General features: G+C 45.0%; 1 protein-coding gene and 1 pseudogene across 2 annotated transcripts; both read right to left on the bottom strand.

Moving 5' to 3' along the window:
* Nucleotides 1–69,192: 69,192 nt before the first annotated feature.
* On the bottom strand, nt 69,193–238,307 carry MLF1 (myeloid leukemia factor 1). 2 transcript variants are annotated; one of them, XM_078667082.1, is made up of 7 exons: nt 238,088–238,307; nt 231,672–231,813; nt 196,952–197,038; nt 167,431–167,559; nt 146,402–146,561; nt 125,907–126,036; nt 69,193–69,344 (listed from the first exon to the last, which is right to left on the bottom strand). In XM_078667082.1, the coding sequence occupies exons 1-6, from the start codon at nt 238,132–238,134 to the stop codon at nt 125,912–125,914; spliced, it is 690 nt and encodes a 229-aa protein (XP_078523208.1). In that variant the 5' UTR covers nt 238,135–238,307; the 3' UTR covers nt 69,193–69,344; nt 125,907–125,911. The 2 variants fall into 2 exon arrangements, with proteins under 2 accessions (XP_078523208.1, XP_078523207.1); XM_078667081.1 differs by lacking the exon at nt 196,952–197,038 and having other exon boundaries at nt 238,088–238,274.
* Nucleotides 238,308–244,923: 6,616 nt separating this feature from the next.
* LOC144791251 (grpE protein homolog 2, mitochondrial pseudogene) lies at nt 244,924–246,113 on the bottom strand (annotated as a pseudogene).
* Between the last annotated feature and the right edge of the window lie 42,245 nt (nt 246,114–288,358).

Here is a 288,358-nt window from a genome sequence, read left to right on the forward strand (position 1 = left end):
GTACTGTAAATACGGTGCTCCTGTAAATCGCTGACGTAGTTTTGGGTCGACTTAGCGCTATATAAATATGCTACCCAAAAAAAAACTCGAGCAATAGCACACACTTATAAATTTACTATACACTTTGCTTGCAGTATTGTAATGATCCAGTTTCTACGTTCGGATTTGTAGAATGAGTGAGAGAACGTTATATAACCGAAGTTTTTGTTAGTGCCAGAGGTAAGATGGTTGCATACGCTGTTTACAGTACAATATAATGTGGTAGGGCCCAGGGGCAGCATTTTACAAACATAATGAATACACAGACACAGATAGATAGTTGAAGTGGGTACAGGCACATGCGCTTGATTCCATTTTATTACGTTGCTGTTGGTAACAAGTACAATAGTAAACATCATATCATACACAGATATTCCATCATAAACGGTTTATGACTTCTGCTGTACAAAGGTAGGAGCACTACATGTGAAATAATACACAGAAGATTCTATGGTAAAGGGTTCATGAGTTGTGGTGCACCGAGGTAGGGGCAGTGTGTGTGGAGCCTGCGATGATGCGTGGTCCAGGCTGACCGCACTGGTAAGAATGTCTTTTGACTACTGAATTTTGCCTTAATACGGCTACGTGGCGATTATTTATGGTGTACTAAGTTAGTGGTACGTCTGGTGCTTAGCGTGTGCTCACCCTGCGATGATGCGTGGTCTGAACGGACTGCACTGGAAGCATTGTCTGTTGCCTACTGCACTGCATCATCTGTAATCATGATTCAAATAAAAGATGAAACATATATGGAATACGCTGTCGAAATATGTAGGTTTCAGAGACATTATAGTTCAAATTGTGACCTGTGCTGTCTGCAGTGTAGATTGCCATTCAGTGTTCCTTTGCACTTGCAGGGTGAATTTTATTATTCAAATAAACCTATAACTGATAAAAAAGAAGTTCTTGAAGGAAGGACACTAAAGGGATATTGTGTAGGTTTGAGGGACGTTATACTTAGTTTGGTACTGCACTCTGCAAAAGAGTCTATTTAATTGTGAGCTCTGATGACCACAGTGTAGGCAGGAGGCAGCGGTTAGCAAGAGCCCACAGCCAGGTGGCGTTGAGTAGAGCTGCACAGTATTGGTAAGTTAGCGTGTCTGCAACCAGCGATGATAAGTGGTGCACTGAGTTAGTGGCACCTGAAGCATCAATGTTCTGTGGAGCCTGCGATGATACGTGCTCCGGCCAAGCCGCACTGGTAGCAATGTCTTTTGCCTACTGAATTCTGCCTTAATAAGGCTACGTGGCGATGATTTATGGTGCACTGAGTTAGTAGTACCTTTGGCGCTTAGCGTGTACGTACCCTACGGTGATGCGTGGTCAGGGGGGGCACAGTAATTGGACTAATGTCTTTTGTCTATTGACTTCTGCATCAATTCGATTTAAAAGTGATAGTATGCCTTATTGCTTACATAAAACTGTTCACTCTTCTTTGCGATGATTTATGGTGCACTGAGTTAGTAGTATCTTTGGCGCTGAGCTTGTACGTACCCTGCGAATATGCGTGGTCCAGGGGGGCTGCATTCGGACCAATGTCTTTGTCTGTGGAATTCTGCCTCAATACGGCCACGTGGCGATGACTTATGGTGCACTGAGTTAGTAGTACCATTGGCACTGAGCGTGTATGTAACCTGCGATGATGCGTGGTCCGGGGGGGGGCGTATTGGTAGCAATGTTTTTTGCCTAGTGAATTCTGCCTTAATAAGTCCACGTGAAGATGATTTGTGGTGCAGTGAGTTAGTGGTACCTGAAGAACTCAGCGTGTGCATACCCTGCGATGATTTGTGGTTTGGGCGGGTTGCACTGGTACAACGTCTCTTGCTTACTGGAATGCGTCATATGCAATCGCCATTCCACTTGAATCATGAGCCCTCACAATGTAGCTCGATGGCAGTAGTCAGTACAGACATTGAGGAATGTTTTTCGTCGCATCCTTTAACAAAATCTGAAGACATATAGTACAATTGTCTCTGCATTAAATAAAGCAAGGCTGAATTTCATGCTGTCCGTAGTGTAGATCCAAAGCTGAATTCAAGTTGTGAACCCTACTGTCCGCAGTGTACATCGAAGGCAGTAGTCAGCACAGATATCGACAAATGATTTTTGTCACTTATTTTAACACAATCTGAAGACATACAGTACAATTGTCTCTGCATTAAATATATCATGGCTGAATTCCCTACTGTCCGTAGTATAGATGCAAAGCTGAATTCAAGTTGTGAACCCTGCTGTCCCAAGATACCCAAGATAACTTTTTTGTTTGATTCAATACCTCTTTTATTTGATAAGGACTGGTTTGTTAGGCTACAGAGTGAGATAGGATCTTTTATCTGGGCGTCAAAAGTATCCCGCTTATCATGGAAAAAGATCAGGAGAAAACTGTTAAAGGGTGGGTTGGCGGCCCCTGATTTCCAGATCTACTCATGGGCCTTCTTGCTGAAGAACTGCAGGATGCTGTTCGCTACACCAGGGAGCTCGGACATTGGGAAAATGCTGAGAGCTTTGTTAAGGATTGAGAATTTGAAGCAACAGGGGTATATCTATAAATTTGCCGATCCAAAATTTTTCAAAAAAATTAGATTAAAAATGTTGAAGGATCTCGCGACAGTTTGGTTTAAAATTAGGAGGGCAACAAAAATACCATACTTTAGTTTTAGGGCATCAATTTGGGACATGCCAGGTGCTCCCCCTTGGACTAAAGATGCGTTGGTATTGGCACTAAAAACCGATGGACCTCAGAGGTGGGGAGAGCTGTTTGTAGAGGGGGACCTGGTACCCTGGGATTATTGCGAAAGAGAGTGGGGACACAAATTTTCAAGGTTTAAATACTTACAGATTCAAAGCTGGGCGGCCCGTAAGGCAAATTTAATTGGCCAGTATAACATCTTTGAAGAGAAGCTGGGGATGGAGAGGCCAATAAAAAAAGAAGTTGCGCTGTGGTACTGGTCAATAGTAGAACTTGAGGATGGACCATTCACCTTGCCGGAGACCCTGTGGGGAGAGTGCTTGCCGAAGATTGCATCAGAAGATCAATGGCAAGTAACTATGTTTACTTTATATAAAGTGGTAAAACCTGCAAACCTAAAAAGAAACCACTTGTTCACCCTCCACAGGGCATATTGGTCTCCCAGAAAACTTTCGAAGTTTAAGGCTGGCGGAATGGTGGCGTGTCCCAAATGTAATAGCTTCAATGAAGATGATCTACATATGTTCGTCACCTGCCCGGCGATAAAGACTTTCTGGGACGCCGTATGTACATGTTTGTCAGCGGTACTCGCCCAGCAGATTGAGGTAAGCCCTGAACTAGTTATGACGGGAATAATGGATCTACAAGGTAAGGGCGTGGAAGATAAAGCAAAATTTGTCTTTAATGCTATATTGCTGGCCCGGAGAGAGATATGCAGAAATTGGGTGTCGACAGATCCTCCGACAGAATTAAGTTGGTTAAGAGCACTGAGTGCCATTGCTAAGTTGGACATTGTGGATCGCCAAAAGAAGAGATATAGATTTTGGACTCCTTTCCTGTTATATTTTGGGTGAAGGGTTGGGTAGTTAGGGTAAAGGTGTTTGAAGTCCTATGATTAAGTCTACTCAGATCTTGGCGGGTTTAAGTCTCAAGGAAGACCGGTTAAGGTGGTATACTTCCTCTTAAGAGATAAGAAACCCCTTATATGAGATAAATTTGACCTAGGGCGCCACGGCAAAAGCGGGGGGGAGTAGTTGGCAAATGAGGACAAAAAATAAAATAAATAAAAAAAATAAAACAAACATCGAGGAATGCTTTTTGTCACATATTTAACACAATCTGAGGACATAGAATACAATTGTCTCTGCCTTAAATAAATCAAGTCTAAATTCAATCCTGTCCGTAGTGTAGATCCAAAGCTGAATTCAAGTTGTGAACCCTGCTGGCCGCAGTGTAGATCGAAGGCAGTAGTCAGGACAGACATCGAGGAATGTTATTGTCACATCCTTTAACAAAATCTGAAAACATATAGTACAATTGTCTTTGCATTAAATACATCAAGGATAGATTCAGTGTTGTCTGTAGTGTAGATCCAAATCTGAATTCAAGTTGTGAACCCTGCTGTTCGCGGTGCAGATCGAAGGCAGTAGTCGATACAGATATAAGTCTGCGGTGCTGTGGCGCTGGGTTCGCAATGGGCCTGTATCGAGGAGGCACGTGGTCATGGCGGCAGCCACCTGGCAGGGTGAGGACCTTTGCTGTCGCAGTCTTTTTTCTTTGCACAAGTGAACCACGCCCAAGCCGTAGCCTAATTATTTATACTCTTACGCTGGAGTTGCGTACGTTGGACCAGCCCACTCCGTTTATGCTTCAAGGGGGGGGACAACACAGCTACATGACCGAGATATTCCCCAGTGTCTGAGATAATATGGTTGCGTCCACTGTGCAGTACACTACACGTATCAATACTATATCTACACACGGAAAAGTTTTTGGTTTGTATAGTGAGTTGTGTATAGCATATCACCGGTAGTCTTGGCATTGTGTAAATAATTTATGGTGTGCGAGTCCCCTCCCTTATACTTAGTTGGTTGCCACATCTCTGAACATTCAGCTACTGTGCTGTTGAGGGGATATATTATTTTGGGAAGGTTCGTTGTCCTGTTTTGCACTGCCTCTGAGGTAGTAGATGGGGTGGGTCAGGAGGGGTGGTTGTAGTGGTGGTGGCTCTGGGTGTTCTGATTTTGTTGGGTGTCGGAAGTGCATAATTAGTACCTCTTTCACATATTCGTCTTTAAAGATGGGTGCAAGTTGGGTGTAATTCACGCAGTACATTGTCGACGTCCTTACTTAATTTGTTAGTGGTAAGTGGAACTATCACCTGTTTTTTTGGGTATCATTGCAGATTTGGCTTGTTGTTGAAAATATGCGGAAGTGGCGTGTTTTTTTTTTCTACAGGAACGCCTAGTTTGTATATTATTAACATTGGTTGTGGTTCTGGTTTGTGGCGATTTTTTTGGAGGAAGGAATCAATTGAAGAGTGGTCATATTTGCAGTTTTTACTAGGTTCAGAATGGGATAATTAAAAAGGATAGAAAAAACAGATATGCTTAATGAACATTATACTTGGGAATTATCATTTAAAAAACCTTTGAAATTCACGGAAAAAACATAGGTTTCAGGTATGTTATAGTTAGGAATTATCATTTAAGAAACCTTAGAAATTCACTGAAAAACCATAGGTTTCAGGGGTGTTATAGTTAGCTGGACATTTCACATATACAAAACCATTGAAACTCCTCCGTTATAGTTAGTTGTACTAACTGTAACTCGCGCACACGCAATCCACTGCTGATGATGTCACATATTACATCATTCATGACATGGTCAGTGACATCACTGATGACATCTCAAATGACATCACTGATGATTTAACAGGCATGGCATTTGGGGGCCCACTGGAGGGTGAAAAACTCTGCTTTTTAATTACAAGACACATGAACTTACCAAAGGGAACACTATATTTATTCAATCGGGACTCGATGTCCCAACATGCACAGTACTAAACGAATGCACCGCGCGTGACCCATTGGGGTCTGTGCATGAACTTAAAGACGCCGATGATTGGAGCCATCTGTGTGCTAACTTGAGCTGCCCATGAAGAAGGGACTACGGTCTTGAAATGCATCGGCAAAGAACTCTTACCTCAAGTGAAGATGCTGGTTCTCTGTATTATTAAAGCCGTCTGGTTTTCAACTGCTGTGTGTGTGTTTTCAAGCTTCAGGCCATTGTTTAAAAAAAAAAAATATATATATATATATATATATATATATATATATATTTATATATTAAGGCTTCCGTTCCACCGAAATGCGCGGTCAGCATTCCGGAACGGGTGCGGTTATTAGCGTGGAGGTGGGTCCACGAAAAGATAATAGCTCAAACTTCCAGTTTGGAGTAGAAAACTTACTCCAAAATGGCGATCACTGTCATCTGAAAAGATTGACTTTGCATTTTGATTATGTTATACTTGATGTGGCCAATATCCAATGTGAAAAGATATGAATTTCCTTACTTATCCACATTATTTTGAAAGATTACTCTAATAAATTGTGCCCTGATTATTTATGAAGAGTTAAAGGAGCAGAAAACCCACTCCAAAATCGATCGATATCATCTGAAAAGATTGACCTTGTAAGCCGCTTTTCATTTCCATGTTTAATGCATTTGCGGATGTGTGATAGTATGATAACATGGGGCGTAATGCCGGTAAACAATTTATGCTCAAGGAAGGCGTAAGCCGAAACACGTCCCGCCCTTTTGTGACCAATAAATGGATGTAAATCTACACCCGTGGGTGCGGTACCTTCTTTCGGTTGCCTAAGCCCTAAGACTAGTCGAAACGTCGACGCTCTCTCTCCCCCTTTTATTACCTTGATTGTGAATACACTTTTTCTGGTGCAATAAGTTTTTGGAAGCAATGTCTCCATTTAATGAAGAATGTGTATAAAAGTTGTCACAGGCCAGGCTATTGTAAGACGGTGAACGGTGTGACCGATCTATTGTGAATATAAATATTGTAAATATCTCTATGTCTTTATCTACCTTCTTCTACTAAGCACCTGACATTTCTTTATTTCTTGCACGTCCCCTTTGGGCAACCTTAAAGCCTCCTATACAGAGATAGTTGTAAACGCAATGAATTAAAATTGCCCCTGATTTTGTAATTGCTGCTGTTGCATTTTGGTTTTTCTTCGTTCAAGATTGAATACATTTATTTATTTATTTATTTATTTATTTATATGCTTATAAAGCGCCTGAGTCAATTCCCGAAGGGATATCTCTGCGCTTTTGCTTGCACTGGAATACTGACGTATCTAAAAGTACTTGCGACATAATACGTCATATATTTAATATGACGCATGAATAGAAGACTGAAGGCCTCATTTATGAGGCCATGCGTCACTTTTACGCCACCGGTACGTCACTTTTTGTGACGCACCAGTGCTGTTAAAAATGCACCTTATTGAGTCATATTTACAAAGTGACGCATCTAGGTAGATGCGTCACTGTGTAAACCCCTGCGCCACATTATACATACGTCAGGTGTAATGTATGCAAAATGGGTATATTGACGCAAGAAAGGGTCGTAGAGGTGACGCAGTGAATGAATGGGGTTTTCCCCATGCTACGCTCCCCGGTACGCTCCCCGGTGTGCGTACCGGGCGCTCCCCCCGCGAAAACCGATTTTTTTTTTTTTTTTTTTACCCGAGGGACCCTTTTATGGCCCCCACATCAAACCTAGGGGGTCAGGGGGGCTACCCTGCCCTCTTTTGGTTATTTCCCCTTTTGTTTTTACCACTTCTTGTGTCTCGATCCTACCGAGACACAAGATGGCGGCCGCTCCGGACTGTTTCGAATGTTTACAGACACCCGAGAGCCAATCAGCTTTTCGTGCGCAAGTCGCGGGGTGCGCCCGGAGCGCTCCCCGGTGCGCGGCTATAGATATATACATTTTTTTGAACCTAAATTACTCAAAATCCTCTGGAGCACATATCTTGAGACATAGCAAAGGCACATCGGGCTACCAGTCCCTACAATTTTGCCAAGTTTGGTGAAAATCCATTCAGCGGTTCGAGCTAAAAGTGCGACCGACCGCCCTATGGAAATTAACATGGGGAAAACACGTTTTGGGACCTCCCTGTTATCTCGGCCCCCGCTTGACGAATCCCCCCCAAACTTTCAGGGAAGGACCGGAGCGCCGCGAGGCAAAGTTGAGAAAAATTTTAGGCAGATTCCTCAACCGGCGCCAAAGTTATTCCCAATAGAATGTTGCGATTTCCCTATGGAAATCAATCCTAACTATAACTACCTACTGGCGACCGCCAGTAGGTAATATATATATATATATACATATATATATACATATATATATATATATATATATATATATATATATATATATATATATGTGAATTAATTAACATAAACACAATTACTTAAATACACACATGCACTTTATATTTTATTATAAATGTATACATATTCACTATAGTACATGGTAAATATATACTCCCATTGTGGTGATAAATGAATATGCACACTTATTAAATGTAAAATATATATTTTTTTATAACTACACAAAAAATAATTTACTAAATAGATACAATACATTCACGTATATATGTGTGTGTGTGTATATATACATATATATATATATATATATATTCACTGAAAAAACCATAGGTTTGACACCAGTTATAGTTAGCTGGAAATTTTACTGACATAAAACCATTGAAATTCCCACGTTATAGTTAGTTGGACTCACTATAACTTGCGCGCCTGCAATGCACTGCTGAGGACGTCACATATTACATCACTCATGACATGGTCAGTGACATCACTCATGACATCACTGATGACACCATCCAGTGAATGTGTGTCTTTCTGAAAAATAAATATGTTTTATATATGTATATGTAAAGGTCGATGGAAGAATAAATGTTTAAATAAGTGTCTTAATGGATGTTTTTTTAAAAAAAAAATGATTGGTTAACTGGCTTATTAAGTGTATCTTAGTGAATACATATATTAGCGAGTATTGTTTAAATATTTAAATGTTTGTATCAGTGTTTCACTTTGTGTATAAGTGGCTGCATGGGTTGGTGAGTAGCTACATGTGTGTGTATATGGGTTATTAGATGTTTTTTTAGTATCAGTATGAGTGTCTGTATGGTTTGGTGGGGGTGTTACTTAGCACATAGATGCATCAATGACTGACTCACTGTTTGTATGTGTTTTGAAGACAGCATATGTGCAGGACTGTATGGGTGGATGAGTGTGTATATGTGTGTGTTAGTGAGTGAATGACTGTCTCACTAGTGTCTTTATCAGTAACTACATATGTTTTAATCTAGTATATGTGAGTATTGATGTATATAAGTGAGTATATGTGAGAGTGAGAGATTGAAAGAGTTCTTGTTTAAATAAGTATGTGTTTCTATAAGTGATTGTTTAAGAGAGTAAGTATGTGTAAGTTTCCTTAGAAGTAAGGTGGTAGTGTGTGTATAGCTGTATATGCAAATAAATGGATGTTCAATAGTTTATTTGCATGTGTGATTATGTGTGTGAATAACTTTTGGATGACTCGGTGTGTAACAGGATGTATAGGTGTTTCACTACATATGATGAGTGAATAAATGTATGAGTGACTATATAGAACTGTTGGTGAATGAGTGGATGTGTATATAGATGGTGGTATTACTGAATTGGTTGTTGTAACTAGTATGGGTATCTCTATTTTTTTGAAAATTTTAGTTTCTATCTTTGAATATGTGTTTCAAGGGTTACATTACACTGAAAGGAGGTCGGTCACTCTGTCACAAGGATGGTGTCATCAGTGATGTCATGAGTGATGTCACTGACCATGTCATGAGTGATGTAATATGTGACGTCATCAGCAGTGCATTGCAGGCGCGTAAGTTATAGTCAGTCCAACTAACTATAACGTGGGAATTTCAATGGTTTTATGTCAGTAAAATTTCCAGCTAACTATAACTGGTGTCAAACCTATGTTTTTTTCAGTGAATTTAATAGGTTTTTTAAATGCTAATTCCTAACTATAACTGGTGTGAAGCCTATGGTTTTTTCAGTGAATTTCATAGGTTTTTTAAATGCTAATTCCTAACTATATAAGGCCTGAAACCTATGTTTTTTTCAGTGAATTTCAAAGTTTTTTTAATGCTAATTCCTTACTATATAAGACCTGAAAGCCCACCAGGAATCTCCAGTATGCGCCAGGGGACTGCATTGCAGAGAGGTGTAATGAAGCCACGCCCCTTTTTACACCTCTCTGCAACGCAGCCCCCGTGCATGTTTGAAGAAGGGGAACTAATTCCCCTTGCATACTGGGGTCCCCTGGGGGCCAACTAGCCCACCTGGAACCTCCAGTATGTGCCAGGGGGCTGCATTGCAGAGGTGTAATGAGGCTATGCCCCTTGTTACACCTCTCTGCAACGCAGCCCCCTGCCGCGTTTGCAGAGGGGGAACTAATTCCCCTTGCATACTGGGGGTCCCTGGGGGCCAACTAGCCCACCAGGAGCCTCCAGTATGCGCCAGGGGGCTACATTGCAGAGAGGTGTAATGAGGCCACACCCTTTTTTACACCTCTCTGCAACGCAGCCCCCGTGCATGTTTGAAGAGGGGGAACTAATTCCCCTTGCATACTAGGGGTCCCTGGGGCCAACTAGCCCACCTGGAACCTCCAGTATGCGCCAAGGGGCTGCATTGCACAGAGGTGTAATGTGTTGGTTTCCACGTCCAATGCCCGTACACTGCAGGAGCGAAGTATGGCCCGATCCACTACCCCTACTCATATGCCACTCACTGGCGGATAAACAATGAGTGAACAAATGAGCCAAGGGAAGGGGGCGGGAAAAAAGAGAAACAAAGGGAAAGCACAAAGATGATTGCGTCCACCCATGTAGTATAGGCCAGGGGCTTCTTTGTCTCCACAGTTCTGCACCTATGGAACAATACAATGCTTTTACTAATCTGCTCTTTCTCCTATAACAACCCTCATAACCCTTTGTCCATGACCATGCCCCCATAAACACATAACAACCTCCTTACCAGTGTGGAGTGCAGCGTGCTCGTTATGGAGACATCCAGTACGTGTGTTCAATGTCCAAAGAAAGAGGGAAAGGGAGGGGAGCCAGTACTAAGATGGGAACTCCTAATCAATCCCTTTGTAAAAGCAAAAAAAAAACGCAATAAGGGGGAAAAAGTCGTCTAAGCGACACAAAAAAAACCCTTTCTTATCGTTTAAGAAACAGAGACTTGGAGAGGCAGAATACAGGAATTAAACGAGCAGAGAATAGCCTCAGCGCGTTCTCCGTTCACCGCGCTATGCAAACCAGGAAGTAACAGGAAAACGTCTGAATCGGCAAAACGAAGCCGATAGGATACACTACAACAAGGAAGTCCCAAGCGTCTCTGTCCGGGTTGCCGCACCAAGACGGAGATCTGCTGACGCTGACGCCAATCACTGGATCACTTGACAAGGCGAAAGGGAACAGGAGCCCCAGAACCCTAGTAAAGTTGTCCTCCAGAGAAATGCCAGAATCACTGCTAGAGTCGAGGTAGAGGGAAGGGAAGGGACTACTCTAGGGAACCGGGAAAAGCACAAGAACAGCAAAGAGTCCAAATGACCAGCTCATGAGCCCGTGAGCAGAACAGGGGTGATACTAAAAACCAACCCCAGGCACAGAACCTAAAACCAACAAGGATAGATACCAAGCACTGAAGGAAGGGCAGGCCCGGCTTAAGTCCACCCAGGTAAGTCATGTGACACAAAGAACATGGTCATGGATAGAGGACTAGCCCCATTCCCTAACATAATGAGGCTATGCCCCTTTTTACACCTCTCTGCAATGCAGGCAACTGGCGCGTTTGCAGAGGGGGGACTAATTCCCCTTGCATCCTGGGGGTCCCTGGGTCATATCTGCCCAAACACCGATATTCAGAATGATTGGAAATGACTTTTCTTGAGAAACATTTGGATTTGGATTATCATGTCCTATACTTTGGAATTTTTGAAAGACTGACTTTGAGGATGCTATAAATTACTCAAGTCTGCCCGAATTGTGTGGATAAAATTTATACCTAGTCACTTTGAATAAGAATGTACTTACGTCTCGTCTAACATTTGGAAGAAATATCTAGTTATATGACAACAGGATACCGACATAACTTGAAGGAAATAAGAACGCCCTGAAGAAGTTCTGTTGTACAGAACGAAACGTTTCGGCTGGCTGTGGTACATAAACTTAAGGAAAATAAAAGCATTTGAATATACACCAAGATTCAGCGCTTCAATAAGGACTCTAAGTGATATGATTTGATTGGATTTATTGTGCAGGTGTGCTGTGCCAAACTTTGGAATATTCTCCACTACTCTCTACTACTTACTCTCTCCTACTCCACTACTCTCAAATACTCACTCTCTACTACTCATTCTCTACTACTCTACTTGTCACGACTTCGTATCCTCAGGATCAGGGCGATGCTATATAGGGGTCCACCTCCAGACTGCCCTACACTCTGAATATCAAATACCACAGAGCATAAGGAAATCAGGTGAGGGAAAGGTCAGGAAGGGACTGGAACGGGAAGGGAGGCTGAAACGAGAAAAACAAAAGACAAACAATTGGTAATTTGTACACAATACTGACTACTCTTGGTAATTCTCGCTAGGACACCACCTACCACGGTAGCTAACTAACGTCTCTTCTTCTCCCTTTTGGTAGGTAGTGAAAGGAACCACTTCCACCTAAACAAATAAATCTGTAATACGGTGAAAACAAAATCAGCATTCAATAAGGCGATTCCACACCCCAAACACTCATCTGCAATTACACTCTCCCCATGCATACCTTCCAGCCTTCCTGGGTTTTGCACCAAACAAAATATCCCTTGGGAATTTCCTCTTGAACCACGAGAGGAATAAAAGCCAAAAAGGAAACTATAAATGTTTTTTAAGACTCCAGTGATATCCACAATAAGAACACAGTCTCGCAACCAAATTATCCGGCTTTCAAATGAATCAAAAAATAGTGTTCTCACAAAGTCTATAGCACTCCACCAATATACTAGAACGCGCCTCCTCGAAGACGCTGGTACTCACAAGGTCCCAAATGAACAAACACCCGCCGGTGCTTATACCGCGTTCAGCAGCCGCTGAACGCCTGAACGGGAAGCCGCCGCTCCCTGCTAGTCTTTCCTCTCAGCCGAGAGAACAGAAAAGCTTTCCAAAGCGGCCGCCTAGGATATCAGCCGCTTCACCCCTCTGACAGCCAAGATGTAAATCGCTGCTTCCAGCCCCAGCCGGGACGGAGGGAGGGGGACGATCCAAAAAGCCACACAGTCACACGGCAGCCGCCGCACGCTGTATTTCCCCGGAAGAGGACTCCGCTTGGTCGGCTCACTGCCCAACGCGGGAAACCACAGGTTCGAAGCACTGGAATTCAAAATCCAAAATCACGTACACAGCGCCCCAGCAGGCAGGGAACTAAATAGATGATGACACCTCCTACCTGCTAAGCCTTCTGGTAGTTGTAGTATATGTCTCCTTCAGGACAAAACTATATCAATAGGCGCTCAGAAACCAAATCATGACACTACTACTCTCTACTACTCTCTCTCTACTACTCAATCCCTACTACTCACTATCTACTACTCTCTACTACTCACTCTCTACTACTCTCTCTCTACTACTCACTCTTTACTACTCACTCTCTACTACTCTCTACTACTCACTCTCTACTTCTCACTCTCTACTACTCTCTACTACTCACTCTCTACTACTCTCTCTCTACTACTCACTCTCTACTACTCACTCTACTACTCACTCTCTACTACTCACTCTCTACTACTCTCTCTCTACTAGTCTCTACTACTCACTCTACTACTCACTCTCTACTACTCTCTACTATTCTCTCTCTCACTCTCTACTACTCTCTACTACTCACTCTCTACTACTCACTCTCTACTACTCTCTACTACTCACTCTTTACTACTCTCTACTATTCACTCTCTACTGCTCTCTACTACTCACTCTACTACTTACTCTCTACTACTCTCTACTACTCACTCTCTACTACTCACTCTACTATTCACTACTCTCTACTACTCACTCTCTGCTACTCTCTCTACTGCTCTCTACTACTCACTCTCTACTCTCTATTACTCACTCTCTACTCTCTACCTCTCTCTACTTCTCTCTCTACTAGTCTCTACCTCTCTACCGCTACCTCTCTACCTCTACCTCTCTACCTCTCTACCACTCTCTACACGCACACATATACACATATATATATATGCATATGCATTTATATATATGTATGTGTATGTATATACATACATATATAAACATATATAATCTGTATATCTATATAAATACAAATATAAATGCATGCATACATATACATATATGCATACAGATGCATGTTATTTACATGAAAGTTTAAAAAACACTAATAAAAGCAAAGCTAAAAAGCCACCTCATTACAAACAGATTGGCTTTAACTTAAACGAGGGCGAGATCTTTTGCATTTTTAATGCTTGTTTACTTTGGTTCCATCAAGAAGGCATTCAGATGTGTCACACATTTGCCATAAATTCTGAATGTTAGCACTCTAGTTGCTCATTAGATCACTGTAGTAAAGCTACTGCTCACCAGGGAAGTCTGCTGCTGGTATTCAAAGTGCATGTTTCAGTCTGCATGTCAGAATTTCTTTAATGAAATTGAAGAGGATTTGAGAAGTCACTCAAAATGTGCCCTAATTTCTCTTTCTGCAGCACTAATCATACTTTCCAATGGCAAAATATACCCCCTCATTTTTTTCCTTTTTAACCCCTTCAGTGCTAATGACAAGGGTAACTCGTCATGTAGGGCCCATTGATTTCAATGGAAAGTCAATGGACCTACATGCACACCCCTTAGCAGCCAAGTGGTTAAATTAAATGTTTTAAGAGTTACCATTTTATTCCAATCAAGATGGCTTTAGGTGTGCCATACCTTTGTAATAAGTAGGACTGTTAGCGCTCTAGTTGTTCTTTAGAATACTCTGGGACATTCTGTCATTGGGCTATACTTGGGCTACATCTGGGTGATATTTGGGCTACATTTGGGCTCTTTTGTCTCTGGTGGCCATCTTGGGAGACTGCATGTCAGAATTTTTTAATGAAATAGAAGAGGATTTGAGAAGTCACTCAAAATATGCCCTAATTTTTCTTTTTGCAGCACTAATAATACTTTCTATGGCATAATATACCCCCTCATTTTTCGTTCCTTTTACAATTAAATTTTTTAAGAGTTACCACTTTATTCCCATCACGATGGCTTCAGGTGTGCTATACCTTTGTAATAAGTAGGACTGTTAGCGCTATAGTTGTTCTTCAGAACACTCTAGGAGGCTTCAGTAGAACACAAAGGAATCAACTGACAGTCTCTGTCCTTGTTGGATGTACATGTTTTACTGAGAATGTCAGACTTCATTCTCACATGACTGAGAAAGATAATGTGAATTTACAGAAAATATGCTTTCAGTTTAGCTTATAGATATCCTTCCAAACCACTGTGGGAAAATCACGAGATATTCGTTTTCTTTCAAACATGATTCATGTTATCACAGCAGAAGGTTTTTTCGCATGGTAAAATCACCTTAGAACACACCACAATTCCTAAAATGAGTATGGTACCATCAACAAATGATTTATAATGTAACTAAAGTCCTAAAACCCTCTATTAACTACAATGCTTTTTAATGAGGTGCTATCATGTATATTGGTCCCAAGATGGCTGCCAACACTTCTTGGATGAAGTGCTGACAGCCAATCAGATCAGATGTGTGGTTAGGCTCCGCCCAGATATATATATATTTTTGAACCTAAATTACTCAAAATCCACTGGAGCACATATCTTGAGACATAGCAAAGGCACATCGGGCTACCAGTCCCTACAATTTTGCCAAGTTTTGTGGAAATCCATTCAGCCGTTCGGGCTAAAAGTGAGTCCAACCGCCCTATGGAAATTAACATGGGGAAAACACGTTTTGGGACCCCCCTTTTAACTCGGTCCCCGCTTGACGAATCCCCCCCAAACTTTCAAGGAAGGAGCAGAGCGGAGCGGGCCATCTTCTTTGAGAAATTTGCGAAGATTCGTCCACCGGCGCCAAAGTTATTCCCAATAGAATGTTGCGGATTTCCTATGGAAATCAATCCTAACTATAACTACCTACTGGCGACTGCCAGTAGGTAATATATATATATATATATATATATATATATATATATATATATATATATATATATATATATATATATATATATATATATATATATATATATATGTATATATATATATATATATATATGTATATATATATATATATATATATATATACACACATATATATATATATATATATATATATATATATATATATATATATATATATATATATATATATATATATATATATATATATATATATATATTACCTACTGGCGGTCGCCAGTAGGTATATATAGTTAGGATTTTTTCTCTATGGGTTTTTTGAAAATTCTATGTCTAATAACTTTGGCGTTTGTGGACGGAATTGGCTGAAATTTTCAGGAAAATGGCACATTTTGTTTCTGAGCATCCCTTGAAAATTTGGGGGGGGTTCGTCAAGGGGGGGCCGAGAAAAAAGGGGGGTCCCAAAACGTGTTTTTAACATTGAGTTTTCCATAGGGCGGTTGGCCTCACTTTTAGCCCGAACGGCTGAATGGATTTGCACGAAACTTGGCAAAATTGTAGGGACTGGTAGCCCGATGTGCCTTTTGTAGGTCTCAATATATGTGCTCCAGTGGATTTTGAGAAATTAACGTTTAAAAAAAGATATATATCTGTAACAGCGGACCTGGCAGCGTCCCAGGACGCGTACTTTTCGCGCAACGGAGCTTTGTGAAGCGAAGCTGATTGGTTCTCCGGCGTCTGTCAACATTCCAAACAGTCCGTAGCGGCCGCCATCTTGTCTCTCGGTAGGATCGAGAGACAAGAGGAGGCCAAAGCGAAGGGGCAAATGACCATAAGGGGGAATAGTAGATCCTCGCTGACCCCCTAGGTTTGATGTGGAGGTTTTAAAAGGGCCCCGCGGGGCAAAAAAAAAATATAATAATAATAATCGAACGGCTGAATGGATTTGCACGAAACTTGGCAAAATTGTAGGGACTGGTAGCCCGATGTGCCTTTGCTAGGTCTCAATATATGTGCTTCAGTGGATTTTGAGAAATTAACGTTCAAAAAAAGATATATATCTGTAACAGCGCACCGCTTCGCGTACTTTTCGCGTTACGGAGCTTTGCGAAGCGAAGCTGATTGGCTCTCCGGTGTCTGTAAACATTCCAAACAGTACGTAGCGGCCGCCATCTTGTCTCTCGGTAGGATCGAGAGACAAGAGGAGGCCAAAGCGAAGGGGCAAATGACCATAAGGGGGCATAGTAGATCCTTCCTGACCTCTTAGGTTTGATGTACCATTTTGCCAAGTTTGGTGTAATTCCGTTCAGCCATTCAGGCTGTAGACGTATGTAAATGTCCAATGGAAAATTGCATGGGGAAAACACATTTGAAAGTGTTGAAATTTAGAACCAATTAAAATGTTACTTTGGTTTTGTATTTGTGTGTGATGAAAGTTAATTGGTTATGTATATATGTCAAATGAGAGGAAACCACAGCCATTTTGTGATACTACTGTCTGAGGTACATTTGTGAGGAATTTTTGGTGGTGAATTTCTGGTGTTTGATTTACACAGTACTAACACTTCTGCTACTTTTAAAAAGGTGAGTTGTTAATTTGTAAGGGGAACTATGTTGTACACTTGAAGATAATTTGAAAAATGTTTTCTGTTATTTATTTGCAGTCCTTCTGTTATACTAAATACTTGATAAAGTTAGTTTTATATTATGTATTACTAAAAACGATAAATGAAAGTGATTATTTTTTTCTGCAATTTACAGCAAGCAATTTCAAAATAAAATGGCTCACAATGAAGAGACCGTGGCAATTTCTTTTGAATTGTCCACTACATTGATTGAAATTGAGAGCACCAATAATGAAATATTGTCACAAGGAGGACATGACTTGTATGATTCCATTAGATTGATTGAAATGGACAGCACCAAGAATGAAATATTGTCACAAGGAGATGACTTGAATGATTCCACTACATTGATTGAAATTGAGAGCACCAATAATGAAATATTGTCACAAGGAGGAGATGACTTGTATGATTCCATTAGATTGATTGAAATGGACAGCACCAATAATGAAATATTGTCACAAGGAGGAGATGACTTGAATGATTCCACTACATTGATTGAAATTGAGAGCACCAATAATGAAATATTGTCACGAGGAGATGACTTGAATGATTCCACTACATTGATTGAAATTGACAGCACCAATAATGAAATATTGTCACAAGGAGGAGATGACTTGAATGATTTTTTTGATCAATCTCTTGATGGCGAATTTATCGAGTGTTTGGAGACCATAGAGTTACAAGAATCATCATTGGAGACTTTTAATGAGGACATTGCTGATGAGGACATGTTACTAGTTCTTTCAAATTTAGAAAATTCTGAAGAATACATTTATATTTAGAAATCAAAAATTGTTTGAGACATTATTCATTTTTATTTTTAATTTATGAGGTTGTAGCGAAGTGATTGTAGTATAAAATGAGACTTATAGTATAGAGTGCAACATTTTTATGTTACATGGTAAGTTTACTCATATTTACTTCCCTTCTGCCACTATATTATCTCCAATGTGTATTTGACATCTCTTCTTCATCTCCGGCCTCCTTTCTCTCACTGTGTGTCTCCGATGCATCTTATCGCTGCTAGTTTGTGTAATTACAGAAGAGAGTAAAATAAAATAGTTCGGAACGTGAAAAGGGGGCAAAGTAGAGTACTCCTCACCCCCTAGGCCTTTTTAGGCGGTCCCAAAAGGATCAGTTTCTGCTTTCCTGAGAGATTATGGTATGAGTTCCATATACCACAATAACTTGCATTACAACATGCAAGATATCTATCTCCTATTACCAACTTTTGGAGATATTCGCGCTAAGCGCGAATATCTCCAAAAAATAACACCTGCCCTGAGCAGTTCTTAGCCATGTTATCCAATGGGAGGTGGATAACATGGCTAAGAGCATTAGCTCGGTAATGTATGAATATCGCTGAGTTTTTAGCGATATTCATGCATTGCGGCCGTTTATTATCGCATTTGTGATAAACCTTGATAATAGCAAGGTTTATCTTCGATAATTTCTGACGATGCTTAGCGGTAAAAAATTCGTTGGTAAGCATCGTTAGCGATAAATATCGCTTAACTTTGGTAATATGCCCCAACGTCTGTTAACGTTCGATTAGAAGGAAATGAGGAAGTGTTGAAAAACATTGTCTGCGCCATCTTGCCTTTTTTGAAATGCCACACTTTTGTCGTGCACGGCAGCCATTTTAGATGTCTTGACCAGACCCACTCTCTGCACGCTGTCGATTCGTAGCATGGCTCCTCACCCTCGCAAGCATCTTCCCCAGGCACTGGTCACCCCCGCTCTCTGTCTTATGCATGGGCAATAAACCTCCCCCCATCTGCGCTGCTCTTCCCTGAGAATCACACTCTGTGCCCGCCCGACACCTCCCTTTCGCCCTATTCACTACCGCACCCTCTGACACTCCTCTTCCTCTGTGTCCGATTGTCCAGGCTATCAGCTAGCCCTGCAGATGTAGTTTATGGCCCCAGCTGTAAAGAATCACCCCTCTTCAAAGGAGTTATAGTAGATCAAGGCCCACACCCGATGAGATCCGTCACACCACACGTGTTCCTACTATCTGAAAACTATCCTGTATTGTGATTGGGGAGGGGACCGAGCCTGAAGCGGAAGATTCCAGGAATGACTCTTTGTACATCAAAGTTTTTACAATTATGTGTCACATTAAAAATATATAGCACTCCAACAAAGTAGTAGGAATATAAAACTTTAATAACATATAAATATATACAACAAAACAAAAACAGTAAAAACATTTAAACAACGAAGAGACCGTGGCAATTTCTTTTGAATTATCCAAAAGATTTATTGAAATTGACAGCACCAATAATGAAATATTCTTGTCAGTAGCGGTCTGTTGTGCGAATAGTTCCAAGGCAGCAGAACGCGCTGAAATCTAGATGGCACGAAAGTGATGTCTAGCAAGTTGCCGCCCAGCAAATAACGGCGTGGGGCGCCGCGGGGGTGAGTGAGTCCAGTAGGCACCACAGCTATTCTTACCGGCATTGCAGAATTACTGCTGGGGACAATGCCTGTGCTGTAGCAGGGTCACAGCAGAAACAAAAAGGATTCTGTTGAAGATGTTGTTGGTTTTCAATTTGAAAACAGTTCTGGTGTCAACTGCTATGCTAATGTAGTGGTTAATGTTTTGTTTTCTCTAGAAAATGTAAAAGAGGGGGAGGCAGTCCAAAGTTCCGTTAAAAGGGCAAAGGAAAGGATCGGTGGTTTGAACTATCAGTCAAAAAGGGGAGGGGGTGCAACAATTTTTCCTACCGGGTCACACTGTGCTTTCACCGGAAGTGAGGTCTGCAGGATTCTAGTAATTCAAAGTGAGGCTGGCGCCGACGTCCCGCGGATACAGTTTCGTCACTCCACGGGTGATCATGGCAGTCATTCCCCATCGGGGGTCGGAGACTCCCGCGGCTCCTCTAGAATCTTCAAGGTCGTGGAGGACTACGGTGGTGGGGTCAACCAGTGACCGGGCCATTTCTTTATGCTGGGCCCGCTCTTGCCAGGTCGACCGCCATTTTGAGAGTTCGGTAGCTACTGGCGATCGCGGGGTCAAATGAGCGGACGGGCTCCACCCTGCCGGGCGAGACGTTGCAGCATGGCCACAGTGGAAGAACTCTTTTCCGGGCGCCTGGAGCGCTGAGGGTGCAGCTGGGAAGCCTCCACTGGGGAGGCGGGAGAGGCCTGTTCGCACCGTCTCTCCCTCCCAGTGCACCCCACGGCGTCTCGCTTCAGATTTGTTATGGCCGGACCAGGCGATGAGGACGAGGGGGGGGGGGGTCGGAGGCATGTGCAAGACATCCCCCCCCAGGGTTGTTGCAGCAATTATACAAGAAAGAAGAAGTGTCCCGTCCGTCTTGGGCCGGGCTTCCGGTAGATGTCGGCCGGACGCCCCTGGCTCTGGCCCCATGAACGGGTTTCTTGGTTTATCGGCTGCAGCCGGATCCCGTCGGCCTCGGCCCCCCGACCGTTGGTGGCCGGACCGGAAGAGCATGTGGCGGGACTACCTGCAACTCTCAAGGGCCACCGCGGCCGGACTGGGAGAGAGAGGGGAGGGTCGAGGAGACATTCCCCCCCCCCTGCAACTGTTCAGCGTTGTAAAGGCAATCCCCTGGCCGGGTCCCGCTGGCCTCGGCCTCTCCTCCGGCTACACCCTACGTTAGGATCTCCTGGCCGAGGCGTGGCAGCAGGACCTGCCTTATATGGGCTGCTCCCGGCTGGGCGTAGCCGGAACCCTGCCCCACCTTGGAAGTTTCCAGAGTGGGGGCGGATGTTCTACTGACTTGCATTTTCCCTAGTCTATCGATTTTTTGGGCGTGGCAGGCGGTGGGACAGCGAGGGGTGATTTGGTTTCTCTTACTGTTTTTCTGGTCTCTCACCACTGGCATATTTTAACGTTTTCTTGTTTCTAGGACATTAATAGGTTTTATCATTACGTTATGTTATCGTTTCTTTGTTCGTTGTTTAATAAAAGTTCATGTTCATCAGTGGCCTACTGATTTTCGTTTTCCTATTCTTTTCTTTCCAGGTTGTTTCATGCTAAAGTTTCTGTTAACAGGATACAGTGATCACTTCGTTATTATTGCATATGTTCTTTTCACTAGGGGTGCTCTCTGGTCGGGCCAGATGACGTATCTCTAGTAAATGGTCCGGGTGAAACAGGTGCATCAATCAGTGGGGAGTAGATAGGCATGACAGATTACAACGGGGGAGAAAGGTCCGCATTACGTACCCTTTCACTACTTGCAAAGATTTTCCTACGTTTATTTGCAAACAGGGAATACCTCCAAAAAGAACTAATTCCCAAACAGTCAATGTTCGGACAATCAATCAATCAATGAGGAATGAAATAGGTACGACGTGTTAAAGGCTTGCGTTACCTACCCTTCACTATCTGCAAAGGGAGAGAGAATATTCCTATTCTTCCTCGTTTGCAGGCAGAGAAGATCCTTAAGAGAACCAACTTCGAACAATTCAATGCTCGATTCAAACAATCAACAAGGGGTAATGTGAACACAAATGAACGCCGCTTATGTACATACGCATTGCTATTTTCAACAGGTTGTTCCTAATGTTTCTATTTTAGCGAGGTCAAAAAGAGATCCCATTAGTGGCCTACTGATTTTGCTCGATTCCTTTTGTTTTTTTACACGATTTTTCGCTATCTGCAAAGACTAAACAGAGTATTGCGACTCTGTGCTTGTTTGTAAATAGAGAATGAACCAAAGAGAACAATCAATCAAATGGAGAGAGAAGCAGGCATGACGGATTACAAAGGGGGCAAAGGGCTGCGTTAACTACCCTTCACTATCTGCAAAGAGAGAGTACTCCTAATAGAAATGAGGGGTGGGGGGCAGCATTCAAAGCAGATCAGTGTGCATAAACACGAAAATGTTTTTACTTACCACGTACTTGACATTCGACAGCTTATGAAATTTGCTATTAAAAAACCATTGAAATTCACTGAAAAAACCATAGGTTATAGACCATATATAGTTAGGAATTAGCATTTACAAAACCTTGAAAATTCACTGAAAAAACCATAGGTTATAGACCATATATAGTTAGGAATTAGCATTTACAAAACCTTGAAAATTCACTGCAAAAACCATAGGTTAGAGACCATATATAGTTAGCTGGACATTTTATTGACATAAAACCAATGAAATTCCATATATAGTTAGTTGCACTAACTATATATCGCGCACCCGCAATCCACTGCTGATGATGTCACATATTACATCATTCATGACATGGTCAGTGACATCACTGATGACATCACTGATGACATCTCAAATGACATCACTGATGACATCACTGATGACATCTCATTTGACATCAATGACCACATCACTGATGATATCATTCATGTGACAATACAATGCATCTCCTCACATTTTAATATAACCTCTGTTTCACCCAGTGTTAAAAAGAGAGTATAATTTTTGAAACCATTGACACACCAATACTAGTTACTACATACGCACTCACTGATTGCTACGTCTACACACACCTTCACTCATTCACCCATACAATCATTCATACATACAATCACTCATCTTTACAACACTATCATATGCACTCATACACCTATACAGACACTCACAGTCTGCCACTCATCCATGGAGTTACTCACACACCTAGTCAGTCCTGTAAAGAATCAATGACACTTCCATTTTCTTGTCTATACAGTTAAACATAGAGCACCTTACATTTTCAAACATATACTAACACATACTTACCTTCTTATACAATCATTGATACAAGTACAGATTGATCTGCACAGAGTCACACACCTCCCAGCTAGCCACACACACACTCAGTCTCCCATACAAATACTTGGGCAATCAATCAATAACCCATATAGTTACTCATATAGCTACTGATCAACACATGCAGCAGTTTACAGAACAACAGACATAATGATGCACAAATTAAGACAGTTTAGTCACTAACCCATGCACTCAGTGAGACACATTTAATCACTCACTCATACAGTCAGTCACGCACCTACTAAATCCTTCATCCAGACACTTCTACATCTACTCATTCTTCAATATGTAAAACATATTTAAACTTTTCAGAAACACACAGTCACTGGATGATGTCATCAGTGATGTCATTTGAGATGTCATCAGTGATGTCACTGACCATGTCATGAATGATGTAATATGTGACATCATCAGCAGTGGATTGCGGGTGCGCGATATATAGTTAGTGCAACTAACTATATATGGAATTTCATTGGTTTTATGTCAATAAAATGTCCAGCTAACTATATATGGTCTCTAACCTATGGTTTTTGCAGTGAATTTTCAAGGTTTTGTAAATGCTAATTCCTAACTATATATGGTCTATAACCTATGGTTTTTTCAGTGAATTTTCAAGGTTTTGTAAATGCTAATTCCTAACTATATATGGTCTATAACCTATGGTTTTTTCAGTGAATATATATATATATATATATATATATATATGGATGAAGATCTCTACACATGCCTGTCCTAAATGAATATGAAAAACATGAGCTTCTATCATGGAAATCTGCACTAAGAAATAGGAATTGATTGTGTTTTTAAACCTTGTTTTATATTTTACAGTGGTAATGATGTCTGGGAATTGCGATGATAAGATGGGTATTATAAAGATTATGATGATTAGATCCCACAATATAGGAATAATCTTGCACTTGCACTTTATTTATTGGAATGAAATGATTGAAACAGAATGATTTCGAGGAAAGAGACGTATAACATATACTTGCATTTGCACTTTATTGTATATCGCAGTATTGTATTCAAGTTGGTTTTTTAATAGAGTGAAATGTTTACATTGAGAAAGCATCATTATTTACATAGGAAGTGGTATTCTTACTACTAATGCACTTGCACTCTAAATTATTTTTAAAGAGTACTGTATTTAAGTCAGGTTTATATAAAGATGAGTGGATTGTTTACATTAAGGATGAATTATTGTTTGTATATATTGGTGTTAGTTTTAAAATCCACTTACAGCCCGACTGACATATATAAGAGTGAATTGTTTACATTAAGAAAAATTACTGTTTATAAATGCACTGGCACTTTAATTTGAGCAAAATGCAATATGAGCAGGAGAAAGGTACTCGATGAGTTTATGTACCTATTTGTGTCTACAGCACCTTATCACATATGTTTTCTTTCCTTGAACCATTTACGAACCAATTAAGATTCCAAGCGTAAGAATGTTTGCACTAGCACTTTAGGAAAGTTGTGGGACTATCAATATGGAGGGGCTTTTACTGTCAAGGATAATTTTATATAAACTAAGTAACTGCCAATGAGATGTTTTCATATGCACTTGCACTTTTATGAAAATGTAAAGAATTACGAATGTACTCTTTGAAATGGCTTTTGAAAAAAGATTACTTTAGCTTATGAAGATAATTGAATGTTGTTACAAATAACACGTTTCAAAATGGCCCCCTCACCGGACAAAATGGAATGCAATACTATGTCCCTCATCGCTTTTCATTACCACTGTTTTGTGTATTTTAACCTGGTTAAAATGGTTGCTAAGCATCGTGAACAAGGGAGCTTGAACTCCCGAAACACGTAGATGTTATACCTTGTCCTATAAAATAAAGTGAAGACTTTTTTCCTACCTCGGAGTGCCGGAGGATTTCCTACTTCCATGTATTTAGAAGTTGCCTGTGCTGCTTGAAAAAAGCAATAACTAATATTACAATTTCTAGAAAACAAAAATATTACTTATGAGCCTCTCAGTGTTGAAGCCTAGCAGGTCAAAAAATTCCTGTTCCCAGTTCAGGATGTCCAACCACCGGCCTGTCATTTGCTGCTGGGTGCACAGGATGCTGGTAGTGTGCCACACTCGCCCCTAGAACACCCAATTCTAATGCAGAGCGTAACTGTTCTGGGGTCTGCTGCCTACTGTCAACATGTGGGGAAGGTGGTGCAGCACCTTAAAGATTAGCACGGCCACCTCTGCCTCAACAAAAATCGGGCGGGCTGCAACTTGCCCATCAGCGTCCCTCACAGAGGTTGCAGGTGGGGCTGGTTGCTTCTGCCCTTTGGGACTGGGATTGAGTTGGACTGGTATGGGAAGAGAAACAGCAGGACAGAAAGGACAGGTCAGGAAAGGAAAATAAAAACAGTACAATTCACAAAAAACACATACTGACGTAAATACAGACAGGGAAAATCAGAAAGTAATAAAGAAAAGGTGGGAATGATTAAGAAAAGTGATCAGATGAGGTGGATTGGATGGGATGCAGCATTACAGATTAAGAAAAAAATAGCAGAGCATGCTAGATAAAACACCATGTGGTGCCTTAGCACTGATTTCTCAGTGCTGGAACGTGCTACTGGAGCTAAATCACATCGTAAGAAGCCAAACGTGCATTTTCTCCATTTGCTGAATTCTACAGAATCTTGTGGAGTTTTAACGCAACTCCTCAAGGTGATATTCCACCCAGGTCTATTAAGCAGAGGCAAACAGAACATTATGGGAAGCTTCTTTGAGGGTGGTGATAGCTCTGGCACAATTATCTCTTGTAAGTTGGAATATAGCGGGCCTCAGATCGAAACTAAAAATTAAAGAGTGGACAGATTGGGTCTATGAAAATTGTGACATATTAATGCTACAGGAGACCTGGTGTACAACTATGTCCATATTAGAGGGTTACAGTTGCCATAATTTAATGGCATCTGCTTCATCTATGGGTCGTCCTAGTGGGGGCCTCTCTATTTGGGCTAAAATAAGAACTGGGGTACAAACTAAATTGATCCAGACACATGAAAAATGTTTTATGGCTATAAAATACACTAACAGGTTGAAATTGTGTTTAATTAACTTTTATAATAACGATTTTGTGACCCACCCTAATAACAATTTTTTAATTTTGTTTAATTTTATTGATGAAATTTAATGGGACAGAAATATGGTTCTTTCGACGGAATTTGCATCGGGGGAGACTTCAACGCCCATATGTACCGTAATAATCCCCCCTGTAGAAGCGGAGAGGAACTGAGGGACCACCTAGCATTTCGTGACTTAGTGAATGCTATGGAAGTCGCTGGCACTGGAGAGAACAATATGTTAACCCCCACCTATATTGGCCAGGGATGTGCTTCCACAATAGATTACATGTTTATTTCCCCTTCACTGGGTGATATTATTCTAAAGGCTGAGGTTACTTGCTCCGCCTATAGCGACCACTACCCAATTAGAGTACATTTAAATAATCCAGGGATTATAAAGGAAGTGATGAGAGTAGATATTGGGGTACAAAATCTGGAAGTATCCACTGACAGGCTAAGAGTGGTATGGAAAGGGGTCGACAATAAAGATATTTTAGCCAGAGTTGTTAACAAACATCCAATACTAATCGAGAACTGCTTGTCTCTTGATAGATCAGGCCCAGAAGTGGTTAGTTCCTTCAGTAATCTCTGTATGGCTATTAAAGGAGAATCTTCGAAACCAGCCCGGGCTATTAAAGACCGTGGCCCTCGCTGGTTTGACTCTTCCTGCTCTAGGGCCAATAAGGAACTGAGGGAGGCCCTAAAAATTAAACCAAGGAATCTGTCACTCGTTAGAGACCTAAGAGCTAGGTATAAAACCACGCTACGTATACCATCTGAGGCCCTAGTGACAGACCACTGGGAATCTCTTACCCGTACTGCGACACTGAAGGACACCACTGGATTTTGGAGAGAGGTCAAGTCCTTAAGATCCCTTGGTTCCAATATCAAAGCTATTAATTGTAATATAACAGGAGATGTCTGGGTCGAGCATTTTTCTAAAATGTATGCTGTACCAGGGTCTCCCACAAGCACTGTTCTTCCTGCTATAACTGCTGGTCCCTTGAACATTGAACTATCCGAAGTTGAAGACGCTATAATCGAAAGTGCGAGTAACAAAGCACCTGGGCCAGACGGTCTTTCAATAGATCAAATTAAATCAGAAATTAACTTCTGGGCCCCTTTACTTTGTAATCTGTTCAACAACTTATCCGACAACTCAATTCCAGAATCATGGTCAAACAGTGTTATTGTACCAATATTTAAAAAGGGTGACAGACTGGATCCTGCCTGTTACCGCCCGATATCACTGATTGACAACACACTGAAGGTCCTGGGGAGGGTAATTTTTAACAGGATGAGGAGCTGGGCAGAGGAGAATAATGTTTTACATCAATGCCAACTCGGTTTTAGAAGTCATGTGGGCACACTTGAACAATGTTTGAATCTGAATTTGATAATGGCGAAGTACACTATTGTAAAAAAATCCCCTTTGTACCTTGGTTTTATGGATTTAAGTTCAGCGTTTGATTTCGTTAATTGTTCTAGTTTGTGGTCACTTTTGCTTAGTTATGGTCTGGAAGATTCTTTGGTGTATTTTCTTTCTTATTTGCACAGGGACTTAAAGGCCAGAGTACGCATCAACGCTAAGGGAGAAGTTTCGAATGATATTTTAATTGGCAGGGGTGTCAGACAGGGCTGCGTACTCGCCCCACTGCTTTTTATCTTATATATTAACGGGTTGAGTAGCAGCTTGTGTGCGATAACTAAGGATGTTCCAATTATAAACGGTAACCCAACCCCTGCCCTGCTATAGGCGGATGACGCGGTGCTAATGGGCCGTACACCAAATGCCCTGCGAATTTTAATTTCTGGTTTTGTTGTTTTCATGTCAGATCTGGGCCTTAATACTAATTTAAAAAAATATTTTATTATGAACTGTGGGCCGAAAAAGTATAATATAACCTCAATTAAATTGGGCGATAACATCTTAAAATGCACAAGCACTTTTCCTTATTTGGGACTACTATTCGCTAATACGGGCTCGTGGCAGCCACATGTCGTTTATGGGAGAAATAAAATTGGCAAAGCCATTAATTAAATTCTCTCCCTACGGCGACCCAAACAAGCTGATGTTATCACCCCTCTGCTAAATATTTATCGTACCCAATGTCAACCTACGGGAACTTACGGGGCAGAAGTGTGGGGATACTCTAATTGTGTGCCAATTCAGACAGAGGAAAATAGGCTCTGCAGAAAGATCTTGGGTGGAGTTTTCTGTGCCCCAACATTCATCTGCCACAATGAGCTAAAGCTATTGTATATAGAGGACTTTATTCGATCAAGGCCCGCCCTCTTCTGGCTAAAAATTTGGCTAAATCCGGCTGCCCATTTAACTCGCAGCATAATATCTGACTGCCAACAAAGTGAAAGGTCTAATCTTGTACCATGGTTGAAAGCTGTCGAGAATAGCCTATCTAGTGTGGGCCAGGGCCTCTTGTTTAGCTCCCCAAATACTATTGTCCACGCACATAAGAAAATGGTCAAACATGCACTGTATGCTTTGTACAGGGAGGAACGGACGAGATCTGAACACTCCAAACACTCAGTTGCAAAATATATTTCCTATGCTGAGCCCGATAATGGTATTTTAGTTACACCAGAGGTATTTGTTGATCACATTAGGAAGATGGAACAGGAGTCTTCTGTTCCGAGTACGGGATGGAAGTATTGTACATTTATTAAGCTTTCCCTTTGGCTACAATAAACATCTGGAGCAGATGGACTGTCCTTGTTCCAAGGGTGGCAAACAAAGCTTGATACATTATTTTTTCTTCTGCGGCTTTTATAAACTGTATACTTCCCAATATCTAATGCCACACTGTCGTAAATATGATTTAAGGGATTTTAATCAGGCAATGAGAATGTTTCAAATGATGCTTTCTGATGAGGTTATATTTGCAGTGAGCTGTTTTCTTAAAGCCAGTGTGCGGTCACGGGCAACTATGGAACTTGACTAATGAACACGTGATTATTTGTACTTTGTCACTTTGCATACTTGCATTATGTATATTCAATTATTGTATATTTGCACACAGACATTTAGTCGTTTGGGCTAAATGGATCTGATTTCTGTGGAAACTATAAAGCAAAATATCCACACACTGTGAATTTTTGTAATATTGCCATTTGCACAAACGATGCTTTGAGATATAATCACTCACTTGTAATTGAAAAAGGCTTTTTTTTTTATATAATAACAAAATTAATTTGTTTTTATCAAAATTTTTATGCATTTTAACCTGTGTGTACTTTTATGGATGAATTAATTCCGAATAAAGATCATTTGAATTGAATTGAATTATCTCCACCTCAGCGATAGTAGAGCTGATGTAATTCTGTCATAGCATGCTCAGACCCTCAGTGTTTGCATTCCTTTAACAAGTTTCACTAAGGAGGAAAGGTGTAATTTGAGTGAACAAAAAAGAGTCAGAAAAGAGCCTTTTAGAAATAATATAACTAAATAAATAAATGCAAAGGGCAAAAATAATCCCACTTTAAGAAATGTTTTTACTCTATGCACAATAGGCACATGTGTTTCTGATACAAAATTATTATAATCCACAGATTCCGAAAGTGATGATACTTCTGATCACACGAGCCACAACAAGTTATCCAATCTTGATGATGTTTCTCAGAACCATTGTGACCCTGAGACACAGAGTGAGGAATGCACAGAGAAGTGGCCTAGCAACTTGAATGAGACACACCATGAGGGGCCTGAAACTGATGCATTGGGGTTGACCAACAGCGACAGTAATGATGCCAGCACTTTGGAGCGTACGCGGGACCTAGAGTTGGTTTTAGAGAGAGGCCTATCAAACATTGGCAGTAATTTGTTGATGCAAAGCAGATCCACTTTTCAGCTGGCTAAAGGAGTGGAGAGATGTGCCAGCACCATGTGTCAACTTGCAACTAGAATGCTGGGCTGCCAGGAAGAAATGCGGCATACTAATGTCCAAATTAGCCATTCCCTGCAATGCTTGTTAGATCTTATCCAGTCTACCACTTCCGAAGCACCTGACCCTTCTGAAGCTTGCAGTGCAGTGATTGTACCACCTCACGAACTCGTAAGAACAATAAAGAGGCGTCCTGAAGACTTCTTGGAAGATCAGAGCTTACTGCCTGACAAAAAGAGCAGACCTGATGGTCAATGAGACATCATGGTGTATCATTTTGAGATGGTGACTTGTGTTTATTACAACATCTGTTACATGTGACAGTAGACTTGTTATCATTCTCCCTGAAGGGAATGGCACCTTGATGTTTCAAAAACGTAGCATGTTTGTTTGAAACATAACAATGTAGAATTATTATTGGGAAGTAAGTGTGTTTGTGTAGTTAAGTTGCAACACCCACCCTATTAGCCATATAATCAGTTGCCTCTTACCAGTAGAAAAGCAGGCTCATAGTCTTGTCTAGTGTGCAACATATCTGTGGCATTTATTAACATGAACATCATCCCGCATATATGTAGATATTCAAAAGCTAGCTTACACATTCACTCTTACTCAGCTGGCTGGGTGCAATACTCACAGTTATGTCAGTGTACAATAATTCCACTGTGTGCCTACCACAGGCATTGGAATAGTTGGATTAACCCATAAGTAAATCATTCATACAGGGAACACAGCTTCACTCATGCTGACCCTTGAGGCTCGCTCTTATACAAGAGTTATCCTTCTCAATATTGTCCTCCAAAACCAGCAATAGGGGTATATTCACTCTCTATGTGAGTAGTCCAACACTATTCTTCTACACCTACTTGGGAACGTTAGACAGGAGGGACGCAGCACAACATAGTGTACAATGGTGTGTGGTCAACCAATCCTATTCCCACAAAAAGTTCAGGGAAAGTTGGGTGGGCTTAAAGCTCAAGTCTTAGAAATGTGAGGATATCTAACTTAACTGAAGACCACGTCAGAAGAAGGGACACCACTGGACAGCAGAGTAAGGCCTCACACAAAACCTTAACTCAGCTAAAAGGTCTGGTAGCCCGTCAGTGGTAAGCCACACACAGCTGTGGACTTACTCCCCAACCAAAGGTCTTCAAGCCCAGATTCCACTTGTTTCTTTCCAAATACTAGAGATTGGGTCTGGATTCCTCTGACGTCTACCTTGTTCCTCTAGAAGACCAGCTTCTAGGACCAAAATGGCCAAACAGAATCTTGGAACTACCTTGGGTTGGAATGTCCTATCATTAGTTCTCTGAAGGTATGATCCTCCGTGAAGGAGAAACCCTTGCCAACTTCAGGGACCTCTATTCAAAGCAAAAATATCCTGGTTCATTTAAAAAGCCTGTGCAAGTAGTAATATAAGATATTAAAACACTGTACTTCATAAACTCTAAAAAACACACAAAAAATATTTCTAAATAAAAGTTCTGCTTTGCTTGAACAATGAGGGACAGCATAAATTACTTATACATACTGTGAGCACTATCTCAAAGACAGGAAATGAAAATAACATCTGTTCAATACACATATATATATATAAATTGTACCCATGTAGATGTGAAATTACACTAGTATGACCATTTATATAATAGAAATTGCAAAGTAAAATTAGTCATTAAGGGCTCATATTTCGAGGAGTTCTCCCGACATCTACTATAAGGAAGAGATTAACTGGAAGTTAGTGAAAAGGGTACTCTTCTATCTAATGAAAATATCAGCTCACCCAGTGATTAGGTGTATTGTGTTCTCATTTCTATTCTGATTGGTATATGCGTTGTTTGGCCATGCGGAGAAACAATGTACCTGCATGATTTCAGAGCCTGGGTTTTTATACTATTGTATGAATTCCCTTTATTAACTGCCTGTAAAAAAATATTGATTTTTATTTAATGGTAAGTTTTTTCACACGTGATGTGTCGCCTACAAAGTGCTTGAAAAGGAAAAAAAACTGCTTGATGATAGGAGAGGGAAGTTTGAGTCTCATCTGGATGGTAAGCACCAGTGACCAATATTCTTGGATCATGATGCTTAGTCTATCTTGAGTTACGTAAGCACCAGCTTTAAACAGCAGTTTCATAACGTTTCCTGAACAAATTGTGGTTGGGTTCAGATTTCAAGTTAAGGTTCAGATCATTCCAGCGTTGAGGTATTTCCACACAGTGATCCGCCTCTCTGTGTCCATTTCAAAATCCGTTATTTGGTTACATAACCACCAAAGGTACAGAACTTCCATGTAGTACATGCAACAAATCATAATACATAAATATACTCTCATAAAACTTTAAAACGCAATTATAAAACACTCCAGCAGCCCAAGTGCAGTACCATTCCAATACGGCTGTTTTTGTTGGAATATCAAGAGAGACCCTAAAATTAATAGTCCTATCTCTACATATCTAATTTAATAATTAAAACTAATCCTAGTTTCCAAAAATATATAAAATTCACGAGAATTGTTAAAATACAATATTGTAAAAAGTGCTTTAAAATTGGACTGGCCAACCAATAATAACTGTATAAAACACAATTTATCCAGACAAATATAATTAAAACGGTTCCCACAGGACTACCCGTGTATACAACTACTGGATTTACAATAATTTTAAAAGCTTCTCCTGCTTTATCCAGATATTGAACAAAAACTGGCTCACGGAAAAGACAACCAGACCAGATGGGTCAGTCATGATGGATTTTTAAACAATAAAGAGCTGGATATGTACAACCATTGCCACTGTGTGGACATGAGAGACAATAGCGAGTTTGATGTAAAAAAATCCTCAGATTTCTTACTCTTGGTGAGTTGGAATGAGCGGCTTTGAGGCTGAATGGCAGGCAATGGCTAGTGAATTGGACTTAGTGTCTCAGATAGTAGAATATTGGTTTAGACACAGTCATGAACATGATACTCTCCTTCATCTACTGGTACACATCTTCCAAGCATCGAGTAACATCAGTTGGATTGACCTTTGCAGGAGAAATGAATGTTCAACAGTGAAGTAGGTGACAGAATGATGAAGGAGAATAAGAACAGGTTTGTTGTCGTCCAAGGAGAGAAGGAGCTCGTACTTAATGTTGGAAGAGGAATTTCAGTACCCCATGCAGAATTGAGCCCTGTTGATTATTGTGTAAAAGTTTATTTAGAACCCTACTCCCCTCATTTTCCAAGATTTTTTAGAGAATAGAACTGTTGAAAATAGGGATGTTTTTCCCCATATGTTTAGGTCAGCTGATGTTTTTTGGAAGGGAGTTGATGATGGCAGTTTTCTAAGAACTAGGAAGTATACCAGAGAGAAGTTTCTGGTGTAAATGGGGGAAGTTAAGTTTCTGATGGGGGTGATGGATTTGTAAGGTTAAGTGCAGAAGGTTAATGGAAAGGAAGGTTCCTCCGACCTTAAGTTGAGTTTCAATTTTAGGCTGCAGTTCAGTGTTATATTATGAACATCAGGTCAAAAGAGAGCATCACTTTCAGTTGAGGCACTCAATGGGGGGATTGGTGCCTGACTTGCAAAACTGCAAGGGAAATTCTCCTAGATTCACAATTTTATTGTCTTTGGTCTGCTGAAATGAGCTTAAGAAGTTCCTTCAAGAAGCAGATTGTCCAAGGGGGAGGGATAGATGACTAATGAATTTATGGATCTTTGGGAGGTTAACTGTGCAGGAGACCTGTAAGCACTCAAGGGACGCAAATATAGTGTTGGGAAGTACAGCCCAGTTAGTTTTGACATAAGCTAGAGCTCAGCCTCCCCTCGTGTGTGTCCTAGCTATTCTTTCACAATGATTTTGTGTCTTTGAGGAAGAGAATGTGATGGGTGATTTAGGAAGCGTACTGTTGGGTGACTGTATAGAGGAGTTGCATATAGTAGTAGTAGGTCATTTTGTGCTTTGAGGACATGGTAAATCTCTTTAAAGGCCAGCAAATTCCTGTCATCAGCTTGGATCGTGATAATACCAATGATTTACACATTAATGTATAGATCTCAGGTTGTGCTGCAGAGAAAACCTTCATTGACTCTGTGGCCACCTTATTTTTTGTTAATTAACTTTAGGTTGGAAGCTACCACAAGACGAGTCCAGATTGTTTGAGAAAGAAAAAGTTGAATCCTCTTGATTTTTGTCTTCAGTCTAATGTAATGCACGCATGAGGAGAGAAGGTTTCTAGGTATGATTTCCTGGTGGTGTTTATATTAGTTTTCTAGCATTGCTGTATGTGGAAGTTGTTGACTACAGTAAGGAGAACTGTGTAGGGCCTATACATTGTAGTTGGAATGTGTCCTGAATTCTTGTAGTTTCCATGGGGGAAAGAATGCAAAGATTTCCACCAAGAGGGATTGACAGAAAATTGCAATGTGTTAGATTTAGGTTTGGAGAGCAGAACTCACAATTAAAGTAGAAAGTTAGTGAGTGGAAAAAAGCAAGTGCTGCAGCAAAGCGAGAGGATAAATAAGAGGCAATTTAGTAAAGTTGTGGTAGAATCAGTCTGCCGGAAACAGATCATGTAGATGGGATACATCTCTGAGCAGGGGCTCCACTGACATAGATTGGGCTTTGAAATAGAACGTAATAGTTGCATAGATTTGGCACAGTTTAGTCAGACTTGCACAGAAGTGTTGCTCAAGACTGCTTATATACCATTTGCCAAGTAAGAAGTGCCAACTCTACATTTTTCAAAACCAAGAAGTCACTTATACAGAAGCAGCCTATGATGCCTAGGATTCCTGGCAGCTTGTCAGTCTACCATGGGTATTCAGTTAGTAAGATCTCTGCAGATATCACTTTTTAACACTGCAGCTCACTTCACGACTCCTCCAATGGTTGTGGGTGAGACAGAAGCAGATGGTCCCACCTTCTCAGCTAGTCTGAGGGTAAGTTAACCGAATGCCTCCGTGTATAGGAAGAGCTAAGCAGAGGGTACGTTTCTACATGTATTATGAATGCATGCAAAGCTACAGTCTAATACTAAGCTCCTAAACCTAGAATGTGCCTCCATCCATAGCCTAAACAAAAATACGTGCATACGCAAGGAGCACAAAAATACTCACATATGCAATAACTAGCACACATCTATCTAGTTATATAGTTTAAATTAAATAACAAACTTAAATAAAAAGTGCAAGAAAGCATTGATAGTTAAAACATTTAATAGACATGTATTTATTTAATTTCACCAGTCTACCTTAGAGAATATAAATAGATGTCCCAAGTATTTGTTCTAAATACTCTATCCATTAACATGTAGCTCTAAAATGCATGCATATATAGGTCAGTTCCTGTTTAGAAGTATAAAGGTCAGTTTAAGTCTAGGGTGTCCATGATGAAGATAATTATCCTAAATTATAACTTGATGTCTTAAAGTGGTTTCAATGTTACTTCACTATCAGTTAAACTGTAGATGTAAATAACTTTTTTCCTTTATTTAAACAATACTTGTACACCCTATATTTCTGTATTTGCTTTCAGCTTGTGTGCACAAATAAGAAAATAATACCTTTTAAACACTTCCTGAATGTAGCCAATTAGAAAAAAAGTTGGCTTTGTCTTGACTTCACAGACTTAAAAGGGTATTTAACATGGCAGTTTGCAACAAGAGAATTATTTCCTTCATGAGTATTAATACTTTACTTTCACTTTGAAGTTTGGGATGTTTTTGTATTCACAAGCTATGGCTTCCTCACCTTGTGATGTTGATTTAATTAATCATGACTGCTTGCACAGTGAAACAGACTATGAAACATGTCTGTTTGAAACATAAAAATGAAACACCTGCAGCGTCTTTAAGTTAAAAAGCTCCTGTGAAGTAAGGTCTGCTGCAATCTAGTGTTATCTCACATGTCGGATTCCAACTAGCTTGTTAGGTTTCCCCACCCATTGTGCTAGGGGTGAACAAAAAAACATCCATCACTCGTAACTCTTAGAATTTAATCTGCACTCATTTAAATGGATGGATTGAATCTTGGTGTCTTTTGAAATTATTGCCGATCTAACATTTCAAATACAGATTACCATTATTTGTTTTGATGGCTGTCCACCAAACTTTTTGTTTTTCAAAAAGAAACTTCCTCAGTGGCAGTACTCAGCATTCCACAGAAACTTTTTTCATAGCTCTCCCACGTTGATAAGGATGTCACAATGGTACGGATCTGCTCGCGACTCCGTGTGACGTCAAGTGGAGCCATAAGAATACCTACCTCGTCGGTGTGCTGATCTCAGTTCCACCCATTTTTACTGTGCCTTCGAGGCAAACCGGTGAAGCGATAACATTTCGCAAGCATAGCCATTATACAATATATGCACAAATATACACAATATACAATTCAAAGAATAAAGGAAACTGGAAATTCTAAAATATAGACCTTTTCTAGCAACAAGCATCATATCATTTCAAATGACAATGAAATACAAGAATGTCATACATAAAATTATTTTCGGTATAAGTAGACAGACAACGGGGAGGTGGGTGGGTCAGTGAGGATTCCACAGGCAGATACTGTATCCACCAGAAAAAGAGTTACAGAAGATAAGCAACTTGTTCTTCTGATGGATACATCTGCCTGTGGACTCCTCAGCATTTGAATTGAATACCCAAGCAGTCCTGCTCCCGGAGGAGGGTGTCCGCCTAACTATACCAAAATATCCTGCAGTACAGAACGTGCAAAGTGGCTGTCCCTCCTCACCTAAGTAATGCTTCATAAAAGTGTGGCGGGAGGCCCAAGTTGCTGCTTTGCAGAGGTCTACAACAGGGACACCTCTAGCCAAAGCTGAAGAAGAAGACAACTCTGGTGGAATGAGCTCAAATACCTTCAGGAGGCTCCTTCGCGGCCAAGGTGTGGCAGATCTTGATGCCAAGGATGATCCATCTGGACAGTACTCCTTGTGGACAGTCTTGCCTTTCATTTTTCCCATGTAACCAATGAAGTTGGTCGTCCAGCCAGAAGTCTTTAGACCTGTTAAGGTAGAAGCTGACCGCCCTCTTAAGGTCCAGGCAGTGAAGTCTCTCCCCCTCCTTCGGAGGGAGAGGATAGAAAGCGGGTTGAGTGATAGGTTGCTTTAGTTGGAACGGAGTGACCACCTTAGACAGGAAAGCAGTTCTGGTCCTAAGAACCATCTTATTTGCATGAATAGAGGTGAAAGTTGGCTTAGAAGTAAGAGCCTGTAGCTCACTAACCCTACTGAACGAGGTAACCGCAATCAGAAAAATTGTCTTGAATGGCAAGAGCTCAACGGACAACTATGTAGAAGCTCAAAGTGGGACCCCATCAGGAAAGTAAGAACTAAATTTAAATCCCAGTGAGAAATGATACATGGAGTTGGAGGAAATCTGTTAGTGCGACCTTTAATGAATCTCATGACTATCGGAGACTTAAACAAAGAGGGTTGATCTGGTAAGTAAAGAAAGGCCGACAAGACAGACATGTAGCCTTTAACAGTTTCTACAGCACAACCCTGTTGAGGCAAGGAAAGAGCGAAACTCAATATCAGACAAATGGGCCTGCAAAGGATCAATTGATCTCTCTCTGCACCATTTAATAAACGTGGCCCACCTATCAGAATAGACAGATTTGGGGGAGTGTCTTCTGGCGGATAATATAACATCCACCACATCCGGAGGGAGAGAGGAAGAGCTCTGGTTGCCCAGTTAAATCTCCAGGCATGAAGGTGCAGTCTCTGCATGTGGGGATGTAGAACCTGAGCCTGCGAGAGGTGGTCTGCCCTGAGAGGGAGACGGAGCGGAGGGTGCGATTAGAGGTGAAGGAGGTCTGTGTACCACACCCTTCGCGGCCAATCCGGGGCGATCAAAATGACTTGGGCCCTGCCTTGGCAAATCTTCCTCAGAACCCGAACAATCAAGTGTAAGGTAGGGAACGCGTAAAGAAGCTGTGAGCCCCAATCTAACTGAAACGCGTCCCCCAATACTCCCGGCATCGGAGACTGGGGATTGCAGAACGACGGGCAGTGCACATTCTTGTGAGTGGCAAACAGGTCCAACTGAGGAAACCCCCACATCCTGCAAATGTGATGGGCCACCTCCGGATGAAGATGCTACTCGTGATCTGCCGAGTATTGCAGACAGACTGTCCGCACGCACATTCATGTAAATGTAACTGTGTTTGTATTTATATAGCGCACTTCTACCCAGAGGTCTCGTAGCGCTGTATTCATACCGCTTTGGAACCCATCCTGGCTTCCCTGTGAAATGTCCACTCCTGGGCACCCCCAAGGTGAAGCCAGGCATCCAAGCGCTGCTGAGGCTGTTGTGGAGATTAAGCACGCTATTGCTCAGAGTCACAGAGTGGAACCCATGATTAGACTAGGCACCGAGGCGAGAATTATCAGGTCCGGGGAAATTGAGTCCAAGAACCGCAGAGGTGGGAATTGAACCCTGGTCCCGGGCCAGACCTCTTCATTAGGGTCTGCCGCTCTAACCATTGAGCCACGCTTCACCACCCCTGCCATATGATTTGAAAATTACAAAAATCTGATGGCCCTGAGCCCAGGACCAGAGTTGCAGAGCCTCTCTGCAGAGGTGATACAACCCTACTCCTCCCTGTTTGTTGTTGTACCACATCATGGTAGTGTGCTGTCAGTCAGGACCTGAACCGACTGACCGCAAAGGGAGGGAAGAAAGCCTTGAGAGCTAAACGTATCCCCACACAATTCTAGAAGATTGATGTGAAACCATCTTTTCACTGGAGACCAAAGGCCTTTGACCGCAGGTCCCCCTGATGAGCACCCCACCCCAGGGTGGAGGCATCCATTATCACTGTAGCCACCGGAGAAGGCTGATGAAATGGCTTCCCTTGAGACAGGTTGCCTGGAACACTCCACCATAAAAGCTCTGCTGCAGTGTCTCTGGAGACTCTGACCACCTCCCCGAGATCCACGTTGTGTTGAAACCACTGCCTGCAGAGGTACCACTGGAGTGCCTCATGTGCCAGAGGGCATGGTTGACCAACAGCATGCAGGAAGGGAACAGACCGAGCAGGTGCAGAACCATCAGTACTGGAATAACCACTCCCATCTTGAAACATTGGAATCATAGCTTGGATGTCTAGAATCTTTTGAGGAGGTGGGAAAGCATGACCCACAGTCGTGTCCAGAATTGCCCAGATGAACAGAACAGGTTGCGCTGAGAGGGGACCAGGTGAGATTTGGGTACATTGATCGAAAAACCCAAGTCGAACTACAGCCATGTTGTGACTTGCAGATGATGAAGCACTATCTCTGGGGACTTTGCCTTGAGCAGCCAGTTGTCCAGATAGGGGAAAACCGGAATTTCCCGACCTGAGATGTGCTGCTACCACCACCATCACCTTTGTGATGACCGGTGGTGCAGATGTAAGACCGAATGGGAGGACCGCAAACTGGTAGTGTTGAGACCACACCGTAAAATGGAGATACTTCCGTTGCGACTCCAGGATGGGAATGTGGAAGTACGCATCCTGTAAATCGATCTACACCATCCAGTCTTCCTGCTGCAGCGCCATTAGAAACTGAGCTAGGGTTAACAGCCGGAATTTCTCCTGTTTGAGGTAAAAGTTCATGATCCTGAGGTCAAGGGTTGGTCTCAATCGTCCTTCCTTTTTGGGGGATCAGGAAATACCGGGAGTAGCATCCCTGACCCCTTTCCTGCTTCGAACAACCTCTATCGCACCTTTCTGTGGCAAGGACAGGACCTCTTGTTGCAGGACCAACCGATTGACCTCTGAACACTATCCTTGGTGAGGGGGGAAAGGAGGGTGAATCTCCCAGAAAGGAGGGCGTACCGATTTTCTGCAAGATTCAAAACCCAAGGATCTGATTAACAGATTACAATTTTGTAGAAAATTGGACACCCCACCTCCTGTGGGTCCAACTTGCTCTAAGATGGGGAGTCTAGAGCTGCTTGCCTGTGGAGCCAGTTGGGGGAACAGGAGAGGAGGAAGAGGAGACTTATTGGTGAGCCAATCTCCACAGACGACCTCTACCCTTCCCTTTGTATGTTCTATGCAGTGGGTTCGCCTATTGTTATTGCTGCTGCTGTCGGGTCCGAAAAGGAGCAGCCTTTCCAAAGCCCCAAAATCTTTGGTATCCAAAACCCCCAGGCTGAGATTGCAAGCCTAGAGATATAGCGGTAGCTTCACTGTTTTTAAAACACTGTAGTGCTGAGTCCGCCTTGGTCTTGAAAAGTCTAGAGCCATCAAAAGGAAGATCCAAAAGTGTGGCCTGAACATCTGGAGAAAAACCGGATCCTCTCAGCCAGGCGTGCCTCCTAGTTGCCACCAAGGAACCCATCACCCTTGCAATGGAATCCGCCGTGTCAAGCCCAGACTGAATCACCTGACAGGCAGCAGCTTGAGTGTCTGACAGCACCTCTACAAAGTGGTCCTGAACATCCTCTGGAAGTTTAGGAATCACTTCCTTAGCCAAGTCCATCAACATTCAACACATGGATGTAGCGTCCCAGCAGACAAAGAGCACTAGTCAACTTTAAAGCCAAATTGGCTGATGAAAATACTTTTTTTGCTGACTGCTCCAGTTTTTTTGAGTCCCTATCCCCCGGAGTGGATGGAAAGAATCCTGAGGATTGCTTCGATAAACATGGAGCCTTAACCACCGAGCTCTCGGGTGAAGGGTGCGTTGACAAAGAGGCTGGATCCCCAGGTGCAACTTTGTATTGCCTAGCTACCGCTCTGTATACAGCTGGGGCAGACACAGGCTTTTGCCATACTTCCAGAATGGGATCTGTCAAAGCCTCATTGAACAGAAGCAAAGGTTCTGTCACCGATGAGGGAGAGTGTAGAACCTCCGTCAGAATGTTCGACTTGACCTCTGCAGTGGGCAACTGCAAATCCAGGATGTCATCAGCCTTCTGATGGCAGAGTGATAGAAAAAAAACATCCTGAGAAGGAAGAGCCTTAGGAGGAGAGAGTTCCCACTCTGGTGAAGTATCCAGCCCACTAGTTTCCTCAAGTCCTTCAAAATCATGCTTGGGATCCACTATCTCCCCTTCCTCCGCTTCTTCCTGTTGCTCCTGGAATTCTTCCTCTGCCAGAAGCCTCTGTGCCTCCCTTCTTGATCTTATCTTCAGTGTCGGCGTCGGCGGTGCCATACACAGCGCCATACGAGGCAATAGGGACTTTGGAGCCGGCGTCGATGGAGACCCTTCAGTGACGGCTGGAGGTGCCATACGAAGTCGAGATGACGCCGGACTGGAGCTCGACAGCGTTAAGAGAATAATCCATCCTTCCCTCTTGGGTCGGAATCTGCATCAGGAGAGGCCAAGTCAGGTTCATTGGCAAAAGGCATAAAAGGTGCTCAGGGTAAGCCCATGTTGAAGGAAAGTGGTCCCAGGTGCACCGGAAAGGGTAGCTGCCCTGGAAAACATGCATACATTGTATTTAAAAAATGCGAAGGATACGTATCTGGTGCCGGAAAAGGTGGGTACGGATCCGGAAGTGCCTGCTCCGGAGCAGCCGGAGTGCGTAAGGCTGGCTCTGGCTGTGGAGCTGGGGGCAGAGTGGTTGGAGGCGAAGGAGTCACTTCCCTGGGCGCCGGAAAGTCCCTCAGGGCAGGAGAATGAGCTGGAGTCACCTGCAGGGAAGGGGAACGCGAGATCTCATCCTTCGTGTGACGCCATAGGGCTGGGGACCCTGACTTCTGCGACTTGTCTTTAGAAGAGCGATGCCTGGAGCCATGACACCGCTTATGTTTCCTCAACGACTTCGAGGTGTGTGGCGTCAGCGGCTTGGACCTAGACTTTATCCGCTTCCTCTGAGCAGTCATCGCACTGCTACAATACCAGATGACTAACAATGTTAACCACAAAGAAATGGAGAGTCCCAGAAAAACCATTACACGTCGATGGAGTGGAAAAAAGGTAACTGATGTCAGCACGCTGATGAAGTCTTCTTATGGCTCAGATGACGTCATATGGAGTCGCGAGCGGAGCTGTACCATTGAGACGTCCTCGTCAACGTGGGCGAGCTGTGAAAAAAGTTTCAGTGGAATTCTGTGCAAAGTATAATTCAAAAGGTGAGGAGTCCACAGGCAGATGCATCCATCAGAAATATAGCACGTGGGCTAGATCTTGTTCTCCTCCACTACAGAGCTTACATAATCCTGATTTGTCACTTGTTTTATCCCAATACTTAGTATAGCCTTCTAAAGACATGATCCCTAAATAAAGCATAATGATACACCATCGAACATACTTTTGATTGGTTTTGTACTCAAGGTAAGCTGTATAAGACCTATAGTGGGATAGTTAAGAACAGTGAGCACAGTCTAGGTCAAAGCTAAGGTGCGGTGTCATATTTAAAAAAAATAGCTTTAGATGTGCCCTCGACCAAGACTGTAAAAGTGATGTAGTGCATTTGAAGTGTAGTAAAGCTACTGTCTGATTTTCATTAAATGTGTAATTACACAACCCAACTTCAAAGGTTTCATGCTTTAGGCGAGCTCTCAAAGTATCTTTTTCTGCGTGTAAAATATTATAAGTCTATCTAATTGTGCTGGCCAAGGCATTTATACAGGCACTAGTTAGCGATAATTCTAATCAAAGTGCCTGAACCAGAGTAGCCCGACTTGTAGTTATTTTCCGTAGTAATTTCCCTTCGCATTTATTCAGAATATGCCATTTATTTATCGGCAGATATTCTAGTGTGTACGTCAAAGTGGGGGGGGGGGGGCATTTCAGCACAATATATTTCCAAGAGTGGATAAAAATGCCTATTTCCTGAGGAAGAATAAAAGCTCTTTAATGCGTTTAAATGGGCAGTAGCCTTAAATTCCAAGTGCCGACGAGGAGTATTATTTTGAAGCATCTGTAAGAATACTAATACCTAAGTAAGCGTTTGCTTTTACTTCTACTGTTTTACCTCCCAATTTCCAATTAAAATGGATATGATGTTTCTTTCCCCTGAATGGAACCATTTTTGTTTTAGAGATATTTACTTTCAGAAAATCTTCGGTGTATCTGAAGAGATCTAGGTTACATTGTAAGCCAATCGGTGTTAAGTCAAATACAACTACATCGTCGCCATGCATTAAAGTATGTCAATGGAGGGTATTTTAGGGAGGAAAATCTTTATTCCTACTACGCACTCCGGTAATTCACTTATAAATAAGGAGAACAATATAGGAGCAAGCAGGCTGCCCTGCTTTAGGCCAATCGAAGTAGCTATCTTGTGGGTTAAGCCCTTTTTCCCTCCTATCGGTACTCTGCACCACATTTCTGTATGTAAAGCCACAATTCATCTTAATAAGGCATCAGGGATCCCCATTTTCTGAAATTTCCTCCATAGAGTAGGTCTATACACCTAAAGCTGTTGAAAAGTCAACAAGCAGGCTGTAGACTACCTGCGACTTTGCTATAACATACTTGTCAGTTATTGTTTATAAAAGTCTGATGTTATCAATGACAAAGTGCTAAGGACAAACCCATGACTGGTACATCAGAATTACTCCCGTGGAAAAAGCCCAGTCTTTCGGATGCTCTAAAATACTTTCTGTGAAGATTTTCCCAGGTGCATTCAGGAGTGCGATTTGTCTGTAGTAACTGGGAAAAAGGCGTGAGCCTTTCTTCAAGAGTGGAATGACGATGCTACCAGTCCATGATTTTGGGATTTGGCTAGTATTGTAACTGTAACAAAAAATTGGAGCCAGAAACTTGCACCATCCACCAGGGTTGCTTTTGAGGACTATTTCAGGGACCTTGTCAGGGCCCATTCCTTCAGAAGCTCTAGTCATACTGATATAAATGTAAATGTATTTCTCAGTAGGTGCAGTTATCCAATGTTCAGTTTCATTTTAATGCTTCAAATTAGATGGTTGTCTATAGCAAAATTCATCCGGATTTGCTTTGCAGAGCTCTTGAAGATACTTTTCCCATTCGTTTTGGGACACCAGAGATGTGTTTAGTGATTTTCTGCTTCCAGTTGCTTTAGCGAATAAGCACCACAATAGCTGGTTATTTTTTTGCGAAACTGTCACCTGCAGATCTAATCAATTTTGTATCCATAATTTCTCCTTTTCTACTCTGATTAGTTTCTTCCGTTTTGTAGTGGAGATTTTTTACTTTCTGAAGGCTGAGAAGCTTAAGAATTGCTATTTAATTATTCTATTTAACTGTCCTGAGATGTCTTTATTAGGATTGTTCAGTTTCTTGACTGTTTTGGTTTGATTTCAGGGACGACCAGCTTCTAGATTGCTTGGAACAATGCTGAGAGAGGATCATGATGTTCACTTTATTAAAACTGTGGGTGTTCCATATGATTCTGCCTTGTTTGTGGGCTATGAGGGTTTTCATTCATACATGATAAAGACCAAGAGGAAGGAGATAGGAAATGTAATTCTATTTTTAGATTTAGTATTGCGTGGTAGCTGCTTTGTGTAAACTGGGTACTTAAGTACTGAGATTTCTGAAAAACTGTAGCTGCAGATTACATAATCTAAAATAGACGTGCCAAATACTCCCATTCTTGTAAACTGTGCTAGGACATCACCTTCTGTTCTACCATTCAGGATTACTCAATTAATTCAGGTAACTAATTATAACCACATTTTCCCTTGTTTGTTGCCTTTTACGGACTCCAAGAAGATTGAATTTGGAAGGGACAATATTTCCTCTGGATCTTTTCTCCTGAATGCTGTTATCATGCTGTTAGAGTTTCGCGTTAAAGTCCGACAAGAGAAGGATTTGCGGATTACCACCTGTTTCTATAGTTGGAAAACTGACGATCCACCTGATTCTAAATAGGGCGGGCAGAACAAGAGTTTGATGGACAAGATACTAATTCAAGTTTTTGACGGAATACTATGTCCACCAAATTCTAATTCGGATCCTTTGTTCTCAGTCTAAATTATAGAAAAATAAGTTCAAATGGTAGCTAGGGTATGTTACCATTATTTAAAAAGTATGTGTAGGAAATATATAGAGAGATACAGGGCTTTAGGTCAGCTTTCATGGCTTTTTCCTGGGTTGGATGGGTGGGCCTGCAAGGCCAATTTGTGGATTTTTCATTGGCCCGTTTATCTTCCCATAGTATCTCAAGAGGCCCTTTTATTAAGACTACAGAAACAATATGAGGTGTAGCTCGTAACTCAGAGTCAGTGTGTTCTTTTAGTAGTTACTTTCTAGACATGACATGTTAATTCTTCGTTGATATCTTTTTTGTTCAGGAAGTGCACCTCATTTGTCTATGGCATAAGATGTTTTGATGAAATAATAAGGTGCTTGTAATCTGTACCAAATGTGGTGTAGATTTTGGAAATGAGCAGATGAATGTCTTTTAAGAAAATGTATTAATCTTGATAGTAATAAATAAAAATATAATATATTTTTTACATATGAAGGTATACTTTTTAAAAAATATATAATTCATGGATAAGGACTATTTTCTAGATGCAAATCCTTGCAACTATTATTAAACCCTTCCCTTAAAAAAAAAGTCAGGTGTATTAGCTTAACCATCATTTTATAGGAAAACAGGGACCAAATGGCTTCGCCGATGCTTGTTAAGTCTAATCTAATGGCACTAGCACCATGCTTGACTGCATGCAACATACACAAAGCGGCTGAGGGCATAGTACGTAGAACTGCTTTGCAACTGGTGGGCTGAGAGAGTCATGTATGCTTTAAGGCACAGGAATGAAGTTTGCTTTTCTCACACGCTGAAACATTTTTTGGAGTTATTTTTAGGGGCTGGGAAAAAAAAAACGTGTTTGCAAAGACAGTGCTTGGAGACAGGCATGCGTAGTTATAGCGGTGATCCTAATGATAGTACCTCGTCGTAGTTTTTTAATCAGTGATCTGATTGTTATAGTCATCCTGGCATTGTGATTATTTTTAAAATGAATTAATGATTATTATTTAAACCCCCCCAGACACCAAAGCACAGTAAAAGAACTAGAAAACAGCCATTGCTCTTGTTGCAAATAACAAAAAACATTTGTGAGAGCGTTTTTTTTTTGTTAGGAGCAGGAAAGGAACTAAAATGAATTGGTCCATTGGCCCATTTGGATTCCCATAGTTGATCAAGAGACCCTTTTGTTTCGACTACCGAACCAACACAAGGTGTAGCTCGCAATTCAGAGCCGGCTTGTTCTTTGATGTATTTACTTTCCAGACATGACATGCTAATTGTTCGTTCCTTCAAGTACGAAGATGTACAAACACCAGACAACCCAATCTTTAATTAAGGAGCAAAAATGATGATTGCTGAGTGACTGTGCAATCTCGGAGCATTTACACATTACATAAAACAATGTATAAACTATTGGGCTCCACCTTAAGGTTATTTTTGTACATATTCCTGGGCTCATGGCACAGCCATGGAATCCAAAAATGTAAATATGACTCATACATCTGCAAAAGGCTGGAGAGAGTCATCGTTTACTGCCATTATACTATGGTGTAGCATTCTCATATCAGTTATGGTTTGGCAAATACAAAAGTAAAGAACACTGGGATGTAGCAGGATAGATAATTTCTTCACAAACATGATGTTTAAAGAAGCCACATCCCCTTTGAATGGGAAGCTAAGCAAGCTGTGGCACAGTTTGTCCAGACGTGGACCTTGTCGCTGCTTACCATGCCATAGAACTCAAGCTATACCTCACAGATGAGGCCCGACACGTCCAAAACTTGGCTGAGCTTCTAGGCAATACTCTCATTCAGGACATGCCCTACAGCTTCTATTGGGCTGCTGCTGTTGGACCAGGGGCAAGGATGATTTGCATATGACTGGGCCCAATCTGTAATGGTATAGCAAGCACAAATAATTATGGGCTGGAATATGTTGCAAATGAATCAGAAATGACTGAGACTTAACCCACCATTTAAAAGATTTTCTCACTGAGATACCTTATGTGTTGTGGTTATGATCAGATGTGAGCACCATTGCTTTCTGTGTCATCAGACTAAAGCTTAACTGCATTGGAAGGGCCAATAAATGACAACAATGTGCTGGGGCCGTTTGTGATCATGTTTAGACTGACATGAGCAAGAAGTTTGAAATTGACTGATCTTAATAGAACAGGCCCAATTCGGATTTGCTTATTGGGTCCATGTTTAAAGTGGGACAGTGAGGAAAAACTCAAACAACCTGAAGGAGTCTCATAGTTAATACAAGTTGTGTGATTATTGAAAGCATTTTCCGCATCACTTTTTTTAATTTCTTTCGAAATCAGATGCATTTGTTTGAGACACTCATATCCACAAGCCACATAACTCCTTAGTAATCTACTGTGCAAATTGTAATCAATATTTGCAAACCATTATTACCCATACTTTTCCAGCTCATTGGACCGAAGTCCAACTATTATAACATACGTAGCGGCACAGATTACATCAAGCATTGCACCTTCCACTTTCATTTTTAAATCTTAAAATGCATTATTTTGTGCCACACAATTCTGCAAGACTGATGCCCATTAATTAGTTGTTAAGGCAAACTTCAATCAATAATTTAAACGATATCTACTGCCACCTTTCTAGTTCATTCAATAAGAGTTAAATTAACTATAATTTAAAAGAGGGACCCATACAGGTCCACTGGTGATCTCGTCATGAGAGACTAATACATATAATAATAATAATAAGGGAGTTTTGTAAAGCGCCTGGTTACGCTCAGAAGCGTGTCCCCGCGCTAAGACAGAAGAACTCATGCAAGCAAGCCGCAGAGTCAGCTCGGTTTACCGTGTGTAGAGGTGTGTTTTTAGCTTTTTCCTGAAACCGGATTCAGCTGGCTCTAGGCGAAGGTTCAGAGGTAGGGCATTCCAGCTTTTCGCCACCAAGTAGCGAAACAATCTACCTCCCATACGGGCCTTTCTTGTCCTAGGGACCTTTAATAGGCCACCATGTGAGGAGCGCAGAGCGCGCAAAGGCTCATACCTGGTAACCAGACTCTGGAGTAGTACTGGTGCCTTCCCATTAAGGATTCGATGGCAGGTGCAAAGGGCCTTAAACTCGACCCTACTCTTCACTGGAAGCCAGTGAAGGGTTTGAAGGGCTGCTTTAGAGGCCGATCTTTTGGGAAACTTCAGAATGAGGCGGGCTGCCGCATTCTGCAACACCTGGAGGCGATTTATTACCTTACTGGTTGCTCCTAGGTACAGCAAGTTGCCGTAGTCCAGGCGCGATGTGACGAGGGCATGCACCAGCGTCCTACGGACAGACGTAGGAAGGAGATCTAAAACCTTCCGCAGATTTTTTAGGACGCTGAAGCAAACACCCACCACACGGCCTATCTGCGGTCCAAAGGACAGATCAGCATCAAGCCAAACTCCCAGGTTCCTAGCTTCCTGACAGGGAGTAGGAGCCTCGCCTAGGCAAGAGGGCCACCACGCCGACGACCACACAGATGGGTCCCCCCCCACCACGAGCACCTCGGTCTTACTGCCATTTAATTTGAGGCAGTTGGTGGACATCCAGGTTGCCAACTCCTACATGCAGGTTCTGAATCTGTCCACCGCAAGACCGGGCGCACGCGAAAGGGAGATAACCAACTGTGTATCGTCGGCGTAGGATACTATGTGCAAACCATGACCCTCCACAATTGAGGCCACTGGGGAGACATATAAATTAAATAGGGTGGGGCTCAGGGACGAGCCCTGGCCCAAACAAATTTCCCTAGAATAACATTCGCCCTGGTGGACCTGAAAGCCTCTCCCCGTCAGGAAGGACTGGAGCCATTCAAGTGCAGCACCCGGTATTCCTTCTCTATTCAGACACTGTAGCAAGGTGGTATGAGCTACAGTGTCGAATGCTGCACTTAGGTCCAGTAGGATGAGGGCCATGGTCTGCCCTTCATCCACCCCCTGGCGTAAGGTCTCCACAGCCATCAAAAGCGCTGATTCAGTTGAGTGGTGGGGACGGAAACCAAACTGGGTGTCGTGCAGGAGGGCAGCCTTCTCCACGAAATCCATCAGCTGTACGTTGACAGTTTTTTCCGCCGCTTTGGCCAGATAGGGCAGAAGGGAGAAAGGTCGGAGGTTCTCCAACTTTTCGAAGCTGATGTTAGATTTCTTCCTAAGAGGTAGAACCACCGCCTGCTTCCAGTCTCTAGGCACGGCCTTAGTCCTAAATGACATGTCCAGTAGGTACCTGATGTATGGTTCCAATACTGGCAAGCTATCGACTAGCCGTTTCGGCGTGGTGGGGTCCCGAGGGGAACCAGACTTGATAGATCTACAGATTTTTAGAAGGTCTTCCGGGGGCGGGGTGACAAGATTGGTCAATATGTGTCTATCCCCCCATTCCCTCGGGCTTCCCACAAACTCAGATCCTGCCATGGGGTGGCTGGGAAATGCGAGTAAATTTTAGCTACCTTCTCGGCAAAAAAGTTTGCGATCCTATCACAAGATTCCACAGAACAGTCATCTGGGGCAATAGCTGGTTTCCCACCCTAGAGAGTTTTGTAAAGCACAAAAAGCACCTTCGTGGAGTTGCCGGCTTCACTGATTCTGGTGGCATAGTGTGCAGCTTTGGACTTCCTAATTAGTCCATGATAGATTCGCCTCTCGGTAAGATAGATCTCCCTAGTTTCCTTAGAAAAGGCCTCTTGCCACTGCCTTTCAGCTCGCTTCAGTGCTGCTTTCGCAACCCGTAGCTCGTCACTGTACCACAGGGCTGTTTTTTGAGTGCGGCCACCCGATTTAGCGCGGGAGAGTGGGGCCGTGCAGTCAAGCGCCTCCGTGATACGTTTGCAAAGGTTGGTATTAGCAGTGTCCGCATCATCCCCCCCAGGACTCCCTCCTCTGATAAGTGCCGCACAGAATTTTGCCTGGGAAAAGGTGGCCCATCTCCGCCTAGAATGGTACAATGGTGCTGGCACCAATAATCTTGCCCCAGGAATGCGTACGGAGAATGGTACCAGATGGTGATCTGATCAGGGGATAGGAATGGGAGTCATGGCTTCTACTTCCCCCCAGTTGACGAATATGGGGTCTAGCAAGTGTCCCAGCTGGTGAGTGGGACCACGTACTATCTGATTCAATTGGAGGGCTTTTAGCGCCTGGCAGAGGTCCCTGGTAACATTGTCTGTGGGGTTATTCAGATGTAAATTAAGATCCCCCAGTACCAGGAATTTATCTCTGCGCAGCGCAGCCTCCATAATGCCTTCTACCAGACTCTCCCCAAACCGGGCCATAGGGCCTGGGGGTCTATAGATCAGAAGGCCCTTCAGCGTAAAGCCTTCTTTTACTTTGATGGTAAAGTTCCCCGCCTCACTATCCAAAATGGGGGAGTAATCCAGTTGACATCTTAGCTGGAGCAGCTGTGCGCATAACAAATAAAGATAACATAACATAACATCGTAGGCTTTGCCTAGCTACAATAGCGATGCCCCCTCCTCTACCTGTGGGTCTATCCTGACTAAGCATAGTATAGCCCTCTGGTAGTGCTTCTAAGGCATCAGGGGTAGAGCCTTCATCCAGCCATGTCTCAGTGAGAAACACAAGATCCCACTGTTTTTCAGTGAGTAGATCGTAGAGATCTAGTTTGTGCTTCCGCAGGGAACGTACGTTGAGCAGGCCACAGGCCAGGTTATGGTCTCCCGAGGCCACCTCTCTGCCTGGATCATAGGAGAAGTGGCAGTGTTCACAGACCATATTATCCTCCACTCGCAGTTTATGCAAACATGTGTTGGCAGTGGTACTGCGGAAAGCCATCAGCTCCTGCCTACTCCACCGTATGTGTCCCACCCGAGGGACATAGGGTCTGGCCCTGGACCGCGTGCGATCGCGGACGGGCGCAGACGGGCTTGACTTAGGCGCGACTTCGGCACGCTGACGGCGCGCCCGCTGCGCTCGTCCGCTGCACGTCCGGGGAAAGCTTATTAATATAGAACAGTGGTAGGCGTGACCTCAAAAAGTGGGCGTGGCCCGAGTTTCAAACACGCGATGGCGGCAGCGCGGTTCCCCACCTGCAACAGCGCTAAGGTCCGCTGTGCGAGCGATTCTCCAGCTGCTTCCAGGGGAAAAGTGCTCAGAATAGGTGAGTTTAAAACACACAAAATACAGTTCCCATCAGTCTGGGAAATTCGCACCCACCAATTCATCACTGGTTAAATGATTAATTAAATGACATTTTCAAAGTAATTAATTTATCCAGGCAAATAAAATAAACTACGGAATTTGTGTAACAGATGTATTGGTGCTGTAAAGATACAAATTTTCACCGAAAGAAAACCAGTTGAGATCCAATGTAGATCTATTCTGGCATTCCTGCATAATTTAAATTCTGGATTATACTTGTTTCAAAGTTTTGCTTAATAAATATGATAACAAGTTACTTACCTGTAACTTTGGTTCCCCAGTATTGGTAACTTTCATAGATTCCCATGCTTGGTATCATTCCCCGTCGTCGGAATGGGAGTCTCGGTAACAAAAATACAATAGCTGTAGGTACAAAAGACCAAGGAAAAAGGCCTAGGCCTCATTCCCTTTTGTAGCATATCACCCTCTTTGTGTAAAAGAGACCAAACTCAGGTCTCAGCCAATCAGAAGTGCTTCACCTCTTAGAACCTTCCTGAAGGAACCTCAGAGCCCCAGATTTTCGTAGCAATTGTGTACTTAGACACCATATCTGTAGTAGGCTGAGCTTTCCTCGGGGAGGTGGGCGGGCGCATGGGAATCTATGAAAGTTACCAATACTGGAGAACCAAAGTTACAGGTAAGTAACTTGTTTTCTTACCCCAGTATTGGAACTTTCATAGATTCCCATGCTTTGTATCAGAGTAGCAAGCAGTTAGTAACAAAACCACATTTTGCATCATCACAATATAGCAATAGGCAACATGACATAAAGATTCAAAATGTGAAAGACGGAAGGTGGGAAAGAAAGGAAAGCTCACCAATCATTGGAAGAGGTTCCTCAGGACAGCCTGTCCTACTGCCACATCACCTTGTTGTAGGGACTCCAAGCAGTAATGCCTGGTAAATGTGTGAACGCTGCTCCAGGTAGCAGCTCTGCAAATGTCTTTGATCTGTACCCCTGCGAAGAGGGCTGTAGAAGAAGCCACAGATCTCGTGGAATGTGCTCGAACCTTTCCAGTCAGAGGTTTTCCTGCAGCAGTGTGACAATGCAGAATGGCACTCGTGATCCATCTGGAAATGCCCTGCTTGGAAAGAGGAAGGCCCTTGCTTGGACCTCCGAAGGCAACAAATAACTGAGAGGTTCTCCGAAAACTCTTAGTACGCTCCAAGTAGAATTTCAAACACTGTTGCACATCGAGCGAATGCAATGTCCTCCCTGCTGGGGTAGCCGGTTGAGGAAAGAACGCCTTCAAAATGACTGGCTCATTCAAGTGGAAGTCCGAGGGGACTTTAGGCATAAACCTCGGGTTAGTTCTCATAATGACAGTGTTTCTCTTGAATTGAAGGAAAGGTTCTTGGATAGTCAAGGCCTGCAATTCACCAACACGCCTAGCCGACGTGAGAGCGAGGAGGAGAGCCAATTTCCATGAAAGGTATTTCATGTCAGAACGATGGATTGGTTCAAACGGGCCCTTCATGAGTTGAGAAAGGACTAGATTCAGATGCCATGTCGGAGGCGGTGGTCTCACTGGTGGATAAACTCTGAGCAATCCCTTTAGAAATTGTTTGACAATTCTGGAGGACCACAAGGAGGGTCCAGAGACAGTCCTCCTGAACCTCGACATTGCCGCCAAATGGACCTTAATTGATGAATGGGCTAGTCCCGACTTGGCCAAGGACAGCAGATAAGGAAGGATCTGATGAGGCTTGGAAGCGAAAGGATCAATGCCTTCTTTCTTGCACCAGCAACAAAATCTCTTCCACTTAAGACGGTAAGTCCTGTTCGTAGAAGGAGCTCTTGCCTGAGAAAGGACCTCCTTAATCTCACTTGAAATGGGTAGGTTCATAAATTCTCGCTGCTCAGGAGCCATGCAGTCAGGTCTAGTGACTGCGGATCCGGGTGCCAAACTTGTCCCTCGGACATCGTGAGGAGATCTGGAAGAACCTCCAAAGGAAGAGGAGGGGCGATCGAGAGCAGATGGAGTTCCGTGAACCAGAACTGCCTCGGCCAAGCAGGGGCTATAAGGATCATCCTGCACGGCTCCACCTTGATCTTCCTGATGAGCCGTGGGATCAGAGGTATGGGAGGAAAAACGTAGACAAATGTCCTCGACCATGCTATCGAAAGCGCACTCCCCAGAGAACCTCGATGGGGAAGCCTGCTTGCATAAGACCGGCATTTCTTGTTGTTCGGAGTGGCAAAAAGATCGATCTCTGGTCTGCCCCACAGGCTGAAGACCTCCTCCAAGACTCTCTGATTTAATTCCCACTCGTGGCTGACTGAGGATGACCTGCTCAGTCTGTCGGCGTTTTCGTTGAGGACGCCTGGCAAGTGTTCTGCTTTCAGCAAAATCCTCTGAAGGATCGCCCATTCCCAGATCTGCTGAGCTTCTTGCGACAATGGACGAGATCTGGTTCCCCCTTCCTTGTTCACATAGTGCATGGCTGTGGGGTTGTCCGTCCTGATAAGCACTTGTAAACCTTTCAGGCGAGGAAGAAAAGCTTACAGAGCCAGTTGTATCGCCCTGAGCTCTAACAGGTTGACGTGGAGGCATTTCTCCTGGGGCGACCAATGACCGCTGACATGCAGGTCTTGCATCACTGCCCCCCAACCCTCCAGCGACGCGTCCGTTGTTATCACTTGCGGAGACGGGTCGCTTGCGAAGGATAGACCTTGGGACAAGTTGTCTTGATTTGTCCACCATAAAACTGCTTCTTTCATGCTTGGAGTGACCATCACTCTGTCTTCGAATGAACCGTGGACCTGCTGCCACTGGCTGTCTAGTTGCTCCTGCAGAGGACGCATTCTTAGTCTGCAATGGGGAATTAGTGGGATACACGATGAAATCACCCCCAGTAGAGACTTGTAGCGGCGAACTGAAAGACACTTTTTTGTGCGCAAGTCCTGAGCCAAGGTTTGTAGTTTGTCTCTCCTTTCCTGAGTAGGGAAGGCTCTTGAGAGCTTGGAATCCAAGATGGCCCCAGGAAGCGAGCCTCCCTGGACCGGAGCAGGGAAGACTTCTCGGTGTTCAGAGTGAGCCCCAGATTCTGAAACAAATTGGTACAAGCTTGAACAGCCTCCAGCGCTGCCTCTCTGGACGGAGCTTTCAGTAACCAGTCGTCCAGGTAGGGGAAGACCTGGAAATGGTTCCTTCGCAGGAAAGCTGCTACTGGCGACAGCACCTTTGTGAAAATTCTTGGGGCTGAACGGAGTCCAAAGGGTAAGACCCTGAACTGAAAATGGCTCTTGGCTACTGTGAATCGCAGAAACCTTCTGGGTGAATCGGAACGTGGAAATACGCATCTTCGAGATCGAGCGTGGCCATGAAATCCCCCGGTTTGATGAGCTTCAAGATGTCCTGGAGAGAGACCATCCGGAAGGACAGGGAGATGAGATAGGTGTTTAGCTCCCTGAGGTCTAAAATGGGGCGCCACTTTTCCTTCTTCACCAGGAAGAACCTGGAATAAAATCCTTGTCCCCTTTGGTTTGCAGGGACCGGCTCTATCGCTCCTTTCCGGAGCATCTGTTGGACCTCGAGCCGCAGGAGACGCTGGTGTTGCGATGGAATGGCTGCCGGGGGCTTGGGTGGAGGGACTTGCGTGAATTCCAAGGTATGCCCTTTCCGAATGATGTTGAGCACCCAACGGTCCGATGTTATCCTGGACCAGTTGTGAAGGTATTTGGTGACCCTCCCTCCAACTGATGATCGCTTGAAGGAGGGTCCAGTAGGAAGAGCCAGGAGGCCGCTATTGGCGCTTGGACGAATCTCGTCCTCGTCCAGCCTGTTTCCCCTTATTGTAAGGCCTGGAGTAGTTGGTAGACTGGCCTTGCTGCTGTTGATAAGGCTGACGGTAGTGCTGGGAACCGGAGCCCGTGGTGGAATAGCGTTGTTGTTGTTGATAGGATCCTCTGTAGTTGCCACCTCTACCTCGGGATCCTTTAAAAGGAGACTTTCTGTATTGAAGGGTCCCCAAGGACCTGGCAGTCTCTGTGTCCTTTTTTATGTCCTGAAGAGTGTTGTCAATAGGCTTGCCAAATGATGCTTCACCATCAAAGGGAAGATCCAGGACCTTGTTTTGAATTTCAGGCCTAAATCAAGTAGCTTTGAGCCACCCTTGGCGGCGGAGGACTGCCGCCCCAGCCAATGAACGGAACGCCGTCGTCGCAATATCCATTGCACAGTCAATGATTTCCATTGACGTTGCTTCTCCCTCCTGTAAGATTTTCTTTGCCTCAGTCGTAGATTCCGGAGGCAGCTGGTCAAGGTATGGAGCAACATCACACCAAAGCTGGCGGTCGTATCTACCCATGATCGCTAGGGCATTAGCCGCTCGCACCAGCAAACTTGCCATCGACGAGAATCGCTTCCCCGCATTATCCAACCTCCACCCTTCCTTGTCCGGAGGAGTTGTTAAGGGAGCAGAGGGGTTACGGGATTTCCTCTGCGCAGCTTGCGAGATCACAGAGTCTGGTCTTGGATGACCCGTTAAGGCTGCCGGGCCATCAACTGGTGCCTTGTATTTCTTATCCAGACGCGGTAGCACCGGGACCACCGTCGCCGGGTTTTTCATGGCCTTTAGGCCCTCCTTCCACACATGCTCCACGATTGGAATGGACCTAGTTGATTTCAGAAAAGGTTCCTTGAAATCATATAAAAAACAATCTGTGGTAACTTTAAGCATAGCTAATTTGAATCTCGCCGCGGCTCTCTCCATCAGCTGATGGAAGCCCCTAATGTCTGCAGGCGGGGAATCCGCCGGATCTGGGATTGGCGATGCTGGATCCGGAATGATATACTCGTCATATTCAGTATCAGGAATAGAGCCATGATCCGACTGCTGACCCTCATCCGAGGAATCATCATGGACGTCTTGTAACCCGGAGGACTCATGATGGATGGACATTTTGAGGCCGAGGGGAAACTTGAGCCGGAATGGTAGGCGTCACCAATGAGGTCGACGTCTCTGCAGGAGTTACTGGCGTTGACGGCACCGGAACAGGCATACTCGCCATAGATTTATAGTCCTGCAGCATCTTATGCAGATCTTGGAGAAAAGAAGATGGCACTGAAACCATTTCCTGCTCAGCATGATGTTGCGAATTGATCAACTGATGATGGCCCACATCCTCGCGTCCGTAGTCGCCCTCAGAGTCAGTGTCCTGGCATTTGACTAGAAGTTGGGAGGGACTATCTGCATAGCTGTATGAGTCCTGGTCCTCCTCCTCTGAATCTCCTTCTTGCAGAAGCATGGTTGACATCAGAGGAGACATAGTTTGCGGAGAAGTAACCTCCGGCGTGACCCATGTCACAGAAATGGTAATCCTCTTTTCAGAGGATAAGATCGTCGACGGTTGTATACGCGTCGATGAGATCGGGGTCGTTGAAGTCGTCGACGAGGAAACAGTCGACACGCCTGCCGTTGTCATAGTCAAAGTCGTCGCCGTCGACGCCCTCGTCGACAAGACCGTCGTCGTCGACATAGTCGTCGGCACCATCGTCGACGGTGAGATTGAAACTGGTGTCGTCGGTACCTTCGTCGTCGGCACCTTCGTCGACGACTTCGTCGTCGGCACCATCGGCGGCATCTTCGTCGTCGGCACCTTCGGCGGCGCCCTCGTCGGCGTCTTCGTCTTCGTCGAAGAAACCGCTGTCGACGGAACCTTCGTCGACGATTCCCGTCGACGGGATCGTCGATGACATCAATGCAGTTTTCGATTTTTTCGTCGACGGAACCTCCGTCGTCGACGTCTTCGTCGTCGAGGACTTGGAACTCCTCTCAGAAGATTGGGATGAAGGTTTTTTGAAGGCTGTGATAGTCTTCTCACCTTTAGAAGGCAAATCCGGTCCTACCCTCTGCTTTATACCTCGGTGAGGATATTTGCTGGGACCTGGGCTCTCAAGACTCACTGGGGGTCTTTTTTGAGGCCTTGGAAGATCTTTCCATAGAAGGTGAAGGGGAACCCCTACCCCTTTTCACTGACCTTCTTGAAGAAGACATCGATGCTGCATCCTCACTGTCACTGGAGACAGTATCTTTCCTGGTTTTCAGCTTATGGAGCCATGTCAAGAGTCTTCCCTCACGGTCCCGGAGGGTCTTGGCCGAAAAGGTGCGACAGATTTTACAGTCCGCAGCCTGGTGGTCAGGATAGAGGCAGTAAATGCAGTCTTTGTGCTTATCCTCCACAAAAAGCCTTTTCTTACCACAGGTGAACAAGCTTTGAAAAGGGCTTTTTTCTTCTCCATTTCTGACATACTGGAAGGCAGCCAACAATCCTGAAGTGAAGTTGCAGATTTTTAAGTAGAAATCCTGAAGAAATCCTTTGTAGAAGTAGAAGTTGAGCAGAGCTCAACGGAGACTCCCTAAGCACAACGTGCGGTAGAAAATCTGAGGCTCTGAGGTTCCTTCAGGAAGGTTCTAAGAGGTGAGGCACTTCTGATTGGCTGAGGCCTGAGTTTGGTCTCTTTTACACAAAGAGGGTGATATGCTACAAAAGGGAATGAGGCCTAGGCCTTTTTCCTTGGTCTTTTGTACCTACAGCTATGGTATTTTTGTTACCGAGACTCCCATTCTGACGACGGGGAATGATACAAAGCATGGGAATCTATGAAAGTTCCACTACTGGGGTAAATATACATTTACTGGCTAAATCCAATTTAGCTATTCAATAAACTGGTCACAAACCATCAGACACCTGGTCGCAAATAGCCATGTCAAATTTATTAGGACAGGTGCTTGGGTGCACAGTCAATGCTGGGGCAGGTGAAAGCCTATACATTGTGCTGCAAAAGAAACAGAGGGAGTTTTATGTGGTTACTGAAGTCAGAAATAAACATGGAATATTCAAAGAGACTCAAAAAATTAGTATGCTGAAAAAGTGTTGGGATATATATAAGTTTGGCCTTCCGACAAAGCATTAAATTTGGCTTCGTGCTCTACACACATAAGAAAACAAGTTACTTACCTGGAACTACAGTTATCCAGTATTGGTATGTTTCATAGATTCACATGCCTGAATCACTCCCCGTCACCGCGGCGGGAGTCCCATGGTAAATAAAAATAGCAGTGCCAAAGGTAAATAACAGTAGTAGGCCCTAAAAAAAAAGGCCAGAGGCCTAAATCTTAGTAGCCTACCTACTTCATTATGCTAAAAGAGCCAAACTTTTGATACAACCAATCAGCTATCAGACTCTCCTGGGAGGAAGGTTGGGTGCATGTGATTCTATGAAAGAAACCAATGCTGAATATCTGTAGTTACAGGTAAGTAACTTGTTTTCTTATCCAGTATTGGGGTATCTGTCATAGATTCACATGCCTGATCACAGTAGCAAGCAGTATACAACGTACACAGTCGGTTGCGGATGGTGGGAGACCTGTGCTGATACACTCCTAGTTGCATCCATCATCTGTTAATAGAGGCATGAAAAAACCAAACCTTTAAGATAATACATTAGTGCTCAGAAAAAAGAGACATGTCAATACATGAACATGTAAGCCTTAAGCACATATTATAATATATATATAAATATATATATATATATATATATATATATAAATATATATATATATATATATATATATATATACACATAAAGAAAGACAATCATAAATAATATTTAAGAAAATAAAGGGTGCCTGAGAGTGGTGTCACAAAAAAAGGTAGTGTAGGGCAGCCTGTCCAACTGCCGAGTCTTCTTGGCATGCACATTGAAGACAGTAATGTCTGGTGAAGGTGTGAACATTTTTCCATGTCGCAGCACGACTGATATTTTCTAGCATCACTCCAGCGACTAAAGCTGTTGACGCTGCCACAGTTCTTGTAGAGTGGACCTTGACCTTCCTGTGCAATGGCCTGTTAGCCTTGTCATGACAGAAATGGATCGCTGATGCTATCCAACGGGCAATCCTGGCCTTTGTGACTGCAGTTCCCAAAGTAGCTTGACCGTAGGCCACAAACAAGTGGTCATATTTTCTAAATGTGTTTGTTCTTTGTAGGGAGAATTTTTAGCATCTTTTGATGTCAAAAGAATGTAATGCTCTTTCTACTGGTGTAGATGGATTTGGAAAGAAAGTGCGCAACTTAATCGGCTCATTGAGGTGAAACTGTGATGGTACCTTAGGTATAGGTGTAGGATTTGTCCTTGGGGTCACATAATCCTGAGAGAAATGTAAAAATGGTTCCTTTATTGTAAAGGCCTGAATTTCACCTACTCTTCTGGCAGACGTTATAGCTAGAAGTAAAGCGACTTTCCATGTGAGAAATTTGAGCTCGGCCTTGAAGATGGGCTCAAATGAATGTTTTATCAACTGTGTGAGGACTGTGTTAAGCTCCCATTCTGGAGGAGGGGGTCGTACCGGAGGAAAAGACCGGAAAAGACCTCTCATGAATTGTTTAATTAATGAAGATGAACATAAGGAATGCCCTGCAGCACTTTTTCTGAATCTGGATAGTGCGGCTAAATAGACTTTAACCGATTAAAAAGTGAGTCCAGATCTGACTAGATGCAGTAGATGGGGAAGAATTTGTTCCGCAGGAGCTTCTGTCGGATGAACCTTGTTATTCTCAAACCAACAGCAAAACCTTTTCCATTTAAGACGATAAGTCTTAATTGTGCTTTGAGCTCGTGATTTAGCTAAGATGTCACGACAATCCTGAGCGTTGTCCAGGTCCTTCAACTCTAGGAAATCAGGAGCCATGCATGTAAATTTAAAGACTGAGGATCTGGGTGAACCTCCTGTCCGTTGTTCCTCGAGAGCATTGTGGATGTTGGAAGGAGGATCGGCTGGTCCTGGGACAGCAATAGAAGCTCTTGAAACCAGTACTGACGTGGCCATCGGGGTGCAATCAGGATGAGATGGCAGCTTTCCGATTTCATCTTGCATAACAATCTCGGGATCAGAGGTATTGGGGGGAAAAGTATAGGCAAAAATCCCTGACCATCGCATGGACAGGGCATTCCCTCTTGACCCCTGTTGCGGATATCTGCTGGCGTAATATCGGCATTTCTTGTTGTGTTTCGTTGCGAACAAGTCCAACGTCGGTTTGCCCCAAGTCTGGAATATCCTACTCACTTGAATGTGTTCTAGTTCCCACTCGTGACAGGCTGAGAGGGACCTGCTGAGTGTGTCAGCCAGGGTGTTGCTGAGGCCCCTGACATGCTCCGCCTTGAGTGTTATGTTGTGTAGCGTCAACCATTCCCACAACTCTTGAGCCTCTCTTGACAGAGTTGCCGATCTTGTCCCTCCTTGCTTGTTAACAAAGCGGGGGGCTGAACTGTTCCTGCAAAGTGTGGGAAGAGAAGGGGAAGGCTAGGAAGGACTATGCAAACGCTGGCGTGACCAGAGGTGTAAATGTAACACCTGTGGGCATCCCTTTTGTTGGATGTATTTGCCTCACACACCCCGAAGGATGTCATGCTTCATCATCGGCGGTTGCTCCTCGTCGGGGGGGCGGTGCAATCCCCGACGGGCACACCTCAAAGAGGGGCACTTTGGCGGAGATCTTTTGTATCCAACTGCCCTATGGTGAAGTGTGGGTGTGTGGGCGGGGAGGCAACTGAGCCTGAGGTGAAGGTTAAAATGCAGTAAGAGGTACCGGAAACAATTTTATTCTGGTGGTCCCCCTATTGCAGTTAAAATCGTGAAAACAAGCTCACTCAGTGTCACCTCGTTAGGTAGAGTGACCTATGTGGAGCTCTGAAAAACAACAAGTGGTCAACATGTTTCTCGCAAACGGATTACTATCCTGCGATTCATCAGGACCTTAAAAAGTGGAAAATAATAAAGAAAATTAACTCAATAACATGCTAGTGTCATGTATATGGTGTGGTATGGGTATACAGTTTACCTCAATGGAAAGTCCTATGCCTAGAGTATGAGAAAGAAAGCAAATACACATTAGTAGTACATTTCTCATTGGAACAGCAAGGATTGCCAACGCCAGAATGTGAACATAAGGAGGCATGCTTGGGGCAGTGTGGGAAATTGTCACTACCTCTTCATGCCAGGTGGTTTCAGCGTGCAGTGTGGTGTGCACACACACTCTAAAACTATATCAGTGAGGGGGTAAAGAATTTAAAAACAGTTATAAAAAACAGCAGGCAACTATACAAACACCATGTTGGCTCAGAGCGGCATCATGAACCTTGATTAAGTGAGTGGCAACACCTAACACTCAGTGTGCGCTATCAAACCTAAGTGGCTCACATGGTCATGAAGTAATTAACGCCGGACTCACCTAAGGGTTAAGGGCTAAATACCACATGAGTGATCGGCGGGTCAGTACATCGGGGTAAGCCTTCAGACTTGGCTGGAAAATAGACATGTTACAACAGGGGTAAAGAAAACGCTTCGCATAGTTCAGATTTGGTTATAAAGTGGAAGCGCTGCACAAGATTTCAGAAAGCCGATATTAAATTGGCTGGGAAGTAGGCATGTTACACCTAAGGTCTGGAAAACACTTCGTTGTGTTCAGGTGTATTTAAATTTATTTTATGTTACAACGCAAAAGCGCGGCAAGAAGTTTGGCAAAAAACATAGGAGAAAAGAGACAGGAAGCCGGTATTTAAGCCTCCACCCGGCCAGGTCTCATGGTGTGTCCACATATTATAAAGAGGGGAACGCTCCGCTTTGCTCAGATTAGATTAACAAATGGACGCGCTGACAAAATAATTAAGGAAGTCGGTATTGACCTAGTTGGGAAGTAGACATATTACAACGAAGGTCTGAACAACATGTAGCGGTGTTCAGGTACGGTTTGTAAAGCGGAAGGGCTGCACAAGGATTTAAGGAAACCGGTATTGCAGCCTCCAACCCGTCATGTCTCAAAGCGTGCCAGCTCAAAAAGGGGAACGCTCCGCTTTGCTCAAATTAGATTAACAAATGGACGCGCTGACAAAATAATTAAGGAAGTCGGTGTTGACTTTGTTAGGAAATAGACATATTAAAACGGAGGTCTGAACAATATGTAGCGGTGTTCAGGTACGGTTTGTAAAGCGGAAGCGCTGCACAAGGATTTAAGGAAGCCGGTATTGCAGCCTCCAACCCGTCATGTCTCAAAGCATGCCAGCCCAAAAAGGGGGGGTCCGCCTCTTACCTCACTCTGCCCGTGTCCGCGAGGGATCACCTACCCATCTCCGCCGAGCTCGGATAGATGGTGTAGCACTCGCGGAGTTTGTTTTTATTGAAGCCCGGCTCGGGGGTTTCGATTAGGGACCCGCCTACCGCCAAAATCATGTGACTCGGGCGGTTGATGGGTCGGCCATGATGTAATAGTCAAATGGGCCGCGTAAATCATGTGGAAAGCTAGCATGTATGGGATTAAAGGTTTATTCCATCGGTTATATGGGGACAGAATGTTATATTTACAGGTTATTCATGATTAGTTCCTGAAAACACTGAATGTCAACTACTCTTGGATTTACCAGAAAACAGATTGTGCAAAGGTCCTGCCAGGGACCGTATTGTACGAAGTCCATGGGGCAAGTGCATGTAAACTTCGTGTGGGTTGTAGAATGGGAATACTACCGTGTAAAGTCCGTATGCATAATAAATATAGGCATGGTTAAGGCTGATGTCCCGGGGGTTGTTCCGCACAGATGTGTTAAGTCAAAATTTAAAGGCAATGTTGATGGGCGCCCAGGTAAAACTTTTAATTGATCTGTCAGGATTCATAACTAATATATCAAATTATGTACACGGCAAGGGGCTAGTTGGTCACGTGATTTCTAACTAATATATGAAATTATGTAATTATAATATTAAATTATGTACACGGCAAGGGGCTAAATGGTCACGTGATTTCATCAATATCATCGGTGGTAATTGTGTCCCATGTAGATGGTATATGCCACACCAGCAGTAGGGTGTAGAACAGTGTGTGCCGGGGTGGGTTCGACCAAGGGGAATTAACCATGGAGGTTAATAGGATGCCTTGCAAGACCAAGTCCAGGAGGTTAGTGTGGATTCACAATGAATGCCACGGGATGTCTTCATTCAGCCCCCGGCTATCAGTGGAAAGTCGATGGACCCATCTCTGCTCCTTCCTAAAGAGAGCATTTTTAGGGCAATTGGGACTGGATTCCAGAACAACCCATGTCATAGAGTCCGCGTTGTGATTGGACTCCACATAATGTTTGCACATTTTAGTATGGGTCTTTTTGCAGCGGAAGTTGCTGCGATGTTCAATGATGCGTGTTTTTACTGGGCGGGTGGTCATCCCAATATATTGCAAATTACAGGGACAGGTCAACAGATAGATGCAATGTGTTGTGTTGCAATTAGTGTGGTGCCTCAGTTCCCAAGTGAAGGTCTCAGTTAGCTTGATGGTTTTTTGTGTCAGGGTGAGCTTACAAACAACACAGGAGCCACACGGGTAGTGGCCCGTGACAGGTGGTAGATGCCAAAGAGTTTGTTGAGTCTCTTTTATAGTTGTTTTAGGCCTGGTGCTGATCAGTATATCCTTCAGGTTCTGCGATCTCTTGAACGCAAACCGAGGTTGTTCTAAAGTCAGGTCACCTGTATTAAGGATCCCCCAGTGACGTTTGATGGTGTTTCTGATTTGGTTAGACAGGGGAGTAAAGGTGGTTACACAGGTGATAACTTGGTTCTCAACCGGTGCGGTCTCCTGTCTCTCAAGTAGTGCCTCCCGGTTATTGTTCCGAGCCCGCTTTCTGGCTTTATAGACATCACTTTTAGGGTACCCTCTGTCCAGGAGATTCCTGGATAGGAGAGTGGATTCCTTCTTGTAGTCAGACACTTCGCTACAATTACGTCTAATCCGGAGAAATTGTCCGAATGGTAGATTAGAACGTAAGGCCTTAGGATGGTGACTCTGAAAATGGAGCAGACTATTCCGGTCTGTGGGCTTCCTGTACATAGTTGTCTTGAGGGACCCTCCTTCCAGTTTGATGGTGAGGTCAAGAAAAGCAATTTCTCTCTGGGAGGAAGACATGGTGAAGTGCAGGAATGGGTTCAAAGTGTTAACCCATCCAAGGAACTCATCAGGGGAGGTCAGTGGACCTGTCCAGAGTATCAAGATATCGTCTATGAAACGCTTCCACATCAAGATGTTCTCTCGGAAGGGGTTGGACTGATGATGAATGTGTTTATCTTCAAACTCTGCCATGTAAAGACAGGCCACCGACGGGGCAAAGGTGCTGCCCATGGATGTACCCTGGGTCTGATGGTAGTATTGCCCCTTGTATTCGAAAAAATTCTCGGTAAGTGCCAAGGTGGCACACTCCATGATGAAGGTCTGTGGTGTATTGGAGTTCCATGTCTCAAGGCCCAATCTTTCCTCTATTACTTCTAGGGTGGCCCTCTGAGGGATATTGGTATAGAGGGCCTCCACATCTAGAGTAATTAAGAGATCGATTCGTGTAGTGTCCTGTATGGAACTCAACAGGCGCAACACATCTGTGGTGTCCTGGATATATGAGGGGATACTTTTCACCAGAGGCTGCAAGAAATGGTCACAGAATTGTGAGAGTGGCTCCAAGACTGAATTGATCCCAGACACGATGGGCCTACCTGGTACAGGAGAGGTCCCTTTGTGAATCTTAGGCAGGATGTAGAAATATGGTACCCTGGGGTCCCGTTTCGTCAAGAACTCTGCCTCTTTTTTGGAGATCCATTCCTCGTTTTCCGCTCCCATTACTAAGCCTGTTATTATGGTTTGTAGGCGTCTAGTAGGGTCGCAGGCAATGGGTGTGTAATATCTGCGATCATTCAATTGTCTGGTGCATTCCCTCCCCAATTGTCCCTCCTTGCTTGTTCACATAAAACATGCTGGTGGTATTGTCTGTCCAAACCAGCACTGATGAGCCGGCAATCCTTAGAAGGAAAGCTTGCAGGGATAGAAAAATTGCTCGCAATTCTAGGCTGTTGATGTGCATTGTTGAGACCATTTGCCTTGTATCTGCAAATCTTGGAGATGACCTCCCCATCCTTCCATGGAGGCATCAGTGGTCAGAACAAAATCCGGAACCTCTTGCAGGAACGTGAATCCTTGTGCCAAGTTGATTCTCTGTGACCACCAGTAGAGAGCGTTTACCATGCGTGGTGTGACTTTGATGATGTCGCTGAAGGAACCTACAGCTTGCCGCCACTGAAGGTGCAGTTCTTCCTGTAGAGGTCTCATTCTGAGTCTTGCCAAAGGGACGAGGTTTATAGCCGAAGAGCACATCCCTAGGAGTGAGGTGAACATGCGGACCGAAACTGACTTTCTTTTTGAGACCCGAAGTGCTAGCTTCTGAAGACGAAGCTGTCTTTCTTGTGACAAGAATGCTTTGCACTGAACTGTGTCGAGACGAGCCCCAAGGAAAGGAAAAACTTGCATCGGACGTAACTGGGATTTGCTTTTGTTCACAGTTAGCCAGAGAGTTGAAGAGATGTCGACACATTTCAATGGAAGTCCTGACCGATTGCTCCGAAGGACCTTTGATTAGCCAATCGTCCAAGTACAGGAATACTTGGATTCCCCAGGATCGCAATGCTGCAGCCACAGGAGCTAGGCACTTTGTGAAGATCCTTGGAGCAGATTTCATTCTAAAAGGGAGCACTTTGAACTGATAGTGGGCGCCACCAACAGAGAAGCGGACATACTTGCAATGTTTGGGATGGATTGGGATGTGGAAGTAAGCGTCTTCCAAGTCCAGAAAATCTCCCTCGTTTAGGCAACCTAGGATATCTCTGAGAGGGTGACCATGCAAAATCCTTGTTTTTTGAGGAATCTGTTTAGGTGCGAAGATCCAGGATCAGTCAAAAATCCCCTGATTTCTTATTGATCAGGAAAAAACGAGAATAGAAACCTGTCCGCCTCTGATGTACTGGGACCTTCTCTATGGCATTCTTGAAGCTTCTTTGAACAATAAGTGAAGACGAGGGGGAGGGGGTCCCCTGGGCGGAGTGGTAGGTGGCTTGGTGACAAATTCTAGGGTATGCCCGTTTTTCACCAGGTCCAGAACCCGCTGATCTGAGGTAATTTCTCGCCACCTGTCCACAAATGTTGAAATTTTCACGCCCACGGGAAGGGGAGAAGGTGTGAATGGCGCCCTGCTGAGATCACTGCTTGCTGCTAGAGTCTCGCCCTTGGTTCTGGGATCGCTTTCAACCTCCCTGGCGAGAGAAAACACCCGTATTGGATTGGTGATACGAGGATTGATAATTCTGCCTATATTGGGGCTGATACAGCCTGTTCTGCTGTTGGTAACCTCCTCTAGAGGAATAACCACGCCCCTTAGCGCCTCTGACTGTTCCACGTTTATATTGTTGGGAACCCAAAGATCTTGCCGTGTCCGTATCGGTTTTAATTGCTTGGAGGGCCTCATCAATGTGCTTGCCAAACAACGATTCGCCATCGTAAGCCATGTCCAATATCTTCGTCTGGACTTCTGGTCTGAAGGTGGTGGCTTTAAGCCAACCCTGGCACCTGAGAACAGCAGCTCCAGCTAGCTGTCTAAAGTTCGTATTTACGATGTCCAGTGCGCAGTCAATCGTTTCCGATGCAGCGCGCTCACCCTCTAACAAGATCTTTCTTGCTTCCTGCCTTCTGTCTTCAGGAATGAGGTCAATCAATCCAGCCATATCTGACCACATTTGGAGGTCATAACACCCTATGATGGCCAGGGAGTTAGCAGCCCTGATGGAAGCAGCTTCCATAGTGGAAAACCTTTTCCCAATGAGGTCTAATCGACGTCCCTCCTTGTCCGGCGGTGTAGTAATAGGTGTTGCCGGATTCTCAGACCTTTGTTGGGCAGCCTAGGAGGTGATCGAATCTGGTCTAGGGTGACCAATGAGACAAGATGGGCTATTAGCTGGGGCCTGATATTTCTTATCTGTGGAAGCACCGCAGGCACGGATGCAGGGTTTTTCATGATTTTGACGCCTTCATTCCATATGTAATCAATTATAGGTACGGCCCTGGTGACCTTCCTAGATTCTTTTTTTAAATTATGAAGGAAACATTCTGTGGTTTCCACAGTAACAGGGAGCTGAAATCTGGCAGCAGCCCTCTGCATGAGATTGTGAAAACCCCCTATATCTTCTGGTGGTCAATCAGATGGTTGGAGAATCAGTAGCAAAGGCATAGGGATAATATATGAATCTCATGGATCCACATGAGGATTCTCTTGTAATTCTCCTTCTTCAGCTTCCTCTTCAGAGGATGTGTCTGGATCCTGAGGATGTTGTGAAGGTTGACATTCCTTAGAAGGCTCTGTACTCAGAGGCATCGGTATTGGAGCCTCAGGTGGAGGTAAAGGATCTGGAACTGCCACAGGAGGAGGTGGTTGGATCACCTGCTGTGGTGGAAATCGTGGTCTGTAATCTGCGAGCTTGGCTTGTAAATCCTAGATCAGATTAGGAGGCATATGGCTGGTGTCCGACTGATGAACTTGTCTATGATACATCTTATGGTGTGGAACTACAATGTCCTCCTGGTAATATTGCTCACTGTAATCCTCTTCCTCTTTTGACATTTTATATGTAGCTCAGAAGGATGATGAGCTAATCCAATTGGTCCTTTTTCATCCTCATCTTCGTAATCCTCATCCTCTTCTTGCGCATATGTATCTAAAAGATGCGACGGATTAAGAGGCGTAATAGCACAATATTCATGTCTTTGAAATGTCTTCAGTTGAAAACTCCTAGAAGGAACAGGAGTTGAGTAAGTTGGAGCTACAACTAAAGCCTTAGTTGTAGCCGGTAATAGCATTGTAGATGGCATGGTCGTCGACGGGATCTCCGTCAATGGACTTGTTGTCGACGGGCTCTTTGCTATCATTGTCGATGGAAACGTCGTCGACAGGCTCGCCGTCAACGGAATCATCGTTGACGGGATCGTCACCGGCGGAATCATCATCGATGGGGTCATCGTCGACAGGCTTGACCTCAACGTGATGATCGTCGACGGACGAACAAGGCCTTCTTATCAAACATCTTGAAGAAAAAACTGAGCTGGCACTCAGGGAGACTCCCTTCCACGCGACGTGCGGTGAAAATCTGGAGAGAACTAGCTCTGCAGAGAGGGTTCTAGAGGGTGCTGATAGCTGATTGGTTGTACCAAAAGTTTGGTTCTTTAAGCATTATGATGTAGATAGGCTACTAAGATTTAGGCCTCAGGCCTTTTTTCTTTAGGGCCTATTACTGTTATTTAACTTTGGCCCTATTTTTATTTACCGTGGGACTCCCGCCTCGGCGACGAGGAATGATTCAGGCATGTGAATCTATGAAAGATATCCCAATACTGGATAAGTATACTTATCACCCAAAAAAATGCCAAACATTGTTATCAAAGTTTCTGGTCTTGTTTCCCTTTAATGCTGAATTTTGGTTTGGGTTAGTTCTTGTTTAAGAGTATGTTTGCGATCCCTTGAATAAACTCAAAGTTCAACAACAATTCAATCCAAAGTGCTATCACACGTCCCTACGTATTGCAAACACTGAAAATATATTTATGGAAAACTTATTTATTCATAAAAAAATAAATCATGCCAAATCCACTTATTTGGCTTTTTAAACTAATTGCAATCAATGCAAGAGGCATCAAAAGTACAAAAGTCACCGATATGATTTTAGTACGTTTGCTACCTACTTTAGCAGTTGAGCACCATGACACAACATTTATCGGGCCAAAATATGTAAAATGTTAAAAAAAAAGACATAAGCTTGTGCTCTAGTATTGCCAAGCTGAATGCTTGCAATAGGTAATAGAAAGAAACTGTAAGCAAGAAACAGGGAGCATTTCCTAACAAAATAAAAATGGTTTAAACTTCTCTATATAAATTGCTCTTTAACGTAAATCAAACGAAACATGCAACTGAATAATAATCAACTGAAATTTGAAAAAAACAAAAAAATTTCTTTGCCAAAGTGATTTGAATGTGAGAACAATGTATATTATAAAAAACAATTGGTCATAAACCCAAAATTCTTTAAAAAATAAATTCTCCTTTACAGAACAACTGAGTAAAGATGCAACCCAGAAAGGGGGAAGTTTATTTGTAGCTGGTTTTTAAAGGTGATCCTTAAACAGAGTGGTGATCCTTAAACAGAGGCGTCCCAAAGCAATGATTTTCTTTTCAGCATTTCATGCAGATGGAATAGGATATGGTTTTTCACCTGGATGTAAAAGAAATAAAAAATATGTGTTATTACATTTTAAAGTCAATTGTACTGAGAGTACATTATATGAGCAGGTTCAGCAGAGATAACAATGACTGAATGGGACTGGAAACTAAGCTCATCTAAACTTGTGGCCACTTTCGCAAAAGGAACGTGCTGAAGCTTGGTCTGACAAGGCCAATAGAACTGACTGTGTGTGGCTAAATAAAGGCCTTCAGTTTTCATTTCCCTCAAGGTCGCATTTCAAGAATACTTTTGTTAGATCTGAGGTCTTTCAACTTTTTCTTCCCGAGACCCCTAAGGCGGGGGCCCCCTCCAAGAATATATGCTAAGAATAAGTGGAGAGGGAGGAGCAAGGCTGAGCTTATGAGATCATTTAGTGGTATTTATTTGTAGCTCATAATCTACACTAAATGTGAGACATAAAAGTGCAAATATATCAAACAAAAACAGAAACCGAGCAAGTAAATGCTAGGCCCCATAACTAGGGTGTTGTGAGCCTGGGTACAAATGCAATTGCTCCTGCTGCACTAATGGTAGCTAAATAGCAGGCTGTCTCCTCTGCCTTTCACCCGTCCCCTCATGCCTGGTTACCACTCCTATCTTGACGCTGACTGTCTCTTGCAGAAACAAATGAGCTCCCACATGTTTCCTCCTTTTTGTAGCAAGGGGGCCCGTGGTCCTAGTAAGAAAAATGAGCCCCTTATGTCTCTTTTGTAAAGGCATACAGTAAAGTCAAGTCAAGGAAAGCTTTATTCGAATGTTATTTTTTAGCAATATTAAAAGCATTAAAATTGATCCAATCAGCAATAAAATCTAAAAGTTAAAACCAAAAGCAATCACAGTAAACAGTACATTTTGATCATTTTTAAATATACATACACAGTTCATTCCATAAAATATCCTACAATTATAACGAATTAATTCATTAATGTTTAAAATTCTTCATTAATAAAACTGTTTCTTAGTCGGAGCACTCTTTTTAAAAATATGGCTAACCTCCAAGCGACATGCTCATTCTTCAGGAGCTGGAGTTTTATCAAAGCAGGAAGACATTGCCTCAGCCCCTGAGATTTTAAAAGTGGAAGTAGTCACACTTTCCTTAACCCCTTCGATGCTTGTGACGGAACCATTCCGTCATCAGTCACGGTTGAGCTGTGCTGATGACGGAACGGTTCCGTCACGACCACACCCTGTTCTGGAATGTCCAGCACAGGGGGGGAATCGGCGCCGCACGGAATCGGTTAACTCTGAGTAAAATTTACAAAAGAGGACTAAATGAGTAGTGGACTGGGTAATGCTATAGCAAAGGGAACGGCTGTCCCTGAACTATGGAAGGGAGCAACCATCATACCCATATATAAAAAACGGGATCGGTCTCTCCCGGGCAATTACAGGCCGATAAGCTTGATCGCCACTGTCCAAAAAGTGGTAGGGAGGATGGTGGTAAACAAACTAATGGATTGGGTTGACGAGAATAATGCCCTGTCCCCTTATCAGGCTGGTTTTCGGCGGGCTACAAGTACAGTCGATCAGGTGTTTCGCTTTGCTCTGCTGCAGTGGGGGACGGTGGTGCTTGGCGAGGGCAGCCTGTATGTTGCTTTTGTTGACCTGCGGGCTGCCTTCGACCTGGTCCCAAGGAGAAAGCTATGGGCAGTTCTGAGCGAAATAGGTCTTCCGGCTGAGCTACTTACCCTGGTAATGAGGTTGCATGAGTGTAATTTCGCCAAAGACCAATGGGGCATGAATGGCGAATCATCTGCCGACTTCCCGATTGAGCGTGTAGTGCGGCAGGGGTGCGCAATGGCTCCCCTTCTCTTTTCCCTATTTATTAATGGGATAGTGGCTCGGATGCTGGACGCCAGTGTAGACGCGCCTTCGTTGGCGGGCCTCAGGGTTCCGATCCTGATGTTCGCCGACGATACGCTAATTCTATCCAAAACCCCGGCTGGCCTGCAGCGAGCTTTGAATATCTTCGATCTCTTTTGTGGGGAACATGGCCTAGAAGTCAACGTGGGTAAGACCAAGTTGATGGCCTTTACATCAAAACGTAGACCCCGGCAGAAAATATTTCTGAATAACTGTCAGCTTGAGGTGGTCAGTGTATTTACCTATCTTGGGATACAGGTAGCAAACGACTCAAGATGGTCCCAACACATAGCTAAGGCAGTTCTGAGGCACCAACAGAACTCGGGGGCACTTCAGGCGGAACATAAAAAGTCTAAGACTAGGCCAATAAAACCCGTCTTGGCTGTATATGACGCCAAGGCTCTTGGGTCTGCCCTCTATGGGGCAGAGTTGTGGGGATTTGGGAAGCTCCTCCCTTTGCAGTTATCCGAGAATAGGTTTCTTAGGGGAATCACAGGACTCCCGCAGAGTACACCACTAATCCCACTTGGTCTCGATTTAGGGAGAAGACCAGTTACCGACCAAGCGAGGTTACGCACGATTCTCTATTGGAAGACGCCTCTGGACTACCCCGGAGATCCGGCACTCTGCAGATGGGGTCTCGGCCATAATTAAAGCTGATACTTTCCATAAAATAGTTTGGCTAAAAAATCTCAGGACTGCCTTAGGCGATCTTGGCCTCTCAAATCTATGGGTCAATCCATCTGTGGAACCCTTCCCGAGTAAAAATACGATTAAAAGCCTATATTGGGACTGGGTAGCTGGAAGACTCTGGAACAAAACGAGATCTGACACCATGACGGGGCGCTTTCTCGAAGTTAAACAATATCCTGCATTGGAACCATATTGGGACAGTATTACCAGCCCAGGGGATAGGAAACTTTTCTTCCAGCTAAGATCAGATGCCCTTCCTCTGAGATCTTTGACCGGAAGGTGGAGGAGCCCCACCACCTCCTGCTGCCCAGTTTGTGGTGCAGCAGACGAAAGCATAGGCCACTTTTTATTTATGTGCATAGCTTATACCACCCCGAGAAAAGTCTGGTTAGCCCCTGCCTGCAGAAATTTAGGGACACTTAGGGGTGTTGAGGCACTACGAATACTTTGTACCTCCACCGACATGCCTGTTGTCTTAGCAACAGCAAAGTACTTGGGGTGGGCATGGTCCATTAGACGGAGGGCAATTCTTACTAATGCAAATTGATCCGGGTACTTTTAGTGGGTTCGGTGTAATTACACATCAAAGTTTCTTATTGATTATGTCTGCACAATTGTTTTAAAATGTTGTATAAAATTTTGTATAAATTCGAATTTAATCTTTTAAATGATGTATTTTAAATGTATGTTTGTGCTTTTATGAGTATAATCCTCGAATAAAGCTTTGATGATGAGTAGTGGACTGAGTGGATTGGTTGTCACAGGGGCATAATGGTAACTGTCGCGACCAGACAGTCATTTTAGGCAAAGTCACTAATCTATACACAGTATTGAGCCTAAACCTAATCAATAGCATTCTATCATAAATCCATGGGACAAATGACAAACATGGCTCCATTCTTAACGTAGTTAATAGTAATATTAATTGGTGTTGGCCAACACTAGGCTTTAGAAGTTCTTCTGAAAATCTGACAGTTTCCAGCCAGTATAAACCCTCCTTTTTAAGGACTTTTCTAGGGATTGTCTGCAGGGTCGCAGGGTTGGTGAAGTATTCTAGGTGACCTAAATCTGTCATAAAGTCACTGACAAATCTGACCCAAGTAATATTTAAAGCTCCATCTAATTTAAGACAGTCCTGGAGAATCTCCCTAGTTAGCTGCACTGTTCATTTGTCCAGATACTGTGCCACAACAGTATCAGTTATATTTTAATAAGGTCAGAAATGAAAGAGAGACCCAACTCCTTGTGGCAAACGTGAAAGGGGGTGCTCGATGGAACTGACAGAATAAATCTTAGAAATTCATTTTCGACTTGCTGCAACAGCTTAGTGTTGGCTTGGCCCCACACAGTCATAATTGTGATACAGTTGGCCCCTTACAGTCCTGCACCCTAATTACTGCCTTGCAAAGAGGGCAGTATCTGATCTTTGCTAAAAACTTGGGCCCCCATCTTGCCCCGTCCCACTTACTCCCACGTCGCTGAGGTCCAGTTAATATATATTTTTTTTAACCTTTAGATTGGATGTGGATTTCACAGCAGAGTATCATGCTTGGAACAGGACCTCTGGACCGGTATAGTGATGCAACAGGAATCAAATAGCCTGAGAGTATATTCTATTAATTTCTTTATCTGTCGTCTCTTCGCCCACACCTGACTCATTCTGATCACTCTCATTCGATTCAGCATTCAGAAATCTGTTACAAAGCTTCTAGTTTATCATCTCTTTGACTAGCTTTCATATGGGCTTCCTCCGCCAGTGTCCATTCGCACACGTCCCTCATCCACACATCATCCTCAGAGGCACGCCTACCCATCCACGTTATTGCAACTCTGCGCCTCACCAACAATATTAGCAACTGCAAGAGTTTGTAAGCTATCTTACACTTTTTGGGTTTCCGTATGTGTACCATCAGGCAGTGTAGCGATGACAACTCCACCCGAAGGCCGTGCCCCTCTGCACCTTCTCCACTATCTTAGCCCAGAATTGACTTACCCGGAGACACCACATGCTAAGTTCAGGAAGTCCACCACCGCTTCTCCGCTCCAAGGGCAAGTATTCGGGCGGTCTGGCACAATGCAGTGCAAGTTCACTGGAGTCATGTAGATGCAGTGTAAGCAGTTGTAGTGGATTCGTTTAAAAGAACAAGTTACTTACCTTCGGTAACGCCATTTCTGGTAGATACAGTATCTGCCTGTGGATTCCTCACCTTGTGAATATCCCCCTGCGTCAGCAGCTTCCGAAAATTCTTTTTGTAGCTTCGCGCCGACGTGGACCGACGTCACAGAGGCACAGCATCGCGCGCGACTCCGCTGACGTCACCGACCCCATATCAGGCCCACGCCGGCGTGATGACATCAGTTCTGCCCCTTTTTTCCGTGCCTTCGAGGCACACGGACGGACCAATGGCAGTAGAACAAAACAAAGTATACACAGTACACAATGTCCAGATTACACACATAGTGCGAAAACAATAAGGGAAAGCAAAATGCAATAAACATTTGCTTGGACAATAAATATATATAAATATATACAATAAACATGGTATACAAGAGTGGACAATGGGGAGGCGGGCGGGTCAGTGAGGAATCCACAGGCAGATACTGTATCTACCAGAAAAAGCGTTACCGAAGGTAAGTAACTTGTTCTTCTGATAGATACATCTGCCTTGTGGATTCCTCACCTTGTGAATAGAGTCCCACAGCAGTCCCCACTCCCGGAGGAGGGTGTCCACTCTTCTATACCAAGAAATCCTGGAGGACAGAGCGTGCAAAGTGGCCGTCCCTCCTCACCTCGGTATCCAAGCAGTAATGCTTCGCGAAAGTGTGGAGGAAGGCCCAAGTCGCGGCTCTGCAAATGTCCTCTACAGGCACACCTCTAGAAAGAGCAGATGTTGCAGACTTAGCTCTAGTAGAATGAGCCCTTATACCCTCTGGAGGTTCCTTACCCGCCAGAGAGTAGCAGATCTTGATGCATAAAATTATCCATCTTGAAAGCGTGCGCTTATGCACAGATCTTCCTTTCCTGCAGCCAGCAAATCCAACGAACAGCTGGTCATCCAACCTGAACTCTCTTGTCCTGTCCAGGTAGAAGCTCACCGCCCTCTTAGGGTCCAAGCGATGAAGCCGCTCCTCCTCCTTGGAAGGGTGAGGGGGAGGATAGAAGGTAGGAAGGGTAACGGATTGCCCCAGGTGGAAAGGAGTTACCACCTTAGGCAGAAAAGCAGCCCTGGTCCTAAGAACCATTCGATCAGCATGAATGGATAAAAACGGGGGCTTTGAACCAAGAGCTTGAAGCTCACTTACCCTCCTTGCCGAGGTAATTGCTACAAGGAAGACCGTCTTGAAAGACAAAAGCCTCAAGTGACATGAGTGTAAAGGCTCAAAAGGTGAACCCATCAAAAATGTAAGAACAAGGTTCAAGTCCCATTGAGGTACAATAAAAGGAGTGGGAGGAAATTTATAGGAATAAATGGACTTAGTGGTGTCACGCCTGGCTGACAAAATGACATCTACCACATCGTGTGGGAGAGAAAAGGAACTCAGGTTGCCCCGTTCAATCTCCAGGCATGAAGGTGTAAGGTCTGGAGGTGGGGGTGTAGAACCTGCCCCTCCATCTGGGAGAGGAGATCTGCCCTGTGAGGGAGACGGAGCGGCGGGTGAGAGGAGAGGTGGAGAAGGTCTGAGTACCACACCCTTCTTGGCCAATATGGGGCGATCAATATAACTTGGGCCCGGTCTTGGCGAATTTTCCTCAGAACCCGAGGAATGAAGGGTATGGGAGGAAACACGTAAAGGAGTTGCGAATCCCAACACAACTGAGACGCGCCCCCCAAGGCTCCCTGCATCGGAAACTGGAAGCTGCAGAATGACGGGCAGTGAGCATTCTCGCAAGTGGCCAACAGGTCCACCCGAGGAGTTCCCCACGTCCGAAAGACGTGACGAACTACCTCTGGATGAAGCCTCCACTCGTGGTCGGCAGAGAACTGCCGACTGAGACTGTTTGCACGAACGTTCAGAACTCCGGCCAGATGATTTGCCATCAGACAAATCTGGTGGTCCTGAACCCAGGACCAGAGACGCAGAGCCTCTCTGCAGAGACACTGCGACCCCACTCCTCCCTGCTTGTTGACATACCACATCGTGGTCGTGTTGTCCGCCAGGACCTGAACTGACCGCCCGCGAAGAGAAGGGAGGAAGGCCTTGAGCGCCAGACGTATCGCCCGTAATTCCAGCAGGTTGATGTGAAGCAACCTTTCCTCTGGAGACTAAAGACCCTTGACCTCCAGGTCCCCCAGATGAGCACCCCACCCTAGAGTGGATGCATCCGTTATTACCGTGGCCACCGATGGAGGAAGTTGAAAAGGCTTTCCTTGCGACAGATTGCCTTCCATGCCCCACCAAGACAGATTCGCTGCAGTTTCTCTGGAGATCCTCACTGACTCCCTGAGATCTCCGTTGTGCTGATACCACTGCCTGCGGAGGCACCACTGGAGTGCCCTCATGTGCCAGCGTGCATGGTTGACCAACAGAATGCAAGAAGCCATCAGACCGAGCAGACGTAAGACCTAAAGGACTGGAACAACCACTCCATTGTAGAATAAAGGAATCATTTCCTGTATGTCGCGAATCCTTTGAGGAGGAGGAAATGCACGACATACAGTAGTGTCCAGTACCGCACCTATGAACAGGTTGCGCTGGGAGGCCACCAGGTGAGACTTGGGTACATTTATCGAAAAACCCAACCTGTGCAACAACTGAGTTGTCTCTTGCAGATGAAGGAGCACCTTCTCTGGCGACTCCGCTTTGATCAGCCAGTTGTCCAGATACGGGAATACAGGAATCCCCGACCTCCTAAGATGTGCTGCCACCACTGCCATCACCTTGGTGAAGACTCGAGGCGCAGTAGTAAGACCAAACGTAAGAACCGCAAACTGGTAGTGTTGCGACCCAACCGTAAAACGGAGATACTTTCTGTGCGACTTCAAGATGGGAATATGAAAATACGCATCCTGCAAGTCGATCGACACCATCCAGTCCTCTTCCAGCAGCTCTTGAAGAACCTGTGCAAGAGTGAGCATCTTGAACTTTTCCTGTTTCAGGTAAAGGCTCAAGATCCTGAGATCCAGGATTGGCCGAAGCCTGCCATCCTTCTTGGGGATCAGAAAATACCGGGAGTAGCATCCCTGACCCCTCTCCTGCTCCGGAACCACCTCTATCGCTCCTTTTCTGAACAGTGCCAGGACTTCTTCCTGCAGGAGAAGCAGGTGGTCCTCCGATCAAAAACCCTGGCAAGGAGGGTAATTTGGGGGAAACACCCGAAAGGGAAGAGCATACCCATTCCCCACGAGATTGAGAACCCAAAGATCCGATGTTATCAATTCCCAATCTCGTAGGAAATGGGTAAGCCGACCCCCCACCGGACCCACATGATCCAGAATGGCGGATCTAGGGCTGCTTTGCTGCGTTGGCAGGAGGCTGGGAAGGGGAAGAAGAGGAAGAGGAGGAGATTTGACGCCCTCGAGAACCGCCTCTTTGCTTGCCCCTATAAGACCTGTACAGCGTGTTTTGCTGCTGCCGTGGCTGCTGCTGCGTTCTCTTGTAGGAACGAAAAGAAGATCTGCTAAATCCTCTAGCACGCCTTCCAAAAGTGCCCCTGGTCTGAAGGCCCAATGACTTGGCTGTCGCCCTGCTGTCTTTAAAGCGTTCTAAAGCAGCGTCTACCTTCTTGCCAAATAAACCAGACCCATCGAACGGGGGATCCAACAACGTAGACTGGACATCTGATGAAAATTCACTCGACTTCAGCCACGCAGCTCTCCTTGTTGCTACAGAAGAGCCCATGACCCTAGCCACAGAGTTCGCCGTGTCCAATCCACTCTGAATCACCTGCCTTGCTGCAGCCTGAGTGTCAGAGATAACCTCCTGGAAGTCCTTTCTATCCACCTCCGGCAACTTGGTCACCAACTGTTTCACAGTGTCCATAAGGGCGTGAATATAACGCCCCATCAGGCAGGTCGCATTTGTGGACTTCTGCGCCATACTGGCGGAGGAGAAAACCTTTTTAGCAGCCTGATCCTGCTTTCTCGACTCTTTTTCAGCTGGAACCTGAGGAAAAGCTCCCGTTGATCGTTTGGAACAGGCCGCCTGCACCACCAAACTCTCAGGCAGAGGGTGAGTGGATAAAAATTCTGTGTCATCAGGAGCAGCTCTGTACCTCCTGGCAACAGCCCTAGACACAGCAGGAGCTGATAAAGGTTTCTTCCAAACCTCCAAAATTGGATCTTTAAGGGCATCATTAAAGGGCAGCAATGGTTCAGACACTGATGATGGAGAGTGAAGGACCTCTGTGAGAAGATTTGACTTGAACTCAGCAGTAGGTAAAGCAATGTTCAACAAACTTGCAGCCTTCTGAATCACAACATGGTAAGGAGCCACATCTTTAGAGGGTTCGTCTGGTACTGAAACCAAATCCCACTCAGGGGACAGTTCAAGGCCACTGGCCACTGAAAGATCCTCAAAAGGGTCCTCAGGATCCTGCAGCTCACCCTCCTCCAAATACTCCTCACGATACCTCTCTTCCTCCATCAGCCTCTGGGCGTCACGCCTCGACCTGCGCTTCACATTCCAAGCCGCCGGATCCACTGACGGCTCCGTCGAAGCCGGCGCCGGCGCCGAGCCTGACGCCGGACGAGGAATAATCCCACGACGTCGCTCAGGGTTCGGCATCAGGGATGATGGAATCGTCGTCGAAGGATTCGGCGTCGAAGGCCTCGCCGGCGTCGGAAAATGCCAATGCGGCACTGGAGCCGGCATAAAGGAGCATAAAGGGCGCAGGAGCATAGGTTTGGGGAACACCAAGACCAAACGCCATCGGACCCGTGGGACCAACAGGAGCCCCAGAGGGGTACATAGCCATGGAATAAATACCATACATCGCATTTAGAAAATGCGTCGGATCCTGACCTGGAGCCGGAAAAGCTGGGTACGAACCCCCAGGCTGCTCTTGAGGGCGTGGAGTCGAAACGACGTCGACCTCCTCTTCAGGCTGGTGCACCGGAGTCGTCAGACCTTCGGGCAACGGAGCCTCTCCCTCACCTTCATCCTCCCGATCCGGAGGATGGAATGGAACCGGAGATGGATTCGCTGTCTGCTTCAGCGAACCTGGCGAATTTGCATGCGACGCCTCACCCCCGTCGTCCTGATCTTCCGATGCCGAAGACACCATCTCTTTCTCAACCAGCTTCACCTGCGACTTTGGCTTAGAACCCGAATCCTTCCTCGAGCGAAGTCGGGATTCATGGGACCTCTTATGCTTCTTTTTAGACGATCTCGAAGCATGGGCCGAGGACGAGTCCGATCGCGACCTCGAGCGAGATCTTGACCTCGAGCGTCGAGTCCGCGACCTCGATTTCTTCTTCTCCCTATTTACTTTAAGCTTCGCCACAAGAAGCTTAGCTTCTCTCTCCCGGAGGACCTTAGGTGTCATCTTACAAGACCGGCAGTCTTCGACGTCGTGGTCGGAGCTAAGACACCATAAGCAGCATTCATGTGGATACGTAATGGACATGGTCTTGCCGCATTCCCCACAGGCTTTAAATCAGGTCTTCTTCAAAGACATGTCGATAGAGAAGACAATGAAACACCAACAACACAAGGTAACAAAGTTACTGCAAAAGCTACGGACGATCCCTAGAAAACCGTTAGCGTCGACGACGCGGAAAAAAGGGAACTGATGTCATCACGCCGGCGTGGGCCTGATATGGGGTCGGCGACGTCAGCAGAGTCGCGCGTGATGCCGTGCCTGTGACGTCGGCGCGAAGCTACAAAAATAATTTCCGGAAGCTGCTGACGCAGGGGGATATTCACAAGGTGAGGAATCAACAAGGCAGATGTATCTATCAGAAAGAGCATTACACAATACCGCATGTCTGAGTGCACTTATTGCTTTCCACGCCCTTTCACCTAGGGGCACTGTCATATCTGCCACCCAAGTCGCCCGCGGCCTGGGAGGGGGCCAGGTGAATCAACCCTCATTACATTATAGAGAGACGAGCCTGCCCTGGCACATGTGAGCCTTATATCCTGTGTTTGCTTTGTCTGAGGGACGGCAGGATACGCTGGCTATGCTGCTTTAAACAGGTCTAATAATCCAGCATAATGTAGACAGTGGCCCTGCCCCAGACCAAAGTGCTCACAGGCCTGCTCATGGGAGATAAATGTCTTGCCTGGGTATAAGTCAGCCAATATAGGCTAAATAGGGGAGAGGTGTGGTGCAGCGGCCGGGGCTTCTGACCCCGAACACGGGGCTCTGGTTCGGCAGCAGGTTAGCTCAGCAACATATTACTCCGGGCAATAGCTTGCTTGATCTTCTCGATGGCCTGCAGTGCCTTAACTCCCTTAGGTGTAATTTTTTGTGCTTTACAAATATCGGATTACAAATACTGGATTATATTTTTGTTACATCCTCCCTCCTGCCATACCAGGAAGGTCATGCTGTCCATCATTATAACACCAGAGCAACAACCCATACTGATAGTTCCCAATGGAACGGATCAGGTCTTAAAATCCATTTCACAAAACACTGCCAGATGCTCGCAGTCTGTCTGACTATATATGGCATGTCATCAGAAAGTCCTGCCGCTTCCATTAATGCCGTCGAGAGCCTGTTTGGCAAAACTCGTCCCTTCAGTAGTCTCATCTCCCAGTTATCCCCTTCTTTCAGCCACCGGGCGCGTGCAGTAAGCGAGCCGCATAGTAGTAAAGGTCCATTCTAGGGGCCTGCAATCTCACCTCCTCATACAGCCGATTCAGAGTCCAGTGCAAATCTACTAAGATGGCCGGCCCAAAAGAGGGCCACCTGTATAGAGTTCAACTGCTTGAATACCAGCACGGGGACATGGCAGAAACAAGTTTTAGAGCACATATAAGCAGCAAGGCAGCACCATCAGTCTACCCATCCTAAAGAAGACTGATGACCTCAATGCATCGACTGTTCTGTGCACATCGAGGTGCAATAATTGTGGGTCCTCAAGTGCCACCTGTACGCCCAAGTATCTAAAATGTCCTGGCTCCCAGCACAACCCAAGACAGGGAAAACGCTCTAATGGCAGATCAACCAGGAAGGTGAGTGGTAAAAGCAAAGATTTAAGTCTGTTAAGGCGCAGTCTTGAGTAGGTACCGAAGTCCTCCATGATCTGCAGCAGCTTTAGCATCGCCTCACGAGGCGAGGCGACATAAAAAGGGCATCATCTGCATACAATGATATCACATGTAGCCTCCCATCCATCCTGAGGCCCCGCTGCTCAAGATCCCTCTGCGCCCAAATGGCCAGTGGGTCGATACATAAGCAGCAAGAGTGGGCAACCCTGGTGCGTGTCCCTATCCAGCATCCACCCCTCAGAATGACTCCGGCCCACACGCACCCAGGTGCACGGCACAGTATAAATTGGATTAACCCAACAGCAGAAACCGTGGATCGAATTCCGCCGCCCTCAGTACTTCCAGCAGGTACAGCTTTGACCATATCAAAGGCTTTTTGGAGGTCGATGGACCAGTTCCTCGTCCCTGTGGCGAACCTTGTGCATGACATGGGTTAACTGCCGTATATTCGTACCAGTATTACGACCGGGTATAAACTCAGTCCTCATTGATCAATTGGGGCATATATAGAGACAGCTGTTCTGCCAAAACATTACACAATACATCAACGTCCGAGTTAATAATGGTGAGCAGGCGATAGGCGGCTGGATCCCGTCTATCCCCTGGCTTTAAAAGCAACCCCCACAAGAACAGTAAAAAGCGGCCTTCCCAAACTACTGGGTTCGCTGTATATACTTTCTGCAAGAGCTGTCTGAACACTTTTAAGATTTCTTCCCTGGTGTGTGCTAAGCTCCCCACCACGTCTGTCAAGCAAGTCGTCAGAGGTGTCATCAGCTCCTTTCGCAAAATCCAGGCCAGCAGTCGTCCAGATTTATCCCTCTCAACATGGAACCGCTGGCTGTACCGGCAAAGTGTGTATTTATCCAGTCTGTCCCATAAGTCTCTAATTCGTGTGCACATGTCCTCATGTCCCCTTCCAATTGGAAGTCATGTACTCTGTTAGCGCCTCAGACAGGGTCTTCCTTCCCACCTGGTTGCTTAGTATGTTAGGTAGGAGTAGTCTCTATCGCCGAGGTCCCCGAATGGGGGGCACACCACGGTACCGCACATCTCACTGCTACATGATCCAACAGAAATCAGGCCAAATGAGTCACCTTCGCCTCCGGAAAGGCGAGCGTTCCTGTCACCACCACCCTGTCTAGCCTACTATACGTGTCATGGGGAGGTGAAAAACATATGAACAGCTTTTAGGGTCAGGTGCCTTTCACACCAGGCATCCCATAGGTTCAGCTCTCGCATGACTATGCGGATCTTTGCGTCATCTGTGGTTTAGTTCCTCATTTAGGAGTGTGTCTATCTATGTCAGGGTCTAAAACACAGTTGAAGTCCCCCATCCACAAAAGTGGGGCATATAATTCTGGGGCTATTAACTCTTGTATGGTTTGAAAAAAGTAGGGTCAGTGTTAGAGGCATAGGTGTTTAAAATATTAATGGCCAGGCCATCCAATGAACCCTGCAGGAACACGTAGCGGCCCTTCACATCTGTCTGCATGTTTGTTAGAGCGAATGGTGTCCCAGGGACTACCCACACCAGTGTACCTTTGGCATATGTAGAGTAGGAGGAAGGAAAAGTCTACCACGTCACTTCTTTGCTACTCTGGCGGCCCCATATCATCAAGGTGTGTTTCCTGAAGACAGACAATGGATACATGGTGTCTTTAAAGAAAGGAAATCACCCTATGGCATTTAGCACATATGTCCGAGCCCCTAACATTCTAGCTCAGGAATCTAATCTCAGTCGCCATACGAGTACAGTTTAACATTGTACATCTAACATACCTCTTCCCACCTCTTGCTGTCACCTCCTGCAGCACACCTTCAAAACAAACTACAACAAAACGATTCTGTAGTATATCTCCCTAACTCCCACCCACGGACAATGAACGTTCAACTGCACAATCCTTAATGTCCACCCCATGCTCTTGCCAAGACATGCACAGCTTCCCCAAATGCCCATCACAGGGCAATTAATCACCTGTGTGCAATAAGCCTCCCTCACTTTCCCACCCAAGAACTAAACTAGCAATTGTCCTATAAGTAATATATGCCACATGATCCCAATTGTGCCTGGATCTCAACCATAATCGATCCCTGCCAGAGTCCCACCACTTCTTTCATCCAGTACATCCACGCACCTTACTCACATACCACCAGCCTACACGCACTCACTGCCTCTCCAGCCAATCCCTCAGACGCAACACAGGCACCCACAGTAAGAATAAAAAGAAGGCCAGCAGTCCTGTGTGGCCGGCTGTTTGGTCCTCAGTTCCCATCTATCGCTGTCGCCACATTCAGCAATGTCTCTGGGACCACATCCGCCGTCGGGCCCAGCGTCTGCAATTCTCCTCTAGGTTCGATGTCTTGCATGCATCCAGCGAAACCGGGCCCCCTGCCTCCAGGTTGATATATACCTTAGAATAAACCCCCACCTGTGCCTACTCTCCGAAATTCGGGTCTTCCTTGGATAACTTCTGCCAGGAGGTAGGTGGACTGACGGGCTCTAATCCATGTATTTTTCATCACATTTTCATCGTGTGTTATACCACCGCCCTTGCGCCGGTCGCCCTCCCTGGTTTCTATCTTATTCCGAGCTTGGTAAGTCTATCTGTGTTGGCGAGCCCTGATTTAAACCTGTTAACATGAGCAGCTCATCTCAGTCCTTAATAGTTTGAACTTTGATGCCTGAACCCGGGCTGTGTATTTTGTCTCTTTTTTTGTTTGTAGAACCACCTACTTACCACTCTTTGTTTTTTTCTGCTGCCATTTTACCGTAACCACCAAATGCACATGGAAAAATGTCTTAGAGAATCGGTTAGGATATTGTGAAACCGATTCCTTTTTCTGCACAAGTGAGTATCAGCTACGCCCGCGACATGAGCGCCCTTAAGTTGTTTTTGGGGGAAGAGATTTTTTTGGGTGATGCGATAAGACACACTAGAGGGGTCGCGCTACTGGCAGTCAGCTTGGTGATAAAATCAGCCCCTAGCCCAGTCACTCTGGAGACGGGCTGCTCTACTGGCAACATGGCTGCGAAGAAAGTTGTTATATGTTAAGTGGTAAATGTTTCACACTCTCCACCTTCCTTATGGGAAAAGAGTGGAGTACGTATGTGGATGTATCCCGTTTCTCTATGTTGTTGTCCATTGGGATTCCCGTCCTCTAGATAGTTTCCTTTGAATTTATCTGATGAAACGTTTGATGCAGTGTTTTGAGCTCACTGTTACAACCGGAATTGTGATAATGCTGTAATGTCACTCTTGTTAATTGCCAAATAGTGTGTAAAAACTGTTTAGAATAAGAGTGTGTATTTAAAATTGAATTTGTTTTTACTTATTGCAGATTGTATGCCGTTCCCTTATTGCCCCTCCCCTACTTTGAGTGCCCTGATGAAGGTGTGGCCCTAGGCCTGGCATCGCACCGAAACGCGCGCTGGCGTTTTTGAGTCTGTCCTGTCATCTTGCCATCTTGTCTCCTATTCTGTGTCTTGGAGACCCCTCAGGACATAATACATGTACAGCATCTGGCTCTTGAAGTATGATGTGTTTTGAACGAGTGAACAATGTATGTGTATCATTGGATGCATGAAATTTGGAATGTTGCAGAATGAGTGTGTTTGTTGAGAAGGTTGATTGAAGAAGTATAGGGTTGTGTGGGATGTCCATGAAATTAATCTTTGTACGATATCATTTCCATGTCTGTGTTTCCTTGAAAGAAATGATATATTTATATTGGAGAAAATGAATAAAATTTGAATATTTTTCAATCATGTTGTGATTCGGACTAAGTTGTTTGGTTTCTGGTCTCAGTGAGCTCATCCCTGCATTTTGTAAACCCAGGACTCAATTTGAGCCGTTATATTAATTCTAGGGGGCAGACATTTTTTGTGTTTTGAAGCGCCTGCCTCCATCGCCTCCAGCTGCATGGTACCATCTTCGCCCACGGTGATTCTGTGTTCAGTTGTGGGTCAGTTTCCAGGACCACTGCATAACTTTCTTTTCGCTGTGTCCCTTTACCTGACGAGTGCCCCACGCTTGTCTCTGGCTGTGTCGTTCATGTGGGGAGTGCATCTCCCCGGACCTCCAACCATTGTAACGCCTCCTCCGGGGACTCGAAGAAATGAGCCTTGCCATGTGCCAATACTGTAAGTTTTGCCAGATATAGTAGCATGTATTGTAGCTGTAAGTCTCACAACTTTTGCCAAGGAAAGTTTTCAGTTGGTCGTGTAACTGCTTTGTGTAGTCCGGATATGTAGGGATTTTATTGTTCTCATAGCTGAGGTCCAGCCGTTTCCTGGATGAATGCAGGATACAGTCTCTGTCGCGATAATTCAGCTATGATAGCCCGAGGCTGTGATCCCAGGGGGTGGGGCGGCACCTGGGCGTTGTGCGCCCTCTCTGTAACAAAAAAGTCAGACAGTCCCCAGGGATGCAATTGAGAGTGCAGCCATTGTTTGAGAATTGCTCCGTAGACCCCTCCTCCACGAACTCCAGGACTTAAATGATACCGCGCCGGGAGCGCCCTTCTTCCCAACACTCCAGGGTTTTCGTGGCTGAGGACATCTGAGTCACCTGCTTCTTGAGCGTCGCCACCTCACCCTTCAGGTCCACAATGTCTCCTTCAACCACAGTCACTTTATCTGCCACCTTTCACAGATCTGCCCTCAGGAGGTTTAAGTCTATAGAAACGTCCTCGATTTGATTTCCCAGGGTTATCCTAGACACCTGAATTGAATAGCAGCCAAGAATACGGCACACAAGATCTCACCCCTGTCTTCATCTCCCCCCTCTTCTACACTGCCTGTTTGCCTTGCTATGCGCTGCAGTGGGTGGTGCTGCATGGTGTATTGTGTGATGGTGTTGGGTCCTGCCGATCGTGCTGCTTTGTCTTTGCCCCTCACATCGGACTAAACGGGCCTTTGCGCACTGTGCGCATGCAGTCATCTCGCTCCGCTAGGTGAAAAGCGTTCCCCAGTCCAGATCACCAGACGCCACCTCACCCGCCTCTCCCACAGGGCTTATTAATGCCCGGGCGTGGTTATTGCTCCTGGGCAGTTTGGATAAGAGCAGCTGCAGCCCCACTCAATTGGTCAAAAAGCGCTTCAAGCGTTTCTCAAGCATTCACTGTATCACCTCAGTTGGCTGTGCACCTGGACAGCTGCTTCCTCCCTGTGTCAGATCCACTGTGCCACACTCCCAATACAAGATGTGCAGGATTGAAGATCCCTTAAGGACAACGTGAGCTAGGGTATACTCCCCATTCCAGAGGATCTCTTGCCGGCCCAGTGTGGCTGCACGCGGGCACTCTCTCACCCGTGGTCCGCCGTGTGGGCGCAGTGCAGATCCTTACCCATCCAGGCTATGGTTCAGGAGTCCGTCCAGGTCTGTCACCCGGAGGGCACAGCGGACCTCCCAACCAGTGTCTGCCGCAGTCCCCGGCCCAGCCCCGGGGCCGCCAAATTCAGCCTATCCTTCAGGGGCCCTGCGTCACACCAGCTGGGCCGTATGCCTGTGACACTGATCCACAGCCGGCCGCGGCCTTCTGACTCGGCCAATCACAGCTCCCAGGGCCACCGGCGTCAGACAGTCGCAGCCCAACACTGCCCGGGCTCAATCAGTACTCCTCACAGGTCCCTAGCGCAGGGCCGCAATCCGCCCTGGAGAATGGACCTTGCAAACACACAGGGATGCAGGTTGCAGCTCAACCCCCACCAACAGTTCCTCTTGTGCTTGCGGTTATCGCCTCAGGGTGGGCCTTGATACCTGGCAGTACCCTGATACAGTGACGTTCCTCTCATGTCAGCTCGCCACCGCTTTAGCGGCTGACCCAATTCCAGGTCCCTTAGCCGCCTCCTCGCCCAGCCCAACAATGTGTCACCGCAGGCCCACGGACCGTTGTGTGGCCACTGCAATCCACCGTCTCGCCGCCAACCACCAGCTTGGCCCAAAAGGCGGTTGACAGTTTTCTTGCTCTGCCGCTGTCTCAGCCCGCTCAGATCGGGACCGCAACGTCAGCTTAGCTTCCAAAAACTGCCAGGATGTTTTTCAGCTGATCTTAAGATCACAGCAGCGGGATGGTGAAGGATTGCATGGCAGGCCAGTTGGGAACTCAGCGGCTCACGTCCTGTTGCCCATTTAGCTCGGCCACACCCCTGACCCAGCTAAGATATTGCTTCTGCTTCTATTTTCACATTCCTTGGCCACTGGTCCGAGGCCCAAAGAAACACTGGCACAGCAAAGGTGTACTGGGCCCTAATGGGTGCAAGGAAGGATAGTAAAACAGTCATAACTGGGGTTTAGATGGCCCCTCACACCCCTGGATCCTGGTGCCACTGTCGTTGGAGCACTAATGATACCTCCAACCCTGTGAAGCAGGCTGTCTCCTCTGCCCACGCCACTGGGTCGCCACCCTAGACTGAAGATTTAAGCAGGCTGTCAACTCCCTAGTGTAAAAAAAAGAATAAGGAGAAAAGTGTCATCTCTCACCCCATGCTGCTTGGGCTCTGTTTCCTGTGCACAAGGGTGTCCCTGGCCCTAATGGTAGAATGGGGAAAAGGGCTTCCATCCCCTTTTCACTTGTAAGAAAGCCAAAAAGGAGGTGCCGTGACCACTCAGAACCCGTGCACCGTGGCACGTTTTTGGCCTTGCCACCATCACACACTGGATCACTGTTTCCATAATTTTATTTAAGCACTTCAAGTGCTGTATTGCGTGTTTTTGGGCAACCAACAAAAATTATATATCCTTGCGACCAGAAGATCTGAAGGATGTAAAGAGACAGTTCTTTTGCAAATCAATCATTGGAGGAAACAATTACACATGAAAACCTCTCCTATTTCTATTTTTTTCTACTTATTGTCATTAGTTTTTATATCAGCTATTAGCTTCTCTTGGAAAACTATGAGCAATTTACTTAAGTGACAGCCCTTTCTGATTTCAGAATGTGTTCATAAAATAGGAGATTTGCAAACCAGTCTTCCCATTTTCCCCAAAAATGTGATTTCATATACATTTAAACTGTACAAAACATTAATTTGAAGCAATGTTTTATGGACAATTAAGTAAAAACGTTTGCTTTAGTTTAATAAAGACATTCTTTTAACACGTATGTTTTCAAGACATTTTGCAATCCATTCTGAACATTGTTATACTTTCTAAGATGAGCACCAAGGCAATAGGACATGTCAACAACCAATCCCTTTTTACTGTAAAATTTGGCAGGTGGGGGGAATGTAACCCTGGCCTCGAGAGTACTTCCATTTTTCTAACCGAAGATATTAATGATGAAGTTGATAAAGGTATTATAATCAGAGATGTTAATCCCATCCTACCCACTGTGGAGGCCCACGCAGTGTCCATGACTGATTGGGTGGACATAGAGTTCTCGGAGAAGTGAACTGTTACTCAAAAACATGCAGGAAAGCTTAGACACAGAGTAGATTTTTTCAAAATTGGTCAGTTTTATAAGCACCAAATTGTTCAGTTCAGCTTGTTGGAGAAGCCCTTGCTTTGCCTCCCATTAAATGTATTTGACTCGAACCAAGGAAGTGGAGACGCTCGTTGTAGGGTATGGAGTAGTGTACTGCGCTTCATAAAGGGCTTCATTGCCTTGTCAGACATTCGTTTGGTTCATTCTGGTACTTGTAGTTTTGGTTTTCACTGTAAGTGTTGGACTTCAAGCAGCAGAATGCAGAAGATAAACAAGACAAAATGAACTACCACAACCTGAAAGGGGCAACAAGTTATCTTTGCAGTCATTACTGAGGTGACCCTTTCAAATGGAGATTTTGGGTTGCCTTTTAAGTTAGCTCAATGTTTACACCGGGAAAAAACTTGCTTCTGTTCTGTTAAACATGATACACGTGGAAGACTGAGGAATATCCGTTTGAATCAGTCATGTTTTTGGCATAGTTTCATGTAAGGTTAGCAATAGGAAGGATGCATTTATCAAGTGTTTGCTTAACAAAACATTCTTAAATATGCTTGTTTCGGGTGTAGTAGTGTTTTGGGAGAAAGGAGCTGCTGGGAGTATTTTACTATGCTTTTGGTGTAATGGTTCTATTACTGTGAGTTGACATCTGTGCTCAGGGGCCACTGTTGATGTGGTAACTCAGTGGATGTGGCTTGTTGTGCCTGTGCCTTCAGGTGCAATGACAGACGCTGCTCTTTGGAGTGATTTGCTTTAGTCTCAGCGACCCGAGAAGAGAAAGGATCTGCTGCAGATCCACAGTCACATTGTCAGTGGGCCCTGCTCCGTTGGCCGGTAATAACTGAGCCCCCTGACCCTGGCAGAGTTAATGCTTTTGGAAGGCTGGAAGGGCTGGGGCCTGGTAAATCTCATGTTGCTCAGATATTACGGTAAGACTCAAATCAGTCATACAGGACATCATAGCTGTGAATGTCCGCGAGCTGGTGCAAGGCTAAGCCTCTCAATGGCTAGTAGAATTAGGCAGGAGTCAATTACATATCAGTCTGGGAGGGCTGGGAAAAGTCAGTCTCAGTTGGCGGAATATTAACATTATCCGTGTCATCCGTAGGCAGGCTGAGTCCCTATACCCTGCCCCTGTCTCTCTGACCCAGTGGTGTGTGTGCACGTAGCTGTTACACACATCCGCCGTTCGGACCTGCAGCTGAAGGGTATGTAGAAGTCATTCATTGATGTTGAAATAATACTTCTTCAAGTAGAAACAGACAGTGCTGGGATACATCTCTGCCGGAAATATGATGGAAGTCGACTATTTGATGTAAAACCTTGGTATTGCTTTGTCAAAGAGTTCTCCTTCTCCTTCTTAATTTTTAGGTCGAGCATTCGAGACCTCATGTATATACTTTAGTATATACTTATGTGTAAGTACTTTTTGGGCTCTGAAGATCAGCCCTAGGACCGCTTAGGGGCTTTTTTTCTGTTCAACTGCCTCTATTTAACTGTCTTGATAAAAAACAACCAGCAGAGGTCAGTAAAATACCAGAATTGCTTTCTGCAGAGGGATTTTCTTTTTTAAATTGTTTGGGCAACTGCCTCTATTTAACTTTCTCGATAGAAAACGACCAGCAGAGGTCAGTAAAATACCAGAATCACTTTAGCATTCTCTAGATTCCAGTCCATAGAAATTGTCTTCCAAGAGCACCCGTAGACAATAATATTATTTTCAAATCTTGTATATTCAGTGATATGACCACTGAAGGCCCTGATTTTATATTAAAAACAGAGCTTTGGCCTATACCATTTCCCGCTGAAATGTAATATTTCTCTCCATGTGTTCCCACACCTAGCGTGTCACACAGTTTGGTGCTTACTTTCCCTCCATGTTAAAGAGCAGTAGATGTTTCAGCACCCAGGCTAATGTGCTGCATAGATAAATACATGTAAGGCGAGACCGATTGCATTACAAATGCTTGTTCTAACACGAATCCCTTTGTGCATTCCTGACTTTTTTTTACCATGAGTTATTGACTTAAATACGAGCTTATCAAATGAAAGCTGTGTTTGCCTGCCATCTAGAGGACGCACTGAGTTTTAACCATTACCTTTAGCTTAATGTCTGCATTGTGGTTTTAACCGCATGCGCGCTAGCGGTTTTCCCGCTGTACGCTGCGATTTAAAAAAAGCCGCGTTACATGACTCGTCATCAGCGTGCGAGCGTCGTCGCTCATGACGAGCTGAGCTCGTCATGAGCGTGGAAGTGGTTAAGAGTTGAAGGATGAGTAGAAGCGGCACAGTGGTTCCCAAACTGTATCCCGTCTAGTTTTGATGGCACACCAAAGTGCCGCAGCGCACAGACTGGGAGCCAGTGGAGAGTGGCACAAAGTAGAGGGGCATAGAGTTCAGTGCTGCATAGTAGGGTTGTAGAGTGCGTGCAGTGGTGTAGAGTAGAGTGGCGTAGAGTGCATTGGTCTAAAGTGCCGAGCCGTAGAGGGGTGTAGAGTAAAGTGACAGTGCAGTGTTGAAGAGTGGCTTAGAGTCCAGTTGAGCAAAGTATAGTGGTGTACAGTGTAGTGGTGCACAGTACAATGGCATAGAGTGCAGTGGTGTAGTGTGTATTGGTTTTGAGTAAAGTAGCGCAGAATGGTATAGAGTGCAATGGTGCAGAATGGAGTGAAACAGAGTGGCGTGGGGTGAAGTGGTATAAAGTAGAGTGTCATACAGTGCAGTGGCACAAAGTAGATTAGAGTGGCTTAGAGTGGGCTGGCATACAGCGCAGTGGTGTAGAGTAGAGTGATGTAGAGTTTAGTGGCATCAAGTAGAGTGGCATAAAGTAGAGTGGTACAGAGTGCATTGTAGCAGACATTACGAAATGTACTGGAATCCATATAAGTCATCATCCTGGATTTCCTTAGGTCTCCAGATTTCAGAAATGCACAGGTTTCCTAGGCGTCCTCGGGTACAGGCTATAAACAGACAGAGCAATTCCCCATTTCAAGTGAGAGGAAGTTGGGATTTCTTTGGACATAGATTTGACATACGACCTGGCAGAAAGGGGTAATTACCCATGCTGCCTTCTCTGAGGGCGAAAAAGGTGGCTGCACCCGGGGGTGCTGCCTATAGCCAAGGCAGCCCAGTGCCCCAACCCATTCCTTTTCTCACTTTTGTCCCTGGTAGTCTGGTGGGCTTTCTGCACCCATGGTATGCAGGTTGGGCTGTTTATCACCTATATCTGCCCATCCTGGAGGAGTGGGGGAAAGGGAGGAGTCCAAATGTCCTCACAATTACAACGGAGATGGCATTTGGGCTCTGGGCCCCAGGGATGCAGAAAGTCTGTTTGGGCTCCAGGGGTATGACTTGTGGCCTGATTCAAAGATAGATCAAATAAAACATTTAAAGAAAGTTAAGAAGATGTCAATGGCTAAACCGCATATTAGGGATGCACAGAAAGATGGAACAAACATCTCCGCCACACATGCTGCCTTATGTGTAAGTGACCACATAATTTCCGGCGAAATTGCGAGATGCATCTGATGAAGACTGTCAAAGTGACTACTAGGAATGTTTCTGGATTTAATCTTGCGCTTAGGAAGGGGTTTAACTGAATGTACAGCAGGAGTTGATATCCACCAGAATCAAACATTTTGGAAAAAAATGTAATATGGCTCCCCCTTTTCATATGGCCACTCAGATGTTGAGTACAGGACTGGGCTTGTGGCCAGGCAATGCGCTTAACATGTCGGTGCAAAGCCTGACCGCAAGTTACACCCTTAAGTCAACAATGTTCTTAGGAGGGGTTGGTGGCAAAGAGGTTGCATTCAGGGCCTCAGCAGAGGCCAGGACCTATCAGCCAATACTTGCTGTACCCAGGCATAGGCTGTGTGCAGGGGAGATGAACCCACAGGCGGTTGAATGCAGCGTCTACTACGGGCAAGGCCATATTGTAAATCCCAACCATGCACTGCCAAGATTTGGGTATGGGGATGGTTAGTTGCATTGATGGTGGATGCTGAGCAAGGCTACAGGCTAGGCCTTCCGACCAATCCCTGCTGCATGCAACTGTATACCATGAAGCCAAGAATACAACAGGCAAAAAACACACTAGAATGCTGGTCTATTTTTGCGAAAACGCTATTGCTTAAGGCACCAAAAATCAATTATGCACAGACTAGCAGGCTTAAGCCCAAAACAAATATGTCTAGGATAGCCTACTTGTTAAGAAAAGAATTGAGAAAGATGGTGAGGAAAAACAATACACAGAAAATCCCTAAAACTACATGGTGGGATATAAAGATCGCCAAGAGGCAGTATAAAATAGAAATTTGGAAGGATCATAAAGTACAACAGGAAAGCCTCGAGACGAAATTACTTTTTGGTGCCAAACAAGCAAACAATAGGCTGTTTTGGGAACTAGTCAATAAATTGACAAGATCAAAAAAAGTGATCAACAACGCATCGGTATCAGAGAATGCATGGGCATTCCATCTAAGTAAAATATTTGAAGATCAAATAACATCTGCGAATAAGTCAATTACTGCGAGTAGCAAGGCTTTAATCGCAGTACTCGCAGTGAAGAATCCTCCAGGATCGTTAGATCATGGCATCACCACAACCCAGGAATGTCAATGCCTTTCATTAGAAGATATTTTAAGAATAATAAAAAAGGGTAGCAATGATAGCGCCCCAGGTCCAAATGGCATCCCTCAGGCCATATTCAGGACGGACCCAGACTACTGGGCAAAATCGCTACAAGGTCTTTACAACGAAATCACCATAACAAATACCCTTCCCATAAGCTGGAAGGGGTCAATCATTAATCCAATCTACAAGGGTGGTGACAGGGCAGATCCGGCAAATTACCGGTTAATTGCACTCATGGATGTGGAAGCGAAATACTTTGCCACACTAATCCTGGAGGACCTGGTGGAATGGTCTAATACAAATGGACTGATTCCTGCAAACCAAACTGGATTTCGTAAAGATTGTGGCACCACGACAAATATCTTAGCTCTTGCAATGATAGCCGATAAATGCAAACGCCAGCGAAGACCACTACAAGTGTGATTTATAGACTTTAAATTGGCATTCGATCGAGTGAATCGTGGGCTACTATGGACCAAACTACACAACCTGGGGCTTCCGGAAACAATATTGCGCCCCATCATACAACTCTACACACATACTTGGATCCGTGTAAAACTAGAGAATGGAATTAAATTATCAAAAAAAATACCAACTGAGTCTGGATTAAAACAAGGCTGTGTATTAGCCCCCCATCTATTCAATTTTTTTATGGCCGACCTCTCACCTCGATTGGATCAAGCAAATGTACACCCACCGCGTCTGGGAATATTGCCCATAACGCATCTTTCTTACGCAGATGACATCGTTTTGTTTAGCCTGACCCGAGTAGGCCTACAAAGAGCACTTAATGAACTATTGTTGTTTGCCGATACCAACGCACTGGAGATTAACGAGACCAAAACAAAAACTATGTCGTTCACGAACTGCACACGGCATCAGTATCATTTCAAATTAGGAGAAAAGCGCCTTGGAATAGTAAAATCCTATAAGTACCTGGGGGTATACATCGATAAAAGTCTGAATTTTCAACCTCAGAAACAATATCTTGAAAAAAAAGGAAACGGAAATATCTATGCCTTCTGCGCTATCGCTAAGAAGCTATATGGCCCCTCATTTACGCCTCTAATCTCTGTGATGACCGCAAAAGTACTATCATCAATCACGTATGGAAGCATAGCGTTAAATGGAAAAGATGGTAAAATCTTAGACTCATTACAAATAAAGGCCTATAAAAAAGTCTTCAGAATACCCCAGTCAGCAGCCCCGGCAAAGTTCCGACTTGAATTTGGCCTCATCAAGCAGGAAATCGGGAGAAAATACGCAGCAATCAAAACATGGTATAAATTATGGCAGAATCAATCTAATCTGCTAAATGATGCCTTCTGGCAAGCCCAACTCAAGCTACGGTAAATTTTTAAAAAAGGCATTAGATGACACTGAGACGAAGGAGCTATGGACGAAGAACCCTTCATTCCAAATCTTCCGTAGCATTGTAAACAAGGCGGCAAAACTGCAATCATTATTGGCAGACAAAGGTACCCTAGCAAAAAGATCGCACGGCTGGATGGTTCTCCGATCCTATACATCACTTCGACCGGCGGAATACCTCGGAGCAACATACTGGCTGGCCCCACTTGAAACTCAAGTTAATGGCAACAAAATTTGGGGTATTACCAAGCCTAGCTGAACAACCGTCGTGGAAATATAGTGGCGTCAAATTTTGTGGTTTATGTGGTGAAGCCCGGCAAGACATCATCCATCTAATATGCGACTGTCCCACCTTAAAAATGCAACGTATGCTATTACTGAAAAAGGCTTTTAATGACAGAGGTATTCGAACGTGTGGAGCTGCAATTATTAGAGGACTTGGCACGACAGACCCTCAGCTGACTTGTAAAATAATGAAATTCTTACTGTATTATGAGACGAACTTAAAATTGGCATCATGAGAAGGACACCGCTTTTGCTCCATTGGAATTATATAATTAATACGCTTGTTCATGTTTTTTTAAATATTTTTTTAAATAATTTTATAGGGACATTATATTCGTTTTATGATATTGTTATGGTTTTTAATTAACTTAAACAATAAAGACATTCACAACTGTATACCATGAGCAGCGTTGGTTGGATAAAAGTATTGCTGGGCACAAGGCCTGGCTATGGGCTAAGCCATATGGTAGACCTTAGCAGAGCATTCCCAAAGTCTTTGTGCAGTGGGGCACTATTGAAGGAGCCAGAACTTGTTTACACTTTCCACTGTAAAAGCCCAATGTACACATGCAGTAGATTGTATCAACATGGAGCATGATTAATTATATGACAAAATACGCCAATAATTCACTAAACTATCTTTGTGTAAGTTAAGTTACAGTTATTTTTTGTTCTGAAGACTAACAGAACATAAATACCAAAGAAACACTTTAAAAAATACATTTAAAACATGCTTACAACTTCAGTAGGAAAACCAAAGAAATTCACTAGTTATGGTTAGCAACAAAACCTTATCTCACCCTCAATGCACTTCTTATGACATTACACATGATGTCATAGACGACATCATCAACAACATAACAGTGGTGAAAGAAGATTTCATCAGTCCATTGACATTCCATGACCTAACAATATATCCTTAACTATTTTGAGTATTTGTTTTTATATTTATGGAACTTGTTGCATTAAAAAAAAAAAAAAACATTTTAACATGTAAACTCACTTAAGCCAACCATTGTGGCTAGCCACATGCCACAGCTGAGGTGGGGGTGGACAGACTATACACTTTGAGTACACTGAGTGCAGAAATAATGATTTCTAGTATCATAATTGCATTATCATCAGTTTACAGCCTGCGGAAATGTGTACTCCTGCCCCAGGATGCTTTTTTTTGTTATTAAAGATGTTTTATTTGTATAGACTTCCATGGCAAACATAAGGAGATGATGGATGAAGCACAGAACTTTTTCAGAAACTCACCCCCAGTTACAGATCTGGGTTGAATCAGTCATCGTTCTTATGCTTCCTCTGCCACCCCAGTTCAGACCCAGCCATATGCAAATCAGTCTTGACCCAGTTCATCATGGGAACAATCCAGCCTGAACTGCAAAGCCAGGTCTTCCCTGGACAGGAAACAGGCATCCTGGTCACGATTTCGGGTTAACACCCCTCAGCAAAGCTAGCTGGAATCCGATGCCAAAGTGAGCAAGGGACTCACGTCTGGGCATACCCTGCCAACTTAGAATGATCAAAGCAAACACAAGGAGATGATGGACGGAGCGCTGAAACGTTTCGGACACTCACCCCAAGTCACAGATCTGATTGAATCCATCATCGTTCTTTAGCTCCCTTTGCCACCCCAGTATGCAAATCAGTCTTGACCCTGTTCGTCAAGGGAACAGTCCGGCCGAACTGCCAAGCCAGGTCTTCCTTGGACAGGAAACAAGCATCCTAGGACTGGTTTCGGGGTAACACCCCTCATCAGCCAGGCTAGTTTGAATCCAGTGGCAAAATGAGCAAGGGACCCACATGTGGACATCCTGCCACTTAGGGCGAGGAAAGCAAACACAAGGAGATGATGGACAGAGCGCTGAAACTTTTCAGACACTCACCCCCAGACACAGATCTGGGTTGAATGCATCATCGTTCTTTAGCTCACTTCGCCACTCCATTTTCAGACCCAGCCATATGCTGATCAGTCTTGACCCTGTTCCTCATGGGAAGAGTCCAGCTAGAACTGTCAAGCCGGGTCTTCCCTGGACAGGAAAAAAGCATCTTGAGACCGGTTTTGGGGTAACACCCCTCATCTGCCAGGCTAGCTTGAATCCAGTGGCATAGTGAGCGAGGGCCCCACGTCTGGGCATACCCTGCCAACTTAGAATGAACAAAGCAAACACAAGGATATGATGGACGGAGCACTGAAATGTTTCAGACACTCCCAGTCACAGATCTGGGTTGAATCCATCATCGTTCTTTAGCTCACTTTGCCACACCAGTTCAGACCCAGCCATATGCAAATCAGTCTTGACCCTGTTCCTCAGGGGAACAGTCCAGCCCCAACTGCCAAGCCAGGTCTTCCCTGGACAGGAAACAGGCATCTTGGGACCGGTTTTGGGGTAACACCCCTCAGCCAGGCTGGCTTGAAGCTGGTGGCAAAGTGAGCAAGGGACCCACGTCTGGGCATACCCTGCCAACTTAGAACGAACAAAGCACTGAAACGTTTCAGACACTCACCCCCAGTCACAAATCTGGGTTTAGAGCCATCATCGTTCTTTAGCTCACCTCGCCACCCCAGTTCAGACCCAGCCATATGCAAATCAGTCTTGACCCTGGTTCTCATGGGAATCCACAGTGGTGTCATTGGTATATATTTCATAATGCCTAAGTTTCACTTTCCTTTGAAAAGGCCGTTGGATTGCTAATAACCTTGCCAAATTCCATGCAGATTCATAAAACGGTCACCAAGTGCAGCAGCAAGCCACGTTTTGCAGTAATTCATGCTGCAGGAAAAAGTTAAATGGGAAGGAGAAGGGGAGGTGGGGGCATGTTAGTGCAAAAAGGAAAATGCTACTTACCAGTATGCATCTGTTCTTGGCATGTAGAGCTGCAGATTTCTACACTTTGCATTAGATCGCCACCTGGTGTTGGGCTCAGATGATTGCTGTTGTTGTCTTGGAAGACGTCTTTGTAGTCACGAGATAGGTGACTCCTACCTTGGACGATAGTGCGCATGGGCATCGGCTCCATCCTTAGATTGTTTTTCGCCATGATGGGAAATGATGGAGTTAGTAGAAAGAAAGAAAGGATGTCCATGCGTGTATATCTAATTAAGATAAAACTGGAACAGATACAGGTCCCGGGGAGGCCATGTAGAAATTTGCAGCTCTACATGCCAAGAACAGATGCATACTGGTAAGTAACATTTTCCGTTCGAGGCACATGAGCTGCAGATTCTACACGTTGCATCGATTGTACAGCAGTGTCTCCCCTAGCGGTGGTCACCTGTATCCGTTGCAGTAGTTTAAAAGAGAGTTTTGAGGATAGCTTGGCCTACTGCAGCTTGCTGCTTGGCTTGCAACGTTCTGGGGCTACCGCCTCGTATCAAACAATCACACTTTTTCCATAGTAAAAAACAGAAAGGGACTCTCTAGTAAAACTAATCCTTGTCAAGAAGCTGCCGAGGACTTTCACATTTTTTAAAAACCAAATGATCACAGCTCATCAAGTGCCCCAGCTGCCCCATATCTTGTACCAAATACTCAACCCCTTGCGGCCGAGGCTGTGTCCAGTATAATAAGCACAAACCGATATGCTCCGCTAGCTAACCTGACAAAGGAAAATCCGAGAGACCAGCGGCACAAAGATAGCAGTAGTGATAGAAAGGGAGGAGTCAGAGGAGGAGTAGTGTACAAGAGCTCTCGGATCTACATACAAACCTAACCAACGAGTTAAAGGCACACCTGGCTGAGTGCCGAGAGGATCGGTTCAACTGCCCAACACACCAAACCGGCTTGGAAAGCTTAGATAATGGAAATAAAACCAACATAGCACCCTCTATCTACCAACCCAAAAGCACCAAAAGCTATACCAAAGGAAACCCTATTGCTAGAAGCGATTGGCGCCCTATAGAGAAGGCAAATGTTGGTTCTGCAAAGTCCGACATGCAGCCCAAGTACTCAAATCTTCCAAGACCTCAGTGTATTAAGAAGCCTAGCTTCTTGAGTTCTTCCCGAAACAACATACCTATTTTACAGCGAGAGCTGCAAATAGATGCCTCTCTTACTCACCAAGGCCTGATTCCTCTGCCAGTAATCTGCAACCCTTAATAAAGAATCTGATTGCATCCGCAAGGGCAGCCAGGGAATGTAATATCTTCCATCATAAGGGTTCCAAGACTACAGGCAGGACAAAGGAAGGCCACTGAGTCATTGACGCAAGTGTTGTTCGCTGATTCATTCAGATATCATCTCTACCCAATATTTGTTAAACAACACTGGCCTCTACGATGATATCATACTGTCCCTGAAAAAACAGTCCATTATAGATGGTTTGCTGGCACTGTAAGCTCGAACATTCCCTCCCCCTGACTGAGACAACCAACTTGCAGCTGCTTTGGATTTCTTAATTACTGTACTGTTCCCTGTGCTGGCTTGTCTTCGACCCGGAATCCCAGCGCTTTGTGACCTTCAAGCTTATCAAATGGGAAGGATCAATCATTGCCACCAAATCCAACTTAGCTTACCAACCCAGCGGGCTGTCCACCCTCTCCAAAGGAAATTGACTGACTGTGTAGCACATCCCAAACATTCCCGACGCTACTTGCTGGTGGTACTAACATTTGGCCCTTGATTCGGACGTTGATCCTTCATCTGTAATTTCACAGGATCCACATGTTGAAATCTCTATTGGTCCCAGTCACAGCTTCATGTAGTATTCTCTTATGGAAGCTAGCTGGACTGAAATCAAAATATCTGGACCCCTTTTATTGACTTCCACAACAATAGGAGAGAGTAAGGGTTTTTAACAAATCTGTGAGGTGGGAACTCCCGGTCCCCTTCTTAAGTATTCAACAACAAATGGAGGAGTACCCCCTGGAGGCGTAACAGAGAAAGGCTCTGTGCCTAGAGCTTAAGGCTCAGTGAAGCACAGTGTGCCCAACCTTTTTGCAGGACAAAGCATGTCCTTTTAGAAGAACCCTCACAAACCAACCTGGTTGGTGACATGCTTCATCATTGGGGTCCCACCCCGAAGGCCGAGTGCCAACAGGGTGTGTTTCGACACCTGACTACAGTGGAGCGGGTATATTTTCTTTTTTATATGTGCAATAGTTTTATAGGTGATAAGTGGTTTAAAAGGGGCCAATACTACTCACTGCAAGACTTTATTCCTGAATGATTGAACCCCCATAAAAAAGATGTGACACCTGTGTCTAATTAGGTAGACTCCGGTGTCTAAGACGTGTAATCTTTAAAAATAGCGACGTGTGCTATGTGATTTTAAAATTTAGGTCTACATGTTTCAACCATCTTGCGATTGTGGGTTTTCGTCAGGACCAGTGTGGGTGACCTGGGTGGTACGCACACACTAAGGTGCGCCCTGCCCTCGATCACGTGAAAATTGTTTGGAACCACAAACTTGTGGACCTTTGCAAAATATAGTCTTCTCCCCAATCTGGAAGAAAAACCTGTAGAGGGAAAAAAAGGGGGGGGTTGGGATCACGTAGACAAGCAAACGAACATTTGTTGTACATTTAACATATATTGTGCTTATAGAGGTGGTTAGCAGAATTAGCTGCTCAGCTGCTGATTCATGCTAGTTGCTAGTATAGCACCAGGACACACCTAAATGCGGTGGGGAGGTGCAATTGTGTTCTTAGCAGCCTGTGCATAGGTGGTTGTTTCCCCAGGGCCTCTCATGGTAAGGGCCTGGCATGGCGCCTGGTTTTTTTTTTGTTAGATGAAAGTGCGGGCAAACTGATTGTGCGGTAAACAATTGGGCCGCGGTAGTCAAAATGCTGTGGGATTTAAACATGTCTTACATACACCCAGGGCGCTACATCTATGAATCCAAGTGGTAGGAATTCCATTCCAAAGATGTAGCCCTGTGAAGCCCAGATTTATGTAAAACATTAGGCTTACTGAGAGAGCGGTGTAAGCCGCTACATGGGCGTCCGGGTTCCAAGAGCTGTGCTCACGTCACCTGGATAGAAAAACACACAAGCGGGTACATACCGAAATGAGCGACGTTGCGTCATCTCCCGTGGGAACATTGAAGTAATACTTACTTGTGGCTTCTGTTCATCGGACTGGAAACCTACTTGGTTCCTGTTCGGTATGCCCTGTGGAAGTCCCTAGCTGCCTGTGTCAGCGTCGGAGTTTATCTGTACCTCAGGGCTTCCTGGAAGGGGCGGGGTGGGCGTGCCCTTTGTCACGTGGGACAAGGAACCAATCACCGGAGTGTCTCGCGCAAGCGAGGCTTGGGAGAGGTTACCACGGTAACCAAACACCGATCGAGTGTCTGTGAGCATTAAAGTTTTTGCATGTTGATGGACACAGACCGCCCCGTTTTTGAAGGGAGCAGAAAACCCTGTTGTTGCGGTTACGCCTCCAGAACCCCTTTTATTGACACCTTCTGGGTCTTTTTATTGACGCGTTTGATTTTTGCATGTTTCAAGAATTGTGGTTTACAGAACCTTTCTTTAGGGCAGGTTATTCCAACTTTTATTGTCCAGCCAGTGCCCAAGGGAGAGGTCGTCCGGTGGGGGGCTTAGTTATGTGGGTAAAGAGGTAACTTCAATGCAATATCAAGAGGCTCTCTGTGAATTCACCTGACATACTTGGCCTCTTCATCACCAAAGAGGACACATGCTTAAGTGTATAATGTGTACAACAGGCCAGTGGGTGTAAGCAAAGAATACTCCCTCTGTACTTCTCTAGAGCACTCTTTACATGCCTTATCAGTAGATGCCCATCTGATAATTGCAGGTGATTTCAATGTGACATGTGAATCACTAGACAATCCCATGTTAGACCTAACCAAGGAAGAAGATGCCTCATGGCTCATCCCAAAGCTAAACATTCCGCAAGTCATGCGATGCTGGGTCCTGGCAAACGGGGTATGACGCTGATGCTAGGTCTTACAGCTTTCAACAGTAAGTTACAGTCAGACCAAGATGGAGCTCACACCTTTAGAAGGTTAAACCAATCATCTCAAATAGATTATATACTCCTATCTCTTCAGACATATACATATATGGAGGACATGATGGTCATTGAGAGGGGAGACAGTGACCATTATACCCTCAAATCAGTGTTGAAGGTCTTATGTCTCTAGGGCTAGAGAAGCTCAAAAATAGACTCTTGGGTGACCTTAGACTTTCGAATAACAAATAGACATTGAAATGAGAATATGTAGTGGGACACCCTGACCTAATGAGACAGGTATATTCGAAGGTGGCTGGTATGCTGGAAACAATGAGTATTCTAGCTTCCCAAACTGCTAGCCACAATTCCATCGTAGCTTCTCGTGAAAAACTGTTTGCATGCTTGGAAGAGCTGCTACCAAGAGACCTTAAAAAAATTAAACACACTTTTTTAAAAAAAACATAACCGCTTTCTACCACCGGTATAACGAACAATATCGGAATGCAAAAACACCTTGTTCAATTGTATAAAATCTAAAGACCAAAGTGGTATTTCCCTGGTGGGGAGAAAATATAAAGAAGTGGTGGCCTGTACTAAACCTTGCTGGGAGGATGAGGTAGGGAGTGATTTAGTCAGAGTAGCTAAAACAAGAGACCGCGGGGCATAATAGCGCATGGTAGTCGTTGTTCCACTTCAATAGTGGCCTTCCATGTCCAACCTCATGTCAAGGTGGATCACTTTGAGTAGCTGTGCTCTGGCAGTGAAGTTGCCAAGAAAGACAGAAAGCCAAGGACCAGAAAACTGTACAAGGCATCACAAGCTACTTGAGATTTCTATTACTGACTAACTTAAGGCCCTTAAGTCTATAGTCCTCCAGAAGGCTCCTGCCCTGACTGCATACAGTCTGATTTCTATGCAGCTGAGCGTGATATTTCGGACCTGGACCTTAACGCCCTCACAAGTGCAATACTGAATGGTGGCCCCATACCCAAATATTGTCAGAATGCTAAGATCGTCCCAATACTCAAGACGGGCCAGAAAATGATCCTAGCAACTACAGACCCATGAGTCTGGACTGCAGGAGTTATTCTGTTGCCAAATTCTGGGGAAACTTATTGACTGGGCCACAGAGAACCAATCATCTTTTCTCAGATTTTCAGGCAGATTCAGGCCAAAAACTAGCACATTGGATCAACTGCTACTCTTTAGCATAGCCTACTGGAAAACTATCTAGGGAAAGGTCACTTATATGCTTCTTTGTGGCATTTGTTGATTTAAAATCTGCATTTGAACTGGTTCCCCATTGTAAATTCTGGGATGTGTTAGATAGCATGAGAGTCCCAGTCTGTATTCTGGTTGTACTAACCAGACTTCATGCAGACAACCAAGCAAGTGTTAGGTACGGGAACAAGGGGAGCTGACCGACTACTTCAAAACCGAAAAAGGCATACGATAGCGGTGTGTCTCGCCTCCAACCCTTTCTACTCTACACATTATTGATCTGGCCCGGTTTCTTGATTTTCCAAGCAATGATGCCCCAAATGAAGGTACAACCAAGATTTCTACTTTATTATTTGCTGTTGATATTCTCCTCATTTCAAAAACCCCTGCAGGCCTACAGGCTATACTAGATCGTTTCCTGGAGTTCTGCAACGCAAAAGGGTTGAGTCAAATATCGGCAAAACTAAATTTATGGCGTTCAACCCATACAAGACTGCGACTGCAGGGTATACTTCTTGAGCAGGTCCAAGATTTCACTTACCTGGTGGTGAATGTGTCTGATAATTTTGGTTGCAGGGCCCATATAAGTAAGAGTGTATTAAAATTGCAACAAATAGGGGCAGTAATTAGGATGGTCAAGAGAATGAAGTCTAGAAACCTTTCCCCAGCAGTAGAAATCTATAAAAAAATAAATCTAAAAGTTCTGCTCTATATGGAGCTGAACTTTGGAGTCACGTAGGTGTGAAAAAGTTTTTTCTGGTGGAAAACAAGTTTCTCAGGGCCATGGTAAACCTCCCGAATAGCGCGCTCCAACTTCCACTACTCCTAGACATGGGTTTAAACTCTATTCCGGGAAATTAAGATTGTTACTGTTTGGCACGAGCTCTGGTCCACTGGGGAAGTAGAAGCATATAGGTACCTCCTTAGATAACCCAGAGATCCTAGAATTTTCCTAAGAATTCCCTGGCTGGCATGCATTAGGTAAAGTTTTACTCGCTAGATCTCTGCCTACTTTGGGATCACCCTGATGAAGTTGCTGCAATACCTAAGCACTTGTTTAAGGATAGGCTAACAGAACACCTATGGAGGGAGGAGCTCAATTGTTGTAAACCTGGTAGTCTGACTGATAGAATCCTTATTATGAGTTTGGCAGCATTTGTCCGGGACTACCACTGCTGCGGTCCCAGGAAGACCACTAAGTCCGTGGTGCACCTGCCACCAGATTTCGAGTTGAATCCAGGGCGGGCGGATGGTGAGGTAGCGGTGTCACGGGCCGGTCTATTAGGCTCATAGGAGAGCCTAACACAAGTAGAGCGCTGTTGCGACAGTGCCTACTGATCATTCATGCACAGTTTGGCATGCTCCATGTTGTGGAGCTACACTATGCACATACAAAGGTGCAATTACACAGGGGCACACCATGTGCCCCAGTACACAGCCCCATGGCAAGATGTACCAGGGGGCCCTGTTAAGGCCCTCTTACCTGCATTTCTGCCACCCTTTTCATGGTTGGCTCCATGCCATGAAATGGGGAGTGGAAAAGCAAATCGTAATATGCTTGGCGATGTCGCTTTCCACACCTCCAGCATTTACTGGCGTTTTCCACAGCGTCACCCCCGTGGGATCCTGGATCCCATGAGGAAGCGGCCATCTTGTGGCGGTCCCACCGCCACCATCGTAATACAGCAGAAAGACCCACCATGGTGGTGGTGATTGAACTGCCACTGAGAGTAAGGCAGTCTTAGTACCGCCGTACTCCTAATAAGCCCCTAAGACTGGCCCAGCCTATGAGACCTCATTAGACACAATCTTGGGTCCCCTTCTTGGGTACCCTTCCAAAGCAGTTATACTTTAAATATAGATATGAATCTTTAATTCGCTTCACCACCACCTGGGGAAGCAATGTGGGACTGGCTTGTCCCGGAGAGTATGCACCATTTTCTCCTATTCGACAAGAGCTACAAGCTTTTCTGAAAAAGACTTACCTAGTATCACCTTGGCTTCAGCTCTGGATATTGACTGGAATATTGTTTTTTCTATTCTGGATTGGCCTAGTGACTGTGTATTGCTTACTCATAAATGGAAAATATCTCCCAGAACGCTCTGCAGTATCAAATGTGAACTTGGTCCTAAAACCTCATACATCTTCCCATTGTGAAGAATGAGACCTGTTCTCTGTGAACATTACAGCTCTTCCAATTCCTGATGGTATAGTTTGGGACAAGGTTGATTATGATTTCTTTGGTCCCACTGAACTTTAGAAAATACCACATTTATTTAAAATTTCTCTAAATGTTATTATTACCTCCAGTACATTTTCTGACTGTTGGGAGTTTGAAACTGTAAATAATATGTTGTCTGATTAAGAACAATACGCTGTATTTTCAAGCACTGAAATGATAGGGGACACATCTGATTTTGACACTATGTACTGTTATCATCATTATGGTTATTACTTTTACACAAATCCAGTATCCCATGTAATGTTTTCACATACCACCAATGGGAACATTGCCCAATACCACCAAAAAGTAGTTCAGAAACATTTGCACAGAAGTGTTCCTATTTTTCAGGGTTTAACACTTCAGACCCAACCTCATATTAATATAAGATTGCACCGACAACTGCACAGAAATATATGCTAACTAACACCAAACCGATTTATTCTGCATCCTTTATTTCCCAGCTGTCTGAACAGGGTTTCGACTTATGGAAGGACACTATAGACATAAAATCAGTCTGGGGTTCTAACGACTGGCAAGTCCAGGGACCAGAAGCACTATTTTGAGAGTGCCGCATTCCACAGCAGATAATGTTTCTGAATGAAACTGTGCAACAGACTCCCTGTCTTGAACAAGAACACACCTCGGACTCCAACACCTTCACACATCAATTTTACATCACGTGGAGGGAATATAATAGATTACATAATGCAGTACAATACTCCAGACCCCAATTGGAAGGAATAGTTAGTTTGGCCCACAGACACAAACAGATGTCAATCAAGATTCAGGGGTGCAACCAAAGGGTTTAGTATCCATAGGCCGGACCAACGTTATGTCCAAAGAGAATATACAGGGGTGGCGACATCATACAATGTTGGGAAGTTGTGCCTCGATTGGCTAAAAACCTCAACACTGTCCGAGGTGAAACAGCACTTATCCCTACTCTCAGATGAGGTGGATCTAAGGTTTTTTTTGTTAGGTCCCTTAAAGCCACGTCAGAAACGTTTCTTTTATGCTATCTATTATGAAATCTGGAAACATTTTCGCCAAGAAGCTGCGGAGAGATAGAATTAACCTAGAAAAGGCGTTAACTGTAGTTGACAATGGTATGACTACATTAACATCCAGGATTTATTTACTGGGCAACATTGTATCTTCTGCTATAGATATAAAAGAACAGGACTTGTCCATACTACAACACGGACAATCTCAACTACGTTCTATTATGTTATTAAGCTGGACGCTGCAATCATTGCGCACTGGTTATATGCCATGGCGATTTATTAACAGTATTTTCGGCATACAATCTAACTGAAGAGCAGATAACCATGGCACAAAGGAGACCAAAATATAAAATGCTGCGTATTAAAAACTTGATAAGTTACCTTTTACTGTGGCAGAGTCACCATCCACAGAATGATTAATCCATGGTCATATAACACTACTGGTCACAACTTTCCAGTTTCCGTATAGTCAAGAACAATAACAGCCGGGCATATGTCAAGCGATGGGTAGGGAATTCATAAAGGAATATTGAGAATTGCCATACAGATTTCGATGCAGGAATGGGGACATGGAAGTGTTTCTAAGCAGTACAAACTGCGAAAACTCTTTAAGTGGATCTCTCATATGCCAGGATATTATGCTTCACAGGGCCTGTAATGGTTTGGTTGCTAATTTATCCTGTCACTTGAAAGGGTCCCCAGCTGCTTGATTAATCCGGCGTTCAAGTTGCTTTCAAATGGGAGTTACTTGATGCTGAATGATCAAGGTTGTTGTGGGATGCTTCCGGGCATCGCATATCTTGTCACTGTAAGTTCCAGGGTTACTTGCTGTATGCAAGTATTGTTTCCACCGACCCATAAAGTCAGGAAGGCGCTGTTATGGTCTTCGTTGAATGTTTCCTTTATACGGTTTGATACTCGGAGCCGATTGAAAGCCATGATTTTACAGCAAAACGTGCCCTTATCCTCCACCCGGGAAACTTATGATCTCCAGGTTACAAGGTCCCCGGCTGAGATACAGTCCCTAGTACGAACAAACTGCACTTTCCATTTCACAGAAAAGGTACAAAGTATCTTTAACATGTCTGATACAACAGATATAGTACACCTATTTAAGACCATAGGTTCTGGACTGTTAAGCACCTTTCAGACAATCCTCGGTGTTATTCCCAACTTCATACACTCCGTATTAGGAAGCATTTCTGGAGGGCTTCCGCTGATCCTGTTCCTAATAGCAGGTATCCTGATTGTCATTTTTCTGCTACGTCCCAGTCACCAAGGATATGGAAAACCCACTCTTGGAGCGCCGCTACCGTGATTGCATGGTACTCCATCTGGGCACACCTCACCTTCGCGAACCTAAGTGAATCTTGGTTCCTATCATTTAGACCAATCTGGATCGACTGTATTCTGCCTGTCCTCCGATGCCTGTTCTGCGGACAAGAATGCGTATTGGATCTCTGTCTAACACTTCCATCTGTTGCGCCACGGATGTTGATGCTTTACTGGGCCTGATAACTGCCCATGTTCTGCAGTACTCAGCGTTAGTTGTCACACAGGCATCCCCAGCAGCGGCTGTGGAGAATACGGAGGAACATCTGTGCTCGACTGACCTGATCTGCGAGGTGTTACAGGGACAGTCATCTGCAATTCCAGGCAACAGAGATGTTGCGTCTCCCAGCCAGGACACATAAACATTTGGCTCATCGTGTGCTGGGAAAAATTAGACTTTTTCAAAACCATCCGAATTTGGAATTGCCTTAAAACTGAAACTTTTACTGAGACAGCATGGCTTTCAGTCACTCATGGTTGCTCAAACTATATATACAAACATATTTTAGTAAAACTTTCCCCGATTAAAATGACAATGTTAGCAATTTTTTTTGCATTTTTTTTTTTTAACACAATACTGTTTTGAACTAATAGTTGTTTGCGTACATATGCCTAGCAGTACATTACAATTTTAGTATGTTGTCCAGTCGGATGAGGAGTGGGTGTTATGTTTCATATAGGTACCCTAATATAGACTCAGGTAGTCACCTACCTTTCACCTATATTCTACCTTACCATTACACTACATAACAATTCTTGGGACTGACCTTTTGCCTAGCTACAGTACTGGTAACAGAACGTGGGGTTTTCCCTGAAAACTAGCCTCATTCATTATGCATGAGGATTCTTGGAAACTCAGCAGGACTACCACCTCCTGCATAATAGTTATGTACAAGGCTCATTCCTTCCATCATCCTAAGACCCACATGACACAACAAGATAGAACCCCTGAGGGTACCATTTTGGGTATATAAACACCATATCTTGCTGAGGTAGTCAGAGGAGAAAAGGACTTCCATGACGAGATAATGACTCGAGACGCTGAAGTTCCTGCACGCAGACACTCCAGCTCGCAGTGGTCTTAAATCCCTTGCAGCGTTGCCCATCTCGAGACCTAGACGGGGTCGCACAGTCTCTCACTTCAGGTAATGGGGTTGACCTTATCCTAGAGGGATTCTTGGCTTTACACCTACATACATGCTAGGTACACTTAGGTACATCTAGTTAGGGTCAAATTGTAGGATGCACGCATTAATAACTGTCATGTTCTTGTTCTGACCTCTGAGGCGGAAGCCGGAGGGACTGTTTTTTGCTCTGTTTTAAAAAATGTATTTGTTATTCTCACTGCTTTTAAAACGAACTCACTTGCATTCAGAAGCGCTTGCCAAACGCGCCGAGCAGCCCTCCTGACATCCCCTGATACAGCGGATCGTAGCGCTGACACAGGGAAACCCCTCAATCCGCCATCGCGGCTCGAAGGCGTAGACACGCCCACAACGAGGCCACGCCCACTTCTAGCATTACTTAACGCTGATTGATAGCGCTCCTCATTATTCTTGTTCTGACCTCTGAGGCGGAAGCCGGAGGACTGTTTTTTGCTCTGTTTTAAAAATTTTATTTGTTATTCTCACTGCTTTTAAAACAAACTCACTTGCATTCAGAAGCGCTTGCCAAACGCGCCGAGCAGCCCTCCTGACATCCCCTGATACAGCGGATCGTAGCGCTGACACAGGGAAACCCCTCAATCCGCCATCGCGGCTCGAAGGCGTAGACACGCCCACAACGAGGCCACGCCCACTTCTAGCATTACTTAACGCTGATTGATAGCGCTCCTCATTATTCTTGTTCTGACCTCTGAGGCGGAAGCCGGAGGACTGTTTTTTGCTCTGTTTTAAAAATTTTATTTGTTATTCTCACTGCTTTTAAAACGAACTCACTTGCATTCAGAAGCGCTTGCCAAATGCGCCGAGCAGCCCTCCTGACATCCCCTGATACAGCGGATCGTAGCGCTGACACAGGGAAACCCCTCAATCCACCATCGCGGCTCGAAGGCGTAGACACGCCCACAACGAGGCCACGCCCACTTCCCACGCCTCAAATGTGTCGGCCATACCAGCGCAGCGGACGAGCGCAGCGGGAGCGCCGTTTGCGCGCCATAGGCGCACCTAAGGCAAGCCCGTCTGCGCCAGTCCGCGCACGGCCGGGCTCAGGGCCAGAAGCCATGCCGGAGCCAGCTCCTCCTAGGGTAAGCTACTCGCGTCGGGACATCCTTAGTCTCAGACCCACTAATGACAGCTCATGTAACTATGTTTACGGTTTAGAGGGACCATTTACCAGCTGTACACTCTGCCGCCCAGCTCAGCTACAACTCCCCAGTCCACCCGTCATTCACCCGGCCCTTAAACTTGCCACTCTGAACTGTCGGTCACTCCCTATGCATGGGCTGCTCATTCTAACGAGAACTGGGGGTTTTTAGAGTGAGGGAAATACTGGGCGCACTGCTCACGGTGGTGCATGTAGTGCTGATATGTCAGGGTGCAAGTAGGTGAGGGGACAAATGCCCTAAACCCCTCCAAAAAATGTGTGCAAAGGCACACACTATACAATTGAAAATACAAAACCTATTGCACACCAGCTAAACAACGTATAGATAGAGATGTCTCAATGGACATTAGTGAGTACAAGTTACAACATTCGTAGAAAAGGAAAACGATGGGTGATACGGTTCCTCTTTTATTGCATAGATGGCCAGCCGACACGTGTTTCGTCGTCAAGCGGTAACAATGCTTGCACGACTCCTCAGGGCTGTAGCAGGAGGGTACTGGACCACAGGTCGCTTAGCCGGTGATAATTCCGACCTGGCCCCGCTCGAGACCAGGTTGAGTATTTTCGAAAACTTTTGTGTAGATGCAGAGTCACTAAGGGTTCATACGATATTAGAGCTTAAAAAGTAGGTAAATAGTGCTCTTGGTCGACTGTTAATCAGCGGTATCACACGACGGTAAAAGCATCCACTCGGATGATTGTGGTCAGTAAAGGGTACATCAGCGTGGCAACTGAATGTATATGTAGTTATATCCAGGAATAAGATCCGCACCCGGAACCATCCCGTGGGATTACTCATCCTGCCGGCTTACTTTGTACTACACGGAACTTGTACTCACTAATGTCCATTGAGACATCTCTAACTATACGTTCTTTAACTGGTGTGCAATAGGTTTTGTATTTTCATGCGCTGCTCATTAACCACCTAATAGAAGATCATGAGCTTGACATGCTGTTTCTCTCTGAAACGTGGCTTACGGACCACTCGGACCCAGACGTTGTTACAGCCCTTCCCCCGGGCTTCCTTATTCAGTCCCAACCTCGTCCTTCTGGCAGAGGAGGAGGATTGGCCATCATCTACCGGGATTACCTCTCCTGTAGAACCAACGACGCTCATATCTTGGACTCTGAAAGCCTTTATTTTACTATCCAGTTAGCGCCGACTAGCTCATTGTCAGGCCTCCTAGTATATCGTCCCCCTGGCCATTATGGCCCATTTGCTAGCGCTCTCCTAGAATTCATAGCGTCTCAGGCCCACTCTACATCCAACTTCCCTATACTAGGAGACCTCAACATCCATTTCGATGACCCCCGTGACACAGGGGCAGTCGACTTGATCTCAGACCTGGCGGCCTACGGCTTACACCTTACCAACTCCGGAGCCACACACATTAAGGGGCATCTGCTGGACCCGGTATTTACCAACATCCCCACCCTTCAAGTCAAAGAGTCCCTCCCCCTCCCGTGGACGGACCACTTTTTGGTCCCTCTCCGTCTACCAGGAGCTTTCAAGAAACTCCACAAACCCACTTCCTATACCAGAGACAGGGCATGGTCCAGACTCTCCACAGAGGACTGGGCCAGAACCCTGAACTCTACGACCCCTACCTCTTCGGAAGATCCGGTCACCGCAGATAGGAAATTCAGGGAGTGGATCACCTTGTCCCTTGATTCCATCCTCCCTATAAAAACCCGTGAGGATAAAAACGTGAAATTAGGATCAGCCCCATGGTAAACCCCGGAACTCCGAACTCTCCGCAAAGACTGCAAAAAAGCAGAGCGACTATGGAGGAAAGACTGGCTGCACGCCAGCAAGGAAGCCTATCGTAGGTTGGTGAGAACCTACAAATCCACTCTGAAGCTCACTAAAGCCTCACATTACGACACCAGAATAAAAAACTCCACCAACTCGGCGAGAGAATCCTTTCTCATCGCCAAAGAGCTCTTGAAAATACCAGCGCTCCCCTCCTCCAACATATCCCCTGCGGACAGAAGTGATGAACTGGCAACCTACTTCAACTCCAAAATCGCCCGTATCCTAGTCTCCCTCCCCCTCCCTGCCTGCCGAGCCACATGGACAACGATGCATCCACCATCCTTTCAGGAAACAACATGCACCCTCAGTTGACCTCATTCAGGGCAGTATCGTTGGACGAAGTAGGCACAACCATGGCCAAAATGAAAAGCGGCTCCCCTCTGGATCCCGCCCCTATTAGATTCCTTAAAACAGTGGCCCCTGTCATCTTGCCCACTATTACGGAGCTGATAAACATCTCGCTCTCCCAAGGCTCTGTCCCCCCAAGCTGGAAGAGTGCAGTAGTCAAAGCACTCCTAAAGAAACCCCAACTGGACCCATCTGACATGGCGAACTACCGGCCAATTTCCCTCCTCCCCTTCATCAGCAAAATGGCCGAGAAACTGGTCAATGGTCAACTGTCCCAGTTTCTTGAATCTCACAACCTTCTGTGTCAGTCCCAAACTGGGTTCCGTCCGGGCCACGGCACAGATACCGCCCTTCTTGCTGTCATCGAGGAGGCAAGGTGCATTTTGGATTCAGGAGGGTCAGTGATCCTCCTGGACCTCAGTGCAGCCTTTGACATGGTAAACCACCGTGTCCTACTCCATCGGTTGGCCGTGGCAGACTCGCGGGTTCCGCGCTCACATGGATAGAATCCTTCCTTTCAGGGCGATCATTCCAGGTGTGGGACGGCAATTCCCACTCAGCCTCCCTCCCCCTCTCGAGCGGAGTCCCCCAGGGGTCCTCATTAAGCCCCACCTTGTTTAATGCATACATGGCCCCCCTTGAGGATGTCGTCGCCCCCTTCGGGATCAAGATAGTGAGTTATGCGGATGACACGCAATTGGTCGTCTCTCTCTCACATCTTTACAACCACCCAGACAATCTGCTGAACTGCCTCCAGGAAATTCACCACTGGATGTGCGAGTCATCACTCAAGTTAAACGGATCAAAGACAGAAGTCATGCTTATGGGCAAGAAATGGATCACCATCCCCCCATCGGTTTGGCCAGACGTCTTCGGGGAAGTGCCCACCCCGAAACAAGAAATTAAGACCTTGGAAGTCTGGCTGGAACCCGAGCTGTCTTTGAAAACCCAAGCAGCCAAAACAGCAGGCACCTGCTTTGGACTCATGCGCTCCTTCCGCAGGATCCTTCCTCTACTTCCGCCCCTATCTAGGAAACTCCTGGTCCAAGGTCTGATCCTTGCTCGGCTAGACTACAGCAACATGGTCTATCTTGGAGCCCCTGAAGCCACCATGGCAAAACTCCAGCGTACTCAAAACGCAGCTGCCCGGCTCCTTATGAATCTCCCTTCCAGAATCTCAGCCAGACCAGCGCTCAAGGCCCTCCACTGGCTTCCAATACGCCAAAGGGTAGAATTTAAGGCCCTGTGCACCGCCCACAAACTCCTCAACGGTCTTGGCCCTGCTATCCTGAGAGACCTGGTCACCCCATACAAGGCCCCTAGGTCCTTGCGCTCGGACAAAGAGCGTCTGGCCAATGTCCCCAGATTTAGGAAGGCACGCACCGGCGGCCGACGCTTTTCTGTAAAAGCGTCCTCAGGATGGAACGCGCTTCCTCGCCCCCTTCGGCTCGAACCCAGCTATCTCACTTTCCGTAAAAAATTGAAAACTCTGCTTTTCCCAAAATAGTGTCCCTCTCCCCCTCTGGTCTCTACAAGTGTTTCAGCGCGGGGATGCCTCCGGGTCACCAGGCGCTCTAGAAATCGCTAAATAAATAAATAAAATCATGTACCTTATATACTTGCCTGTATTCATTGTTTTAGCACAATGGTAGAAATCTACCTTCCTTTTACTCTGTTAGGGTTTCTAATCATTATATCTGTTTATGTCTAATGGTTGTTTTAGCACACCTATTTTACACTAGAATGACGCTGGTTCAATAAATGCTTATTGAAAAACGTCCCCTCGTTTATTCTGTGTATCTCTCGGAGACAAAGTGAGCATGAGAGACTGAGCGAAAAGTATCACACTGTTTCCACGATCCTCAGGAATCATGGTTGTCATGTTCGATAGTTGTCAAGAACTATTCTCTCCTTGATAAGAGGGGTTTCTAGCGGCACTGTGAGCTAGCTGGTATACAGGCTTACATACTCGATAGGGATGTCTAGAATCAGTCCGGACACCACAATGAATTTAACCAACGTGCACATTGCTAGGTTTTAGGCAATATGAGGTGGCCATAGAAAACCTCAAGTCTGACACCAGAGAAGTGGTAGTCATTTATTTTTTTTTATTGAAGGAAAGTACATGAATACAGAACATTGTTTCACGACAGCAGATTGCAAGGCGGACATAATAATTTGATATGAAAAAAATGTGTCAATAATTAGCTGTGCCAGACATTATACGATTTTGACACCTGAGTAACGTAAATCCAAAGTACAAACAAATACATATGAATGCATATATAGTCAGGGATATTCAACCATCCTTTTCCAAATAAGAGCGAACTGACCCCCCGATTTGCTTCCCCAGTTTCCTTTTCCTCCTCCCTTTCAGGGCATATAAGCTATGTTCAATATTAAATGTAAAAAGAAACCTCGCCCGCCAAGCTTCAAATGAGGGTGCATCTTTTTGCAGCCAGCACGAGGCTATACAAAGTCTAAGCACAGCTGTGGCTACAAAAACCAGATAAACAATGTTGCTGGGCACGGAGCCCGAACCAGCGCCCACTTCTACCCCCAATAGAATCTGCATAAGTGTCAACTGGACAGGTGTTCCCACAATCTCAAATAGAAACTTGCCCACATGCCCAAACAAACTCCTCAACTCTACACAAGTACCAAAGATATGCATCACATCAGCCGCCAAAGCACCGCTTTCCATCCGGTTAGCCACCCCATTTTGAGATTTTATCAGGCGTGCGATACAAATAGAAAATAGTTTTATAATGTTGAGCGGCCAGATTGGCAGACATAAATAATCGTTCGGCTAATTCAATTGAGGTGTCGAGTGAAATCACTTGGTACAAAAGGGGGTGGTGATGGACGGAGCATCTGAACCAATCAAACACTCACACCCAGTCAACAGATCTGGGTTTAATCCAGCACCGTTCTTTAGCCCACTATGCCACCCCAGTTCAGACATGGCCATATGCAAATCAGTCTGACCCTGTGCCTCATGGGAACAGTCCAGCCCGAACTGCAAAGCCATGCCTTCCCTGGACCGGAAACAAGCTTCCGAGGACCGTTTTCTGGCATTTCAGCCGTCTTCAGCCCGGCTTGCTTGAATCCAGTGGCAAAGTGAGCAAGGGACACACGTCTGAGCATACCCTGCCAACTTATGGCAAACAAAGTGGTACAAAAGGGGGTGGTGATGGACTCACTTGGCATCCTAATCTATTCTCCCACTTGTTAGTATGGGTTTCTAAATCATTGGGCATAGCATTTAACATTAAATTATAGAGTACGCCTATGCCGGCTGCTTTCTTATTAGCTTCAATAAGGGGTTAGGTTGTATACACAGGCGGGCTTTCAACAAGTAATCACGAATTTGTAGATATTTAATAAAGTGTGAGGTTGGGAGCTGGTATTGCTCCTTAAGCTGTTCAAACGATTTTAGCCCACCCAATGTATATAAATCACCCACACAATTTAAACCTTTAAACCACCAATTATATACAACCCGATCCCAAAAGACACTGGGAAAAAAAATCGGAGCACTCAGTGGAGTATATCAGGATATTTTTTCTAGCTTGTATATTTTTTTAATAGCGTTCCATACTTTATACGCAGCCATTAAGACCTTAAATCTTGTCTGCTTATAGTAATTCCAGTCCAGGTTAAGAAAAAGACGATTTTTAACTTCAGTGCCTAACAACATACTGTATATTGAAGGCTGTTCAGCTGGATCTAACGGTCCTACCCCCGTAAGCAATATGTTCATATGCTGGAGCATACAAGCATAGTAGTACAAGACAACATCAGGTACAGCCCAGCCTCCTACAGCCCTCTGTAATACCATGCATTTTTTCGCTCGCCGCGCTTTCCCCCGTGCCCATAAAAATCTCATACAGATAGATTGAAGCTGCATAAGACTAGCCTGGGGTATCTCCAATGGTACATACCGAAAAAAATACAAAATTTTAGATAGGACCATCATTTTTTAAATATTGCATCTACCAATCAGTGTTAGATGCAAGCATTCGGCCTGGTCTAATTGTTTTCAAATCCCAGTTAGATTCTACCAGGGCAAAAGCAGAGGCCCTCATCTGTATCCCTAACTACATCACCTCTGATAGGACCCTGGGATCTGCATAAGGTCCGGTGTTGACACATAAGATCTGAGTTTTGGCAGTATTTAATTTATAACCAGAGACTGATCCATATACGGCCGCTAGATGCTCTATCTCTAACATTACCTCTAGTGGTTTCGGGGAAACCACAGCCACGTCATCGGCATATGCCAAGACACGATATTCTTGTTGATGCATTATAACTGACGGTATCCGGGAGTTGTTATCAATCATTTTTAGAAACGGATCAATATATAAAGAAAATAACAGCGGGGAGCACGGACAGCCTTGCCTTGTTCCCCTTCGTATAGACACCACTGCCGATTGTAGTCCCATAGTACAAATCCTAGCTATTGGTTGTTGATATAGCGTCTGTAACGCTTTTATGAACTGTGGCCCAAACCCCCGGCTTCTCATCACAGCCCATAAGAAACCCCAAGAGACTTGGTCGAAAGCCTTCTCGGCATCTAAAGTATAAGACTGAAAGCCTCACCTGTACCGTTAGCATAGTCTAATAAGGCTATCACACGAGTAACATGGTCTGTTGTTCCACGTTTGGGAATGAACCCATGCTGCCGAATTGAAACCAGTGGAGAGATCACTGCTGAAAGCCTTGCCGCCAATTTTTTTTAATACATTTTCCCGTCTGTATCTAACAGTGATATAGGCCGATATGAGACAGGCCGATCTCCAGGCTTTTCCTTTTTTCTAAAGACCACAATACTGGCCTCATCCCATGATTTAGGATATACGCCAGTCTGAGCCCGCCTAAAAATAGCTAGCATATCATCCTTTAGGACTTGGAAAAAACTTTTGTAAATCTCCAACGGGAGTTTGTCAGGGCCCGCCGCCTTGCCTGCCGGCAGTCCCTTAATCGCCTGTTCAAGTTCAAGCATTGTGATAGGGGTCTCTATCTTCGCTACTACCTCCACATCCAGATCTTGTTTGCAGTACTGCTGTAGCAGAATTGCAGCTTTATGAGCATCATGTTCTTCACTGGCATAAAGTGTTGCGTAAAACTGACGAAATACTTCCAATATTTCAGACTCGCTCTCTACCAATCGACCAGTGGAGTCTACAAGGGAATTGATTCTTTGCACGGCTTCCTTAGATCTCATTTTTTGGACCAGGCACCTGCCACTTGCCTCCCCATACTCATACTGCAGCTGTCGTTTAACAGTATATGTTTTAGCCGCCTCTTGGGTCCACTGGAGATTTATTTTTGCCTTACACCGGGCCACTTCCGCTGCAGAATCATAAATATCTCTGACTGTATGTATATCTTGTACCAGTCGCTCCTCAGCCTGTCCAAGGCCTTGGTACAGCTCCTGTAGTTGTAACCGCAGTTGTTTTTGCGCGTGCAACCCAAAGCTAAGAACCTCCCCCTTAAAAGCGGCCTTAAACGCATCCCAAACAAACCCCATTTCAGTACCCTCCCTGGTATTCCTAAAAAATTCTACAATCCAACTCATCATGTGATCATGAAATTTTGTATCCAATAGCAATTTGCGATCAAAAGAGAAATCCCGAGGTTTGCTGGCTGCACCAATAGAGGTTAATGTAAAAACGACAGGACCATTGTCAGAGGTGACCCTAGGGTAGGCCTGTATGCGCGCATCGGATAACAGATGTTGTGCAGTAAAAAAAATAATCTAGCCTCACTAGCTTCTGATGAGGTGAAGAAAAAATAAGGTGTATCCCGGGTCAATGCCCCTAAGATAAGCTCATGAATCCACCAATCCATGCGAAATTAAAAGTGCTTGTAGTGACTTAAAGCGGTACAAAAGGGGGTGGTAATGGACGGAGCATCTGAACCAATCTAACACTCACACCCAGTCAAAAGATCTGGGTTTAATCCATCACCGTTCTTTAGCCCACTCTGCCACCCCAGTTCAGACATGGCTATATGCAAATCAGTCTGACCCTGTGCCTCATGGGAACAGACCAGCCCGAACTGCCAAGCCATGCCTTCCCTGGACCAGAAACAAGCTTCCGAGGACCGGTTTCTGGCATTACAGCCGTCTTCAGCACGGCTTGCTTGAATCCCAGGCTGAAGAGGGCTGAAAGCCCGAAACCGGTCCTTGGATGCTTGTTTCCAGTCCAGGGAGGACCTGGGTTAGCAGTTCGGGCTGGACTGTTCCCATGGGGCACAGGGTCAAGACTGATTTGCATACGGCTGGGTTCACACTGGAAAGGCATGGTGAGCAAAAAAACGATGGATTTAGGCCCAGATCTCTGTACTGGGGTGAATGTATGACATTGTTCTGCATTCTGTCCATCACCTGTTGTTTTTGCTTTTGTCACCCCGAGTGGGACGGGTATGCTCAGACGTGAGTCCCGTGCTCTCCATGCCACTGGAATCAAGCTATCCAGGCTGAAGAGGGCTGAAAGCCCGAAACAGGTCCTTGGATGCTTGTTTCCAGTCCAGGAAGGACCTGGCTTAGCAGTTCGGGCTGGACTGTTCCCATGGGGCACAGGGTCAAGACTGATTTGCATATGGCTGGGTTCAAACTGGAAAGGCATGGTGAGCCAAAAAACGATGGATTTAGGCCCAGATCTCTGAACTGGGGTGAATGTATGACATTGTTCTGCATTCTGTCCATCACCTGTTGTTTTTGCTTTTGTCACCCCGAGTGGGACGGGTATGCTCAGACGTGAGTCCCGTGCTCTCTATGCCACTGGAATCAAGCTAGCCAGGCAAAGAGGGCTGAAAGCCCAAAACCGGTCCTTGGTTGCTTGTTTCCAGTCCAGGGAGGACCTGGCTTAGCAGTTCGGGCTGGACTGTTCCCATGGGGCACAGGGTCAAGACTGATTTGCATATGGCTGGGTTCAAACTGGAAAGGCATGGTGAGCAAAAAAACAATGGATTTAGGCCCAGATCTCTGTACTGGGGTGAATGTATGTTATTGTTCTGCATTCTGTCCATCACCTGTTGTTTTTGCTTTTGTCACCCCGAGTGGGACGGGTATGCTCAGACGTGAGTCCCGTGCTCTCCATGCCACTGGAATCAAGTTATCCAGGCTGAAGAGGGCTGAAAGCCCGAAACCGGTCCTTGGATGCTTGTTTCCAGTGCAGGGAGGACCTGGCTTAGCAGTTCGGGCTGGACTGTTCCCATGGGGCACAGGGTCAAGACTGATTTGCATATGGCTGGGTTCAAACTGGAAAGGCATGGTGAGCAAAAAAACGATGAATTTAGGCCCAGATCTCTGTACTGGGGTGAATGTATGACATTGTTCTGCATTCTGTCCATCACCTGTTGTTTTTGCTTTTGTCACCCCGAGTGGGACGGGTATGCTCAGACGTGAGTCCCGTGCTCTCCATGCCACTGGAATCAAGTTATCCAGGCTGAAGAGGGCTGAAAGCCCGAAACCGGTCCTTGGATGCTTGTTTCCAGTGCAGGGAGGACCTGGCTTAGCAGTTCGGGCTGGACTGTTCCCATGGGGCACAGGGTCAAGACTGATTTGCATATGGCTGGGTTCAAACTGGAAAGGCATGGTGAGCAAAAAAACGATGAATTTAGGCCCAGATCTCTGTACTGGGGTGAATGTATGACATTGTTCTGCATTCTGTCCTTCACCTGTTGTTTTTGCTGTAGTGACTTAAAGACTTTTGGTTTCCTACCTGAATACTGGTAGCTATCATTACACAGCGAGTTTGGTTGCAGATTTATATTCAAATCCCTGCATATGATTACGGGGGTAGGCCACACCGCTAGCTCCACATTAAGAAAATCTAGAATGGCAGACTCATCAAAATTAGAGCCATATACGGAGCATAGCGTAAATTTTAATGATCCAGCGACACATTCAGCTATTGTCCATCTACCAAGGCTATCCTCTAGTATCCGGCCTGTACCAGCTATATGCTTTTTTGCCAGTATTGCCACGCCTCGGGAAGTACAAGTTTATTTAGTACATACAAATACATTGTACCCCAATTCACTTAAAAATTTCCGTTTAGCCCATACTACATGCGTCTCCTGGAGACAGATGACGTTACAGCAAAGCACCTGAAGTTCCCTGGCTACCTGTTGTCTTTTGTTGATGGAATTCAGACCCCTGACGTTAAGTGTTCCTAGTCTGATAGCTTTAACTGCCATTACACTCTTGGTAGTCATTAGTGCTGCCAAGTATTTACAGGCTACTTGGCTCATACAGAAAATATGTGTAGAGAACACCTTATGTAGCCCCTCGAGCAATGTCTGAAGTTAGTTTGCTAAGCCCCTAGGTGAACATTTCATATGTATATTTTTTTGCCTGCACAATTCTCCTTTTTTACCAACAAGGTAGTTTTTTCCATCAGTCCATTTTCTTTAACGTATTATATTGACATTATGATGTTATAAAACTTCTGAAGAACATGCGTATCATTTTAATTGAAGAAATACTTGTTTTTTGGTATTTTGAATACATGATATACAGCTATTTTTAGTGTCACATAAGAATTTTATTACGTTTCAGGATGTTTTACTGTGTCAAATTCTGATTTTAATCTATGTATATTTTATGGGGCAAGTTTCCAAAATAAACATAATTAAAAGAAAGGTAGCTCAGACCCTATGCAGGGATGACTATAGGGTAAAGATCTGTTTCATATACAAAAATTAGTTTGAAAGAGATGATGTTGAAGAGTTGTAACTTTCAAGGAGGCACTATGATAACCAATAGCGAGGACACACTCTGTTTTGTATATTTGTGGTTGCTGAACTGAACATCTCACAAGGATTAGCTCCTATAGGATGTTGGCTCCTATAGGTTGTTGGCTAGTGAGATAAAGAAGTTAGCCACATTTCAATACGAACAGGAGATGAGGATGCCAAAGTTGCCATGCAATTTCAGGAACATGACCCTAAAAAGAAAAACTGCAATCTGGATATGCATTTATTTTGATTAAATATTAGGATGACAGAGCCAATAAATCCTTCACATGCAAAACACTTGACACTTATTAATTGGATGGTATTTACAACTTAGGGGTCGATTACAATGTCGGGTGGAGTACACTCCGCCTGACATCGTATTGGTACTGGGACTGACTGACGTTCTGTCTGCGGTCCCGACCAACCAATTAGGATGCGACTGAACAACTGTTCGGCCGCACTCATATGCTTTACAATGGGCGCATGCATCCCGACTGGAATGCATGCTCTCATTGTTAAAACGAAGAGGTGCAGTTCATACCTGCACCCTGTGGCAGGTACCTCACCTGCCATGGAGTGCAGGGATCAACAGGGGGGCACCATAGGTGACCCCTCGGCTGCCATCGGAGGCCTTACACCCTTTGGGGCCCTGCTGGGGGACCCCAAAGTCGACTTCGGACAGCCTTTCTGTGTAAAAAAGGCCGGCACATCAAGGCTGTCGTAATCTGACATCGTAATCCCTCGGGCAGAAAAAAAACCGCCCTTGTGATTACTGAAAGCATTCTGACTGGCGGACAGGCTCTCTGAGCCCGTCGGAAGCCAGTCGGAATGTCCGGTTGCATTCCTTTCCGACCGACTCCATCATAATGGGTCGGTCGGAAAGGAATCCAACTCCCTCATTACGATTCGGTCATAGCAGTTTCCGACAGTATCGTAATCAGGCCCTTAACCCCATCGATGCTCATGACGGAATGGTTCCGTCATGAGCATTGGTGCCCCTGTGCTCCACACTGAACTATTCTGTCATGAGGCCAGGCGCACAAAATCCCTCTGCTGCAGACAACAGAGGGATTGACTTTTCTCCCCTGTGACCTTGGGACCTGGGAAGAGCTTCCCCAGCTCACGAGGCCCCCTCCCTGGTTTCTGTTCAATGACTATCAGTGCGCACGTCGCACTGTCGTCATTGAACACAAACCGAAACTGAAATGAGCCTTTAGGCTCATTTCAGTTTTACTTTCTACGTGCTCAGGGGGCTATCTCAGCGTCCTGAGCACGTAGAAAGACGAGAGAGGTATCATTGGAAAGGGGAGAATCTCCCCGGTGGATCCCTGCTCCCCAAGTAGGGATCCACCCACTAGACACCAAGGAGGGGGGAGCGGCCTTGGGGGGAGGCCTTCACTCCCCCCAAAAAAGAAATTTACATTATTCAGTCTTTCTGCCCCCCGGGCAGTAGCCCCCAATCTGCCCCCCCGGGGGAGGGGGGGCAGAAAGCCCACTTGACACCAGGGATTTTTTTTCGTGCAATTTGTTTTAGGGTGGGGGATGCCCGAAACGGGCACGCCAATGCCCCCACCCCCCTACCATTACAGTTTTTCTGCCCCCCCCAGGGGGGCAGATTGAGGCAGTAGCCCCCAACCTGCACCTCCGGAGGGGCAAAAAGCCCACTAGACGCCAAGGATATTTTGGGGCAAATCTGAATTAAGGTGGGGGCATTGGCACCCCTACCCCACAAAAATCACAGCCTTTCTGCCCCCCCGGGGGGGGGGGCAGATGGAGGCATCATCCCCCAATGTGCCCCCCGGGGAGGGGCAAAAAGACCAGTAGAGGCCAGGCATTTTTTGGGCAAACTTTAATTAGGGTGTGGGCATTATCATGCCCGTTTTGGGAAGCCCCCACCGTAATTGAAATTTGCCAAAAAACTCCCTGGCGTCTAGTGGACTTTCTGCCCCCCTGGGGGTTTTGAGGTTTTGAGTTAGGCAATTTTGATGTCGCCTCACTCATTTTGGGCCCTTGCCTGTCGCGGGTACTTGCGCCTCCCACACAAGTGAGGCACCATTTTTATAGGGAGACCTGGGGGAACGCTGGGTGGTAGGAAATTTGTGTGAGCCCAGTGATGCCACACTTTCCCACAAAAATGTGTGAAAACACTGATTTTGTCAGCTAAAATTGAGGTTTGCAAGGGATTCTGGGTTACGGGACATTGGGGGATCCACGCAAGCCATACCTCCTTGGAAGCCCCTGGGTGTCTACTTTTCAGAAATGTGTGGGCTTGGTAGGTTTCTCAAGATGGCCGTCGAGCACTGGGCCAAAAACCCATGTGACCCCCCCTTGCAAAAGCAGGTGGTTTTGAGATAGGCAATTTTGATGTCGCCTCACTACGTTTTGGGCCCTTGCTTGTCGCGGGTACTTGCGCCACACAAGTGAGGCACCATTTTTATAGGGAGACCTGGGGGATCGCAGGGTGGTAGGGAAATTTGTGTGAGCCCTATGATGCCACACTTTTCTACACAAAAATGTGTGAAAAAACGGATTTGTTTAGCTAAAATTGAGGTTTGCAAGGGATTCTGGGTAAGGGGACGTTGGGGGATCCAGGCAAGCCATACCTCCTTGGAAGCCCCCGGGTTTCTACTTTTCAGAAATGTGTTTGGTAGGTTTCCCTAGATGGCCGGCGAGCACGGGGCCAAAAACCCAGGTCACCCCCTTGTAAAAGCAGGTGGTTTTGAGATAGGCAATTTTGATGTTGCCTTACTATGTTTTGGGCCCTTGCCTGTCGCGGGTACTTGCGCCTCCCACACAAGTGAGGCACCATTTTTATCGGGAGTCCTGGGGGAACACTGGGTGGTAGGAAATGTGTGTGAGCCCAGTGATGCCACACTTTCCCACATGAAAATGTGTGAAAAAACTGATTTTTTCAGCTAAAATTGAGGTTTGCAAGGGATTCTGGGTAAGAAAACGTTAGGGGATCCACGCAAGCCATACCTCCTTGGAAGCCCCCGGGTGTCTACTTTCCAGAAATGTATAGGATCGCTAGGTTTCCCTAGGTGCCGGCAGAGCTAGGGTTAAAAAACTACAGCAATCACTTTGCCAAAAAAGGGTCATTTTTCACTGCAAAATTGAAGTGTGACCACGTTGCGTTTTGCACCGTTTCCCGTCGCAGGCACTAGGCCGAGCCACACAAGTGGGGTACCATTTTTATTGCAAGCCTTTGGGAAATGCAGGGTGGAATGCAATATGTGGATACACGCAGATTCCAGAACTTTCCACCACAGAAATGTGGGGAAAATGTGTTTTTTTGTCAATTTGTTTGGTTTCCAAGGGTTTCTGGGTAACAGAACCTGGTGGAAGGCAGTCAAGTCACCCCATCGTGGATTCCCCTGGTTGTAAAAAAATGTGTAGGTTTGCTAGGTTTCCCTATGTGCCGGCAGAGCTAGGGTTAAAAAACTACAGCTAGGCACTTTGCAAAAAAAAGTCACTTTTTACTGCGAAATTGAGGTGCGACCACTTTGCGTTTTGCGCCGTTTCCTGTCGCAGGCACTAGGCCGACCCACACAAGTACGGTACCACTTTTCTCAGAAGACTTTGGGGAACGCGGGATGCATGAAAATTAGTGGATCCACGCAGATTCCAGAACTTTCCACCACAGAAAAGTGAGGAAAATGTGTTTTTTTTGTCAATGTTTTAGGTTTGCAAAGGATTCTGGGTAACAGAACCTGGTGAGAGGCTATCAAGTCCCCCCATCCTGGATTTCCCTGGGTGTCTAGTTTTAAAAAATTTATGGGTTTACTAGGTTTCCCTAGGTGCCGGCAGAGCTAGGGTTAAAAAACGACAGCTACACACTTCGCAAAAAAAGGGTAAATTTTCATTGTGAAAATGTGGTGTGTTCAGGTTGTGTTTTGGGCCCTTTCCGGTTGTGGGCACTATGCCTACCCACACAAGTGAGGTACCATTTTTATTGGGAGACTTAGGGTAATTCAGATTTGTAAAGCAACTCTAAAACTCTAATTACCTGTTGAGTTGTGATGCATTTCTGCCTTCCAAATGAAAGACATTGTGTAAAAAATTTCATTTTGAAAAATGACCAATACTTTTCATGCTAGTATGAGTATTCCCAATTTTGAAAATGTGCAAATATGTACTATTTCTAAACTCTATAATTTGTACCCATTTCAGAAATACATAGGTGTCTTTCATACAGATTTTTCCATGTATACATTTTCGCACAATAATTGCTATATACCCAGTACATAATAAAAAGCCATTTCAAATTGCTACTCAGTTTTTGACTCTAGGTTCGTCTGCTTCTTGGTGAACCTACAAGTCCTATATATCACCACAACTAGGAAGGTCCAGCGGATCTAACGGTATATTGCTGTCAAAGAGCTGTCATAATTACAAGAAGTTACAGGTGAAAACGTTGACACAAAAGGCTGTTTTTTTTAACTAATTTTCAATTTTTCCAATATTTAACTGTTAGTTTCTGTAAAGAAACCTTGATGGATCTACACAAATGACCCCTTTCTGAATTCAGAATTGTGTCTACTTTTCTAAAATGTATAGCTTTCCAGGATCCATTATTGCTTTCATACTCATTTTTACCATTAACTGGAAGGAGGTTGAAAGCACTAAAAATAGCAAAAATAGGCTATGTACCAGAAAAACGCCAAAAGTGTGTAAAAAATGTTGGTTCTCTGACAAAAGACTGTCATTCCCTAAAAGCTGGGAAAATTGTGATTTCAGCCCACAGACCCTTTATTGATAACGTTTGCAGGGAAAAACCCAGAGGCTTTCATTTGTAGCCCGTTTTTCCAATTTTTCTGAAAAGAAACAAAAATTATACTGTATTTTGGCTAATTTCTGGGACCCCTCCAAGGGAATCCACAAACCCTGGGTACCTTTAGAATCCCCATGATGTTGGAAGAAATGGACGCAAAATTGGCGTGGATACCTTATGTGGTCAAAAGGTTACAGGGGCTTAAGCGCACACTACCCCGAATAGCCCAAAAAAGGCTTAGCACAGGAGGGGAAAAGGCCTAGCAGCGAAGGGGTTAATGATAATCTGTCTTTTTAAAAAGCAAAACAGGATAAACTCAATTTTTCTACCCACTGCAATGCAAATTGTGTCAACAGTTCAAAATTGCACACTATGAATAGGTCCTTCCTAAAGTTTACCTCCTTACCGTCTTTAGTTGTTCTTTATAGCATGACACTGATCACAATTTGGGTTTCCAGTTAAGTGGTGTCTCCCTCTTGATGGTTTGAACGACATAGCCCTACTTTTCCATTCTTCATCAAAGGAGGGGCCTTCACCTACATCACAAGCAAAATAGCAACTCAAAATGAATTATAAGTAAAATATATAAGTTTAATAAATGATTTAATAAACATGTGTCAGTCACCAAATAGACAAAGTAATGCAAATCTCAGAGATTCTAGGTCACATAGATGGAAGTTGATGACCAACCCTTGATGTTTCAGAAGTCTCTGCAAAAACTGACCCATGTACCACTGGTTTCAACAGGACAGGGCAAGCCACTAATCTAGTATCAATCGTTTTCCATCAGGGGCATTCCTCTGAGAGTTTGAATATGTCCTAGCAATGAGAAATCCCTTTGCCTTTTTGTCACAGACGCCGTGATTTAATTCTCGTTTCTTTAATTACTGTGACTAATTGTCTGTTTTGGACAATTTCCAAACTTCCTCAGCTCTGTGGATATATAACAAAATGTCTGAATATATATTTGTGTGCTCCAGGACATGGTAACTGAGTCCTGAAAATGAATTAAAAAAAATACATAAGTGGGCTGAGTGAGCATACCCTGACCTCAACGGTCATGGGGGGTCCCAAAAGGACTGCCCCACCCTCCACCGACTGGCTGGCTACAACATGGACAACATATTGTGGCAGCTATTACAGGACTCGGGGACATGCTCTCTGTAGAAATACATTGTAGTACAATATTGCTTTCGAAAACTCCTTTCATGATTTTGTCAACAGGTTGTGGAAGGTGTACCAGAAGTTAAAATGAGACCACACTTTCAATAAGTTCACTCTGTCTTCCTCATCCATGTGAGAATAAAGTCTGATATCCTGAGAAAACGGTGTACTTCCAGGAGAAGCAGCAGTGCTATACTGCAGCTTCCCTCAGTGGTCAAATTATCAACTTGAGCGCTAATAATATTTATTTATGACAGAAGTGCAGCACACCAGAGTTCAGTTCTTGATGGAATCAAAGCTGTAAAACTGAAAGCATTTCCTTTAGACATTAAGGAAATGAGGGGAGAATTTTCTCAGAGATATTACGGTTAGAGGCCTAGAATGCTGAAACTCAATTTCTATGAGTTCTCAAATATCTTTGGCATCCGTGTCAGCAAAACATTCTGACATGAAGACAGAAACATCACACCAGCAGCAGTCTGCCAGTTGAATTCTTAGTGATCAACAGCACCTTCACCAGAGTTTGAATGAACAACTAGAGCGCTAACATTCAGTAATTATGGCAAAAGCTTGCCACATCTGTACGTCATCTTGATGGAATCAAAACTGTAAAGCTGAAAGAAATTTTCTACTGCGCCCATAAGCGAATCCTCAGCTAATGAACAAAATCAAGGGTTTCTATTTGTCATAAAAATATGATTAGTGCTCTAGAATGCTAATATGGGAACACAATTTCTATGACTTTCCAAATCTTTCTCATCCATGTCAGTAAAACATGCTGAAAGTAGAGTGAAATGTATACTTCCAACACAGCAGCAGTCTGACAGTTAAATCCATAGTAATCAAGTGCAATGTCAGCTCCGAGTTATAGTAAACAACTAGATCACTAATATACAATATTCAAGACAAACTTGAAGCACTCCTAAAAGCGATTGTTTTGGGGATAGGAGCTGTTGAAATTTAAGCAATTCCTGAGGAGGAGGCTGATATAGGTATTACATCAGTGAGTTCAAAATATGGACGGAGGTATGGGTTTTGAGTATTTTCATGCATAAAGGAGCTTAAATTAGTTAAAGAGCGAGAAGTCAAAAGTTTTTTTCATTACATTTCAATTAAAAAATGTTTTAAAATAAAAATGTGTTTCAATTCGTAGAGCCCAGTGTTACAAGGGGAAGAGTTATGTGGAGCGTTGTACAGTACAGTGGAGAGTGTTGTAAAATCCACTTTCATAGAGTGGAGAATTGTAGATTGTAATAGAGCGTAGCAGGGTACCATACAGTGTAGTTAAGTGGTACATAGTGTAGTAGCATGGTGTTTCATATAGTGTAGTCACGTTTTGTAGACTGGTGAAGCGAGTTGAACGGTGGAATGGCATGTCGAACATTAGAGCAGGGTGTCGTAAACTGTCAGAGTGTTTTAGAGTGGAGTAGGATGAAGTGGAGTATCATAGAGTGAAGTATCATTGAGTGGAGTGTAGCAGAGTACAGTAGAGAGAGTGCCGTAGAGTGGAGTGCCATATCACATAGTGGAGTGGAGTATCGTAGAAAGAAGTTGCGTGGCATGTAGTACAGTCGCGTAGAGAGGATGGACATAGAGTGGAGTAGAGTGTGAGACAGTGGAGAGCTAGAGTGGAGAATAGTACAGTGGGATAAAGTGTAGTATAGTGGAGTGGAGAGCACTGGAGTGGGGTAGTGTAGAGTGGAGCTCAGTGTTAGTGGAGTGGTGTGGTGTGTTGTAGACTATAGTGGCATGGAGTGCTGTAGAGTGGAGTGGCGTAGCATACAGTTGAGTAACGTGTCATCAATTGGAGTACCATGTTGTATCGTAGAGAGTAGTGGGGTGTCGTACAGTATTGGAAGGTGATGTAAACTACAGTAGAGTGGCATACAATCTAGTTGATTTTTGTAGAGTGGAGTGGTGCACAGTACAGAGTATTAGCATACAGTGTTATTGAGTACAATGGCATAGAGTGGCCTAGAGTGGAGTGGTGTACAGCGGAGTAGTAGAGTTGAGTGAAGTACTGTGTCAAAGTGGATGGAAGTGGGGTGCAATGGCATACAAAGAGTTGCGTACAGTATCATGTAGTGGACTAGAGTATTGTAGAGTGTTATACAGTGGCACACAGTATAGTACAGTGTTGTAAAGTGGAGTGAAGGGCTATAGACAGAAGTAAAATGTCGGACAGTGGCATACAGTGTAGTGTAGTAGAGTAGAGTTGGATGGAGTACAGAAGTGTGTGAAACACTGGAGCTGCGTAGATTGGAATGTTGTATAGAAGTACAGAGTGAGGCAAAGTTTCGTACAGTGGATGAGAGTCAAGTGGAGTGGTGCAACGCAGAATGGAGTGAAGTACAACAGTGTATTGGTGTGGCGTAGTGTCATGGAGTGGAGTGTACTGGCATAGCATTGGTAGTAAACTGTTATAAATTGGAGTTGGGCCTCATACAGTACAGTGCAGTGCTGTGTCGCATAGAAAAGTGTTTAACAGTGTGTTGTACAATGGAGTTTACAGAGTGCATTATGGAGTTGGACAGTGGAGTGTATTGTGATAGAGTGGAGTAGAATGTCCTAGAGTGCCATGAATTGTGGTAGACCTTTATAGAGTGGAGTTATATAGAGTGGAGGAGAGTGTCATAGAATGTGGCGTTCCATGTAGTTGCGTAGAGTGGATTAACGTAAAGTGGAGTGGCTACAGTGGCGTGAAATACAAATGTATGTGAAATTTAGCAGTAATGTAGATTATGGTGTGCAAAGAAACACAAAACAGTGAATTGCACGGTCTTGCGTTTCTCTAGATTTACCTATCAACGCAGGACTACGCATTGTGGCCTCACGTTTCTTTGTAAATCTGGCTTAAGTACCGTGTTGCCCATGTGACACTATGAGAATGCCAGGATACCACAATCCAATAATACAGCTAGGTCTTAAATATATTTTATAACATGTACACACCCAAAGGTGCGGATGGCTCTGACGTGTCTTCCTTGACTCTGAAACTGACCATGGCTCGCAATGCTCCCCAATTTCTCGCAAGCTGTTCACCATCCACCTGATCACGGATTGGTTTGCGTGCACTGTGGATTCTCAGATATTGGCCCAAGATTTAATTTCTCCAGTGCTGTGGTTAATCATCTTGACTTAAGCGTGCATAAGATTATGCGACTACTCCACTCTCTGGTATTGTCCCGAGGCATCCCTTTGGCCTAATTTCTCACGGTGGAAGCAGTCCCAGTGCATACCCCAGGGCTTTGGATATCCCTTTGGTTGCGTCAAACGTCCCAGAGGGCCTCTGTTGCCACCTCAATTACAGCATATACTTAGGCATCATATTGTAATGTCCTGATGATGATCCTTGTATTTCTATAGGATCTAAACGTCGTCAACTCTTGCACACTGACCCTGTACTGTATAGATAGTCATGTATAGAGCTGACTTGCTGCTAGAAGCTTCTTATGACAGAGTATAGTATTGATTTGCGAAGCATGCAAGTGCCAGAGTTTTTGTATGTTTGTGTACATTTTTGTCTCTCTTGACGCTGCCCACTACTTAAGCTAATTCTTAATAAACGTGGGTTTACTTGCCTTCAAAGACATTGTGTCATGTTTAAATCTACATTGTTTACAATTTCATACAATATTTGAATGTGTGATTGTTGGTAATAGGGACCTTTGTTCCTTTATAATGTTAGTTATATTTTGTGCCATGATATACCGTGGTAACTTTGCAGTATACCGTGGTACATGGCCTTGACAAGCCAGTATATAAATGGATTGTGGCTGTTTTTTGAGAATGAAAAGGCAGCCCTATTGTTTTTACTGCACGTTGGCTACATTTAGTGTTAGAGCCTTAGATAAAGGTACGTTGTAGGTGCCTACATAATAAAGTGGCAATACGTAGGGAAATGTATTTCCAATATTTTATATATTTTTAAACAGGTTTCTCTTCCAGGGGATCCTCATCAATAGTCATAAGCATTAGAATATTCCCGCCCATGCGCGGGACCCCGGAAACAATATATTATATGTGCCCCACATATATATAGAAATATATATATACATATATATATATAAAATAAGCAATTGCAGCCAAACAAAACAGTGGAGTTGGAATATGCTGTGAAGAATTTCCACCATACATTTGTATTTGCATTAAAAACATGAGAAACAACACCAATGCTTGTTTAGAAACTGTTTTAATGCTTAGAAAGCAGTAGAAATTCTTATAACACACTGTAAGCATATACAGCTCCCAGGCTGCATTGCAAATACCCAGTCTAAAAAGGCTGGAAAGCTAACTTGTAGCTGTATGTACTAAAACTGACGCCGTGCCTTAAAGGCACCTCTGCCCCTAGCTTCCCATCATGCCTCAGGGGTTACAGTTAGGTCAGTTGTTCTTTCCGGCTCCTTCAGGAAGGACCCTGGTTACATAGCTCCACACTTTTCTGCCTTTTTCAGTCAGAAAATCTTCTAAAGAACAATTTTTTTGATTTACTTTGACTTTTAGCATCAGTGTCAAGTAAATAACTGCTTAACAGTCAATTTCTTGTGAGGTTTTCCTGTCAGGATGCCCACTCTTTTTGATAAATGTCCTTCTTGTGGCCACAAGAAGGCAAAAACAGACTCTCATGAGGGCTGTATTTTATGCTTGCCAGAGGATCATGATCCTAAAGTCTGTTCACATTGTGAAAACCTGTCTGAGAGGACTCTTAAAGACAGAGAAAGGAACAGGCTCTATGGTCTGGCTCAGAGATCCATGAGAGGAAGATCTACAGAGAGGAAGAGTTCAAAGAGACCCAGAACTCCCTCCAAAGGCAAGTCAGAGCGTCCATCGACCTCAACGCCGGGCTCGGCGCTGAAAAAACATCTTCTGATGGACAGTTCTAGAGAGAAAACTCCGTCGACGTCGGGACCGGCGTCGAGGAAGAGACCGTCTTCGAAAAGAAGTTCACCGACGACGAAGAAACTACGATCGGCGTCGAGAGAAGCGTCGTCGAGAACATCGGCATCGAGACAAAGATCTCCTCCGCCGTCGTCAACTCGGCGACGATCGGCATCGAAGGACAGGTCTCCATCGTCGTCATCATCTCGACGACGTTCGACGTGGAGACATAAGTCAACTCCGCCGCCGTCAACCAGGCGACGGTCGGCGTCGAGAGACAGATCACACTCACTGTCGCATCAACATCGACAGGCTTCTAAGAGCGTGACACCTCCGCCGACGCCTCCACGGAGACGTTCGACGTCGAGGAGCAAGAGCCCCATCAGACGCTCGCCGCCGAGGACATCGTCGACGGCGCGTCGGCTCTCGACGTCGAGGATGGCTGACCCTCCGTCGTCGCCACGTGTCCGGTCGACGTCGAGGGCATAGTCGACGACAGGACAACGTCGTCCGACATTGAAAAGGCCATCTCCGTCGCCGGCAGACCAACGTCGGTCGACGTCGAGACCTCCGTCGACGGCAGCACAACGCCGTTCGACGTCGAGACCTCCGTCGACGGCAGGGCAATGCCGTTCAACATCGAGGGAGAAGACTCCGTTGTCGGCTCAACATCGCCGGTTGACGTCGAGGGACCACAGGTCACCGTCGAGGCGTTCAGCGCCAAAGGTTATCGCTCCGTCGACGCCACAGAGGCGTTCGACGTCGAGAGAAAGAATTTTGAGACGTCCACCAACGCCGGTGAGACAAAGATCACCTTCAGTGATTTCGACCATTCTTGTAACGCAATCTGCTTCTCACCACTCCTCCTCAGGTACCTCTGGCTCATCGAGGGCCTCTTCTAGAAGCAGGAGTCCAGTGCAACAGTCACCACAACGACGGTATATCACTCAGACAAGACTCTCACCAAGATGGTATGGTCCGTTGAGTAGTTGGAAGGATTCTGGAGCGACGAAGAGGCTACAAAGATATTCAAGCCCGCTCCACAGGTCACCTCTTCAGAGACTAATAGAGGAGGTAGACAGACCGGATCCTACCAGGCACCGATCACGCTCTCGGGAGAGGAGAGCGGAAAGGTCACGTACCCCCAGGATCTCCCGATCTCCACGACAATCCAGATCTCGAACACCGAAAAGGGCGGAGAGATCGAGATCTCCCCGAAGGGAGCATCGGAGACAATCGCCTCGAGGGGAAGAACGATCAAGAAGATCTCCGGTGCGGAAGGAAAAATCTCATCACAGGAGAAGGAGAACTCCATCTTCTCCTTCTTCTTCTTCATCCTCAGCTAGAAATTCTAAAGGGGATTACTCTCCGACGCTGGCAGACAGCCCTCGCTCCAGAGCTTCCCCGATGGACGACGTCAACACGTATCTGGACGTCTTACAAAGGGGGGCTCACAAACTAAATATAGAGATGGCTGTTCCAGAAGTGTCCACTACTGTGATTTTTGAGACCCTTCGTCCCAAATCATCTACAAGGCCTTTACTCCCATTGGTTCCAGGGATATTGGATCCAATCAAAGACGTTTTCCTCACACCAGCAACGGTCAGGGCGGTACCGGCACGTATTCAGAAGAAATATAGGCCTGCCGAATCAGACCCTATCTTTGTTAAGGGAGAGCCTGCGGCGGACTCAGTCATTGTAGCCTCAGCTAGAAAGACTCGCACTGTCGCCCCTTCTTCTTTGGTCCCGCCTGACAAAGACAGCAGGATGCAAGATTCTTGGGGACGCAGGGTATGCAGCACAGCAGCTTCATCCCTGAAAGTCTCGAGTGCATCAGCTCTTCTGGGAAGGTACGATAGAGCACTATGGGACTCCATGGAACGATTCAAGGAGAAATTGCCCAAAGAGGACCAGAAAGATTTTGAGGAGACAGTGACGGAGGGCTGTTTGGTGGCTAACCAAATGATTAGTTCATCAGCAGATAACGCCCTTCTGGCAGGACATGCCTACTCACATGGGGTATGTGCGAGGAGATCCTCCTGGCTGCGTTTAACTGGTCTCAAGCCAGATGCCCAGCAGCGCATCCTCAATCTGCCTTTTTCCGGATCTTCACTCTTCGGGGAGCATGCCGATCAGGAAATGGCCCGTATGAAGACGGAGTTAGACACAGTGAAGGCGGTTGGTCTGGAAAAAAAGAAAGGGCCGTTCAAACGACGCTTCAAGACCAATAAGAACCGGGGAGGCCAACAGAGGGTTCAAACCCCTCAATGGTCTCAAAGCAAGCCACAAGGAAAGCCTCAATACAGAGGAGGAAAGTCGGGTAGAGGCAGAGGCGGACATCTTCAGTCCTCTACTACGCCTAGAGGAGGCAAAGCCTGAGCAGTGGCTTCCTCTGTCACCGTTACCCACTCCAGTGGGAGGAAGTGCTTCACAACACCTAGCAGAGTGGGTCAGCATCACAAAAGATCGGTGGGTGCTGAATATACTGCGCAATGGATATGCGCTACGTTTCCGGAAGAAACCGCAACCGATTCCTCCAAAAAAGAATCGCTCGTACCAACTAAAGCTCCTCAAAAGGGAAGTAAGCGTCCTCTTAAAGAAAAACGCAATCGAAGAGGTACCTCCATCCCAAAGGGGGAAAGGAGTGTATTCAAGATATTTCCTAGTCCCCAAAAAAGACCAAGAAGGCAAGTTCAGACCGATTTTGGATCTTCGACTCCTCAACAAAGTGGTGGTCAAAGAGAAGTTTCGCATGTTGGCACTGCACCAAATATGTCCTCATCTACAAATCGGGGATTGGATGTGTTCGGTGGACTTACAAGACGCGTACTTCCACATTCCCATTACACCAGGTCATCGAAAGTACTTCAGGTTCCTAGTAGGGAACAAGCATTACCAGTACAAGGTACTCCCCTTCGGTCTCAAATCCGCACCAAGGGTCTTCACCAAATGCATGGCAGTGGTAGCGGCATGTCTTCACAAAAGAGGTCTCTTTGTGTACCCATATCTAGACGACTGGCTCTTGAAGAGTTCGTCCCATCGTCAAGTCACCAAAGACTGTCACCTATGTCTCCAACAAATGCACAGACTCGGCCTGCATGTGAACACAGAAAAGTCAGTCCTGCTTCCCACGCAAAGTATACACTATCTGGGAGCAGTTCTGGACACAAAGTTAGGAAGAGTGTTTCCTTCGCAGGAGAGACTATCATCCATGGGGCAGAAATGCAAAAAGTTGCTTCAGTCTCCTCGGCCAAAGGTTCAAGAAGTGGCATCTCTATTGGGCTCCATGGCGTCCTGCATCTTCCTAATACCGAACGCCAGGTTGATGATGCGGCCTCTGCAACAGTCTGTGGAAGACCAGTGGGACCAGGCGACAGGAGATTGGGAGGATCGAATCAACCTGTCTCAAGCAGCTTTGACCTCCATACAGTGGTGGTCTCGTCCTCGGAATGTCCTGCAGGGAGTCCCTTTTCAGCAACCTCTTCCTTCGCTGTCTGTGGTAACGGACGCATCTCTGGAAGGCTGGGGTGCTCACATGGGTCACCTTCAGATTCAGGGTCGTTGGTCGACCAACCTTCAGACATACCACATCAACATGCTGGAGCTTCGAGCAGTTCATCTGGCGCTCTAAGCGTTCCTTCCAGCAATAACAACGGACAAAATCCTGGTTCAGACGGACAACACTACAACGATGTTCTATCTGAACAAACAAGGAGGAACTCGATCTCGCCCTCTATCTCTGGAGGCCCAGACTATCTGGCACTGGCTTCTGGCTCGGGGATTGTCGGTGGTGGCAGTGCACCTCCCAGGCGAGCTAAATACAAAAGCAGACGCGCTCAGCAGGCACTTCGAAGATCAGCCAGACTGGGTGCTAAACGACGAGGTAGTCGAAGAGCTTTTCCGTTGCTGGGGTCGTCCACACATAGACTTATTTGCGGACGACGAAAACACCAAATGCCACTCCTTCGCGTCCAGGTTCCACCGGCCAGGGACGAAAGGGAATGCTCTACTGTTGGAGTGGACAGGAATGTTCGCCTATGCGTTTCCCCCTCTGGCTCTGATTCCGAAGGTGGTGGCCAAGCTCATCAGATCGAGCATGGACATGATCCTGATAGCCCCGGATTGGCCGCGACAATGGTGGTATCCAGATCTGTTACATCTGTCGCTGTGTCCACACAGACGCCTGCCGTGCAGGCCAGACCTGTTGAGCAAGATGAACGGGAGGATCCTGCATCCCAACCTCCCGTCACTGAACCTGACTGCATGGCTCCTGAGGTCTTACAGTATGGACACTTAAATCTGCCTCCGGAGTGTATGCATATCTTAAAAGAGTCCAAAAGACCTTCCACGAGGGCGTCTTATGCGTTCAAGTGGAAAAGGTTTTTCATTTGGTGTAAGGACCGTGGTTTTGATCCCACCAAAGGTCAAGAAGAGGTAGTCCTTCCATACCTCCTTTCCTTGGCTACATCAGGGTTGAAATACGCTTCTATTAGGGTCCATCTATCTGCCATAGTAGCGTACAGGAAATCACCTACACAAACTTCATTTTTTCAAGTTCCAGTGGTTCAGGATTTCCTTCAGGGGTTAAAGAAGGTCTATCCCCCTGTGAGAAATCCTTCTCCTCCCTGGGAGTTGAACCTAGTTCTCTCCAGGCTGATGTCGACACCGTTTGAGCCTATACACAAGGCCTCCTTGCAGCATCTCACTTGGAAGGCGGCCTTCTTGGTGGCAATAACCTCTGCGCGCAGGGTTAGCGAGATACAAGCACTCTGCACCAAGGAACCTTACACTGTGTTTCACCATAACAGAGTGGTAATGAGGGCTCATCCATCTTTCCTTCCAAAGGTGGTCTCGGATTTTCATATAAATCAAACGATTACCCTTCCTTCGTTCTTTCCTAACCCATCGACCCCAGCGGAGAGGTCGTTGCACTCGTTGGATCTTAAACGGGTACTAAAGTTTTACCTAGAAAAGACGAAGGGCACCAGAAAGACAGATCAACTCTTTGTCAATTATGGTTCAATAAGAACGGGGTTTGCAGCAGCCAAAAGATCCATCTCCAGATGGATTGTATCCTGTATCAGACTGTCATACCAGCTGGCTGGCAAACCTTTGTTACAATCACCCAAAGCTCATTCCACTAGAGGGAAAGCAGCCACAATAGCGTTTTTACATGACATTCCTATGTCAGAAATATGCAAGGCTGCAACATGGAAATCAGTCCATACCTTTACAAGGCATTATTGCCTAGAGTCTGATTCCAGAGCGGAATCTCAAGTAGGGCATGCTTCCTTGAGAAACCTATTTGGGTAATAAGAGGCATACTTTTGGGGCCTAAGATTCTGAATGTTATCTGTTGATTCCTTTGCCCGCAGGGATGAGGTGAGGCTCGCTACTCTATTCTAATGCTTATGACTATTGATGAGGATCCCCTGGAAGAGAAGGATTAGTTACTTACCTGTAATCCTAGTTCTCTTCCAGGGGTATCCTCATCAAAGTCATAAGCAACCCTCCCGCCTCCCCGGGCAAAGGACGTTGTTTATTCAATAGGAGATATTTTAACCTGTTATTACCATGGTTTGGTTTTCAGTCTCCGAAAAGAACAACTGACCTAACTGTAACCCCTGAGGCATGATGGGAAGCTAGGGGCAGAGGTGCCTTAAAGGCACGGCGTCAGTTTTAGTACATACAGCTACAAGTTAGCTTTCCAGCCTTTTTAGACTGGGTATTTGCAATGCAGCCTGCGAGCTGTATATGCTTACAGTGTGTTATACGAATTTCTACTGCTTTCTAAGCATTAAAACAGTTTCTAAACAAGCATTGGTGTTGTTTCTCATGTTTTTAATGCAAATACAAATGTATGGTGGAAATTTTTCACAGCATATTCCAACTCCACTGTTTTGTTTGGCTGCAATTGCTTATTTTATATATATATATGTATATATATATTTCTATATATATGTGGGGCACATATAATATATTGTTTCCGGGGTCCCGCGCATGGGCGGGAATATTCTAATGCTTATGACTTTGATGAGGATACCCCTGGAAGAGAACTAGGATTACAGGTAAGTAACTAATCCTTATGGCCGTGTACTGCAATAGTTTCACAATGCTTTTCAAATTAACTGACAGAAATCACTTAGGGCTGGATTTCCAACATCGCCGCGGATGTGAAACCGACCGACCTTAGGTCAGCAGTTCCAATACCACAGTTTGGATGCGGCCGCACATGGTGTGGTCGCAAAATTCCATTTCTCAATGGGAGCTTGTGCAGCGGGCTTAGCGGTACCCGGGGACGTTGCAATACCCGCGGTGATGTTGTAAAAACGGAAAGCACAGGCAGAAATTCAATGACCATCAACACATGCAAAAATAATATGTGAAAAAATCCATTTTGAACATTACCCTACACGTATTACTATATACATACTTCTTTCAAAGCAAATTTAAACTCATATTTTAGCAATAAGTTTCTCTAAAAACCATCTTGCAAACCAATTTTCAGTTTTCGCAGTTTTTCTAGATGTTGCGAGGACGCCGTTAACCTCGATGGTCACACCTTTTCCAAAGAGTGAAAACACTTATACACTCAGAAATTACAATATTTTGCACACTAGGGGTTTATTACTGTACACTTCAAACAAATGTTTATCTAGTGTATTTCTAGAACAACCATCTCTAAGACCTACTTTCTGTTTTCGAAGAATGACCGGAGAACGCAATGACGTTGGTCGTCGCGAACCCCGCAGTTACGTTGCAAAAGAGGAAAGTAAAAGCAGGAATTCAATAGCCACCTCCAAATAAAAAAATTATAAGTATATAATTCATTCTAACCATCACAGTAGATAACTGACTATATAAATACCTCTATAAAAACATTTATCAAAATTTCAATATCTCTATAACAATGCGTATTAATGATTCACTGATTTTTAAAAATATTTTCACCAATATTCGCAACAACGTTGATAGTCGGGATGTCCCCACTATGGTACACAATTTTGGACACATAACTTGTGTCACTAGCATTTCTCATACATGGGGTCAGAGTGCCGGTATATTTCAAATTCCTTTCACCAAACAGTCTGTAACCGGCGCGCCAAAATAGCGGGTGCAATTTCCGGGACCAGACCAAGTCCCGTAAAAATCTTTCAACAGCAAGCTTTAAAGAAATTGCACTCCTGAACACGAAGCTTTAACGTTTTGAAGCGTTTTTATTCCATCATTGGAACAGCCACCATCACCCACCAACGTTTCGAACAAAAAATGTTCTCTCACGGTATTGTGAGTCCTTCTTCGCTTTCAATATTTATAGATTTAAGTTAAAAAGCCAGAACAGTGCATTCTGGTCCTTGTATTTTTGTAAGGACATCAGCCTTCGTGTACACATTTCTTTCTTTTTCAATTCGTTTCAAATGCAACTTTATCAAGTATATATCATGCATGCACATTTACTAGAATATATTTTTCGCAAGTTATGATACATTTGTCAATGTTGTAAGATGCGATTATTTATGCATTCATTGTCATTTCTGAGTCATATGTATTATTGTTACAAAATATATGCGATTAGTAAAGCATATATTCTTGTTTCTCTTGGCAACATGTTGGCAATTGTTTGTTTTGCAAATAAGTCTCGGTATAGTACCCAAGATCTATTGTACGTCTGCTAAGAGGTATAGTACCTGACAATAATAACATTTGCAGCTCAGAGATTTCTTATTTTGACAATATTATAAATGTACATACATTTCTTCATCCCGGTTTAATCCACACGGGGTTTTCGTTTTGAAACGAATAATGAGACGTGATTCCAATGTTCTCAATTTTAGGGTTCGGTTGCCGTCTCTTTCGTTAGCCGGCACTGTAGCAATCCCAAAGTAACGAATGTCTTCCCAATTGGTTTGATGTTGTAAATGAAGATGTTTGGAGATTGCATATGACATGTCTTTGTTATGAATTGCCCTTAGATGTTCCAATATGCGCTTTTTCAAGGGGCAAATGGTACTTGCTATATAGCGCATTTCACATGTGCATTCCAGCATGTAGACTACATAGGGTGTCTCACAGGTGATCTTTTCTCTGATTTCGAAAAATTTGCCTCTTCCATCTTTCAGTTTAGATATTGTTTTCCCGATTTTGCAGGCTTTGCATTTGTTGCAATGTACAAATCCCATTTGTTTCGGTGTCATCCATGTAGTTTTCTTCACTATCGAAAAGTGACTTTTTACCAATTTGTCTTTCAAAGAGGGAGCTTTTCGATATGTGATCTGAGCATATTTTCCGATCGATGTACCTATATCTGAGTCTTTTTCCAAAACACTCCAATATTTGTTCAGAATCTTCTTAATTTTGTAGCTTTCCTTGCTGTATGTTAGAATCAATCTCGTTGTGTCATCATTAATTGGTTTCATTTTATTGATTGAAGTTTGTTCTCTGGGAATTTTCTTTGCACGTGACAGTCCAATCTCTACATCACTATGTTTGTATCCTCTTTTCAGGAACCGGTTTTTGCTGTCTAAAAAGCTCTTATGTGTCCTTTCCTCAGTTGAACAGTTCCGTCACATTCTAATGAATTCTCCATATGGAATACTTTTCAATTGTTTTGACGGGTGGAAACTTGTTCCATGGAGAATGCTGTTTGTCGAAGTCGGTTTTCGATAGATTTTAGTTTGGATCTGTTCTTTCTCTATATACTCTTCGACGTCTAGATATTGAATTCTTTTTGGACTTATGCTGTAGGTGAATTGTAATCCTACATCATTATTGTTAAGGAGTTCAAAATATTCTTTAAAATCATTTTGATTCCCATTCCAAATAATAAAAAGATCGTCGATGTATCTCAACCAAAGTTCTATTTTGCTCGTATATTGTTCACATTTTTCTTGCCACGCCACAAATTTTTCCCACCATCCAATAGTTATATTAGCGTAACTCGGTGAGAAAGATATGCCCATGGCGGTGCCACGTCTCTGGTTGTACAGTTTGTGATTAAAGAGAAAGATATTGTTGTGTAAACACAATTTAATCAATTTGAGCAGCATTTGTGAGTGTTTCAATTCCTCGATATTCCGTTGACGAAGAAAGTATTCCACAGCCTTAAGACCTAGTTCATGGTCTATCGATGTATACAGGGATACAACGTCAATTGTTATCAGTTGAAAACCTTTTTGCCATCCTGTATTGGCTAGTATCCGCAAGAAATCACCCGTGTCTTTAATATACGAGCTTAGATTCATCACTATGGGTGCCAAAAATGTGTCCACATAGATCGATACATTCTCATATAGTGATTCACAGCTGGAAACTATATATATATATATATATATTGCGCTCGTCAAATCCCGGTCAAATCCCCAGGAAAGAAAACAGCACTCGGGAGGTTCCTTCTCACGGAGTTTAGTTTATTAGATTACAAGCTACACCACAGACGCGTTTCGGCGATTTGCCTTCATCAGTGTGTGTATGCACACGCACAACCAGGTACATATATCTTAGTAAACATTCAAATCATGTAAGGTGTACACCCCTTGGTGAGCATAGAAAGAGGACTACATCCTTTCAAGTGCGGACTCCATCTTGTAATGGTCAGAATCTACCATATACACTACTCATGATGGATGCAATGAGACGTTACATAACCTGTAGATAGGTCTACGCGCTATAGTGGAAAAGGTAACATATATCACTATGCTGGGGTTGCATTGAAAGATAAAGCCGTGGATCGGCAATTGTCCTCCAGAGATACTCTAGCTCATTAGAGGTGGGTCAAACTCATACATTTGAATGGATGTATAACCAAAATAATAAAAAGAAGGAGTCTATGTCAGCATGTATAAACTAAGAGAAGGTCAACATAGAGAAAGCGCCATATCTAGATTGACTGAAATACACAGCTCAAGTGCTATTTAGGAATCAAAGAGCCCTTTGAACCTATAGGTTACCATTACAATTGCTATGAACCAAAAGTCCGCATTCATGTGCCTAAATTCAGTGTGGCCACAGTTATCCAATCTAAGTTCATCATATTGGTGGTTCTGTCAATTGTCTTAGGTCCATACAATATATACAGTATATGCAATTCATACAGTAGATCCACAAAAGTTCAACAAACTGAAGCCTGTCCTATACGTAGATATATAGACAGCACGTACATCATTTGCCTAAGTGAAATACCATCTCCTCTCCGCTATTCATGCCTTTGGGCCATTTTGTGGAAAGATCTATAATATAACGTGATTCTAGCCTACGTAATCGTCGTAGGCAATCTCCTCCCCTAACGTTATATCTGATGGTATCAAGACCAAAATATTGCAACTTACTACGGTCTCTGTTATGTTTCTCGGCGAAATGCCGGGCGACCGGATAAGATGGATCGGCTTTATCGATCGCTCTTAGGTGTTCCAGGATCCGTAGTTTTAGCATATTGATAGTGCTCCCTATGTAGCGGAGGCCACACGGGCAGGTCAGGCAATAGACTGCTAGGGGTGTACTACAAGTAATAAATTGCTTGATCCGCAGCTTCTTACCAGTTTCGGGCACCTCAATAGAGAGCAGCCTTTTGCTCCCTGCGCAGGCCTTGCATTTTCCACATGGATAGAACCCACTCATGGTTCTTAAGGTATTACTCTTCGGAGGAGGTTTCTCTAAGTGGCTAGTCACTAGGTGATCCCCAAGAGATCTGGCTTTACTAAAGGTAACAAGCGGGTGGGTAGGTAGATCATCCTTAAGTATGTTATCTGTCTTAAGAATATGCCAGTTTCTACGGAGCATGGCCCTCAAATCCTCAGCTCCAGCGGAAAAAGGGGTTATTAATCTGAACTTTCCGCTGTCATTAGTTGATGTCTTAGAATCCTTACTCGTAGTGGATCTAGGTGTCAGTAAGGAGTCTCTTGGGATTGCCCTCACTCTTTTCAAGGTTTCGTTAAGTAAGACCTCTCCATAGCCCCTGGCAACAAATCTACTCACGCATTCCCTAGCTTCCACTTCAAAATCTTCCGATCTCGAGCAGTTTCTCCGGAGTCGGAGTAACTCTCCATAGGGGATGCTCCTAATGAGTTGCGGGGGATGGCTACTGCTGGCAAAAAGGGTAGAATTGCCTGCAGTGGTTTTTCTGTGAAGGGCTGTGTGAATATGACAGTCTTCTGAGAACACTTTTAGGTCAAGATATTCCGCTGACACCGGACTCACCGTTCCTGAAAAGTGCAGATTGTAATCATTCTCATTGAGTAATTTGATGTAGGCTTGTGCTGTTTCAGATGTGCCACGCCACACGATGAACAGGTCATCGATGTACCTGAACCAACCCTCAGTTCTACCCTCTGAGCCATCCACTATGCAGCTCCTGGGTACCCGCTCCTCCCACCAGCCAACAAAAAGAATCGCATAGCTGGGAGCGAAGCAGGTACCCATCGCCGTTCCAGACACCTGCCTGTACAATTGATCTTCAAACAGAAAAATATTATTACTCAGACAAAACTCGATAAATTCGAGGATCATGGTATTGTGTTGAGTAAATCTTAATTGTCGTGAGTTCAGGAAATGCTGTATAGCTTCCAAGCCATGCTGGTGTTCTATGACTGTGTACAAACTGGGGATGTCCAACACTATTAACTGGCATTCGTCGTCCCATTTCACGTTCCGAATTTTGTCAAGGAAATCCTTGGTATCCTGAACATAGGAGGATAGAGTTAATACCAAAGGAAATAAAAACTTGTCAATGAATCGGGACATGTTTTCGGTGAGACTGCCAATGGATGACACGATGGGGCGGCCTGGTGGATGTTCATTATCTTTAGATGGTAGAATGTCGGTGTGAGTGGTTGGCTATCTCGGTAAAGGCGTCGATAGCATCCCAGGGCATCTGTGGGATGAACATCGAAGGAGGTTTATACCCGCTCTCTTCCCGATCTTGTTCAATTCCAAGGGCCTGCGCTCTCTGTGCTCTGTCGGTAATCTCTGAATGATCATGTGCGGATTTTTCTTCCCGCAGTTCCTCAAGAGTTTCGAGAGCTTCAATTTCTCTGCCCGTTAGGGCATCCGTAGCTGTAAGTCTTGTGCCCATGTCACCAGTAGCTTTCAGGTGAGGTCGTAACTTACAAAATTTGTGTAATTTAAGCTTACGTGTAAATCGGAAGAGATCAATCCGGGTTTGGGTATACTCTAGGGGGGTGTTAGGGCAAAAGGTTAGACCAAGGCTGAGTAGATTCTTTTCGCAGTCAGTCAGGATTCTGTCCGTTAGGTTGACCACCGTTAGATTGTGGCTCTTGTTAATATCCTGGCCGATACACACACACACATACACACACACACATAAATATACACACACATATATACACACAAAAGTAAATGTAAATGTAGTTGAGCTTATATAGCGCACAGCTACCCGCAGTGGGTTTCCCAGCGCTTGCTTAGGGAACCCTTCCTGGTATTCCCCTGTGAGATAGCAGGGTATCCACAAGGTGAAAGTCAGGCATCCCACCGCGAGGGGCCGTTGTGGAGATTAAGCAAGCTATTGCCCAGAGTCGCAGAGTGTGAACCCGTGAGTCGAGGAGGCACCGGGGCGAGAATTATGGAGTCCGTGGAATTTTTAGCCCAAGACCCCGCCGAGGCGGGGAATTGAACCCTGGTCCAGGACCGATCTCAGCTTCCGGGTCTGCTGCCTCTAACCCCTGAGCCACACTTCTCCACACACACATATACACACACACACATATAATATACATATATATATATATATATATATATATATATATATATATATATATATATATATATATATATATATATATATATATATATACACACACTTACATATACATACATACTCACAGATTTTCAGATATATAAAATGTCATATATTTATGCAGCAGGAAAAGGTTGGCTCACTGGAAGTAGCCCACATAAATAGAGAGAACTGAGCCGTTGGAGCTTGATATTTAAAATAAGAGATAATTATACATATAGCTAAAATGTATGCAGATATATAAACTGTAGATATATTCACAGTTGCTTTGGTTTAAGGCTCGGAGGGGGCACACACACACACACACATATATATATATATATATATATATATATATATATATACACACACACACACATATACATATATATATATATATATCTAAATATATACATACATAGATGTATACACACACACACACAGCAAAAAGACGAAAATACTACTACACAATTATCAGTATCATATATAATTTAGAGCATACTATTACTCAACTTTCTCATCAGAGGGTGGCCCTGGTCTGTGTTTACTGCGGCTGGAGGAGTCTGTCCATTTTCCAATGGAATGTGCCACAGCCTGCTGGTCAGTCTGTGACAGTACTAGTATAACACATGGCAGCATGAACTACTCAGGGAGCATATGTTCACCCGGTTGGAAATGGGGTAGACTTATGGGTGTTACTATGGGTGACATGTGAGGAAGGGGCTGTGGGGCATATAACCAGTGCATTCCAATTCTGGTTCAGGGGCTATGTCCTGACTGCTGGTCCCACTTTGATAGAGGTTCATTCTTGAAAGAGGCAAAGTCCACCCCACACCTGAGAGGGTACTAGACATTTATTGGGTAATGGTGATTGGTGCTGCCCTTACATCAAAGTAAAATATTTGGAGTACAATAATACCATCTTTTCTTTTGCAATCTATTTTCTGGCACGGATCATCATGGTCAAAGGTGGAATGCATCTGTTCAGTGTTTTTACTATATTCATGCTACAATTCAACATCCATTATCGAGTGTCCTATCCTCGACACAAGAATATTACATAAAGCTGTGCACAAAGTTCAGCAGACATAATGAAGAATAGATGTAGTTATGGTAATGGAGTATGGCAAGAGAAAAGTATAAAGGACATGGAGAATTTTAGCAAGGTTTGATTCGTAATTTAGGTATGACATATTGGAAGATGTTGCATATAGTTGAAGCTATGCATACAACTGATTGCTTTAATATCTTCTTATTTCATCAGCAGACTTTCTTGGACTTGTAAATGAAAAGTATATTTCTCCCAGAGGAAATAAACATCTCCTAGAAGTGCTCTGGGGATGTATATAAATGTATTTGAAGTATTAAGATGAAGATATGAAATGATTTTATAAACTCAAGTCATTGAAAGGAATGTCTGTGTTTTTCTGTGGTAAACAAATATATAAGGAGGTCTTGATACAATGAGTCCTTCATTCATAGGTACACACATAGTGCTTGATTAACCCCTTAGCTGCGGCGGCTATTCCGCCGCAGTGCTAAGGGGAAGGGGGGCCACGCGGCGCTCCCGTGCTCGTGACGGAACCGCTCCGTCACGAGCCTCGGGTGGGCTGTGCTTATGACGGAACGGTTCCGTCACGGCCCCGCCCGCCTAATAGAACGCTCAGCGCAGGGGCGGAATTCGTGAGGCGCGGCGAGGCGAGCGGGCCGTGACGGAACCGTTTGGTTACCAGCACAGCCCACCCGAGGCTCGTGACGGAACGGTTCTGTCACGAGCACGCAACGGGTTAATAGGTTTTTAGGACTAGTATATTCATAAACCTAAAAGAGTTCTTCATTCGGGGAGGGGAGTGTCTCCATATTGCAAAACCTAAAAAAACAATTTGTAATATGCTTGGAAATAATATAGAGACTGCAGGCAATTTGGCAGCGTCTCGTAATATTTATCATATCTTTGCATTGTTTCCCCAGGCACATAGCCTCAGGTTTTCCCACTCAATCACATCTGTAACAATGTATTTACACCATTGTCAAAATTCACACTCAGTTTTTTTGTAAGAGCTTGTGCTGTATAAAATACAGTGCTGTATACAATTTTATAAAAATATAAATAAATACAGAATACTGCTTACTTTCATCCAAATTGACAAAGTCCTGATATTGTTCTTCATTCCCAGTTCTGATGTTTCTAGCCTTTTTAATGACATGGGCACGATCTTTAATGTGGTGACCTATTGCCATCTTCTCAATCCCACTTTCAGAATCTTTAACTCCTTTAATGGTCTCTTTAATCTACAAAAAACAGTTACAACTATATAATATCTGTCACAAAATCAAAATACTCCTAGAAATATTTTATTTGGACAAAAGCTAGGATCTTTTTGTTTTACTGAAAACACAATGGGAGAAAAACGTAACGACTGAGTGAAGTTAGTATATGCTAGCAATTATAGAGGTCAACAGAGCTGCTTGTATGCAATGCACTGCTGAAACATATGCTAGTAAATAGAAATAAAAACAATATCGTACACATTTATGATACATTTTTTTCAAAGCTAAAACTAAATTTTGTGAAACAAACATTGTGTGATTTACTTCATGCCAGAGTGGATAACAGAGATTTGAAGATACTACATAAAATAATATACCCATTTGTTTTTTTTCACATATACATGTTTAGGTACACATTGTCACAATAATTTCGCTAACCAAACGATGATTCCAGCTCTGAGATGCCTGTTGACTGTTTCGGAAGCTGAAAAGGAGAGTCGCTGTTACTAAAGTCAATAATTAACAGCTTGTGATAAATAATCCTACGCAGCTCAAATTCAAATGCTAATTTTAGAGCAAAATTAGATCCAACAGCTGCAAAGAGGGCAATGAAAAGGCGTATTTAAATTTAGTGTAACATAAGAACTTAAAACTAAAACAGGTGTGCAACAGACGTCCCCCCCTTTCCTGTGTAGACATTGCGTAACAACTCAGATGGCGGGGCACTTTTCAAGCTGTCAACAATGTCGGCAAAATGTCACACACATTTTAAAGATCAGTTTGCTACAAAAAGTAGAGTTTGTCAAAACAGTAGTAAGCTGGTCTGCACAGTGTTGGTACTTATTTCATAACAAAAAATCAGAAAGCAGTGATCTGAACCTGTATTTAGTATGAAAAGGCAAGATAAGTAAGTCACAGAAAGGACTTATGACCTCGTCGACAGAGGCCTGGAGTAATACCCATTCACCTTCACAGGAACGTTCACACAATGTTCAAAGTACAACGTTATAATATGAAAAAATTCCAAATCTATTCCTAAAGAACTGATTTTTTTTTTTTTTTTTGGGAAAGTATGTTTTTATTGCAGAATTACAGACAAAACATCGGGAATGTCAACCATCAGCCCCGTCCTCATACGAGATACCACATTTGTCCTAAGTAGTACACAGCCCATCAGCCCACATCCCGGAGGCAGGGCGGCGTGAAATCAATGTGCAAGAGAGGTCTCCCAGCCTGGTACATAGGGACGTCAGTTCAACAACACAGTCCTGGTTCCGCATTTTTGTACCCTCAACAACAACTCCCCCCCCCCAAATACCCCCTAGAGGGGGTCGTACCTACCACACTAACAACACTCAAGTTCAGTAGGTCCACAGCGCCTAGTCCCGCTCCTACAGCAACATGACAACCCGCCCGGTGAATACTCTGCGCCATCCCATTTCAGCTCTAACAGGGCAGTCTACGTACTCCTCTATCCCCTCCCTCCCTCTAACCGCTGCTGATGTGGGTGGTGATGATGTGCGTTGGACATAGCAGTGCGTCGTCAATATTGATCAAACGTTCGTGCTACTAGTCTCCTGGAACTCAGTCTCCGAGAGTCTCTCCTCCGTTTCTACCGTTAAGTGATCACACAAGGCCTGCACAATCGTTTCCCAAGCTCTAGCCGCCTCTAAGCTCTTCTCCCTCCCCAGTTTCGTGGCCTGCCGCAATCTCAATACACTCTCGCACCTCGACCACTTCAACAACTCATTCGTCCATCGTCCCACAGCCGGGCCTTCCTTAGTTTTCCAACGCCAGGTGATCTCCCTCTGCGCCAGCATAAGCCCCAAATCAATGAACTTGCTCGTGACTTTCGTTTTTGCGGTGTGGGGAAACCATAGTAAAAGGCATGCTGCCATGTCAAATTCCACTTCCCTATCCGTAACCGCATTCAGAAGGGCGCCCACCTCGGGCCAATACGTACCCAGCTTCGGGCAACCCCACATCATGTGGTCCAGTTCGACCTCACGAGCTAGGCATCTCGGGCACGCCGCGTCTCGCACCTTAAAGTGCCGGTGGAGTTTGCCCGGAGTCAGATATGCTCTGTGCAAGAGGAAGAAATGTATTTGTTGGAACCTGGCATTTCTGCTACCGTTCCATGTCCGAGCCAGAATGTGGCCCCACTCTGTGTCCGGAATAGGCTTGCCCACACTGTCCTCCCATTTAGCTTTCAGCGCCGTGAGCGGTTCCAGCCCATCGTTCAACATCCGCGATTGGAGACAGGTCACCGCCTTGATTGTACCCGCGGCCATCATCACATACTGGCAGGCCATGGTCGTGCTCGGCTCCGTCAGTCCCCCCCTCCAGTGCTTCTGCATTGTCGCAGATACCGCCGCGTGCAGGAGATAATCCCCATCTGGGAGACCAAACTGCTCCTGGAGCACCGCAAACGGGGCCAACACCCCCTCCACAAACAGATCGCCCACCACCTGTAGCCCCAACTCTTCCCATTCCGCCAGCGGAGACCAATCTCCCCCATGCGGTAGACCGTGAGCATCCCTATGGGAATCTCCGGGGCATACGGTCGCACTGCTTGTACCCGCTTCAGGCTCCTATTCCAACAGAGTCGGAGGGTTTTTTCTTCTAAGGTAAGCTCCCGCAATGCCAATCTCTGTTGCATAACAATGTAGGAGAGGATGTGTCTCTGGATACCCATCCCCCGGACGCGGTTAGGACCTCTAAACTCCCTGGCCACATTCTGTGTCAGAATCTGGAGTTGGGCCGCCAGATAATATAATTCAAAATCTGGCACTGCCATCCCCCCCTCAAGTTTGGGCCGAGTCATGGTGTGCAACGCCACTCTGCGTCTGCCCAGCCCCCAAAGGAACTCAATAATCATTGATCGCAGATCTTGAAAAATCCGCTGCGGGATCCAGATAGGCAGGGTCCTGAAATAATACAACAGTCGAGGGAGTGCCACCATTTTCAACAATGCCACCCGTCCTTGCACCGACAAAGGGAGAGTAGCCTAGAAGGACATGCAGCCACGCAATCCCCTGATACACCGCCCCACATTTCCCTCCAGTAGGGTCACCGCATCATGGTAGATCCGGACTCCCAGGTATGTAAAGCACCTGTCCGCCCATACCACGTTCACCGCAAGAGCAGGGCGCAGAACATCCGCTCGCAGCGGGAAAACACAGGTCTTATCCCAGTTCACTTTAAGCCCCGACAATTCGCCGAAGGAGGAGAGCAGCCTCATGGCCCCACGCAAAGCCACCTCCGTGTCCTCCAAATACAGCAACAGGTCGTCGGCATATAAGGAGATGTAATGAGTAGTCCCGCCGCACCGGACTCCCAGAAAGGACTCCCCCGCCCTGGCCCGCGCCGCCAGCGGTTCCATCGCAAGAGCAAACAGAAGGGGAGAAAGCGAGCAGCCCTGCCTCGTCCCTCTACGCACCGGATAAGCGGATGATATAAGTGGTCCCACTCGCACCCTGGCCGTGGCCGACGAATATAAAACTTTCGTCCAGCGCACAAACCCTTCACCGAGTCCGAACCTCTCCAGCACCGCATCCAGGTAGCACCACTCAAGGCTGTCAAAGGCTTTCTCGATATCCACTGACAAAACAGCCGATGCGCTGTCCGAGCCCAAGGCATCCTGCAATATACCGATCAATCTGCGTGTGTTAGTGGCGGTGCTCCTAGTAGGGATAAACCCTGCTTGATCACCGTGTACCAACCCGGTCATATGCGGGAGCAGTCTGGTAGCCAACACGCGACTCAAGATTTTGTAGTCTACCGTCAGCATAGACAGGGGTCTATACGACGTCACCTCCAGTGCATCCCTACCTGGTTTCAAAAGCGGGACCACCAGCGCCTCTCTCATGGAAACGGGAAGGCGCCCCAGTGCCATTGCCTCCGAGTACACCGCCAACAATCTGGGCGCCAGTACATCCACGTATTTCGCATAAAACTCAATGGGCAGTCCATCCACCCCCGGCGTCTTGTTCCTGGCCATCTGTTTAATAGCCCCTCGGATCTCCATGAGAGAGATCGGCCCTCCCAGATCCCTTGCCGGCTCCTCGTCTAGCACTGGGAGCTGTATCTCGCTTAGATAATCACTCATGGCCGAGGGGCCCGCCTCCAACCGAGTATCATACAGGCCCGTGTAATACCGCTGAAAACGCTTCAGAATGGCCGCCGGCGAGTGGACCACCTCCCCCGTTTCAGTTCTGATGCACACAATCGGGCTACTCCTCGGCACTGGGTCAGCAATCCTTGCCAACAACGTACCCACCTTATCCCGCTCCGCATGGACCTTTATGAGGTATAGCTTATAATCATAGCATCTCAATCTCTCTGTTTCCCTTGCCACCACTTCCTTCGCTTCCAGCAGTCCTTCCTGCAAATCCGGTCGTTCCGGCCTATTCCTCTCAATGTCTCTCAACACACATTCCGCTTTTCCCAAATCCGCCAGGACGGACGTCCGTACATTCGAGAAGCTACCCATGCACACACCTCGCACCACCACCATCATTGCGTCCCACTCCAGCGATCTCGTTGCAGTCGAGCCCTCATTCTCATCGAAATACAGCGTTAAGCCCTGTCTAACCGTTTCCCCAAACACCAGGTCCTCTAAAGTGTCCGGCCGTAGTCTCCAGGTAGGGATCTCAGATCTTGCCCTCTGCCATCTGATCGCCATCAGCAGGGGGTTATGGTCCGAGATGGTCCTAGCCAGATATTCAGTATGGGTCACCATGGCTGCCATGTGGGCGCTACACAGTATAGAATCTATTCTGACATGTAGAGCGTGCAGCGCCGAGTGAAAGGAGTAATCTCTATCAGCAGGATGTTGCATCCTCCACACATCCAGCAAACCCCATCGTTCCTGCCAGTCCCTCCTACGGTCCGACAGCTTACGTACCTGTGATTCCGCCAACGGCGGATGGGACCTATCCCATACTATATCTGTGATTGAGTTAAAGTCCCCCCCTAGGATAATGGGGCACGCCAGAAAGTGGGCCATGGAGCCCGAGAGGACATCAAAGTATCGGGCCTGGTCAACATTAGGGGCATAAACACTAAATAATACCACCTCAGAACCATGCACCCTCACTGCCACATACCGACCTCCTGGGTCCACCACCCGATCCGTGACCTGGAATGGGACTCCCGCTCTGACCCATATCAGCACCCCCCTCGCAAACGCCGAATAAGAGGTTCCAAACACTTGGCCACGCCACCTTTTCTGCAATGCATCACATTCTAGTTTGGTTAAGTGAGTTTCCTGCAGCATGGCAATTTGAACACCCCGTCTCACTAGATAAGCATGCACCTTGTATCTCTTAGACATTGTTCTGAGACCCCGAACATTCCATGTTATGCACTTTACATCAGGTAATGACCCCATCGCTGCTGTCTCTCCTCCCCTCCACCCGTATCAACCAACCCATCATATCTTTGCAGCCACACCCGCCCCCCCCAAACACCCCAACAAACTTCCCCAACCCCACTCCCCAGGACAGGACCTAACAACGCAGCGTCAGCCTCCATCCAAACCCACAACAGTACACACAGTTCACTAATCTGAGGCAGTCGCCACAGGAGCCTTAAGGGCAATAGGGGGGTACCTCGACACCAACCCGCGGCGGGCCAACCCACACCCCGTGCCCAAGATCCCATATGAAAATTACAACAGAGTACCTGCTAGACGCCGATCAACTGGATAAGTGATCATCAATGAAGAGCCATCGGCACACCCCCACATTTATACATTAAACATCCCATCCGCCGTTTGCGGCGTGACCGACGGTCCCACAGAGCTGTCCGCTTCAGAAAGTTCACCACCCGATTTGCGGCCTCCGCTTTCTGATTCCGAGTCCTCCTCCAACTCCCTGAGCTGCGAGCGTGTTATCGTCGCCGTGGCAGCCAGCGCTCCCCTCCGTTCCGCCGCCAACACATCCTCCTGCATCGCCTGCTTCAGCCTGTCGCGTTTGCGGATCCGCTGAGACTTCCGAATCTGAGTCGGCCTCTTCTTCTCCTTCCCATCCTTGTGCTGGCGGTCAGTTCCCGCCCTGTACATTTCCAGCCACGACCAGGCCTCATCAGGGGTGTGGAAAAAGTGGGTCTTTCCATCCAGTATCACTCTTAGCCGGGCTGGGAAGAGCAGCGAATATTGAATACCCTCCTCTCTGAGCTCTTTCTTGACCGCAAGGAATGTTGCTCTATTTCTCTGAACTTCCTGGGTGTAGTCCGGGAAGATTGTGACTCGGCTATTGTCCACCTGGAAGGGTCCCGCCGATCTCGCCCTCTGTATCAACAGGTCCCTGTCCTTGAAATGCAGAAGCCTGGCAACCATCGGTCGGGGGGGACGGCCCTGCATGGGAGGACGAGACGGGACCCTATGCGCCCTCTCAATGGAAAAGAACGGAGACAAGCCTTCAGGAGCAACTGTGGACCTGAACCAGTCCTCCATATACCTCACAGCATCGTCCCCTTCGATTTTTTCCGGCAGGCCCACCACCCTGACGTTGTTCCGGCGGTTGCGACTTTCGGAATCCTCCGCTCGTTTCTCCAGCGTCGCCAGTCGGGCCAGGATATTAGAAAGTTTATGTTCCGCGGTGACCACCGCAGGCTTAAGCTCCTGAAGAAGCGATTCGTTGTCCTTCACCCTATCAGATAGTTTGGCGTGATCCGCCCTCAAGAGGCCCAGCCCCGTAGCCACCTGCCCTATGTCCTGGTGCAATGACTCTTTGGTCGCTGTAATCGCCTCCAATATACTATACAGGCGAGCATTTAACCTGCGTTCCTGCGCTGATGCCTCCGGGCATTCCGGTGGAGCGCTAGCCCCGTCCGGCCCAATCGTCATGCTCTGACTCCGTCCGGCCGCCATGTTGCCATCCACATCCGCCATCTGAAAGAACCCACAAATGTTCGTCACAGCACTTGGGGGTGAACAGTGCCGCCACAGTCCCAATTCCGCAGGCCGGGTTATCTTCCTGATGCGCGGGCGACAGCGTGAGCCCTAGGCAGCGCCGTCCCACTCCGTGCAGTCCTATGACCTGCACTCAGCTCCCCCGCCGACCTCTCAGGTCCTGCCGATGGTCGGGTGTGTCCTGGGGTCTCCCACCAAGCCGCCGCTCCACTTCAGCGGGGGGGGCCCGCTGCTCCGCGCTGACACCCGGCAGCCTCTGGGGTGATCGCCTCCTCCTCCCCTCAGTATGCGCCAGTGGTGGTCCCGTCGTCGTAGGGCAGCCCGCTCCTCGACCCCACCAAGCGCAGCGGTGGGGGAAGGGCCACCAACCCACCAGCCGTCTGCCAGCAGAGCGCTCTCCTCAGCGCGGGTGTCGCCGGCCCCTCCTGCGCGGTCAGGTCGCTGTCCCGCTGGGCACCCGCCGGCAGCCGCTCCCCGCTCACCACTGCCAGGCAGCTCCACTGACCTCCGTCACACCAGCCCTGGGTACAGCCGCCGCCATTTTAGGCGCTGGGTCGCGATCCCACAGGAGCTCCGCGCAGGCTCTCCCCACCGCCGCAGAACCTCCGCCGGTCCCGCAACGTTCGCCCCTGCGAGTCTGGAGCGGGGGGTGACCGCTCCGGTCGTTTTGTCAGCCCCGGTGCAGGTATAATCAGGAGAAATACGGGATCCCGGACGGAGCTCCGGGCTCACGCCGCCATCTCAGTCGGCGCTCAAGCCACGCCCCCCATTCCTAAAGAACTGATGATTTTCATTTAAATGAATCAGTTATCCGTAAAGCATTTTTTCATAACCCAACCACTACAGCAGAACAAACTCTTCACTCATTTTAGATATCAAAAGATGCCAACAGTTCTAGCTGGGTACAGAAGGGTTTCCCTGTGACAAAACAACACATTTCAAGATGGGCTAAGGCGACAATAACTTTCTACCACGCAAAACCTGGAAGACCTCTGGCACAAAAAGTTAAAGTTTGTCCTGCAAGAAGCATAGCTGCTTCATCAGCACTCTCTTCGGGAGACTTTTTCTGAGCTGTAACATGGAGTGTTACAAACCCCTCACAAAACACTAATGTAGGAAAGCAGTCGCAAACAGGGCTGCAACAGTAGGCAGACAGTTCTTCGCCATCTCTTCAAATAAAATGAGTCTGCTCCTTTGACATGCCACCATCCTCATATATGGTATGAATCGTTTGGAAATCTTCGTAGCTTGCTATTCTGAGTGCAAGCAAGTGAATCTATGAAAGATTCAATACTGGAGAAACACATGTTATTTACCTTTAACTGTTGCTCTCCAGTGTTGATATCTTTCGTACGCACATATGCGACCCACCTTCCACACAAGATAAAGGCTCACCTCAGTTATTTCTACCACGGGTTTCCAATACTTGTGCTACGAAATCTGGGGTGTAAACTCCTCTGGGAGGGGTGACTCACAGGGAACTCTCACCTTATTGGCCAAAGTTCTGATCCTTTCTGATAATGAGGTGGATGTATTATTAAAGTTAACGCTGGTTGAAGTCTTTACTTATCTCATTGCCCTGTTCTGCTACTTCAAAGTTACAGAGGGACTCCCATCTTGTAACGGGGAAATATTTAAGCATGTGAATCTATGAAAGATCCATTGCTGGACACTTTTAGTGCTACGGAGTGGGTAGAAGTATAAGAGGATAAGGGTGATTTTAGCATGTATGGTTGGTGAGATAAAGTGAGCTAAAGGTGACGACAGGATTTAGGGCTGTATAGAGGTAAAGGGAGATATGGGTGATTCTAGGGTGCATGGGTGGGTAGAGGTAAAGGGATTTTATAATTAGGCTCAGATTTCACTCGTACAAAACCAGTGAAATTCAGCAGTTATATTTACCTGAGCTAACTATAATATATACCCTCACAATGCACTGCTAATGACCTCACATATTACTTCACTCTTGGCATGGCCAGTGACATCACTGAAGACTTCTCAAATTATTGCACCACTAAAAGCCTGTCTCAACGCTGCGGCAAGACTCATCACGGGAACGAGAAAATTCGATCACATATCTCCCCACTTAAAGGCACTAAACTGGCTATCTTACGAAGCGAGAATTAAAATGAAGATGGCATGCATTACCCACAAAGCGGTTCACCTCAACACGCCAATATATCTAGCCAAGAAAATTAAGCTATCAGGAGGCAACAGACCAACGAGAAGCGCGAGGGAGCTGCTACTACGACCGGCCTTCTTCCGCAAGAAAAAGACCTATGACCGTGCATTCTCCGGAGCCGCCCCCAGAGTCTGGAATTCCCTCCCCCCTTACAAAATGTTGTAAAATTCAAACGGGAACTGAAGAACCACTTGATGAGTAAATAATATACATAGAGATACCCACCGACCATTAGTAAGAACACTCAAGACAAAGAAGGTCGGACCCATCTTGAATAATTGGAAGATCAACCAGACAATGACCGAGTCCCGTTCAAACAGCGGCTATACACTCCAAGACTACCTCAATTATATGTGATCTCTACACTACATTTCACACCTTTAATGATATAATTCCCTACCCTACTTGGCTATCTATTTAATCCTTACCACAAGCCAAACCTATTCAACTCTTATTGCTATTTAACCATGGAATTGCACTGATAACACTATGTAACCTACCTCACCGAGCCTGAGGATATGACTATGACTCTAGCCGTATCTTTGCACCTCTTAAGGCTTACGTTACAGACTTTAAGAAGTTACCTATCTAAGCACCACTGTTAACATATCGCCTACTACCTCATATATGTTTGTTGTTACAATGGCTATTATAATGTCAATCGGTAATTTGTAATCTTTTTATGTTAAGCGCTCTGATACCCACGGGTCTTGTCCGCGCTATATAAAACTCTAAATAAATAAATAAATAAATAAATACATCATCCAGTTTTTACGTGTTAAACATATATACTAAGGTACTGCAAAAGTTAAATTAGAATACTTTGGGTACTACTGGGTAATTATTTTTTTAATAGTGTTTATGTGGGCTGCTGTGTGACTGGGTGTGTGGGTGTGTGAGTGACTGTATGAATGTATAAGTGCGTGTCTGACTAGCTGTGTGAGTGAGTTAGTGGCTGTGTGGGTGAATGAGTGGATGTGTCAGTGGCTGTATGGGTTAATGGGTAAGTGAATGAGTGGCTGTGTGAGTAGGTGTGTCTGACTGTATAGGTGAGCGAGTGGGTGTCTGAATGGCTGTATGAGTGAGAAAGTGAGTGGGTGTCTGAATGGCTGTATGAGTCAGTGACTTGGTGTGTAAGTGGCGTCATTGGTGAGTGAGTAACTGTTTGAGTGAGTGGTTGAGTTGGTGTGTGTGTGGCTGTATGGACGAGTGAGTGTCTGGCATTGGCTGTATGGGTGAATGAGTGGCTGTGTGAGTGGTTGTATGGATTTGTGAATGGATATGTAAGTGGCTCAATGGGTGTGTGAATGGTTGAATGGGTGAGTGAGTGGCACTGTTGAGTGGCTGTGCTGTATGGGCGAGTGAGAAGGTATGTGAGTGGGTATATAGGTTAATAAGTGGGTGTACACACAACAAGATGATAGGTGGAGTGTTGAAACATTTCAAACACTCACCCCATAACAGATCTGGATTAAATCCATCATTCTTTTTCTAACCATGTCACCCCAGTTTGGACCCAGCCATACACAAATCAGTCTTGACCCTGCTCCACATGGGAACAGCTCAGCCAGAACTGCCAGGCCAGGTCCTCCCTGGACAGGAAACAAGCATCCTGGGACAGATTTCGGAGTATTACCCCATATCAGTCTATGATTTTGTACGAGAGAAACCTGAGCTGAAGTATAACGTCCATGTAACCTTCGATTTTTTTCACTAACTTTCTAACTATAAAGTCCCTGTAACTTTAGTTGTTTTACGTGAATTTCAAAGATGTTTTTAATTGTATTTCCTACTTGTAACCACTAACCTCTGACACTAAGTGTGTGAGTGAGTGCATGATTGTCTCATTGAGTGTATGAATGTCTGAGAAGGTTTCTAAGTGGGTGAGAGAGAGTATAGGAGCGGCTGTAAATGGGTATATGAGTGTCTGAGTGCATCTGTGAGTCTCTGATAGAGAAGGGCGGTAAACTCTAATCAGCCCGCGGAGTTTGTGGACTTTTACCACTTAGCTCTCCGCTTGGAATGCAGAGTTCGCCAAAAAGCCTACCAACCATCGGGGAGTGGAGTTTACTGGTGCGCTTACCCCTGGACTTCACCCCCAACCGGTAGGGCACCGGGAGGCCCCTTTCAAGAGAGGCTGACAAAGGGGTCGGGGCCTCCGACGAGGTCTCGCCAATCCCTCTGTGGGGGACTTGTTGCAACAATCGGGGTTCTTGGCCCCCAACAACCCTCAAGAGCCGGGGGACTTCATGCCCTAACCAGTAGTGTGCCAGAAGGCCCCTTTGTAGAGTGGTTGACAAAGGGGGCAGGGCCTCCGACGAGGTCTCAGCAATCCCTCTGTGGGGGAGTTACTTGTTGCAATAATAGGGGTCTTGGCCCCAAACGATCCTCAGCAGCCAAGAGGACTATATCCCCTAACTAGTAGTGCGCCAGGAGGCACCTTTGCAGAGTGGTTGAGAAAGTGGTGGGGCAATCCCGCTGTGGGGACTTACTTGTGGGTGTTGATTGGGGGTGCCGGGCCTTGGGGGTCCGCGCCCTCGGCCCCATAAATCTTTTTTTTGCCCTGGGGCACCCTCCTCCTTTTTTTGAAAAATGCCCCCGGGACCTGGTACATCCGGGGCGGTATTGAAAACCAGCACAGTAGAACGCACTTATTTTTCTGGCGAATTTTGGCAACAGATTTGTGACTGTTGAAAATTCGCACCAATTTATTTTGAAAAAAAGGGCTTTTCAGCCTGGTCGGGGTCCGTCTGGGAGCCCATGATCAGAGCTAAGGTGTGAAGATACTTCTATCTTGCTCCCTTTTCTTTTATTAATATGTTATTGGTGGGTCTCGGCTGCACCAGAGTGCCAAGATGGCTGCCAACACTTACTGGTTGAAGTGTTGACAGAGACACAGTCTCTCTCTCTCTCTCTCTGTCTCTCGATTCAGAATGTCCCTAGTGTTGTAGGGTGCTATGGAAACTAGGCCCCAACCATAACTAACAACTGACAACCACCAGTAGGATATATGTATATGTATATACACACACACGCACACACACACACAGACAATTGAGGTGGGCAGATTCAGAATGTCCCTGGTGTTGTAGGGGGCTGTATACAGGAGCTGCTCTCCACCTAAACATGGGAACTACCCAGAGTTCTCTGCTTCTTTTTTGCATAAGGTATGTCTCATTCCAAGCCTAACAGGGTGCTCTTTCGACTTATACTTGGTGCTCCTTGTGTCCAAGCTAAGCTAAACCTCTCTGGAAAGCTATAATCATAGCAAAACAAGTATCAGGGGTTATTTTTATTAATTCCAGGTTGGTTTGGTTGGTATTTTACCAATCCAAACCTGTACTACTGTGCCTTGAGTGGTAAAAGGTTACTCTCATTTACAGCGCAACGTGAATGGCTCTGCTAATCCTATGCTTAAAGACTTTGCTGTAGTAATGGCAAAAGGCTTTGCCCCTTTCTAATTCGTTGTGGAAGGCACTGTGCTAAACCAATGCTTAAAAACGCTGCTAACAAACAGACCTTTGAGGTGAGCAGATTTGAAGTGCCCCTGGTATTGTAGGGTGCTCTTGACAGGAGTTGCTTTCCACCTAAACTCGGCACGCTAAGCCTGAAAGAGTGTTGTTTTGACTTAAACTGGGTGCTCCCTTGTGTCTGGAGAAAGCTAAACCTCTGAAGAGCTATAATGATAGCAAAACATGTCAGGGGTTGCTTTTATTTATTCCATGCAACACCCGTGGAATGCCTACCCACGGCAGATTGAAGCAACACAATGATTTGTACTGCGTTGTGTTACTTCAGATGTTTGGAGACAGAGCCAAGCAAGGTGGCTTTGCGTGGCTTCAAAAATATGCCTTAAGGGTTGCGTCATTCTTGCACCACATTGCATGGTGCAAAGGCAATACAAACCTGTATATATATATATATATATATATATATATATATATATATATATATATATATATATATATATATATATCGCTTCACGAAATGGCTCCTTTCAGGCTGCTTGTAGTGGCACTCTTTTCTGCGGTGCACAACCCCTTGGCTGAGCCCAGCCGTAATTAATCAGCAAAGGAATCCTGCCAAGACAGGACAAAATGGGGCACACTCACGGAAAGTGATTTCACGATGTTATTTATTCCAAAACATAAATCATGAAAAACGGTGTCACAGCAAAAACCAACGCGTTTCGGTGAGACCTTGGTCACGGTTGTATTCACTCGTGTTTGTTTGTTCTTTATACACAAAATCATCGGACTTCCTATCACCACGTTTTTTTACAAAAGGAAATTAAAAGTTTGGAACATTGCATTCTGGTTTTGGTAGTTTGACAATCAACACTTGGTTTTAACTCGATGGCTTTTACTATTTAATTCACATTGTAAAGGATATAGATCATGGCCTCTAGTGGGCTTACAGAAGGTGCAATTTCTAAGCCTTCTTAAAATGTGCAAAACCTATTTCGGCACATATTACGTGTATATTTAGCAAACCCTCCAGTGGGTAATTTGTAAATAGACAATTGTCATTATTAATGTACAACATGCGTATTTATACAGCTGTAGATACCGCAGTATGTTTTTCAACCCTCCAGTGGGGTTTTGTAATACGTATGAATACATTAAAACCATCTATTAGTTAATTCCACCTCATTATGATTTTCGCACGTGCCTAAGAATTGAAAACAATATATACAAAATGAATAATAAGTGATTTTTAAAAAATTAGGGACTGTGCCACTAAATATCGGGTAAGCAAAACCAGTTTGAATGATTCATAAGTGAACATAGAGTTCCTCGTCCTGGTTAAGACCATGCGGCATATATGTTCGTAAAGCGCGAATATGGCGCGATTCTTTTTGTCTTAGTCTCTTTTCACGATTCCCGCCTCTCACATGTTGTTCTACCATCTCGATACCATAAAATCTCAACTGTTTCCAATCACTGTTTTGTATTAGTTCCATGTGCTTGGCCACAGCATTGCTTCTGTCCTTAGCTATTGTAGCACGTACGTGCTCCAATATTCGTTTTTTAAGTTCACATATCGTGCTCCCAACATACTTTAAATGGCAAAGACATTCAATTACATAGACTACAAACTGCGTCTTGCAAGTTATTTATCTTTGTATTTTCCATATCTTTTTGTTTGCCCAAGTAATTTCCTTTGTATTACGAGCGATCTGGAAAACTTTGCAGTTGTAGCATCTGTGAAAACCAGTCGTTTGTAGCCATTGTGATGCATTTTTGTTCTTTTTCCAAAAATGACTCTGTACAAGATTGTCCTTGAGATTTCTTGCCCTACGAAAAGTTATGTTGGGGTGGCCACCCATTATGGTTACTAGTGTTGGATCCAACTGTAGAATTTTCCAATTCTTTTTTATGATGTCCCTGATTTGTTTGGCTTCCTGGGACTGCTTTATTATCAGACGAATTTTGGGTTCTTCTTGAGTCACTGTTTTTTCTTTGATAATGACATCTCTTGTTTTTAATTCTGCTCTTCTTTGGCATCGAGTTATTATTGCATCTTTTCGCCGTTTGGTCCCTAAGTTTTTTCCATTCATTATCTTCAGAGCATATCCTTTTGATACGTAAAAATTCCCCGTAGGGAATATTCTGGATCAAGTGATTTTGATGAAAACTCTGCGCATGCAAAATAGCGTTTGTCGCAGTATTTTTACGATGTAAAGTTGTATATAGTCTCCCATCTTTTACATACACTTCAGTATCCAAAAAGGTTACTCTTTCAGAGTTGATCTCATAGGTAAAGTGTAGATTTGCCACTGTGCTATTCAATATGTCAAAATATTGTTTGAATTCCAATTCAGTCCCGTCCCATATTATAAAGAGATCATCTATAAATCTCAGCCAACTGACGGTCTTGTTCACATGTTCATCATGGTTGGGATGCCAGGCGAGGTGCTGCTCCCACCAGCCCATTGCCAAGCAGGCGTAGTTGGGACTGAAAGAAAATCCCATCACTGTCTCTTTGGTTTGAATATATAATTTCTCGCCAAATAGGAAGACATTTTTAGTAAGACAGTTTTTAATCATGTTGATTAGCTTTTCATTATGCCTCTGATATTGAATATTACGTTTGCTTAGAAAGTATTTCACAAGCTGTCAATCCGATCTGGTTTTCGATGTTGAAATAAAGGGAGACTACATCCATAGTTATCAACTTATAGGAACTTTGCCATGGGATGTCTTGGATATGTCGTAAAAAATCACTTGTATCTTTTATATATGATGTTAAATTCTGTACAAAAGGTGCTAGGAAAAAATCCACATAATTCGAGGCAGCTTCCAACAGAGATCCTTTGGCTGCAATTATGGGGCGTCCTGGGGCTTGGTAGCATGCTTATGAATTTTAGGCAGGAAATCATTTTTTGCCGTGATTCAGTGCTCAGATATTTGACATCATCCGAATCTAAAATATTCATATTTTGTCATGTTTTCAGTTATCCCAAGTTTTTTTGAAATCCAAGGTTGATGTGTAAGTGTTTATATGGATCAGTGAATTAGTGTGTGAGCGTTTGTATGGGTCTGTGAAAGGGTATCTCACTGGTTGTATGGGAGTGGGTGTATGAGATCTTGTTTTGGGGTTGTAAGTGGGCATGTGAGTAATTCTGTGGATAACATGCCATATGAGAAGTCATGAGTGATGTCTCTGACCAAGTCATCAGTGATGCAATATGTGAGATCATAAGCAGTGCATTGCGGGGGTGTAATTTATAGTTAGCTGCGCTTACTATAATTGGTGAATTTCTCTGGTTTTGTACGAGTGAAATGTGAGCCTAAATATAGCATCCATGTAAACTTTTTCTAATTCTATTTCCTAACTATAACATTCTTGAATCTTTGTTTTTCAGTATATATATCTGTATATATATTTTTTTTACAACTAAACAGGCAGTCACAAGTGCACTTGTGACTGCATATTTAGTTGTAAAATAAAGCAATAATCAGTGTTTAGTGGGGTGCCTGGTGCTTTTCGTTCTAGTGTCACTGCACCTGCTGCACTATAAAAATCACGACCCTAGTGCTTGCTAGATAACTGCACTTATGACTGCCTGTTTAGTTGTAAATAGCAATATTAGGTGTTTAGAGGAGTTGACAACTTTTGGTCCCAGTGCCACTGCACCTGCTGCATCACTCAAATCATGACCCTAGTGCCTGAAAGATAACTGCACTGGTGACTGTCTGTTTAGTTGTAAAATATAGTAATAATCGGTGTTTAATGGGGTGCCTAGAGCTTTTGGTCCTAGTGCCACTGCACCTGCTACACTATTACAATCATGGCCCTAGTGACTGCTAGATAACTGCACCTGTGACTCCCTGTTTAGTGTAAAATATAGCAATATTTGGGGTTTAGTGTAGTTATGACAACTTTTGGCCCCGGTGCCACTGCACCTGCTGCACCATTTAAATCAAGTCCCTGAAGTCTCCACAGTGAATAGGGCTTAAACAGTGAGAAGTGCTTTAGTAGAAGATAAGTATTGTAAATGTGTGCAGCCAGGGGAAGATAAGTATCCAAAAACAGTAAATGCTGTGCAGCCTTAATGTAATAAAGAAAAAGAATTTTACACCCACTAAAGCGGATTGGGATGAGTACTTTGGCCTTGGGAAAAGTGAAGCCCCTTTTAAGATATATTAAAAACAATAGATGTCACAAGCACAGCGCAAGCGCTGTTCAGGCGAAATCTGAAAAGGGCACGCAATCCTACCTATTGGTGTAGGGGTTTGCACATTTTTATCTTTTTTATAAGGAAACATTCTGTCAAATGCCAAATTTCCCACATTTCCCAACATTTGTTTAACTATAGAGCTAAATGGCTACAAGATCTTCAATTTCTTGATCTGGTATTAACGTCTTCCCACTAAGTAGGTGGTTATATCAGGACTGTGCACCAACAGCCCCTGTGTTTCAGAGATGTGTCGCACTTGCATCTTTTACAGTGCACATTACGAGAAGTGATACCTCAGGGATTTTTCTCAGGGGGAGGAGGAGGGGAAAATGTGAATCTGTTGTGATAACTCCCATTCCACTCGTTATGACACGTTCTGAACTCAAACGTGAGTGGTGAGCTAACGCTGGGGAAAACTGAAAAGTGAAGTATTGGTATCTCTATAGAAAGTATTACAAAATGGTAATTCCAAGACACTTGTAATGAAGCTCTACACCTGCAGTAGAGAACGATGCATCATCTCATGCAAGTCGTATAACTTCTGCCATGTATAGCTAGCCTTTTCAAAAAAGTCAAGGAAGATCAAGAGTCTGATTCAGAATATTCCTCAAACTCTTTGATACATAACAGACTTGCGTATGTCAGTTTCTATAAAACACCTCCATCGCCCAGACATGCCTCCACAGATCCCACAAAGACAATATATTGGTACTTTGCTAAAAGTTACTGCCTCTTTTCACTGCCACGTGCTTTCTACAACATATCCTGTAACACTAGTTAGTGGTTAAGGGTTGCTTTGTAGAGGGATCTTTGATAGGACTCAATAAACAATAAAAGTTGCTGCCTATGTTCCAAAAATGAGAATTGCTTTGCACATTTATTGTTTCACAAAACAGTTCCAGCAAACTTCATCCTTTCTCTACCCTTTCAAGCATTCCTGTGATTACTCCTCTGTTTAATCGATTGCTTGATGTTATTGTATCTGCTTATAGTCTAGATATAAATTCGCCAGGGTTTAGGTGAGCAGGATGGACAAGTTTCCTTTCTGTCGCTTTAAGTTTAGTTAGTTTATTGCTTTGATATTGTCAAGATTCTTTATGGTTGAGTTGATAAATTAGATGATTTCGCATACATAGTTTGGGACTTGGTCTACATAATATTTTCAGATCTGGATTACTGATATGTATTTACTGAAAGTTCCCAAACAAAGAAAAAAGTGTGGGCATGGGGGGAGCAGCTGTATGCAGTAACACCCATCTCCTGCAAATTTAGTTATTTATTTGCACTCACACGACACAAATAACAAGAAGATGATAAAATGTTTTCGCCTCAACTGAGGAGCTTACAGTAAAGTAGCTACCAAGCAGACAGGAAAGCTAAACACTCAGCTGCCTTGTACACCAAAGGAAGCCATTTCAACCCCACAGTACCACACCCCTTGTTCCACACAGCAGGAAAGACAGATGCAGTCTAGAACAAAGACAAGAACTGTGTCATTACATCTTCAGGGACAAGGTTCTGGATTCTGCATATTTTACAGTCTGCCCAAGATACAACCAATTCCAGAGGTCTCAAATAACTGACCAATATTTGGTACACCTGGCTAAGTATCGTCAATTTTACCTGTTACTGCTGTGCAAAACACGAGGCCTAAAAAGGCTTTACAAGTCTGGTCTAAATGAGACTTTGCTACTTTTGCTCGATAATAATTTATTTTATATGGAGCTCCCTACCACACTTATGCTGTTTCCAAGAGCTGTAAATAACAAAGGCAGACGCAAACTTTTCTGGATGTAAAATTGTGGTCTGCCAGATACTACATGTTTTGGCATGGCTCCTTGTGTTTTTTACAGTAGCAGTGTCCTGGTGTATCCCTTTGCCTAGAGTTCCACATACAAGATAGGACTAATGCCTATCGATGGAGTAGAGACCGGCTAATGTGCTGTTAGAGGAGAAGTCTCAATTCAAAGTACAAATACTTGGAGATGACGTACTGGCTCTATTTGAAGATGTAAGTTGACCGAAACCGCTAATAATCTTTGAAGAAAAAGATGGATAGTCATAATTGGCATAAATTATCACGGCTTATTCATATTTTTTATTCACCAGGTTTACTGCATCTTACTATATCGAAGAGAATGAGAACATAAACTTGTGTAATAGCCAGAGTGCATGGCTGTTATTGCAGCATGCCCAACTTGCTGTTTTTGACTACGTCCATAGAAGTTCCCATGCAATTTCTTTATGAAACACCAACTGCAGTGCTTCCCACCAAAACAATGGCACCTCCCAGCCACAGTCGTGATCACGTCGTCTATGACTCCCCTCTTGTAGGAACTTTCCTGGTGGGTGTAGAATAGCAATGTCTATTTGGTCCCAAACAAAATTACACTGACCTTCAGCACTGGGGGTAAATTTCCCTCACTAGTGTGAGTTTTAGACAACCCACTCAATTTGCTAGTGTGCTTAACAAAATGGAGGATGGCTGCTGCTCACTTGAAAACCACTGGCCAGACCACTTCCCACTCCTGCAAAATGAGTCATTTTAATGTGATGAAAAAAGGTCCTCTGGAACAGTTATACCTAATACCAGATGACCAGGATATCACAGAGAATGCACCTAGCTTTGAGATGTCCACCTCACTGAAGTTGATCACTTACCACCTTGGCCTTGCACAGCGGCTCTCTTTCTTACCTGAATGTGGACGCAGGCTAAATCTCTGCCAAAGGTCAAACTGCTCTTTATATGCGGTGTTTACCTACTGGCATGGAAAATCCCAGTCAGCTTTAGAATCCATAGGCCCAACCCAGAGAGAGCAAAAGCCCTCCAGACCCCTCAATAGAGACAGAGGAGAGTTTCCAAGAACATGTCTACAAAAGCAGTTGATTTACACCCAGTAGTGGCGACTCTATCTAGCAAGTAAGCTTCCCTAAACCAGTGTGTTCTGTGTAACTATGAGGCCCATTCCTAGCATTACTACTGTTACCCGTTACATACTGCTACCATTTAGCCTACTTTTGATCCGGCATGAATAAAGGCCGGTCAAAAGCCTTTGGTCTTGGAGCTAGATAAAGTGCTCCTAAGTCATAGAAGGGGGTCTCAACGACACTGCAGGTTTGTGCAGTGGTTCATGCATCCAGATGGCACCCAAATCCACTGGCTAATAAGCTAGTAGACTGGACTCCGAGGTCCCTTTGTATTTCAGTTTCTACACTTTGCCCCTCTTATAGCTCAGTTTCATAGCAGGAAGCCACCCTGACCTCCATCAGTATCGACACTGACTCTCTCAGTGACCACTACCATTGACATGGTACCCCTTTAAGGAATATGTTAACAGATATTAATTTATAAAACCCAAGATCATCTCTCATTTGTAACAGGGTCGGTCAAGAAATCACATATTTCAATCATGGCCAATGGTTTTTGCGGTCACAAACTTTGTAACAGTTAGAGCTAGATAAAGACTACCACCATGCCTCCTAATCTTTATTCTTCTACAATATTAAGGTGATGAATTAAAGGATATCATTTGAAAGAAATAAGCCTGGCTGGAAATATATTTTTATTGTCGTGGTAATGATTGTGTCATACCGTTTCTATGATCAAACTTTATAAGACCTCCTTTAAACTAGAGCTTCACTCCTCAACCAAGCACTGCAGAGTGAGGAAACTGTTAAGGACAACTTCCGTAACAGACCCAGCAATCAACATCATGGCTAGTCAGAAACACAAGCAATCTCACCTTTGATAATTCTAAGCAGTTGCTGCAGCTTCAAGGATCTAATAAAGAGGCTGAAATCATGGTATTGATTTATATGCTATGCATTGGCGTAATATGAAAACAGTCTTTATAAATTTAAGTCACTTTCAATCGGGACTAGTCGAAAAACCATAAGACAATGGCTTATATCTCTAAAACAGGATACATTTGCATTAAACAGTCAACATATGTGCTTCAATAGGCCATTTACTATAATCAATTCTAAATTAAATGTCAATCGCTCCAAATGATTTAACTTTATGTATAAATGTATTAATAATTATGTATGTTTAGTAACTTTAAACAAAGGAGTTACGAAAATATACAATTATTTCATCTTTACTTACACCTCCAGGAGCTTGCCGTGTTGCACTTGAGGCTTGGAATACTTTGGGAGGTTCATTTCCGACTTTGGAGAATGTCATTACCGATGAAGAGCTGAACGAGTGTCCAGTAGGTCCAACTGGTAAGCAATCCTAAAAGGATGATTTCAATTTGTTAAAGTTAAAGCTTTAGGTGGTTAGTAAGATTCCCACATCTGCAGTAGAAGAGAAACGTACTTTTAAAAGACATCAAAGATACATTAACCACTTAACAATGTAAATGTGTCAGGATATGAGCTAAGAAGGTTAAGTTTAACTCTAATCACACAAGTGAACGGCAAAAAGGAAGAATGCAACTTCTACTTATATTTCTTTTGTGAGCTCACTCATCAATTATTTAAATGGTTCTGTGTACCTGAGCTATCAGAAGCCAATGAGTTAAAAAGCTTCTGGAGCTGGGCTAGGCCTGGCAAAGACAGTAAAGGAGAAAACATCGAAAAGTTGTAAATGAAATTATTTGAGATTTAAAAGAGCTGGAATGACTCATTAGAAATTCATAACGTGATCTACTTTTGTAGGAAGTCATAAAAAGTTAGATTGGATGTAAAAAAAAACTTCTAAAAGCTTCCTCGGAAATTTCTAAAATAAGACAAGTTTATTTATTCGAAGAACATAATGTTAAAAAATTAGGTGGTCTCTATGTGGTCAATGGGAGAGAGAGGCATAGGTTTTGAAAATACTTAAAGCTATAATCTACAGAGTAATGTTTTAATGTCCTCCCGAAAAGCAAGTTGGTTATTAATGTTGTAGATGCGGAGATCCTAGTGGTGAGGATGGGGATTGTACATCAACAAGGTCCGACCTTTATGGAATGGGATTGGAAGCAGTCTGTTGGCTACATATTGCAAACTTTTTGGTAACATGTCAAATTATCAATTTAGTTTAATATAGAACATCAAAAATACTGAATGCTGTAGATCGATGGTATAGATTCTTTACTCCACGGCTACTATAAAAACCATATATTATATATATATATATATATATAGTATAAATGAAATCTAAAAAATATAAACAAATCAACTGCCAAACTTAAATAAATCGTAAAATTAATTAAATATAAAAAATTATAAAATCCCCAAAAGACATGTATTTAAAAAAATGAAATATGTATAATTTATAATTCAGTATTGAGAAAAGTACTGAAGTCTGGGAATAATAGATATACTATTCCCACTCCAGTTTATACAACAGTAGATGTCAGAGTTGTTACATTTACTATTTCAGCTCCAAACAGGTCATAAGTGGGGAAAGTACTGGTTTTACGAGAGGTAAGGTTTACTATTCCACCTCCAGTCTGTGTAACAGTTGGGAAAGCGTTGGGACTTCGGTGGGGTTGAGTTAACTACTACCACTACAGTCTGTGCAACAGTAGGGACAGTGTTGAGACTTCGAATGGGTTAAATTTACTATTCCCACTCCTGTCAGTGTAACAGTAGAGAAAATATTGGATTTCGGAAGGGTAAGATTTACTATTTCCACTCCAGTTTGTGCAACAGTAGGGAAAGCTTTTGACTTAGGAGGGATTAAATGTACTATTCCCGCTCAAGTCTGTACAACAGTAGGGAAAGAGTTGGATATCGGAGGGTTAACATTTACTATTCCCATTCCATTCTGTGCAACAGTAGGGAAAGCATTGGACTTCGGAGGGCTAAGATCTACTAATCCACTCCAGTCTGTGCAGCAGTAGGAAAAGAGTTGGACTTTGGCGAGGTAAGATTTACTATTACCACTACAGTCTGTGCAACAGTAGGGAAAGTGTTGGACTTTGGATGGGTAAGATTTACTATTCCCACTCCAATTTGTGCAACAGGAGGGAAAGCAGTTTACTTGATTGATAATCTATTAAATGATTAATTAACATACCACCCTATGCCCCGACAAACCAAGAAACCCACAGCTAAAATATAACTAAAATAAATTAATATTACATAATGTACATAATTATCAAATAATTACTAATAAATAACTGATAATTATTTATTACTTAATGAACTTCCCACCCTATTATTTCTACAAACCGAACAGCAATTTACATAGTTATCAATTAAATAATTAATAAATTAATAATTGTTAATTACTTAATTAACTTCCTACTCTATACCCCTATCAAACCTAGCAACTCGCTACAAAACTATAAAGGACTATTAGCATTACATAAAAAAATATAAATCACTTAATAATTCAAACTACATTTAAAGAGGGATTAATAATTATAGGAACAATAATAACACAAAATTAATATATGAACTAAAACTCATTAAGATTGTTAAAATATATATTTTTGACAACTATATTACTGAAAACTATATTATCAATGATATCCTTAACAACTAAATTACTTACGTGAAAACAAAAAAACCAATATTCTTGGCAAGGGTATTTCTGCATCACAATATTTGTGTTTCCCGTTAGTTTTTTCCCCAATATTTCTGTATCCCGATATTTGCAACATAATATTTAGTTCAAATACCGAAAATCTGAACGGCTGCGATTCACACACTCAGAAGATGCAGGATATTTAATACTTTGGTTCTCCTTACCCATGTACATAATCCTGCATAAGGAGGCTAAAGTATTAGTTCAAGGTTTTGGACACTCCTTGCTAACAAATAAAGGGGAGAAAGGTCACCCGATAGTAGAATTCTATGGGTGTGCACTTTTAGAAGGTAATATGGAATTACTATTTTTTTCCATAATCTAGGATTGTTGTTTAGGATGCACTATAACCAGGGTGGCTGTAAATATGGGATTCGGCATCCAAGACATGTTTTACATAATTATGGATTTACCAGATTTGCCTCATAAGCCACTAGACATTTTTTACATAATTATGGATTTACCAGATTTGCATCATAAACCACAATTTGTAGCACAATTTGCAGATTTCTCCAAAAATATGGTTTCTGGATCAAACGGTTCAAAGATTACTAAACAAAAGTGATGCGCCTGGTGCCTTCCTGTGGGGGACACCATGCAAATGTTACATGGTCAACTTTGTGGCTGACTGGAGCATTTAGGTGTTAAACAGGTACTAATAAGGTAGAGTATTTTCCCAAACTATATTAATGTCTGCTTGCAGCATAATTTGCCTTTGTTTCCGCATAATTTAGTCAACCCTGTGCCATTATTTGGTCCTCTATTGCTGAACAAAGCCAGTGGCCCTGGCAACTGATTGTAAAATAAAAACAAACAAATATACAATTGTTTGACTATATAGGTTTCAAGACAAATGATGTACATCTTTTGGAGAAAAAAACCTCTTGCCTGCGAGCGTGCAAACATTGTGCAGCTGTAAGGGTCAATTTCTTCAGCGAAATCCAGCTCTACCACCAATCTATTGAATACTGGGGAGAGGGGCAAGCCCACATAATTACATCACGATAGCTAGGGGACAGAGGGTGAAGGCGATGGCATTAAGCTACACTTACAATCATGGTATGTATTTCTGTTGGAGTGATTTGACGGCTAATATCCCCATCACTAGGCATTTTTCCAGTCACTGGATAAAAAGCTTTGTAAATACTGTAAACAGAGAGAAGTCTTTAACAATTTTATTAAAATTATAATAGACATTAAAAAACGTGAATAACGTCAGGATTGCGCCTCAATATTTCAAGCTTTAGTGTTTGTTATGAAAGAAACTTTTAGGGTAAAAATCATTAGACTCTTAATTATAGGACAATTTCAAGCACATGGTGCTTAATGCAAGTGTCTAAAAGAATAACCCTTTCATACAAGCACTGTAAACAGAAATCAGTTTCCTATGCAGGTAAAGAGGGGCTGGGATTTTATTTCTAAAATGGGGAAGGGAAATGTGGAGAATCAGTTTGAAAATAGCAAAAAAGATTATAAAGTTACCTTTAAAGTAAAATTGGTATTTCTAGTTATACATTCAAACATTAGTGCGACAACGTATCATCTCAACTCAATTCTAGTTCTTTGAAGGCAGCAGAGCATCTTTGCACTCCTGCACCTTCGCCTTAGGGCTTCGTTGAGGACAGTAAGTGCCACTGGGATATTTCTCTCTGTGTTTCTTTTGGACAGGGTAGCTTGTAGTTACGAAGATGAGGATGTAAGCTAGAAGTCTAGACTCAATGTTAACCATGATTGTGAGGTTAGACAATGTCTCCTTCTCTACACTCAAAATTAAAGGATTAATTAGCTCCACAGCGGAATCAGTGTGGTCCAAAGGACGTATACCCACCCGTACCTCTCAATCCTGAAGGACTTTACTGGGCTTCCCTTCAGCTTGTAGTGGCACCATCAGCCACTAAATAATATTTTCACCTACTTAGCAGGAAAGAATATACACACGTGAAGTCAACACTCATGAAGGTAATAATAAGATGCTATAAGGCATGGCCACAAACAGTCACTCACAATGAATGGTAAGTTTTTCTTGTGTGAACAGAAGGAGGGAATGCCTTGCACTTTAGAACGGAATTCTGGCTGTACTTCGGTCTGGTCTCTACATCTCGCTTCAGAGGTGGGTTAGATGGTAGGGAATAGAAACAAAGATACATCTAGAAGATGCTGGAGTCTCACTGTTCTATTTAGGGGCACCTTTAATATCTTTTGCTCATCTTATTCCAATAAGGTACTGAACTGTTCTTACTATAGTTCTAGGTACATAATGAAATTCTGTCCTGGTTTAATGGCATGGGAAATAGTAGCACCACAATGCTACCCAAGATGACTGGAAGCATTGAGCTCTAATCACTTGGAGAAAACCAAAAGGAGATGTCATACAGAAGTGCTTAGCCAGTTTTACAAACGGTTTTCCAATCACATTATCAATGTGCCCATCCTGGCACAGGAAGGTTGAGCGGTATGGAGGGTACTCTGTGTTGTACAGTTTGTGTTAATGATTAACATTAATCATGGTCCCTAAAATGTGTATCTCACGCATCCAAATACAGTTAAAAACTCCCAAAGGGGGAAAAACCTCAGTGGCAATCTTGTAGCTCTTGATTGAAGATGAAGATCGGTACAGTCTTCATGTAAGTTCCTGACACTGCTCTTAGCAGAGAAGTAACAGATACTCTGTTTAGCTACTGAGGTACTGGGTTTTTAAGAACCGGCACAGAACCGGTAACCCAGCGGTGCCAGGGAATCAACACCCAGAGACCTCAGGTTCTTCCTGATCCAGACCACAGAAACTCAGAGTCTTCTAGGTGAAGTCAAAGATTAGTTTATTGGCTGCAATCAAGGTAACAAGTGTCCTAGAAGTACAATACGGGTATATTCTCAGGAGACTGCACACCTTTACAAAGTCAGGCTTCTCTTCTTATACACAATTTTGGGCTCCAGGCAAAACATTCTTGGTTGTAAAGTAAATCGTTAACATATTTCTAGTATAAAGAGAAAGCAGAGTCATGATGACATGTCCATATTTCACTTCGTGCTGCCTACAACAAATCATTTGGCAAGGCCCAACATTTCATCAGATATCACTGGACCCCTAATAAAAACGGGCACCTCCCCACCATAAAGTAAGTGAAGCAAAAGAGTGGGGATAGATGTGAGCGAGATATGGCAGGCGTGCACGCTGAAATGGTTTTATGGTTTGTTGAGCCTAGATGTTATCTTGCTCGGCCACTGGGAGGGGAACTGACCTAACGAGTTCGGCCTGGGGCAATGGTTCCAACTTGTACAGGTCATGGAAAAGTCGATTAAGGAGTATGTGTCCTTGTGGAGTTGAATTCAACTGGATTAAGGCCTATGTAAAGGGCAACACATTAATGGAAGCCGAGGGTTTAGAACTCAAATGACGATTTCGGGGTGAAATCGTCACTCGAATGTGCTGAAAATATATGTACATGATGTACTCGTCATTCTCGGTCTTTTGATACCAAATTCGTCATGTTCCGACGAAGTTTTGGTTCTCGAGTCCAGAACTATTACACGGATCCAGGTTTTCAGAACCTCAATCCCTCCTTTTGCCCTTACATAGGCAATTAATCTATCCTCATGTTAGTCTGAGTCCAGATCTATATTCCTAAAGTCATTGAGATGTTGCTGTAACATCATTCTAGTACTTAGTTCATCTCTTGACACAGGCTTCCTTACACATGATGTAACACAGAGGCCACATATTGCAGGAGCACACTGTATGCACAGACAGAACAGGAAAAGAATGGCTAAGACCATCCCAATGACCATCAGAATTTTCCATCCCCAGGCAGATATCAGTTCCCAGAACCATCCCATTAACGACCAATCTCCTTTATCCACATGAATAGATTCGGAAATCTTATGCAGTTTGGAGATGGCCCTGTACACTGTTGGAGCATTATCTGGGATGAAAATGCAACAACTAGACTGGATCAATTTGCATACTCCACCTCGGTCTGCAAGTATAACATCCAAAGCGACCCGGTTCTGAAGGGTCATAAGTCGATCCGACTGGAGCTCAGCAGTCAAGTTACTAAGGGCACCAGCAGTTTCGGTCACGGTGGACTCAACTACCCTTGTTAATTGCCTTATGTTTCTACTGTTAGCCATGGATCCCCAGAACGGCAGAAAACCCTTTGCAAAGTCTCCAAATTCTTGACCTGCAGTGTCTTCTTTACTCAAGACACCTCTAACTACCCTTGTCCGGTGGTAATCCGCCGCTGCTGTGTAGGTGGGAGGTAACAGGAATGAAACAAAACATGAGCCCGAGAAGTCAGGGGGCAACCAGGTATAGGCTCTATCATGGCAGATGAAATAAGTACCCTTAGCGGCTAAAAACGCAGGGGAAGTCTGGGATCCAAAAACATACGTTTCTGTACAGATACTCTTCCCTAGCTGAGCTCTGGGATTCTTGCCAACACCTTGCAGACACAGGTGACCTTGATGGGGTACGATCCAGATAGGAGACGATCTTTTGGCTTGCTGTTTCTCACTTAAAGTAGTGCCATATCCGGTCACGTTCCAACCTACATATGCAAGTATCTCATCATCCGGAGTATCTTCATAGGAAGTTACTTCCTTGATCATGTCAACTATACCTTTGACTAAGGCGCTAGTCTTGAGGTTGTATTTTACAGAACGTAGGGGTTGGACTTCTCGTGCATATATGAACATTGTCCTATATGCCCATACTGAACCATTGTGACTAAATGGCAGGACCAAATAAGGGATACCTTTATCCGTTGTGTGAGGCATGAGACCGCACACCCAACAGTTAGTTGTGTTCATTACAAGTTGGTGTTGGTGTAATAACTGAACAAAGGAGTTATTAATGAACTCTAATCTCCTATTTGATTCGTGGTCAGGCAGAGGGTGGAAAGAATGAGAGGAAACAGTAGGAGGAGGTATGGGTGATGCAGTGGGCGCAAATGTTACATGGAAAGAGAATAAAACATAACTTATCAAAAAGATCATTACGCTGGATAGCATAAAAATACACAATATTATAAAACTTTTCTTTGTCATCGTGTTACACAGTCTCTGCTTAAAGTTCATTTGTTTGGCAGGTCTCTCCACATCAGGAAACTCCATCCTCTCTAAAGTGCTGCCCGCGGTGGGAGGTTGCTTCTGCTAAAGGATGCTTCCGTCAGTCTAGGGCAACTCCCTTGGACTGACCAGAACTACCGACCTAACGTCGTCAGCTGCACCAAAAAGACTTTAATCAACCGCGGCCCTAGCAGCGGAACCCGGATGGCGGTTCGAAAAAACAAAAATAAGCAAGTTACCTAGATGGGAGATCTGCACTTTCAAAAAGAGTACTTGGGAGGAAAAAGGTATATTTATTTGTCCATAGGTCTTGGTCTCAAATCATAAAAAGGAATCACTTTTGTTAGTTCGTTTTTCTAGGTCGCAAATTGTAGCGTCTTTTCCCTGGTACTGTCTGGTCCTGAAACAGCAGTTCAGGCTCCAAAAAGTTCAATTGTTCTGATGGTGGCACAGTCTCTTGAAAAATTTCCTCGCTTTCACATTCAGGGTTAGTTTCTTTTACACGGTCATCGCCGACAGGTATGACACGTGGCACAGTTGTGAGGTCTGAGTCAGTGACACCCTTCTGGACCCACTGGTCATGTGGCGGAGGTGAAGGGATTCTCTTGCAGTGGACCCCGTGGATCCAGTTGGCCTTCCCCTCCACTCGAACGGCTGACCTCGTGGAAAGAAGGACGAGATGTGGCCCGGTCCACCTGGGCTGGTCGTTCTTTGTTCTCTGGAAGTTTTTCACGAGAATCCAGGATCCAGGGACAATGGAGTGACCTGGAGTCTCAGAGACCGGAGGCAGGGTGTTGTGGACCTGTTGATGCAAAACACGCAATTTAGCCGTCAATTCATACAAGTAATCAAGCAAAATAGGCTGTTGCAGCTCGCTGAACTTCGTGGGCCTAGGCACTCCCCATATGTTGGCTGGCCGGCCAAAGACAATTTCGTAAGGGCTGAGTTTTACTCGCGAATGCACAGTCATTCTGGTGGATAGGAGTGCTAAGGGTAGAGCGTCAGGCCATTTAAGACCTGTGCTCGTCTGGATTTTGGCCAATTTAAGTTTTAAAGTGCCATTGTAACATTCTACTAATCCAGCTGATTGGGGGTGATTTGCAGCGTGGAACTTCTGCCTAATGCCTAGCCCTTCACACACTCTTTTCATCACACGACCCACAAATTCACTTCCGTTGTCAGACCAGACCATTCTAGGCATTCCAAACCTGGGGAAGTACTCTTTTACAAGGGCTTTTGCTGTGGACAAGGCAGTATTGTCTTTTAGGGGATAGGCTTCTACCCATCTTGAGAAGGCACAAACAACAACGAGCACGTATTTTAAGTTGTTGCACCTCTCCATGTGTATGAAATCTAGCTGCAAAACCTCGAACGGATACGTAGGAGGTGCAAAATGACCAGCTGGAGTTGGGGTTCCCCTACCAGGATTGTGCTTCAGACATACCATGCAATTCTTGACAACATTCTCTGCACACTTGGGAATTCCTGCATTCTTCCATACTGGGGCCAACAACTCGCAAATCCCTTTCACGCTGATGTGAGCCATTCCATGAGCCATTGTAACCACTGCAAGCACATATGCATCGGGTAACAACCATCTCTGATGCTCTGTCAATTCAACCCAACAACCATTTGCATCCATTCTACCTGTACTTTCTCTCCACGTGCTCAACTCTTTCTCTGTGGCCTCAGCTTGGATGGACTTCACACTCTCTATCGTGTCCTCACATATTCCAACATCGCCAGTCCATCTTTCAGGGCCTGCAACATACATTCGGCTCATCACATTCTTTGCCGTTTCTTTAGCGGTCTCATCAGCAAATGCATTTCCACAACCAACATCATCAGTCACCTTCTTGTGAGCACTACATTTCACAATCGCCATCTGCAGAGGCAAGGTCAGTGATTCAAGAAGCTCATTCACCAACTGACCATGCTGAATCTTAGCTCCATGCGAAGTCAGGAATCCACGTTCTCTCCACAATCGTCCAAAGCTGTGAGCCACTCCAAACGCATACTGACTATCAGTGTAGACAGTCACTCTCATTCCTTTAGACAATATACATGCTCTCGTTAGTGCAACTAATTCTGCGGCTTGAGCTGAACCATGTGGTATTCGTGCAGTTTCAACAACTGTGTGCAAAGTCGTGACAGCATATGCTGCAGTCACGTTCCCATTTGGGAGCTTAAAGCATGAACCATCCACCCATAATGTACCATCACATTCAGCAAGAGGAGTGTCAAATAAATCCACTCTCCCTTTTGTCTCTTCCTCTGTTGTGAGGAAACAATCGTGCTGTTCTAAAGCATCTGATTCCTCTGCAATTGGTAACAACGTGGCTAGATTTAAGGTACTGCACCTTTTTATGTGCACATGGCTCGCTAGCAGCGTCAATTCGTAACTGGACAGTCGAGCACTAGTTAAGTGCTGTGTCTTGGTCCTATTTAACAATGTGTCTACTGCATGCGGGACCATCACGATTAGTGTATTATTCATTACTAGACCAGCAGACTGTCGAATAGAAACAGCTGCTGCTGCTGTGGCCCTTAAACAACTTGGCAATGCTTGTGCTACCGGATCCAAAGTTGACGAAAAATAGGCGCATGGCCGCTGTCTACCTCCAAATAACTGAGTCAACACAGACAATGCACAGCCTTCCTTCTCGTGGACATACAATGTGAAAGGCTTACTGTAGTTGGGGGTACCTAACACAGGAGCCGAACATAATGCTGTGCGTAATTCGAGAAAACTTTTCTGACACTCTTCAGACCAAGGAATGGGATTGGGTGTATTTTTACACGTTAATGCCACCAAGGGTTTGGCCAATAACGAAAAATTTGGAATCCACTATCTACAGTACGATGTAATGCCCAAGAAAGCACGCACTTCTCTCTGTGTTCTTGGCACATTCAATTTCGCTATTGCCTGAATTCTTTCTGGGGTCAGTTTCCTTCCCTCCTTCGATAAGAGGTGACCTAAGTAGGTCACTTCTTGTCGGCAATATTGAAGCTTGGAAAGTGACACCTTGTGATGCAGATCACACAGATGACGCAATAATGTCAATGTGGCCTTTTTACAAATTTTCTCAGTGTCTGCAGCAATGAGCAAATCGTCCACATACTGTACAAGAGTGGCCCCTTTAGGCAAAACAATCGTGTCAAGCTGTGTTTTCAGAGCTTGACTGTATATTGAGGGGCTTTCACAGTAGCCTTGAGGAGCGCGTTTAAAGCGGAAGCTTCGACCTCCTAAACTGAAGGAAAAAATATCCCTGCTCTCCTCAGCAATTGGGATGCTGAAGAAAGCATTCTTTAGGTCAATCACCGAAAACCACGAAGCAGAAGCTGGAATCATAGTCAATAATGTGGTAATGTCGGGGACAACTGGAAATTGTGGCACAACTATCTTATTTACTTCTCGAAGATCAATCACGAATCTGTACACAGGTGGCTGAGAAGGGTCAGTTCGTTTTAAAACAGGTAGACCAGGACTATTGCAAACGTTGCCTCGTGTTTCCTCAATCACATCCTTTTCAATCAATTCGTAAACAATCGCTAGCAAAGCTTTTTCACCCTCATTAGATATTTTGTAATGAGGAATTCGTGGCATTTTGACATTGGCCTTCAATGTTACAACATATGGTGGAATTTCTAAAAGACCGACATCATTAGGACCAGTAGCCCAAAGAATATCTGGGAGAAGTGACAATTCTGCTGGAAGTGCATCTCTCGACAAATACATGGGAGAAACCACTTTCTTACCTAAAGTAAGTTGTACTCCTGAAGGAGAACAGTACAAAGTCGCATACAATCTTTTTAGCAAATCTAATCCTAGCAAATTTTCACCACAACCTGTCGTCAGAATAAGGGGTGCTTCGAATTCACAAGGACCAACAGAAAGAGATAAAGGGTCAGAAATCGGATTTCTAACTGGGGCGCCAGAAAAACCTACGGAAACGTTCATTTCGCCAGACAAAGGTGCGCCAGGGAGTTTGGAGTGCATAATAGAACTCTTTGTAGCACCAGTATCCAACAGAAAAGGTTCTGACACACCTGATGTAATCACCTCAACGTAAGGTCCATTCTGATCTACTGGAACTGAAACAACTCCCTCTCTTTGTCTATGGCTGTCCTAGCAATCATTACCTTCCCAATGCTCATCTTCTGTGTAATAATCATCAACGTAGTATTGAGCTGTCCTGTCAGATACGTTATTTTGCTGATCAAACCTGTTCATAGAGTTTTGTGGTGGAAGGGGACGTGTGTCCTGAGGGGCGTTTCCACGCCCTCTACCTCTAGGTGCTTGCTGACTGCCACGACCTCTAACACCAGAAACTCCATTTGCACGTTGTAATAGAATAGGACAATTATACTTGTAATGACCCTCTTGTTTGCAATATAAACACTGGTTGGGGCCTACAGGTACACGGGGTTGAGTATACTCGAATCTTTGCGAGTTTCTCTGATACTGTTGAGGCTGCTGAAAAGTATTTTGGTAGTGATTTTGGCCATTATTATTTTGATTACCACCACCACGTGGCGGATAGGCTTGCTGTAGCAAAACCTTCGTTTTCAGTTCTCTAGTTTTCTTTTCCACTCTATCTTTCTCATCTTTGTCCCTATTCTCGTAATATTGTGCGGTAGCCAATATCTGGGCTGAAGATGAGACTGCCCAAGAACTTTCTGAATCTTTTACACAATTCTGGAAGCAGATTGTGCACGAATTTATCGACAAATAATCTCTGACCACCTTCTGTGGTCATATCTTGACCGCTGTGGTCAACAAATGTTTCTTCAAATCTGGTGAAGAAATCTGAGACTGTTTCTTCTTTCTTCTGTTTGCATGCAGACAACTTATCCCAATTTACGCGTATTGCAGGCATTATCGTTTTCATGTAATCTACTATTTTACCAGGGAGTTCTGCTATCAAAGGCTCAGGCTTGGCACCACCAACTTGTCGGGCATCTGCAGCAGTAATATTAGCTCATGTGTCACCTAATTCCTGGTCATGATCTATATGACGAATTTTACCCCATAAAGGCTGTGGAACAACATTCCCAAATAACATATCGATATCGGCTAAATTCATTATACATGACCCAGCAGTTTGTGACAACTCTTTATAGTACCCTGCAGGATTTTTACGCGGATCTGGTAATGTTTGTTTGAGTGCTAAAACTTCAGCTCGCTTCCATGGGACATGTACTCATACACGCTGAAAGTGTGGCAGAATAGGTGGGACAGCAGTCGTGTCACCCTCTCTCCATTGTGGGGGAACTTCCCTCATAGGGTATTGTCGCGCCTTTTTCCTACTATATGTATTAGAGTCAGATGGTGACCCAGAACTGCTTTCCTTACTCCGATATGATAACAACATTTCAACTGCTTTCTCCACATCTGGACCTACAATCATACCCTCCCCGAACTTAAACCGTACACGACACATCTCTCGTGGGATGCATTCCTGATCATTGTCTTCTAAATCCTCGCAAAGGAAAACACACATTTGTTCGAAAACATATCTCTGTGTCGCTGCTTCCCATTGATGGAAGACTTCCATGACAGACTGTACATCATATTTTACGGTGTCCATGACCCATTTCCGTGCTAAACTCTTCAGTGAATCTCTCTCTTGATAATCAGGTAGTTGACTTCGCAACTGTCTTCTTCCCATGTTAGGGGTCGTAGTAGGCGACCCGAAAAGAGGTAAAAGAAGGTTAGTAACAGTGCTGGCCATTTTCTGCCGAATGGAAGGTGAAACTGAAGGACAAACAGATGGAAAAACGGGGTGAGATAAGGCAGGGGTAGAGATAGCAGAAGAGTTATCAGGGGAAATAGAGGGGGCACTAGGCAAAATCGTAGAGGGAGCATTAGGAGATGTAAAAAGTACAGTAGGCAAAATCGTAGAAAACACAGGTGAAACAGAGGTGGTCGGTGGGCCTGAAGGAGGCTGCACCGAAGGAGTAGGAGCCAGCTGAAGAACAGCTGGTGGGTGTTGTGGAGGAGCAGGAGGTGTAGTTTGCGCAGCTAAACGTTGCGGGGGTGCTGTGGCATTCTGCGCATAGGGGGGTGGTGAATTTAGTAAATGCGACATTAATGGGTCTTTCTCACGCTCTTTTTCTGCCTCTTTTTGAAGAGACGGCAAAACTGGATAACACTTATCTATTGCCATTTTACGTTGCCTATGCAACTGCTCATTCATCTGCTCTTCTTCATTATCTTTAAACTGCACAGCAGCTTGCATTACTGAAAGTACCCCTTCTCTCTTATTTTTCTTAGCTAATTTAATTTATTTTTGTTTGGCTTCTTTACGCCATAAGCGGAAAGAGTCAAACATCGCCGGCCGGGCTTTCTTTTTAAAGAGTTTAACTTCGAGGTTGTCTAAGATTTCAGAATCAAAGCTACCATATTGGGGCCATTTTAGAACACCATCTTTCCTGGTGTATTTAATCCATACTTCGTTGTAGGTGATGGGGCCTACCTCATGTTTTACATATAGCTCGTAAGTCGGAGTTCCAACTGGAGGAACCGGACATGAGTCCTCCAATCGGGAGTCCCTATTATTACCACCAAGACAAAACAAATTCCCAAGTCTAAGACTAGGCATCTTTGCTCTCTAGTCTAGGTCCAAACTTCAAAGGATTATCGATTACGAGTCCTTCGGTTTTGGTGCTTGCAAGTACCAATACAAAACTTTGTATCCCAAAGATACCCAAAACTAAGTCCAACTAAGGACTGGGAGACGCTCCACTTATACTTAACTGAAATATCGATGACGTCACCAGAAGACTCGTCTTAGTGTTTCGCTCTACCAAACTTCAAGGGTCCAAATCAGGGCGATAGCCAGGGCAGCAGTCCTTGTAGCCGTCGGGAAGCGGGGAACCTCGCAGCAAAGACCTTCGGACCACGTCGACATGCAAGGGTCGATGAGGTGGTTGGCCGTCCTCCGGAATTTCCACACGAAGCTCCTCACGATCTTCAGGCTGACTGGTACCACTGGAATCGCCCCAAACGTTGGGCGCCAACTGAGGTACTGGGTTTTTAAGAACCGGCACAGAACCGGTAACCCAGCGGTGCGAGTGAATCAACACCCAGAGACCTCGGGTTCTTCCTGATCCAGACCACAGAAACTCAGAGTCTTCTAGGTGAAGTCAAAGATTAGTTTATTGGCTGCAACCAAGGTAACAAGTGTCCTAGAAGTACAATACGGGTATATTCTCAGGAGACTGCACACCTTTACAAAGTCAGGCTTCTCTTCTTATACACAATTTTGGGCTCCAGGCAAAACATTCTTGGTTGTAAAGTAAATCGTTAACATATTTCTAGTATAAAGAGAAAGCAGAGTCATGATGACATGTCCATATTTCACTTCGTGCTGCCTACAACAAATCATTTGGCAAGGCCCAACATTTCATCAGACATCACTGGACCCCTAATAAAAACGGGCACCTCCCCACCATAAAGTAAGTGAAGCAAAAGAGTGGGGATAGATGTGAGCGAGATATGGCAGGTGTGCGCGCTGAAATGGTTTTATGGTTTGTTGAGCCTAGATGTTATCTTGCTCGGCCACTGGGAGGGGAACTGACCTAACGAGTTCGGCCTGGGGCAATGGTTCCAACTTGTACAGGTCATGGAAAAGTCGATTAAGGAGTATATGTCCTTGTGGAGTTGAATTCAACTGGATTAAGGCCTATGTAAAGGGCAACACATTAATGGAAGCCGAGGGTTTAGAACTCAAATGACGATTTCGGGGTGAAATCGTCACTCGAATGTGCTGAAAATATATGTACATGATGTACTCGTCATTCTCGGTCTTTTGATACCAAATTCGTCATGTTCCGACGAAGTTTTGGTTCTCGAGTCCAGAACTATTACACGGATCCAGGTTTTCAGAACCTCACTACTTCAGAAGTTGGCGCTTCCTGAAATGTCAGGTTATAGCCCAATGGGCAGACCATCCCTGACGGTTTTGCAGGGAAAGTTGTAATTGAATATGCTACTTACCAGTATGCATCTGTTCTTGGCATGTAGGACTGCTGACATTCATATCTAGTGCATAGATCGCCGCCTAGTGTTGGGTCCGGATGATTGCACATTGTTGTCCTGGAAGAGTCTTCGAAGTATCACGAGATAGGTGGCTCCTCCCCTGGACTACAGTGCGCATGGGCATCGACTCCATCCCCAGATTGTTTTTAGCCATTGTGGCAAATATGGAGTGTAACACCGTGAGTGATGACCATGCTAAGAGTAAGTGTAAGTGCTGCAGCCGCTACAGGCGCCGGGGAGGAGGGCGGGCGATATGAATGTCAGCAGCCCAACATGCCAAGAACAGATGCATACTGGTAAGTAGCATATTCGGTTCGAGGCATGTGGGCTGCTGAATTCATATCTAGTGCATAGAATATATAGCAGTCCCTCCATTAGCGGCGGCCGCCTGTGCCAGCTGCAGCAGTTTGAAAAGGTGTTTTTAGAACAGCCTGCCCTACAGCTGCCTGCTGTTTGGAGTGCACATCTACACAGTAGTGTTTTGTAAATGTGTGTGGTGTAGACCATGTGGCTGCTCTACAAATGTCTTCTAAAGGGATATTTCCAAGGAAAGCCATGGAGGCCCCCAACTTGCGGGTGGAGTGCGCCCTTGGGGGGATTGTTAAAGTGCGCTTTGCTTTTTGATAGCAAATTTGAATACACTTAACGATCCACCTGGCTATACCTGCTTTGGAAATTGGGTTGCCTTTGTGTTGCGCGGAAAAGGCAACAAAGGGTTGTTTCGTCTTCCTAAAATCTTTGGTTCTATCAATGTAATACATTAAAGCTCTTTTGACGTCAAGAGTGTGGAGCATTCTCTCTGCCACTGTCTTAGGATTTTGGAAGAACACAGGCAGTTCAATAGTCTGATTGATATGGAACTGTGAAACCACCTTTGGAAGAAATTTAGGGTTAGTGCGCAGCACTACCCGGTTTGAGTGAATTTGTATGAATGGCTCTTGGATAGTTAGTGCCTGGAGTTCACTAACACGTCGCAGTGACGTAATCGCTATTAGGAAAGCCACTTTCCATGTTAAGAACTGAATCTCGCATGAATGTAGAGGCTCAAAGAACAAGTTACTTACCTTCGGTAACGCTTTTTCTGGTAGATACTATATCTGCCTGTGGATTCCTCACCTTGTGAATATCCCCTTGCGTCAGCAACATTCGGAAATTCTTTTGTAGCTTCGCGCCGACGTGGATCCGGACGTCACAGAGGCACGGCATCGCACGCGACCTCGCTGACGTCACCGGCGCCTATAACAGCCCCACGCCGGCGTGATGACATCAGTTCCGCCCTTTTTTCCGTGCCCTCGAGGCACACGGACGGACCGATGATAGCAGAAATATACACAGTATACGTAGTACAGAAACCAAGGTAACACACACAGTGTGAAGCAAATGCAATAAAAACATTTGAAATAAACATTTCCATGACAATAAAATAACACATCATAGAAACTCTGGCATAGAAGAGTGGACAACGGGGAGGCGGGTGGGTCAGTGAGGAATCCACAGGCAGATATAGTATCTACCAGAAAAAGCGTTACCGAAGGTAAGTAACTTGTTCTTCTGATAGATACATCTGCCGTGTGGATTCCTCACCTTGTGAATAGAGTCCCACAGCAGTCCCCACTCCCGGAGGAGGGTGTCCACTCTGCTATACCAGGAAATCTTGGAGGACAGAGCGCGCGAAGTGGCCGTCCCTCCTCACCTCGGTATCCAAGCAGTAGTGCTTCGCGAAAGTGTGGAGGGAGGCCCAAGTCGCGGCTCTGCAAATGTCCTCAACAGGAACACCTCTAGACAAAGCAGATGTTGCAGACTTTGCTCTAGTCGAATGTGCTCTAATACCCTCTGGAGGGTCCTTACCAGCCAAAGAGTAGCAGATCTTAATGCAGAGCACGATCCACCTCGACAGAGTCCTCTTATGGACCGCTCTTCCTTTCTTGCAGCCAGCAAAGCCAATGAAGAGCTGGTCGTCCACTCGACAGTCTTTAGTCCTGTCCAAGTAAAAAGACACCGCCCTCTTGGGGTCAAGACGGTGTAATCTCTCCTCCTCCTTGGAAGGGTGAGGGGGAGGATAAAAGGTAGGAAGGGTAATGGATTGACCAAGGTGGAAAGGAGTCACCACCTTAGGCAGAAAAGCAGCCCTGGTCCTAAGAACCATTCGTTCAGCATGAATGGTCAGGAATGGGGGCTTGGAACTAAGAGCTTGAAGCTCACTTACCCTCCTTGCCGAGGTGATTGCAACGAGAAAAACCGTTTTCAAAGTCAGAAGCCTCATGGGACACTTGTGAAGAGGCTCAAAGGGAGCACCCATTAAAAATGTCAAAACTAGGTTCAAATCCCACTGAGGCACAACAAAAGGTGTAGGAGGGAACCTATTAGTAAGGCCCTTCAAAAACCTTAAAACAATGGGAGACTTAAAAAGAGAAGGCTGGTCAGGCATACAGATAAACGCCGACAGCGCAGAAAGATAACCCTTCACCGTGGCAACAGCAAGCCCCTGCTGGGCCAGGGAAAGGGCAAACTGGAGCACATCAGATAAATGGGACCTCAAAGGGTCTATAGATTTCTCCCTGCACCAAACAACAAATTTAGACCACCTATAAGAATAGATGGACTTAGTGGAGTCACGCCTGGCTGACAAAATGACATCCACCACATCGTGAGGGAGAGAAAAAGAAATCAGGTTGCCCCGCTCAATCTCCAGGCATGAAGGTGTAAGGTCTGGAGGTGGGGGTGTAGAACCTGCCCCTCCATCTGAGAGAGGAGATCTGCCCTGTGAGGGAGACGGAGCGGCGGGTGAGAGGAGAGGTGGAGAAGGTCTGAATACCACACCCTTCTTGGCCAATCCGGGGCGATCAATATGACTTGGGCCCGGTCTTGGCGAATTTTCCTCAGAACCCGAGGAATCAAGGGTATGGGAGGAAACGCGTAAAGGAGTTTCGAGTCCCAACTCAACTGAAACGCATCTCCCAAGGCTCCTTGCATCGGATACTGGAGAATGCAGAATGACAGGCAATGAGCATTCTCGTGAGTGGCGAACAGGTCCACCCGAGGTGACCCCCACATCTGAAAGATGTCGTGAACCACCTCCGGGTGAAGCCTCCACTCGTGATCGGCAGAGAACTGCCGACTGAGACTGTCTGCACGAACGTTCAGAACCCCGGCCAGATGATTTGCCATCAGACAAATCTGATGGTCCTGAACCCAGGACCAGAGACGCAGAGCCTCTCTGCAGAGACACTGCGACCCCACTCCTCCCTGCTTGTTGATGTACCACATCGCGGTCGTGTTGTCCGTCAGGACCTGAACCGACTGACCGCGAAGGGAAGGGAGGAAGGCCTTGAGCGCCAAACGTATCGCCCGCAATTCTAGAAGGTTGATGTGAAGCAACCTTTCCTCTGGAGACCAAAGACCCTTGACCTCCAGGTCTCCCAGATGAGCACCCCACCCGAGAGTGGATGCATCCGTTATTACTGTGGCCATCGATGGAGGAAGTTGAAAAGGCTTTCCTTGTGACAGATTGCCTTCCACGCTCCACCAAGACAGATCCACTGCAGCTTCTCTGGAGATCCTCACTGACTCCCTGAGATCTCCGTTGTGCTGATACCACTGCCTGCGGAGGCACCACTGGAGTGCCCTCATGTGCCAGCGTGCATGGTTGACCAACAGAATGCATGAAGCCATCAGACCTAGCAGGCGAAGGACCTTCAGGACTGGAACGACCGCTCCATTGTAAAACAAAGGAATCATCTCCCGTATGTCGCAAATCCTTTGAGGGGGAGGGAATGCACGACATACGGTTGTGTCCAGTACCGCACCTATGAACAGGTTGCGCTGTGAGGGCACCAGGTGAGACTTGGGTACATTTATCGAAAAACCCAACCTGTGCAACAACTGAGTTGTCTCCTGCAGATGATGGAGCACCTTCTCTGGCGACTCCGCTTTGATCAGCCAGTCGTCTAGATACGGAAATACATGAATCCCCGTTCTCCTGAGATGAGCTGCCACCACTGCCATCACCTTGGTGAAGACTCGAGGTGCAGTAGTAAGGCCAAACGGAAGGACCACAAACTGGTAGTGCTGTGACCCAACCGTGAAACGGAGATACTTTCTGTGCGACTTCAAGATGGGAATATGAAAATACGCATCTTGCAAGTCGATCGACACCATCCAGTCCTCTTCCAACAGCGCTTGAAGAACCTGTGCAAGAGTGAGCATTTTGAACTTTTCCTGCTTCAGGTAAAGGTTCAAAATCCTGAGGTCCAGGATTGGCCGAAGTCTGCCATCTTTCTTGGGGATCAGGAAATACCGGGAGTAGCACCCCTGACCCCTTTCCTGCTCTGGAACCACCTCTATTGCACCCTTTCGGAATAATGCCAGGACTTCTTCCTGCAAGAGAAGCAGGTGGTCTTCCGAACAATAACCTTGGCAAGGAGGGTAATTGGGAGGGAATTCCTGGAAAGGAAGAGCATACCCATTCTCTACAAGATTGAGAACCCAAAGATCCGATGTTATAAATTCCCAATCTTGTAGAAAATGAGTAAGCCGACCCCCTACTGGGCCCACATGATCCGGAATGGCGGATCTAGGGCTGCTTTGCTGCGTTGGCCGGGGGTTGGGAAGGAGAGGAGGAGGAGGAGGAGGAGGAAGCTTGACGACCTCTAGGACGGGGTCTTTGTCTGCCTCTGTACGACTTGTACAGCGTGTTCTGCTGCTGCTGAGGCTGCTGCTGCTGGAATGATCTGTAAGATCGAAAGGAAGATCGGCCAAATCATCTGAAGCGTCTTCCGGTAGTACCCCTGGACTGAAGGCCCAAAGATTTTGCAGTGGCCCTACTGTCCTTAAAACGCTCCAAGGCAGTATCAGCTTTTTTTCCAAACAGACCTGAACCATCGAAAGGTAAGTCCATTAACGCAGACTGGACATCAGCAGAAAACTCTGACGATTTGAGCCAAGCAGCCCTCCTAGTAGACACAGAGGAACCCATGACTCTTGCCACCGAGTCTGCAGTGTCCAAACCACTCTGGATGACCTGTCTCGCAGCTGCTTGGGTGTCCGAGATTACTTCTTGAAAATCCTTCCTGTCCTCCTCAGGAACCTTTGGAATAAGTTGCTTGACAGAGTCCATCAAAGCATGGATATATCTCCCCATCAAACACGTAGCATTGGTTGATTTCAATGCCATACTGGCTGATAAAAAAACCGGATTCCTTGTCCCCAGGAACCTGTGGAAATGCTCCAGCAGATTTTTTAGAGCAGGCAGCCTGCACTACCAAACTCTCAGGAAGAGGATGCGTTGTTAAAAATGCAGGATCCTCCGGTGCAGCTCTATACCTTCTCGCCACCGTTCTAGAAACCGCTGGAGCAGATAAGGGTTTTTTCCAGACCTCATAGATAGGTTCAGACAACGCCTCGTTGAATGGTAACATAGGCTCGATCACAGATGAGGGTGAATGAAGCACCTCAGTTAAAATATTGGGCTTATAATCAGCTGTAGGTAGAGTTATGTTTAGTAAACTCGCCGCCTTCTTAATGACAGTGTGGTAAGGCACCACATCCTTAGATGGAGCATTCGATACAGAAGCCAATTCCCATTCAGGTGATAGCTCAAGACCACTGGCCTCACATAAGTCATCAAAGGGATCCTCAGAATCCTGTAACTCTCCTTCCTCAGTATCAGAATACCCATATTTCTCCTCTTCCAGAAGTCTCTGGGCCTTTCTCCGAGACCTTTCTTTCACAACCGAAGTCAAAGGATTCGGAACCGACTCCGACGGGGTCGCCGCCGGCGTCGAACCCGACGTCGGACGAGGCTTCTCGACACGAGGTCGGACAGAATCTTGCCTCGGAGTCACGGGTATCGGCGTCGATGGGATCGGCGTCGATGGAGCCGGCGTCGTGCGCTTCGGCGTCGACGACACCGGTGGTGTCGGAAAATGCCAATGCGGCGGTAGAGCCGGCATAAAGGGCATGAAGGGTGCAGGGGCATAAGCCTGCGGAACTCCTAAGTTAAAGGCCATAGGACCCGTGGGACCAACAGGTGCACCAGACGGGAACATTGCCCTTGAATATACACCATACATGGCGTTCAGGAACTGGGAAGGATACTGACCTGGAGTCGGAAACTCAGGATATAGACCTCTCGGTTGTTCCCGGGGAGGCGGAGTCGATACGACGTCGACCTCTTCTTCGGGCGCCGGAACCGGAGTCGATGAACCATCGGGTGCCGGAACTTCGGCTCCACCAGCCCCCTGCTCCTCACCTTCATCCTCCTGACCAGAAGGATTGGATGGAATCGGAGAATGGACCTGTTCCTGAGGTTCGGGTGAAACCGGATGCAAAGTCTCTTCATGTTCCGACTCCGAAACCTCCACTTCTTTACTCACGAGTTTGATCTGGGACTTCGGTTTCGAGCTAGAGTCCTTCCCAGAGTGATGACGTGATTCATGGGATTTCCTCCTGTGCTTCTTCTTCGAAGACTTCGAAGCGTGAGCTGACGATGACTCCGAGTGAGACCTCGAACGAGACCTCGACCTCGACCTCGACCTCGACCGGCGAGATCGAGATTTCGATGACTTCTTAGCTTTCTTGCTCTTGAGTTTCGCCATGAGGAGCTTTGTCTCCCTCTCTCTTAAGGCTTTTGGAGTCATCTTTTTGCAGCAGGAACAGTCCTCGACATCATGGTCGGAGCTCAAACACCAGACACAACATTCGTGGGGGTCGGTGATTGACATGGTCTTGCCACATTCACCGCAGGCTTTAAATCCCGTCTTCTTCGACGACATCTCGAAGAGAATGAAGAAAGACACAAATACGAAGAAATAGTAACAAAGTTACTGTAAGCTACTACACGATCCCTGAAAACCGTTAGCGTCGACGACGCGGAAAAAAGGGAACTGATGTCATCACGCCGGCGTGGGGCTGTTATAGGCGCCGGTGACGTCAGCGAGGTCGCGTGCGATGCCGTGCCTCTGTGACGTCCGGATCCACGTCGGCGCGAAGTTACAAAAGAATTTCCGAATGTTGCTGACGCAAGGGGATATTCACAAGGTGGGGAATCCACACGGCAGATGTATCTATCAGAAAGGTGGACCCATTAGTCGGGTGAGGACCACATTAAGATTCCATTCAGGAGCTGGTGGGGTCCTGGGAGGAATGACTCGTTTGAGTCCCTCCAGAAAGGCTTTAATGGCAGGCATTCTGAAAAGGGAGAGATGCTGCCTGTTTTGGAGATAAGCCGCTATGGCGGATAGATGCATTCGAATGGAAGCATATGCTAGATTGCATTTGTAAAGATGTAACAGATAACAAATGATGTTGTGCGTAGACGCGTCAAGCGGGTCTATGTGTGGTCTACGCAATAAATGACAAACCGCTTCCATTTTGCCGCATAGCATGCTCTGGTGGTGGGCTTTCTTGTCTCCCGTATAATATCCATGCAGTCTGGAGGCAAGTTGAGGTAGCTAAACTCTATGACCTCAGGAGCCAGATCGCCAGGTTGAGCTGCTGCGGATCTGGGTGCTGAATGTCGCCATGGCTCTGCATCAAAAGACTGGGTGTGAGGTGCAGCCTTTGATGCGGTACCACGGAAAGTTCTAGAAACGTGGTGTACCATGGTTGGCGTGCCCACGTTGGAGCAACCAGGATGAGCGTCATAGAGTGTTGCTTTAGCTTTCGTGCCACCAGCGGTATTAGAGGTGCTGGGGGAAAAGCGTACGCAAATTTGCCTGACCAGTTCATCCATATCGCATTGCCCTGCGATTGTGGGTGCGGGAACCTGGCGGCAAAGCTTTGGCACTTGGCGTTTTCCCTTGTGGCGAACAGGTCTATCTCTGGATGACCCCACTGCTGGAAGTACGGGCGGAGTACTGATGGATGTAGCTCCCACTCGTGCATTTGGTGGCTGTACCTGCTGAGCAGGTCCGCCATCTGATTGTCCTTGCCTGGGAGGTGTTCCGCCATGAGGAAGATGTTCCTTTGAATGGCCCACTTCCACATGCTCTGAGCCAGATGAGACAACTGTGGAGAGTGTGTACCTCCCTGCTTCTGAATGTAGTACATGGCCGTCATGTTGTCCGTCCGGATCAACACGACCTTGTTGCACAGATGTACCTTGAATGCCTTCATTGCCCTGAAGATTGCCATCAGCTCTAGGTGGTTGATGTGCATCTTCTTTTGCTGAGTTGTCCATAGTCCCTGCACTGTGTAGTGGAGTACATGAGCTCCCCAACCCTGTAGAGATGCGTCCGCCGTTAGGATTATCTGTGGCACAGGCTCTTGGAACGGTCGGCCCTTGCAAAGGTTGTGTGGATTCCACCAATGCAGAGAGTTGTATGCACGACCGGTCACCAACACTAGGTCTCTTAACTGTCCGTGAGCCTGATTCCACTGACGTGCTAAGCACTCTTGAAGCGGACGCATATGTAATCTTGCGTGCGGGAATATGAAGATGCAGGAGGCCATCATGCCTATCAACTGCATGAAGCGAGTGTTGCGGTCTGAATTTTTGTATTAGCAATTGAATGCTGTTGATCCTCACTGAATTTGGCTGTGCTGTGGCTGCCAGAGTGTTTATTGTCGCGCCTAGATACTGCCGCACATGGGCGGGCTGAAGGTGTGACTTTGGGTAATTCAGTGAGAATCCCAGATCGTGAAGAAGGTGAATGGTGTGGGACATGTTGGCAGCGCACTGCTGGGCCGACTTTGCTTGGACAAGCCAGTCGTCCAAATAAGGGTAGACGTGAACGTTTTGTCTCCTGAGGTGCGCAGCCACTGTCGCCAGGTACTTTGTGAACACCCTGGGCGCTGTAGTCACTCCGAAAGGGAGGACTTTGAATTGGTAATGCTGATTCTGAATGGTGAATCTGAGGTATTTTCTGTGTGACGGATGTAGTGGAATGTGAAAATATGCATCCTTTAGATCTAATGTTGCGAGGAAATCCCCCTGATTGAGCAACGGAAGAACCTGCTGCAGTGTGAGCATATGAAAGTGTTCTGATAGAATGTACTGGTTTAGGGGTCTGAGGTCCAGTATGGGTCTGAGGGACCCGTCCTTCTTTGGGATTAAGAAGTACAGGGAGTACACTCCTGTGCCTCTTTGGTCCACTGGTACGAGCTCGATTGCCCCTTTTTGCAGCATGACGAGTACCTCCTGCTGCAATAAGTGCAAATGCTCTGTGGACATAGGACGGTGTTTTGGGGGTATGTTGGGTGGAGTGGATGTTAACTCCAGACAATAACCGTACTGGATAAGCTTTCTGCCCCACCTGTCTGTGGTGATGGATTTCCAGACTGGCAGGAACTGTTGGAGTCTCCCCCCGACCGGTGTTGTATGGTCGGGGGGCAGTGACAATGTGTCACTGTTTGTTTGCGGCGGAGGATCGGGAGCTGTTGTTTCCACGACCTCTGCCTTTAGCGCTGTTTCCGCGATAGCCACCTCTACTTTGTTTGTTGTACGAGGTTTGTGCGCCACTCTTATTGTATTGTGTTTGCTGAGACAGCTGGCCTCTGGAAACACCTCTATTGCTTGAGCGACGAAAAGAACCACCCCTGAACTGCTGGGACTGGAGACCCCCCATAGACTTTGCAGTCTCGGTGTCCTTTTTGGTTTTTTCTAGGGTGGTGTTCACCTCAGGTCCAAATAAGTGATCAGGGTTTACAGGCTGATTTAGGATGGTGGTTTGTATCTCCGGCTTGAACCCGGAGATTCTGAGCCAGGCCTGACGCCGCAGCATTACACTGGTGTTAATGGCCCTGGCCGCGGTGTCTGCTGCGTCCAGTGCACACTTAATAGAAGCATTCAAGATGAGTTTCCCTTCTTGTATGAGCATCTCTGCTGCCTCTTTATATTCATCTGGAAAGTGTTGTAACAGGGTCTCAAGTGTATCGTAATGTGCCCTGTCATATCTGGCCAAGAGTGCCTGAGTGTTTGAATTGCGCCAGATATTGGCCGCTTGAGCCGCCACCCTTTTCCCTGATGCTTCTAGCACTTTAGATTCCTTGTCAGGGGGAGGAGCATCACCAGTAGTTTGTGAGTTTGCCCTCTTCCGGGCATTGGAAACAACTAAAGAGTCTAACGGCAACTGGCCCTTGATGTAGGTAGGGTCCCCAGGCGCCGGCTTGTACTTCTTCTCAATTCTGGGGTTTATAACCCTGGCCCTTGTGGGTTCTTTAAAAATGTCTGCAGCATGTTTTAAGACACCCTTTAGCATTGGCTGAGTCTTTAAGGTCTTCTCAGAGGTGGAAAAGGTGTCAAACAAAAAATCCACCTCAATAGGTTCAGCATGGAGCTGGACGTCATGATTTTTGGCTGCCCTTTCAATAAGTGCATTAAATGCCGCTGAGTCCTCAGTAGGCGATGTTTTTACATTATACACGTGAGTGTCTGGGGCAGTTTGTGGATCCCCTGGGTCAGCAGCATCTGCCCATGTGTCATGTGGATCCTCAGGATCAGTGTCGGCAGCGTAGTTATACTCATCATAGTCACCTTCCCCAGCGTCCACCTCTCAGTAACTGGACGAGATTGGAGCAGTGTCCTGTCCACGTGGAGCTATCAGTTCTACAAGAACGGGTGAATCCGTGGAATCCTTCTTTTTCTTTAAAGGAATTGTGTAGGACTCCATAGGCTGTGCTGGGGTGATCTTTCGTTTGCAAATAGAAAGTTTACCGGTGTGGGCATCGATGAATTGTTCCGACTGCTCCTCCAGCAGGGGTTGTCGATGCTTTGTGCCCACAACCGCAGGTGTAGGCTTCGGCCCCGTGGACACCTTCATGGACGCCTCGACGACCGTCTTCGGCGCGAATGCCTTCGGCACCACTTTCGGCGGCAGCGTAAACTGAATGGGCGCTGTTGACTTGTGCGGTTTGGTGGCAGGCTTCGGCGTGGAAGTATCCTTCGGATCGACAGTGGAAGCTTTGTCCTTAATGCGTTTCAACGATTCCGACACCTGCTTCGTTAAGGAGGCGGACGGTTGCGTCGACTCGACAGATGCCTTCGAGCCACCACCAGGTGCGGACTCGAGGGATGTAGTACTTTTGGACTTGTCCGGCCGACGCGCAGGATCGACAACCTTTGTAGCTCCGAGTCCTTTGTCTGTGTCGACGGCCCTCGGCGCCGAAGTCTTCGGGTCGACGACCTTGACAAGTGCTTTTGGTGTCCCAGTCTTCGGCTCGACACTCTTGAGCGACTTCACCGGGTCGATAACCATTTTGGGCTTTGTCTGCACCGACAGGTCTGAAGACTTGGAGCCTACCAAGGCGACACGCACTTTCGGTTTAGATGGCGCCTCTAGCACCTTTGGTTGTGTAGACACCGAAGCTTTCTCTTTTGGTTTCGATTTCACCAGTTGTGGCTCTTTAGAAGTGTCCGTAGCCGGGCCCGGAGGCGAGACTGTGGAACTCGGTGCAAGATCTTGGGTAAGGCCATGTGGCGATCCCTCGAACTGAGCCGTATATATCGTTTCAACGGGGCATAGCTCCTCGCTTGGGCTATCTTCCGTGGCCCCATAGGCCCCATCGTCGTCTCCTACCTGGTCGACGATTTCTTCAGTATCGAGCACTTCTACGTCTGCGTCGTAGTTGGAGTCGATCTCTGCCGCTGGATTGGAAATCGGCTCTTGATCTTCCTGCTCGTCTGCCTCTTCTCCCTCAGTATCGAAAATGTTCACAGGGTCAGGTGCCGTCTGCTGGGCCCCCTGGCGCGCTGCGCGCCGAAGTCGAATTGTCTTCTTGGAGCGGAAACGAAAGCAAGCCATACAGTTGGCTTCATCGTGATCCGGCGACAGGCACTTGTTGCACACCGGGTGGACATCGATGTGAGGATACTTCGAGTTGCACACGGGGCACCTCTTGAACGGGCTCCGTTCCATGATGGTTCGTCGAATAAGGCCTGTAGTGTCGACCGGGCCTCGAGCACTGAAGAGCCACGCGACTCCTCCGGATGAACAGAGCTGGAACTGAGCTGGAACAGAACTGGGCACCGATCGCAAGACAATACCGACGATAGGAAAGGCCTTTGGGCCAAAAATAAAGTTTCTATTGATACAGAACTTGAGTGATCAAATATGCATCCGAACCCAATGGCGGAAAAAAACAATCTGGGGATGGAGTCGATGCCCATGCGCACTGTAGTCCAGGGGAGGAGCCACCTATCTCGTGATACTTCGAAGACTCTTCCAGGACAACAATGTGCAATCATCCGGACCCAACACTAGGCGGCGATCTATGCACTAGATATGAATTCAGCAGCCCACATGCCTCGAACATAAGTATCCAATGATGTTTTTCATGAAGTGTCCTTAACAAGAGCTCTCAGTCTTTTTAGATTTAGCATATTTAATATCTCTATCTCTTTTTTTCTGCTTGGGGCTCCTGGATTTTTCAGGATGGACTTGTGGAGCAAATGAACACTTAAGGGCTTCTTCTTGAGGGATTAACTCGTCAGGCCTTCTTTCAAGATTTTGACATCTACCAATTGGATTTCCTCATGCAAGGAGTCTGCTCTGTAGTGTAAAGCTCTTCACATCTTTGCCAACCAATGTCGTTGTCAGTGGTACGGAGTACTAGTGTTTCTAATTAATAAGACAGTGTCCTTCCCATTCGACGTCCAGTGAGATGACAGCATCTTCCTCAACGAGTCCCCCATGGAATAAGCTTTGTGATGTATTCTTTTGTCATTAATTCTACCAACATTTCACCAGTGGCTAATGTTAAGTGCCCTGATAATGTATGGAACTGATGCCATACTACAGTGATTCTTTTTTCTTTTCTTTGATTTACGTTGAGAAGTATGAGTCTCATAGTGCAAAAGTGAAGGCAGTCACTCCCCATAGGCTAGCAACACCGGCAGCTCAGAATGGGCTCTCAGGGACACTTCCGTCAGATGCCTTTTACATGACCTAAGGTACTCCTAGACATATTTAGTATATACTGGGCTTAACAGAAATGCGCCTGCGCCATGAGATTGTGTATTCTACACATGATCTTTTTATTATCCAAGGTTATGGGTTGTACCTTTCATTTGTATGCAAAGCAATGACCATTTTAATTGCTATATGTAAAAGTATGTTTTCATAGTATCAAATAAGGCTGCTGCTTGAAAACACAGAATACAGCTAATGCACTGTGAAGCACAGCCACACGTTAAATATTGGGAAATGTATTTGCACCATATGAAATGGCTTGCTTATTTGGCTTCCATATGTAAAGTTCATGACAGAATATTTCAGTCTTCTTACGTGTATCGTTACTTTCGTCAGTTGGGCATTTATACATGCAGAAACAGTAATTGTAGTCTTCAATTCATTATTCGCTGTATGTTGAAGAAACAATAGAATCCAAAGCATTCTGAGTTGGCACATAGCTTGCAAGTCGAAGGAAAATAAAATTAAACTAACAAATTTCGAAACTATAAAATTAAGAAGAGCTTACTGTACAACACGCATCATGGTAACGCAGAACCACCAAAGTCATTTCCAAATAAATCCATGCGTGTGTGTCATTCAACAACAACAAGTGTGAAAATGCTGGTGAACAAGCAAAGAGAAATGCTGTGCCATTCTTTTGCAGATAAGTGCTTCTGGATAGCTCCAGAAAACAGTAGAAGCACAAAAGTATTTAAAAATGTAGATCTTCATCATCAACTTTCAGTGTCCAAACTGAAAAATAGCCAATAAGATATTTAAGTATTTCTTCTTTGAATTAACACATACGACACAATATATCAAATGACGAATTCCACATGTCCATCTCTAAGGAATGAATTAAGGAATAAACTATACACCATGACCGAAAAGTTAGCCATATGAAACTCTTGTTTCTAGTTAGTAAAGCTCTTGTGAAAAGAAAAATGTCATTTACGAAACAAGCTCAATTTTCAGCAAAGGGGGGCGTGTAGGTTAATCTGCATCACAACTCAAGGAGAAGCCTCCCCAAAACTGTAAAGACGTAAGCCATAAGGTAAAATACACAATGAGACCATGCACTTTCCCATTGGTAAATGTTACCACTTACAATTTTCCTTGGCACGTCAAACATTTGTTTTCTCATGTTTGCCATTACATTATCCATTGCCTGGAAAGGATCCGTGGAGTCAATAGCCTGTTCAAAATGAACACAAACGTATTAACTTCTTTAGCAGACAAAAACATGGGTTTTCACCAGTAAATAGGGAGAAACAAATCATGAAAACATAAAGAAGAAAATTAATGCACTCCTGCCGGTAAGTCACCCAGATGTTCTGCGGTAGCCAGGTTTCTACTCAGAACTGATGAAAATGCAAAGAACCCTTTCACCTTAGCCACCTTCCCTACTATTAGTAACAAGCCTCTTATAGAATTGTTGTTTAAAGTAAAATCAGGCTTACCTAATGATCCTTGACCCTCTTATATCCTAAGGTCTTCTCTACCTTCCCTGGTCCATCTTTGACCCTTCTTAAATCTTCTCTTTGTCAAGGCCTACTACCTAGCTCTTTTAAAAATGCTGTAGTGACTCCTCTCCAGAAGAAAGCCGTTGAGGATCCTCTTGCATTGAAAAACTGCCTAATAGCATTGTTACCTTTCTTAGCAAAAGTACAGGAGGGCCATGTAGCACAAGGTCTCTGTTACTTTCTTTAACAATCTAAATTCTTAGACTCTTGCAAGCTGGCTTTCGGCCCGCACATTCTATGGAATCAGTAATATTTCTGTGGTCGATGATATGCATCAGGGATGCGACAAACACTACCTGGCCTTAGTTCTCTTAGATCTCTCAGCGGCCTTCGAGTCGATCATCTGGGTGGATCGTGTTAAGGCTGCAGGATTGCATGGTCTGGCTCTTGATTGGAAAAAATCTTTCCTAAAAGGACGTTCCCAATCAGTATGTCTTATTTCTTTTAGGGCATCAAAAGCCCATCTGGACGGCAGAGGAGCCTAGGGTTCCTCCTCCCTTTCACCGCACCTCTTCAATATATTGACACATCCTGTTATTCATGCACTTAAAACATGAATTGTATAATTTACAACTATGCTGATGATATACAACTACTTTTTAAGTTTGACGACTACCCTATGTTGAATGAAAACTTTTTTAAAACCATGCTTTTATCCTCAATAGGATGAACAGCAACCATCTTAAACTCAACATGGACAAAATCGAGATTGCCATCACGAAAAACAAAATTGACTACTGGAATGCATCCTTCTAGTCATCTGACATGGGGAACCCACCTTCCCCATAGAAATCTGTAAAACTCTTAGGAGTTTTCATTGATGGCGAGTCATGAATAAAACTCCACCTCCAACTAGGTGCAGTGATCTCCTCCTGCTTCCTACCGCTCAGTAGGATAAGAAAAATCTCTAAGTTCTTACATTTGATGGTCTTAGCCAGGTTTTCACTGCCTTGGCCATATCTCAGCTAGACTGCTCCAAATTCTTCTACATTGAACTTCCCAAGAACCTCCTTGATAGGCTCCAAGTGGTCCAAAATCAGGCAGCTCGTCTGATATTTCAGCAGCCTAAACTTTGTCATATCACCCCTTACTAAGGGTTCTCCACTGGCTCCCTATGGAGCAAATGATTGTCTCTAACACTGGGTGTATCATTTTGAAAGCTTTTGAAGGTAAAAATCTCGACTTCTGAAATACATACCCAACAGGACACTGCACTCCTCTTCTAAGAATATTCTGTTGGTACCTGAATTTAAAAAAAAGGAGAATGGGTGGGGCCAGAATTTCTGTCCTGGCCCCCGGAGCCCCCGGAGCAGGAACTCCTTTCCTCTTGATATACAAATAGCCCCCAAATACAATAAATTCAGACAATCTCCTAAGACTCTGCTTTTCCGACAAACATATAATTAGAGCATCTCCTTCTTCAGCAGGTTGTCTTGACTAGCTATTTTCTGCCATAGAGCCACAAAAAGATTTGGTGTATGTGAGCTTAACAATTTCTGTAACATCACATAACATAACAACTGATGAATTTATGACAAATCTTATGAACAGATACTCTCATTATTAAAAACTATGATATTTAAACCAATTCAGGCTTTTAATCACCAACAAACATGATATACCCCTGCAACAATAAGAATCTGATGGAAGTAGTGGTATATTACGCAGATTGGCCATCAAAGCAAATTTACAGATGAAAACATTGTCACCTATATTGATTTCTTTTCTTACTTACATCACTTTTCGATTTCAATGTTTGGTTTCTTTAGGAGCACCACAAGAGATATCGCACAGCAAACCTTTTGTTGATGGCATTTTTAGAAGCAAAAAACACAATTTTTCTTGCACAGCACTATTTCCTAAAGTTTGCTACATTTTTGCTATTTTCTCAGTTCCCTCCAGCAGAATAAACAAACACTGGGTGCCTTTTGAATCCCCAACATGTGAGGGAAAGGACAAATATGCGGCCTGGATAACTTCTGTGGAAGAAAGTTATGAGGGCTTAAGTTCCAAGTACCCCAAACATCTCAAATGGGTTCACTACTGGAGAGGGGCATAGAATTTTGTAAGTCCCATTATGAAAAAACACATACATCCCTTCTCAGCTGAGAGACTATCATACAAGTTAATTACCTAGGTATACACTCAAAAGAGGTTAACCATCCCCACTTCAGAGTAAAGCAAAAACTGCCCCCCTAGACTTACCATTTTCTAACACATCAAACACTCCTGTCTCAAGAACATTATTAAGAAAGCAACTGCCATCCATGTGCACTAACCACTTCAACAGCAAAACCCTGTTGCATGCTATGCCTGCAAGTGTATCTACAGACTACGTTGTAGAAGATGGCAACTATCAAAGATATATACTACACAGTTTTCATCACTGACAATGGTAATATCTTGACTATTGTTCTTGCACGTCCTCTTGGAAGCCATTAATATTGTCTAACATCACAACCTGATCCACATTCTGGAAACATACATAGTTTTCACAAACACTAGAAGAATTCTCCTGCAATCTTTCAACCCTATCCCGACTCGTATGAGGGGTGGGCACTTCCAGAATCTCCAAGCTACCCCTTAGATAAAAAACTAGCATCTCCCCTGTCCTAGCAACCACAAAAACAGATATACCAATACATAAATGGCAAGGAACGTTAGCTGCTTTGCTAGGTTCTTTTGGGGGTTTTACACCTGACTGGGTTTGATGTTGTTTAGGATCATGGTGGAGAGATCCAGAACCTTGAACAAGAAACAAAACGGATTAACAAGATGGAGGCCGAAACGCATCGGCTGTGTACATATAGAGTGTGGAGGAGTGTTTGATTAACTAGGGACATTTCGCTTGCCTATTTTCACATATAGGATACTTGAACTGTTGGCTCTGGGAACTATTGTTAAAGCAAACAAAACCCTTTCTGTGGGACCCTATCATTAAACTTTAATGGACAAACTCTAAACCTGGACTACAGTACTTAATATGAGTGTTAAAGTTTGAAGACACTGTTTATCACTGTAATTTTGTTGTGTATATATTTTTTTACGTCTCTCGTCTAGCGTTGCGGTGCGCAGCCCTGTTCGCGCAGCACAAGACCTCTTGTAAGTGGGTTTTGAAAGCTGACCACACGCTCGGACGTGTGATCAGGTTTTTGCTGGCAGGCATTGGCTTTCGCGTGTTTTTTTTTTCTAAAAAAAAGGCACGCGATTGGGCAAAGGCGGGCGCATGCCCCGCCTTTGCAACGCCCATTCCCGTCCGTGTCTAGCACGCGCAGCAGCGCGTGTTCGTCTCACTGCCGCACTCCCTCCCCCGCTCCTCTGTGGTGCGCGTGCACCACTGGTTTCCTTTCACTTTCACGCAGCCTTTGTCACTTTCAAGGCTGCGCAGCCATTGCTCGTTTAATATGAAAGCATGAGAGACTATTGATAAAGTATATTTCACTCTTTTCAGGCTTCCTTGCAGACCTTTGCTTTCCCTCTCACATAAGCTTTTTTGTTTTTCTGTGATTAGGAACAGCATGTTGTTTTAAGATTTAAGGCAATGAAATGCTTAGGAGTCTCTGTGAAATGACAAAAACTGAAAAATATGTGTTGTATTTTGACAATTTACTTCGATTTAAGTGTGTTCATCCGTTACATATTCATTCTTTGTTAAAAATGAAGTGCGTAGGAAGCCATTTGCGAAAGGGACATTTCTGGCGGCGGCTGTGACGTCACTACCCAACGCAATTTATTCAGTTGTCTTCTGCAATGAAACACAATGCGATCCACTTTATCATTCGGCAACGCCTTGGGCCAGCCAAGCAATCCCATAGCAACTCGGCCAATCACAGGCAGAACGCCTGGTTTCAGCCCTCTCAGTTACCAATTAACACAGTGATATGACCCCCCAGCCCGGAAGGGAAGGTCAAGGTTCACCAAAGGTTGCTGCTTGTCGCCCAAATGGAGTCTTTTTTTTATTTCACCTTACACGAGTGGAGTTAGATTTCAATATAGGCCTTCCTGGTGTTTTAATGCCTACATTCCCTCACGTCACGCTGCATGTCTGTATACCCCCTGTGTCATGTACGCAGGTTTCCGAGCACAGCTTTTTGAATAACACCTTTCTTTGGTTTCCCCTTCAGCCTTTGCCCGACTCGTAGTACAACGGCACCCTGGAGTCCGTGGGCTACCGGGTGAAGTACTGGTGGCCCGACCTGCAGAGACCGCCGCTTACACAGGTGATCAACGACAGGCTGAAGCGGGAGTTCACCTGGAGCAGTGGGCCGAGTATGAACTGCAGATCCAGGTCTTTAACGCCATCGGGCATGGCCCATGGAGCGAGGTCGTCAAAGGTCACACCAGGGAGTCAGGTACGAACATAAGGCATCAGTGCCGCAGTGAATGGACTCAACAATTTGCCCATGGACCTGCTATTTTATGGGTTAAATTTCTATATTGAATTAATCAAAATACAATAAATAAGTACACCGTTTAATGTTATTAGTCTTTTATAGAGAAAAATGCTGCCAGCAGTTTTTAGCTTGTGCCATTTACTAATTTCGCCCTGTATTTTCTTCATGCTCAATTAAAGACATCTTTGTTATGTCTGCTGATGTTATGATAGTGCTGCTAAGATTGCTATGTGCTAAACGCCTAATAAGAGATCATAGGTTCATATCTGGCAGGGCTGACTTAGCCTTTCATCCTTCAAAAGTTGATAAATGCCATTAAGTTGGATATTTGTATCACATGTTATTCAAGTGCATGAGTACAATCTAGCTCATGGTCTCAACTATAACCTGTGCAGGGCTTAAAGTGGGATGAAAAAAACTGGGGGTCTCTCAAAGGGACGTGGTCAATGTAAGTAAGGGTGTAGCTTAAACACGTAAGCTAAACATCTGTGTTTAGCACAGTGTGCCGCCCGACTTGTATTTGGGTGTTCCTATTATTGCGTCCAGATACATGATACAACAACGCACATCATACCTACAAGTCAGGACTATTGGCTTTGTCAGTGGTTGTTGGTTGCATAAGATAAATAAGCAGCAACTATGGCTTGTATATAATATTGGAAAAAAATACACTTAAAGCCCTGTTGACACCACAACAATGTTGCTGCTCCTGAGTTTCAAAAAGAGAAGGGAAATATAGAGAGAAAATGACTCTTTAAAGGCTTTTCCCTTCCTCTAAAATGTTCACCACGCGGACATCTCTGTGCTTGCTGTCACTGCAGTCCGGAAAAAAACAGAGCGCCTTTGCCAGGGCAAAAAACAGAACCCGATAGAGACTAGATTCAAGGCCCCCTCAAAAACAAGCATTTGCAATGCAATAGGTCTCGCATTATTAAAGTTTGAGCTATTGGTGTTGCATTATTTAGCAATGCCAATAGCTCAAACTTTAATAATGCAAGACCCAATCCATTGCAAACGCTTGTTTGTAATTAAGTGTTGTCCTTTTTAAGACACGTCTGTGAGAGCAAATCTGTTGTATACACTCACTTGTGAGAGATATTGTATACAACAAGGGACCTGCAGTCCATCCATTACTTATAATTAGTTGGCTTCATTGCCACTCTTATTTACTGCCTTTGAATTAGCCCACGTGAGAAGGCTTAGTTTTCTCTTCTTCCAGCTGGAGCATAGAACAAGTACTGATTGCTTCAGCTTGATTGCTGCCCATCCACTGATCATGCTGTGATTGAAGTACTACTTTTAATCTTCTTCCCTATCGTCCCTGGTGACCCTCTTGCCATTTGTAGCATGTTTTACTATGTCGCATGAACTTCAAATAAGCCCTTTTCTCCTTTGAAATGGATGTTTATTTTGACAACATGATACTTGCGTCCAATCGTATTTTCACTACAACATGGGCGCAACTGCCCTTTATGTTATAGGATTTTTGCCAAAGGTCATTTTCTTTTTCTTTTTCAGGCATGGGGAGGTTTACTGATTTGCTCTGAATCCCAGGAGTGTTGGACTGAGACCTAACAAGCACTGGCAAAGTAAATATGTCAGGCGTTTCAGACTTTTTGCTCTGTCATTGCTTTTTGTTTATGGTGTACAGCAGGGCTGCTGTGCAGCAAGGCTAACAATATTATTTTTTAAAAGGATTATGTGGCATTCAGCGCTAACGCACTTTTTTTCTTTAAATAGTGCATTAGCCCTTGTTTTGTCACACTGCTCTTTAAAATTAGTTGTAGCCAAACTTCAAAATATCCACACTTCTGTACAGCATGTCAAAGACAATAACTCTCATAGCTTGTTCTAGATGCGCAAGTCATGTTTTGCAATTCATTCAAGTTTCAATGTTCCTGGAGTGCTTTAGCACTGAATAATTGTTTGAAAGTTATAAAATAAATATTCATGTTCTTCATATTGTTTTAAACTCATGGGTGTATGAACTAATGATAAATATACAAGTGGGAGGCCGCTCCCTCTTTTCTTGTTCGGGTACTTTTTTGTAAACACCTGTTAACAGGTGCTTTCATCTTCAACATTGTTTTAGTGGGTGGTATAATTGCTGGGTCTGGTGACTCAGTGGACTAATGTGTCCACTCTAGGGGCCTGTAATCAACCTCTTGGTCACAAGTTCAAAACCTGGCGGGTCCACTCAGCATTTTATCCATCTGAGGTTGATAAAATGAGTACCATTGAGTTGGATGACAATAAACATCTGTTATTCAGTGCCTTGATATCCATCCTTGGGCGATACGTGTGCTTTACGAATAAAAACACGTGTGTTATGTAAAGATTCTGCCCTCAATTTTAGGATCTGTATGGAGGCAGTTTGAGTTTGGATGCTGGAATTTTTTTTTAAACTCAATGGAGAGAAGACCGAGGTCCTGATTCTTGGGAGTAATTGGGAAATCTGCCCAGTATCACATGGGAAGAACCTAGGGGGGATTGTGGACAATTCCCTCTCTCTTGACCTGCAGGTCAATAGGACTGCCTCCACCTGCTTCGGGATCATCAGGATCCTTAGAAAAATCTTTCACTACCTCTCTTTTGAAGCACGCAAGCAGGCGGTCATTGTTTAGTAATGTCCAGACTGGACTATTGAAATGCCCTTTATTTGGGCACTAATAAAGGCCTTATTCATCGGCTGCAGATGGTGCAGAATGCCGCAGACTGGCTGGTACTGAACCTTCCTAGACATCATTCAGTCACGGCCTCAATCACGCTTTTGCACTGGCTCCCCGATGGACCATAGGATTATTTTTAAGATCCTATGCCTGACTCATGAAGCCTTTTATGACTCTGGCTCAGAGGGCATCAAGTTGATTGTCCATCATTATGCTCCTATCAGATCGCTCCGGTCCTCGGATAAAAACCTACTCACTGTTCCCAGGTTTAAGAAGGTTAAATCGGGTGGCAGAGCCTTCTCCACGGCTGCTCTGAATTGAAGTGAACTTTCTAGTCAGGTCTCCCTTTTGCTTTTTATTAGAACCTTAAAGACCTGGCTTTTTCTAGATTCTTCAGTTTGAGCATGTTCCCTCTCCCAGCGCTTCCTGATGCTTTGCGTTCAGCGCCTTGACGCCCTTTGGCTAAGTTTCACGCTCTACAAATTTAATATTCATGAATTCATTCATGTTTAAATAGGGAGGGGTAAACAGTACCTCATGAGTCTCTGATTTCAGCAATCAAAACATGATAACGTTTAACTTTTCAACCATCCTACAGGCAAGGTCATATTTTGAACATGCCCTGGGTCTTGCCATAAAATTAAGTGTTATGTAATTTTCTCCATTCAGATGTCAGCAGTTGGTTTAAAACGACTTTGAAAAGGAACGGCCAATAATTTTTTCAGAACTGAGAATTCATTCAAGGGGATGGTACGGAACGTAATGCACAATTGATTTGTGTTTTTTGATTCTGACTATAAAGAATTCTAAGCAGTGAAGGACAAATAGTGTCTTCCTACATCCCAAAGGTAGTTAATCAGAGGTAAGATACAAGTCTGTGTTTTTTCAATTACATGTTCCAGTCACTTCAGCGAGGAGAATCGTAATTTTAGGGCATGACTGTTAAAAGAGATATATCAAATAGCTTCAAAATGATTTGTTTGTAATTTAAAAGACAAAACATCACGGCAGAAAGAAGGGAGTTAAATTCCGATACATGGCCAATATGTGTTTGCCCATATACTTGAATTGCAAGTTTAGATTGTGTCTGGAAAAACCTTGTGAATTTTACTTGGGTGCATATAGACGGAAATAAATTACAAAAGCTTCACAAATTCGTGTGGCAAAGTGTAGTAAACACTGTTTAAGCATTCTATGCTTCACCCCCCCTGACAAATTAGTAATAGAAGGTATTTACCACATTCAGTATATTCCGCACTCATCGATATAGGTATTTACCTGGTGCGGCAGATGTCGTCCTTGTCCTGCGGAACATTTATTGGAATCGAAAATGTGCATCTACCAATTATATCGAAATGTTCTATATAACAATATGGTACTCCAATTCAAAATTACAATGCCAACAACTTCTAGTCATTGCAACTAATTTATAAGTAAACCACGACCATATTAAGAGCAGTCTGAAGACGAATAAATTCACAGCAGACAACTTATATTTTGCAACCTATATATAAATAGATGTAGCTATCTCTATTTTCACCCACTGCTCTGGAATCCCTCTCCATCACACACAGCAGTTGAAACAGAGACTGATTTGCTGCTGTTCCAGGAAATGGTCACATGAGTGTCCAATTTAAAACACACCCAACCAGCTGTGCCTCGCACATTTACTAAGAACACTGCCTTTGAAAGAGAAGCACACTGTTTTGAAATGATATGATGAATAACTATTTGAATCCCAAACACTGTGCATATTGTATGTATTCTAACAGCCTCATGCCCATACTTTACTATGAATACTTTAAAAAATAAAAACCACTTCATGCCTCAGCTGTGACAAGAGCTTGCACTGCAGATATATACAGCTCTTCTCTACACTACATACATACAATATATTCTTAATGCAGGCATAAAGAAGGCATCCCGCCTATATAAAAGATCACGAACTGCCCCCTATAAAAATTTGTACAGAACTGCTAACTCCCAGCTATGTTCGCTATCGAAGTTCTACCTGCGAGCAATTGCACGTAATCACACAAAAAGTAATCGCAAGCTATATGTTAGCAATATATAAATGTGGACATTTTCAGACAGACAACTGCCTAGCAAGTAGGGAGGATGCTTTATATGCTGTATCTCTTTCATGAGAATAATATTTCTTTTTAGGGTTGTTAAAGTAGGTGTGCACTAGGCCCGGATTGAAAGCAGTCTGGTTATTTTAAAACCGTGCTACCAATACCTGGGGTACGGACAGGGCTTTAAGTGGGCCTGGTCCTGCTGATGCTGAGCACCGGCAGTTCTAAACAGAAGGTGCAGAGACGGGTCCCTATTGGGCTCTCCATTTTTGCCCTCATCCTCAGGGTCAAAAATAAACCTGAACTCTGCAGCAGTGTCACCCTTCACTGCCTTCGATGTAACTTCAAAGAGACTAGCTTTAGTTCTTTCACGGTTTCATCATTTTAGAAATAACGCATTTTTAATGTTCTATACGACGAAGCCAAAGCTGTTACTTATTTGGCTTAAGTAATTAACAACCATTGACAAAGCCAATAGTCCTGTCTTGTTGTAGGTGTAAAGTTACTTGTTGTATTATTTATCAGGATGCAATGACAGAAACCGCAAAATACCAGTCACGCCGCACACTATGCTAAGCACAGATTTTTTAGCTTACGCATTTTTAAGCCATGCCCTTAATTATATCACTCACTCCCCTTTGAGAGACCGCCCCAGTTTTTTCATCCCACTTAAAGGCCTGAGAAAGGCCATCAAATAGAAGCCGCTTTTGATTGCTGTTCACCTTCCAAGCCACGGGGTTCTGGTTCAGTGATTACTGTGTTGAACAATACTTCAGTAGGGTTAGGGTGAACTGAGGCTAGACCATGTTAAATACTAGTTAGTTTTGGCCATCTGGTCTCCCCGGGTGGTTGTGATAAAAATGCCCTCACTGCACACAACTTCTATGGACTGCAGTTCAATTTTCATCCTTAGCTCAGGATATCAAATTCTCACAAGAAAAGGATCTCTTTTTCTCACATCGAATGGCTTCAAGCCGTCTAATGATTTACTTCAGCATTTCTCTTCCTTTTTGAATTCTCAGCCTTCACAGAGTCCATGAGTTGACTGATGAGAGGATGTTCATTGACCATGCAATATATGAGGCGGGTGATCATCCACGAGGAAATGCAGGTTTGTGAGATATCCTCACAGCAACTGAAGTATCTGTAGAGCTTTCTGCTGCACATTAATGCCTTTGCACTTTGACCTTGTTCAAGGTCTCTATCTCTGCACTTCCCTGCTGACTTGGTTATCAATACAGCATAATGTGGTTATGCTTGAGTCCCATATGCAACGGATATTCTAAGACTACTCAGGGACACCACAAGTGTCTAATATTTTCTAAAGTTTCAGAAGCGCTCTCTCTGATTCTGTGTAGCAAGGAAATATGGCATCTTGGTACCTGCAATATTCATCCACTAACAGATATATATTTGACCCACTGATCAACACCCCCCCCCCACCTCTCAAAGACCAAAAATGATTTATATAACTGGCGTGATGCCCTTTTGTAGAATATAGTAAATTATGCCTTTCTGGTATCCTTGTAGCATGGCATGTGACATACTCTGTTAAATCTCTACCATCGTGACCAACCAGAACATTTAATTCAGCATGGCCTTGTGTTTCACCACCCCACAGTGACTTTCATGAGCCACATGCTTCATCCTCCAACTTGTTTAGAGTCATACAGATGGTATACTATGTTAGTGTCAGTTGTTAATGAAGACTGGACAAACCCCTGTTTCAATGGGGTGCTGAAAAAGTGCATTTCCCGCACTGCCACAGCAGCCTTCTAGATAATTAAGTGTAACGCAGTGTCATTCCCAGCTTACAAGGAACCACAGGGTGTGTCTGAACTGAAGCAGTTTGTGTCACAACTATAAACGACCTGCTGTGGAGGAAGAGGCTAAAGTAGTGGGCAGGACTGAAATGTTGTGTTGGCTTCAACCAACAAGACCCTGCTTGCACAGGAGCGGGTATTTGTCTGTTACCCTTGAGACACTGCATCCGCATCACATCCAGATCTAATGAGTACAGCACAAGTAGAATTCCATATCATTCACTGCAGTGTCCTCTATCAAGTCACTTTTGTGATCATAGACCTACGCAGGAGGTCGTGAAGGGGTTAGGTGAGGGCTGCCAGAGTAGGAAATAAAGAGCACCAGAAACTGACCATTCCTAGGATGCTCTGCATCTCCAGCACAATGTTGGAACTTTGACATCTTTTATTTTATCTTTCTGCTGGCTAACACCCTTCTTTTTATTGCACACTGTTAGATATGACATCCTTGGGAGGTAGCCCCCCAAACCTTTTGCCATCCCTCCTCCTGCTTTGATGACTTCTTTTTGGTTGGCTTTAGGACTCTGTGCGCTTTACCACTGCTAACCAGTGTTAAAGTGTGTGTGTGCTCTCTCCTTAAAACATAGTAAAATTGACCTACCCCTAACAGACACATTTAATTTACTTGTAGGTCCCCAGTAAATAGTGCTATATGTACCAGGGACAAGTAAATTGAATGCTACTGCGGGCCTGCAACACTCATTGTGCCACCCACTAAAGTACCCTTTTAGAACATGTCTCAGCCCTGCCACTACAACTTGTAGTGCAGTTTTTTTTTTCAGAACAAATTTTATTAGTTTTATGGCAGTTGACAGAATATAAAAGAAACACTGCTTCCATAGTAGCAGAAAGACAGTGAGCATATAAGAGCGGTAGTGGTCAAGAAATTCAATCAACATCGCCCGATACCCCCCTCCCCGCATTCCTACCCGGTTCCCACTCCCCACCCTGCACGGTGTTCACATTGTCCAGAAACAGGAGCCTAAGCAGCATAGTAGCAGTGTGTGGTTCAGTTCATTTGGGGGTAGTACAGATGTGGTCTATGTCGGTGGCTCGTGGCGCCGGGGGGTCCAGTAACAGGCCCCTATAGTCTGCCCATTTCTTCCAGATCCGATAGTGCTTCTTGGGGCAGCCCCTGGCCTCATAGATCGGGCGTTCCAGTCCCATGTTAAATTCCATACCCCGCTTCCACACCCCCACCAGTGGAGCCTTGGGGGCCTTCCAGGCTTGAGCTATATCCCGTTTGGCCACCGTGAGACCCAGTAGGAGCAAGTGCCGTTTGTACAGATTACCCCCCACTTGTTCCATAACATGAAGGAGGCCCAGCTGCGGCGTGCGAGGGAGTTCCCACGCCAACACTTCCTCCAGACAGTCCCACACACCGGTCCAAAATCTCTGCAGCCGTATACATCTCCATACTGTATGCAAGAAGGAGCCTACCGCACTGCCACACCTCAGACATTCCGGGGAGGCTATCAGCCCCGCCTTCCACAGTCGTTCCCTTGTGTAATATGCCCTGTGTAGGTATTTAAATTGGATAAAGCGCAGGCGCACTGCTATCGCTGCTCCCCTAGGGGCCTCCAGGGCTTCTCTCCAGTCTTCCTCTTCCAATTCCCCCAGGTCTCCCTCCCAGACCGCCCGCAACTTATCAAGGGAAGGGGAGCAATGGGTAACCAATGTTTGATATATGGTTGAAATTTTCTTCGATTCCAACTCCCCCATAAAAACTTTTGCCTCTAAGGGACTGAATTCCGGCAAGGACGATATGCCTGCTATTGTGGGGGTTAGGGCGTGCCGGAGCTGTAGATACCTGAAGAATTGGGATTGGGGCATGTCATATTCATCTTGCAACGCCTGGAACGATTTGAGGACTGTGCCCTTCAGAACGTGGCCCAGCGCCGAAATGCCAATAGCGTCCCAGCCCTCAAAGCCCCGGAGTGAAGCTAAGCCGGGCAGCCTCCCATTGTGCCACAGTGGAGTCTCGCCTGTAAGCCTGTTCCACCAATCCATGCGGCGGAGCGCGTCGCGCCATACTCTGAAGATTACTTGGGTGACCCTCGGAAGTCTTTTCCGGATAACCGCCGAGTATAAGATAGTATGGAGCGTGTGCGGGTACATCATATACCTCTCTAGGGCATAGGTCGGGTCGCTGCGATCCCCGTACCACCATTCGTTAAGGACAAGTAAGTGCGACGCCTGATAGTAGGACTGGACATCAGACGTGGCCAGCCCTCCACAGTAGGTTGACTGGAAGCAAGTGCGGAGCGCCACTCTTATTGCTCCCCCGGTCCATAAGAACCGACCCAAGGCGGAGTTCACTTGTCGGAACCACTGCTGCGGAACTGGGTAAGGGTGATTCTGCAATTGGTACAAAAGTCGGGGTAGGGCCACCATCTTAAAAATGGCTGAGCGGCCATAGACGTTCAGGGGCATCCTGGACCACATCAGCATATCCGAGCGGATCTTGTCCCAAACTGGCACTACGTTGCGGGACCACGACACTCCCTGCACATCAGTCAGAAATACACCAAGGTACTTGAGGCCTCCCGCCGCTTCCTGAAGGACCGAGGTCCAGGGACCCAAAGTCCCCCTGTCGCCCAGGACCCACAGTTTGGACTTCTGGGTGTTAAGTCGAAGTCCTGATACCTCACCGAAAATGCGCATTATTTCAAGAACCCTCGGCCCCGATTTATTGAGGTCCGTAAGAGAAAAAAGGACATCGTCCGCATATAGTGCAATCCTGTCAGATGGGCCTCCCACCCATTCAACACCGCGCAATTGGGCATCCATCCTCACCCAAGCCGCGAGCGGCTCCATAGCCAGGGCAAACAGGTAAGGTGAAAGAGGGCATCCCTGCCGGGTGCCTCGACCGATGGAGAACGAGCTGGAGGTCGCCCCCGCTATTCTGACCGCCGCCGTCAGGTCCGTATACAACAAATGAATATAGGACAGAAAACGTGGGCCCAGATTGAGCCGAAGGAGCAGAGCTCGGAGGTATGACCAGCTCAGGGAGTCGAAGGCCCGATCTACGTCCGCCAGCAGGAGGGCAGCGGGGATGCCCGCCGCTCGCACCGCCTCCACCACTAGGTGAGCGCGTCATATATTATGTCTCGTTGCCCTGTGGGGCATGAAGCCGGCCTGGTCGGCATGGATCAGGTCTGTGATGTAAGGGAGAAGATGGTTCACCAACGCCTTCGCCAGTAATTTCGCCTCAAAGTTCAGCAATGAGATCGGACGATATGATTCCGGGCTGTCTTGGGGCCTCCCTGGTTTGCAAAAAACCACAATCTCGGCGTGTCGCCAGTCCGCTGGTAATCTGCCATGAGCCCTAGCCGCCTCCAGGGCCTTCTTATAGCGCATCCCCAATTGGAGATGGAACATCTTCATAAATTCACAGGGGAATCCATTGGGCCATGGGGCCTTGCCCGTGTTCAGTCCGCCCAGAGCTTCTCCTAGCTCCTCTGCCGACAGCGGGAGGTCCAGTCGGGCTCGGGCCTCATCCGAGAGCGCTCGGGGTGGAAGGTCTGCGAGAAATCTGTCTATCTCCTCCGCTGGGAGGGATTCCCGAGGGGCATACTGTGTCTCATAATATTGAGCAAACATCTGGGCCAGGGCCTCAGGGGCCGAGATAGGACCACCCGCGACATCTCGGAGTCCCGGCAGGGGCTGGGCTTGATAAGTGTCTTGACATAACCTATATAGCATTGTGCTAGATTTGTCCCCCCATTGGTAGATTCTGCTCTGCGTAGCGAGCCAAACCTGTCGAGCTTCGTCCAACAATAAAGAGGTGTACGACCGCTGAAGGTGCAGTAGCTGTACCACGGCGTCCCCACTCTCCCCCGTCAGGCATTGCGCCTCCTGGCTTCGCACCTGGTCAGCCGCTTCCTCCACTGCCAGCCTGCGGGCCTTACGATTCGTGGCGTACCACGCGATGTCCACGCCCCGAAGGACAGGTTTGAGGGCCTCCCACATGGTCATGGAATCTATACTCGGGTCCTCATTCTCCGCCCAGTAATGCGCTATAGCCTCCCTCATGTGCGATTGATAGTCATCGCGCTGTAAGTGCCACACGGAAAGGCGCCAGCGAAACGGTTGTCGCCTCACACCGAGGCTCAACGTCAGCGCGATCGGGGAGAGATCCGACAGGCCGCGAGGAAGTATGGAGGTGGAGTCGACTCTACCTATCCAGGGTTGTGGGACGAACAAGTAGTCTAGGCGTGAAAAGGATTTGTGGACCGCAGAGACAAATGTATATTCGCGACAGCATGCATGTTGATGCCGCCAAGTGTCAATCCATCCCATCCCCCGCACCATCCTGCTCAATTTCGTAGTAGCATCCGACAATTGACCCCCCCAGGCCTACAACGGTCAAGTCTCCCGTCCATCACATCGTTACAATCACCACCCACTATTGTCAGCACTTGCGGGACGTCCGTCCATACATCAAACAGTCGTTCAATCAGGGCGCCTTGGAGTGGGGGTGGAGCATACACACTGCCGAAGACCACTGGCTCACCCCCAGTCTCCCCTTAATAAAGACATAACGACCATGCACATCCAGCCATTGTGTATCGTGCGTATATGAGACCCTACGATGTATCAAAATTGCAACTCCCCTGGACCCTCTCGCAAACCCAGCATGGAACACCTGTTCATACCCGTATCTACGTGAACTAAGGACTTTGGTGCCCAAGAGGTGCGTTTCTTGGAGTAACAGTACATCCGCTCTTTCAGTCTTCCCCAAACGTAGAACCGCACTGCGTTTAATTTTGTCGAGCATCCCTCTCACATTCCAGCTCAATATTCGCATCGAGGCTTGCGAGAGGTTTGCCCCCTGTTCGTCAGCCGCCATCAATCTGCCAGACCCCAAGATCATCAGGCCACGGAGGCCACACACACATACTCAGCTGTCTCCAGGTTCCCGTGTACACCGTGCTAAAGCTAGCCCCAACTTCCCTCCCCACCATCTCCGGATCCCCAAAACCCCGCCCCCTCCCCTGCACACACTCCCCTGCCCCGAACTATACCAACAACCCCCCCTCCAACCCCCCACCCCATACCTCAGCAACATTGAAGTACCTGTCGCGGTGCAGGCAATCTCAGCCCTCCAACGGGAGGCCCAAGACCCACTACACCAATGGATCCCACCCAACTACCCACAAGGTATTCAACTACTTCCCACCCAACACGCGGGAATGAACTCCGGGAGTAGGCCCGCTCTCGCACGAGCGTCCCCCGACCAACCGTCCACCCATGAAGAAGGAATCATGAAGTCAATCAGCATGTGGCATGTCCAAGAGTAGCGCTAGACCTACTCCAGCCGGCAAGGCGTTTCACCAATCCTTCAATCCTATGTCTAGAACCGGCGTGAGCGTGTGGGTCTCAAGATTTCGAGGGAGAAGAATCCGTTTCCTCCGGTGCTTCCGCCGTGTCATCGCTGGGAGGGGGGCGCTTCTGAGAGCGCGACCTCCAGTTACTCCTGCTGCGTGATCGTCGGGGCGTTTTCGGGGGTCTCCCGTTGGTTGACGAGTCCGAGCCCCTCCGAGGGGGGGTTTTCACCTTGACTCGCACCGCTTCGTCTGTCCATTCAAACACCTCCTCCGGGGAGTTGAAAAACTGGGTGCGAGATTGGAAGACCACACGCAGGCGAGCCGGGAATAGTAGAGCATAGGGAATCTTGAGCTCTCGCAGACGTGCTTTGGCCGCGGTGAACGACTGTCGTTGCTGCTGGACTAGTTTCGTGTAATCCGGGAACACCAGGATCTTGTGATTCTCAAACATTAGTGGGCCCTGGGCGCGGGCTTGCCGTAAGATAACGTCCCTATCGTGGTAGTTGAGCAGTTTGGCAATCACCGAGCGGGGGCGAGCCCCAGTGGGCGGCTTGGGAAGGAGTGCACGATGTGCCCGTTCCACCACAAAGCAGTGCGACAGGGAGTCCGGGGGGAGCCATCCCTCCAGCCATTGGGTCAGGAAGGCCTCCATATTTCCTTTCTCGCATTCCTCCGGGAAGCCCACAAAGCGCAGGTTGTTTCTCCTGGCCCTCCCTTCCGCATCTTCCACCCGCAGCGCAAGTCCCTTCTGGATCCCTTCCATGGCGGCAACTCTCTTTTTGAGATTCACCACGTCGTCCTCAACTTCTGTGACCCTGGATTCTGTTTCGGTGATGCGTGCCACCGCATTGCGCAGATCTTGTCTGAGCAAGGTCACGTCGGCTCCGACTGCTCCAATTTTCGCGTCTAGCATGTCCCTCGATTGTGTGATCGCTGCCATCAACGCCGCGTTGCCCGGCCCAGTGCCCTGGGGACCTCCGGAAGCCCCAGCGCCCCCAATGGGCCCGGCAAACTTATCCATCGGGCCCTGCTTGGAAGCCTTTCCGCTGTTGCCCCCTCTCGTCATGTCGCTGGCGGAGTATTGACCTCAATCGTGGGGGACCGACGGCCCAGGGGCACCCCCAACTGGATGGGCGGTCTCTGGCGGTGAGCGTCTCTGAGGTAGCCTGGGTATGCCGTGGCCCCGCTAGCGACCGAGCGTGATGCACCCTCTGACGGAGCGACTGCAGTTCACCACACAGCTAGTGGTCGGGGATGATGTTGCACCACGCTGGCAGACCACGCGGCTAATGGAGGGGTCACTCACTCCACTGCAGGGTTCACTGGAAACACCCCAGAGCCTGCGCCACGTTTACCGGTGTCGGAGGCAAGGTGTCCCAGGGGGCCGCCGGCCAGTCCGGTGTCATGCAAGAGTCTGTGGGGGGGGGGATCCTTGAAGCCCACCCCCCTCGCCGCGGTCCGAAACGACCGCCGAGCGGGAGCACTCAGACTGTCCGGCGCCCGGGGGAGGCCCAGCAGGGTTGCACTTCAAATGAGGGAGGGGGGGGGGGGGAAACAGGTAGGAGAGCCGGTATAGCGACCGCCCTCCCACTGCTCCAGCACTACGCGCCCCGCGGCTCGAGCCCGCCGCCGAGTGGGGCCAGACACGTCCCCTCCCCCGCTAGGCCGCACGGCCACTCCTTACCCCACCTCAGCCTCCGTCCGGGCGCCGACTGCTTCCCCCTCCAGCCGCTCTGTCCGCCTCCGCTCCAAATGTCTGGGCACCAGTGGGGCAGCCCAATCCTCGCCGCCGCTCCGCAGTGTCCCGCGACCGGAGCGGCACCTTCCGCTGGCACACCCCGGCTCTCCTCCACTTCCGGGCGGGCTACTCAGTAATCGAGGTCCCGGCTGCGGCGTATGGTGCAGGCCTCGTCGCTGTTCAGATTCCCAGCGGCCACAAGTCACAGATCCCGGATCACCGGGACGCCGCAATTGTTGTCGAGGGGTCCCCTCCGGAGCCGCTCTCCGCCACTCGATTTAGGGTGCAGGCTGGTCAGGGCGACGCAGGATTTAGGAAGGATAAAGAATCGGCGGGACGGAGCTCACTCAAGCTACGTCCGCCATGATCGCCGTCTTGGCCACGCCCTTGTAGTGCAGTTTTAAGCTGTCTTTTTGACTTGCCACAAGAAACCTTTTGCCAGGCCTTAAACTTCCTTTTTAAATACTTATAAGTCACCTCTTAGGTAGGCCTTAATGGCTGCATTTCAAAAGCATGACTTGAGGGTTTAAGTTTTACATGTCCTGGTAGTGAAAAACTCCTAAAGTAATTTTTCCCAATGGCAAGACCTATCTCTCAAATTGGATAAAATCTGGTTACCTTATTTGACTTAGTGTTAACTTAAGCTTGGAAGCAGATAGAAAATTGATGTTTGCACTCAAATGAACTGTAATTTAAAAACCTTTTTTTTACATAAACTTTATTTAAAGTTTTACAAAATAACATAACACAGGTGGGCATTCCAAAGTCCATAGTTAAAAATATGAAAACATACCTCATAGTGGTTACAGTCCCTTAGATTGGTTCATCCGCAATCCCCCTCCGAGAACTGTACCAAGTTTAAAGAAATGTAGCCACCCTCCCCTTCAGAACTTGCATGGTTACTCCCCGCAGACGTGCTTCGGGACCTGCCTGGAGGCCGTCAGCCAGTAGTTCATGACAAAGCTCCCTTCAAACTCACAAATCATCCTCTAATTTCTCATTTCAGCGGCACCTTTTCATATGCATCTCCTTAGCCAGGGTGCATTCCCGCACATCTCTTATCCATACCGAAATCTCGGGCACCCGCACCCCCATCCAAACAATTGCAATGTGAGGTCTTGCTAGCACCAGTAGTAGTTGCTGGAGCCTTTATGCCATCTGGGTTTTCATATTAACCCCAACAGACAGTGAGTGGGAGCCAACTGTACTCGTCTGTTAACACTGCCTCTTATCCGCTTCACTACCTCCGACCAAAAACTACTGACCTTGAGGCATTCCCAAGCCAAGTGCAAGAATTGGCCCCTTCTTTATGGCACCTGAGGCAGGAGCTTGACCTATTGGGGGCCATGCGATGTAATCTCTCCGGGGTCATATATGTGCTATGTGTGTAGTTGTAGTGGACTAACCAGAGGCGGGCATTACAGGAAATCGTGAGCGTGAGTGTGCCCACCATCTTCCAGTCCTTCTCTTCCAGGGGTACCTCCAGGTCCGCGTTTGAGGTGGCAAATGCCCCTGGGGGTGGCGGGTAAGGGGAAAGTAATGGCGTCTGCCCTCATGGCCCTATACAGCAGTGATATGATGCGCCTAACAGCCCCGCATGTGAGTAAGATGTCTAGTGTCTGTAGAGGGCTGCGGGATCGATGGATGTGTGAGCCAAATTTCTTTGAATATATTGGTTAATCCAGCGTATTGTAGGTATTGCCCCAGACCAAGTCCAAAATTGCCACAGGCCTGCTCAAATGTGATAAAGCTCTCTCCCGGGTAAAGATCCCTGAGCACACTACAGCTCCCCTCCTGCCACTCCAGATATGTCATATTGGACATCACCCTCCTGACTGGCGCAATGTTCCAAACCAACAACTCCCTATGAAACGAAGCATGCTTTAAGATTCGTTCCACAAAGGTTTGTCAAATGTGGCGGTCTTTCTGACCACATATGGAACTGTGTCGGATGTGCCCGCGTCCTCCAAAAGCAGGGAGGGCAAGTCAGTAACCGGTACTCTATCTTGGAGTAGCCTTTTCTCCCAGTTGTCCCCTTCAGCAAACCATCTCCCGGCATGCTGAAGTTGGGCCGCATAATAGTAGACCACCCTGATACGTCTCGATTCAGCTACGATGGCTCGCCCAGTAAAGATCTATCAGTATAGAATCCAGTGCCCGAATATTCACCTGGGTATGGGGCAAAGGGCATTCTAAAGCATGTATAAGCAGCACCATAATTTTGGCAATCGCCAGTCTGCCCATTAAGGATAGCGGAAGAGTGTTCCAAAAACCCACTTACCCCTTTAGTGCATCAATCATCTTATAGACGTTAAGCTGTAGTGTCTGCGAGTTCTCCCCCGCCACCTGTATGCCCAAGTACCTGAAGTGCTCCGTCTCTCATCTTAGGCCCATTTGGGGAAGAGCGTCCGTGGAATAGCCAGCCAGCCGAGCCAGGGAGAAAATTTTTAATTTTTGCCTTTTAAGTTTCAATCCCAAACACGCACCAAACTCCCAGACCTGTAGAAGTCTAAGTATCGCCTCCTGCGGTAAAGAGACATAGAATAACGCGTCATCCTTGCATAGAGATAAGATATGAGATGTCCCGCCGATATTGATTTCCAAGCAGTCCAGGTCCCTGTGCACCCATATTGCCAATGGCTCTATCGTCAGTACAAACAGGAGTGGAGAAAGTGGACAATCCTGGCGCCCCCCCCTCCCTAGCCGCTACTCGCTCGCCCTACTTTGCCCCACCCGAACTCTAGCACTGGGTGCCATGTATAGGATCTGTACCCACCGTCTGAACTGCGGACCAAATCCGACCACCCTGAGCACCTCCAAAAGATACCCTCAGTCCACTGAGTCGAAGGCCTTTTCCAAATCTATGAAAACCAAGGCTGTCTTAGTCTCATTGCTGTGCTTCGTGCAGAATGTGCGTCAATCGCCTAATGTTCATGCCCATGTTGTGGGTTGGTAGGAGGCCGCATTGATCCTCGTGGATTAGGTGTACCTTATGGGGGGCCAGCCTAGCCACCAAGACGTTACACAACATTTTAACGTCTGAATTTATCATCGTGGGTCGGTACGCTGAGGGATCCTGGTCGTTCCTACTGGCTTAAGGAGCATGACTATTGCCCCTTCAACACATTGATGGGGTAGTACCCCTGCTTCAAAGGCCTCCTCCTATACTTATAGTAAGGGTTGCACAAGCTGATTTGAAAAGGCTTGCAAGAAGGCCATCGGGAACCCATCAGCCCCAGGAGCCTTGGCTCACGGAATGGCCCTAAGCGCCTCCCGCACCTCTTCGTGGTCATCTTAGCGTCTAGCTCCGCCAACTCGCAACAATGGGCACTTACCTCTCTGTTGTCACTCCGGCGTCTGCAGTATAGACCCGTTGTAAATCGTGTGGGAACACCTCCAGTATCCCAGCCCTGGTGCGGGCTAGATTCCTTCCCTCGGCTTTCAAAGTGGTGGTCAATGTGGGAGCCTGCTCCCTTCAGAGAATCCAAGCCAGTAGGTGACCTGACTTATCGTCCTCTGCTTGTAGTCTCTGGCGGTAACGCGCTAGTGTATACTCATCCAGCCTACCCCAGATGTCTGCTAGGCGCTCGCGCTGTTCCCGTTCCCTTCTGCCCACATCTGGGCCGAAGGGACCGCCTGTATGGCGGTTAAGGTTTTCTCCTCACTGTCGAGCTCCCCTAGTAGTTGTCTCCTCACCTCGCACACAAGTCCCATGCTCGCCTGATGTGCCACTGCCTTTAAGGTCTCCCATTCAGTAGTCTTCCCTGTAGAGTCCCCCCAGTTCGCCTCATGGTAGTCTATTACAGTCTTAGATAGTGCTGCCATTCCACCTTCATCCTTGAGCAGGTCGGGTGGAAATCTCCAACGCCTCGGCCCCAGTATGGGAGACCCCCCACTTCACCAAACAACGTACCTGGGAATGGTCAGACAGAAATCGAGCCAAGTGGGTCACATCTGCCTCTGAGAAGGCCGGCACACCCGACACGAGGACCCTATCTAGCCTACTCTGTGTCCCATGTGTAAGTGAATGGCACGTGAAGACAGGAAGAGGAAGATGGGCCTCCCTCCACACATCATGGCCCTCTGTTCATGCATAACCTTCAAAAGCATCTGGGACATTCTCTGTTTCGTTCCTCCCTTGGAGGGATGGTCTAGAACACAATTAAAGTCACCCATCCATATGTATGGGGCATCCAATTAGTTGGAAAGTAGGTCCTGAAGGACCTGGAAGAATGAAGGGTTGCCTGTGTTTGGTGCGTATGTGTTTAAAATAGCAATTTCTCTGCCATACTAGCGAGCCTCGCAAGAGTACATATCTGCTGTTCACATCAGATTCACTGTATATTGGTGTAAATGGTGTACCCGGAGCCACCCAGACCATAGTGCCCCTGGTGTAATTAGAGAAAGAGGAATGGTAAATCTGACCTCGCCACTTCTTGGCTACTTTGGCCCTGCCACTGTCATCCAGGTGCATTTCTTGGAGGCAAGCTATCGATATATGATGGCATTTGTGGAAAGTTAATACCATGTGCCTTTTGATGTAAGTGACCAACCCCGCACATTCCAGGTCAAGAATTTGGACTGTCCCCATTTTGAGGTCTTCTTGCTTCAGCTACTAATGTCGGACCCTGCCATCCCATGACTGAGCTACTACGGTGCACACCTACTAACCATAGAAGAACAAAAAAAGTGTAGCAACAGAACCCTTCTCCCCTCCCTCTGACATTTTGTGAACAACAATATTAATAAAAATACCCACCCCTATGTCGTGCCAGGTCGCACGCATCACCCTGTATCGCCCAACTGGGGCACAACCCTCTTAATCCGCTCTGCAGAAAGAAATCCGGATCCACCCACCCGATCCCCCATGATTTAACTTAATCCCCATGATTTAACTTAATCGATAGATCCCAGGGGTGAGAGTCACCTTGCCCCAATAATAACATCATCATGATTCATGATACCCGCCCCGGAATATATGGAAATACACCCGCCCTTTCAGTGCAGCAGGCCACTGCAGTCTTTGTATAGTGCTCGTACTGAGGGTTAATACACGCCGCCAGCCCAGCTCGGGTGCCATCCTAAGCACCCTGTTCACTGTTTCTCTGCGGCCTCCGCCACCTGTTCAATCATAGCGTCTGGAACCATATCCACAGATGCATTGAGCCATTGAGTCTGGTCCCCATTATCCATATTAACAGTGTCTTCCTTGGCCTTCTGTATCAAGGGGGTGTCTGTGCTCATCTGTAATGTGCTGTCACTTCCAATTGTGATCCTTTTCTCCAGGTCCTTGCCCGCAGTGAGAGAGCCCTCTGCACCCTCCCTGGACTGGGATCCCAGACGCGGTCTAGTGCCCCATTTCTTGCTTCGGTTTTGTGGCTCTCGCAGTGGAAGTACATCCCCACAAATCTCCAACCATTCTCACACCTCCTCGGGTTTCTGAAAGAAATGTGCCCTACCCTGTGCCAGGACCTTCAGTTTCACAGGATACAACAACATGCATTGTAGTTGCATGTCCCTTAGTTTCCTTTTAACGTCTAAAAACAACCTTTTGTTCCTGCATCTGCTTGGTATAATCGGATAAATGGAAATCCTACTGTTTTCAAAGAAGATGTCATGTTGGTCTCTGGCAGCCCTAAGGATGCAATCTCAGTCTCTATAAATCAAGATTTTTCCAATGAACCCTGGCGGGGAGCCTCTGGGGGCAGCGGGGGCAGCAAGGCCCTGTGTGCCCTCTCTATAGCAAACACGTCCGATAGGCCCGCCGGACACAGCTGGGTTTTGATCCACTGCTCCAGAAACTGATCTGCCTACCTCCCTTCGGCTCTCTCGGTGAAGCTTAGTATGCGGATGTTACTGCATCTGTAGCAGCCCTCCGCATCTTCTGAGCGGCACTCTAGAATCTTTGTTGTGGAGGATAATTGTGATACCTGTTCTTTCAAGGGGGACATTTCCCCCTTGAGGCCCGATATGGCCTCCTCCACCACTGTGACCTCAACAGCTACTTTGCGGAGGTCGCAAAAGATTGACGTTGATGGAGATGAATTCAATCCAGGTCTCCAGCGCCTTACGGGAACCTTGAATGGCAGCTAGCAGCTCGGCCTGTGTCGACTCCATGTCCCCCCATCCTCCACAGCTGTCCCAGTGGTATGTTGCGTGATGCTCTGTGGTGGGTGGTGCGGCGTAGTGTACTGGATCCCCTGCACAAGTGTCTTTGTATTTGCCCATGATGATGCTTGGTGGGGACTAGCGGACGCTGGACCCTGCACGTCACCCTGCCCGTTGGCATTTCTGAGGCTAACCAGTCTCGCTCCAACTGGCAACGCCTAGGTCACTCTCCGCCTGTGCGAGTCGCCCCCGAGTTGGAGAGGTCAGATGCCCGTGGGTCACCTCTACCAGGATTGTCACGGTCCAGTGTCCCAATAAAGTATGATGCATTGCAGTCGCTGCATGTACCTTCCCTTTATTCCCCTAGGGAGCTGGGCTGTAGGAGAAAGCCCTCAATGTACAGTACACTCCCAATCAGCCTTAGTTCAGTAGATGCGCAATTTCCTTCCTCCGCGAGCAAACCAGGTTTCATCCAGCACTTAGGCACACAAAACTTACCGTTCTCTGGTAGCCCCCTGGCGAACAGCATGAGACAATCTATCATTCAGGAATGTCAGTGAGGGGGGGGCGTATCCGGGCGTCAAGATCCCCTGGCAGGGCCTACCAAAGGATGCGTGCGAGGCTCGGGTCCGCCCTCGGCCCACGCACCACCGCTGCACTTAGGTCAGCAGCAGAGCAGGATCAGCGTGGTTCCCCCTTGTCTGGTACTGGCTCAATTTTGGCCCATTCGCACCACTAGGCCCTGGCTTCAGGACGCAATAGAAATCCCAGTTCAGGGACCTGTCCATGCCCAGGAGGACCCACTTCCGATGGGGCCCCCCCCACAGTCCACATTCCGGGGCAGTAGTCCACGCCCCCACCGCGGCCGCATCACACAACGTTCTCTGCTGCCTCGTTCCCTCTTCTGCACGTCGACTGGAAGAGGACATCAATTTTGCAGCACATCCGAGTGGACAGTCCGACTCCAGTCCCCGGCAGCCCTGTCGGTGCACTGCAGAAGTGCACACCAGTCACACTCCTTGCAATGCCAAGCCCCCTCTGCAGGTCTGTGTGTTTCAATTCGTTGGCGGCCAAGACTCAGCAAACAAAGGCCCAGCGGCACAGCAGAGGCAGTCCCACGGCCAACAAGGTGGTAGTTGGAAGCCGCCTCTATACTCGCACGGCCTCCATGCCAGGCCCCTTGGTCTCAGTCACCGGCGGGCCCCGGGTCGCTCAACAGGGCCCGCCCTACGCAGCGACTGCAGGGTCGATGCCGCTCACTTCTCGGCAGCCGGGGACGCCCGGAGCCTCGGCCAGGCTGCACCCACTCTGCCTTGGCCGATCCTCCTCAACATGTCCTCTACCGGCCAGGATCCATCCCGACACTGCCCACCACTTTCCACGTCACTCGGGGAAAAACGCACGGGGACGCGACCTCACACCCAAACGATCTTGATCCCAGTTGGTGTGAAGGCAATCCTAGAGCCTCCGCCATGCTCCCCTTTGATTCACTGCTGCGACACAGAGCGCAGCCTCGTTTCAGGGCTAACGAGGACCTGCGCCCATCTCAGTTAGTTTTGCATTTCTCGAGCTGGCTGGCAGTATTTTAGGTTCACCATAGATTGTATTATTACAGTGTTCCTGGTAATCGTGTCTGGATTTCAGGAGTTTAGCAGGATTTCACAGAGGGCCGGCTGGGAGCTAAGAAGCTCACGTCCTGTCGACCATGTGGCCACGCTCCCAATTTAAAATCCTTTTTAATGGTAAAGTCAGATTTTAAGTCATAATACTGAAAATGTCACTTTTGGAAAGTTGGCATTTTCTTGGCCTAACCATTTGTGTCTTCTGCCAGTGTCCTGTGTCACCTGACTATAAATGACTTTGCTGTTGGGATTTGTGTACTCTTGCCAGATACTAAGCAAAGGGGGACTAGGTGTTGCCAGAATGGGTTACCCTGCCAGGATTGTTGGGGCAGAGTTATTCCCCGCCCCATGTACATTTTAATGAGCTGCCTCCAGCACAGAAACTAAGGAACCGGACACAAGTCTTTTATCAGCCAAGACTTCTTGGAGCCAGTGGAAAGGATATTCCCCCCCCTTCTTCAAAGGATGGCACCAGGTATACATATTGGACTTCAAGAACCCCTCATCGATCATTTCAGGACCTGTGGAAGACTCAGCAGGAGGAATGCCCTGCTGCCAGAAGGACTGCCCTGCTGCCAGAAGAAAGACTGAACCTGCTCCTTGAACCCAGTACCACCATAGTGACCACAAGAGCGAGCTGACTAGCCTCCTGGTTGAACTACAGGGACATAACAAGTTCCCAGCATACTAGACCCAAATGGACCTGCTTCTGCCCTGTTACTGGCCCTCTGATGTGGTGAGTTCTGATCCTCAAGAGGTGCCCCCAGGTCCTGGACACATGGCTGGCATCAAAGTGTACTCCTCATTGTCCAACTGACGGTTCCCTCAAACACGACGCAGTGAAATGCAATTTGATGCTCCCAAGAACAAAGCCCAGCAAGCCGAACTAGGTCCTGTACCCGGCCCATGCTCCATTCCAATTGGTCTGAACGTGTGACTTTATCCTGGTCCAGTGCAACCAGATAACCCCAATTGGTGCTTTGTGCTTTTTTTTGCACTACTTTACTAAAGAATTTGAAGAAGTGTGGAGTGTGGAGAAGTGTGGCTCAATGGTTAGAGCGGCAGACCCTGATGCAGAGGTCTAGCCCGGGACGAGGGTTCAATTCCCCGCCTCGGTGGGTCTTGGGCTCAAAATTCCACGGACCTGATAATTCTCGCCTCGGTGCCTATTCCAATCATGGAGTCCCACTCTGCAACTCTGGGCAATAGCTTGCTTAATCTCCACAACGGCCCCCACAACGCTAAGGATGCCTGGCCTCCACCTTGGGGGTGCCCAGGAGTGGACACCTCACAGGGAAAGCCAGGATGGGTTCCATAGCGGTATTCGTACAAGCGCCTTGAGACCCTTGCGGGTGAGTAGTGCGCTATACAAGTATCAATTTACAATTTCAATTTACAAATTGTATATCTCGAGTTTTATTGATTGACTTTTTGTTGTTATGGTATCATATTATTTATTAACATTTACTCTCTTTTTCAAGATTGGTGTGGTATTTTTAATGTGTTTTGTTTTCACTTTATTACTATTTGAGTGTTGTAATACTACTTAACACATTGTCTCTAAATTAAGCCTGGCTGCTTTCTGCCAAGCTACCAGAGGGTTACCCACAGGTTAATTTAGTGACTACTGTGGCTCACACTGACATGGATTGTGATTATTATTTGAGTAGGGCTTCCACTCTAATAACCCAATTTCCTGCACACTCATATTGTAGAAATAATTGCAGGCATTAACAAAGATCTATTTAGAATTGGACCTCTTCACTTGAGATGCTTGAATACTATCATCATGCAAGCTTGTTTTTTTCTGGGCAGGAATTGTCACTTACAAGGATGTTGCGATTCGTATTAGGAAACAGTTTGGCCCACAGATGCCTTTAAGGCCACACACAGAAAGACTTGAGTGGGAGAAGAAACAACAAAGCTGAGCACTTTGGGCTGGAAAAGACTAATATGGATGGAGCAGTATGCAATCTAGCTGGAGCTTATTCAGTCTGGTAAAAGATAGGTTAAGAGCAATCCCAAAACAAAAATTCCCCTCATTACATAAGCAGTATTACTGATGGAAGTTATATGATCTACCCTGTTGATAGAAGTCTGGCAGTTGCATGTTCCCATGATGTATTTTTCTTAAAGTGGTTTTACATTTTGCTCAAGATAAACTTTAATTTGTGCATTGCTGGGCTTTGGACTTTCATAATTATGCCAGCGTGTTTCACCTTTTTACGCTGTTTTACACTATTTTTGAATGCATATCTACAGACGCACATTTGTGCATAGGTTCAACGGGTATGATTGTGTCACCCACATGGAGATTAACCAGTTTTTTTACCAGACATATCTTCATGATGTACTCATATATAGTCTTGTAGTATCTTCTGCAATTTGAGAGATGGTAACAGATAAGGTAGATTAACACCGGAGTCAGACATCAAGCAACTAGAAGCATGTCAAAACCTACTGCAGTTATGAAGATAGCTTTGTAATTGTCAAAACCTCAATGGATGGGTTGCCTTCCCCCAGAGACACTTCATTTGTCGATTGCCACCTTTCCTTTGACATTTACTGGAGAAAATGTGTCCCAAGAATGACCACATCGAGGCCTACTGTTCCTGGCATCTAGATTGGTTTAGCATCAATACCCTCTTGGTCGCATGGTTGAGATACTAAATACATCAAGGTCATCAATGGAGTACATTTTGAAACCTTTTAAGAGTTTTATTGCCCCTTTCAAGCACCAAGTGGTTTTCCATTCTGGTCATTTCATGCTGAGCCAGGCTCCATACAAATGTGCACAACACCGTCATGTACCACAGTTCTGGCATGATAGACCTCTTTCCATGAAGTTGTATGAGGGTGATCACTGAGCCATTGGTGCATGGCTTCTTTTTCATATTAGACTAATCATGTACTATTTGTTTCCACTGGGCTATAAACCATCTGTTGTCCACTGGTTGCCCGTCATGTTAGTTATTTAAAGGTGCACCCTTTGTTTCATTGGTCTGATAATTCAGTCAGTCAAGAACAACTCTATTTCAATTTGCAAGAACCATAAAAGTTTACAGTAAAATTATTACAATATGTAAAACAATTATAATCAATAGTTTAAAATAACAATTCATAAGATTCCATGGAAATAAAATTATTTACATACAGTAATTGAATTGGAGCAGAATGGTATTATACAATTTATAGAATTCAGAAAGGATAAGATACTAAATAAATAGTGAGTCGTTTCGGACAACGTACAATAAAACCGTTTGTTACACAGTAGCTCTTACTCATAGCGTTTTCTAATATCCCCAAACACTTTTATGTAATTGGCTACCACGATACAAATGTCAGGGGTAGCCAATGTGTACAAGAAGCTAAAACCATCAATATACGTGCAAGAGCGGATTTTCCTTAATAATGGGACTAAAAATGTTCTCCTCGCCGTCTTATATAAAGTGCAGCATAGGATAAAGTGCATAGTGCTTTGGCTCATACAGTTGTCTCACGCCAGGGTGTGAGCTTATCAGCCCACCCTCTTTGACATGGAAATGCCAACAGAAAGTGCACAGTTCGTAAACGGAAGCTGGTCAAATAAAATCTACTCTGCAGATCAGTAGTAAAAGTTAAATAATATTGCAGTGGGGCAAGGGGCATCTGCTGTTGGCCCATCTCAACTTGTTCTAGATAACGCTTGTTGGCCCTGGAGTAAAATGCCTCTTTAATAATGCTATTAGCATTTGGTGGGATACTTTCTGGGTTGTCATAAAAAGGCCTGAGTCCTGCAGTATGATATTTGTCCCTCACAAAGCGGAACCATGGTATTTTTAGAGCATTTACCAGGTTTTGTCATTCTATGATTACTTCACATGAAAACATTAATTCTTCAGAGGGCCAAAATGTTGCCAATAAAAACAAAGGGGCGCTAGCTATACGATCTTCTACAATCTCTAGTCCCAGTTAATTGAGCCGTACAAGGTTGGGGCACTATTTGGAGTCATCAATAACCTTTTGGTGAATAGGTTTTCCAATGTTTGTAGTTGGCAGCTTTTATGATGTCCCCACACCCTTGCCCCATATGTTGCGATAGAAAAACATTTTGCTTTATATAGAGTAATTAATTCTCTCACAGGCATATGTCGCAAATTATGTGCAAAACGAAATAGCCCATCTACAACCGTGTTTGTATGATGGGCTCTTGCTGTGACAAGTGGTCCCCAATTCAACCTGTTATTATATAAATTGTCCAAGTACGTGAAGTTGTCCCGCACAATAAAATCTTGTTTTTTGTGGTCTTGGGGTCACATACCATAATATATTATTTAGCAAAATTGACTTTTAGGTCGAGTGAAGACATAAAATCAATAAAATATTAAGGGGGGATTTCTAAAGGCAATTAGCTGTCATTGCCATTAACACTGTGTCATCTGCGTAAGCTAATAATGGAATGGGTTTGCTGGCAAATTTAGGAAAATCAAAATCCCTACTTAATAAAAGGGCCTCCAAACCATTTGTGTACATTAAAAACAAGAAGGGGGCTAAAATACACCCTTGTCGGACACCCTCTGTTCAGGCTATCAGATCGTTTATTTACCCTTGGGTGCTGTATCTTATGGCCACTGTGGTGTTAAAGTGTAACCTGCAGATGAGGGATACCAAAGAAAGTACTGGTGGTTTTCGAGCGGATTGAAATATACAACCCATTACGAAGAACACAAGGCAAAATTAAAAAAGGTGAAGCCCTCCATGACCTTGTTAAACAATTTTATGAAGAAAGAAATATAAGCAGAGCCAAAACGAATATTATGCAAAAGTAATACAGTTTGAAGAGGAGATTTGCCTAAAAGCTGGAAAAGTGGGGTCGCTTCGAGAATAGCCTTGATTAAAGATTATATCCATAATATGTGGAGCCCAATGTAATATAAAGCTCCCTGGGATAGACCACGTGACTTTCAGTCACATTAACTGAGGAATATGCTGTATCCACCCAATAAGCAGAAAGGGATTCTGTGGAGGTCCTGAGGAAGGTGGTACAAGCCCACCGAAACGCGCATCGACCTGGCGTGTGATCCCATATAAGTTTCTGTGGTTACTCAGTCAGAGTTGTTCTCTGTTAAACCTCATGTACAGAAGGAGTAGCTGGTTGTTAAATGTATTGTATGCAAGTGTATGGATGAGTGACTGGTGAATAGGATTTAGGTGTGGATATCTAGGTTTTTTTATTCAATTCTTGTATAGTATAAAACAGTGAAAAATGTATCATGATGATGAAATATATGTTTTTATATTTGTCCTAACTGCCTAAAATAAGTACAATGTATTTGTGAATAAAGAAATGATGGTATATAAGAAAGAAAAAAATATAATAAAAAAGTTTTTGTGATATATATACACTTTCTATGAAAAAAAGAAAATAAAATTTGATAAATATATGAACACTTGTTGTTAGCATATTTTGAAGGACATGTCATATCTACTGTGAATTAAGACACAATGGTCAAAGCATGAAAGCCACAAGGGAAATCGTTATGTTGTGTATTTGATATTTTCCCTGGCTATAAGTAAATTGAGAGGGGGTCCCCACTTTCATACTATGGGATACCAAAGCTTCTTCTACGCCCATACCTTCCATCATAGCCCACAATTTGTTCCGATTAACAGTGTCAAAGGCACTGGACAAATCCATGAAGGCCAGGTGGATAAAGCCCTTCCTGGCCTTCACATATTTGTCAATAATTAAGGACCGGTTAAGGCATTGCTCGGTCATGCCTAGTCCCCTCCTGAAGCCATATTGTATTTTGGACAAGATCCCTACGGTGGTTGAGCAGGCCTCCAAGTGGGCAAGGAGGACTTTACCTAGCCCCTTGGCTGTAGCATCAATACGCAAGATTGGCCTGTATCACGCTGGATTTCTTCTGTTGCCCTTTTTGAAAACAGGGACCATTAATGCCTCCTTCCAGGATACAGGCATGGGGCCAATGATAACTGCCTTAAAGATGTTCGTCAACAGTGTTGCCCACAAGTGAGGATTGCTTTTAAAGCGATCAAGGGACACCCCATCTGGGCCGGGTGCTTTCAAGCTGATCACCTGTGCTAACGCCTCCTCAACCTCAGATACTGTGATTGATAAACTAATTTGGGTGGCTGCAGATAGATCTACGGGCAGATCCATTATCACCTCCTCTATTCTCTTGTGCTGTGGATTAAAAATATCAGTAAAATGAGCTACCAACGCATCTCCCAAGATCAATGAGTCCATCTGTCTCACTTCTTCAGTAAAGAAGGGTGGTTGATAATTTCCAAGGTTTTTTTATCTTTTAGGGCTCCAGCTCTCTCTAGAACTTTTCAATTCTGCTTTTCTTTCCTCAATCACATGTTTATATTTGTACCTTGCAGCTTTGACTAAATCTCTATTTCGCAGAGTAGGGTGGAGTGCTCTTTTTAATTCTTTATGGGCTCTAGCACACTCAGAGTTAAACCATCAGGGCCTCCTGGGGTTCCCTATGTTAAATGCTCCTGGTCAGCCGTTTGGCCACATCGGAGCACAATAATCCGAACTCGTAGACAACGTAATACAGGTAAAATCCCCTTCCCAAAGGATACATAATGGCTGCCACTTCCCGGTAATTTGAGTAATCTCATTTTTTAGGGTTTTGACGGATAACCTGACAGTTGTTTTGAACAAAGATGTTTTGGTACCAATTCACCAATAATACTCTGACCCTAATTAAATTAGAGATCATAATTAACTGATACCAGGGTGACGAGCTTAAACAGCTGGCTTTTATAGATCCATATTTTACTGCTATGAACACCGCAATCCCTCCCTTGGCCCTCCCTGCAACTGATGGTAATGCAGGAACAACCACTGTGACCCTACTCACTTGATTAGCATGGCTTTAAGGGCTGCAAACGAACACAATTAAACCAAGATGCCCAGTACAGCATAATAAGGGGGATAATGCAGTTTCCCCTCAAACAAGTTCAGAGCCCTGATCCTGATCCTACTCATCTGTCCTACAGAAATAGTACTATACGTACGGCTCCAAATGGAAGGCCCAAGGAGAATGACCTATAGACTGCTGAACTAGAAAACCCCCAAGGCTTTATGCAGGTGTCTTGGAAACTCTGTATAAGGACTCATGACAATGACCCGGTGATGGCAGATTGAGTGGGTGTTGCGGGGCGAGTATATAGCACATGAATGACAAACTTTTATTGGTAGACTCCATATTTTTTACTGTGACCATTCTTTTATCTGCTCGTTTTTTATGCTCTTTTACTGTAATGATTTTAATTAATTGTACAGTTAATAAATAAATTCAAAATAAATGCAGGAACGCAGAAAGAACGATGCCCATCTATGGTAATTTCATCTCTGGACCAGGTCTCCTGGAGGCAAATGATCTTGAAGCCTCTGATATACCCTAGCCAGTCATTGTTCGTTATTTTGGAGCAGATTCCTGCAATATTCCATAAAATTAATTTTATGGGGAAGGGTAGAGTTTCCCTGGCCTGATGAACCCCCGGATGTGTTAGTGGATGCATAAGGTATAGCACACACTGGGGGCGTAGGCCCTTCAGCCGCAGGTTCTACATCAAGGGCGCTCCATAAATTGTTACATGTCTGTGCCGCACCACCCCCCTCCGATAATTCACTTTTCTTACTTTATTGATGCATAGCACGATATGCATGGTTCTTTCGCAATCTGAACTAAGCTCTGATGTTTAAAAGCCCTGGATGGATGTACTAGCGAATTGGCACAGCCTGGCATGAAAAACACCTACAGATTTGTCCAAGATTTTTCCCAGCAAATGCAGGTTAAATTAAGAGTTTTGACAAAGGCTAGAAATACACTGTTGCTGAAGTGGTTTTCTCCAAATTATCCAAATTGTCACCTGGAATAGCAAGGCCTCAGAAACAGCTGCTCCCATGACACGTTGCATGAACAACCTCTTCATGCATCTTTTGCTGCTACACAGGAGTTCTCTAAACTTACCAGCCATGGTGGGTATAGGGATACGGGGACCTCTTGAATGCCAGCATTTAGATCCATGTGGAAGGTTCACAATGAGCTATAGGACAGGATGCTCTGACCTAATGGTACCTTGGGCGCCAGCATTATCAGCTGTAAGGTATCCGATTCCCCAGTCTACTCCCTTTCCCCAATCCTCCGCACCATTGTATTTCTGCTAAGCTCAGAAGTCGGACAGGGGTTAATCAGGAAACGTAACTGGGCCAGTAACAAAGTCACATTGAGACTACATCACACCCTGGATAGGTGACTTCTGGATGATAAACATGAAGCCACTTTGCACATGAATATGTGTATATTGTAGCCAATGGTGGACAGTTAAAGGGGTCCATTTTCCTCATACAGTTTTTTGAAAAAAAGGCTAACCAAGTGTACATGATTCAGGAAACATTAATGGTTCAAAATATACAACTATATTAAAAGCTGTAACCACAATCTAATACATATTATCACTGAACATGTCAAGCTTTTTCAGCAAAGTACTGGTTTGTAACAGATTTTAAAAAAGAAGCAACCAACCGTCGGATTGTCCCTCTTGGCCACTCGACGATCTGAACGTTCTCCAGCACCTGCTATTGAGCGAAACGGATCCAGTCCAAATGGTGCAGAAAAGCTTCTCATCATGCGATGTACATGTTCACGATGTGAACAAAAATGGTCTCTTTGGGTATGAGAATAATAGAGAAAAAAATACTGTCAACAAGACTGTGCACAAAACAATGTTAAATAAAAAAAATCCATCTAACTGAGATAAGTGAATTTAATGCATATTTAAACAACAAACTGCCAGGTATTACAGTTTGGCATTGAACATCTGTTTCCTCTTTCGTCCGTAGAAAATCTTTAGCAGCCTAATGATTGTTACACGTCATTACAAGAAAAAAAGTTCCATTTTACATTCTAGAAAAGAGGACAACAGAAAGTCACATTAGCATGGGCTCACACCATAGATCATTCTTGTAGCCTAGTGAAAAGTGCTTGCATATTATCGTTGGTAAGCAATTGAAGGAAACCTCAGCTATAAGATAAGAAACGAGTCCGAAATTATGTGACTCGAATGAAAATCAGCATATTAAGGAGTCAAAAATTACTTGTTTTAGGACAGCAAAGGGAGTTGCTCTACTGTTAGCTAAAGGGTTTATTGATTGAAAAGATTAAACTAATTAAATCAGCGCTTAGAAGACATACAAATACGACACATAGTGCTTAAAACACTCAACTAAACAAACAACTCCATACACCTTTAACTGTTACAATGCATGTGTGAAAAACTGGAGGGTCAAGCATCCCCATCTGCGTGTTTATCTGCTTCTAATTTTTATAATCGAGTTATGGCGGAGCCAATATTCCTTCTTGTCCAAAAAACCCATGTCACTATGCCATAGGCATGTCGTATACCGCACAAAAGAGTTCGAGATTTGGTTGGGTAGTGGTGTTTACCTAAAGTGACACCCCTTTTGATGTGGGTGGCTAATGTCCACATGGCCAGGCTATACCAGCCAGTTGGTGGCACCGTATTCTGTAACTGGGGGTGAAGGCTCGTTTTGTCTGTAACCCAGTAAGTAGACAGTCTACTGGCCCTCCCGGGAAAATGCGAGAAATAGGTCACAACTGGACCCCTTTATTCACCCTTACTCAATCTGTAGCATGTATGAGACTTTTGTGAAACATTGGAGGAGCTGTACATGTGTTAGATCCCTCTGTATCAATGGAATGCCTCAGCATATATCAATGGAATGCCTCAGCTCTATGCTGTAGTATGAGAAGGAGCGTTCTGTCTTCCTTCACACTGCATGCCCCACTTGTGCTGCTCTTGTTAATTCAGCTCTTCCTCTAGAGTCTAGGGTGTTTTGTACAGCAAAGTGCAAGTATTTGGCTTCCAATACTCATCATGAAGCAGGTGAAAAGGCACACCTCTTGTGGTTCAGTGGACTGAGTTAAGACAGTTCCAATAGACTGGGACATAATGTGGCTTGATCAAAACCAACCAAAGGCAAGATGCGGCTGTGCACCTCCTAGAGAGAAGAAAGGCTAGTTGCTCCTTTGCTGCATCCTGTGCTTAGTGCTGGGGGCAAAAAAAATGGGTTCAATAGAAAAAAACGTAAAGTTTCATCTGAAAGCCACAATATGGCAACTTAAATATAAATTGTGGTTTGAGCTCACTATTTCCCTTAAAAGATTTTCAGGAAATTTTAATTTGGCTGGTCAGTTTGGTAGGCTAACTCGGCACCAGTGACCGCATCGTGGCTGGTGGCACCGCTCGTATGCACCGCAACCTGCCAGCACCGGATCGAGCACCGCCTCACCCTGCACCACAAGCCTTGGTCTCACCGGCGCCGTCTGGACGATCGTCACCGAGCCACTGCCTGTACCGCATCAAGAGGGCACCAAATCCTGCACCGCTTCCATTTTGCAATGCAACCGGCTCGCACCAACGTGCCAGCCACAACAAGAAAGGTACTGTTACAGAGTCTGTCCACGCTTTAGCTGGCCCGTACCGACGCGGTCGGCTGGAACTGTTAGACTCTGTTGTTTTCAGCATCGCGGGAGCCCCAGACGGAGCTACCGACTCGTATGAACTGTGTTTGTGAGGTATTTCTGAAATTTTAAGGATATCTTGCACAGCATAAATTTTTAAAGTACAGTATGTTGGATTTTCATCTTTTTCATCTTGTTTTGGATATATAAAAATATTGGATATATTTCTAAACTGGTGAGGTGTCCTTTTTGTAGTGTTTTCACTGTATTACTGTTGGTTATGTGCAAATGCTTTACACGCTGCTTCTGAGATAGGCCTGACTGCTCAAGCCAAGCTACCAAGGGGCTATTTTAGGAGTGTAACTCCCTTACCCTGTCTAGGAAGAAGGGTCCCTGCTTGGACAAAGGTGCAAACCCTTGAAAACTAGTGACCCCCATTACTAACAATGACGTTTTAGTTTCATTAGCTACCCCCATCACGGCCCTACCTATTTTTTTTAGATGAACTGATCACTTTTGGCTCTGCATCGGGATTCCGAGTCAATTTCAGTAAATCCCAGGCCCCATACCTTATTGATACTGGCTTAACTTAAGGATCTAACTATAAACAAAACATAAGCTTTGGAAACATAAAAAGAACTACAGAGGTACCAAATGCACTTTAAAATCAGGAAGTAGCGACAAACAATTCCATTCATAAGCAGTCAAAATGACAAGGAACAGAGTGGCCAAAAACATATTGCAAACCTCTAGAACTGACAAGCTGCTATAGTCAATCCAACCTCACAACTTGAAACCTAATCAAAATGTCACCATGTGTAAAGTGATAGTGCAAGACTGACACCTGATGGCTTTAGTTGCCTACCACAAAGAAGTTCTTTTGATTGGAAGGAAAATTCGTGAGAGACTGCTGAGTTACCTTGAGATCATTGGAGTTTTAGCTGATGTTTATGATGAATATTCTTTAATAGCTTGCATGTGAAAAAAATCAAGAGAATGTTTGAAGCAGATGAATGGTTTCTGCAGGCCACCTTGACAGAAGTCAATATGGAGCCCAAAAGGACGCACCATCACTGGTCAGGAAGGAAGGAGCTAAACAAGTATACCTGCGTGTGGAGGGGGTAGACAGTGTCTGCTGCGAAGTAATTTGTGTGATCTAAAAGAGGAGAGGTAAATGAGGGAGTGTATGAAAGACATTTCTCTATTTTAATCTTAAAGAAGATGAAGCAAAGGGGACTAAGATGGCAGTGTAAAGGTAAGATCTCCTTTCCACTTCTAAAGAGCAGAACCTGCTCCGGACTTTGGTCCACAGTGATTTCATATGCGCTACAGACTTTCCAGTTAAGAATTCTGGGAAAAGCCTATAACTAAGAGACACTTCAAGAGGCCCAAGTGTGAATGACTTCACACCAGTTCACACTTTTCAATGCAGCTGCTGTACTGACTGACAGTCTGCCAGTTCAGGGTAGGTGTAAGACATCTATGGAGGAGATGTTCCCTGGCGAGGAAGCAAGATGGTAATGCTATCTTGGGTTTGAATGCAAGCCAAAAGAACTGGTATGAAAACTGTTGATGATCTGTGTATTCCCCTAAGTATGTGAGGTATGGATTTGCACAATATTCCTGACAGCTGTGGAGAGTAAATATGTTCTACTGCATGAGCTGTGCTACACAAGAGGCAGAGTAATGTCTAAATTAACTAAAGAGTAGTGTACTGTTCTTTAACAGAGCTGAACTTCTAAACAGGGTTTCTGGACCCTCATATCTAGGAGAAGCAATAGGTATATATGATGATCTTTTTTATTTATCAAGCAATAAACGTGTACTCTCAACCAGAAATTAGCACTCTCCTTTACACGCGAGAGTCCAGATGGAAAATGTGCCTGAGCGTGCAGAGATTTTGCCAAACAGGTAATAAAAAAGGGCTACATTGACACTTACCATTAAAGGCATGATAGTTCATTACAATACCAATACGACTGTCAGGCTTCAGGCCACATCTAGAATTATGCCAAAAAGGTGTTAACCTAGATTCACAACTTTGCTTCCCGATAAGAGATGCTTTAAAGCTACTAAAATTCCTTTATTATTATTGGGAGTTTCGAGAGCCTGCTTTTACGTCGCACGACCATGGGGATCAGTTACAATATGTGGTGCAATGAGTGAAGGCCCAAAAGAAAAAACAGACTAATGGTTCAGTGGTACAGATCCTCTGTAAGATCTAAAAATTTGGGAACTCCATGTCTCAATAGCGACTTTACTTATTAAACAGGAAACATGGTGATGCTCTAGAACCATCTTCTTGATCCTTTGCCCCCACACCTGGCCATGCTGTTGGGAAACAGCATTTTCAAGGTCCACCTAAAGAAATAGGGCCAGATGTAGGTAATTCTGATTTACCTACTCTAAAATACCGAATCATACCGATTCGGTATTTAAGAGTAGGTAAATTGGAAGTAGGCAGATGTAGGTAATTTTTCTTTCACAATTACCGATTCTGTAAGATTCGGTATTTACTGATTCGGTAAATACCGAATCGGAATTTCCCATTGATTCCTATGGGCCTTGAAGCCCATAGGAATCAAGGGGAAATACCGATTTGGTATTTACCGAATCGGTAAATACCGAATCCTGGCAGGGGGAACGGGGTGTCACTTTGACACCCTGTAGCACCCCAATTGCAGGCTCGTGTGCCATGTGGCACACATACATGCCCTAAGGGCATGTTTGTGTGTCACATGGCATAGGTGTACATGCACAGATGTGCATGTACACTGGAATTCGGTATTTTACCTCCCAATAGGACTCTTTGAAGTGCCAGCTACATCTGGATTTACCGAATCGGTAAATATACCGATTCGGTATTTTACCGAATCGTTAAATTTACCGATTCAGTAAAAATTAGGCCCCCTACATTAGAAAACCCTAATACCGGTCAGTAACGACCGAATTCGGCCGTTACCGACCGGTATTAGGGCTCCTACATCTAGCCCATAGTAATGTGAACATGGAAAAAAGTAGAGACATATCGGGCGAAAATATATAACGAGATCACAGAATTCTGGACTTAGAGGTATGTCCTGAGTGGGAACAATAAAGTATTTCCCATTGAATACCTGAACAGCCGTTACAGTTCACATTTACTGGCATAAGCTGCTACTACAAACTGAAGAATTCTGAATATTTTTAAAAATTTAGGGTTGACACACTTGAGAAAGCATGTCATACAACTGTTCCAGGTAAGTCAATTTCAACATAAAATAAGGAGGGATCTCATACACAGATGAGTAAATAATCTATCATGTTAATACGTATGGTGCTCCACTCTCCCATGAGACTAGGTCGCTTTTATAAATGACCCCCCCCCCAAATACACCAAAATAAAAAAAAAATTGTTGTGGTGCTGAATGAAAGTGATGCCTCTTCGGGTTGATGTGGCAATATGTCTGGCTAAAATATCAGAATGGCCACTACTATTCATAGTACAGTTGGAGATATTACTGAAAAAATAATTCAACTAAGACTGAAACGTGGCAGTTTATGTAATATGTGGGTCAACTCATTGTTAGTAGCGGAATGCTAAAAAGCACGCCCATCTAAAGGCTGAGCAGTTGTGCCACATTACAAACTGGACAATAGCAGAAACATTTTTGAGTGTGGAAAGAAATGTAGCAATCAAGGAACAACTGTCTAATAACTGAAGGTGGTATGAGCTGCATTGTGGGTCTTTAGTATTTGACGACACCGTGGTGATAATCTACATATACCTACCAAACATAACAAAATCTATAAAATCTAAAAGTGATAGATACACTGGGAAGCCACAGGTAGCTCACTAGTGGATACACACAATACGTATGTAGGTATGCATGCGGTATTATTGCAGCAGCCGCAACACCAGATAAACAGTAGATAGTGAATCTGTTCAGTCATGCTTGTTGGTACGGCCTCAATGAAATGTTAAAGTAAGAGCTCACTACATGTAACATTACAAGAAATTATAAATTCTTCCCTCTAACGAGCTACATGAATGTCGACTGATCACAGCACTTCATTGTTACACATTTCCTTACAGCAGCTTTGGATGTGTTGAGGGCTGGAGCCTCTTGATAGCTAGTTTCTGAAAATGCAGCAAGTTAAATGACTTTCTTTGTAAAGAGAGACAGTTTGGTTTGCACAGATTTTAAAGCAATTCGCCGTCTTCTCAGCTGGCCGGAATGGTAGAATGCAAACGAAAATAAGTTTCTAATATATGGCTCAGTAAGAAAATAAACCTGTGAATGTAACTACGAACTCTTTTCTGGATTATTCGACTTGGGTGCCTCTTCGAATTGCTTAATTCGGTGAGAGCTTCTAGTGCCCCTTCTGTTGGACACCAGACAAACTGATTAGGCCTGACCCTGAGCACGGGGGGGGGGGGGGGGTCCCACAGAATATCTCCAGATAGCGATACTCACGAGAAGAAAGGGTCTTCCTCAAACTCGTGGAGATGGCGACCGAACATGGCTGCAGGATGCCTTGCTGAGCTACAGGTAACCACGTTCCGTTTTCTCTCCAAGGCCCTTCGGCCCCACCTTTCGGAATTAGGCCACTGACAACACCTCTTTCGCCGTCTGGGCGCAATAAACCGTCCTTCCCCTGCGATGTCCTGGTCCTCTTTGAGCCTTATCGCCACCAGCCCACATGTCAGAGCTGTCAAATCACGTGACACTGGCTGACGCTTTCCATTGGACGACGCGGTAGCAACGCCAGAAAGTTCCCGAGGGTCCGCGGCATGGAGAGCCGTAGCCATGGCAACCCGTGTAAACACAATACTGCCCGGGCTAACTTAAGCCTGGTAACCTGAGAGCGGGCAGGCGCGCGCTGCCCCCGGCCCGCTATTATAAAGTGACGACCGGGCCACGTGCCAGGGCCCACGGCGCAGAATACCCCCGAGAACCGGGGCTCGGCACTTATTTCGAGAACTGTCTTAATATGCTTTATATATAGAGCAGCTGCACCAGCGCTGCATGCTGGACCAATAGCGTCGAGTGACAGTTTAGTTGTCACGTCACGAAAATAAAATGTGCTTGCTGTGTTTAAGCACGCGTGAGAGTGTGTTTTTTTCAGACACGTGCCCGTTTTCAGACGTAGTCCACCGACATTGGAGGGAAACGAGGAGGAGAATGTTGCCTGTCAACGCAGTTTGTCGCTGCTGGACGGCAAGCCATTGAACGAGCCTTGACCTTTAATGCTAACAGGTGTGTTCAGATGTTATTATTCACATTGTGCAATACGTCTGTGGGAGGCTCCAGTTTTAGGTGGAGAACATTTCCAGAAAAATCACTTCTATCCACCCACGAAATTTAATTCTGCCTACCACCCACTCACGAGCCAGAAAAAATCAAGCATTGCATGCAATCGGTCTCGCCTATGGGAACTTATATGTATTTAGCTATGCAGCACATTAGCCTGGGTGCTGAAACATCAACTGTTCTTTAACATGGAGGGAAAGTAAACTCCAAACTGCGTGACACGTCAGGTATGGGAACACATGGAGAGAAATATTGCCTTTCAGCGGGAAATGGTATGGTCCAAAGCTCTGTTTTTAATATAAAATAAGGGCCTTTGGTGGTCATATCACTGAAAATACAAGATTTGACAAAAATATTATTGTCTACGGGTGCTCAAGACATTTTCTTTAGACTGGAATCTAGAGAATGCTAAAGTGATTCTGGTATTTTACTGACCTCTACTGGTCGTTTTCTTTCAAGACGGTTAAATAAAGGCAGTTCAACAGAAAAAAGTCCCTAAGCGGAAGCAGACAAGTCCTAGGGTGATCTCCAGAGCCCCCAGGGGTCAGTGAGACATTCCCAGGGGGTCCGCAGGACTCGAGTGCCTGTGGTCGTAGTGAAAAATGAAACGCCCATGCGTCCTCACAGCACACAGGAACTGTGAATGTTGGCACAGGGGCAGCGAGACCACAACAATACAATCGGGAGGCGGGGGCAGCGAATGGGCAAAGTGCAATTAGGGCAGGGCCGCAGGGGGCACAGCGGCTGGGGAAACGAGCGGAACAGAAGGCAAAAGGGGCACAAAAACAAGGAAAAAATGAGTGGCACAGAAGGGCACAAAAAAACGAGTGGAGCAATGGGTCGAAGGGCACAAAAAACGAGGGGAAAACTAGTGGAACAGAAGGCAGAAGGGCACAAACAATGAGGGGGAAACGAGTGGAACAGAGGACAGAAAGGCACAAAAAGCTAGTGGAACAGAGGGCAGAAGGGCACAAAGAACCAGGGAAAATCGAGTGGAACAGAGGACAGAAAGGCACAGAAAACAAGTGGAACACAGGGCAGAAGGGCACAAAAAACGAGGGGACAATGAGTGGAACAGAGGGCAGAAAGGCACAAAAACAAGTGGAACAGAGGGCAGAAGGGCACAAAAAACAAGGGGACAATGAGTGGAACAGAGGGCAGAAAGGCACAAAAAACGAGTGGAACAGAGGGCAGAAGGGCACAAAAAACGAGAGAAAAACAAGTGGAACAGAGGGCAGAAAGGCACAAAAAACAAGTGGAACAGAGGGTAGAAGGGCACAAAAAACGAAGGAAAAACGAGTGGAACAGAGGGCAGAAAGGCACAAAAACGAGTGGAACAGAGGGCAGAAAGGCACAAAAACGAGTTGAACAGAGTGCGGAAGGGCACAAAAAACGAGTTAAACGGTGGGCAGAAGGGCACAAAAAACGAGGGGAAAACGAGTGGAACAGAGGGCAGAAAGGCACAAAAAACGAGTGGAAGAGAGGGCAGAAGGGCACAAAAAATTAGGGAAAATCGAGTGGTACAGATGGCAGAAAGGCACAAAAAACAAGTGAAATAGAGGGCAGAAAGGCACAAAAAACGAGTGCAACAAAAGGCAAAAGGGGCACAAAAACGAGGGGAAAACTAGTGGCACAGAGGGCAGACGGGCACAAAAAATGAATGGCACAGAGGCAAAATACAGAATACAGAAATATAGGGGCAGCTAAGAAGAGAAGGCAGAATGGGCAGAGAGGCATGGGGGCAGCGAGGGGAAGAGAAGGGAAAACCGGGCAGAGACACAGGGCAGCGAGGGGTACAGAAGGAAAGACCGGGCAAAGAGAGCACGGGGACAGCGAGGGGAACAGAGGGAAGAAAAAGGGGCAAGGACCACGTACAGGCAGCGGGGGAAGACAGACAACAGCAGTCACAGACACAACAATGAAAATACAGGCAATACAATAAAAGCAATAAAACGTTGAAAGGCACATGGGTATAGGTTACCGTTACTTGGCAGGCAGGTAAAAATAGATGCAGCCAGGATCAGCAGTAGGATTTTCGTGCTGCTGTCTGATTGCTCACTTTCCACAAGCCCTTGGGTACCACTAAATAGTACACTGCTGTATGCATACATGTCCATGCCAATAGACCCTATTCAGGCTGTCTCCCTCTTGAAATTGCCTCTGCTTCAAAAGGCGTTTTTAAAAAGAAATTTAAATTGTACAAATTGCTTGGGGGTCCCCGGCTTCCAGTAGTGATTCAGTGGGGGTCCTCAGGAGTCAAAAGTTTGGGAACCACTGTTGTATTGTTTTGTAATTGCATTTATATAGCGCTTACTACCCCTGACGAGGTGTCAAAGTGCTTTTTTGGCGAGTAGCATGTTACTCCAGAACCCATAAAGGATTAGTGTTGAATTAGTGTAGTGAAATATGAAAGTAATTTGAGTGGTGGGTAGGTTAGTCATTTATTTGAATTCAGAAGGATAGCAAAGGGGTAGAAGAGGGAAAAAGGTTTGCATTTATATAGCGTTTGTTACCCCTGATGAGGTGTTGAAGCGCTTTTTCGGCGAGTAGCACGCTACTCTGGAACCCATAAAGGATTATTGGTGAATTAGTATAGTGAAATATGAAATTTGAGGAGTGGACATGTTAGCCTGTTAATTTGATTGAAAAGGATAGTGGAGGGATAGAAGAGTGAAGGATTTAAAAAATTTTTTGATTTTTGTTTTTGTTTTGGAGGTCATAGCAGTAGGAGCAGGCTTGGGATGAGTAAAAAGGGATGCAGAGGGGACGAGTCATAGGGTAGAGTTTAGAAAGTCTTGTTTTGGGGGATCGGTAGAGTGAAAGAGGTTGTAAGAGGACGCAAGGAGAGGTAGAGGTGGGAGAGTCTAGAAAGGGTTCTTTTGGGGATCATTGTAGTGGTATGGGATGAATGAGAGAGTGGATGTAGAGGATATATTGATAGAGGTATAGGGTGAGAAATAGGGTAGTGCATTGGAAAGAGAAGTAGAAAGAGGTTTGAGATGCGTCAGAGAGTTGAGGTAGAATATATATTGAGAGAGGTATAGGGTGAGAAACAGGATAGTGAATTGGATATGCTGAATTAGAAGAAAGTAATAAATATATAGATCAATAAGTACATGGAAAGTATATAGATGCATAAAGGAAGTAAGTATAAGTAGATTAAAGATATTGATAGAGGTATAGGGTCAGAAATAGGGTAGTGCATTGTGTTAGAACTGGGGGTCCCTAGTTGGCTGAGGTAGGTACCTTAGTCCAAATAGTAGCCCTTGCTTCTAATCAGGGAACGGAGGGACACCCTTTTAGATAACCCCTTCTCACACTCCTGTAGCTTGGGACGAACAGCCAGGCTTATCTCTAGGGCAATGGGTAAAGTATTTGCAACCACATTTCCAGTAACACATTGATAACACCACAAATGGACACCACACCGGTTTTTATAAAAATAGGGGTATCTTTATCAAAAGGAATACGATGAGAACAAATGATAGAAATCCAACATATGCATATTCGTAATATTTCACTTTGACAGTTATTAGGCCAGCAATCACTTATAGGTTCTTGCTGTATTAATGAGCAGTTCACAGTGATCTCCTCCAGTCCTAATGCAATGCTATGCAGTTAGTAATGCAGTTCAAAAGGTAGTAATAACACAGTCCTTAATGCACGTACCAATGCAGTTTGTAACACAGTTAATGCAGGTCGCAATGCAAGAATAATGTGATTCGTAATGCAAGAATAATGCAAGAATAAGGCAGTTCGTAATGCAAAAATCAGGCAGTTCGTAATGCAAAAATAATGCGATTCGTAATGCAAGAATCAGGCAGTTCGTAATGCAAGAATCAGGCAGTTTGTAATGCAAGAATAATGCAATTCGTAATGCAAGAATCAGGCAGTTTGGAATGCAAGAATAATGCAATTCGTAATGCAAGAATCAAGCAGTTCGGAATGCAAGAAATAATGCTGTACGCCAATTTGCGCGGTCAACTTGGGTCCCCACTAGGTCCCAACAACAGAGACAACGGTCATACGCTTAAAAGGGTGACCCCAGTACTGCTGGGCAGGCATGGGCCGCTCGGAGACTCTGTGCGTCTAACGTGGTGCAGCGGGAGAGAGCTCGGAGCACTCCTGTACTCCTCCTGCAAGCCTCCCCAGCCCACACACGCATGGGTCTCCCGACCGGAGTCCAAGCCTGACCTCGTGGAGTGTGTTGCGTCGCCCTCTCTCTCTCCCCACTCGCCGGACATCCTGCTGGGGGGCCCCGATGACGTTGCAGCTCCGGTGTTAGGCGACGCTGTAGCCGGACGGGTTATGGCACTCCCTTCTCCTTCATTGACGATCTTGGGTAGATTCCTCATGGTGAACAATGATCACGATCCCTTTCACCTTGCAGCTCTCTTAGCTTCAAGAATTCCTTTAGCACGTTGCCGGTTGGGGCGGCGGCAGTGATCCTCACTCACAGCTCTAATTACGATGACAGCGCGGGCCACAAACAGCAATACAGCATCGTGGACGAAGTTTCACGCTGCGGGGGCAATGCGATCACGGGGCACCTCGTAAACAGTACCACGGACCACACAGCAGTCTTCCAGAAATCCTGTAGCACGTTGCGGCTCTGGCTGGCGGCGGTGATCCTCACTCGCAGCCTCAGTTACGAGCCCTAGGGGCAGCCAGGGAACCATGGCCGGGCCCCGGCAGGAATTAGCCCAGTGGCCCTTCTCTCATAAATACGTGTGTTTTGGAGTTTCTGGGGCCAAAATTGGTCCAGGGAGGGAAATAGGCCAGGCCCCAGTGTATGGGGTCCCCAATGCCAAGGTGGGCCCAGTGAGGAGGCCTGCATTGTCTCCCTCCCCTATTAAAAATATGGTGTTTTAGAGGCAGGGCCGTGGGGGATGGGATCCAGAGGATGAAATCAGCCCAGGGAGGGGGACTGTACAGCTCCTCTCCCATTGATTTAAGACCCAGCCCTGGGGCCCCTGGGGCCCAAATCTGTCCAGGGAGGAGGGCCGCACTGCCCCCTGCCTGATTTGTATATGGATAGGACCCAGGGAATGGAGTCCCTATGCCATCTCCCTTCCCTATTAAATTATTGCCATGCCCCAGGGGATGGGGTCCTCCAGGGGGCCAAAATTGGCCTGGGGATGTGGGCCGCTCAGCCCCACCCCCATTCAAATTTGTCTTGTCCACTCACACACCCACTCGCAGTGCCCCTTGTCCACTCTCAGACCCACTCACAGATCCACACAGACACTCATGCACTCACTCACAGATCCCCTCAGAGGCTCATGCACCCACTCACAGACCCAGTCACACACTCACTTATAGATCCAGACACTCATGCACCACTCATACACACAGTGAGACACTTATGCATGTACACCCAGTTCCACCAGACACTCACATACCCAGTCAAACACCCAATGAGACACTCACACACTCACATACCCACTGAGACACTCATGCGCTCACTCACACACCCACACTCAAAGGTTAGAAGTTTCAGTTTAAAAACCATAGACATTCACAAAAAAAAACAAGGTTACGGGATTGTAAATTTAGGGAATACAATTTAAAAACATAGAAATTTAATGAAAAAAACAAAGGTTACAGTGATTGTTAGACTTGGCTTTTTCAGTGTTGATGTGTGTTCCGACACCGGACGGGGCACAATGAAAAGGCACTGTTGACACCACGACTGAGGTGGTCGGACAGAACTGTTGGATTCTGTTGTTCTCAGCACTGCTGCAGCACCGGATGGGGCTACCGACTTCAAGGAACTGCATTTTTAGGGTTATTCTTGCAAAGTGCATGTTTTTAGGTACTGTATATTGGATTTTTATCGTTTTGGTTTTGAATATATAAAGTATTGGATATTTTTCTAAACTGGTGTGGTGTCCTTTTGTAGTGTTTTCACTGTGTTACTGTTGGTTATGTGCAAATGCTTTACACACTGCCTCTGAGATAATCCTGACTGCTTGATTTGATTTGATTTGATTTGTAGTTTTATAAAGCGCGCATATGCCCATGGGTGTCTTAGCGCTCATGACGAACAATTTTTAGGCCAAATGTCCTAGGTCAAACAGTATCACACAGACTGGCCTTAATGGCTCAGTGTTCCCTTTTAACTGTAGGCCAAGCAGCTGTAGGCCTCAAGGTTCACGCTTATGCATTACGCCCCTCCATGGACACATGCACCAGGGCGTATCGAAGCGTGCGGCCATGGAGACGGTAACCAGTTCGAGCGACTGCAACCACAGTGCCCGGTGTGACCCCCATTGCGGGAACGTGGCTTTCGATCTCGTGCTCATAGGGTGTGTATTGTCCTCCTACAGGACTCATTTTCGTAAGACCGTGCTTTTGGAAGATGTCCTGGAGCTGGACTTCCACATCAGCCACGCTGGCCGAGACGTCTTTCACGGCGAGGCTAGCAGACTCCTCTTTTGCCAGGTCCTCAGACATCTTGGTCAGGTAGTCAGCTATGGCTACTAAGTCCCGGCAGAAAGTGTGGATGCCGAACTGTTTGGCATCCACCACGATCTGCTGTGTCCGTCGCCTGAGGTTTTCTGCCTCTGCCACTGCCGTGTCATGTCTAACCATCACTTCCCTAAGCTGTCTTTCCAAAGACATTATCTTGCGCTCCAGGGTCTGGATTGCATACATTTGATCTTCCTCGCCCTCGGTTGGGATGGAATTCTGGCTTTCTCCGGTGTTGTTATGCTGGTCGTCTTTTTGTTCAAACTCTGAAGCTTGGGGTTGTCCAGCGGGCGAGGATCCAGACGTCATCTCTACTTGGGTGCTGTTGGCAGGATCCTCAATGTTCTGTAGCCAGGAGAGGGCCTGGTCTGCCAAGTCTCTCTCCTCCTTTTTTGGGTCTTTGCAATGGTTGACGCAAGTCGCACATTTATTGTGAGTGTGGCCCTCTCCTTTGTTCTTGCTACAACTGCCACCAGAAGGTGTAGTGGTTTCTCTCGTATTTGGCACTCCATAATACTGCCACCTGCAGAATGTCAGAGCCTTCGCAGAATGACTGTGGTTCAACAACCCGCTCTCTTGCCGCGTGGATGGAGTGGCTGTTGTGCTCAAAAACCGAATGGATCCCCTCCTTCCAACAGAGCCGCGCACGTGACCCCATCCAGTCCGCAGACCCCGCATCAGCCCAGCTGCCGCCATGTTCATTCCGCTTTCTAGAGTGCCCCTCCAAGCAAAGCTACCAAGGGGGTGAGCAGTGGTTATTTCAGTAGTGTATCTCCCTTACCCTGACTAGGAAGAAGGGTCCCTACTTGGACAATGGTGCAAACCATTGCCAAATAGAGAACCCCATTTCTAACATTGGTTGTCAGATGTGAGTATAGGACTTGCATTTGCACTTGACCTACAGTGATTGTTGTACACTACTACCATATCATAGACCAGTACGAACAACATACAAGTTCTTTTTCTTTTTGGTCTATTTTTGATCATGCCAGTTGTTGAGAACTTGAACTTGCGATTGCATCATGCCTAGTAAAACAGCATCATAAATTGCATCCCATATAAGAGGCCTTTAAGGAAGAAAGGTTTGAAACCTACAACGTAAAGGAGTTGAAGGCTATTTGTAAAAAACCTAAAGGTCCAAGTCAGAGGCCTCACCAGAAAATAGGATCTACAGAAGGCGCTGAGGGCCTGGGTAACAGCCAGACATGACAATGGGCAGTCTGGATATCTCAGTGTGGAGGCAGAGAAGCCTACTCCTAGGGGGGATGTGCTTTTGGGAGGGGGAACCTTCCAGGCCAGGCAGCAGTGGCTGGTCCCCAAAGGAGAGACGAGAGGCAAGGAAGTTTGGGTTAGAAAAACTTTGGTTGGAGAATGAAAGGGAAGACCAAAGTATGGCCACGGAAGAGAAGAAATTGATCTTGGCACATTACCTCAGAATGAGAGAGCCTGATGAGGAGCTCAGATGTTTGAGGCCATGATGGTCTTAGCCAAGCAAAAGGAAATGTGTTTTGCTCAGGAACTGAGCTTGGCTGGGCTGGAGATAGAAGCCATGAGTGTGGAATCCAGCTCAGATGGTGGTAGCAATAATGTAACGTCTAGTGCTGAGAGAGAAGTACATACACCCAGAGATGTGGCGTCTGACTTGAAGGAGAGGGTTAACATACACCAGGCGGTTCAAGGATATGAGGTAGCTTCAGTGGTGCGCAGGGTCCCTAAAGTTGATTGGGGAACAGACACAGCGGTTCATAGTCCTAATAGTGGGAGGGACACTCCACTGATTCTAGTTGAGAGGTGCAGGGAGAGGGGTTCCCCCATTGTAGATGTACCGATACGTGAGTGTGGAGACCTCCCACAACAGTGTGTTTTGGATGATCAAAACAGTCAAACTCTGCCCTGCCAGTCTCAGGAGGGTGCGGTGAGGTACAATTTCGAGGCACTGGATGGTGAGGTGAAGGGTAGTGTGGTTAACACTTGTGAGGGGCTGTGTGACTCAATTGCTGGAGAGCACATTTTAAGTTCCTGTTTTCCAGAGCTATGCCAACACCCGGTTGAGTGTGAGTTCTCTGATCCCGGAGAGCTTGCACTGGAGGCAGACCTTTTGGTGGATTCCAGAGGGTCTGATCAGGCTTTTGGGAGTGATTTAAAGGTGGCAGGTGAGTTAGGGGAGGTTTGGAGTAACCCAGATAGGTACCAGTGTAGTGGTATGGGTGAGGAGCCCCTTGCCCTGTCTCTGAGTAGAGGGAGTGGGGCCTGGTTGGTTTCATGAGTGAGCACCAGGAGGGGAGCCTAGTCTGTACCGAAAGGCCATTCCCTGAGGGGGATTCCAAAGTGTCAGGTGGGCCAGAGGAGACCGCTGTAACAAGCGTTCAGCCTTAGGGTGCAGACCCTGGCTTGGAGGGTCAGGTTCAGGGTGTCCCTCCTGACCTGATGGAGGAAGGTCTGACGGCTAACAGTGCTCCTTCCCCTGTTTGGATTCTGGGGGTACCGCTCCAGGTGGGAGGGTACATAGCCCCAGGGAGGAGGACAGGATGTGGGAGAGCCCACCCCAGTCCCTTGTGCAGCCACAGGGTACCAACCCTAGGCTGTTAAACAAGTTTCAGGATAGCACCCCTAAACCGGTGGGAGGATTGTGCAGGATGGCTGGCCTAGACAATCCACAGTGGAGAGTACAGGACCCCATGAGGGAATACCAGGTGTGGGAGAGCCCACCACAGTCTCCTGGTCAGCTACTGGGTAGAGATCCTGAACTGGGTAACCAGTTGCAGGATAGCACCCCTGAACTGGTGGGAGAACTGTGCAGGATGGCTGGTGCAGTCGCCCTGACAATTCGGGAGTCTGGGGGTATCTCTCCACAGTGAAGGGCACAGGACTCCAGTGGGGAGGACAGGGTGTGGGAGAGCCCATCCTGGTGTCCTGGCCAGTTGCAGGGTACAGACCGTGGTCTGGTGGGTCAGTGTCAGGATGCCATAACTGTTCTGGCACTCTCTGATGCCACAGAGGTAAGAGAGCCCTGAGGGCATGGCTCTCGTCACTGATAGCTGTCAGTGGCCACTGTGGCTTGCTCTCCTGATGGACAGAGAAGCCTCTGGGGAGGGAACCATAGTCACACCACAGGTGTGGACTGGGCCACACTGTTGTGCAGTTCCTAGGAATCCCCAGGACCTGCACATTTTGGATGACCTAAACTAAGGGCTTGGTGCGCAGACAGACACTGGACACCCCCACAGGATGAGTTGGCCATTAGACCAACTAGCTCTACACAGTGCCACTACCACCCCCTTGTATTCTACAGAGGTGTAGGTAGTTTCTGTCAACCTCCAAAAATGACAACCCTGATTCCTGAGGAATCGTGGAAAACAATACAGTATCTTTTGCTCAGTCACTCGTGCTTACTTTTCTCAGAGTAGACATAGAATGACGATTGGAACGGTTTCAGTAATTATTTATTGATGAAGCGTCAGTCTAGTATGAAACATATTCGCTGCGACAATCAAAAGACAGGAGCAGACAAATGTGATCGCTAGTACCAATATCGTAAATAGCAGATACCTTTCTAACATAGTGCAAATAAGATGAATAAAAGCAGATTATATAAAACAATGGCATTGACGTACTCCTACGATGCGTAGCCTACCTAAATGTACCTAGCCTATATATATATATATATTTTTTTTACAATACGATCCCAAGACTCCACGTGCTCATCTACTGGTGCTCTGCATGGGGGCCGGATCTTGGCCCAAAACGACAATTTTCCAACAAGAGATGCGGCACTCAAGATTTGGTTTTCATTCATTCCAGTTTTATTACAGCTTCTAGCTATATATATATGTCAAGAAATTCTACCGGCGGTTCCGCAAGCAGAAAGAAGACTCGCACTTCAGGGTTTGTTTTGCAAAAGTGTTTAGTTAATGGCGACGAGTTTCGAGCAGACGCTCTTCTTCACAAGCCAAATCACAAGTTGCATATCCACCATTTTAAACGTATTTTTACAGGAAATAAAGAAAGGACCAATAGTTTTCCCAACCAGTCAAAGAACTGGAAAACAGACTTCCTTTAGGCACATATTCAGATGATTCAAAATGCAAGTGCAAAGCAAAACATCACAATAATTAATGCATATTACATATTGCACATAGTTTTAAATTCATGGCGCCACTTTTTATTGGACCTTATCATGACCTCAAGTTCTTTAGAAATCAAGTCTTCTTGGAATTTATTACAGCTCACTGCACTAATGAATAATCCCTTTTCTTGTGGTAACAAGTTCTCATAGCATCCAACAAGAAACTGAAGAAAAAGTGTCGTGTATTTCTATAGGTCCTGAATCAGTCCCCCTATTCCTGACCCTATTCTGGTTAAACTAACTATCAAGTTAACTAACAGTCAGCCCATGAGGCAAGAAAACCCCCATGATGCAGATACCGTTATCTGACGCAGTCACACTCCGGCACAGGAACGTGTTATCTGATTAGGTCATAACGCTTGAGATCTAATTAGACAAGCGACATTCCTCCAGCCCCTGATAAGGCATACGACGTTCTCATAACAAATCAAACCTATGACAACCTGGAAAATCCGTGCGGCCATTGTTTTGATTTCACAGAGAACTTTAGCAAAGAATGTGCTAACGAGCAAGTCGTATGACATCTTTATTGACGTATATGTGTATGTAAATATATTTTAATCATTTTAAACATCATATGGCTCAGAAACCATATCAATGTTTTTACAGTATTATTTTATACTATTGCTTTTAATGTATGCACTTTACTTAACTATAAGTATTGCAATAATATCGATCCATTTCTCATGTATGAGAAAAGAGACTGATCAATAAATAACATCTTTTATTGAACACGCCCGTCTCTTCCTTTTCTCTACATTCTGATGAGACTAAGAATGCACGTACTGACTGAGTAAAATAATTGCCTTGTGCTCACACGACTCTCGAGATTGACTCTTGATTAGGGGAGAGCAAAGTTGTCATGTTCTATGGTTGTCAGAAACTAAATCCCTTCTTGTCTAATCAGGGGAGTTAATTCCTTCCTTGAACATTCAAGAAAGTTTCTAGCGAACTCTGAGCTTAGCTGGCAAACCCAAAAATTAAGTCTAGTATCGACAGTAGTAGACCTAGTTAACGTCTGGCCTAGGCCTTTACTGCTGTAGGTACTATTCCAATGCGCAGAGCCTATTGGGAAGATAGGAGCTACACTACAAAAGGGCCCCTGGATAGGGGTGTTCTTAAATAACTAATTCTCTGGAAATCCAATGGAGATTGAGATTTCCTCAGGACGATTTGGAAGCACTAACAAGATGCTTGCCACTTTCTTACATTCTAAAGGCTTAACATGGCTGCCACATTGGAAGTCTCAGGCAATATTGCAAGAAAGCAAAATCTCCCATGATTGATTACGGCCACCATTTTGGACAGGGATTAAGACATTTTATTGACATCAGGCATATAAAAGAATGTCCTCTGTGTTGGTCCAGAAAACATACATTGTCAAGTTTAAAGGTCTTCCATGATCTCTGATGCTGATCTGCTACTAAGTAAAAAGACATTTGTGGGTGGGTAAAAGCACATTTTAACTTATAGATGGGCTTGGTCTCTTCGTACCTGTTGCTAAGGGGAGGATGGCAACTATCTATCATTAGGGAGTTTGAGTAGAAGCAAAGCTTGAAAGCCTTTAGTGAACTGCATGATGGAGAGACTCATTACTACTATGGTTTTTCACAATTTACATAAAAGAACGCACATTAATACTCATATTGTACTATGATATCCATATGCATACAATAAACAATGGTGAACCTTATGGATCTATACCTGAAAGACAATGAGGAAAGGTAGTTAGTGATGCAGTATTACTAACTTTATGGATCAACTTATGTAATGGGATGCAATGAATAAAGTTATTAATAAAAACCATATCACTATCCCAACTAGTATTATTAACCCCCACTGCCCTGTGAGATGTTCACTCCGTCCTCCCCAGTCACTGTTGCAAGGAGTTGTTCAGACTTGGACTGGCCTATAGGGCAATCAGGCAGTGCTCAATGGGCTGGTCTGAGGTTGTATGTCGAAACCACACAGGCATTAATGACACCTGCCTTAATAACATGGTCCAAACCACAAATGCGTCTTTACAACACATTTCTTTCCACGCAAGTCATTTCGATGACTTGCTTTAGGGAAAGCGCTGGAATTAGAATAGTATAATTTAGTTTTCCAACTCCAGTCTGTGCAGCAGTAGGGAAACTGTTGCACTTAATGTCCAACATGGATCCAACAACGTTTTCCTTAAGGCAAGTCGCTGTAATGACTTGCATTGTAAAGGAATGTGTTTTAATGACGCATTTGTGACTTAGACTGCGCTGTTAAGGCACAATGTGGGTCAAGCTGCGGTGTTAAGGCTGTCTCTGCTGGTCTGACAGATTAGTGTGTGTGGCATGATTTTAGCAGTCGTGGGTCGGTTTTATGGTTAGGTGGCCTGGTTTTTACCGTTTTCCACCTAATATTACCACTTTTTAAGCTATATCCTTTGCTAATGGGAGCTGATTTCTTTTGGTGCCCAGGGCTGTTTTTTTACTAAGTCCGACCCTATGTTTATTTGCTACGGTGACCAGGATTTGGAAATGAAGAAGGGCCTCTTCGGGACTCTGATGTACCACATACAACTGACATGTCATCTGCACCAATACCCATTTTCCAGGACTCTGTCACATATACAGTGAAGCACATTTCAAATAACTGAGATGCTTCAGTGTAGTGGCATGCAACTGGGAGAGTGCTTGCACCATAACCCGGGAAACAAGAAGCGTCCTTTTCCCTGTCCCTACAAACTTGGAAGAGAAGAGAACCAAACACAGCATTTACCCCAGAGAAAGACGCTCATCCATTGCCATTTCAAGCTTTATCACGGTTATATTTTCCACTTTATTACTGAAGTTTTCTTCAGTTTGCTTCCTTGCAACTCCTCATCCAGTGACTATTGTGAATTCAGACAGGATATTGGAAGCAGCTAGTCTTTTCTTTGCTCAAGAAATATCCAACCTGCATTGCTGCAGAGACTTTCCAGCCATCAACTTTAAACTTTAAAACCATTATCAGGATCCTCATCCCAGCCATGACACCAGGCAGATGGTCCACTCACGTATTTTTTTCTTGAGAATATGTGTCTGCTTCCTGTCCCTGCATCTCAACCAAGTAAATCCTCAGTGCACCCCATATGTCACGTGGCGTAGATCAAATGGTTTCAGGTCAGCGTATACCTTTCAGTGGTGGTTGGCATGTACGGGGAGAGGGGGGAGGATGCGCAAAATAAAATAAAAATACATAGAAAATTACCTGAAGGCAATGCAACATCCTCCTGGTCCTCTCCTCACCACCAGAACTGGAATCAGCAACTCCCTTGACCAATTAGGGAGTTGCTCTCATTCAGCATGAGAGCAGCCCCCTGATTGGAGGGAGCTGCTTCACTCGGCTGTCCACTGTGCTCTGAAGGCCTGCATTTGCTCTAACCCATGAGCTGTTTAAGGTGTGCAAGTGTGACTGGCCATCGCAACAAAGCTGGCCAGCCTCTTCCCTGCTGAGTGACATACTGCTGTCACTCAGGAGCGGACAGGCCCCATCCTTACGCTCTGTTTGGGATGGGGAAGAAAAATAAAATGGTAATAAATTACTTATTATTATTATGGGCTTTGGCGGGAATTTTAGTGGGGCGATGCTCCTCCTCTCGAATGAAGGAGCCGCTCCTGATACCTCTACGGTTACCCCACTATAAGCAGCATCTTTCAGTCAATTGGAGGTCTACGGCGGGGGCTTCATCTAGGCTACATCAGAGTACTTTTAGACAGTGATATCAGTACTGCCATCAGTCTGCTCACAAGTTTACACACAAGTTAGTTGTATCCCGATAGAAGCAACCGAGTGCAATCAATGTCGCTTTCTGTGATTTCTCTGATCCAGACCGCCACCTCTGCCCATAATGCATTGATTTAGGACAGTCCCTTGCCAGATGAAAGACTGTTGCTGAGTACACCCCACATCTAGTACATTTTGAGGCTCTATTGGGGTTGATTTAACGCAAGGAATGTGGGGTTCAGTACAGTCAATTTAAGAATTTAAAATGAAGGTAAGTGATGGTGTATTGAAGAAGGCATTAAAGAAGTATGAGTGAAAAGAAATCTTGGACCTACTCTACAACCCTATAGGAGATGCTCAGACATAGCTCAAAGAAAATAATAAAAGAAGCATCACTAAAATATTTCAACAACTTATAACCTTCCGGTCACTTCCCAGACATGCTGCCTGAAAAGCTCACAATTCCACTCACTTTAGAATGTGTCACCTCCGGCCCATTGCACTAAACGGAAATCAGCAGGGACAGTGGTATAGGAGGACTATTCTGCCACATTATCCAAACCCTACGGAAGCTGCTGACATTATTTTTTTATGTGGCAGCCAGATAGTTTGCATATCCAAACACTGCATCAAAAACAATGTCTTCACAATACACACTATGATCAGCAAACTTGTAAAGAACAAACCACAGGTGAAATGTTTGTTACTTTATTGAATTCCCCAGAGCATTTGTTTCACTTTAGCTCTAAAGGAGCAGAGACCTTTATATTTCAGCAACTTAGTATAGTCAGTCAGCCATAACACTTTATTTCGCCAGTACAAAAAGACGACATAAAAAGTATGCTAAATACAATAAATTGGAGAAAAATCAATAAACAATCATAAAAAAGACATAGAAGTGTATCTAACAATATTACCACATATGCTAACTATTAAAACACACATTCATTAAAATAGACCAATAAAAACGTAGCAATTGAAAATTGTCACACATCACAAGTGCTGCTTCCTTCTTTGTAGAGCACTCCAAAGACATGAGGCCAGGCAATAACAGGTGAAGGTGTCAGGTAGCAACTTTAAAAAGTATAGTGCTGGGCGACATTGTGGAAAATTAATACTTCACATTAGTGGAGCAAGGTATGTTTTCCCTTCCTGTCTATTGGAACACAATCTAATATTGAGGTCACTTTGGTGTGAGAGAGATCACAAGGACAAGGAGTGAGGGCATCCTTAGAGTAAGTATTAGAAGGATAGCCCAACATGAAAGGGATGTAATTCAATTGGAACCTCAATAAAAGGTATCTATGCTGGGGATGCGTTACAAAGGATAGATACGTATAATCGATTGTATCTATTTTTGGTGCTAACAAATATTCTGTTACCCTTGCTTTTTTGTGGTTAGACTCCCATCTTGCTCTCATATGTTGCTCCAACAATAGAGCTTTCAGTTCAGATCTATAATCATTAAATAAGATTCTCCACTGGTCGTGTAGACCTTTGATTGTTAACTTGAAGCGTAAGAAAGGAACTGACATCAGCATGACATTTCATTCACAGTAAAACCAAAAGACAGAGAAGATGGTGTCAAAACCATAAGGGTTTATTAGCAATTTAGTTAATGTTACAATTCAATCAATTAGCAGTACATTTGTCAATTTATAATATTCAGTGTTCATGCAATCCGAATTTGCATTTTATGAGGAAAATGATATGAAATATAAGAACAAAGGGCATGCAGAATAAAATAGGTTCATAAAGGAGTTTCCCTATTCTAAATTAACCATCGAAAGTGGCAAGGGGATTGCTAAGAGGAAAGTGTCAACATCAGATGACTGAAGTTTAAGGTTCAGAGGAAAGGCACTGCTGCTCAAGCATACATCTCAAAACCCCAGTGGGGTTGGGGGTGCCGCCGAGCTCTTTGCACAGGCCGGTTTTCGGCCGATTTTGTTACAGGGCCGATTTTGCAGCAATGCTGCAAAAACGGCCCTGTAACAAAAACGGCACCCAGGGGCCCAAAACAGGCCCCCACCCTTGCGGCGCACCGGGGGATTGCCCAGTGCCCGCAACGGCTAGTCCGGGCCTGGCCACCTAACAGACAGCAGCAGTCATGGCCGGACTGAAAAAGCAACCCAGCCCTGGCAATTTAGTCGGACTGGCCCTGGAAGGGGGTTGAGTGGGGGTTGGTGGAAAACACTGCTGCTGCTTTTGTTACAGGGTCCCACAATTGCAGCACTGCTGCAAAACCGGCCCCCAGTAACAAAAAAACGGCCCTCACCGCTCCAAAACTAGCTCCCACTCTTCGGCCCACTGTGAAAAGGCTTGGTGCCGGCTATGAACAATCTGGTAGCAGTCTAGCAAAGTTTAGTGCCTTTCGATGAATTGCCACGGCGATGACTCCTCCTAAAGCATAGAGATCACTGTTGGGCCAGCAGTGCTCTCAAAGTTTGGTAGGGCGGTAATTTGTCAGGGTGGTAGAAGTAATGTCCCATGCCACCCTGATGGACAGCGGGACTCTCTCCAAACAATAAATCAGTTCCGCAGTTGCTACATGTCATGTGTTGCAGATCAGCTCCTGAATGAACACTACTTCCCCACATTCCACATAGAAAATGAAAACTCTGCTGGAAATACTGAAGGAGGAATAAAGGTAGTAAGAAAATATGCTAATTTGTGTTTGTCAACAAAACAGTGCATTTAATATGGGCCTCGAAGTTGCCTAAATTTGAAAAACTTCCAATGTAGAGAGTGAGTGTGACATTGAATGCATTTCAAATGTATAACTTGGCAACATGTGTCTGACTTGTCCTGCCAATAAGCTACTTAGGGTAGCATTAGGGCTTCCAAGACAATCCTGATGGGTCAGGCAACAGGCGTTAATGGATGGATCAGAATGACAAGATGTTGTGTTTCACACCTTGGATACTAAAAGCCATCAAAATCTCCAAGTGAAAGACTGTTGGAAAACATGCAAGATTCGGCATAGAAACACTGATACCTGAATATTATTCCACAAAATCTCATAATGGTACTTTCCCTGACCCCGGCCCTCAGAATTACCGATGCCCCCAGTATTAGTAACTCCAAGTAGGGTGACATGGGGAATATCAGACTGAAATCTGCCAAACTCAGAATCCCACATGAGTTCTAATTGTAATATTTTTGTTGACAGATAGTGGAGCGCTTTATTCATCCTGGTTATCACCTGTTCATGTGAAGAATTTGCATCCTCCGTACATTACACTCAGTGCTTAATTTGAGCCAGGGGTTTCCGGTGCTCAGCCCCAGCACTTAATTGTCAACACCGCCCATTGTGGCAGTCTGCCATAAGGTGGTGCTGTCTGGCTAATTTAGAGATGACCACAACAGTAAATTATTAATTCATTACACATTCAAATGACTATTACCTGCCACCCACCCCATTCTTATAACTTTGGGGGGCTTAAATAGTTCGAAATGTTGCACTATAGGAGTGTGATGGTCAGTAGTTGATTTGTTACTGTCATTGGGAATGGAGCAGAGGCACTGTGTGGTGCTAGTTCAGTGGCCTCCTGGCACTACTTTTTTGTATTGTTTTACAAATTAAGCAATGACATTTACTAGCTTTTCTCACCAGAATAATTTTCCTGTTGCTGCTCTCTTTTTGCCCCAGCTGGACCAGTAAGCTTCTGCAGCTGGAAATTTCTGTCTGACCACAGCAACAGCTAAATCCTATTCTCTTGGGTAATTTCTTTGAAATTCGTATGCAGTAAAATCCAGCAGAAGTGTTACAGCTCAATAAAAGTGGCTTAATGAAACTGCCTTAAAATATGTAAATTATGTCTTGTTTAGTTCACTGATGCCAACAATAAACATGAAACAAAGAGGGCTAGAATGTGGAGTTAATCCTTGCTAAAGTGGCACTCAAATTCGAACCATGCAGTAAATGACGCGGATTAGTGCTGTTACTACAAGTTTAAAGAACCTCAGATTCATCTGCAGACCAGCTTAAATCCAAACACATGCTCGAATAGATTTTAAATCACTTTCCTCCAAGAGAACTAACCTTAGCAGCTGTATGGGCTGACAGCAGAGCAGGACCCTGATGCTTGAATCATCTTAACCCAGTGGTTAATTTATAAAAATATAAGTGCTGGAGTTCTCGTGAGGAGGCAGCTTGCACCAGCCCATTTCTCCTGTTAACGCAGCCTAAAACAGAACCAATGACTAACCACCAAAGTGAGGCAAGGATGTGGTATAATGGCCAGTGCTGCCGACTTCAGAGCTAGGGAACTGAGTTCAAGTCTCAGCGTTGGTTCAACATCCTGTGATTCTTGGCAAATCACTTAATCTCCCCGTGCGTACCATAAATGAATGTGTCCTAATGGGTGCTCATGAAAAGCGTCAGTGTTGGTGATTAAGTGGCGGTGCTGAGCACTGGAAACTATCGGCTCAAATTAAGCACTGTCTTAAGCTGTGGTTCCGGGACATCTGGGGGTGTGAAGAAGTGCTGGTACACCAAAACTCTCTGGTGGAGTCAGAGGAACGCTTCTTCAAAAGAAGTGGTTGAGGTAGGGGCAATCAGTGAGCAGGTATCGAGGAGTGAAGCATGGAGGACACTATCTTATCCCTGTTAAGGGTTAGACTGGAATCTCTGGGAAAAGAACCTGCAATGACAAGAGGAAGAGCAGCTCTGAACCTCTGCCTTGGAGAATAGAACCTCTTAAGATAAATAGTAAAGAAATATATTTTGCATATCAGCCATTAAAACATTTTGCAAAACACTTCAAATAAAAAAATCCAACTTGCTCACAAATTTTGCACATTTCCCTGAACGTAAGTACCTTTTGCCGCCTTGTCCCACCTCCCCGCTTTCTTTGTTAGCACTACTCAGGTTAGAGAGTGATCCCTAGTTCTGCTGGGTAGTACCAAGTACTGGAGGGCTGGGGGAAAAGAGGAGTAGAACAGAGAGGTAAAGAGACAGTATAATGACAGAGGTGAAGTAGAGCTAGGTAGTGATAGCTGTGATGAGAAGAGACATAAGGTAAAGATGGACAGATTGGGTAGCCAGAAGAAAAGATACATAGATATAGATATAGGTAGGTAGATAATGAGTGTAAGAGATATAGGTAAGACTTTATGCTCATAGAAAAACATATGCAAACCTGCAAAGTGAACCTTCTTCACTTCTCCAAATAGAATATGTATTAAATGCCACTAAGAATTCAGAAGAAGTAATAAGCACCCTCTATTCTCAGAATCATGGTTCAAGTGACATGCAGTCAACTAGAGTGATATTGGTTTAAATATTCCATCTGTGCAACAATCCCTCACAACTTTTCAAATGCAACTCCATATGTAAGACATATGTTGTAGCATCAAATCTGTAGCATGTTCTATGGGCTGCATGCATGATAACAAAACACAACCAACCAGAAAAAGTTGTGCAATACCAAATGGCTCTCCTCTTGCAGCCAGAATAGAGCCACATGTTTGGGCATAACATGGCCTATGCCCATAAACAGACCTGAGTCATTTATCTTGCAGAAAAGCTCCTCTATAGATGGCAATAACCTTGAAAAACATAGAAAATCAGCAAAAAGGACCTATAACCTCAACATGCTAAGAAAAGGCAATCCTGCTGCACAATGAAAGAAGTGTCAAGTTTGCAGATTTTGCTTAGGCCTCGAGCAGGGCCTAGCTTAGAATGAGGCTCAAACAGTAATCTTTTGAGAAAGCACAGTACACAAAGTCTTAAACATACTGAAATCAACACACACACATGTTGGCACATTCCTACTTAGGACTTAAAACAGAGTCCAGTCAGAATAACCTACAAACTTGAGCCTAAAATGAACCAAAAGTTATTAATTAATATTCCTGGACTATGGAGAAGTAAGTCCCTTGTCTGCATTTTGGATGAGGCCTTTGAAATAGGGCTAAAAGGTTGACTGGCACACACATGAATCAGTTTAATTGTGTAAGAAATTTTAAACAAAAATCCATACAAATGGTTCCTACCTGTTCCTTCTTGCTTCAGAGGATGTGATCAGTTAGCAACACCCTGCTGGATGTGGTAAGTCATTAAAGCTTTGGGGCAGACCTACTGCACTGAGCCTAGTGCAGGATTTACTAGATGTGGCGGTACCGTGATCGAGGAGCAGTAGATGTGGCTTTGAGTACTGCTCTACTCAGCCTGCTTTGGTCAGCCCTGTGGAGAGTGGGGAGCCAGGGGATTAGATGAACCTCTGAAGTTGGAGCTTGGCCTCGTGGTGCATCTGGTTAGAAGAGTAACTGAACAGAAAAGGCTGAGTGAACACTCTGTAGTACTGTATGGGAAGGTCAAGACTTAGGAGTTTACGAATGGGCCACTGAAGGCCCAAGCATGGATTCCTTCCTCCTGGGAAGGGAAGGAAAAGGTTGGGGCCTAAAGAGATAAAGATGTTGGCTGAAGCAGCAGCCTGTTGAAGCAGGTCTTCTGGGCACCCAAGAGCTGTGCAGGTCATTGCTTTGACATCCTGCTGGGACTTCTGGATTAGATCCTCCTGTTGGTGGGTGCTGCAGAGTCCACCTTGAAGTTGTCTGATGCAAGCTGCTGGCCAGCCGCTTGTATGTCCCTCACCTGACTAACATGAACCTGGTAATCAGGAGGCGGGATGGAAATCTATGAATTATCACCCCCACTTCAATCTAGAAACTGCACCTTATTGGCTGAATGAGAAAGGGGTGTGGTCAGAGCAGTGAGACAGATACCCATAGGCCTGCTGTTTTCCCAATCATGCAGGCAGTGAAGGAGTTGTGTGACCATATGGAGGTCAGGCAGGAAATTTGAGCGTCCCTTTCTGCTGGGGAGGGAAAGGAAATCAACAAACATTATCTAACAAGATACTTGATTGCAGGCTTAGGTGAGAGTTACTGAAAAATATGAACACAATGAAATGTTATCTTAATGCAAGCTTAGACTCTCCCTGAATATCAAAAACAACACAGAAGTAGAATGGTGCATCCAACAAGAGGCACAGAATGACATTTGTTTTAGAGTGCAGCCTCCACAACATAGGACATCCAGACAGTGAGGCACTAAGGGGAATTAAGTTGAACATAATCACCCAAATCGGGTATTTTTCAGGGTTTACTTTGAACAGTAAACATAACGAAAAGCACCTTAAACTGCGTTCTGAAGCTTCCTAAATGATCAATAATTGATAGTTAAACTAAACAAAAGCTGTGTTAAAAAATACAGACGTGTTTTCATATAGCGCCCTCTTTAATTATCGTGTTCCGTTTGCAGAATCATAAAGCATGAACAGATGTTTATTTTTTATTGTTGTTCTTTGTTTTGGCATTTTATATAGTGTGAACACAGCCCAAGGCAAAGGCTATTTGAGTGCTATTCATGAGCACCCCATACAGTATGCAAGATCAGATTGTTTAATTAAGGGCCTGGGAGATAAAGTGATTAACCAGAACCACAGCATGTTGAGCAGATGCTTTACTGGTGCATTTTACAACTCATTGTTACAAAGAATATGATATGGCAATAAAGCTACAGATTTTCTAGAAAGTTCAGTCTGAAATAATCCAAGCATCTGTGACTGGGAGTGAGGGGTTTAAAAGGTTCCTCCACAGAGTGGAGGAACCTTTTCAACCACTCACTCCCAGTCACAGATGTTTGGATTATTGTGACTGGGAGTGTTGTGTTTGCTATGTTCGCCCTAAATGGCCAAGGGTATGCCCAGATGTGGGTCCCATGCTCGCTGTGCCAATGAATTCAAGCTAGCCTGGGTGATGAGGGTAATACCCCTAAACTGGTCCCAGGATGCTTGTTTACGGTTCAGGGAGGACTTGGCCTGGCAGTTCGGGCTGGACTGTGCCATGAGAAACAGGGTTTAGACTGATTTGCATATGACTGGGTCCAAACTTGGATGGCATTGTCAGCAAAAGAACAATGGATTAAACCCAGATCTGTGACTGGGGGTGAGCGGTTGAAAAGTTTCATCACTCTGTCCATCACCTTGTTGTATTTGCTATGTTCGCTCAAAGTGGTCAAGGGTGTGCCCATATGTGGGTCCCATGCTCGCTGTGCCAATGGATTCAAGCTAGCCTGGCTGATGAGGGTAATACCCCTAAACTGGTCCCAGGATGCTTGTTTCCGGTTCAGGGAGGACCTGGCCTGGCAGTTCGGCTGGAATGTTCCCATGAGGAACAGGGTAAAGACTGATTTGCATATAACTGGATCCAAACTGAAATTGCTTGGTGAGCAAAAAACACAATGTATTTAACCTAGATCTCTGACTGGGGGTGAGTGATTGAAAAGATGTAGCACTCCATCTATCATCTTGTTGTGTTTGCTGAGTTCATCCTAAGTGGCCATGGGTATTCTCAGACATTGGTCCCTTGTTGGCTGTGACACTGGATTCAAGCTAGCCTGGCTGATAAGGGGCAATACCTCGAAGCCAGTACCAGGATGCTTGTTTACGGCCAAGAAGGACCTGTCCAGGCATTTCGGTCGGACTGTTGTCATAAGGAACAGGGTTAAGACTGATATGCATATGACTGGGTCCAAACTGGGGAGGGCTAGTGAGCAAAAGAACGATGGATTAAACCAAGATCTGTGACTGGGGGGAGTGGTTGAAGAGTTTCAGCACTCCGTCCATCATCTTGTTTTGTTAACTTTCTAAAAGTGGCATTTTCAGAATTGTGACTTAAAATCCGACTTTACCATTAAAGAGGATTTTAGATTACAATTCATTTTTTGTCCAAGCTTGACATCCCTATTTGCTCCCAACTCGAGGTAAGCATATATTAAATGTAATAAAGTAACTCAATGAAGAACAAGAATCCAAAGGCAACTGGAAAACTGCAAAATCCCGCATCTGGAGCAAGCCAAGCTAATTTAATATCACCTGGTCTGACAAAACAAAAGATAACTACCTCCCTAAAGTCCTTTTTCAAAGTGCAAGAAAGCTTGAGAGACAACCAGGAAAAGGGAAAGCAACAAAACAAGACCCGGCCTGATAACCAGAAAGAGATACATAACGAAGAGTCAATGGAAAAAATGTCACAGGTAACGATTAGCAACAAGTTTCAAGCTTTAGAAATGCCAAATCAGCGGGAGTCAGAGAAGGATGCAGAAAAGATGCCCACGATCCTGCAAGTATAGAAGAGCCTGAGGAGCTCACACTGCCAGCAAGAAACAAGGATTGTTTGGAAAACATGATGACCACCATGATGGGGGAGATGAGATCGAATTTTGAGAAATCGGAAAGGAACCAGACAAAAATCCAGGAAGTGTGCGAGGAGATGGACCAGAAGATTAACAGTCTAATGGAGAGAGTAGCCTCAGTCGAATAAGAAGTGGAGTCCCTTGTGATCGTGGGCGGTCAGCGGACTGGTAAAGCAGGCGAGGAGGCCGGATATAGTGGGCGATAGCGGTTTATTGGGGTTTGTATTATACAAGGTTTTTATTCGGAGACAGTAGCAGAGTCCGGTCCAAATCCCGGGAAGAGGTGTCCGTCTTCTTCTTTCTTGTCTGGGCGGGACGAGGGTCCAAGGGAATGCTGGGTCTTGGTGTGGTTGCCTCGTTGGGGTCGGAGAACACCTCGGAGGACAAACAAGAGACAAGAGGGAGCCGTTAGCTGTGCTTGGATTCGAGATCCTGTACCTTCACCGTTAACCCGGGAGTGTGTGGATACGAAGGGGAAGTGAGGGCGGTACGGGTATGGATCAGGGAAAGGAAAGGAATAGACGTGCTCAGGGATGTGGGGAGAGGGGTGCTCTTTGTACAGTGTGAAGTGCGTATTTACAACCTGCTTAGTGCTTACTTGTGACGTGCCTAGGATAGCGGGAACAATTTACACTGGGAGGGCTTACTAACTATATACACGGGCACCTAGCGTGCTCAAGGGAGTAACTGGTACTCACGCGCTCCGCCGTAACTCTCCTCCGAGTTACGGCCGCTCTCCAGCCACCTCCGTGGGACTCCACCACTCTTCGGACCACTCCTCGCGTTCTCCGTTCCCGTCTTCTCCGTCCGTCACCGGTCCAGCCGAAATCTCCTGCCACAATCCTTCGACCCCGCTCGTGTCTTCTCTTCCGGCTTTTCTGTATCCGACAGTCGGTGGAGAGGCGGGCCTTCCGGGGTCACGGTGTATCGCTTCCGGTCCTTCGGCACCTCTGATTGGTTCCTGTACAGGAGAGAGGGGCGGGATGCCTGTCGTCAGGGACGCTGTTGTTGGGGACTCTACGCGTCTGCCTGGACGGGCTATGGTGCGAGGCGGTAATAGAGGAGCTAGACAGTCACGGATATGGGGATCTCGGGATCCGAGATCACATTCCCTTCCCCTAGCTGTCTTTCTTGTACCCTCAGTGGACACAGGATAACGAGAAAGGTAGTCTGCGTTACCTTGTTCTAAGCCCTTCCTGTGTAAAGTGGTGAAGTGATACGGCTGGAGGGATAGGAACCAGCGGAGGATTCTATCGTTGTGGCCCTTGTTCCGCGCCATCCACTCCAGGGGAGCATGGTCAGTGTAGATGGTGAATTGTCTCCCCTCCAGATAATACCGTAGGCTATCTACAGCCCACTTAATGGCCAGGGCTTCCTTCTCCACCACGGCGTAGTTTTTCTCTCGGGGAAATAATTTTCTGCTAAGAAAGAGGACAGGTTTCTCGTTCCCTTGGGGGTCTTTCTGGGAGAGGACCGCCCCGAGCCCCTGTTCGGAGGCGTCCGTCTGTAAAATAAACGGCCGTGTATAATCCGGACTTACTAACACTGGATGGGAGGTCAGGGCATTCTTTAGATCCGTGAATGCCTGCATCAGATCAACCGTAGGGGATTTGAGGAGGGTGTCTGTTCTCATAGATTTTTTTAGGAGGTCGGTGAGGGGGGCTGCTCTTTGTGAGAAGTTGGGGACGAACCGTCGGTAGTAACCCAGGAGCCCCAGGAAAGCACGAAGGTCTCTTTTGCTCTGGGGGAAGGGGAGGGACTGTATGGCTTCGATTTTGCTCTCCTGGGGTCTGATTAAGCCTTCTCCTAGGAGATACCCTAGGTACTTCACGGTCTGTGCTGCTAGGGTAGTTTTGGAAGGATTAATGGTAAAACCATGTGCCCCTATGGAGGAGATGACCTGGTACAGGTGTTCTAAATGCTGGGTCCAGTTGTCACTATAAATCACGATATCATCGAGATACGCACCAGCATAGAGAGAGTGAGGTTGCAGGATGTTATTCATGGCCCGTTGGAACGTGGCTGGGGCGCCATGAAGCCCAAAAGGAAGGACCAGGAATTGGTATAACCCGTCAGGTGCGGAGAAGGCCGTCTTTTTTCTATCTTCTTCCCGTAGGGGAATCTGCCAATACCCCTTACAGAGGTCTAGCGTGGAGATGTATTGGGCCTTCCCTATGCGTTCGACCATTTCGTCGACGCGGGGTAAGGGGTATGTATCAAAGGAGGATATCTTGTTTACCCCCCGGAAATCAATACAAAAACGGACAGACCCGTCCGGTTTGGGTACGAGTACTATCGGGGAATTCCACTCGCTTACCGAGGGCTCGATGATACCCATCTGTAGCATCTGTTCCGTTTCACGTCTGATTACTTCCCTGCGGGCCTCGGGGACTCTGTACGGCCTTTGTCGTACTACCTGCCCGGGTATGGTTTGTATCGTGTGCTCAGTTATAGAGGTATGTCCCGGGGAGGAGGAGAACACTTGTCGCAGTGGAAATAGGACTGTTTCGAGTTCCTGTCTCTGTCGTGGGGTGACGTCTGGATCGATACAAGGGCTGAAGGAGAGGAGTTCTATGCGTGCTGACCCGCTTAAGACGGGGCGGGGGCCTTCCCATTTTTTTAAAAGGTTAACGTGGTAGATCTGAGTGACTCCACGACCGGGATCTATGTCTAGCTCATATGTGACTGGGGTCACCTGACGTAGGATGCTATATGGACCTTGCCACTGTCCCAGGAGTTTTTGATCGGAGGAGGGCATCATAAGTAACACAAGATCCCCTACCAGGAAGGTTCTGGGTTTGGTGCCTTTATCGTATTGACCTTTTTGTCTGTTCTGGGCACTCTCAAGGTTCTGGCTTACTATATCTCTCATAAGGGATAGGTGGGTTTTCAGATTCTCCATGTATTCGGGAAGGGGCCGGGTACGGTCTGGTTCTGCTTCCCATGCTTCTTGGGCCATATCAAGAAAGGTGCGGGGGGGTCGGCCATATAACAATTCATAGGGGGAATACCCGGTGCTGCTTTGGGTGGCACAACGGATAGCAAACAGGGCAAGAGGTAGCATATCTTCCCACCTCTTGGCTTCTAAGCCTAGCAGTTTCTTAAGGGTCTGTTTTAGGGTGGCGTTATACCGCTCGACTAAACCGTCGGTTTGCGGGTGGTATGCCGAGGTTCTGATCTGTTTGATCCCCAGGCTGGCGCATACTTGTTTCATCAAAGAGGAGACAAAAGGAGTACCCTGGTCGGTGAGTATTTCCCTGGGAAAACCCACCCGAGTGAATACCGTAATGAGGGCCTTCGCAATGTTCTGGGTGGTGGGTTGTCTTAGGGGCAGGGCTTCAGGGAAGCGGGTGGCATAGTCCACAATTACCAGGGCGTAACGACACCCACTCCGGGACGGTAATAGGGGTCCGATTATGTCCATCCCTACCCTGCTGAATGGGACGTCTATGATGGGAAGGGGTTGCAGCGGGGCCCTAGGGGGTCGGTATCTACTATGTTTTTGGCAGACTGGACACTCTTTGCAAAACTTTTTGATATGCTGGTGTATTCCAGGCCAATAGAACTTGTCCAGGATTGTTTGGCTGGTCTTTTCTTCACCGAAATGCCCTCCCAGAAGATGACTATGTGCTAGGAAGAGTACCTTCTCCTGAAAGGGGCCGGGGATCAGGAGTTGGGGTTTCTGGTGGATCCCCCCTTTTCGGTATAAAAGGCCGTTTTTCTTAAAGAAGTAGGGACCTACGTTAAGGGGATCCTCTTGATCCGCTGCCCTTCCCCAGGCTTCCTGTAACAGAGGGTCTTCCTGCTGTGCGGCCCGGAATTCACGGTCCGTTTGCCAGGGGTGTTCATCTGGAAGTACTGGATAGGCGCCCGTATATTCCCTTTTTTCCTTTTTCTTCTGTGCTTTGGTTTTAGCTGGTTTACGGGGTTGCAGGGGGGAGGACAATCCCTTAGGGAAGGGAGCTTCTTCCCACCAGTGTGTCAGGGACTCTGTGGTGTCATGCAACATTCCGGGCAATCCGGGGTAATCACTTCCTAGGATCGCCTGTTCTGGTAGGGCGGGGATCAGTCCCATTGTAAGAGCCGTGCCGGGATCCTTTTCATGCTGCACCAGTACCTGGGCGGTGGGGTAACTCTTCGTGTCCCCGTGCACACATTGAATGGCAACCCTGTCGGACGACGGTTGCACCGGGTAGGGTAGGTCTTGAGGCCTGATAACACTCTGTCGACACCCTGTGTCCGTAAGGGCCATGAGGGGTTGTCCATCAAAGTTCACTGGACGTCGGAAAGGGGGCGGAGGGGCCCCTGGTACGGAACACACATAGTTCCGTGCCAGACCCACTTCCATCGGTTCTTCCTTGTGTGGACAGTTCCTGGCAATGTGACCGAAACCGCCACAGCTGTAGCATTGTGGTCCGGGATTAACAGGACGTTGTATCACCGGGGTGGGGAAAAAGATAGGAGGATCAGGTCTTCTTGGTACTGGGGGTCGTGGAGGTCGTAGTCCTGTGGGGGGATGAGGTTTGTGGGGGTGATCGTCCTTTCCCCTCTGGATCTCCTGGGCCCTGCTATAAGCGCTTGCAATTTCTATTGCTGTGTCCAGGGTCAGGTGAGCATGCTGGCGTACCCATCTTTGCGTGCCTGGATGCAAAGACGATAGGAATTGTTCCAGGTAAATCTTTTCCAGGATATTCTCTTTCGTGGAGTTGTCGGGTTTCAACCAGCGGTTGGCGAGGTCCTTGATTCGGAAGGAGAGGGCCCTGGGATTCTCTTGGGGTCCTTCTTTTACTTGGCGTAGACGTACGCGGTAGGTTTCCTCATCTATACCCAGCCGCTCAAGAATGCATTTCTTTACGTCGTCATAGGGGGTATTGCCTTGTATATTCGCTTGCTGGTAGGCAGCTTGTAGATCTCCCGTTAGCAAGGGCCCCAGATAGTGGGCCCATCGGTCTAACGGCCAGGCGGCGGCCTGGGCCAGCCGTTCAAAGTTGGTAAAGAAAAAGTCAGGGTCCTCCCCCGGTACGTATTTCTGCAGTACCACTGACGGGAGGGAGGACGACGGGCGCGGTTGACCCAGGACATCGGTCAGTTTCCCCATAGCCTGGTCGTGGGAGGATCCTTGTCCCTTCAAGACATCATGGAGCTGCCCCCGATCGTCCTCGGCAGTTTTGAGGAACTGCTCCATTAACTTTCCCAGTTGTTCTTGAGATTCCGCCATCCTTTTCATCACGGCCTCCATTCCTCCAGTGAATCCCACTTCTGACACCAGATGTGATCGTGGGCGGTCAGCGGACTGGTAAAGCAGGCGAGGAGGCCGGATATAGTGGGCGATAGCGGTTTATTGGGGTTTGTATTATACAAGGTTTTTATTCGGAGACAGTAGCAGAGTCCGGTCCAAATCCCGGGAAGAGGTGTCCGTCTTCTTCTTTCTTGTCTGGGCGGGACGAGGGTCCAAGGGAATGCTGGGTCTTGGTGTGGTTGCCTCGTTGGGGTCGGAGAACACCTCGGAGGACAAACAAGAGACAAGAGGGAGCCGTTAGCTGTGCTTGGATTCGAGATCCTGTACCTTCACCGTTAACCCGGGAGTGTGTGGATACGAAGGGGAAGTGAGGGCGGTACGGGTATGGATCAGGGAAAGGAAAGGAATAGACGTGCTCAGGGATGTGGGGAGAGGGGTGCTCTTTGTACAGTGTGAAGTGCGTATTTACAACCTGCTTAGTGCTTACTTGTGACGTGCCTAGGATAGCGGGAACAATTTACACTGGGAGGGCTTACTAACTATAGACACGGGCACCTAGCGTGCTCAAGGGAGTAACTGGTACTCACGCGCTCCGCCGTAACTCTCCTCCGAGTTACGGCCGCTCTCCAGCCACCTCCGTGGGACTCCACCACTCTTCGGACCACTCCTCGCGTTCTCCGTTCCCGTCTTCTCCGTCCGTCACCGGTCCAGCCGAAATCTCCTGCCACAATCCTTCGACCCCGCTCGTGTCTTCTCTTCCGGCTTTTCTGTATCCGACAGTCGGTGGAGAGGCGGGCCTTCCGGGGTCACGGTGTATCGCTTCCGGTCCTTCGGCACCTCTGATTGGTTCCTGTACAGGAGAGAGGGGCGGGATGCCTGTCGTCAGGGACGCTGTTGTTGGGGACTCTACGCGTCTGCCTGGACGGGCTATGGTGCGAGGCGGTAATAGAGGAGCTAGACAGTCACGGATATGGGGATCTCGGGATCCGAGATCACATCCCTAAACAAAAAAGTGGAAGAAAATAAAAAAGAAATAGACCAACTCAGGACTTCTGAAAAAATAGACAAAGTGGTCTACGACAGACTGGAAGTAATGGAAAACCAAGCAAGAAGAAACAACTTAAGAATTCTAAACGTACCCAAAGGCCTAGAAGGGGAAGACATCAAAACAATCAAGACACGTTACCATGGACAAAAACCGCAGACCTGGCAGATGATATCCAGAGAGTCCACCGGGACCCATTCGGCAGGAACAAGGCTAGAAAACACTCAAGAAAAATCCTCATGAACTTTAAGAGCTACACCTTAAAGGAAAGAATCTTGAGCGAGGGCCTGAAAGCAGGTTCATTCCAGATCAAACATTGGGCCTACAGAATAAGATCGGACATATCCAAGACAACGCAAGACAGGCAACGGCAATTAGGTCAGTACATGCAGCAGTTAAAGACATTAGGGGCAACAGTTCAAATGCGGTTTCCAGAAGCATTAAGAATAATGTGGCAAAACAAAATGCACAACATCAGAGACCCTAAGGAGGTAGAAAACTTTATCGAACAAATCAAAGCACAAAAATAGGATCAATATTGCACAATACGAAAGTATGTAAGCAAAAATAGGTGAGGAACTCAAAAAGGGGCAAAAAGAAAATGCCCCACATGGATTTAAGGGAGGCTTTTCCAGGGAGGGACAGAGAGAGCGTAGGGTCACTAGAAAAAAATAAATTAAAAAATAAAAAAGTGCACAAGGTGGGGAGCAAGATGGGGAAAAAACTAAAAACATCATATCCATAGAAAGCAATGGAGGTAGAGAGAGCCCAAAAGAACCACAAAAAAAACAGCAATAAGAATATAGGGAAAGTAGAAACGGGACAAGGAGAGGTAGAAGTAAAAAGGGGAAGATATGTCAGTTAAAATATTATCATGGAATGAAAATGGCCTCAGGTTGAAAAAAAGAAGGGTTAAAATATTAGAGTACCTGAAATTAGCGGACTGCGACATATTAATACTACAAGAAACCCATGAGAGAGATAGGCCTTGCATTAGTGAAAAATTAATTTAGACTTTTTCACTACCTGGATATATATTAACATAAAAACACGTCCTACTTTTTAACTACTGTGCACTCTACCATATGGGCGGTTTAGGACCTATCTAAGGGTGACTTCTGTGCAATAAAACATTAGGTTCAGGACTGGCAAAATGTTTATCTTGCTAGGTAGAATTGGCAGGTTGAAACTGTACTACAGGCTGCAATGACAAACCTGAGACACGTTTTAAAGTGCTACTTTAGTATCTGGCATAATGAGTGCTGCAGGCCCACTACTAGCATTTAATTTTCAGGCCTGAGTACATATAGTTCTATATACCAGCAACTTATAAGTACATCAAATGTGCAAATCAGATATAAGCCACATTTACCCAGTTTTAGGGAGAGAGGATGCGCACTTTAGCACTGGTGCCAACAAATTGCCATTTGGCGTTGCGGTGTACGCAATGTAATTCGTTTTTTTTTATGTACTTAGTTCCGTTCAGCCAAGTGCCGGCGTTTACTACCCCCCACCCTGCCCTTCCCCCGCCCCGCCCCGCTTCACCGGCCGCTGCACTCCCTCCGGGAGCCTCTACTGGTAGTCAGACCTTGATGTTTTGGATTATTTCGGACTGGACTTTCTAGAAAACCTGTAACTTTATTGCAACATCATATTCTTTGTGACACTGAGGTGTTTTAAAAAAAATATCCTCAAGACAGGAGAACCCGCCAATCTTTTCGATGGAGCTCTGGTCTCTCATGCTTGCTCAATGCCATATGGGATGCTGGGCAAAGTGGAGGGTATTTGGTTTTTCTGTTTTCTCTGCTGAATGTGATTTTTTTTCTGTGAGCAGGTTCAACAGTGGATCCTATCGAAAAGTGTGTAAAAAGCAGTGCTTAACTTGGGCCAGTGTTTGACGGTGCTTGTCACTGGCACCTATTTTGACAGTCTACCACACAGTGGCACTGTTTGTCTATTTTAGAGCAGAACATATCAGCAAAAGTATGTAACAATAGACTGTAAATAAAAAATATTAATACTAGCTTGTCCAAGCCATTCTAACTGTTTTGGGTCACATGGAATCGTCCTAAGTGTCACTTTTGTGGGAGCATGAAGGGTAGAGGACTTGTGGCACTGGCATTTGACAACTCTAGCTGGGACAGTGTGTGTTGCAGGCTGCACCCTTTCGACCTTGTGACATTCCTTTTTTAAATTTTTTATTTTATTATTCTTTTTTTTACAAAATAAGCACTTATAATTAGAAATCTCCCATTATGCTGCTATCTAGCAGCACTAAAGGGAAGTATGTAAGTTAAACGTTGGTTTTGGGAGGGTAGGAGGAAAAAGCTGTTTAAATGAAAGGCCTCATGCTTTTATAGCAGGACAGGCCTGCAGGGTTAAGGGTAAAGCAAATATATGACTATAAATAGTGACTGGTTTGCATGTTCACCTTCTGGGAATTAATTCATATCCAGTTTGACTGTGTAAAGCAAACTTGTTCGGTATCCAGCATCCAAAGGGAATCCCCGTGGAAATGTGAAAGATTCTTGGACTTTTAAATATTAATCTAAATTTCATGGGATTTTGTATGCCCCTCGGAGGATTGAAACTCGCGCCTGAAAAGTGCACCTGTCACAACTCATTCAAGAGCTGCGTGACAAAACGCATGTGCGAGCAACAGTACCATTAACAAAATTTAAACACGAAAACCTATGTATGCTTTTCAAGAAACTCGTGCTAGGAAAATCGAAACATGCAATTTCTCCACCTTCGAGATAATGCGTCAACGACTCTAAATCGTTTCACATTATTCACGGCAAATGTAACAAAAACAAGATAAAAACAGCAGTTTGTGAATAAGATAATAAGGTTTTGTACAGCAGTCAATTACATGTGGTACATTTTAGTGGAAAACGTTTTGGGAAGTTTGATTCATGTAGAGTGGCTCTGGGAGAAGCCTCAAATGTGGAAAATAAAAGTGCCATGCGTAGTTCTCATAACATGAGCATAATCAGGTGAAATTTCCATTTTTTTTTTCTAAAGTAAAATGTTGTTGGCTATTTTGTATTACACAACATTTTGTGTGGTTTTTGCCAATGGGAAATTGGTTTAGGTTGAAATATATTTCACTGAGAAAAATGTTCTTCTCGAGGCAGTTTTCTAAGGTACATTCCCGCCCCGCCGCTCTATGGCAAAAGAAAAGGACAGGAATGCACCATATCTATGAGATAGGGCACATTCCTGTCCTTTTCCCCTGCGCTGGAGCACAGTGGGCTGGCATGCACCAAAGCAGGCACCCTTGCACCATGGTGCGTTGCAGGGATGATTGTTTTTGTGCAGGAAGGGACACCTTCTTGCACAAAAACATTCACAAGAGGCTTTTCCTTCTTTCTATGTGTGCTTGTATTTCTCCTTGTTGCGCCACTCCTCCCCTGGGGAGGCATAAGTTTCTTTCGCTGCCTCAGAGTTACGATTCCTCGTCAATCTGGGGCAGTGTCAAAAAGCCATGGATGTTGCTGGGAGAGTCCACAGCAACACCCATTGCACGCCCATTTAGCACAGAAAACTGCATTAAATGAACAATATTCACAAGCTCGCATTAAGCCATGCAAAGTGGCTTAGTGCTGCCTGGTAAATATGGAGCAGACCCTTGTGCAACCGGAGTGTCGCAAAATTTGATGCTCCAGTGGTGGAGCCTCATTGTATATCATGCCCTAGGGTTTTTACCTGGAGGGGTGACGGGTGAGTCGAAGCCCAGGTAGACCTGACTCACAATGGTGGAGCCTGCACTCTTTGGGAAAATTGCGATGTGGGCAGAACATGACTCTACAAATCAGTAGGGTGGCGCTGGGATTGTACCCATAAGCATTGAGGGAATTGAAGGGTCCAGGTTTTGGTGAGACAGGTCAGAGAATACATTTTTGTCCGAGCTATGGAAGCCAGTGCTTCCGCGTTCTCTCAAACTGAAGTCATATTTGCACACAGCATGGACAGGTAAGGCAGCCTCGAAGGTGGCTGATTCGTAGGACCTGATTTACAAAGGGCCTCTGCATTTGTGTCTGAGGTCCCGCAGCTGTGGTGGAGTCTCTGCACTTAGAGCGAAATCTCGAAAATGAGAATTCTTATTGTGGTGATTCTGGCCCGAGTGTAGAGAGTCCCCCACAACTGCGGGGCCTACAACACATGTGCAGAGGCGTCTTGAAAATCAAGCCCATAATGAATCTCTCAATGGCCTCTGGAGCTTTGGCCAGGTCTGGGTAACCAAAGGCTACGAGAACCTGTTTCAACAATAGAGATGAGCCCTTTCAAAATAAATCCAATAGCGATCATACAAAAAAACAATTAGGGTTTTAAGAAGAACCCTTACCCACCAACCTAGTCGGTGACATGCTTCATCATTGGGTTCCCACCTAGGGTGCTGAATGCATTCTAGGTGTGCTTCGATGCCCTAATACAGCGGAGATGTTTTTTTGCTGTGAAAGTCAGTGAAAAAGGTGAATTTTAAAATTGTCTCCAGGATCCAGGAGGAATTTTGATAGCTGGGTCCTGGGGTAAGGTTAAAAAGTCAATGTGGATGTTTTGGAGATACAATTGATCATATACATCCTTTGGTTGGTCAATGAGTGTCAGCCAATGTCATATAGATTTCAAGGTTTTCTTCAGGACAAGAGGTGAAAAGGCCATAAAAATACGCCTCAGAGCAGTGAAAGTACACACATTAAGGCGTACCCTCTATTTCAAGGATGAGCCAGTCACTTACGATTTTCACCCAGTACGCTATGTGTAAATTGTAAGAAAATTAAGTGGCATGGATCCTGGCAGGGGGCGGTGCCTGTAGTCACACATTCATCAAGGTCAACTGCCTGTGTTGGTTATCTATTGTAGCCCTTACACTAGATCCCGGAGAACTTGTGGCTATGGAAAATGTCCATGTTATTTCCGGCATAAGAAAGACTCCAACTTTCCCCTTAAACCTCAGTATCCAACCAGAAAGACCTCTATAGTAATACAAGAAGGTCTATGAATAAAACACCCTATCTGAATATATACAGAGAAGTCAGAATAAACTACAAACCATTTTTTGCCACTGGATAACGCATACTAAAATGGAGTGTGTGGAAATTCTGGAGAACATCTTGTGAACAGATTGCTGTTTCCTTCAGTTGTTAGGTAGGCTGAACGGAAAAGGCATTGATTGTTTCACTGACCAAAGACCTTGAGTATAAACATGCTGGAGAATGAGACAGGTGATAAAAAAAAACCAGAAGAGAGGGCATTAAAAAGAGACTGAATACAAAGAAACCTGAAGGAAGGATGTACAAGAGAAAGAGATTAAATATAAGAAAACCCTGGATGATGGGTACTACAAATTAACTGGATACAAGCATCCCTGATGTAAGGGCATTCTAGAAAGTCTTATTGCAACAATCACTGAAGGAAGGTTAGATTAACGTTCTGAGACACTGAAGTCCATGATGCAAGAATACATATTGTCACTACTACTAATGGAAGGTGACCCAAAGAATACTGCTGGACAGCTGTTATAATGCACAGGACTTGCATCCACAATCATACTGTTGGCACTTTTGGAGCTTGTTCTCAGGACAGATGATCTCAGGTCTTCTGCACTTTTTGATGTTGAAGAATAACCAGCCTAGAGCTGGGTGAAAGCTGCCTCCAATTAAATCCACATCCTGTGCTGGTTCTAATCCGAAACTGTCTCCAAATGATCAGCAACTTGTGATTCTGAGCAATCATTAGAACTTACTTCATATCCTATACCCTCAGTTTTATTGGTGGCAAATAAACCAACCGATTTTTTAGGCAGGGATGCAAAGGAATGACCATTTTGGTGACAAATCGACCAGAGGAGCTATCATCTTGGTAAATACTCCGGTAGTTGATCTGAGACTGCATGGATGACAAGAAATTGTAAAAGTTATTTCATGCCAAATCTCAGGAACCCCTGATGCCTGTAGCTGATTTGAATGTAGAGAGAAGCATCTTGTAGTTCTAGAGATTGTAGAATAAATCTCCTGGCTGAACCATAGGAATTAACTTTTGTAGACAGTCCATCTTGAAATGGGTAGTTGGAACCAAATAATTGATTCTTTTTAGGTTTAGCATAAGGTGAATTGTTTTCCACAAGGAACATAGTAGAGTAGAATCATTAGCTTTCTTTTGCTGGACAGTAAAAACACCGTCCCACAATTCCTTTGCCTATTCAGAATCCCTTGCTCTGAAGCATCTTTTTCCAAACTGGAAAACATTCCTGGATGTAACACCTGAAAGGCAGAGGATCTGGATGAGGACTTGTTCCTGCTCTACAGTGGTCAGGATTTCTGCTGCGTGATGACCGAGAAGCAGACTTAGTTTTCTTTACAGACCTTTCGGGGTGGAAATGCTTGAGGCAATAAGAACATGAGGAATGCAAGGATTCCTTAATGGATTCCAATTACTCACACATGTAGAATGTGCACTCTTGTATGGTAATGTGTGTTGCCTTTCTTTAAATGCTTTAGTGATCACTTGATCTAGCTGACCACCAAATATGTTTTTACCAAGAAAGGGAATATCCTTTAAGGGTTCTCTTCACTCCTCCTTCCACCCTCCAGTTCCTCTTGGATGTTTGCTGGCTGGCTAACATTGAAGTCATTGACATCAAAGCAGAGGCTCTAATTCCAGCAAAGAAATATCTGGGTGGAAACCGGCCCATTTTTGCCACAGTAACTCACAGAATGTCATCCTTCTTGCATGGATCCTGCCAAATTTTCAACTTCTATTTACCAAATACTTATATTTATAGGCTAGGTATGTTCCCATTCCTATCACCAAGTTATTCCCAGCCTAAGCATAAGTCTTCTTCAAGACTTTTTCAATGTGTTTATTCACTGAAGCAAGAAGCACACAATCTTTTGAATTTACTGACACACAATGTATCAGAATAGCCAGGATAGAAGAAGTCTTTACTGATGAGATAGAACCCCATCCGCATTCTCAAGAACACACATCCTTTCCATAATATATGGACTATTGATGTGGGCAAGATCAAAGCACTGTCATAGACTCACTGCCTTAATGTTGTCATGCAGTGGCTGTTCCAAACCCGAGCAATATCATACTGAGGGAAGATAAACTAAGAGCCCTCTTCTGGAGACATCCCCAGAAATGAGAGATTCTCCCTTTAATGCTCCAGAATTTGCACCACTTCTCTGCTAAGGAATTTGCTTACATTTGAAGGACCAGGTTCAGCTGCTCTGAGGGGCTGGAAGAAGAGAAGTCTGCATCCTGTTCCCCTGGAGTATGATTATATTTGCACTTTTGCTTTAATCTTTCTGATGCTATAGCTCTAACCACTGCATCCTCAACCAACCTCTGGACTTCACCAGTAGAAATAACCCTTGGTTGTTCAGGATGAGCACATCAAGATGAAGGATGCCTAGAGGCACTTCTTTTTGCCCCTCTCTTCTTCCTCTTCAGGAGAATGAACTGGGAGTACATCTTAGCATTTGGTAGATTTCTTCGCTTCCATGCTTACGCACATGGTTAGAAAATAAAGCACAGAAGAAATAAATAGTTTGGTGTGCTGTTAACAATGCCCCTGTCTTCAGAGAAGACCTAGAATGATTCATAAGTCAACCTACTCTTTTTTTTAAACATTGCACTAAACAATGCACTAATCCCATTGTTTGACAAATGAGCCAAAAAAAGATACATATAAGGCATCCGAATATTTGTTCAGTAAATGCATTATGCTTAGAAGATACTGTCAACATGAAAGGGAACCAGAGGACCAGTCTTCCCTCTTGTGCCCCAACAAGTTTTGTAGGCAACAGTGGTTGCTTCCTCCTTCCTCCTTCAGAGGAAGTGGTACTCAGGCTCTACAATGCACAGCGATATTCTTGAGCCCTGAGAGCACCATTATTGGCCTGATTACAAGTTTGCTGGTATACTCCGACCCATGCGTAAACCCATGTTTATGCGCATGTTGGAATCATGAGTTGATAGGTCTTTAACACATTCAAAAATTATCAGATGCGTTAAATACCTTAACTTTTGTTAAATTTATGCAGGTCAAACCTGCCAAATTTAACAGGGGACAATCATTCAGTATTTACCATATCATGTGGATTTTGGTGCATTAAGCTTCAAAATAGGCATTTTATTCCCCACCAACTCATAATAGGTGCTATTTATTGTACCCAATAAATAATTCACCCATGGTATCGTTATTTACCAGGTGCGAAAAATAGGACTTCTCAATCATGGCCTAAAATGAGTTAAGCCAGTCAGTCAATATATTTTATTCATCTCAGACCAGACATAATAGGTACATAAAAATTGAGTCAAGTATAACTTTATTCAGCCATTAAGGCCATAAAAGATACACAGCACAAAATACATACAAATCCTATTAAGATATACAGTGTAAACATTAAAAGAGACTCCTGACAAACACAACTCAATGTCCCATATCTTTCCTAATCTTAATAGCAGCGCATTTATAACAAATAACGTAATGACGAACAGATTCAGTGGGTAAACACTGTAAAGGTTTCGGACTCTAGTTTGCAGAACACAACTAAATGAGCGTAAAATTGGGTATAAAAAAATATTTTCCAGGGGATAAAAAAAAAACGACACAAAAACATAAGATGTAAACACGATTGCTGACCATTAGCATTGCAGGGGCAACATACCAGTGATGGGAACCAACTTCCCTGGGTGGGATGTGCTACCCAAAAAGTGAACAAGGTTTAATCCAAAGTGAGTTAAATAAAAGCAATGCTCCAAGGATGCAGTCTAAATATGATCCAAATGCAACTGGCAGGGCAATTTCCATTTGGTAGCGCACCATTGCCATATGTGAGAGCAATTTAAACTGCTGTGGCCAAAAAAGGGAAACAAATCAGGGTTTTCGAGTTTCTATCAATTTCATTTGTAGAGTAAAAAAATTGTGGCACACCCCGTTCTGTGAAACGTTTTCTAACATTGGCATGCCAGAGGATATTTTGGCCTTAGTCTAATATAAGACAATAAAAAAGCAAAAGACGGCAATAATTTGTGTGGGGTGAACTCCAGATTTTAGCCTAGAGAAGAAGCGGGGCTAATTTAAAGGTGTCCTCAAGGTATCGCAAGTTTACCTCAGCATGAGTAATATATTTAGAGAAACTGCTAATAGTCTGGAGAGAATTTTTTTCTACCACTTGCAAATGAGTAGAATTTATATACACCCATCCGATTGGTTCCCAAAGAGAGACATTTAGCTTTGTACAGCGTAACTAATTGCCTTATTGGGTTTTGTTTGAGATTTCTAAAAATAAAATGGCATCAACCACATTTATCATTTTGAGCACCCTTGAGTCAATAACATGTCCTAATTAAAATTGACCTCCATTAAAATCTCAAAGTAATTAACATTTGGATTATTTTCTATAGGAATCTCATCCATCATAAATCTGCATGAGTGAGTATTCCTGGGGCCACAAGCTATAATAAAAGATTTTGCATGATTAACCTTCAAACCTAAGTTAGATATAAAAAATTAAAAGCATTCAGTAATAATTACAACCCATTTGTGGTACGGGACAATAGTACTGCGTCGTCCGCTTACAATAACACTGGCACAGTCCTGTCTCCCATTCTGGGCAAATCTTTATCATTTGATTGTAAACCCTCCCAAAGAATTCATGTAAAAAAAGAAAAAAAGGATCCAATATGCACCCCTTTCTCACCCCCTTGATAACCTTAAAAGTAGGACTGCAATCCCCAGACAAGGTACAGCGGACCAGTGCCAAAGTGCCCCAATGCAGATGTTTGAAAAGTTCAATTATGCCTGCATCCACTCCGGCATTGGTCATCAGGGTCCACAACCTGCCCCTTTCCACGAGGTCAGCAAGTCCATAAGAGCCAGGTGCAGAGCGCCACCCCAGGTCCTTCCGTACTTCCCCATGATCAAAAACAAGTTGAGAGACTGTTCGACCGTGCCCCGCCTTTGCGAAAAACATATTGAACAGCTGACGGGAACCCTTTGTCATTTGCCCAATCATCTAACTTCTGGAGAAGTACCCTACCCAGGATCAAAACAGAGGAATCCAGGAGAGAGATCATGCGGTAGCATGCAGGGTTTTCCCTGTCACCCTTCTTATAGACAGGAACGATGGTGGCACACCTCCAATACTTTGGAGGTTCCGCAAGGGGATTGGCCCAGAACAAATTTATCTGTAAGGGGGCCCAGAATTGTATGTTATGTGTAAATAATCAATAGGCACCCAGTCCTGGACTGGTACCTTCCTGGGTAAACTGTTTAAAATGGCATCAGTTACCTCAGACACGTCAATTTTTTGCATTGTAAAAGTGCCAGAAGTCCCCCAGTTGACTGTGAAATTTACACCACTAGAAGGATCAGTTGGATGGCTAGGATCAGCAGAGACACAAATTGTGGAGAAGTGGAACAACCACTCATCAGGGGAAATGTGGCAGGATATTTTAGAATTCTCATCTGCTGATAAATATGGGTGATTGATGACGTCCCAAAATGCTTTCGAGGCTCTAGCCATCTCTCTGATTTCCTTTCTTCTCACCTCGAGGGTCAACATGTAGGCCCGCCTTGCATACCTAATAGTTTCTAAATCTCTAGGGACAGCATGAAGTGCCTGATTCAACTCCCTCAAAGGATCAGTAAAGACCCGGTGACACCATCTATGAGGGGGGAGATTCCATTGTGTACATCAAACTATAAAGTTAAGCACAAAGGTCATTAAAAGTTCCCAATAACATGTGTGGGTTGCCTTCCTCAGAAATAAATAATTGACTCTAAATGGTAAGAACATGCAATAAAATATAAAATACTTTCATTATAGAAACAAGGTAAATATGAAGAATCCAAAATGGCAGCAATAAATATAAAGTGCATTTGGGTGAACAACATGAAGGTAAGTGCAGTTCTCTCAAGGACCACCTCATGCTGCATTCAACTGGCTCCTCAATCTAATTAAACGATAAATCATGAAAGATATATGGAGTATCCGAAAAAGTTCATAAATCATAAAGTGTAAAAAGAATGACAACATAAGGATACACATAATTGTATTAAGGAGCACCATATGTTCCAGACAACAAGTTGCTTGCTTACTTTAATTAGTTGATGAATGAAGCTTGTACAAGAGATACATGTTAATTTTGTCGAAAATGTTTGTAAAAAGGTAAAATAATTTCTATGGTGTCTACAATTCTGAGTATGCAATAATGGGAATAAAAAGTGATAGAAGTGGCATAAAAGGATAACATGCATTGATGACTGAATGGATTGGTTATCACAAAGACGAAGAAGCAAAATAATTTTTCTGGAAAGATACTAAAGCATGAACATTGTTGAGTCAAAACATCATTATTAGAAACTTGTGGTAAACATTTGTTAAAATGTTTAATCAGATTTGTTGTTATGATTGGAACATAGGCGCTATGCAATTGTTTATTGTCTCTTACAAAAACCTGGTCTCATCACATTTTCTCAAAATAGATTTTTTTATTTTCCCTTGCAGCAGAGGTTGCCCACGTCTGGTAAGGAGGGAGTGCCTGGTTGTCCTATTTTCTCAAAGCCATTTCTATCATATCTCAATCATGGGATGCGGTCTCCATGGTCCAGTCACAGGCAATTCAGAATAATCTCAATGTTAAAATGTGTTTCTTGTTCCTTCCAAATGGCTAGCCATAAATCAAAGGGGCGAAAATGTATCAAGTTCTCGAGATAGGGGACTCTGATATCAGAGAGACAAATAAAAGTGGAGGAAAATGTGGCCACGGAGAAGTAAATCATTTCAAAGCAATTGTAGCACCTTCACATCAGTATAGGCCCAAATTTCAACCTATAACTAGCGACTGAAATATGTTTACTTTTATGAATTTCGATCATCTCTTCGAGGAGTTTTGAGCCCAGCTTGCTTTAGACTCTCTAACAAACAGCTTCCATTGCTATCTTATACTAGCAGGTAGCAGGCTCCAGGCCTGTGAGGGTGGTCCCATTTGCGAGCTGAATCAAAAAGAACTCCCAGGTACTGAAAAGTTTTTACACGTTGAAATGGGTGCTGTGTACAAAATGGGACTTGATTTTAGTCGAGTGTGAGCCACAAACCATCCCAAAAGATTTTTCCACATTGGTATTCAGGTCAAGATTTTCCATAAAATAGGCAAATAAATCTAGAAGTACTTGTAGTATATTGCATCCTGGTCCCTTTACCTTAAGATTCCCTCCTGATTGTTCACATACAGGGTAAACATGACGGGTGGCTCTACACATCCTTGCTGTGCTTTCCTGCTAATTTTAAATGATTTTGAACACTTGCTCTCTCTAACATAGCAGACACAGGCAGTCGTGCCCTTATGTAACTGAATTTAAAAAGAAACAATTTGGGGGTCTACCCCCAGTTGTATGACGGAACCACGTATGCCTTTACAATTCGAGCACTAAAGTGAACGCGTCATTACAACTCATTCTTTTAGAACGCAAGTCGTTACAATGTCTTGCTTTAGGGAAACGCTGGACTTTGGAATAGTATAATTTACAATTCCAACTCCAGTCTGTGTAACAGTAGGTAACGTGTTGGACTTAAATTCCATCACCTGTCCATCAACGCGTTCCCTAAAGCAAGTCATAATGGTTTACGTGCTAAAGAAACACATGGTAAAAACACGTTCATGGTTTTGACTGCGTGGTAAAAGGTATTTCCTTCTACTTTCTACCACCATATCCAGCATTTTGTGCCTTAGTTTGGAGCTATTCACAGAGTCATATGCACTTGTCAAATACATGTGTAATGAGCCAACATTGGCTTCTGTGTATTTGGAAACCAACAGTTACAGATATAAATCGTTCTCAATAGTGCATAACCCTCAACGAAAGCCCAATTGGACCTCTGATAAGATGGTATTTTCCTGGGCCCACTTTTCCTACCTTGCCTATGGAACCATGCCTGCCACCTTCACAACAGAGTCCAGTAGGGAAATTGATCTGTAGCAGGCAGGGTTTGCTTCGTCTCCTTTCTTAGAAATTGGGACACAAAGATTTGGACCAAGATTGAGACGATTGATGAGCTGCATCAGCCTTAAGAATATTAATGACAATAGGGGCCCAAAAATCAATAATATGTTTAAAAAAAACCCACAGGCAGTCATTCCAGCCAATGGAGCTTCTCTTTTTGGGTCTTTTCGAAACAGCTGTTTTTACTTCCTCTTCCTCAAATACAGCTGTGGCAATGGGCTGAGCCTAGGAGAAACTGGGTACACTCGAGCAGGAGTGGGAGGATGATGAAGATAAATATACTTGACTAAAGTGTCTTCCCTCTTTACTGCTGGAATGACAGTTGTTAGACTATGCCGAATGTCTCCAACCTTATCTGTACTTATGTTCAGTGAAACGCATTGAGAGCTACTAATAATATTAGTGTTGTACAATTTAAATTTTTTTATATGTACATTAATTCAACCTAGCAAAAGCTTTCTAATTTAATAAACTGGGCTGCACAAAGGTGAGCTACTCAGAGGTAGCTAGATAGCTACAGTACCTCACAAGCTACTTGTTGGAGAACCCTCCAAGGCACAGTGCCGCCCTTTAAATAAGGAGTGTTTGCTACCTTCCAGAAAGCGGTATCATCTCGCTGCTCGCTCACAAGAAGTACAGCGGTCCAAACTTCTTCCTTGATGCTAGACTTTCTAGTTTCCAATGCCTTTTTAGAATCTCATCTACATTTCTGCATAATTGAGGGTAGAAGGGTCTTGATCTTGAGGGCAAACTTGAGTTTATTATGAGCCAATTGAGAGGTAGAGTCAAACCAGCTGTGCTGGATAACTGTATAACCAAAGGGGATGATGGACAGAGTGTTGAACATTGCAAGCACTCACTCCCAGCCAACTAATCTCGGTTTAATCTATCATCATTCTTTAGCTCACTTTGCCACCCCAGTTCAGACATGGCCATATGCAAATCAGTCTGACCCTGTGCCTCATGGGAACAGTCCAGCCCGAACTGCCAAGCCCATCTTCCCTGGACCGGAAACAATCATCCTGGGACCAGTTTCTGGCTAATCAGCTGTCGTCAGCCAGGCTAGCTTTAATCCAGTGGCAAAGTGAGCAAGGGACCCACGTCTGGGCATACCCTGCCAACTTAGGGCGAACAAAGCAAAACCGAAGAGGATGATGGACGGAGTGTTGAGCATTGCAAGCACTCACCCCCAGTCAACTGATCTGGGTTTAATCCATCATCATTCTTTAGCTCACTCTGCCACCCCAGTTCAGACATGGCTATATGCAAATCAGTCTGACCCTGTGCCTCATGGGAACAGTCCAGCCCGAACTGCCAAGCCATGTCTTCCCTGTACCAGAAACAAGCATCCTGGGACCGGTTTCTGGCTAATCAGCCGTCATCAGCCAGGTTAGCTTGAATCCAGTGGCAAAGTGAGCAAGGGTCCCACAAGGGAGCTTGACATCAGGGTAATAGAAGTTTGGCAGACTGCTTCAAATGCATTTAGAATAGTTGTGTGACTTGTTTGATCACTTAGACAGGACGGGAATTCTGGGCAAGATGCCCTAACTAAACCTCTGGTGACTTTATGTGATTTCAGTTGAGCCCATTTCAATATTATCCCTTTATTATGTACAACTTCTGCCTCATATCTTCTGGTGTCGCATGGTCTTAACCGTGGGAGTAGTCTGGAACTAAAAGATGGGACAAGGGGATTAGGATTACGAGCACAGTGGGGACCCACAAAAAATAAAGTAGAAAGGATTGTAAATCCTTAAAATAAAATATTTAATACAATAATAGTGGCAGCACCTCTTCCAGTGAAGGTTTGTTCATGAGTGCCACACGATTTAGATAGATCTAAAGCAAAACAAATTACACTTCATAAAAATGCCATTGAAGGAGTCCCCTCTCTTGTGTTGAAAGTGAGTTTATACAGAATCAAATGCACTTGTGTTCTCACATATACGAGTCGACATAGACTCAAAGAGCCGGGAGTTAAATTTGCCTATCCACAGCAAAAACCATTCGTATTGAAATGTTTTAGCTGCGTTAGCCAGATCATGCCTCAGCTAGTCTATGATGTTACTGTTCCTAGAGTTAAAGTTGCTATTAAGAAAGTTAAACACCGAAATCCTGACCAAAACCATATTATTTAGGCAAGTCAGCTGATAATGGGGTGAATAAAGTTAAACCAATCCGGCCATTTTGACTTAGCTCCACCCGAGTTCGTTCGACCCTGTTGCTAGGGTGCTGATAGTAATGAAAATGTCTAATAAAAAATGGATCACGTAATCAGGTCTCCTGCACACACCTGCAGTCATTTTACTTTACAAAGATTAACCAATCAGGGTTAAACAACTCTGAGTTAATACCAGAAAAACTGCAACAGCGAACCTCCAGTGTCGCACCTCGTGCCAGTTCCAATATGAGGAGATGCTGTGCTGCCAACCCCTACGCCAGCTGTTGAGTGGCGTTACTGTGCTCCAGATCAAAAGACAATTATAACAAGTGGGGGTGCGCAGCTCAAAAAGTCCAACAGGCCAAAGTAGATAGAAAAGTCACTTCTTTATTTGAAAATATTTCTTTTTTAGAAAACCTTCATATTAAATCATCCAGCCAACGCGTTTCATTCCCTTATAGGGAACTTCCTCAGGGCACGCACAGATGGAAAGAAATTTCAAATCCACCACTCGAAAATAGAAAAGAATCCAACTGTAATATGTTGAACCCGTCAGCAAAATATAATGGCCTGGAGGTAGCTGTGGTCTTCACCCCAGCTTCTCCAAGGTTGGGAGACGTTTCTGGTCAAATAAGGCGATGGTGAAACCCAAGTTTGAAATCAACAAAAATCTGTGATCCTACCCCAGCCACTTCAGAAGTGGAAGAACCAAGCCACTCCAAGGATGGAAAACGTATTTTGGAAAAAGTAGTTAGACCGGAATGGCAGCAATGTAGAACTGCTCCAATTGGCAAGTGTCTGTATAAAGACCAAGTCACGCCAGGGTTGGAAGACGTAGCAATTTGGTATGGCGACGTAGTGCGCGATGCAGTGCGCGCAACGAAATTCATTTTATTTATTTAAATGTTTACTTACCTGTAAAACTCCGTATTCCATACATTACTAACCCCCACCCTGCCCCTCCCCCTCCCCACGTCATCGCCCTGCATTTCCTCCCACTGCCGGCCACGGCTGGTGCTAGGGGCTCTTCAGTGCTCTGGAGTGGATGACCCTCATGATGTTGGATGTTTCTTCTGTGGTGATTGTTTTCCATGTGTGCAGGGAATTTTGGTGGTTGCTTGTGGGTAGGTGGAAGGTGTTGCTGAAGGATACAATTGTTGTAGATGGTTTTGATATTGTTGCTGAAGAATTCCATGATGTTATCGCTGAGTTCTTGAGAGGGAGGGATGCTGCTTCTTGTGAAAGTTGGTCAGGTGAAATCTTTGATGCTTGAGAGTGTTTTTTCATTTATTTAAGCTGTTGTCTATGCACTCTTCTGGGACCTTCTTCTTGGTTTCTCTGGTCTGTTGGTGGTTGCACCTCAGGGCTGCTCTGTACGTTTCCTTCTCATTTTCATGTTGTGTCATTCTCCATTTTACTTCCAGTTATTTGCAGGGGGTTTTCACGCGGAGTTCTTCAGTGTACCAGCTAGCCTTTTTCCAGGTCCTCTTCTGTATGATGTGTTCACAGGGTGCCAGGGAGTCAACCCAATTGGTGATGCACTCATCAAGGTGTTTGGTGTCACTGTTTAGCCCATTTTCAGTCGGCCAATTGTTTGGAGATGCTACTCCCAGTGCAGGCCAGGTTTGTGGTGGTGGTTTTTGTATGGCGAGGGATGCTCATTTGGAATTGGATAATGGCAAAATCAGTCCAGATGAGAGGCGTGATTGTGCCAATGACTTGAATGAAAAAGTGGAGGCGGGGGTACTGAGAATTTTTTGTAAAGTTCTTATTACCTCAAATACAACTATTCAAGTAATTCAGATGTAATATACTTAAAATTCTTAACCATTATGAACTATTTACACAAGACAATTCCAGATACATTCTGATCTCCCACATGGAAAAACAGGCATGCATAATTCATGAAGGTTTTACAAACGGGTGCCTTCAGTCTGTGATAAGTGCTTGAGTGCAAAGCTTTCAAAGTGCAACTGGCGCATATAGAACTTTTTACTTGCGTAACACCTCAGGGCTTTCCTAGAGGTGTGTCAGAGATGGTGTTATGAAAACAACATACATGTGTGCTAAATACCAGCTAAGTTGTATTACTTAAATGAGCATTCACAAGCATTTGCAGAATTAATTTTACACACTTTTAGGCACAAGTTACACCGCGGATATCCATGTGAAAATGCTGATTAGTGAGTGCTACAATAACCACAGTTTTCATGGAAGGGATGGGTGTATAGCTTGGAGAGACATGAAAGAGAAAACAAGTTTAATCTGAAATAGTAATCTTTTTTTAAATACATTTATTCATATTCTACACTTATACAGAAAATACGTTTTTAAGAGTAAACAGTATACATAAGAAGAATATGTAACGTTTATACATAGTCTATATAACATAAAGAAAGTAAGAACAAGCTTTGAAACAAATTATCAACTTTGGTAAATTTCCTTCAACACTTGTTGTTATTCTCATATCATGCAGTAACAATCATTCTTAAAACAAAGTCTTTTTTTCAAATTTGCAAATTCTAAACATGTACTATAAGCATTACAAACAGCAAGCACGGATTAGGCGAAGAAAGTGGGTGTAAATATGTTTTTGGGTAAAAGGCAGTTATTAATGCACGGAAATCCCATGTGTAAGTTCTCCAGTAAAGGTGTCTGCAGTCATGTAGCAGTCAAACAACTCACAATTTGCTAAATTGAATGGTTTTCTATTGCTGGATGGCTATTTAGTATGTGCTAACCCCATTTTGCAATTTGGTGCTTACAGAATAGCAAAATGGGTTTCGAAATGCATACCGAATCTCAATTTGGAAGGGGCATGTCTAGGGAATCGATTTCAAATGGTGAGTTGGCATATGATGTATCAATGGTTTGGGACCGCCATTTTGGTTGCAAACCATTGCTAAATTACAGAGTCACCAAATGATTTGGTAATCCATAGGGAAAGGGATCCCATTCCCCTTTGTGAATATAAAAAACAAATTATTTGGGAGTTGGTAGTTGCCAAATCTTGAACACAACTTTTCTTTTAAAGTATTTTTTTTTAAACAGAGCTCCGTTCCCTTTGGTGAAAATGGGTTGTATTTTGAAACATTACTTTATTTTAATGCAGTCACATGAATAGTAGTCTGCTGACCCCAGCAGGCCACCTTTCCTGTGACGCGTTCCAATGAGAGTGAGCCGCAGTTTGTGACCTAACTCATGAATGGTAATGAGGTAGGTTACATTTCGGCCGACTCAATAGTGATTTTGCAAACCGACTTAATAGTACATAGGTAGTTTTCCAAAGTTAGAATGGTTTTGCAAAATGTTGCTTTGCAATTTAAGACCACTTTTTGTGAATTGATTCTTAGTACATCTGACCCTTCTTACAGAAGCTTTAATGCTTTTGTAAGTTAAAAAAAATATCAATTATATGCACTTGATGGTGTACTTTACGAATGGTGTAAATTACACCTGTATTCGCTGATGTGTTACTAAATGTTTGGAGCACCCTGAATTAAACTTTGTACTGACATGTTTTAATGCTCACAGAACCTGCAAAATACATGCACCACTTGCAAAATACAGAAACTTGAAATGCAGTATTTTAGAATGACTTACATAGGCTGTAAATATGGAAAGCATCTCATGTGTGTGAAATCCTAGAGGCATTTTCAAGTGCTTCATGTTTTCTGATCATCTTTAGAGTGAGTGATTCACGACTGAGCGGCAGCATTAACCGAATGTTTTAGCAGGTTTAAATGGAATGAATAATGACAGGGAAGAATTTGCTTTATTTACATACACTTCGTATTAGGTGTCTCATTTCCACTCTTGAGTGATGAAGGCAGCTCCCCAGGAAAAATCCAATATCCTTCAGAGCACTGTTATTATATGCATTAAGTACACGTAGTTTGTCTGCCCTTCCTGACAGTATCTCCATATATATGTATATGACATGCTTACATTTGGAAGTGCCAGTGAGATGTCATCCTGGTATTTATAGCAAAAGGGAAGATTCTAAGTTTTCCTTCTTACTTACTCATGAGCAGATCCTCTGTCGCTGGGCCTAAAATAGCAGACTCAAGCCTTGCAAAATAATAAGAAATGACTGTAGGGTTTTACTATGGAGTTTACGCTCCACCAGTGTAAAAAGATACACAAAATGTATATTTAACAAATGTTGGGGAAATGTATTTTATTCAGCCATCTGTGAACTAGGGTTGGATTGGGATCAATAATCGGCCCGACACCCCCCCAAAAAAAGTGGCCCACATTTGCGTATTGCATTTCTGCAAAACACTGCTTCAGCGAAGTTTTATGAAAAGAAAGGGGTTGGGGGGCATGTTTTATTAACTTCACTTAGATAAAAAAAAAAAATGCACCGATTAGTTCACACTGTTGAGCCACACGTGAATGCAAGAGAGACCACTTCTGCTCAGGCCC

The sequence above is a fragment of the Lissotriton helveticus genome, chromosome 11 (assembly GCF_964261635.1).
Source record: "Lissotriton helveticus chromosome 11, aLisHel1.1, whole genome shotgun sequence".
In the NCBI taxonomy this organism is placed as follows: domain Eukaryota; kingdom Metazoa; phylum Chordata; class Amphibia; order Caudata; family Salamandridae; genus Lissotriton; species Lissotriton helveticus.

Bases quoted from the DNA above. Each gene is read 5' to 3' on its own strand.
- MLF1 (XM_078667082.1), bottom strand. From the start codon at position 238,134: ATGTTCGGTCGCCATCTCCACGAGTTTGAGGAAGACCCTTTCTTCTC. The intron at 146,562-167,430 runs GTAAGTAAAGAT...TGTTTTTTGTAG, and splicing joins CACGGCAAGCTCCTGGAGGT to ATTAAAGAGACCATTAAAGG. The intron at 126,037-146,401 runs GTAAGCAGTATT...CTTGTGATGTAG, and splicing joins CTTTGTCAATTTGGATGAAA to GTGAAGGCCCCTCCTTTGAT.